The 288,358-nt window shown below is 42.9% G+C and overlaps 2 protein-coding genes across 8 annotated transcripts in view; both read right to left on the bottom strand.

Moving 5' to 3' along the window:
- The window catches only part of CHD6 (chromodomain helicase DNA binding protein 6), a 218,829-nt gene extending 178,661 nt beyond the window's left edge, over positions 1–40,168 (bottom strand). The window contains exons 1-5 of one of the 2 annotated variants that reach the window (XM_030212950.1): positions 40,131–40,168; positions 22,415–22,471; positions 17,168–17,670; positions 10,988–11,135; positions 4,509–4,658 (exon numbers count right to left, since the gene is read on the bottom strand). In XM_030212950.1, coding sequence (XP_030068810.1) covers positions 4,509–4,658; positions 10,988–11,135; positions 17,168–17,670; positions 22,415–22,447 — 834 coding nt within the window. In that variant the 5' untranslated portion in view covers positions 22,448–22,471; positions 40,131–40,168. Of the gene's footprint in view, positions 1–4,508; positions 4,659–10,987; positions 11,136–17,167; positions 17,671–22,414; positions 22,479–40,130 lie in introns of those variants that run through there. The other variant, XM_030212951.1, reaches the window with a different exon arrangement.
- Positions 40,169–99,282: 59,114 nt separating this feature from the next.
- On the bottom strand, positions 99,283–273,336 carry RALGAPB (Ral GTPase activating protein non-catalytic beta subunit). 6 transcript variants are annotated; one of them, XM_030212441.1, is made up of 33 exons: positions 273,248–273,336; positions 272,164–272,381; positions 270,081–270,283; positions 265,154–265,317; positions 253,774–253,960; positions 252,127–252,258; positions 242,954–243,132; positions 237,202–237,249; positions 232,034–232,182; positions 228,148–228,352; positions 212,176–212,211; positions 204,117–204,318; positions 194,363–194,530; positions 188,837–188,951; positions 182,080–182,227; positions 179,299–179,363; positions 178,483–178,612; positions 173,112–173,120; positions 170,796–170,929; positions 153,578–153,760; positions 147,882–148,036; positions 146,472–146,659; positions 139,555–139,661; positions 134,906–135,058; positions 127,133–127,342; positions 122,845–123,003; positions 114,730–114,895; positions 113,244–113,366; positions 111,359–111,495; positions 111,011–111,119; positions 107,613–107,691; positions 101,884–102,032; positions 99,283–100,447 (listed from the first exon to the last, which is right to left on the bottom strand). In XM_030212441.1, exons 2-33 carry the CDS (start codon positions 272,347–272,349, stop codon positions 100,254–100,256), a joined length of 4,572 nt encoding a protein of 1,523 aa, XP_030068301.1. In that variant the 5' UTR covers positions 272,350–272,381; positions 273,248–273,336; the 3' UTR covers positions 99,283–100,253. The 6 variants fall into 6 exon arrangements, with proteins under 6 accessions (XP_030068301.1, XP_030068302.1, XP_030068303.1 ...); XM_030212442.1 differs by lacking the exon at positions 212,176–212,211; XM_030212443.1 differs by lacking the exons at positions 173,112–173,120; positions 212,176–212,211.
- Between the last annotated feature and the right edge of the window lie 15,022 nt (positions 273,337–288,358).

Below are 288,358 nucleotides of genomic sequence, written 5' to 3'. Positions count from 1 at the left end.
AACTTCATGGATCCCTCACTACTCTAACATAAAACAAAATACAGAGTCAACCCCGACGGCCCTATGGTAAGCATCCAATCCTCATCCTCACTCTGTAATAAGTAAATAAAACTCTCCTATCACAGTGCCATATAAAGATCATAGTGGTTCATATATGAAAAATACAGAGCTCAATATTCAAAGCAAATTGCACATTTGCCAGATACAAATCAGGCCACTTAACTCATTAAATGCCCAGATTTGATATAATAGCACCTTTCCACCAGGAGAGTGCTGGATTTGTCCCAGGGTGGTTCAGTACTGGGAGCAGGTTGAGCAAATGATTGAGCCTGCCATGAGTGGGAAAGCGCGGGGTACAAATGTAACAAAAACATACTGGGGCTAGGTCTCCCACAGAAACAGGGGGATTATTTATTGGGTTGAGTGGCGTCAAGCACAGTCTTCTGCTATTATCCTGAGCTCATATGGTGGTAGCGAGAGAATTGGATCAAGGCAGAGTGCTAGATGTGATGTATTTAGATTTTAGCAAAGCCTTGGAAATGTCCCACACAGACGACTAATAAATAAAGTGAGTGCACGAAGTAAGGACCCTAAAATGACTGACTGGGTTAGGAACTGGTTGAGCGGAAGGTGACAGAGGATAGTGATAAATGGAGCTCATTCTGAGGAAAACGATGTTACCAGTGGTATGCCACAAGGTTTGGTTCTTGGGCTAGTTCTTTAACATTTTTGTAACCGATATTGCTGAACAGCTGTCTGGTAAGGTTTGCCTCTTTGCAGACGATACCAAAATGTGCAATATGAGGCTGTGGATAACATGAGAAAGGACTCAGTGAAGCTAGAGGAATGGTCTGGAATTTGGCTGATGCTAAAAAAATGCAGTGTCATGCATTTGGGTTGCAAAAACCCAAGGGAATGGTATAGTTTAGGGGGTGAAGAACTTTTGTGCACGAAAGGGGAGCGTGACTTGTGGGTGTGATCGTATGCGATGATCTTAAGGTGACCAACAGGTAAAAAAGGCAACAGCAAAAGCTAGGACGATGCTTAGGTGCATAGGGAGAGGAATGGCCAGTAGGAAAAATGAGGTGATGCCCCTGTATAAGACTCTGGTGAAACCTCATTTAGAATATTGTGTACAATTCTGGAGATGCACCTTCAAAAAATATAAACAGGATGGAGTCGGTCCAGAGGGCAGCTACTAAAATGGTCAGTGGTCTTTGTCACTTTGAGGGGACAGACTTAAAGATCTCGATATGTATTCTTTGGAAAAAAGACGGGAGCCTGAATTCAAGAGAGCTTGGGACAGGTACATAGGATCTCTAAGGGAGTGATAGGGAGAGTAGATGGCATGGACTGGCAGACTGGATAGGCCATATGGTCTTTATCTGCCTGCGTTTTTCTCTGTTTAGGAAAAGTGATTCAATAACCGCTTGGCTGCCTTGTCCTGGAAAATAAACAGATATGGTGGAACAAAAGAATATTGCCAGACTGCCCCCCTTCTCTCCTGCCAGTCCTATTTACAAAATGGAAAATGTATGGGGGGGGAGGAGGGGGAATTGATTCAGATAAGCTACATCGGCATCTTCAAGCCAAATCTCTAAGCAGAGGATATGTTGATTGAGCAAGTCTCTGAATAAATGCTTACCCCGGAGTTAGCGCACATTTAAAAGACCGTAAACACAAGTCAGAAGTTATGGGGGGGGCTTAGCTTGTGGTAGGAAGGTACCGATCTATGAAACCCAACAAGTGGAGTCAGTGTTCTTACGTGGACACGGTTAGGGCATAAAGCCTGTGATGGCCTGTAGCTCCAAACAATGGGGATGGTATGCAAAAAAGTAAAGGGGCCTGACAAAGGTGCCATACTGAATAAACACAGAGAAAAAAACAAAAATACAGTGGACATGATAACATAAACAGGTGTGCACGAAGAAGCTCACTAAGGAGCATGACCTGCTTTGAAACAAGCTTCTGCTGCAACTTGTACCTTTTAAGGAAGCAAATCTAGTCCCTTATTCAGTCCATCCTGCAAGAAATCCAAAATGTCAGAAATGGACAATCAGAAAGGAACTATGCCTTTTTTTTTTTCACACCAACCTTCAAAGATCCTCCATAAGCTAAAGAAGTAGACTTTTCTGGAAGATAAAAGGGTCATAAGTACATAAGTAATGCCATACTGGGAAAAGACCAAGGGTCCATCGAGCCCAGCATCCTGTCCACGACAGTGGCCAATCCAGGCCAAGGGCACCTGGCAAGCTTCCCAAACGTACAATCACTCTTCCCGAGTACCTTAACCGCACCCTCTCAAGAGCCAAGTCATAAGACAAAATGGAGATGTGTCCTGCATGCTGATTGGGCCTTGTATCAAGAAGGGAGTCTTCTTGGAGAATATCAGAGGCTTCTCCACCTTCATCCTCATCAGATTTCTACATCAAGGCCTCCTAGGCCAGTTCAGAGCCACGAGAACTACCAGTCCTGTATGCACCTGCATCTATTATAATCCCTTGCCTATCAAAGGACATAGAGGAAAGACATCTCTGGAAACCTTTTTAAAATCTGGTGTTACTTTGGCCATCTTCCAATCTTCAGGTGCCGTGAGCAATTTTAATGACAGTTTACAGATTTCATTTCCAATCCTGGTTATCTGCTTCTCTTTAACTTGTCAATTTGTTTTATTCTCATCTTCCAGGTTTACTGATATTTGTTTCAATTCCTCCATATGTTCACCTTTAAATACCATTTCTGGCACAGGTAGCTTCCCTTACATCCTCCTTACTAAAGAATTCATTTAGCCTCTCCTTCTTGAATGCTCCTTTTAATCCTTGATGAACTAATGGTCCAACTGACTCCCTTACAGGCTTTCTGCTTTTAATGTACCAGAAAATGTTTTTACTATGAGTTTTTGCCTCTAAAGCAGGCTTCAAATTCTCTTCTAGCCTTCTTTATCAATGCTTTGCATCTAACTTACCAGTGCTTATGCTGTTTCTTGTTTTCTTCATTTGGATCCTTTTCACATTTTTTGGAAGATGCTCTTTTGGCTCTACAAGACTTTTTCCACCTCTCTCAGATGGAGGAGCTGATCAAAGACTGCTCACCCAAGTGACTCTGCTTTGCTCACCAAGTCTTGTAGCAGGTTTAGATGCCGGCTTTGAGTTAAGACTTGCAAGTGGTTAGATAGGTTTGATCCCAACAGAAAATTCAAGCCTCCCAGCGCTACATCTCTGTTCAGATGTTGAATAATGAAACATCTTGGCTTTCACCCAATCACTTGTGATGCTCTAGCAGTACACCTGCCCTTGAAGTTGTACTTTTCTTAGGTATGAAGTAGAAAATAATCAACACTACGATGAAAGATGACATTTTCTTGAAAAACTAGAACAGAAACTGAAATACAATGAGAAACCAGACCTACAACCATAAAACATGGTAAAAATAAAAAATAAACTTAGGAAGGAGCCCATTGGTTCAGTGTTGGTGCTGCATGCTGCTATGCAGAGGAAATGGGTCGAGTCTCTGGTCACGTCTTTCATTTATCCAGTTAGCCACAGCTAGGAAATCCTTAGAAGCAGGTCTTTAATTTGTAGTCAATAAGGAAGTGAAACTGTGGAGCGAGGGAGAGGGAAGGCAGACCATGAGAAGGAGCAACAAGAGAAGAAGAGCCAGATTAGGGAGCAGATTATTTATTCTCTGCTCAACTCCAGGCTCACACCCTCGACTCCTCTTCCATCGAGGTTGCTTGGAAGGGAGAAGCTAGAGCAGAACACCTCCATTGTTCTGGAGTCTGAAAGAAGTGGCGGGCCATCCCCTCAGAAATTAAGCCCTGTTGAGAAAGCAATGGTCACAGCAACTTGGAAAGGGAATCCGTTATTGAAATATGGTAGCACCTAATGGTCAGACGTAATTGCAGAGCTCTGGAAGGAATCCTAGTGTTTGACCCCAACAAAAAAAAGCCCCAGCTGAGGAATGTCACTGTAATAACCAGGCTATGTGAGTCCAGAGAGAAAGAAAAGGAGGAAGAATCCCTGAAGAGTTGCAAAATAAAAGTTCCTGCTCCTAGATCCCAGGTTCTATTTTATCATTAATTTGGATGTATAAAAGGGGAGGAAACTATCAGCCCCCCCCCCCCCCCCCCCCCCAAAAATAAAAAAATAAATAAATAAATAAGGGAAACTCAACAGTGTCATCAACCCTAAATAGAAAGATAAAAGGAACAAAAACATAAGTTGTGTGACTAAAAGAAAAATCTTCAAGGTGTCAAAGACTAAAAAACATTAAACAGTCGACAGTGACAGCAGTCTAAAAACAACAGAAAACAAAATAGTGACATTACAAGGTCCTTGGTACATAAGAAAATCCATGCAAGCTCAAAAGCTTTTTACAAGAAAATTGCAAAAGAGGCCTCTGCACTGCCAAGTAGAAGCATCAGCTGATGCCTCCGAGTCCATAGTTAAGTCTAAGTGCTTTGAAAACAGGCCTCCTAGTGTAATACTGCCTCACATGCACTAAAGTACCTCTGCTTGCCATGCCAACGCAGAAGACGACAATGCTGATGCTCGCTCTACTCCCAGAACAGCAATTGTTTCACCATCGTCATCAACCACTTTTAGATCCAAGTCCTCATTGTATTTCCTGCGCTTCACCTGTCGCCCAGACCGCCGTTTCTGTGAGCCAAAAAAAGAATCAGATGTTACAATATGCTAAGGAGGGCTGTTTCAGGTTCTCCTCCTCAAGCTTCTTTGACATACAGATGCATAATTCTGATAGCTTGGGGTCATAGTTGCAAGTCTACGTATTTATAATTTTGAAGCAAATGATTATGTATAATTTCTTTACAATCAACTCTCCAATTATTAATGTAATTTTTAGCAATATATATTTGATTCTCTATTGTTTTATAGTTGTAATAATTTTCTTAAGAAACTTAACAGTTTAAGGGCCCTGTCTACTAAGGTGTGCTTGCGTTTTTAGTGCACGCTAAACGCTAGACACACCCATATATTCCGATGGGTCTCTCCAACTTTAGTGTGCACTAAAAACGTTAGCACACCTTGGTACACAGTATATACACGCATACACACACATCCCCTTCTGCTATTTTTCTAGACTCCTGATGTAGGCCCATCTGGCTGAAACACAGCCCATGTTGAGTCAAGTGAAGATTTTTTTTAACTAAAGGACATTTGAGAACTTTTGAGGTACAAGTTTCAATTTGTAACCTCCGTTGTTCCCTTGACTGATAAAATACACTTATACATGAAAACAATTACAACTTTTTAAAACCATGTTTAAATTCATGCGAGAGAATTTGAGTGCTATTAGAGGTCACTGTATCAACTCATTTTATAAAGATACATAAATGTTAATTTGCCTTTATGAAATAGGTGCCTTTTTGGATATTTTATGTAGATGCTCTATTATGAAAGTTCCCCATTAAGTGCCTGGTGATAACTGGATGAAATAATGTTAGAATTTTCCACAGAAAATGATTATCTGAACACACGCCTGCAAGGACCTTCCTATGGGCAAGACCCAGGCAGGGATTTCAAAGGAAACATAGCAGGGCTGAAAAAATTGTTTGAATTCCCGGCCATTTATCAAATAACCTTGCTAGTTCCATACACGTTTCCAATACTGAACAGTGGCATATCACTGTCCCAGTTCTGAATATAACACTATACCTTTTAGATGTCAAACGAAAATTCTTTACTTTTCTAAGAAGAAAAATATGTTTAATCACATCATATAGGCGAAAATTAATACAGAAAATATCAAAAAAATGAAAAGAGCAAAATGACGGAGTGGCAAGTACAATCCTAAAGAAAGGCACAGAGGAAGTAACCTGCTTGTCCTGCACAGAGAGACAAGGACGACGACTCTATCCGCTTTGCTGGGCAGACTAGATGGACCCCTGCTGATCTTTATCTGACATCTTTACCATGTTACTATGTCAAATCAGTTAAGCACCGCAATTTTGCAAAATGGATTCAGCATTTACAAAAGGTACACCAAGAGACTTTCATTGTTCTATAAGCATACTGGCAAGAAAAAGAATATTTAGTACAGTTACAGCTAGCAGTAAATCTCAGCATTTATATTGAGACTCTCTCACCACCATCACTGTCATGTCCAAATTGCAAGTGACTCAAAAGATGTTCTCATCAGGGCAGTCAATCATGAGGCGAGTGTAATACCCTGGCTTCCACCATATATCTCTGCATTGAATGGGTGGTAAACGGTAAATCCAATACGCTGCTATAAGGGCGAAAAGACTCTGGACTGCCTTCAACCAACAAACTGCTGGGATAAGAGGCTGCATGTCTGACTCGAACCACTGTGTGGCTGTGATAAATAGGAGATGGCCCACAGAAAGGGTTTATTTTCCCAAGCTCAGACCTACATCCACACCCCTGAGGATCAGGATTGGTCCTTAGTTCAAAAGGAATTGCAGGGAACACTCCAATACGATTGGCAACTTGAGGGCTATAGGATGTGCTCTGGATCATGGATGAGGGACAGCCATAACTTAGCTGAGTCTTTTAACAAGGCTGCAGTATCTATGAGGTAAAGCTGTTTATACTGTTTGTGGACATTAACTGGATTATTGTAATCCAGACAGAATCAACTGTGACTACTGTGTAGAGTGGAGGAGTAGCCTAATAGTGGGATTAGAACCTGGGAAACCAGGTCCAATTCCCACTGCAGCTCCTTGTGACTCTGGGCAAGTCACAACCATCCATTGCTGCAGGTACAAAAAAAAAAAAAAAAAGATTGCGCGCGTCCACTGAAGATAGAAAAACTACCTGCATTCCTAGAGTGTTGAGAAAAACTACACTGAACAAGAATTTGTTCTGTACAGTACGTGACTAGTTGAAGAATAAGATTCACAACCATACTAAAAAAAAATAAGAACAAGAAAGCATACAACTATCAGATAACTAACAAAAGGATGACCATAAATTTAGACCTGCCACTCAGTTGCCTAGATTCATGAGCCTAGTGCTGGAAATCAGTGCTCAGTTCCTAACTTCTTTTCTGTGTCCTAAATCCACTCCTATTAATCACCCACTTTTTATGCTCCTAAATTTAAGAGTTTAGTGAAATTTGAGTAAACGATTTATACACTCAGCCCTAATAAATTTTCAAAGAGGCCAATTAGTCAAGTTAGTAGCATAAATCCTTTGAATATCTGGCCCTTTACCTTTGCAGCTGCTGCTTTTTGTCTTTTTTTTAATTAATATTTTCCTCATTTTATCATACGCGCCCTTTTGAAAGTTCATTGCTAATGCAGTTTATTTCTTTAGTGTCATTACTCTACATATTAACATTTGAACATGTTACAGTCACTATTTCCGAGTTGCCTCAACACCAGTACCTCTTGTACCAAGTCCTACCTTTCACTAAAAACTAAATCTAAAATAACTCCTTTGTCAGTTCCTGAACCAGCAGCAGTCATTTATTTCATCTATGAACTTTATATGACATTTATCTAGGCCAAAAGTCTCGTTGATATCACCTGAGAAGGTTTTCACTACACAGAGTTATTCTAATAATTGCTGGAAGTACTGAGCTTCAAGTGATCTACAAAACCTGCCTCCGAAACCCCAAGCTGAATCTTCTTCCACCAATCCTCTCATACAGTGGGGGAAATAAGTATTTGATCCCTTGCTGATTTTGTAAGTTTGCCCACTGACAAAGACATGAGCAGCCCATAATTGAAGGGTAGGTTATTGGTAACAGTGAGAGATAGCACATCACAAATTAAATCCGGAAAATCACATTGTGGAAAGTATATGAATTTATTTGCATTCTGCAGAGGGAAATAAGTATTTAATCCCTCTGGCAAACAAGACCTAATACTTGGTGGCAAAACCCTTGTTGGCAAGCACAGCGGTCAGACGTCTTCTGTAGTTGATGATGAGGTTTGCACACATGTCAGGAGGAATTTTGGTCCACTCCTCTTTGCAGATCATCTCTAAATCATTAAGAGTTCTGGGCTGTCGCTTGGCAACTCGCAGCTTCAGCTCCCTCCATAAGTTTTCAATGGGATTAAGGTCTGGTGACTGGCTAGGCCACTCCATGACCCTAATGTGCTTCTTCCTGAGCCACTCCTTTGTTGCCTTGGCTGTATGTTTTGGGTCATTGTCGTGCTGGAAGACCCAGCCACGACCCATTTTTAAGGCCCTGGCGGAGGGAAGGAGGTTGTCACTCAGAATTGTACGGTACATGGCCCCATCCATTCTCCCATTGATGCGGTGAAGTAGTCCTGTGCCCTTAGCAGAGAAACACCCCCAAAACATAACATTTCCACCTCCATGCTTGACAGTGGGGACGGTGTTCTTTGGGTCATAGGCAGCATTTCTCTTCCTCCAAACACGGCGAGTTGAGTTCATGCCAAAGAGCTCAATTTTTGTCTCATCTGACCACAGCACTTTCTCCCAATCACTCTCGGCATCATCCAGGTGTTCATTGGCAAACTTCAGACGGGCCGTCACATGTGCCTTCCGGAGCAGTGGGACCTTGCGGGCACTGCAGGATTGCAATCCGTTATGTCGTAATTTGTTACCAATGGTTTTCGTGGTGACAGTGGTCCCAGCTGCCTTGAGATCATTGACAAGTTCCCCCCTTGTAGTTGTAGGCTGATTTCTAACCTTCCTCATGATCAAGGATACCCCACGAGGTGAGATTTTGCGTGGAGCCCCAGATCTTTGTCGATTGACAGTCATTTTGTACTTCTTCCATTTTCTTACTATGGCACCAACAGTTGTCTCCTTCTCGCCCAGCGTCTTACTGATGGTTTTGTAGCCCATTCCAGCCTTGTGCAGGTGTATGATCTTGTCCCTGACATCCTTAGACAGCTCCTTGCTCTTGGCAATTTTGTAGAGGTTAGAGTCTGACTGATTCACTGAGTCTGTGGACAGGTGTCTTTCATACAGGTGACCATTGCCGACAGCTGTCTGTCATGCAGGTAACGAGTTGATTTGGAGCATCTACCTGGTCTGTAGGGGCCAGATCTCTTACTGGTTGGTGGGGGATCAAATACTTATTTCCCTCTGCAGAATGCAAATAAATTCATATACTTTCCACAATGTGATTTTCCGGATTTAATTTGTGATGTGCTATCTCTCACTGTTACCAATAACCTACCCTTCAATTATGGGCTGCTCATGTCTTTGTCAGTGGGCAAACTTACAAAATCAGCAAGGGATCAAATACTTATTTCCCCCACTGTACATCTGTCTTCTGGCAACTTTCCCATATCTTGGAAAACAGCTCTGGTCCATTCAAACCTGAAGACGTCATCTCTTGATCCCTCACTTTTAGGAATAACCGCTTCCTTCTAAATCAGTCATGAAAGATTTAGAAGGAAGAGGGTTATTCCAAAACAGTTCTTAAGAAAGCATACAGAAGAGCTACATTTAACAACAGAGACTTACTTTTATTGAACGCCAAAAGAAGTGAAGCAGATGACAACATCATGACAATGGTTATGCAACACACTGAATCCAGTTAATACATAGCGCGCATAGTCATGAATCGTTGGGAAATTATGCAATCCATTCCCATCTTTCACGACACAAAGCTATGCATAGCATTCTCAAGAGGTAACAACATTAAGGAGATAGTGAGTCCCGCAGATGTACGGCCAAGAAGGAAGAGCAGTGCTAATCAAATCCGTGGCCATTATAAATGTGGAACGTGCCAGATTTGCAAAATCACCAAACAAAAGAATTTTTAAATTTCCACACCAATAAAACATATGAATTGCACCATTTCACCAATTGTCTGTCTGACCATGTAGTTTATTTGATCAGCTGTCCTTGCAAAAAAATCTATATAGGAATGACAACTAGACCCTTAAAGGTCAGGATCCTCGAACACAGATCAAACATCAGAAGAATGGTTCGCAAAGAACCCCTTGTAGAGCATTGCATAGATAATAAAAACAAATTTGACGATTTGGAGTGCTTTGCCATAGATAGAGTTGATAAATTAAACAGAGGAGGTAATTGCAAATTGCTATTACAAAGAAGGGAAACTAAGTGGATCTTCAATTTAACAACAATTGAACCATATGGTTTAAAATAGCTCAATAGATTGGTACATTTTTTATTAACACATCAAATCATTGACCATATCAATCACTCAATGAAACTCCTTTTTAGAATTTAAATGATGAACTTATAAAACGCAGCTGTTCAATGCATGACGCTGAAGCACCATTTTGTTAAAACAGAACGCCTTCATTACGAGTAAGTGAACCTTTGGGTTGTTGTGGTATGTGTGCACAATTTACTTCATATTTTTAACAGTTAATTTCTGTTTCTCCAGACCCTCAGTAATACTATTCAGCACTTCGTTCCTGAAGAAGCCTTTCACCGGGGTGAAACGGTGGCCCCCGTTGAACGCTTAAGAGACAGTGCTGCATTCAAAAAATCAAAGCTAAGTGCAGACTTTTAAACGATTATAGAGTTTACTGCTGACAAGGTTATTTTGTAATTCAACCAACAGAAGTAAATTTAAACAATCTTTAAAAATCAAAATAATATATATAAAAAATTCTCTCTGGAGTTTTTGATGGCCTATGATAGAAATCAAGCGTTTTTTACGTTTAAGTCTATACAAAACTTAATACCGTTTAAAACCTTTGGCATCTTGCCTTAGGTTTCTGAGGGTTTTTCTCCAGAGTACGATTTAAGCACAATCTTTGTGTAAATGATCAGCTAGAGTTTGTGTACCTTAGTATCAGTCTACTTCACGATAGCTCTAGCATATACTGCAGTCAGTCCGGTTCTTCTTCAGTAAAAGCATTTTATTTCCCCTGGCTCCTAAAAAGTGTAACTAATGTTTAAAATACTTTCCCAATCCTAAGAGAACCTATATCAGCAGCTGTTCTCCAAACAACAGGACACCAGTTAAGAAGAAATTTAGCCTAGCCAAAGAACTGTTTTAATATCATGATTTCTAAAGCAAATCTTCTGTGCATTTGTACCTGGCTGTCTGCAGATTCCATAGATTCCTCTGTGCTCTGGGTGGCTGAGTTTAGCAGGGACTGTTCCAGTTCCAAGTTATCCACAGAGATCTCATTTTTCCTTTTTCCTTTCTTTTTTCTTTCCATAGGCAACGGTCCCTGGTCCTTGCTGAAATAATACAAAAAATTATCTAAAACAAACGATAAAGAAAAGTTGGCAAAGGTTTATTTATAATATTTTATGCTTAAATACAATAGTATAAAAGGTAGATGTTTGTCAGCACAGGAATGTGATAAACATAAGAATGTAGAAAATGTCAGCAGATAAGGACTACACGGTCTGCCCATTTTTCTTGCCTATTGTGCCATCATTGATTTTATTCAACCGTGGTTTCCTCCTCCCACAACGCTAGCAAGTCAATTTTCAAAGGAAAATATTGCACATCAGGTAACTAAACTGGCCCATTTCAAAAATAACTAGGGCCAAGTCAGTGGTGTGGCCACAAGCCCACCCAGCAGTGGTACAATTTAGGGAGTGAAGAACTTTTGTGCACGAAAGAGGAGCGGAACTTGGGTGTGTGATCATATGTGGTGATCTTAAGATGGCCAAACAGGTAGAAAAGGTGACAGCAAAAGCCAGGAAGATGCTTGGGTGCATAGGGAGAGGAAAGGCCAGCAGGAAAAAGGAAGTTATAACGCCATCATATAAGGCTCTGGGGTGAGACCTCATTTAGAGTACTGTGTACCAGGGGCGTAGCCAGACAACAGATTTTGGGTGGGCCTAGGCAAGAATTGGGTAGGCACCAAGTGTTCTACCCTCCCCCCCCCCCCCCCCAAAAAAAAAAATTCTCAGCTGGTGGGAAAATTCTTCTTTCCACCTCGGCAGCAGGCATGCACTGAAAACTGAGCATGCGCAGGTGCCGGTGTCATGGAGAGTAGCGTTTTCGTTACAATCAGGGGAAAATCTTCAGCTGGCGGAGCTTGGGATTCCCTCCAGTTACCACTAAACATGTGCTACTGTTGGGTGGGCCTGAGCCATAAATGGGTGGGCCCTGGCCCACCCAAGCCCACCTGTGGCTACGCCACTGCTGTGTACAATTCTGGAGACCACACATTCAAAAAGAAACAAACAGGATGGAGCTGGTAAAGAAGGCAGCTACTAAAATGGTCAGTGGTCTTTGCCATAACACATATGGGTTCAGGCTTAAAGATCTGAATATGTATACTTTGAAAGAAATATGGGACAAAGGGAGATAGGATAGGGACGTTTAAATACCACCATGGCATAAATGCAGAGGAGGCAAATCTCGTTCAATTGAAAAGAAGCTCTGGAATGAGAGGGCGTATGATGAAGTTGAAAGAGGACAGACTCAGGAATAACTTAAGGAAATGCTACTTCACGGAAAAGGTGGTGAATTCATGGAACAGCCTCCCAGTGGACGTAGTGGAATCAAAGACTGTATTTGAATTCAGGAAGGAATAATAGATGGCATAGATGGGCAGACTGGATAGGCCATATACAAGCTCATTTTCAAAGCACTTAGCCTCCCAAAGTGCTTTGAAAATATGCCTCATAGTCTATCTGCCTTCATTTTTCTATTTTTTTTTTAGGGGGGTGGAGTTGGATTCTAGATCCCAAACAGATTCTGAAAGACTGTTTGATTAAACTGGCTGTCACATGTGGAATCTTATTCTAGGCAGTAGCGAGATGTGAATGTGTGAACTGAAGCTTACATTGCAGCTCTGCAAACTTCCTCAATGAATGCTGACCTCAAGCAGGCTACCGATGCAGCTATGGCTCTGAAATTGAGAGCCAAGATATGACCTTCTAAAGTCAGCCCAAGCCTAGGCATAGGAAATGCACTCTACAAGCCAATTTGATAACAGTGTGTTTACCGATGGCAGCCCCCATCCTGTTGGGGTCAAAAGAAACAAATAGGTTGAGTGCACTGTCTATGGACTCTAGTCCACTCCATATAGAAGGCCAAGGCTCTCATACAGTCCAGACTGTGCAGTGCGCTTTCAACAGGAGAGGCATGAGATCTTGGGGAAAAAAATGTTAGCTAAGATGGTTAAGATGGAATTCTGACAATACCTTAAGGAAGGAACCATTACATTATGGTTAAACTTTGTGTACGGTGGATCAGCTACTAAGGTCAATAGCTCACCAGCCCTGTAGGCTGAAGTGGCCACAATCAAAACCAGAACTTTCTATGTTACATACTTCGAAGGGTAGGAATCAAGTGGCTCAAAAGGAGTTTTCATCAGCTCAGCGAGGATAACGTTGAGATCCCATGACACAGTTGGGGGGGGGGGGGCTTGAGGGGATGGTTTCTCAAAAGTAAGCCCCTCATAAAGTGAACTACAGGCTAAACAGAGACAGGCCTACCCTCTACATAGTGATAAGCAACAACTACACTGAGATGAACCGTCACAGAGTTCTTTTTGAGAGCAGACTCAATTAAGTGTAGAAAGTACTCAAGGAATTTTTTTGTAGGATAGGAGAAAGGATCTAGGACCTTCTCCATTTGAAACCATAGGACCTCTTCTGGAAGGAGGACCTTTCAATATCAAAGCCGTGAGGGCTATGGCCTGGAGGACTGGGATGCAAAAGACCCTTTATTTTGAGTGATGAAAGTCAGAAAATGCTCCAGTCTCTAAGGGTCTTTGTAGGTTAGCTCCAGAAGTATAGGGAATCAGATCTACCTCAGCCAATAAAGCACAATTAGAATCATGATTCACCAATCTTGCTCGAGTTTTCACTAAGAGAGATGTTGGAGGATACGCATACAGAAGACTGTTCCCTCAGGAAGGCATCTGAGCTTAGGCTGCTGTGTAATCCTGTTCTGGAGCAGAACCTAGAGGCTTTGAAATTGAGATGAGTGGAAAAAGAACCACTGACGGGGTGCCCAGAAGATTACAGAAGTTCTTCCAGGCAACACCCATGATGAATGACTATTCATGTAGCTGCATGACCCAGCTCATGTCTGTCTACTAAACAGTTGCTCTTTCCCACCAGTTAAGTGACTTAAGAGTTAACCCCTAGGAGATGGCCCATCACCACATCCTGAGTGCTTCCTGACATAGAAGATACGACCCTATACCTTCCGGCTTGTTGACACAATACATTGCCACTTGGTTGCCTGTTTGAATCAAAACAATTTGGTTTGCTAGCCAGTCTCTGAAAGCCTTCAGAGAGTTCCAAATAGCTCTTAGTTAGAGGAGATTGATCTGATGCTGAGACTCCTTCAGATTGGGGTGCAATATTGGGTTCAAAGCTCATCTACATGAGCTCCCCCATCCAAGACTGGATGTCTCTTGTCAAAATTTTGTGGTGCAGGGGAATTTGGAAAGGATGTTCCTTGGCCAAATTATTGCTGATTAGCAACCAAGACAGAGGTTGTTGGAGTGATCTCATTATTGTAATGGCGTCCTGCAGGTTCTCTATGGCTTGAGACTACTGGAAAGATAGGGTCCGTTGAACTGTCCTCAAACTGAGGTGCACCATGAGCATGACATGCACAGTGAAGTCCATGTAGCCAAGCAATCTTAACATTTGCCACGTTAACACCTGCTGACTCTGCTGGACCTTCTGGGCCACAGAGAGAAGTCTCTAGTTGTTGGACTAGGATGAAAGCTTTGGCCCAAGTCAGGTCTAGCAGGGCTCCTATGAATTCCAATTTTTATGTTGGGCATAGGTGGGACCTGGGATAATTGATGATGAACCCTAGCAGCTCCAAAACTCAAACAGTTCTGTGCATCGATTCCTGAGAACTTTCCTGTGAGGTGTTCTTGACCAGCCAGTCATCTAGGTAGGGAAACACATGAATTCCCAGTCTATGTAGCAATTCTCTGACCACTGAGACATTTTGTAAAAACACATTGTGCCAATGTAAGGCCAAATGGCAATACGCAGTACTGGTAGTGTTTTCCTACTAGGGATTTAAGATACAGATACACCCTAGTCACAGTAAGTATGTGAGTATAGGTGTCCTTGAAGTCCAGACAGCATAGCCAATCTTGTTCCTGAACCATGGAAAGCAGGGTGCCCAGGGAAATCATCCTGAAGTTTGGCCAGATACTTGTTCAGGGCCTTAGGTCTAGGATGGGACAATATCTTCTCATCTTTTTGATGACCAGGAAATACTGGATTAAAACCCCTTTCCTTTTTCCCCCTGGTGGCATGGATTCCAGGACAATTTAGAGGGGTACGTTGTAATTATAGCATGTAATCTGTCCAGACTATTTTGAGAACCAAATGATCTGAGATTATAAGGGGTCACCCTGCTTGGAAAAACTTCAGCCTCCATCCTACCGGAAGGTCCTCTGAAACAGGAATGTTTATTGTGGCTATTAACTCTAGGGGCTAGTCAAAAACTTGTCGCTTGCTTTGACTAAGGAGTTGGTTTGGACTTTTGGGGTATCCAATGTCATTGATAGGAGTAAGAACCCTAATTGTCCAGGGGGAGGGGGGAAATCGAGAGGAAGGAGGAAACCTACACCTTTCAGAATAGTAAGTCCTTCACTACCCTCCACCAGAATACCTCCAAGATGTGGAGACTGAGCCAATGATGGCAAGTGGGGAGATATGATTCAGGTCTACAAAATTCTGAGTGGTGTAGAACAAGTAGAAGTAAATCGATTTTTTACTCGTTCCAAAAGTACAAAGACTAGGGGACACTCAAGGAAGTTACATGGAAATGCTTTTAAAACAAATAGGAGGAAATATTTTTTCCCTCAACGAATAGTTAAGCTCTGGAACTCTTTGCCGGAGGAGGTGGTAACAGCAGTTAGCATACCTGGGTTTAAAAAAAGATTTGAACAAATTCCTAGAGGAAAAGTCCATAGTCTGTTATTGAGGCAGACATGGAAAGCAACTGCTTGTCCTGGGATTTGTAGTATGGCGTGCTGCCACGATTTGGGTTTCTGCCAGGTACTTGTGACCTGGCTTGGCCACCATTTGGAAAACAGGATACTGGACTAGATGGACCATTGGTCTGACCCAGTATGGCTACTTTTATGTTCCTATGTTCACATAAGAAGACTTGAAGAGATCCAGGTGAGAAAAATGATATCAGGATTGAGAGGGTAGTGGATGTCTGGAATGCCCTCCCAGTAGACAGCATGGAGACAAAACAAAATGCATGGGATAACAAAGGATCCCTTAACAGAAAGAGGATAGAATCAAGACAAAACTTAACACATCAACAGCTAAAACTTAAATTTCTGATGGGCAGAAGTGGTGCTTACATGGCAGCTCCAACAGTGGAGAAGTGAGGCCAATGCTGGACGGACTTCTACGGTCTGTGTCCTGTATATGGCAAGACAGATCAAGATGGGCTGGAGTGGGCATCGATGGCAACTCCAGTAGTTGGAAAGTAAGACCAGCTAAAGGGCAAACGTTTTTGTGGTCTGAGCCCTAAAAATGGCAAGGACGGATCAATATCAAGTATACGTATTTTATACCACATTCATATTGTATATCTCAGTGGAAGAGGGGAACTTGGCGAGTAAAATGTTCCATCACAAAGTGGAACTTAGCGAGTAAAATGTTGGTTCAATACCGATTTGATAAGGAATGTGACTGTTGGGCAGACTGGACATACCATGCAGGTCTTTATTTGCCGTCATTTATTAGGTTACTATTTCTGCCCCATTCAACGCAATGCAGTTATCACAAGAATTAGCCTCAATCTAGGCACCCCATAGCACCAAGTCTGTAACGGCATCTAGAAGACAAAACTCCATTATAAAATGTTAGCATACAGTGGGCACTGATGAACCCTCTTACACCATGTCAATGGCAGGCAAAAGTTGGCATAACTAGGTGTGCCAAGTGATAATGTAGCATTCTATATACTACATGCGTAATGGGGACACACACCCGTGCTCCGCACAAGCATATGCCCCTTCCAGTTAAGCACGATGGCATTAGGTGCTACGTTACAGATTAGCACCTGCCAATTAATGGTGCCTTTGATGTGGGTAATTAGGCACCACTTTATAGAATTGCCTCCTGCTGCATTAACTGTTAGCACTGACTGGCACATGTTAACAATTATCGCACAGTAATTCCCGCACTAACTGCTTAATACACTTTAGTAAAAGGGGCTGTTACTGTCACATTTCATGTCAGTATGTACCAAGTGATTTTCTCTATCTATCTGTTGAAATAAAGTAGGAATACACACACACACATACCTTGTTCTCTTAGTTTTTGGCTTGAATGCAGACTCAAAAGCATTTTTCTTCTCCTTAGGGGGTTTCGGATCTCTTGGTCTCCTGGGTTTCTTAGTCTCCCTCTGCTGTTTCGGCTCCTTCTGTTTGAGTTCTTTAGCCTTTTCAGGTTCTTTTGGCAACCTTCTTCTCTTTGGTTTCAAGTCGTTTACCTTGGTTTCCTTTTTTACAGATTCTTGCATCCCTAGTTCCTTTTTCTTCCGTTTCTTCTTCACCCCAGTGCCTCCACCACCACTGTCCTCCATCCCATTGAGAACCACCATCCTTTTTGGAATGACTGCTTTCTGTTCATCACCAGCATAGTGCTCGTTGTGAGCTGTGCAGTGATATGCCAGCTCTGTGATTGTCAGTGGGTGATGAATGCTCGGCTGGTCCTCATCTCTGGCGAAGCTGGGCTGGGATTTATGGTCACATGGCATGCAAACATCTGACAATGAGGAATGATTTAACACTTTGAATGTTGACAGCTGAAAATAAAAGAAAGAAAAATTATGAAACAGATTAACATTAAACCCCACCTTTTTTTTGTTTTAAACAGAAGTCCATGATTCTTCTCTGAATCAGAGCAAAGGAGGACAGAAGAACAGTGCTCTATGGTAAAGCCAGTGGTGTGCCATCAGTCTCCTGTGCCTGGGAGCAAAATGTTTATATTTGTAACCGCTTTCAACACACATCACCACCCTCAGCCTTCAAACCCCCACCACCAAGGCCTGTCCAATGCCATCTAAGAACAGGAGAGCATGGCTGACAGTGCAAAGGGCCTAGTGCTTCCTTATACTTGCTCTTTCTGTCCCTGCTGCTTCTTTGCCCATGCAGTTCACAGCTCAGATTAGCTGTTTAACATACCCAATGCTCTGCAGATTTCTACTGTGCACCAGAAGAAGTGCAAGCAACAGGAAGTGCAGGTTAGAGAAGCATCTGGCATGAAATATCACTAATTCCACTCTCCTTTCCTGCTGACAGCTTGAACAAAGTAACAGATTGTGAGGGGGGGGACTAGAAAGATGGGAGGGATGATGGACAGCCCCCAACCACAATTTTGGTTATTAAAGCAATCATCAAGACTTCCTCACCTCCACCAAGTACAAGGCTGTAAGCCAGAAGGAGATGGGTCCTCCACGACTATCAGGCCCCGTCTTAGGAGCCCCTGATCCCTTGGTAGAAAGAAAAAGGGTGGCACCAACAGGCACACCAATCTGGGTACCAGAATTATGAGGACTGTCTGGGAAATGTGCTGCAGAATACAAACTGTGTATTTATTGTAGAAGCTGGAAATGTATTACTGGAAGCCACAGGTTATAAATCTGATAAATTTAGGCCACAAGCAGAGAACGTGCTGTTAAAAGTCACAGACTCCAATCTAGACCAGAGAGGGTCTTATCAATGTTCCTGTTGGAGGAAAGCACTTAGGATTAAGTTGTGCAAATGGCTATAAAACCAGAAGCAAGTTTGGTATGGAACGTTACTAAGAAGCCTGTGGAAAAGCTTCCTCTCTAAACTATGCATTAAATTTGTAATTGCAGTAGGTTAACAGTATACCAGTATCCTAATCATTCATAGCAAGGACTTTAGCGCTGAGTTCTTGTACTAGAAAGCAAACCTTCATGGCATCCTATTATCACAGTATTCAAGCAGCTTTGTAAGCTCTTCAGCATTAACACTTTTCTACTGGAATCCCTCCTTGAAGTCAGAAAATTTGACAGATATTCACAGGCAGATTCATAGCTGTGAAAGCTATAAATATGATGTTCAGATGTAGAATCAGGAACTCTGCTACATGACTAAAATTGGGGAAAAACCCAACCAAATTGGTTCCATGATGGATAAAACCCAAAAAAGTATGAACCAGATCTGTCTTGACCACTAAGGAGCAGAGACTTTGCTATTATATAGAAGCACACAGCTATGGAATGCGCTACCCCCAACCCTAAAAACCATGGACAATCTAAGTAACTTTCGCAAATCCTTGAAGACACATCTCTTCAACAGAGCCTACAAAAAGAACCTCTAAAGACACAAATCACTACACAACCCACCCACACAACCAATTACACCTCCTACATCACCCTACTTAACACCCTCTTCTCTTTCTCTAAATACCTTCGTCCTACCACTGACTATATCTACTATTCCCTCACAAATATGTCATAATAACACTCTGTAAGCCACACTGAGCCTGCAAATAGGCGGGATAATGTGGGGTACAAATGTAATAAATAAATAAATAAAAATTACAATCACAATTTCAAGATATCCCTAATAAATACATGACAGATCTGCATGCATATATACTACCTATACTATATGCAAATTTGTCTCATGCATATTTATTTATTTATTTGTTACATTTGTATCCCACATTTTTCCCACCCATTTGCAGGCTCAATGTGGCTTACAATGTTCCGTCATGGCATTCGCCATTCCAAAATAAAAGTTACAATTGGTATAACATAAAGAACATGGATGACGAAATAGTATTAAGCAGTCGGTTATAGAAAGAAAACAGTCAAAATATAAAGTAAGTGGTGATGCATTACAGTTCATATTATGGATCATTGTGGTATGTCTTGTTGATGAGATAAGTCTTCAGTGATATGAACGTTGATTAGGTCGTAAATTGTTTTCAGGTCAATTGGCAGTGCATTCCACAGATGCATGCTCAGATAGGAAAAGCTAGATGCATGCGTTAGTCTGTATTTTAGTCCTTTACAGCTGAGGAAGTGAAGAATTAGGAGTGTGTGTGCTGATCTTTTAGCATTCCTGGTGGCAAGTCAATAAGGTCTGTCATGTAGGCCGGGGCATCTCCATGAATGATTTTATGAACCAATGTGCAGAACTTGAACGTGATAAGTCCTTCAAGTGGAAGCCAGTGTAGTTTTTCTCTTAGGGGTTTAGCACTTTCGTATTTTGGTTTTCCAAATATGAGTCTGGCAGCGGTGTTTTGGACCGTTTGAAGTTTATTGATGATTTGCTCTTTACAGCCAGCATAAAGTGCATTGCAGTAGTCTAGATGACTTAGTACCAGTGATTGTACCAGGTTGCAAAAAATATCTCTTGGGAAGAAAGGTTTTATTCATTAGAAATATCCTGAAAACCTGACCTGTTTGCGATCTTCAAGGACTGAACTTGTACACCTCTGTATCAGACACACTGGAGGACACACAAATAGTACCTCTTTCCCAAAGGAAGGACAGTGGCATCTGGGGCTAGTTTGCTGTGTCACAATCCTGAGGAAAATTCTTATTCACAAGAAATGCAAAGAGAAAAATTACAAATGTTCCCCACTCACAGAATATGGTATTTGCTACCCCTCTGTTCAGGGATGACTCGTGCGGTTGCAGGACTCAAAAGAGTTTGTCTGCGAGGACTAACTTTACCTTTCTCTGCCAAGAAATGGCTCAGTTCTACATTCTGATGGTTTCCCAACACAGGAGGTAAAATGCTGTTTCTCCCTGCTTGTTTTATATTGGGTGAATCCCTTCATAAAGGCAGTTAATAAAACCCAATAAAGACAGACAGAGTCCTTAGAACATTCCAGATCATCCTTGGATGCAGAAAGTTTATCTGGTGAAGTTTTTGAAAAGCAAACTGTAGACCTCAGATGTGCTGCATGTATCTATGAGCAACCCAGGTCAGTTTGGATGTCTTCATGGTTATTTCTTCTACTTCGTATACAAAGGTGGTAATCCTTTCTTGTTGAAGAAAGACTTTTGCTCAAATCTAGTCTAGCAAAACGACTATAAACTCCAGCTGAGATGAGGGAATTAGCAGAATTTGTGATAATTTATGACCAACCTAGGTGATTATTCATTAATTCAATGTCACCTCTCCCAGATGTGATCCTGACTAGTCAATCATCCAGATAGAAAAACACATACACCCTATTTAAGTGCGCTGCTATCACAGCTAGGCATTTTGTGGAATCTTCTAGTGCAGACAGTAAGCAAAATGGCAAAATGTGATATGGAGGTGGGATCTTCCTGTTACAAATGTGAAATACTTCTTGTGACCTGGTTCTCTTTATGTAGGCGTACGCTTAGGAAAAAGTTTTTACTAGAAACTTGTATGAGGCCTTCAGGTGTACAAGGGGGCCGCAATCCTCCCTTGAGTCCAATACCAGTTCCTTGGCCACCTCGCAGTACTGTTTTAGCAGTCATTTTTTTCTTTCTTTTTTTTTTAATAAAGATAAAAAAAAAAAAAACAGTTCATAAAACGGATGCAACCTTCTAGAAAACTTTACAAATACTCACTGCTGCAAAGAAATTAAAAAAATTCACATTTCAATATGCATTGAGCCTGCCATGAGTGGGGAAAGCGCGGGGTACAAATGTAACAAAAAAAAATAAATTAAAGGAAGGCAATGTTTTTCATAAAACAGACATTTCAAAGAAAAGGGGGCATGCTTTGAATTTGGAGAGGGGAATGTTCAGAAAATATAAGGGAAGGGAAAGGGAAATGGGACTTGATATACCGCTGAGGTTTTTGCAACTACATTCAAAGTGGTTTACATATATTCAGGTACTTATTTTGTACCAGGGGCAGTGGAGGGTTAGGGAAACATATCTTTAACAAAAGAGTGGGAGATGGTTAGAACATTGCCACAAAATGGATGAGTGGTTAGAGCAGTAGGCTGGGGACCACGGAATCAAGGGTTCAAAACCAGCTGACACTCCTTGTGAAGTTGGGCAAATTACTTCACCCCCTACTGCCTCAGGTACATAATTAGATCGTATGCCCTTTGGAGAGAAGAAAATATCCATTAAGCTTGAATGTAACTTGCTATGGGTTACCAATGAGCCACACGTTCAGACAAGAACCTCACTAGTTTTGATAACTATTTAGCTCAATGCTTCTCACACTTTATATGGCTGTGATCACCAATTTAATGTCAGACTGAGAACACAACCTTCAGTCCATGCCGCTGCTCCAGACTGTTGTTTAGCATCAATATTGAGAAATCCCATGCCTCTCGTCAAGGTCATGCAGGCTTAGATAAAATACTCCTACACTGGCCGGTGACACGGCAATCTCAAATTTGGATTTTGATTTAATAAGCTCTCTCTCCTATACAGAGGATGAGAGAAGTCCCTTAGCAAATCAGACCCTAAAGTAACAAAAGAAAATGGCCATCCCCAATCATGTCACCATAAACATCAACATATTAAGAAATATTACAGAAATATGGATTTAATAGAACGCATGTCCACAAACCTGCTTATCCTTCTTCTGTATTTTCATTATCATCAATTTTGGGGAAGTAATTTATACCTGCAAAAATTAAAAAAACAAAAAACAAAAAGGCCTTAAGGATATTTATATTAGGAATACATTAAAAATATCTTGTTTTGGGGAGGAAAGGGGACATGGAGTGATGGGAGTTTTATCTTCTGCTCCAGTGATGCTAACGCAATTGCAAAGCAGGCAGGAACAAAGTATACAATTCCAGGCCATACAGAAGTCTGCAAACTTACCTGCTGTTTGCTTTTGTTATCTTTGCTATAATCCCTCTATTTGTTTAAGTTTTTATGTAACAGGCCTGCTATAAACTGCCACCTAGATGTACTCACAATTTATGCGCATCACAGATGTCTGATTGTGCACTAGGTGTTATTCTATGAAGAAACACTTAACTGCTACAGTGGGTAACTGAGTGGTGTGTATTAAAAGGCAGAATTTAGGGGGGGGAGAAATGTGTGTGTCTCACTATTGTGTAAGTTAGGCATATTGCCCCCCCCCCCCCCCCCCCCGTTTACTAAGCCGAACTAGTGGCTGCCTTGCACTAATGCTAATGCCCACACAGCTTGTTCACTTTGAATGGGCTGTGTCGGTATTGTTGCACGGCTTAGTAAACAGGGGGGTTGGTATATTTAGAATTGCCCACTGACATGGCGTAATAGTCATGCCCACATTATACTAGTATTGTATTATGGCATCTTGGCGCACAGATACTGTTATAAATTTGGTGACCAGCGCATGGCATTGGAACACCTAAATGGAGAGATCAATTTACAGAATATCCTCCTTTCTGTCTTGCATTCTTGAACGCTAACATGGTTTTTACATTGTCAATGTCTGATTGTACTTTGCTTAGAATGTTATAAGATAGGTAGGTGTGTGTTATAAGTAACAACACTATATTTAGTCAGATGAAATGCTTATAAATAAGTAAAAATTGTTAAAGACTGTGTGTAATAAAAGACAAGATAATTATAGAAGGGAACTGAACAATAAGGGTAAAGCCAGGTTAAAAACATCTGTTTTATAGACTTGAAAATTAACATTTCACTTGACACACAGGAAGTATTACATAGTAACATAGTAGATGACGGTAGAAAAAGACCTGCACGGTCCATCTAGTCTGCCCAACAAGATAAACTCATATGTGCTACTTTTTGTGTATACCTTACCTTGATTTGTATCTGTCATTTTCAGGGCACAAACCATAGAAGTCTTGCCCAGCACTAGCCCCGCCTCCCAACCACCAGCCCTGCCTCCCCCCCTACCGATTCTGCCACCCAATTTCGGCTAAGCTTCTGAGGATCCCTTCCTTCTGAACAGGATTCCTTTATGTTTATCCCACGCATGTTTGAATTCCGTTACCGTTTTCATCTCCACCTCCCGTGGGAGGGCATTCCAAGTATCCACCACTCTCTCCGTGAAAAAATACTTCCTGACATTTTTCTTGAGTCTGCCCCCCTTCAATCTCATTTCATGTCCTCTAGTTCTACCGCCTTCCCATCTCCGGAAAAGGTTCGTTTGCGGATTAATACCTTTCAAATATTTGAACGTCTATCATATCACCCCTGTTCCTCCTTTCCTCCAGGGTATACATGTTCAGGTCAGCAAGTCTTGCCTCATACGTCTTGTAACGCAAATCCCATACCATTCTCGTAGCTTTTCTTTGTACCGCTTCAATTCTTTTTACATCCTTAGCAAGATACGGCCTCCAAAACTGAACATAACACTCCAGGTGGGGCCTCACCAACGACTTATACAGGGGCATTAAAACCTCTTTTCATCTGCTGGTCACACCTCTCTATACAGCCTACCAACCTTCTAGTTACGGCCACCGCCTTGTCACACTGTTTCGTCGCCTTCAGATCCTCAGATACTATCACCCCAAGATCCCTCTCCCCGTCCGTACATATCAGACTCTCACCGCCTAACACATACATCTCCTGTGGATTTCTACTCCCTAAGTGCATCACTTTGCATTTCTTCGCATTGAATTTTAATTGCCAAACCTTAGACCATTCTTCTAGCTTCAGCAGATCCTTTTTCATGTTTTCCACTCCCTCTGAGGTGTCCACTCTTACAAATCTTAGTATCATCCACAAAAAGGCAAACTTTACCTTCTAACCCTTCGGCAATGTCACTCACAAATATAATGAACAGAATCGGCCCCAGCACCGATCCCTGAGGCACTCCACTACTCACCTTTCCCTCCTCCGAGCAAATTCCATTCACCACCACCCTCTGGCGCCTGTCTGTCAACCAGTTCCTAATCCAGTTCACCAGGTCGGCTCCTATCTTCAGCCTGTCAAGTTTATACAAGAGCCTCCTGTGGGGAACCATGTCAAAAGCTTTGCTGAAATCCAAGTAGATTATGTCTATAGTACGCCCACGATTCAATTCTCCGGTCACCCAGTCAAAGAACTCAATGAGATTCGTTTGGCACGATTTACCTTTGGTAAAACCATGTTGTCTCGGATCTTGCAACTTATTGGCTTCCAGGAAATTCACTATCTTTTCCTTCAGCATCGCTTCCATTACTTTTCCAATAACCGAAGTGAGGCTTACCGGCCTGTAGTTTCCAGCTTCTTCCCTATCACCACTTTTGTGAAGAGGGACCACCTCCGCCGTTCTCCAATCCCTCGGAACCTTTCCCGTCTGCAAGGATATATTAAACAAATCTTTAAGAGGACCCGCCAAAACCTCTCTGAGCTCCCTCAATATCCTGGGGTGGATCCCGTCCGGTCCCATGGCTTTGTCCACCTTTAGCTTTTCAAGTTGTTGATACACAGTTTCTTCCGTGAACGGTGCTCTATCTACTTCATTCTCAATTGTATTATTTCCAGTCCATCGCGGTCCTTCTCCAGGATTTTCCTCTGTGAAAACATTTTCCACATAGTGGTTCGCAGTATCTTTTAGTCTCACAATTCCCTTTTTAGTCATTCTCCTTTCACTAATATACCCGAAGAAATTTTGTCACCCCTCCTTACATTTCTAGCCATTTGGTCTTCCGCTTGCGCTTTTGCCAGACGTATCTGTCTCTTGGCTTCTTTCATTTTCTTCCGGTAATCCTCCATGTGTTCCTTTTCTTGAGTTTTTCTGTATTTCTGGAACGCCAACTCTTTAGCCTTTATTTTCTCAACCACTTGCTTGGAGAACCATATCGGTTTCCTTTTTCTCTTGCTTTTATTTACTTTCCTTATATAAATGTTTGATTCGTTTGGCACGATTTCCCTCTGGTAAAACCATGTTGTCTCGGATCTTGCAACTTATTGGTTTCCAGGAAATTCACTATCCTTTCCTTCAGCATCGCTTCCATTACTTTTCCAATAACCGAAGTGAGGCTTCCCAGCCTGTAGTTTCCAGCTTCTTCCCTATCACTACTTTTGTGAAGAGGAGTATGTGGTTCTTTTGATTTGATTAGTTGGTATGGCTGGGCAGACTGGATAGAAAATAATGGCACATAACGGTAACATTTCCTAAGTCAAACAGATGAGCATTTGGTAGCAGGGGCAATGCAACTGCTCTTTTAGTCCTTCCTTCAACTTTTTGGTGTCCAGTCTGCAGTGGCGAAATTTGGTGTGGCAGGGAACTATGGAGCTCACAGTTACTGCTTATGGTGATCGTTTTCCTTAACAGCCAGGCCATAGATAGAAGCTTTAACTTCTAAAAAACGACCCGACATGTCCGGTTGGACGGCTACTGCTTTTAGTACTCCTGTCCCATTGAGGATATCATAAGGATTTCATAGCCAGAACTTATACAACAATCTCGCTGTTAAGCACTCCTGTCACATCACAGATTCACCAGACCCCTGAGGTAGGCCTTTTGTGCCAAAACACAGTTGTGTCGGGTCGTTTTTTTTAGCTGTTTTCCAATAAAGACCACTTGATATCCTCTGGATTTACCTCAGCATTTTGTTCTGTTGTTTACGTGAGGTTTGTTCCTCCTTTTCACTTGTCTTGGAAGTTTTAACTTCTACAGGAGCTGTAAGTTCAGGACTTATACGGTCTGTGCCCTGAAGAGCACAGGTACAAATCAAAGTAGGGAATACACAAAAAGCAGCAAATATAAGTTATCTTGTTGGGCAGACTGGATGGACCGTGCAGGTTTTTTTCTGCCGTCATCTACTATGTTATGTTACTATGGATGGGTCATATGGCCTTTATCTGCCGTCATGTTTCTATGTTTCTACATGTTGATCTCCCTCCTCACACTTTTTGACTTTGTAAACTGTTTAGATTTGTTATGTATGCAGTACAGCAAATAAACTGAACTTGAACTTTTGCCTTTTAAGGAGAAATTATGGCTTACTTTAATTTTCTTTTGTCAACAACATTCTTCACAAATAGGTTTGTTATCCCTTCCTACCAGCAGGTGGAGGTAGAGAAAACTGATTTCTACCAGTGACATCACTAGTACAAACGGTGGTGTTCTCTGGAATAATCCAGTATTTTTCTTTATCTTCAGCAGATGATAGGTCATGCTGTCAGTCCTCCTGTTCTGGCCTAGCTCCCTGCTCTGCTGGCTGTGGCCACACAATGTGGTCGAGCTTAACGGCTGCTCACAGGTTCACAATCTCTCACCATTCCTGGTTGAGCACAGAGTTTGGCTTCACAGCCCCCAGTCACACTTCTTAACGCTACTGGGTGAGGCTCTGGCACAGGATCTTGCCTGAGGGGTATGGTTCCCCAATCCCCCACACCTTTCTCGCCCATACACCCTGTTTGGATATGTTCTCAACAGTTTCCCTCTGCAGCTTCCAGGTGCCTAAATTGTTTTAAATTGTCCTATTAACATTCTTTTCTGCTTTCCTGTCTGTCTTCTGCTCTCTTTCCAGTGGGCCCTATCCACACACACAAACCATTCATTTTTCTCCAGCCCCCTCCCCCCATGGCACAGACTATCCCATTCTACTTGCTCCAGCCCTTCCTTCCCAAGGAACACACCACACCATCCACCTTGCTTCATCTGACCCCTCCCCATGACATACACAACCCCATGCACCTTCCTGCAGGCCTCCACCCCACATACACTTTTTCCCCAACCCCCCGCACATATAAACTCCATACACCTTTTCCAGCCTCTTCACACTCCATCCATCTCTTTTTCCATTTTCCCTCATTGTAACCACACCCCCCCACACACACACACACACCATCCACCTTTTTTCCAGCCTCCCTTTACACACACACAGACACTCCATCTATGTTTTTCCCAGGCCCGTCATTCCCTCCATCCCTTGCAGCACACTTACTCTCTGTTACGGCAGAGAAACTGCCCAGCCACAGATCGGACTGTTTCTTCCTTCTGCTTTGCTATCCCGGATCTGACTGTTCTTTTCAGCCATGCGGGCCTTCGTACAGCTGTGCAACTTATATGAACCAAGGAAGCAGAGGAGGAGGAAGCAGCCCGACATAGCTGGGCAACTCCTCCTCTCAACTCACTGCAGCACCAAGTGGGCTGGGAGGAAGTTAATGTTCTTGTTCCAGAGATTCGACAAGTAGAAACTAAGGTGAATAAAACTAGTTTACAATTATCTCAAAACAATAACTAGGGTAAACAAAATTGAGAAAAAGATTTGAAAGGTGTACTGAATTTACAATAAACTTTGGTTAAGGATAACATCAATATGAGGATGAAAATGGAGAACTTGAAAAACTTATCCAAAACAGTTAATCTCAGATTTTTAATTAAGTACAAAAACTTAGGGCCTATTTCCTAAGGTGTGCTAGCTTTTTTAGCACGCGCTGTGTAGACACCCATAGGAATATTATGGGCAACTACAGGGTTAGCGTGCGTTAAAACAGTAGCGCATCTCTAGCGCGGCTTAGTAAACAGGGTCCTTAGATTGTCAGCCCACTAGGAAACGCTTTACCCTTTTTTCCAAAGTTACCTTTAGTTTCCCCACGTGATATATTTAAGAGAACTTGACTGAAGCTTTAGGAATTATCATCTGAACTGATTCCTCCTATTATTCAAGCTCATTATTTAGCAGTTGGCAAGGAATAGAGTTTGCAAAATCAAGGAGATGTATGGACTGATTAGATATATTGGAAACCTTGGAGCATTCGGAATGGGATAATGTGGCATCTTCAACAATGCCAGTTCCATTTGCATTAATATTAGATACAGAATGGATGCTCTAACTGCCATATCATAGCTGTTATTTGCAGCACGAATCATCTGCTTAGAACAATCTTCAAAATGTGCTAAAATCAACTGGAAAGGTTTGTTAGCTTCTGATAATCCTTCCAGTAACTAATTCAAGTTATCCATGATAGTATGTAAATATTGTACATAATGATAATTATGCACTGCAATGTGAGCAGGGAGCATGGAATTTTGGTACATTCTTTTACCCATTAAGTCTATAGATTTAAGGTCCTTGTTTGGAGAATAAGGCATACAGTCTTTAGATGTTTTGTTCTTCCTCATTGCAGATTTCTCTTATCAAAGAAACATGAGACAATTGTTGCTTGCCATGTCCTAAAACTTCCTACACTCAATATTTATTATCTGAATTTCGTTTAGTTGGTATAACTGAATTAGGAGCTGACCAAATGGATATGTACAGGTCTTAAAGTATTTAAAGACTTCTACGGTCTGTGTCCTGAAAATGGCAGTTACAAATCAAGGTAAGGTATACACAAGAAGTAGCACATATGAGTTTATCTTGTTGGGCAGACTAGATGGACCGTGCAGGTCTTTTTCTGCCGTCATCTACTATGTATGTTATGTTAAAGTATTTCATCTATAGGGAGCCGTAATACTCTCCTTATGAAGGTCATATAATGGACATATAATAATTCTTCCTCTCTACGATTCCCTAATGCGCCTGTACACACGATCAGTATTCTACCACAACATTACTGTATTTGTTCATACCGGAATTGGCGAACGCCTTTATGGTACTGTGTAAGCCACATTGAGCCTGCAAATAGGTGGGAAAATGTGGGATACAGATGTAACAAATAAATAAATAAAGATGTTCGTAATAAACAATTTTTAAACCCTAAGATCCGTTTATTTATTTATTTTAAACACGTCTAACCCACCTATAAACTAGGCAGGTTATAAGTGTTTAAATATTTTCCCAGAAAAGGAAACTATTCTTAATGTTGAAACCAGGTGTAATGCAGTTGGGTGGATTATTTTTCTTGAAATTTCCTTGCACATCTATAGTTAGATGCCAATATCTGCATTATGTAGTTTTTGAACCAACCTATTAGACTAATTTTCTTACTTCTATAAGATCTGTACTGCCAGCTCCACTGCCCATACGTCCTTTGGGAGATGGTGTGTGAGAAAAATGTGTACAAGTCTCTGATAAAAAATTGTATCCCTTAGCTCACTGTGTGTTGCTTATTGTTTCCTTGCTAATTTCATTTGTGATCTTATTGATGTTCCATCCCCTATGCTATAGTGGACTAAAGAACTGGTCATCATTTTCCTATATAACTGATATTTCCTAAATTGCTTTTTTTTTTTTCCTTTTTCTTGCTTTGCTGTACACTAAGAGGCATATTTTCAAAGCACTTAGCCTCCCAAAGTTCCATAGAAACCTATTGAACTTAGCCTCCCAAAGTGCTTTGAAAATATGCCTCAAAATATTTCTTAGATGTAACCTTTCAATTCTGAAAGTAGGAACACGCCTACTACTATATGGCTCAAGTTAGACTAGATAAAAAGACCTACATCTCTCAATAAATTCTACAAAACAATTATTCTCAATTTTTAACAAACTGGCAGCCAATCCAGAGAACAATTCCTCTTTGGATCACTTGACCTCCGATGATCTACCTAATTTCTTTGTATCGAAAATTGATACTTACTAGAGTATGTTTCACCTATACTAGACACAGATAATATCAGTTCTCTGAATGGCACACAGACACCAACTACTAAATAGGACTCAACGTCCCTTCATATGCTTCTTTTACAAAATTACTGTGCCAATTGATTCCTACGTATTTGTTCTTTGGACCCTTTTCCCTCAAGCTGGATAAAAATACAGTCCCTTTGACTGTTACCTTTCCTCTATTCTACTATAATTACCAGTTTGAGGGAAGGCATGGTCCCTCCAACATGAAAAAAAAAAAGCAATGTTTAGGCCACTTCTGAAGAAGCCTACATTACACCCCCTTCTACCTAACAAACTTAATCCTGGTTACCAACTGAATACAGGATTAAGTATAAAATTCTTACTTTAACACACAAAACTCTTCATACGACTATTCCTTCATACTTAGCCTCTCTAACTGTACCCAATACCCCAGCTCATACTCTTCGATCTTCAGTGGACAACAGGTTATTTCTGCTACCTTCATCGAGAGAGAGATGGGAATCTATACGCAAATCCTGCATTCTATTTTCTGTCTCCTACATTATGGAATTAGCAGTATACAAGAATTGATTTGAATTTAATTTTTTGTTTTTAATTAATTTTTACATTGTACACTGTAAACCGATTAAACTTACCATGAAATATTGTCAGTATAGGAAATGTATTAAACAATAAATGATAAAATATTTTAAAAAGCAGTTAATCATAAAATATAACACCTACTTTAATGTTATTTACCCATAGGTACTCCCAGGGGAGGAGACTGTTGTCATTGGTACTTATATGTATATTTTATAGAATATATGCGGATGTACATATTCTCTCTGGAACATACATACAGTGGGGGAAATAAGTATTTGATCCCTTGCTGATTTTGTAAGTTTGCCCACTGACAAAGACATGAGCAGCCCACAATTGAAGGGTAGGTTATTGGTAACAGTGAGAGATAGCACATCACAAATTAAATCCGGAAAATCACATTGTGGAAAGTATATGAATTTATTTGCATTCTGCAGACGGAAATAAGTATTTAATCCCTCTGGCAAACAAGACCTAATACTTGGTGACAAAACCCTTGTTGGCAAGCACAGCGGTCAGACGTCTTCTGTAGTTGATGATGAGGTTTGCACACATGTCAGGAGGAATTTTGGTCCACTCCTCTTTGCAGATCATCTCTAAATCATTAAGAGTTCTGGGCTGTCGCTTGGCAACTCGCAGCTTCAGCTCCCTCCATAAGTTTTCAATGGGATTAAGGTCTGGTGACTGGCTAGGCCACTCCATGACCCTAATGTGCTTCTTCCTGAGCCACTCCTTTGTTGCCTTGGCTGTATGTTTTGGGTCATTGTCGTGCTGGAAGACCCAGCCACGACCCATTTTTAAGGCCCTGGTGGAGGGAAGGAGGTTGTCACTCAGAATTGTATGGTACATGGCCCCATCCATTCTCCCATTGATGCGGTGAAGTAGTCCTGTGCCCTTAGCAGAGAAACACCCCCAAAACATAACATTTCCACCTCCATGCTTGACAGTGGGGACGGTGTTCTTTGGGTCATAGGCAGCATTTCTCTTCCTCCAAACACGGCGAGTTGAGTTCATGCCAAAGAGCTCAATTTTTGTCTCATCTGACCACAGCACCTTCTCCCAATCACTCTCGGCATCATCCAGGTGTTCACTGGCAAACTTCAGACGGGCCGTCACATGTGCCTTCTGGAGCAGGGGGACCTTGCGGGCACTGCAGGATTGCAATCCGTTATGTCGTAATGTGTTACCAATGGTTTTCGTGGTGACAGTGGTCCCAGCTGCCTTGAGATCATTGACAAGTTCCCCCCTTGTAGTTGTAGGCTGATTTCTAACCTTCCTCATGATCAAGGATACCCCACGAGGTGAGATTTTGCGTGGAGCCCCAGATCTTTGTCGATTGACAGTCATTTTGTACTTCTTCCATTTTCTTACTATGGCACCAACAGTTGTCTCCTTCTCGCCCAGCGTCTTACTGATGGTTTTGTAGCCCATTCCAGCCTTGTGCAGGTGTATGATCTTGTCCCCGACATCCTTAGACAGCTCCTTGCTCTTGGCCATTTTGTAGAGGTTAGAGTCTGACTGATTCACTGAGTCTGTGGACAGGTGTCTTTCATACAGGTGACCATTGCCGACAGCTGTCTGTCATGCAGGTAACGAGTTGATTTGGAGCATCTACCTGGTCTGTAGGGGCAAGATCTCTTACTGGTTGGTGGGGGATCAAATACTTATTTCCCTCTGCAGAATGCAAATAAATTCATATACTTTCCACAATGTGATTTTCCGGATTTAATTTGTGATGTGCTATCTCTCACTGTTACCAATAACCTACCCTTCAATTATGGGCTGCTCATGTCTTTGTCAGTGGGCAAACTTACAAAATCAGCAAGGGATCAAATACTTATTTCCCCCACTGTACATACGTAGTTACACTCGCCTTGAAGCAGGTGTACCTTCATGCAGGGACTTTCTGGGAGGCTATATTATAAAGGCACATAGAGGCATTTTCAAAGCACTTAGCCTTCCAAAGTTCCATAGAAACCTATGGAACTTTGGAAGGCTAAGTGCTTTGAAAATATGCCTCTTAGTCACACATGTAATCTTTATAATGTTAGGTACAACAAATGTACCCACGACAAAAGGTGCTAATATTGGGCTTCATGCAAGCCAACCCCTGCTATTCTTCAATGGAGCAGCCAGAAGGGTGGATCTTAGGAAAAATATGGCCCCAGGCCAGGCCTCCAGACTTCTAATAGACCATATCTGTGAGACATAGCTCAGATTCTAACAGACCCTATGGAAGGATCCCTGACCCCTGTGTCAGAAATGAGTTGAGCAGAGGAACCAACGCCAATCCTGGTGATCCCCAGAAACACTGAAGATAAGGATCTTCTTCCAAGATGGCCATAAAGTAGATGCTGAAAAGGGTGCCTCATAACCAGCCAGGACCAAGATATAGGCTCCTTGAGAATCACTGCCAGCACTCTGTGTGTTTACAAATATTGGTGCCAATGATCATCCATATTTGTCCTGTGTGGGCCACACTATGCAGTTCATTTCTTCTTGCAGAGATCCACTGTGGACAATGAAAAGTACCCTGAGTACCGTTGTCCTTATTGATAGCACCAGTCTTCACCCACTGCTTCTACATATCAGTGCCACAAACCCCTTTCAGCAGATAGAAATCACTATTACTGGGCAAATGTCAATTTTTAACAGACTCCACTTCAGTCACCACTGGCCCTTCCTGTAGCAGGCAATCCTTATAGTGCGTCTTAATAATATAAAATAAGGCACTGCTAGAGTCCCATTCACCTCTCTGAGCAATGATTTCACCCAATAGCCTGTATTACCAGACTACAAAGCCTAGCTCTTAGCTTCCAATGAGTATCAATGACAACTGTCTAGAACAGACCCTTGCATCCTAGAGATCAATAAGGAGAAATTAGGTCTTACTTGATAAATTGTTTCCATTAGTCTTTCTCACTATTCCAGACCCTGTGAGATAGTTGTGTCCATCAACTAGCAGGTGGAGATACGGAACAGACTCAATGACAACAGAGGAGTTATGGACTATTTTAAGATTTTCAATTTTGAAGATTCTGCCATTTCTGATTTACTAGATTTGGCTCTCTCTTATAAACCATAGTCAAAGAAAGTCATAAAAACAGTTTGTTTGTTTTTAATCAGAATAGTGGCTAGGCTGAAAGACCCGTTGAATGATGAGAATTTTCATATTGTAGTTATGCCATATTTAGACTATTGTAATGCTCTGTATTGAGGGTTGCCCCAGGTGACTATTCTGGCTATTCAAATAGTTCAGAATATTGCTGCTTGAATAATTTTGGGGGTCTCCTGTTTTAGCCACACTAATCTTGGGTCATTCCATGCCAAGTGGTCTAAACCTTCCCACCATCATGTCTCCAATTTTGTTCAAATTTTATCTGTTGCGCAAGTCAGGTGTTAAACGAAGTTTCCCAAAATTTGAGGTCTCTAACTGCAATAGTTGCAGATCTAGACCTCCCTTTTCTGAAAGGTTGTCAGTCCATGAGCGTGCGACATTTACCAAAATGCCATTTTTGGGGTCTAATAAAATCCAAACACATTTATAAGAATGGCTAAAAAATTCAAATCCTTTACAGTTTTTGATGCTAATTCCGATGAAATACATTTTAACATTATGGATGCAAAATCCAGTCAAACAAGTTGACTCAAAGTGTGTATCAAAATTGGTCACGACTCATCGGAACATATTTGGACCAATATTCAGACCGCAACAACTTCCATGCAAACAAAGATACAGACTTGAAATTTTGAACAAGCATTATGCTTGTGCTGGACATAATACTGCCAGATTTGCAACTAACCAGCATCTATAACCGCCCTGCAGGATCTCTTCAAAGTTGGCACTGTCAGCGCAAATGGTAAAATATACCAAAGTTCAAAGCCAATTATTAAACTAGAGTCTGCCTGAATCAGCTTGTGAACAGTATCATCTGAAAGAGAAAATCCCAATAAATAAATAAGAAAAAATAAAGGACACCTGTTTATTACTCCAGGACCTACTCTGTGGAATGGGCTTCTGTCAGAATTCAAGCAGATGAGATCATTACCCTCTTTCTGGAAACTGTTGAAGGTATGCTTGTTCCAGCAGGTGTTTGCTTCATTTTGATTAGATTTGATAGATGAGCTCAGCGAATTATTGTTATAGTTTTCATTTTCGTGTGGTTTGTTTTTATCTGATGCTTTTGGTGTGTTTCATGTGTTCAATTTTATGTATGTTTTGTTGTAACCCGCTTAGATTTCACAGACAATGTGAGTTATAAAGATTTTAAATAAATCAATAAACAAACCATTGCCACCCAGAGAAAGAAAGAGGTGAAATTCTGGGCTTAACCACTGCCCAAGGAGCCACACTAACTGGTAAACGAGATAGAGGTTTCTGACCAACATAGAGGACGATAAAAGCACCAGTCTGAAGGATGCTTGAGTTAATACCATTCACAGGCACCCCAGCAGGTCAGGTTTTCAGGATATCCACAACATGCACTGCCTCCACTGCATATAAATCTCTCATATGAATATTCATTGTGGCTATCCTGAAAACCTGACTGGCTGGAGTACCTACAGGACCAGGTTTGGGCACCACTGAGGGGATAAGGAATACTCTTTTACAAATACAAATTTCAGGTTTCTTTAAATCAGGGGTTCTCAACCTGGGACACACCTAGCCAGTCAGGTTTTCAGGATGCCCACAATGACTATGCATGAGAGACTGGCATCCTTGTCACCAGCTAATTGGTCTTACTATGGGCCTCATCTTGAAAGCACTTTGGGGCCCTTTTACAAAACAGTGGTAAGCCCAACGTGGGCTTACCACATGCTAAAACTGAAGTACCACTGGGGCAATGCAACCGCCAGCGGCAGTTTCAGGTTGAGTACACGCCATTTCCAGCGCTCCACGGAAATTTGTTTTTCTCTAGCGCAGCGCCACACAGTGTTCAGTTACCACTGGAGCCCTTACCGCCACCGCATGGCGGGGGGGGGGGGGGGGGGGGGAAGGAAGGCTTTTTACCTGCTGTGGTAAGAAGGGCCCTGGTGTGCAGGAAAAGCAGCCTACAGCAGGGCCCTTTTCTCCACAGCTTAGAAAAAGTACCCCTTAGTAACCTGTGGAACTTTGTAAGTCAAAGAGCTTTGAAAATATGCCTTTTTATCTACTAACATTGGGGAAACTGAACAACCAGGGACACATTATAATCTAAATACTGCATAACCTTCATGACAGTTCTCTGTCTGCATTTTTTCCTGTGGCCAGCAGTGGCCAGTTCCGAGCTGTTGAAGATGCATAACACCAAGACCCCAAACACCATCAAAACGCAAGGAGCAAAGTACTATGCACAATGCTACCTTTGAGATCACACAAGGCACACGCAGAAATGGAAGATTGCTGGGGCAAGGGCCGAGATACAGAAGGAATCTGTGGTTAGTGGTTAGGGTGGTGGACTTTGGTCCTGGGGAACTGAGTTCGATTCCACCTTCAGGCACAGGCAGCTCCTTGTGACTCTGGGCAAGTCACTTAACCCTCCATTGCCCCATGTAAGCTGCATTGAGCCTGCCATCAGTGGGAAAGCGCGGGGTACAAATGTAACAAAACTAAACTAAACTAAAGAAGGGCAAGAGGAGGAAAAGCTGCGGGTGAGAGGGACATGCATTCCATTGCAAATGTTAACAGCCTCATTTCATATCATACTGACAGCACCATACTACTATGGATTATCAGGAACTGCATCTGCACTAACGGGTAGATTTTTTTTTTTTTTTTTTACATTTGTACCCCGCACTTTCCCACTCATGACAGGCTCAATGCAGCTTACATGGGGCCATGGAGGGTTAAGTGACTTGCCCAGAGTCACAAGGAGCTGCCTGTGCTGGGAATTGAACTCAGTTCCTCAGTTCCCCAGGACCAAAGTCCACCACCCTAACCACTAGGCCACTCCTCCACACCAAGGACTACAGCACCCTCTTCGTTAAATGTTCTAGCAAAGTGACACCCTGTGCCGACCATCTCTCAAATAATCCCTTCTCCAGCCCCGGTGGGAAATCCCCATTCCCTCACAGTGGGAGTTGATCACTAACGTTGGGGTTATATTTCCAAGACTGCATAAGAAATCTCCAAGCACTTCTCAGAGGTTGAAGGAGGCAAATTTAACAGTTTTATGCAAGAGCACCCCCCACCAAACCTACTTTAACCCATAACTTAAACATTCACTAAGATGACCCGGCATCTGGATTCTTATGGCCCCTGGTCATCTTGGAAAGGATAGCATCCAATATTCCCCTGCCCAGGCAGAGAAACAATACCAACTTAGGAAACACCCTGAAACCTGTTTAATACTGTACTTCTTGCTTTATGGAAGACAGTTTGCAAATAACAATTCCAGATCCACATGAAAGCCCTTCTTCCCTTTGGGGAATTCCCAACAGCCCTTGCCTCCCATAACATAAAGGCATGTAATCTATTTCTCCAATACCAACAAGAGGGAGGCTCCTACTGCATCCAATACTTAAGTATGAACTTCCTCCCCAATGCATAAGCTTTACACAGGAGTAGAAGTTTGCTGGATTTAAAAATGCAATGGAAGAATGAGATAAAAGAATAAGCATTTTAAGTGAAGGGGGCAATTTGATGTTTTTAAACTCACCCCAAAAAAGAGAAATTAGTTTAATGTTGCTCTTCACACTGAATATGAAAGATTAATTCACACATATTGAAGAATTTTTTTAAATGTTGATAAAACACATTACCAATCATCATAGAAATAAATTAGGTTTTTCCATGTGCAATGATGAATATGGACACCAATACTTTTATTTATTGGCTTAAGTTGGAGCACACAGGTTTTTCTTTCTTTCAAAGTGATGTTGAAAATACCTTTAAAAAAGTATTGATATTTATAGTGTGGTGTGGAATTTATACAGCATTTTGACTAGATTAAAAAAAAATTTTAATCCATTTTTTAATCTACTCTACTACAGAACTCGTTTACTGCACAAATGTCAACTGGAGGTTCTAGGCCAGGGGTAGGCAACTCCGGTCCTCGAGAGCCGCAGGCAGGTCAGGTTTTCAGAATATCCAAAATGAATATGCAGGAGATAGAGTTGCATACCATAGAGGCAGTATATGCAAATCAAGTTCATGCATATTCATTGTGGATATCCTGAAAACCTGACCTGCCTGCGGCTCTCGAGGACCGGAGTTGCCTACCCCTGTTCTAGGCAGTTTACAACGTAAGAAACTCAGATATTACATAGGGGAACTACAGCAATTATAATACATCAGGAATTGTACAATAAAATTATAAAGATTATACCTGACTAAAGTTATCCATAGGTAAAAACAACAAAAATCTATGAGCTTGTCAGATAAGAAGGTTATCAATTTCCTTCAAAATTATACATAATTTGACTTGGTTCTGATACACTGAGGTAGTATTCTGAATCTGCACTAGCCAAAAATCATATTCATTGAAAATTCCAACAATCCTCACAGCTCATTGTCAGTCTAAACATTTGAGTTTCAGAAATGTGATGCTTCTATATGGCAACTTTAATGGCATCTTCCTTTCACACACAGGCCCTGCAATACAAAATACGGTTCAAAGCCCCATAGAGTTGGCTCTACTGTTCCCTAAACTCTTAAATAAGCATGCTCTATCAATCCTGAATTATAAAGGTACCAAAAAGTTACACCACAATCAACAACAGCTTACAAACATTAAAACACACCGCTGTTTATATAGAAATATACTAGTACTGGGGAAGGGGGGCAGGGATCATCTTTTTCTATTCTTCTCTCATGTCCGGCCTTGTCCCCTTATTCAAGGAGGGATATCTTAAGAGTACTGAACAGTTATAGCACCATCTTATTCAATGGCATTCATAAATTACTCTTTTGTTTCTTAACACCAGCAATCCACCTGACTGACAACATTTTGTTAAAGTTTCAAAAAGAAATGTTAATACTTAAAAAAAAATGATTAAAAAATCAAGAACAGTTAATGTGTTACAATATTAAGTGAAGCCTTTCATTTTACCATCACATTACGCTACAGGACCTAAGAACTTTCATTTTCAATTTCATAGGCCATTCTATTATAAATTGCTGTTTACCAATCTAACAATATTCCAAACAAAAGTCTAAACTGAATTTCAACAAAACTATGCTAGAGACAACAGATACACAGACAAATTACTGCGAAATAGGAAAGTGTGGACACTAAAAATGAAAAGGACCAGTACCTTGAAGGCTGAGAATGTACCATACCCTATAACTTCAACTATCTAGCAAATGAATGAATCATATGCAAATATCTGATATTATGTTAATACACTGCTGTTCCAACTTCTGTGTCATTGACAAATGTGAAATATAAGTGTTTTTCATTCACAACACTAGAATGTCTCAATGGCAATACCTTCCTATTTTAGCGGTATTCTTATTTATAACTCTGAACATAACAGTAACTAGACTGTTATCACGGTGTAAAAGATTTTTGTTTCAACATTTAAAGTACCTCACCAAACAGAATAGGCTTCTGTCTTATTACACTATTTCCTTACTCTAGCTAACAACTTACAAAGTACCCAAAACTTCTTATGTTTGTTGGTTGTGCAGGGGGAAGTGCTTGAAACCCAAAAATGAAGGTCTTCAGTCAACATGGTTCAGCACCATGGACTTTGTTATCAAGCAGTGCATGGGGTCCAGGGACACCCTCCAAACTGTGTAAAATGCAATTCAAGACAGGAAACAGAAATGCCATTGGGGATATCAGCTCAGGAGGGGATCAGCATAAGGTGATAAGTCATGCTGCATGGCAGCACCTACACCTTTCTCCATTGCCCTATGCAAGATATGCTGTTTGGGAGCCAGAATAAGAACTGCAACATTACTGCGGTAAAAGATGCACAAAGTCAAAGTTTAATAGAATTCCTGCTGCAAAATCGGTGTTTTTAGCACAGAAATCCTTCATTTTGCAATTTCTTTTCACTGTAAACAATTAGTAGCCAATGGAAAGAAGCCCCAGACCGTGGCCGTTCGTTCAGCTCCAGCCCCCCAAGTTTTTCCTCCTGAAGAGCAACACAATAAACAAAGCAGCCTTGGCCGGGGCTGGAAATGGTGCAGCCAGGCCGGAGCAGATACAAAGGCTGCAATTTGGAACTGGACCCAGGAAAAACAAACCCCCTCCCCCACCCTCCCACCGGGGTCCCGCGCTTTTCCCGTCTCCCCCTCCCCCTCTCTCTCCCCCCCCGTCAATCTCCCTTCCCTCATCCTACCTTCAGGCTCGGGTCTGGGGTCGTCCCCGCCGTTTTCCTTCACCGGCGCCCCGCCCCCTCTGACACAACTTCTCTCTCTCTCTCAGCCGCGTCCCGCCTCCTCGCCGGAAACAGGAAGTACGTCAGAGGGGCGGGGCGAAAGGAAGGACTGAGTTATACGGCCGCGCGCGAGGAGGACGGATGGTGGTGGTGGGAGCGCGAGACCCGTCCCAGGCCCTGTGTCTCCTCCACCGCTGCATTGCATGGAGCCAGACCTGGGATCGGGGGGGGGGCGCAAATGCTAAAGCCACCCTTCAGGGGTGGGGTTGTCACTGAGGGGGACCCACCACCCCACAGCACATTTCAAAACTTTATGGGTCCATTTTAGCAGACAATGGAAAAGGTGCCGGTACTCAGTACCCCCCAAGTTCCCCCTCAACAAAAAAAAGCCCTGGTTTTGCCCCCACCTAGCCGCTCTTCACCCCCCCCCCCCCCCCCCCCCCCAAAGAGAGAATATAGGGAGAGCTGGGGATCCCAGTCTCTCACTTTGCAACATATAAATGCTCTGCAGCTTTACTGTACTGTTACTGGATTTTCCCTTTTAACCACTCTGAATATCATTTCCTAAAGCATTTTCTGTGTATGCCACATGTACTACATGAGGAAATAGCTTGTATACAAATGTACTGACACAGTCATATACACCCACATGTGTAATTATAACAAGTGTGCCTTTGTATTTAGGTAGAGCTTTTCTATACATGTGTATTTTATAAAATAGATATGTGCCCACCTTTAGAGTTCATACACATAGGTGCACTTTCCTTGAATCAGGTGTAACATTCAAAGCATTTGTGAACTGCTGCGGCAGATTATTATAGCAGCACCTTGAATAAATGTAGTTAAACAAGTCACTTGTCTTTATCAAATAGAAGTGTGGGTTGATTTTTTTTTTAATTTTTTTTTAATTAGCCCCTGTTGTAAAACTACTACCCGTGTATTACTTTGGCAACACATGTTAGACCAATAAAAGTTATCTTAATCTGAAAAGGATGAGAGAGGAACTCTATGAATATACTAACAGCTGCCCTAGTCTAGTGGGTGAAGTGCCGTGGTGTACTAGGCAAAGTCCCTGAAATGGAACAGTTGTGCATTTATTTGATAAATCTACTACTACTACTATTTAGCATTTCTATAGCACTACAAGGCGTACGCAGCGCTGCACAAAACAAGGTGAAATGTCTCTGAGCCTTAAATAACTGAACACAGAGGTAAATTTAAAGCATGGGCTCATGCCCTGATTTAAAGAAACTTGAAATTTTGTTTTGTAAAACAGTATTCATCATCCCCTCAGTGGTGCCCAGACCTGGACCTGGAGGCACCCCAGTCAGGTTTTCAGGATATCCACAATTAATATTCATATGATAAATTTACATGCAGTGGAGGCACTGCATGTAAATATCTCATTAATATTCATTGCTGGGGTGGCTCCAGGACCAGGGTCTGGAAATTACTGTTAGACTAATCTGCGCCAATGGATCATAGTAACATACATAGTAGATGACGGCAGAAAAAGACCTGCATGGTCCATCTAGTCTGCCCAAGACAAACTCATATGTGTATAGTTTACCTTGAATTTGTACCTGTCCTTTTCAGGGCACAGACCACATAAGTCTGCCCAGCAGTATTTCCCGCCTCCCATCACCGGCTCTGGTACAGACCGTATAAGTCTGCCCTCCCCTATCCTCGCCTCCCAACCACCACCCCCTCTTCCCCCCAACTGCTCCGCCACCCAATTTCAGCTAAGCTTCTGAGGATCCATTCCTTCTGCACAGGATTCCTCTATGCATATCCCACGCATGTTTGAACTCCGTTACCGTTTTCATCTCCACCACCTCCCGCGGGAGGGCATTCCAACCGTCCACCACCCTCTCTGTGAAAAAATACTTCCTGACATCTTTCCTGAGTCTGCCCCCCTTCAATCTCATTTCATGTCCTCTCGTTCTACCGCCTTCCCATCTCCGGAAAAGATTCGTTTGCGGATTAATACCTTTCAAATATTTGAACGTCTGTATCATATCACCCCTGTTCCTCCTTTCCTCCAGGGTGTACATGTTCAGGTCAGCAAGCCTCTCTTCATACGTCTTGGAACGTAAATCCCATACCATCCTCGTAGCTTTTCTTTGCACCGCTTCCATTTTTTTAACATCCTTCGCAAGATACGGCCTCCAAAACTGTACACAATACTCCAGGTGGGGCCTCACCAACATCTTATACAGGGGCATTAAAACCTCCTTTCTTCTGCTGGTCACTCCTCTCTCTATACAGCCTAGCAATCTTCTAGCTACTGCCACCGCCTTGTCGCACTGTTTCGTCGCCTTCAGGTCCTCAGATACTATCACCCCAAGATCCCTCTCCCCGTCCGTGCCTATCAGACTCTCCCCGCCTAACACATACGTCTCCCTTGGATTTCTACTCCCTAAGTGCATCACTTTGCATTTCTTCGCATTGAATTTTAATTGCCAAACGTTAGACCATTCTTCTAGCTTCTTCAGATCTTTTTTCATGTTTTCCACACCCTCCGGGGTGTCCACTCTGTTGGAAATCTTGGTGTCATCCGCAAAAAGGCAAACTTTACCTTGTAACCCTTCGGCAATGTCACTCACAAATATATTGAACAGAATCGGCCCCAGCACCGATCCCTGAGGCACTCCACTACTCACCTTTCCCTCCTCCGAGCGAACTCCATTCACCACCACCCTCTGGCGTCTGTCCGTTAATCAGTTCTTAATCCAGTTCACCACTTCGGGTCCTATCTTCAGGCCGTCTAGTTTATTTAAGAGCCTCCTGTGGGGAACCGTGTCGAAAGCCTTGCTGAAATCTAAGTAGATGACGTCCATAGCACGTCCTTGATTTAATTCTACTACTACTACTACTACTACTACTATTTAGCATTTCTATAGCGCTACAAGGCGTACGCAGCGCTGCACAAACATAGAAGAAAGACAGTCCCTGCTCAAAGAGCTTACAATCTAATAGACAAAAAAAATAAAATAAAGTAAGCAAATCAAATCAATTAATGTGAATGGGAAGGAAGAGAGGAGGGTAGGTGGAGGTGAGTGGTTACAAGTGGTTACGAGTCAAAAGCAATGTTAAAGAGGTGGGCTTTCAGTCTAGATTTAAAGGTGGCCAAGGATGGGGCAAGACGTAGGGGCTCAGGAAGTTTATTCCAGGCGTAAGGTGCAGCGAGACAGAAGGCGCGAAGTCTGGAGTCTCCCGTCACCCAGTCAAAGAATTCAATGAGATTCGTTTGGCACGATTTCCCTTTGGTGAAACCATGTTGTCTCGGATCTTGCAACTTATTGGCTTCCATTTCTAACCAGTGGATGGAGATAGAGAATCTGAACCTTTCCAGTGACATCACCAGCATAAGGGAAATGGGACTTGATATATTGCCTTTGTGTGGTTTTTGCAATTACATTCAAAGTGGTTTACATGATATATACAGGTACTTATTTTGCATATGGGGCAATGGAGGGTTAAGTGTCTTGCTCAGAGTCACAAGGAGCTGCAGTGGGAATTGAACCCAGTTCCCTAGGATCAAAATCCACTGCATTAACCACTAGGCTACTCCTCCACTTGTCTAGTGCTTACTTCGAATCCTTTAGTATTTCTCTACCTCAAGCAAGTTGGATTGGTGCTTTCATTAGGTGTCTAGGCATGATCCCCTGGGAGGCATCCCTGGGGCTGGTCTGTGGGCCTTTTGCTCCTGGGGTTTTGGACCAGGCCAAATAGGGACAAGGCAGATACTCCATCTACTTCATTGTCCCAAAGAAATTAGGCACTTTTCGTCCAGTCTTAGATCTCAACATCTAAACTGCTACCTCTTTTCTGTCCCGCTAGCGATTCCCACACAGAAAATGAGAGAAAGCCAATAGGAATTGAATGGGCTTCCTCATTTGCCACACAGAAATTGGTAGCGCAGCTTTGTAAAAGAAGCCCTAAGAGCAGTCATAGCCTTGGCTAAATCCAGAGGTCAATATTCCATCCTCATTCTTCTTGATCTTTCCGCTGCTTTTGACTCTGTCGATCACAGCATACTTCTCGATACCCTGTCCTCACTTGGATTCCAGGGCTCTGTCCTTTCCTGGTTCTCTTCCTACCTCTCCCTCCGCACCTTTAGTGTTCACTCTGGTGGATCCTCTTCTACTTCTATCCCTCTGCCTGTCCGCGTACCTCAGGGTTCTGTTCTTGGTCCCCTCCTCTTTTCTATCTACACTTCTTCCCTTGGTTCATTAATCTCATCCCATGGCTTTTCCTACCATCTCTATGCTGATGACTCCCAAATCTACCTTTCTACCCCTGATATCTCACCTTGCATCCAAACCAAAGTTTCAGCGTGCTTGTCTGACATTGCTGCCTGGATGTCTCAACGCCACCTGAAATTAAATATGACCAAAACCGAGCTTCTCATTTTCCCCCCCAAACCCACCTCCCCGCTCCCCCCGTTTTCTATTTCTGTTGATGGCTCTCTCATTCTCCCTGTCTCCTCAGCTCGAAACCTTGGGGTCATCTTTGACTCTTCTCTCTCCTTCTCTGCTCATATCCAGCAGACCGCCAAGACCTGTCGTTTCTTTCTTTACAACATCCGTAAAATCCGCCCCTTTCTTTCCGAGCACTCTACCAAAACCCTCATCCACACCCTTGTCACCTCTCGTTTAGACTACTGCAATCTGCTTCTTGCTGGCCTCCCACTTAGTCACCTCTCCCCTCTCCAGTCGGTTCAAAACTCTGCTGCCCGTCTCATCTTCTGCCAGGGTCGCTTTACTCATACTACCCCTCTCCTCAAGACCCTTCACTGGCTCCCTATCCGTTTTCGCATCCTGTTCAAACTTCTTCTACTAACCTATAAATGTATTCACTCTGCTGCTCCCCAGTATCTCTCCACACTCATCCTTCCCTACACCCCTTCCCGTGCACTCTGCTCCATGGATAAATCCTTCTTATCTGTTCCCTTCTCCACTACTGCCAACTCCAGACTTCGCGCCTTCTGTCTCGCTGCACCCTACGCCTGGAATAAACTTCCTGAGCCCCTACGTCTTGCCCCATCCTTGGCCACCTTTAAATCTAGACTGAAAGCCCACCTCTTTAACATTGCTTTTGACTCGTAACCTCTTGTAACCACCTACCCTCCTCTCTTCCTTCCCGTTCACATTAATTGATTTGATTTGCTTACTTTATTTATTTTTTGTCTATTAGATTGTAAGCTCTTTGAGCAGGGACTGTCTTTCTTCTATGTTTGTGCAGCGCTGCGTATGCCTTGTAGCGCTATAGAAATGCTAAATAGTAGTAGTAGTAGTAATTTGTCACCACCATCTATCTCAAAGAGGCGTACTTGCATATGGCTGCTGCATCAGAAGTTTCTACATTTTGCAGTGCTGGGCTGTCACTTCAGGGCTTTGCTGTTCGGTCTCACCATGGTACCAAGAACATTTACCAAGGTTATGGCAATAGTGGTGTTGGTGGCGGCCTTCCTTCAGCGCCAAGAAATCAGAGTTCACCTATATCTTGATGACTGTCTCAATTCATGTGTCATCCTATTTGGACAGCGTGGCAGCGATGCATAAAGTCCATCTTCTGCAGTTGTTGGGTTGAGTGATCAATTTCAAGAAGAGCAGACTCCATCGCAGATGCTAGGTGTTCTATTCAGCATAGCTAGGGAGAGGATCTTTCATACGGAATGCAGGTCATCAAAGCTGGTTTAGCAGATGCGTTTTCTCCTAGGTCAAGGCAAGCCCAGGGTCTGGGACTACATCCTCTTTCTGGGGTCAGTGATGGAAGTGGTGCCATGGTCAATGGCTCATGCGGCCATTACAAAGGAGACTCTTCTCAGCTGCTGGTCTCCAGTATCACAGAAATACGACCTTCATCTTCCTTGGACACCGATTGCTAAAAGTACAATGCTCATATGCGGCCATTACAAATGAGTTTCTTCTCAGCTGCTGGTCTCCAGTATCACAGAAATACGACCTTCATCTTCCTTGGACACTGGTTTATTTTATGTTATTTTTGTTACATTTGTACCCCGCGCTTTCCCACTCATGGCAGGCTCAATGCGGCTTACATGGGGCAATGGAGGGTTAAGTGACTTGCCCAGAGTCACAAGGAGCTGCCTGTGCCTGAAGTGGGAATCGAACTCAGTTCCCCAGAACCAAAGTCCACCACCCCAACCACTAGGCCACTCCTCCACTAAAAGTATCATGCAGTGGTGGTTGTTGCCCAGGAATTTGACAGTCGGATCTCCATTTCCAATAACACAATGGGAGATGGTGACAACAGGTGCCAGCAAGTCAGTTTGGAGAGCTCATAAGTATCTGTCAGGGCATCTGAACTGAACAGGAGTCTCAGTGGTTGATAAATCACTTCGAGCTCAGGGCAGTGTGGAATGCTTTATGCTACTTTACTCCATTTCTGGTGGGAGCCCTGGTCTGAGTTTTCTCTGACAATGCGATGGCAGTGGTTTATATCCACAAGCAAGGCGGGACCTTTAGCCATCCAATGGTGGTGGAGGTGGCCTTCCTCATGAGTTGGGCAGAGAAAAATCTCTGCTTGTTAGCAGTTCACATCGCTGGATCCTGGAATGTGAAAGTGGACTTTCTCAGCAGGCACTCTTTGGACCTGGGAGAATGGGAACTATACAGTCAGAGTTTTCAGCTGATAGTGGGCTGGTGGGGGTTTTATGCTTCTGGGCTTGATGGCAACGAAAAGGAATTCTGAAGTGCCCAAGGTCTTCAGCCATCAGAATGGGGATTGATGCCCTTATGCAGCCCTGGCTGGAGCCAGAGACACATTTACTGTATGTCTTCCCTCCTTGGTCCATGGTAGGTTGCGTATTGGAAAAAAGATCTCATTTAATCGGGTTGAATAATTCTTGTAACCCAGGTTGGCCATGGAGGCTGTGGTACATGGACCCGATTCAACTGGTGGACAGGGATCCTTTCCGTCTTCCACAGGTACACAGCCTACTGAAGCATTCACCAACTCCGGTTCAGAGTTTAGTATCTACAGCAGTGGGATAAAGTTAATCTGGGATAAACTGCCAACTGTGGCAGTCAAAATTATTTTCCATGCATGGCATAAGTGTAAGGTCTTATATCTCTTTGACATACAAGGAATGATTTAGATTCTCACTGCTTGAATGCACATAATTAAAATAATGTTTCAAATAATCATATTTCCGTATTTGCATTTAAGGATAGCACAATAAAAGTTAATTAGCAGCATGTGAACTAGATACCCTACACAGTTTGTAAAATTAATCATCTTACGCCTCATTATGACTCATGTTTAAGAATCTTAACAGCTTCAATATCATATTAGGTATGAATATGATGTAAAATTTATGTTAAAAAAAAAAGCAAAGATGAAAGCTTCAATAGTCAATCGTTTAAGAATAATTAATCAACTAAGCACTTATGAAATAAATGCACACATTTAAACATTTATTTCATTTTAAATATTGATTCATCCACATTGAGCCTGCAAATAGGTGGGAAAATGTGGGATACAAATGTAAGAAATAAATAAATAATACATTTAACGTTTTGAATGCTTTCATTAACAATAACAAAACATTTAGGTGCTTTCAAGAACATTTCACAATGACATAAAAACATATGAAAAAGAATATTCTTCCTTACAAAGTGAAAAAAATAATCATATTTAGGGGGAAGTTATCAATATGGGCTACTGTTAAGATTGGTTATTTTACCACTAACTCATGTCGTTTTAGTACTGGGCCCATTATATGCAATGAAACCTAAGGGGTAAGTTATCAATATGGGCTGCTGTTAAAACAGGTTATTTTACTGTTAACCCGGGTTATTATCACCTCATATCTAGTTTTCCATAGCTATAAGACCAGGAAGTTCATCTCGATCCAATATACGCAGCATTCATCCAATCAACAGACTCTGACCACTATTGGCAGTCTCATCCCCAACTTCATCTTTAGCCCCATCCATCTCCCATGGTTGACTGCACAGTGTATATAAATTAAGGAACCAATACTATCACTACTACTACTACTTGACATTTCTATAGCGCTACTAGGGTTACACAGCGCTGTACAATTTAATAAAAGAGGGCAGTCCCTGCTCAAAGGAGCTTACAATCTAATGACAAATTGGGGTAGTCTAGGTTTCTTGAATAGTGGTTAGGTGCCAAAGGCGACACTGAAGAGATGGGCTTTGAGCAAGGATTTGAAGATAGGCAGGGAAGGGGCCTGGCGTATGGGCTCAGGGAGTTTATTCCAAGCATGGGGTGAGGAGAGGCAGAAAGGGCAGAGCCTGGAGTTGGCGGTGGTGGAGAAGGGTACTGAAAGGAGGGATTTGTCTTGAGAGCGGAGGTTACGGGTAGGAACGTACGGGGAGATGAGGGTAGAGAGGTAGGGAGGGGCTGCAGAACGAGTGCATTTGTAGGTTAGGAGGAGAAGCTTGAACTGTATGCGGTACCTGATCAGAAGCCAGTGAAGTGATTTGAGGAGAGGGGTGATATGAGTATATCGGTCCTGGCGAAAGATAAGACGTGCAGCAGAGTTCTGAACAGACTGAAGGGGGGATAGGTGGCAAAGTGGGAGGCCAGTGAGAAGTAGGTTGCAGTAGTCAAGGCGAGAGGTAATGAGAGAGTGAATGAGAGTTTGGGTGGTGTGCAGGAAGAAGCGACAGGTCTTGGCTATCTGCTGGATAGCAGAGAAGGAGAGGGAGGAGTCGAAGATGACTCCAAGGTTGCGGGCAGATGAGACAGGGACGATGGGGGTGTTGTCAACTGAGATAGAAAGTGGAGGGAGAGGAGAAGTGGGTTTAGGTGGGAAGACAATAATGCACCCCAAAGTTCATCACATACTCTGGTAGGCAATGCCATGATGTACCCTCCCCGAATCTCTAGAAAAACTCTTAATTCACACCAAGGTCCTTGCTTGAAGCCATACTCTCCAGTCATTAACTCATGAAATTTGCTGCTTTACTTCTTCCTCAAAAAATTATTTTAAATGTATACTCAAAATATGCTGTAAAGCTTTCCAGCTTCAATGATTGGACATGACGCAACATCTGTACAGAAGCACAGAAATGTTTACAGACCAAGTCGTACTTCAGTTGCTGAAAAGAGTAAACCATCACCTCTTTACCCACTACCTGAACATACAGATATCTATCTTATATATCCCCTTTTGTGCCAGCACCTCGAATACACCCAGACTCCATACGTGGCAAACAAAAAAGTCACATTTCAAATTTTATTCAATATACTGCTAAGCAGGGAAGATCCAAGTGGTTTTACAATGGAAGATTAAGAATACAGGGGAGACAGACAACAAAGACATATATCAATATAAGGAGGCCTAGGTTACATATTTGCATATGAATATTGCTCTAATATCATTCCTGGGGTCTTTAATCCATAAAACACAATAGGTAAGATGAAGAGGTATAAGATAAGTCATATCTCTAGAGCTGCAAAGCCGCACCAGGCTACCATACTATGGATAAGCCTGAAGCAAGAAGTGGGGGAAAGCCTGGCTACAGTAGTGTGTTTTTCAGTGCTGACTTACATTTCTTAAAATAAGTCTCCAGGTGTATATTCAAAGGTACATTATTCCACATTGTGGGGGCTAACTCACTGAAACAGGAGTGCTAATCTGTATGACTAATGAGACAACCAGTAGATTTTTGACATGAAAAACAGTCCATGTGGGCATATATGGAGTAGCCCAGGTGAACAGAAGTGGATGCTGACCAAAATAGAAAATTTGATATGCTATAATGTGCTATAACATTTTAAAGACATGGAGGGGCATAATCGACCAGAAACGCCTATCTCCATGGGCGTTAATCTCCGAGAACGGGTCCGTGAAGGGGCGGAGTGAACCGTATTAAAAAAAAAAAATAGACGCCCATGCTTTATTCGCCAAGGTGTGAGCTGGGCGTTTTTGCTTTTCACCGATAATGGAAAATGAAATCGCCCAGCTCAAAAACGAATAAATGCAAGGCATTTGTTCGTGGGAGGGGCCAGGATTCATAGTGCACTGGTCCCCCTCACATGCCAGGACACCAACCGGGCACCCTAGGGGGCACTTTTACAAAAACAAAAAAAAAGGTAAAAGAGCTCCCAGGTGCATAGCACCCTTCCCTTGGGTGTTGAGCCCCCCAAATCCCCCTCAAAACCCACTGCCCACAAGTCTACACCAGTACTATAGCCCTAAGCGGTGAAGGGGGGCACCTACATGTGGGTACAGGGGGTTTGGGGGGGTTGGACGACTAGTAGCATTAAGCAGCACAATTGTAACAGGTAGGGGGGGGATGGGCCTGGGTCCACCTGCCTGACGTCCACTGCACCCCCTAACAACTGTTCCAGGGACCTGCATACTGCTGCTTGGGAGGAGGGTATGACATTTGAGGGTGAAAGTAAAAAGTTGTGAAACATCATTTGTTGTGGTGGGAGGGGGTTAGTGACCACTGGGGGAGTCAGGGGAGGTCATCCCCGACTCCCTCTGGGGGTCATCTGGTCATTTAGGGCACTTTTTGGGGCCTTATTCGTCAAAAAACAGGGTCCAGGAAAAGTGCCCTAAATTCTAGCTACAAACGCATCCATTATCGGCAAAGGGCGCCCATCTCTGTTCGGGTGATAACCACGCCCCAGTTCCGCCTTCACCACGCCTCCGACACTCCCCCGTCAACTTTGTCCGCATCCGCGACGGAGTGCAGTTGAAAGCGTCCAAAGTTCGGCTTTCGATTATGCCGCTTTATTTGTTTTTGTGAGAAGAACGCCCATCTCCCGATTTAGGTCGGAACTTGGGCGTTATTCTCGTTCGATTATAAGCTGGATAATCTTTCAAATATCTTTCTCAACCTTTATCATCATAACGTATCTAATAATGATGGACATATTGGCATTATAATTTGTTATTCGGGGATCTTCAGATATTTCAAAAGTTTCCACCATATGGGACTTGGCCCCCAACATGTAAATGGTGTCCTTTACATCCTCATGGATCAACCCGTAAAACACAAATTTTTTTTCCTTATTTTTTGTTGATTTTCTTTTGTTGTATAAATCTTAAAAGACATTCATCTTCAACTGATTTTTCAAACAATATTACATGACTTAACTTAAAGGAGATAGCAGCAGCGATTTTTCTTCCAGTTCAAACCTCTGCCATGTCTTTTAAGATTTATACAACAAAAGAAAATCAACAAAAAATAAGGAAAAATATTGTGTTTTACGGGTTGATCCATGAGGATGTAAAGGACACCATTGCCAAGTCCCATATGGTGGAAACTTTTGAAATATCTGACGATCCCCGAATAACAAATTATAATGCCAATATGCCCATCATTATTAGATACATTATGATGATAAAGGTTGAGAAATATATTTGAAAGATTATGTGTTTGGGAGATTGATTATATGTGATTTGAAACATTCCCCACACTACAAGTTTAGGTCTACTTAATTGGAATAACATTTTAAAGGGAATACGGTAAAACAAAATGGGGATCCAGTGTTTGTTAAGCAAAAGAGAAGTGATTTTGTTATGGTATAAGCCAATCATCAGAATTAAATGTGCAGCATGATGTTGTGTTGGATCAGATACATATATATACACCAATATATTTGTGCAGCTTTTAAAAATACACTGCAGCAGAACTGGCTTTCATTCCAAAAGCCCTCTTCCCTCTCCCTTTGGGGAATATTTAAAAGACAAAGGTACTGCTGCAGTGGCAGGGACCTCACCTTGCCTTTTCTCATTCCTTAAACAAAAGACTTAAGACTACTTTAAAGTTTTAAATTGACTCTATTCCTCTGATCAACACAACAAAGATTGGACCTAACCAGTAGAGGCAAGGAGACATGCAGGTGGGAAAGGTGTGAAATCCAACTTAAAGACAAAGGGCACCTGCTGGCTGCCCCAGACAAATCTTATCTATCACAGAGAATCAAGCAGGAAGCCCTGTACATCAAAAGACCATTTGTCAGCAAGATCCAGACAGCAAGTCTTGTGATGTCATAAGACATGAGACCAAGATACCACAATGCTTTGCAAATGCCCAAGGGTCGTGTGGAAACCAGGACAAAGATCCACATGGCATATCCTCCTGCAGCTTGCAAGATATAAAAGCAAAAGCTGTTTCCCCAAGATTCAGATTCTCTTCAACTGCAAGCAACTCAGGAATCCACTCACTGCAGAAGCCCTCCTGTCCTGAACATGTGCTTACCTAATGCTGTTCATACTGTGTAACAAGGACTTGTAAGTAACATAACTTTTGATCTAGACCTGCTACCTTGCCTTACTTAAGCACAGATTATCTGTAAAGATCTCTTAAAACCTACCTCTCGTGTGCAATTGTATATTAAATCAACCTTTTTGAAGCTAAAAATACGGTCTCTTTGTGTTCTGAGTATATGGTATCTTTTATATATACTTAATTTATTTAATTTATTGCAATTATCACCTTTGGTGATTGGTGGAGAAATTAATATCCTAAACTTATAAATACGGCACCTGCTCTTAAATTATAAACAGTAGCGAGTGCTCTAGAGCTCTTTCCCCCAAGATAAATCATTTCTTGTAACAATTTGATGGCTGTATTTTGGATCAACTGTCTCCTTCTAACATGGTAAAGCTGTAGACTGTGCAACAGTGAATTGCATTAGTCTAAGTATGAAAGTATCAGAGAATGAAATAGAAAATGTAACGCATTTTGGACCAGGAACAAGTGGTCTGAAGCAGCTTCAGAGTAAAAAAAAATCTTCGCAATGTTTGAGATATGGGAGTCGAAAGACAAATGGCTCTCCAAGACCTTAACAGAATTCTGGAAGGGAATGTGAACTCTCGTTAATAATAAATGAGAAGTTGGAGGGGATTCCCACCAACAGAACTGAATCACAACAGTTTTTGGAGGATTACATTTCAGACCATTATAGAAAGCCAAATTACAATTGTTTCTAGTTTTTGTGAGAGACTGGAGAGCAAAGCATGGGTAATAGAATCAAGAAAAATTAATAGCTGGATGTCATATGCATAAATACAAAATGTGAATTTATTTTATTTATTTATTGCATTTGTATCCCACATTATCCCACCTCTTTGCAGGCTCAATGTGGCTTACAATTCATCATGGGTACTGGAAATAGAAGAGAATATACATATGGTTTTACAGAGGGTTATGTGTTAAATACAAGCAAGCACACGCCACCACCTTCTCGTATAGAAGCACACAGCTATGGAATGCGCTACCCCCAACCTTAAAAACCATGGACAATCTAAGTAACTTTCGCAAATCCTTGAAGACACATCTCTTCAACAGAGCCTACAAAAAGACCCTCTAAAAACACAAATCACTACACAACCCACCCACACAACCAATTACACCTCCTACATCACCCTACTTAACACCCTCTTCTCTTTCTCTAAATACCTTCGTCCTACCACTGACTATATCTACTATTCCCTCATGAATATGACATAATAACACTCTGTAAGCCACACTGAGCCTGCAAATAGGTGGGATAATGTGGGGTAAAAATATAATAAATAAATAAATAATAAATACATGGTGGTGAAATACATGATAGTGTTAAAGCAGAGGACATTATAAGACAATTCTGGAAGTTTTAAAGATTATACAGTTACACATGTTGAGCTTTGTGATATAACTTGTCAAAGAGATAGGTTTTCAGTAGTTTACGGAAATTGGTCAGTTCATAAACCGTTTTCAGGTTACTTGGCAACGCGTTCCAGAGCTGCGTGCTCGTATAGGAAAAGGTAGATGCATGCATCAATTTGTATTTCAGACCTTTACACTTGGGAGGATGAAGATTAAGGAATGTGCGAGAAGAAATTTTTGCTTTCCTGGGTGGTAGTTCTATTAAGTCTGACATGTAGGCTGGGGCGTTACTATGGATGATTTTATGGACTAGGGTGCAAAGTTTGAACATGATGCGTTCTTTTAGTGGGAGCCAGTGTAGTTTTTCTCGTAGGGGTTTCGCGCTTTCATATTTTGATGTGCCAAATATTAGTCTGGCTGCCGTGTTCTGGGCTGTCTAGAGTTTTTTTAAGTATTTGCTCTTTGCAGCCGGCGTAGAGTGAGTTACAATAGTCCAGATGACTGAGTACCAATGATTGTACCAGATTGCGGGAGACAGTGATTGTATTAAGAGCACCAGCAGTGCTAGAAAAATATTGAAGACAATAGGGCGTAGTAGACCCCTGAGGTACTCCACAGTGTAAACTGTAGTGATTGGAAATGGGCTGAGCCCAACACAACCTAAAATACCTCTAAAGCCTTTTTAAATAAGTCAAATGCAGCAGAACAGTCCAGAGAGAACAACAGAACCTCCATATCTCTATCCAGGGTGTTTCTGATGTAATTAAACAGGGCAACAAGTGTGAGAGCAGAAGCCAGTCTTTCTTGGTTTGATCTAAGAGGACAGCTGGGTTGCAACAATCTACTCAATGACCTTTGATATAAATGATGGGTTATATATGGGACAGTAGAACCTACCTTAAGGTCCTTCGGGTGGGGATAAATGACTGCCTCTCTCCAGTCAGAGGAAAAGCTACCATCCCAAAAACTGTGTTATGTAGGTAGGGAAGCAAAGGAGAAATAAACTGCTTCAGAATATAAGCGGGCATAGGATCTGTGGTTTAGGTATAGGAGTTCAAGGAAGCATGAACTGGGAAAGCCCACTACAAGTGAGATTAGTAGGGGAGAACGATACAACTGGACTCCAGTAAGGATATCAGGTGGTGTAGCCTTTTCAGAGGTATTATTGCCCAAGATGCTGGGTCTGTACAAGGAAGGGAAGTGTGTATATTAGTAACCTTCTCTACAAATACAGATGCAATATAGTCAGCTGTGAGGTTATATGAATCAAAGGATCTGAAGGATGAGGTATTAAGAGTCTAGAGGAGTTAGTATCCTTCTGAAATAGGGTGCGGATGGAAGTATTCTTTCTTCACCTGATAAATAGAAGATTCGTAAAATTATGCAGACGCTTTGTAGCTGCTGAGCACGATTTCTGCAAGTAGCACTCATGGTGGCACAGATGTTCTTATTGTTGTTATTATTATTACTTTTTTTTAATTTTTAGCAGGCACAGTCCCTGTTGATACAAGAGGTAGGAGCATGTGTGGTGAGTGCAGTGGTGTCCTTACGGAGAAGCTGCTTTACGCAGCGCAGACCGTAGTGTCCCATAGGCTTGCCTGGGCAGACAATGGAAGAGAGACAAAATTGTCCGGAAGGAATCACAGTGTGACATAAAGTTGTCAAGATCAAGTACCCTTGTGTTCCTACATTTCTGGAGAGGGGGTGAGGGGCGGTTAGTGCAGTGGGCTGAGAACCAGGGGAACTGGATTCGATTACCACTGCAGCTTCTTGTCATACAACCCTTCACAAAACAGAGGGTGAAGCACTTTTGTACATAAAAGAGGAGTGGGACTTGGGCATAGGAGCCAACTGTTCAAAATGATTGGGGGTGCTAACCCCAGTGAGAATGAACCCTTTCTGTACACACAGTCAAGGAGTTTGCTCAATATTGGGGGTGCTCAAGCACCCACATAGCTGGTTCCTATGGACTTGGGTGTGATTGTATGTGATGATTTTAAGGTGAAATCACTCTAATATTCCTGGATGAAATGGTTTGACTCTCATCTTATGGAATCCACCCTTGAACAGTAAAGGTATAAGCGGAATAGAAGACCTGACATAACATAACCATACTGCTTAAGGTCCTGCAGTCCATTGGATTTCAGAAACCTCACTATTATCTGTTTTAGAAGCATTTCCTTTCATTTACTTACCACAGAGGTCAGACTAAATCAGCCTGTATGGAGCAGAGGGAATGCAAGCTGACCCTCCAAGAACGCATGCTGGTGATGATGGAGCATCAGATGGCACAGGTTGCAGAGCAGATACAGTAGAATCAGGTGATTGTGCAGGGAATGCACACACTGACCTGCCAGATGGACATGCTCAGTGAGAGGCTAGATAACATAACATAGTAGATGATGACAGAAAAAGACCTGCACGGCCCATCCAGTCTGCCCAACAAGATAAACTCATATGTGCTACTTTTTGTGTATACCCTACCTTGATTTGTACCTGTCCTCTTCAGGGCACAGACCGTATAAGTCTGTCCAGCACTATCCCCGCCTCCCAACCACCAGTACAGACACTGACAGACAACAGGACACGCTACTCACAGTCATCATCTTCCCTGGACATACACACAGGCACAGACTGCATATGGGGCTAGGAAGTGAGAGGTGATTGGGCAGACTCAGACAGAGAGGCAGGAAGTTGGGGCAGGGAGGGATGTGGAGGGGGTTCACAGGTGTGTATGGGAATAGGTAGCAGGGGAGAGGTGTGACAGCTGGGTTCCAAAGGACTGATGGGGGTTGTAGATGATAGACCTTGGTGGACAGAGATGGCAGTCAGGCTAACTAACAGACTTTCGTATTAGCTCTCCATTCAGCAGAAACGGAAGCAGTCACAAAAACAGACGGCAGTAGCACCGATTCATCCTTTATAGGTGGTGCAAGTGAATGTTGACATACTAGATGGAGTCGGAGGTATGACATTGAGAATGTTGCACTACTACTACTATTTAACATTTCTAGAGCGCTACTAGGGTTACGCAGCGCTGTACAGTTTAACATAGAAGGACAGTCCCTGCTCAAAGAGCTTACAAACTAAAGGACAAATGTACAGTCAGACAAGTAGGGGTTGTCAAATTGGGGCAGTCTAGATTTCCTGAAAGGTATAAAGGTTAGGTGCCGAAAGCAACATTGAAGAGGTGGGCATTGAGCAAGGATTTGAAGATGGGTAGGGAGGGGGCTTGGTGTAAGGGCTCAGGAAGTTTATTCCAAGCATAGGGTGAGGCGAGGCAGAATGACTCAGAAAGAAAGGCAGTTTTTACAGGTGAAACATCCAGTCACTCTGACCATCTATATACTTCCTAAAATACACAAATCCATCAAGAATCCGCCCGGAAGACCGATCGTTTCAGGAAATGGTTCAGTTTTGGAGCCATTATCTATTTTTGTTGACTTTTTCTTACGTCCTTTTGTCCCCAAAATTCCATCATTTGTACAAGATACCACCAACATGATCAACATTTTACAGGACTATGATGGTCCATTAACAGATACCATCATGGTTACTATGGATATTGAATCCTTATACACAAACATCCCCCAACTAGAAGCAATATGCATCATCGAAGAAAGTTTACAGCAAAGGAAAACTCACAACAGGATACCCAATCATCTAATTTTGACCTGTGCGACCATTGCCTTAACTAAAAATTATTTCCGCTTCAATGATGTATACTACCAGCAGGTTAAGGGCACCGCCATGGGCGCAAGCATGGCGCCGGATCTAGCAAACCTCTATGTGGGCAATTTTGAAAAAGTACACCTCACTAACCACCCGTTTCTTGAAAATATCAAAATCTATCGACGCTACATAGACGATGTTTTTATTCTGTGGCAAGGAGATGAGGATACGCTTTTCTTATTCGAGTCTTATACCTCAATAAACATCTTTATTATTATATATCCTTTCAGTCTTTGGAATCCTTGGTCGTCCTCCCACTTTTATTTCATTTCTTGTTGTTGTCCGTGGGGCGTCTAGAGTTCTCCGCCTTCTGGCGGATATTTTTTCTCTAGGTTTGTACCTAGAAAATTACGCGCAATTAAAATTATCTTTTTTTTTGTTGTCAATACATTTTTATTGGTTTTATATGTAGTTTATCATAGTTTATTGGTTTGTTATACTGCAATCAGTGATCCCAATCATTCAAAAAGCAATCAGATGTACAGTAAAAGGCGGGAGGGGGGAAGGGAAGAAATATTGCAGGAACAGGGTAGGAAACAGTAAAGCCTTATGCGGGATTAAACGTTCGCTGAACAAGAAAGCACAATTTAACTGAACTATATCCGGGGTAATCAAACCCCAAATCCACAACTCCTCCCAATGTTTAGAAATCTTTCACACTAATCCTAATCCAACCCCACAACTACCCTCTTCTTCCCCATAATCACTTTATTCTGATGACCCCCCAGTCCTCACAATTTGTTTACTGCCAAGTGGCACAGAACTAAAATGACTGTGCCAGGTGGTAACAATCTCAAAGGGAAGGGAAGAAGTTTAATTTTGATTCTAAATTAGAGCATTTTTTTTTCTAGTGAATGCAAGACTTGTGAGAAGTGAGATAGACCGTTAGAAACTAAAGTTCTCAATTTATACACAGAGCAGAGCAACAGCACCCAAAAGCAAGCTCTAAACACACAAAGACACACACACCAGCTACAGCACGGGCAACAGCTGTGCAATCTCCCCTCACATACACACTGCCTTACTGCAGCAGTGCTAGTCTCCATTGCAAATACTTCCATGGTATGAGAAAGACACAACATGCAAAGCATCAGTACAAGCTTCGCCCTCACGTACTCACTGCTCAAGCACAGAACAGGTACGGAATGAGCTGCCACATGTCTCAGCCCTGCTCTGGAGAGATGACCTTGAAGGATGAGACCGTAATTCAATCTGTATTCTTGTGTAGTGTTTGGTTTATGTGCTGAGACTGACAATACTGATGTTAATCAGGGGAGATTATGTACTATTTGTGATACCTACTGGATGCTGGGCCGAGACCACCACTCATTTCAGAAAGGTCACCAGTTTTCAGATGTTAATAACTTGTGGTCACTACCGACCTGGAAATGAAAGGCATTCCGGCTGTAGGCCAGTAGCCCTCAGTCATTCTTTCTTCGTTGTGCGTTTCAGTGACATAAATTCTGTCTAAGTGGCCCCTGCATTATGCCAAGTTCACAGAAGAAAGGGGTGCAATTGCTCCCAGGTCTTCTGAAATGGACGTCCTTGATCTGAAGGCCTTTTCCAAAATTGCCATTTGGGAGTCCTTTTAACTCAGGTAGTTCAGGTCTCCTAGATCTTCAAATTCATTCTTACATTGTCTTATCAAATACTCCCTGAATCTTCTCATTGGTCTCTGGGAGCAGAAGCATGGGGGAAGGAAACTCAATAAATCTTTTATTCAGCAAGGATGGCCTCAGTAAAAGCTGAGTCATATACAGAAACAGACTGACTAACTGAATACTTCATTGTATCAACTGGTTAGTTCAGAGCTATATGTAATATGAAAATTAATGTCAACAGGGATGTCATGACACACTGGTGTGTCACAAGACCCTGGGAAGTGTAGTGCAGAGTAGTAGTGTCAGCAGCTGAAAACCCAGGGACAGAAGATGCAACCGCATAATTCCCAGCAGTCTGCCTTAATTTCATGTGAGCTGTGCTCCTTCCCCTCATCGTAGCTGATAGCAGTGCATATGATTTTACTTCTGCTGTGCTCCTGCACACCAGAAGTGTAATCATAGTACCGTGTTTCCCCGAAAATAAGACACTGTCTTATATTAATTTTTGCTCCCTAAGGCGCGCTAGGTCTTATTTTCAGGGAATGTCTTATTTTTTGGGGAAACAACGGGGTGGCCCCCCCCCCCCCCACCCGAGGTCACCCTTCCACCCGCCCTCTGTCGTTCCCGGAACTAACCTTAAATGCCTCCTTTCACCTTCGCAGCAAGCAGCAGCAGGGCAGGCCACTCCTTCCTTCCGTGTCCCACCCTCGCCTGATGTAACGTCCGCGAGGGCGGGGCACGGAAGGAGAGGTCTGCCCTGCTGCTGCTTGCTACGAAGGTGAAAGGAGGCGCTTCAGGTTAGTTCCGGGAGTGACGGAGGGCGGGTGGAGGGGCGACCTCGGGTGGGGGGGGGGGGCCTGGGGGCAGCCTTGTCCGGCTCTTGGCGGCCCTGCTTCAAAAGAAAAACTTTGCTAGGTCTTACTTTCAGGGGAGGTCTTATATTTACCAATTGCAGCAAAACCTCTACTAGGTCCTTTTTTCGGGGAAACAGGGTAGTACCCACCTGTTGCTGCAACCTAAGGAAGAAGCTGCAACTCATGTGAAATTGCAGTGGCCTGCTGGGACTGGAGTGATGCTGCACTGTAGGGGTGAAGGGAGAGAAACAATGCTTCACTATGGGGGAGGGGGAGAAAGATACAATGTTGCACTGCAAGAGGAAAAGGGGAGATGCTGCACTGTTGAGGGAAAGAGGGATTTTGGAAAAAAAAAAGATTGCCTTGCTGAATTGTAAGCCACATTGAACCTGCAAAGAGGTGGGAAAATGCGGGATACAAATGCAATAAATAAAGTAAGAAATAAAACACATAGTAAAAAATGTTTTAAGGTATATTAAAAGCAAGAAGTTGGCAAAAGAATCAGTTGGACCGCTAGATGACAGAGGAAGGGCACTCAGGGAATACAAAGCCATAGCAGAGAGATTAAACTAATTATTTGTTTCGGTCTTTAATGATATAAATAGAAATCAAACAAGGAAAAGAAAATAAGATGATACCTTTTTTATTGGACATAACTTAATACATTTCTTGATTAGCTTTCGAAGGTTGCCCTTCTTCCTCAGATCGGAAATAAGCAAATGTGCTAGCTGACAGTGTATATAAGTGAAAACATTCAAGCATTACTTTGACAGTCTGACAGAGTGGGAGGATGGGGGTGGGTAGGAGGTATGCATGGGGTCTTTAATGAGGAAGATTTGGGAGAGATACCGGTGCCAGAAATGGTATTCAAAGCTGACAAATCAGAGAAACTGAATGAAATCTCTATAAACCTGGAAGATGTGATGGTGCAAATTGAAAAATTGAACATATCTTTATATAGATTGGTGAGCCTGACGTTTGTGCTGGGCAAAATGGTAGAGACTATTATAAAGAACAAAATTACAGAGCATATTCAAAAGCATGGATTAATGAGACAAAGCCAACATGAATTTAGTGAAGGGAAATCTTGACTCACTAATCTGCTGCATTTATTTGAAGGGGTGAACAAACATGTGGATAAAGGTGAGTAGGTTGATATTGTGTATCTGGATTTTCAAAAGGCATTTGACAGCGTACTTCATGAAAGACTCCAGAGGAAATTGGGACAGGAGGTAGTGTCCTATTGTGGATTAAAAACTGGTTAAAAGATAGAAAACAGAGAGTAGGGTTAAATGGTCAGTATTCTCAATGGAGAAGGATAGATAGTGGGGTTCCTCAGCAGTCTGTGCTGGGACCTCTGCTTTTTAACATATTTATAAATTATCTAGAGATGCGAGTAACTAGTGAGGTAATTTAAATTTGCTGATGACACAAAGTTATTCAAAGTTGTTAAATTGCAAGAGGATTGCAAAAAAATTACAAGAGGACCTTACGAGACTGGGAGACTGGGCGTCTAAATGGCAGATGATGTTTGCAAGTGCAAAGTGATGCATGTGGGAAAGAGGAACCTGAACTAACTATAGCTACGGAATGCAAAGTTCCACATTAGGAGTCACCGACCAGGAAAGGGCTCTAGGCGTCATCGTTGATGATACGTTGAAACCCTCTGCTCAGGGTGTGACAGCGGCTAAGAAAGCAAATAGAATGTTAGGTGTTATTAGAAAAGGAATGGAAAACAAAAATAAGGACGTTATAATGCCTTTTTATTGCTCCATGGTGCCACCGCATCTCAAATATTGTGTGCAATTCTGGTCACCGCATCTCAAAAAAGATATTGTGGAATTAGAAAAGGTACAGAGAAGGGCAATGGAAATGATAAAGGGGATGGAATGAGTTCTTCACTCAACATGTAATTAAACTCTGGAATTCGTTGCCAGAGAATGTAGTAAAAGTGGTTAGCTTAGCAGGGTTTAAAAAAGGTTTGTATATCTTCCTAAAAGAAAAGGCCATAAGCCATTATTAAAATGGACTTGGGGAAAATCCCCCCACCGAGAGTCCCATGTGAAAGGCTCTTCTCGGGGAGATATATAGCCGAAGCGCCACTTTATACTGCATCTCCCAATGTGAAATCATAACTGAATGCTTCCTCAGGGTTAGAACGTGTGCTGTAAACTGAGGCAGTGTAAGGTCTATCGATATGTCTTGCTTCCATTGGGACAGTAACTTAACATAGTCCAACTCCTGAGCAGTATCTCTAATATGTCTGTGATGAAATTTAAGTGGCACCCATTGTTGTGCTCAAATTAGCTTTTTATTATATATGTAAATTTCTAGTACTTGTATATAACAAAACGTTACAAAAAATTTATAGATACACAAGTAATAGAACATTGAACTTTGTGTTCACATGGCGAGAACAGCATTAGTATCTGATGATCCCTGAAGCGCAAAATTATAAATAAAAAGCTAAAATGTTAGAGACATTTATGCTACAGAGGGCTACATTGTTGCAGTGAGTGAAAAGGAAAACAAGAAAATAAAATAATATAAAACGCTATGGTTGTTTGGGACAAGGTTATCTAGATTGTAAGCTCTTTGAGCAGGGACTGTCTTTTTGTGTCTGGTGTACAGCGCTGCGTATGCCTTGCAGCGCTATAGAAATGATAACTAGTAGTAGTAGTACAAGGTTTAGGGTGTATTTTCTAGGATAAGCAGCATAAAATGTTTTATACTTTTTTTTTTTTTTTTAGATCTTGCCAGGTATTTGTGACCTGGATTGGCCACTGATGGATACGGGATGATGGGCTTGAAGGACCTTCGGTCTGTCCCAGTGTGGCAACACTTATGTACTTCTAACAAAGATTCAAGAAAAACAGTCAAATCCATATCTGGAGCATTCCTTCCTTGATTCGCTATCCTCCCAGCATTCTTCCCAGATAAATACTAAACTCTTACTTCTATTAGTAGTGCTTCTAAAGATATTTTGGGCATCTCCATAAAATAATGTCTCACCAAGTCTACTGAAGATATAATTGGGGATTTGGGAAAATTCAGGAAACATAAATTATTCCTTCTAACCTGATTCTCTAAATATTCTATTTTATGGTGTGTTGTATTCTTATCTCTAAAAAACAAAAAGAATGCACTACTAAGATGTTAACTTCCTTCAACTGTTCCTCTGATCCCATTCCCACCCACCTTCTTAATGCCATCTCTCCTACTCTTATTCCTTTTATCTGTCATATTCTCAACCTCTCACTTTCCACTGCGACTGTCCCTGCTGCCTTTAAACATGCTGTGGTCACACCTCTCCTTAAGAAGCCTTCACTTGACCCTACTTGTCCCTTTAATTACCGACCCATCTCCCTCCTTCCTTTTCTCTCCAAATTACTTGAGCGTGCTGTTCACCGCCGCTGCCTTGATTTTCTCTCCTCACATGCTATTCTTGACCCACTACAATCTGGTTTTCGCCCTCTCCACTCAACCGAAACTGCGCTTACTAAAGTCTCCAATGACCTATTACTGGCTAAATCCAGAGGTCAATATTCCATCCTCATTCTTCTTGATCTTTCCGCTGCTTTTGACACTGTCGATCACAGCATACTTCTCGATACCCTGTCCTCACTTGGATTCCAGGGCTCTGTCCTTTCCTGGTTCTCTTCCTACCTCTCCCTCCGCACCTTTAGTGTTCACTCTGGTGGATCCTCTTCTACTTCTATCCCTCTGCCTGTCCGCGTACCTCAGGGTTCTGTTCTTGGTCCCCTCCTCTTTTCTATCTACACGTCTTCCCTTGGTTCATTAATCTCATCCCATGGCTTTTCCTACCATCTCTATGCTGATGACTCCCAAATCTACCTTTCTACCCCTGATATCTCACCTTGCATCCAAACCAAAGTTTCAGCGTGCTTGTCTGACATTGCTGTCTGGATGTCTCAACGCCACCTGAAATTAAATATGACCAAAACCGAGCTTCTCATTTCCCCCCCCAAACCCACCTCCCCGTTCCCCCCGTTTTCTATTTCTGTTGATGGCTCTCTCATTCTCCCTGTCTCCTCAGCTCGAAACCTTGGGGTCATCTTTGACTCTTCTCTCTCCTTCTCTGCTCATATCCAGCAGATTGCCAAGACCTGTCATTTCTTTCTTTACAACATCCGTAAAATCCACCCCTTTCTTTCTGAGCACTCTACCAAAACCCTCATCCACACCCTTGTCACCTCTTGTTTAGACTACTGCAATCTGCTTCTTGCTGGCCTCCCACTTAGTCACCTCTCCCCCCTCCAGTCGGTTCAAAACTCTGCTGCCCGTCTCGTCTTCCGCCAGGGTCGGTTTACTCATACTACCCCTCTCCTCAAGACCCTTCACTGGCTCCCTATCCGTTTTCACATCCTGTTCAAACTTCTTCTACTAACCTATAAATGTACTCACTCTGCTGCTCCCCAGTATCTCTCCACACTCGTCCTTCCCTACACCCCTTCCCGTGCACTCCGCTCCATGGATAAATCCTTCTTATCTGTTCCCTTCTCCATTACTGCCAACTCCAGACTTCGCGCCTTCTGTCTCGCTGCACCCTACGCCTGGAATAAACTTCCTGAGCCCCTACGTCTTGCCCCATCCTTGGCCACCTTTAAATCTAGGCTGAAAGCCCACCTCTTTAACATTGCTTTTGACTCGTAACCACTTGTAACCACTCGCCTCCACCTACCCTCCTCTCTTCCTTACCGTTCACATTAATTGATTTGTTTTGCTTACTTTATTTTTTTTTTTGTCTATTAGATTGTAAGCTCTTTGAGCAGGGACTGTCTTTCTTCTATGTTTGTGCAGCGCTGCATACACCTTGTAGCGCTATAGAAATGCTAAATAGTAGTAGTAGTTGATGATCACACTCCCAGGCCTGAGCAATAGTTTCAGAAATGAATTTATTATCACTCTCCATCTTTTCAAAAGAGAGGAATCTAAGCTCTGTAATGCATCTTAGAGCACCTCAAGGGTAACAATGGAGGGCCTCATCATTTCCTTCATTTGCACCCCCCACAGAGGATTTTCCCCCTTCACAAAATACAGCACTCACAGTTAATCGAGCCAGGTGACTAGGCAAGCAGTGAATGCCCAATCAACACAGGCAAGCCCAGAGCAGTGTTCCTTCTAAGCTATCTGTGTGTGAGCATGCACAAGGGTCAGAAAGAGAGTGCACATGCATAACATCGGTTCGTTCAAAATTGGCTTTTTTTTTTTTTATTGTGAACATAGGCTGTACCACACACATTGAGTCGAGGCTGAAAACTTGCACACAGATCAGCTAAAATTAGAGGTAATATTGGCCCAGAGGCTCTAACAGGATATTCCTCTACCAGCAGGCTCCTTCTGGGTTGCAAAAGCGCTGTTCGGTTCATGGGACTCAAGGAAACCTAGTCTTCATTGCTGCTGAGAGCTGTTGCTGACATCGTGGGTAGGAGGAGATGGATGCCGCAGACCCTGCCATGACTTGAAAGCTATCAAGCTTGGTTTACCACATCGAAGGTACCAAACTGCCATCATTCCCTTCTTCTTGCTCATATTTCCAGTCAAGACAACCAGACTCACAAGTACAGAGGAGTGACAGGTCCATCATACTCCCTCGATGCCATCTTGGATCTGCCTACACCCTGGTACCACCTGTTAAATACCTCAATGCTGTGTGGGGAGCTCTGGTGACATTCTGAGGGACTCCTCCTTGTGGTTTTCCTGGCATTTTACAGGAGTGGTTTTCCATTGTCTTCTCCTGAGCATGGAGGGTTTTCGAGGGCCACAACCCAATCAAGTATTCAAGATTTCCCCAAAGAATATGCACGACAAGATTTATTTGCATGCACTGCCTCTCCATTGTATGCAAATAGATCTCATGCATATTCATTGTGGAAATCCTGAAAACCTAATTGGGTAAGGGCCAAGGTTAGACACTCCTGAGTTAACTTTTATCTTGTCTTCCTCTCTTCAATAGTCCCTTTCCCTATGTGTCCTTCTGTCTGTCCTACCCTTATCCTTATTGGTCCTGTCTGTCTTGATTTAGATTGTAAGCTCTTTTGAGCAGGGACTGTCTTTTCTTCATGTTCAATTGTGAACCACTACGTACGACTGGTAGCGCTATAGAAATGATTTATAGTACTAGTAGTAACTCTTACTGTGGTTCATGGATCTTTGTGTCCAAGGCCTGTCTTTACCCAACCAAAGCTAGGTGTAGTTGAGACTTCTTTGCTTTCTTTCCAGTCCTAAGGATTTGTTCCTCCATTAGTCGGGCTCATGGGAGGCCCTCACTCACCTCCTCCCATATACAAGCCTGTGGCAGGTTGGCTTCCAAGTTTTATAATTTAATACACTTATTAACCACTTAAATTGTAAAAACAAAACAGTTTATATTATATTATAAACATAATAATGGAAAGGAACTCCATTAGAAAAGGAAGGTTACATTCCGACAGGATAGGTACACAGAATAAAAAAAAAAACAACATTTTGACCACACTTGTCTTGTCCCCTCAAGCCCCCACCAGAAAACAGCTATTCTGCATATATAAATCCCTTCTTAAAACGATGAGCCTTTAGTGTGACACAAAACTTACACTATGAGTTCTGTAACCAAAGTTATTACTAAACAGTGTGTTTTGCTGTTTCTGAGGCGACATCTTGAGCGACTCCCCCTTGTGGTTGTCTTGCCATGGTACAGGAGTGGTTTCTCATTGATTTCTCCTGAGCATGGAGGGCTAAATGACTTTTCCCAATGTCACAAGAAGCTGCTCTGGGGTTTGAGGTTGGGCCCTTTCATTCTCAGCCTGCTGCTCTAACTATTAGGATACTCCTTCACTCCAATATCTGTGTCTATCTCTATATTGGTAGCTAGATATAGATATATCAACCAGTTCCTCTGTATGAGTGGTCTGGACTCTATATAATATCAACAGATACAAGTAATACTTGTATTTCCATGGTTGAAAAATGTGGGGTATATGTTAGAGAACTGGAGGAGCATGGTTTATATCGAAATTCTGCACCATCTTGTATAGAATCCAGATTTCACTTCCATATTGTGGAACGCACTACCAACTGACCTGAAAACAATTGACGAAATAACTAACTTTCGCAAATCCCCGAAGACGTATCTCATAAGTACATAAGTACATAAGTAGTGCCATACTGGGAAAGACCAAAGGTCCATCTAGCCCAGCATCCTGTCACCGACAGTGGCCAATCCAGGTCAAGGGCACCTGGCACGCTCCCCAAACGTAAAAACATTCCAGACAAGTTATACCTAAAAATGCGGAATTTTTCCAAGTCCATTTAATAGCGGTCTATGGACTTGTCCTTTAGGAATCTATCTAACCCCTTTTTAAACTCCGTCAAGCTAACCGCCCGTACCACGTTCTCCGGCAATGAATTCCAGAGTCTAATTACACGTTGGGTGAAGAAAAATTTTCTCCGATTCGTTTTAAATTTACCACACTGTAGCTTCAACTCATGCCCTCTAGTCCTAGTATTTTTGGATAGCGTGAACAGTCGCTTCACATCCACCCGATCCATTCCACTCATTATTTTATACACTTCTATCATATCTCCCCTCAGCCGTCTCTTCTCCAAGCTGAAAAGCCCTAGCCTTCTCAGCCTCTCTTCATAGGAAAGTCGTCCCATCCCCACTATCATTTTCTCTTCAATAAAGCCTACAAAGAAGACCTATAGCTCAACTATACCACCTCACCAATCCACCCAAGTCTGAAAGTCACCCTTCTATATCCATTCTCTTAGAACCTCTTCCCCATCCTTATTCCCTTGCACTACTACTTGTGTCGGACACCCTGGAATGGCAATGCCATAACAGACCTATGTAAGCCACATTGAGCCTGCAAATAGGTGGGAAAATGTGGGATACAAATGCAATAAATAAATAAAGAACTGGTTGAAAGGTGATATTAAATAATTTGAATGGTAGAGTTACTGGGTGGCTGATACTGTAGTTCGTAGATAAAGGCAGAGAGGAAGGGTGATCGTGTAGTGACTTCATATATGGAAATGTCATTTTGACATACCCCTTTCATACTTGGCATGTCTCCCCATCTATTGTCCCCCCAAATTCTTCTGTTTAGAGAGACCACTGCACTCCTGGACAGCTCTGAGGTTTTAAACAGTACATTTTATGGCACCTTTTTCAGCTGATCATTAGCACCCCATGCAGGCATGATGCATTTACATATAAAGCAGTATCACAGCACAACAGTGAACTGTGGGATGAATGATTCAACAGTGGGATGGAGAAGAATAAAAACTGGTAGTGCGGCCACAATAAAAGCAGTGTAACCACCCACCCACCATATCCAGTCTCCTCGATCATGGAATCAGATGATAATTTGCTGCAACTTCCCCACAGCAGAACAGTACCTGTATGGGCAGCCAGACTGCAGCTCTGCAGCAAGGAGGGAAAACCAATTGCGGGAATTCTACTGCGCTTTGCAAAACATCCACAGCAGATGCTCTGCTTTAGCAGCCAGCAGTGGGAAATACAGATTTCTACCACTACACAGGGCTGGCAGGCAGTTTCCAGTTCTGGATGGTTTTTTCGCTTGGGCTGCCAACTGTCAGGAGTAAACAGTTTGTGATGTCAACATGACCAGAAAGACCACAGAATCATGTTTAGCCTTATTAGGTATAAAATATTATATTATCTATGGAAACAGCTTTGAATATTGCCATCTTGCTACAGTATTACCATGGCTCTTATTTTATCTACCTTGGAAGAATTGAATGGCTGACTCAGCCTTTCTAGAATTTCAGTTGGAGGAAGCGCAAGGTTACATAGCTATTAATCATTGACAATTTGAGCAGCCCTATGATTTCAAGTGTGAATTGAAGAAAATACAGCCAGGCTAAAAGAAGCGAAGATGTTGATCTTTGTCATCTCTTCACTAATTGATTCTCTAGATCTTTAGCCAACATAAGTGAACACAGATTCTTTTTTGGAAGCTTATATTTGGGATTTCTTAATCTGTCAATCTATAACATTGACTTAACAGGCAGGAAGTAGAGATGGGAAGGCAGATAAATTCAGAACATACATTCCAGTAGAGGAGCAGACGGTGAAACAGAGAAGCAAGGTTGACAGGGCTACCAAGCCCCACAGCCAAAGAGGAGGTGGAACTGGTTGCCAGCATGGAGGTTGGGGAGAGGGAGAAGACAAGAGGAGGCACAGGAGAGAAGCAAAAAGTTTGGAGAGGGACACAGTAGACTATGGGGAGAGTGTGTGAGGAGTGTGATACCCATTCCCTCCCCCCCCCCCCCAAACACACACTGTCCATCATCCACATTCATCACCTAAACCCCTGTTTTGTCATGCAGCCTCAACTATCCCACAATCAAAACCCCACAAACACAGTTCAAGGTGTATACTCATACACACTCAGAGCAACGCTAACACACAAAGACCTATTTACTAAGCTGTGACAGAATAATGCATTTCTATGTCACTTTATTGCAAAACAAAGTACCCCAGGATTCACTAACTTGCAGTCGAGCCTACTGGTAGTACTGCAAGACTATTAGGATTCACACAGGACTATTTCGGAAAACAGAGCTGCCAGGCAAGCTGTAATTGGGGATTAGTCCTGCTGCTGGACCACCAAGAAGCAGGGGGAACACTTGTCATTTTTAACAACAGGAGGCGGGACTTAAAGACTCCTATTTTATTTTTACACTGACAGGCACCTGGTCAGAGGAGGATTCCAGGAAGGCGGGGCTATTACTTTTGGCCACTAGGGAGATACCCTGTTTCCCCGAAAGTAAGACATCCCCCGAAAATAAGACCTAGTAGAGGTTTTCCTGAATTGGTAGATATAAGGCCTCCCCCGAAAGTAAGACCTAGCAAATGTTTGTTTGAAAGCAGGGCCTCCGAGAGCTGGACAAGGCTGCCCCCCCCCACCCACCCTCCGTCGTCCCCGGAACTAACCTTAAACGCCTCCTTTCACCTTCGCAGCAAGCAGCAGCAGGGCAGGCCACTCCTTCCTTCCGTGCCCCGTCCTCGCGGACATTACGTCAGGCGAGGGCAGGGCATGGAAGGAAGGAGTGGCCTACCCTGCTGCTGCTTGCTGTGAAGGTGAAAGGAGGCGTTTAAGGTTAGTTCCGGGAGCGACAGCGGGCAGGCCAACCCCGATCCAACCCCGATGTTTCCCCGAAAAATAAGACAGCCCCTGAAAATAAGACCTAGCGCATTTTTGGGTGCAAAAATTAATATAAGACAGTGTCTTATTTTCGGGGAAACACGGTAGATGGCGAAAGCGGCAGGGTGCATAATTTCACTATACCAAACCTCTTGACTTGGTTTCTAGAAGCATCACTTTACATGTTAACTTTCTTGGAATACTCGCTAATTTTAAAGCAAGCAGGATTATAATTAGCAGCTTTGCATGTGATGCAGCTCATTATTATTTACTGCATAGAGGGCAGATTTTTACATTATTGACAAATAACTTACTAGCCAATGATGGCGGTGAAAAGTCCGACCCAGAAATTAAACCCAGTTTCTCTGCATGGCAGGGCACAGGCACTGCTGAGCCACCAAGTCCATCCTGAATATTGCTCTCTGCAATCAAAGAGTTTGGCAACTACATTACTACAGCTAGTACTCATCATTTCTGACCTATGCCCCAATTTGATTGTCTGCACATCTTGTCCATTAGATTGTAAGCTCCTTTGAGCAGGGACTGTCTCTCTTTGTTAAATTGTACAGCGCTGCGTAACCCTAGTAGCGCTCTAGAAATGTTAAGTAGTAGTAGTAGTAGTATTACATATAGCAGTGATTTAACCAGAGCTGAGATTGTGATGTCATAATGCCTCATTCCACCAATGCCTAAGAGCCAACCTCATCAGTGATGTCACAATGGCTTGATTGTCCTATATTTGTCTCACTCTTATCTATTAGATTGGAAGCTCTTTGAGCAGGGACTGTCCTTCTTTGTTAAACTGTACAGCGCTGCGTAACCCTAGTAGCGCTTTAGAAGTGTTAAGAAGTAGTAGTAGTAGTGTACACATATACCTGAAAAGTAAGTGGGCAGAGGTCATCTTTAAGTAAAGCAATTTTTCACACTATACACATAAAAGATTGTAAGCTGTGCAGAGCAGTGACTATCTATCTAAGATCCATAAAAAGGACAAAAAATAGAGGGACAAAATGTTAACTTATATTAGAATGTACTAAAAAAAAGCTGTTAATATATTTATTTACCTCAATTTATCAAAAGAATCACTTAGAGTTCAACATCATATATAAAATACTACAAATGTTGATTGCTCTTCTTTGAGAATCTAGTACTTATAAAAATGTGTGTTGTGGGGGGGGGAAAAAGGCTCAAAATAAACACATTTTTATAGGTATTAGGATCTCAACAGAGAGCAGTCAACATTTTTAATATTTTATATATGACTTTTTTTGAAGTGATGTTGAATGCTGCTGAGTCTAATACTCACCTCTTCAATGCTGCTTTCGGCACCTAACCTTTCGAGAAATATAGTATGTCCCATCAGATCGACTCTACACTTGTCTTTTAGATTGTACACTTGTCTTTAGATTGTACACCTGTCTTTTAGATTGTAAGCTCCTTGAGCAGGGACTGTCCTTCCATGTTAAATTGTACAGCACTGCGTAACCCATATACTCATATCCAGGGGCGTATCTGCGTGGGGCCACAGGGGCCTGGGCCCCCGCAGATTTTGCCCTGGACCCCCCTACCACAGACCCTATCCACCTCCCCCTCCCGCCCACCCGCCCGCCAGCCACCAACCCGTCGCCGATCTTTGCTGGCGGGGGACCCCAAGCCCCCGCCAGCCGAAGTCCTTTCTTCCGTGCAGGATGCAAGTTGCAATGCTTCCTGTTCTTCTGAGTCTGACGTCCTGCACGTACAACGTGCAGAACGTCAGACTCAGAATTTGGAACTCAGTCTGATGTCCTGCGCGTTGTACGTGCAGGACGTCAGACTCAGAAGAACAGGAAGCGTTGCAACTTGCAGCGGCGCAGCCTGCATGGAAGAGAGGACCTCGGCTGGCGGGGGGTTGGGGTCCCTCGCCAGCAAAGGTAAGTGACAGCAGCGGGGGAGGGTGTCATTGGTGGCGAGGGGGGGTCTGGAAATGGCGGGGGGGGGGGGGCTAAAATGTGCGCCCGAGTCCAGATACGCCCCTGCTCATATCACCCCTCTCCTCAAGTCACTTCACTGGCTTCCGATCAGATACCACATACAGTTTTTTTTTTGTTACATTTGTACCCTGCGCTTTCCCACTCATGGCAGGCTCTATGCGGTGGGGCAATGGAGGGTTAAGTGACTTGCCCACAGTCACAAGGAGCTGCCTGTGCCGGGAATCAAACTCAGTTCCTCAGGACCAAAGTCCACCACCCTAACCAGTAGGCCACTCCTCCACTCCAGTTCAAGCTTGTCCTTCTTACCTACAAATGCACTCAGTCTGCAGCACCTCATTACCTCTCTAGCCTCATCTCCCCTTATATTCCCGCCCGTAACCTCCGCTCACAGGACAAATCCCTCCTCTCAACACCCTTCTCCACCACCGCCAATTCCAGGCTCCGCCCATTCTGCCTCGCATCACCTTACGCATGGAATAAACTTTCTGAACCCCTACGCCAAGCCCCCTCCTTACCCATCTTCAAATCATTGCTCAAAGCCCACCTCTTCAATATTGCTTTCGGCACCTAACCTTTATACCTTTCATGTAATCGTGAATGACCCAAATTGACTACCCCTACTTGACTGACTCTACACTTGTCCATTAGATTGTAAGCTCTTTGAGCAGGGATTGTCCTTTCTGTGTTAAAATTGTACAGCACTGCGCAACCCTGGCAGCGCTCTAGAAATGTTAAGTAGTAGTAGTAGTAGTAAGTGATTCTTTTGATAAATTAACATATTAACAACCTTTTTGAGGAAATTAGGTTTTCATCAATTTTTTCACATATCTGGAGTTTCCAATTATAACTTGCATTAGAGTCATGCACTAAAGCTCAGTGCATAGTTGTATAATGTAAGCATAACAGAAAAAACTTGCTCTCCCACTGCTGTGATCACAAGCATGTGCAAATAAGCTGAGGGCAAAAGCATGTGCATACAGGTCTGCACTAGTGGAAACTATGTCTTGTCCACAAAAAGAATGACATCGGCACTTGTTGAGCTGCATGTGTACCCACATCCGGGTAGACGTCATCGGTACTTGTTGGGTTGTATGTGCTACTTCTTGTGTATACCTTACCTTGATTTGTATCTGCCATTTTCAGGACATAGACCGTAGAAGTCTTGCCCAGAACTAGCCCCATTTTCAGGACACAGACCATAGAAGTCTTGTCCAGAACTAGCCCCACCACCCAAACACCAGCCCCGCCTCCCAATCTCGGCTAAGCTTCTGAGGATCCATTCCTTCTGCACAGGATTCCTTTATGTTTATTTGGGTATATTTCATCAGCACTTGCGTTGCATTCATTGCGCACATATTTGGGTATATGGCATCGGCACTTGTTGAGCTACATGCGCACACACATCCGGGTAGACGTCATTGGTACTTGTTGGGTTGTATGCATTGTGCACACCTATTTGGGTATATTTCATCGGCACTTGCATTGCATTCATTGCGCACATATTTGGGTATATGGCATCGGCACTTGTTGAGCTGCATGCGCACACACATCCGGGTATATGTCATCAGGACATGTTGGGTTGCAAATAACACAGCCATTTTCTCAAACTATTCACCTATTTATAATATCTACTTACTTGCTAAGAGGCTCTTTTACCAATTTGTGGTAAAAGGGGCACTGCGGTGGCATTGGCCCATGGATTTGCCACATGCCGAGGCAGTAATGGCTCCCTTGTTAATGTAGCAGTAAAAACAATCAATATTCGCAATTGCACTTTAAATGGTACACAGTGGGGGGCAGTATTACCACCAGCTCCCATGGTGAGCCAGTCGTAGTGACAGATTGGCGCACACCAACACCGTGGTAGCTCTACCGCGGCGTTGTAAAAGGGCCCCTAAGTTAAAAGAGTGGGTTTTTTTCCCAGCTGACCAAGCATGCAGAAGCTGCTAATCTGTTTCATCTCAACCAATCTGACTTTCGTCCAGGCTACTCAACAGAAACTAATCTTGCCTTATCGCTCAATGATTTCCATTTGGCCTTTGACCATGAGGAATGCCATTCTTCTCATTTCCCTGGATCTAAGTGCAGCTTTTGATCTTGTAAGTCTTTCTCTCTTGCTTTCTAGACTGGTTCAGTTAGTGTTTCCCTTCAGGTCCTTAAGTGGTTTTTTTTCCCCTCTCATTTGCTTCCAGTTGCTCTTTCTGTATTTCCATTCCCTTATCTTCATCTGCCCTTTGTTCCCTATCCTGTGCTGTCCTGCAGTGCTCAGTTCTGTCTCCTTTTTTTTTTTACATTTTCTTGAGCTCATTGGTAATGTTGTTCCAAGACCTATCCATTAAATCATATATCTACGCTGATACATTCTTCTCCTCTCGGTACAAGATCCTTCTAATACTGACTTATCTGTTCTTCCAACCTGACTTCTCTCAATGAGTGGCTTTCCTCTCACCACTAGGTCCTCAACTCATTTGACATTGGCCATTTTGATAACTGGACACCCCGTACTCTTCAGCTGTTCTGTGGCACTCCCGTGTCCTTAGTAGAATCAGTAAAGTACTTGGGGTAATTTATTTACAGTACTTGATATATAGCGAAATATCCATCAATGGCATCAATACCACAATTGCCATTTGAACTTATCAGCAGTAGTTTCATCTTGTTTTTCGCCTTGCGTCTTATTTGCTCTTTACATGTTTACCTACAGAATAATACCTATGCAACATTTATTCCTTGGTAACATCCTGGATGGACTATTGTAATGGTGTCTTTGCTGGTCTTCTGAATTTACTTTCGAAGAGGTAGCAATTAATCCGAAACACTGCCATCCATCTGCTTTCAAGTTCCTGCTGGTTCAATCATGTTGCCTCTCTTCTTGCCTATTTCCTCTGTATTTAGCACAGAGTGATACACTTAGGGTGCAAAAATCTAAAATAGATGTACCGGACAGAAGGGGAGAGATTGGTAAGCTCGGCTCAGGAGAGGGACTTTGGGGTGATGCTGTCTTGGTTCTCAAGGTGTGGAAACAAGGCAACAAGGTGGTGGCTGCAGAAGAAAGCAGGTATTGATGCTCCTGTACGAGTTATTGGTGAGGCCTAACTTGTTAAGGATGTAAAAAGACTTGAAGCGGTTCAAACAAAAGCAACAGCAAAGGAGAAACAGGGGTGATATGATAAATTCAAATATTTGAAAGGTATTAATCCACAAACAAGCCTTTTCCAGAGACGGGAAGGTAGTAGAACCAGAGGACATGAATTGCGGTTGAAGGGGGGCTAAATCAGAAATAATGTCAGGAAGTATTTTTTCACTGAGAGGGGTGGTAGATACCTGGACTGGTGAAAATGGTAACATAATTCAAAAATACAAAGAAATCCTGTTTAGAAGGAATTCCTATGTGATTACATCATTAATATGCTCTCTTTGGTAGCTTCAGTTTTCTCCAGACCAGAATTAATGGCAATTTTGTTCATGCACAAGCGCATAGTGGAGGAGTGGCCTAGTGGTTAGGGTGGTGGACTCTGGTCCTGAGGAACTGAGTTCGATTCCCACTTCAGGCACAGGCAGCTCCTTGTGACTCTGGGCAAGTCACTTAACCCTCCATTGCCCCATGTAAGCTGCATTGAGCCTGCCATGAGTGGGAAAGCGCAGGGTACAAATATAACAAAAATAAAATAGTTACTACTGGAGATTCTACATGGAATGTTGCTATTCCATGTAGAAGGCTGCGCAGGCTTCTGCTTCTGTGAGTCTGACGTCCTGCACGTACGTGCAGGCAGGACGTCAGACTCACAGAAGCAGAAGCCTGCGCGGCCACATTGGTGATCTGCAAGGGCCGACTTCTACATGGAATGTTGCTAGTGGAATAGCAACATTCCATGTAGAATCTCAAATAGTAGCAACAGTGGAGGAGTGGCCTAGTGGTTAGGGTGGAGGACTTTGGTCCTGGGGAACTGAGGAACTGAGTTGGATTCCCTCTTCAGGCACAGGCAGCTCCTTGTGACTCTGGGCAAGTCACTTAACCCTCCATTGCCCCATGTAAGCCGCATTGAGCCTGCCATGAATGGGAAAGCGCGGGGTACAAATGTAACAAAAATAAAAATACTCTCTGCCTCTCTCAGAAGGGGTGGTTTGCTTCACCCTTATCTTAATGGTAGACCCCCTTCAAATGAAGGCTCCTGAGTCTGTACTCCAATGATATAAGTGTTTATGGCTACAAACAGATTGGTGGAAAGGTACAGTGAAGGGATGGTACAAGCAAGGAGAAAGTGCTTCTCACCTCTAAATCTCCATTGTTCAGGAAACTGAAAGTCTCAGTGCTATAGAGAGAGTCTTTCACCTCTAGGACCAGATGATGCATGATTGGCAAAGGGATACTGAATATTCTCTTTCAGGGCTGGAGCAGATTAACCACTGTCTTTTTCATTCCTAACTCAGAGCATTTACTAGGTGCAGACTGCTATTCAGCCGAAGACAGCCTGATTTCCTATAGCTTCAGTTCTCTTCAATTTTCAGTGGACAGGTGTACAAAGCATTACAATTCCCAAATAATTTATAGTGGAGAAGAATACAGGAATCTTTACTCCACTGACCTCCAGAGTTAAGCTTTCCAGGAGCAGGAAAGAGGGCTCCCTAGAACCTTAAGTTTTAATCAGAAAAATAAATTTAAATGAACATTAAAAATTACACGATTTGTTATTAGCATCCTGTGTGATACATTTTAAAATAATACACTATTTATGAACTGGAACACTGAAGCGAAAGCAGTTACAAGACACCCTTCTGGAATAGCAAGTGCTACTAGAAAACCATTCCAATCAGAAACTCTCCAAGCTGCCACATCCAGGAGCAAACCTCTGAGATACATCCAGGATGGCATGTTTTGTCATGCTGCAGGTCCTCTGCAACACGCAGAACTGCTATTGCTTGAATTAAAAAAAATAAGAAACATAATTGCATTAAAATTTCCCTGTCAAAATATATGTAAAAAAGGAAAAAAAAGCTAGAAAAAAAACCCCAAAAGGGTAAATCAAGGAAGTTAAAGAGAAAGAGAGGGAGCAGGAGCCATGAGATAGTTCCGTTGCTAGGAAACCAGGTTCTTGTTCTCCATGTGTTCCTCTCACGTGGTTGCCATTGCTATGGAAACGACTCCCCTGGCATCCATGTGCTCAGCATGTCTATTTCACTTTGCCGCTGGCTCTTGTAGACAGTGTGGTATGTTAGAGTGTAATGATTTGGGGGGGGGGGGGGGGCGTAGCACAGGGAAAAACAATGAAATCTGCAGCAAGGAAACCCTTCGCTGCAGGGTTGTAGCTCTTAAGCTGTTGATTTAACAATACTGCATTTATAAGAAAACAATGTGCAAGTATAATGACTGAGTATTCTTATAAGATATGTTATTTTTGCATGCGTGTAAATCTGAATGGCAAGAGGGTGTCAGTTCAATATTTGCTGGCAACCTAATGCGTCCTTCAGCCTTTCTGTAGTCACTGACACCAATTCAGCCTTACTCCTGTTAAAAAAAAAAAAAAAAAAAAAAAAAAAAGAAGTCAGGTCTTTGGCTGGTGAGTTCTAGCCACAGTGAGATACCAAAACCTTTTCTTGAAATGCAAAAAATGAAAGCAAAGAGTAAGACTTTCAAATAGAACAGTTAATTAATTGTACAAGTGTTCATTATTGATAAGGAGTGTGTGGAACTGGTTATGGGATGTACCTCCAAAGCTCTGCAGACTTCAGGGAGCCCAGCACAGACAGGAAAGGCTACCAGGGAGACCAATTGAAAAAAAAAAAAAACAGGGTTTGCTGCTGTTTGCCAACACAGATGGCTCAGATACTACATTTTGACTCTCTTCTGTGCTTTTTGCAAAGTGCTGAATTGGAAAATAAAATGGGATTGTAGTAGCTGAATGACTAGCACTTTGTGTGTCTGATGAGAATGGATCTGAAGACCTAAAGGTATCTAGTGGAGAAGAGAGATATGACCTTACACATATAAAAATGCCCCTACTTGACATTTCGCCCATTAGATTGTAAGCTCCTTGGAGCAGGGACTGTCCTTTTTCTTAATCTGTACAGCGCTGCGTAACCCTAGTAGCGCTCTAGAAATGTTAAGTAGTAGTATATAAAAATGTATTAACTAGCAGAAGAAGTTCTAGAACAGTGGCTCCCAATCCTGTCAAGAAAGCACACCTAACCATCTGTGCTCAGGATGCATCTCCAGGGGTTTCTTCCCAGGACAGAAAGGTTAGGAAAGCTGCTGTAGTTGGTGATTTGATGCAAATAGTTGGGTGGCTGGTGGCCATCAGGATCGCCTGGTCACTTGCCAGCCTGGTGTGAAGGTAGCAGAGCTCACGTATCATCTAGATAGGATTTTAGATAGTGCTGGGGAGGAGCCACCTGTCTTGGAACATATGGGTACCAATGACATAGGGAAATGTGGGAGGGAGGTTCTAGAAGCTAAATTTAGGCTCTTAGGTAGAAAGCTGAAATCCAGATCCTCCAGGGTAGCATTTTCGGAAATTCTCTCCGATACACGCGTGAGACCCAAGAGGCAGGCAGATCTCCAAAGTCTCAATGCATGGTTGAGACAATGGTGCAGGGATGAGGGATTTAGATTTGCTAGAAACTGGGAAACCATCCTGGGAATGGGGGAGTCAATTTCAAAAGGATGGACTCCACCTTAATCAGGATGGAACCAGGCTGCTGGCACTAACATTTAAAAAGGAGATAGAGCAGCTTTTAAACGGAGGGGGGGAAAAGACAGTAACCCAGGAGCACATGATTCAGTGTGGAGTATCCTTGAAGAATACTATTGAAATTGGACATTTAGGGAATCCCGATAGAGAGGTTTCAACAATGGTGAAAGCAAGCTAGAGAACAGAATAAAGGATGCACATTATCCACCTTAACTTCTAAGCAGCTTGTACATACAAGGAAAAAACAACTTGAAATGCCTTTATACAAAATGTTAGAAGTTTTGTGACAGGGTATATGTCCCATCACTGGGAAAGGGCATCCCTGGAGCAGAAAAGCTATTTCCTACAGCGTATAAGGTGACAACTTGGGTATAGTCCTTCCTAACAAAATTAGGGTGAACACCTGCAACCCTGCTTGGGTGGTAGTAGTGAATTTCAGAAGACTAGGGCGGGGAAGGACTAACCCATTTCTGGGAAGGAAGGGGTCATTTCAATATTTTCCAGAGGGCTGGGGAAAAGGAATGATTGGATTAACTTTTAATTAGCATATAATTTGCATATAACAAATAAATAACTGGGACTTGGATTTATTACAAGCGTTAAGAGAAGGGAAACAAGACCTAGTGAGTGCTGAGGGGCCTTGTTAGCAGTACTAGAGCTCACTGGACAAAACCGAGAATAGAACTGGGTGGCGTCACCCCTAAAAGAAGAGGGGAACATTAAACAGGACCCGATGTGAAAGATAGATCTCTCCCTTCTATAGAATTGAGGTGTCTTTCGGTGGATGAAATGCTGATTTGGCCTACATCTTTGGTGGTAGATCCTGCTGGAGAGACTGAGCTTGGTACATTGGCTGGGGTGGGGAGTGTGCGTGAGAGGTTTGCTTTGGGGATGCTGCATCCTAGGATTAAGTGATCCGCACTTGAAGATGGCATCTGAAGCAGCTTTGAAATGGATGGCTGAGCAGATGCAGGTGCAGTAGGAGGCTATGGAGTGACAGTTTTCACAGGTGATTGAACACCAATGGTAGCAGCAGCAACAGCAGCAATCAATGTTAAAATTGATGGAGGCACAAACTAAGGCGCAGCAATGGTTGGCAGACTACACAACAGCTTAACCCGTCAGGATGCAGGTGGGCTGGGCTAGTGGGAATCAAGGGTCAAGTCCCCTGGAATTGACAAAGGGATTTACTTTAACCAAGTTGGGGCCAGGGGAAGACCCAGAGGCCTTTTTGGAAACATTTGAGAGAATATCCACAGTGGCTGGATGGCCACTAGTGAATGGGCTAGTCCCATTGTGTTAGTTCCTAAGCCAGATGGGAGTACTCGTTTCTGTGTTGACTTTAGATGGATAAACACTGTGTCCTGCTTTGACCCTTAAGCTATGCCTCGGGTAGATGACCTGTTAGAACAGATGTGTGTGGTCCACTAATTTATCTACCACTGATCTCACTAAGGCCCAGATGCATCAACCAAACATAAAAAAATCTAAAACGTAAAAGTCCCTAACGAATTTGAAAAAACGAAGAAGTCACACATGTTCGGTGTGGTATTGCAAAGTACAATGCATTAAAGTGGTGTAATCCCCGTCGGTAGTTGGCCCCTAAAGCATGCGCAGAGCAGCCAAGCGTTATGCTGGCTGCTCTGCGCATGCCACAAAGGTAAAAAAAAAAAAAAAAAAAAAATACAAACACATTGCAGGAGCATCCTGTATGGATGGCCTTGCATCCTGTATGGACGGCCTTGCCCCCCCCCAGCCCGAGGTCCTCGCTGCTCCCCGCTTCCCTCTGCATGAAAAATCAAAATTTTAGCAGCCCCGACCCCCCTCCCTTCCTCTCTCTCTACTCTTTCTCCCACAGCTCCGTCTCCTGCCAACCTCCGCCCCGTACCCTGCCCCCACCGCCCACCCTGAGGTCGTCGCCGCCGCCGCTCCCCCCTCCGCCTTACCGGGCCCGCGCAGTGCCTCTCACCTGTGTGTGAAGGCGCTGCACGGGCAAGAACATCTGATCGCCGCCGAGTCTTCAGGACGTCTCTCCTTTCCTGACCTAGGCCCGCCCTCGTCTGATGTAAGTATGGTGGGAGGCGGAGCTGTGAGAGAAAGAGTAGAGAGGAAGGGAGGGGGGTCGGGACTGCTAAAATTTTGATTTTTATGCTGCAGGGGGAAGCGGGGAGCAGCGGCAACCTCGGGCGGGGGGGGGGGCACGGGGCAGAGGATGGCGGCCTTAACGACAGCTCTGACCTCACGTTAAATATATCGCGGTAAATGATTCGGTGCAATCGACGGTACGGTTAGTGCATCCTGAATTATCTACATTACAATGGTAGTTACTTGTTAGCATTCCGTTTTCGTTAGCTGCTAGCGTCGTCGGAAAATGGCCTTTAATGCATGCTATGGTTAAAAATGTATTCGTTAAAGGGTTGTTAAAGTTTAGTGCATCTGGGCCTAAAGGTTATTGGCAAATTCCACTGGAGGAGGATTCATGGGAAAAGACCGCATTTTTCAACCCATCAAGGCTTATATTACTTCATTGTACTTTCTATCAGACTCCTTTACATTTCAGATGGCGATGAACCAAATACCTAAACCACATCAGGCCTATGCCTGGGCCTATCTAGACGATGTGGTTGTCTTCTCTGCTACGTGGGAGGCACATTTAACACAATTAGAAGCAGGCTGGACTTATGGCTAACCCAAAAAAGTGTGCCCTGGGTCATAAGGAAGTACAGCATCTAGCCATTGTATAGGGGGAGGCTGGATAAAACCCATGCCCTTGAAAGGTAGAGGCCATTCAAAAGGTACAGGTTACTAAAACTATGTAGCAGCTGAGGGCTTTTCTGGGTTTAGTAGGGTATTATAGGAAATTCATACATGATTTGCAGAGTTAGCGGCTGATTTAACAGTCCAGTCAAATAGTCTAAAGTGGGATAGCGTGTCAGATCTGGCTTTTGTCCATCTAAAGGAAGCCTTATGTAAAGGCCCTAGCCGGGAGTTTATTTTACAAACCAACGCCTCAGGGTTGAGCTTGGGGGCAGTGTTAAGCCAGAAGATAGGGGGAAGACAGGCATCCTGTGCTATATCTTACCAGGAAATTAACTGAGATAGAACTGCCATTACATAAAAGGAATGCTTGTTAGTTAAGTATTAACTGTTAGGGAGGCATTTTGTTCTGGTCACTGACCATGCTCCTCTAAAGTGAGGAATCACAATGCCTGTCTCACCAGATGGTATCTGACACTCCACACATAAGATTTTTCTGTAGAGCAGGGAAATGGCATATCAATGCAGGCTTCCTGTCCAGGGAGGGGGAGGTGTTGACCCAGGGATTGTAGGCCAGGGAGGGGGACATACTGGACTTCAGGTAGGCGGAACTGCTGATTCAACCTATACCTTTGGGTAAGGCAGTGGAGTGAGGGATACTTTTGAGTAGGTGGCAGGTTCACATGCCTAAAATGGGAAAGCTAAAATACATAGCACTAAATGAAGAGGCAAATAGGCATTTCAGAGACCTGGTGGAAGAAGGACAATCAATGGGACACTGTTAACAGGGTACAAATTATATCACAATGATAGACTGGATCATAATAAATAAAAATTAGGCCAACACGCAATCTTCATCCATTCCGACCATCCACTTATACCTCATATGATCACTATACAACTTTGTATTTGTTACCCACCGACTGGGCAAATGCCTTTGTTGGTACTATGTAAACCACATTGAGCCTGAAAATAGGTGGGAATATGTGGGGTACAAATGAAATAAATAAATACTACTACTACTTAACATTTCTAAAGTGCTACTAGGGTTACGCAGCGCTGTACAATTTAACAATGAGGGACGGTCCCTGCTCAAAGAGCTTACAATCTAAAATAAAATATTGGCAGGGGGTTGCACTATATGTTAAAGAGGGAACTGAGTCAAATAAAATAAACATGCTACATGAAACCGATAAAAGCGTGGAATCCTTATGGATAAATTCTATGTATGAAGGGAAGGAGTATTCTGGTAGGGCTGTACTACCATCCGTCAGGACAGATACAGTGACAAAATAGATGACAGCACATAAAGACCTGTACAGTCCATCCAACAAGATAACTCATCGCATGAAATATGATGTGAACTACATATGTATACTTGATCATGATTTCAGGGCATAGACAGTAGAAGTCTGCCCAGCATTGGCTTTGCTTCCCAATTACTGATGTTGCAATCTAATCTCTGATAAGCTTGTTTGGTTCCATGCCATCTATAAAGGATTTCTTTGTGTTTATCCCATGCATTTTTAAAATTCAGTTACCGTTTTTATCTCCACCACTTCCCACGGGAAGGCACTGCAGGTATTTACCACCCTTTCCATGAAAAAGTACTTGCTGACGTTATTTCTGGGTTGCACCCCCCACAACATAAATTCAAGTCCTCTAGTTCTACCACCTTCCCGTCTCTGGAAAAGGTTTGTTTGTAGATTTATATCTTTCAAATATTTGAACCTCTGTATCAAATTACCCTTGTCTCTCCTTTCCTGTAGTGTATACAAGTCTCCATATGGCTTCTGATGCAAACCCCATATCATTTTCGTCACTTTTTTCTGAACCGCTTCAAGTCTTTTTAGGTCCTTATCAAGATAAGGCCTCCAAAACTGAACATAATACACCAAGTGGGGCCTCACCAATGACTTGTACAGGGGCATTAACACCTCCTTTCTTCTACTGGTTATACCTCTTTCTATGCAGCCTATCATCCTTCTGACCGTGACCACTACTTATCGCATTGTTTCATCACCTTCAGATCCTCAGATACCATCACCGCAGTCCCTCTCTGATCTGTGCTTATCAATCTCTCTCCTCCTATCTGGTACATCTCCCTTGAATTTCTGCATCCCAACTCTGCACACTTCTTGGCATTAAATTTTAACTATACACTGTGGATGTATGTAACTATATTCTGTGCTCAAATCAAAACTACTAAAATAAAAATATAAACATGGGTAAAACGTGGCCTCAGGAACCAGATCCAAGATGGCCGCGCTCTGTTAAGACGCTGTGGATCGTTTTTCCTGTTGTTAGAGAATGCCGAAATGACGAGGGAGAATAGCGGCTAGAGCCTCCCCGCTACCTCCCCCCTTACCTGGTCCAATTGACCGATACCTTCGACCACAAGGAGCCGTTCAACAAGGCGGAACGCCGCGGTAGGGAACGCCGGCGATCGGGAGATATCGGCTTCCCCCGGCTTTGAAACCACTCTGAGCCCCGCCGCACGTACTCCGCCTCCCCAGCCGATTGGTGCGAGTTCCTTCCTCTCTAGATCGACGGGGTCCCCCCTGGAAGGTGTTAGGGGCCCGGAAGAACGTCGTGAGGAAGCTTTAATTCTATCTGAGGAGGGACTGGAGGGCAGTTTGCCCATGGAATCGCCGCGGAACGAGGGGAGAGGAGCTGAGGGACAAAGTGCGAGCCATGATCAGATGTTTGAAAGGTGTGTACTTCCTAAAGAGTTAGTAGTCAAACCAAGGGAAGTGACTTTAGACGCTTTATGGGATTTAGTATCTAACCTGGGACAGACTTTCTTGAAGCAGATTAATGAAGTTTCACCAAAAATAAAGACTTTAGAAATTGACTTACAAATAAAAGAGGAAGATATCAAGGTTTTGAAAGATAAAGTTGATAAAATGGACCATAAGATTAAAAATTCTGAATTACTACAACCTACAATGATAAAAGACTTGACAAATCTCAGGTATAAAATGGAGACTTTTGATAATTATACTAAGAATCATAACCTGAGATTTGTTAATTTTCCTAAAATACAAAATGTTGCTCCTCTTGAAATGTTGAAACGATACCTTCGGGAAGTTTTGAATGTGCCGGAACAGAACCTACCACCGTTTTCTCAAGTGTATTATATCCCAGGGAAGCGCCTGAATCAAGTAGCGGAAAAGCCTATAGATATATCTCTCTTGCTTGAAACTTCTGACACTGAATTAGCAACAGCCGCCACTTTGGTGGCGACTGTTGCGTTATTGCCTGACAAGGATTGGATTTTCCGTTTGTTTTTCCGTAATAAGGACAAAACTTTTTTAAGTTTTAAAATTTTGCTATTTCCAGATGTCTCTAAGGAGACAAGACGGCGGAGGAAACAATTTTTGCTCCTTAGGCCAGAAATTCTGCACTTGGGGGGTACCTTCTTTTTAAGATACCCCTGCAAGTGCATAGTAAGGCTTAAGGAGAAGAAATATGTATTTACAGAACCTGCACATGTATCGACACTTATAACCTCAGTAAAAAGCGAGAAGCATTAAAGAAAGGAACTTCTCCACTTAACAGAGTTTGGAATCCTGTATTGTTTTCCTTTATATATTTCTCCCTTAGATTTACTGAAATCTTGGATCTTAATTTATGGACTTGAGTGTCACTTATCCTTTTGAGAATGTACTTTTATTTTCTCCTTTTTCCTTTGATCAATGTATTAAATTTGTTTGATATTGACACTTTTCCAACACAAGATGTTTCTTGTATATATTGTTTAAACTAATAAATACAAATAAAAAAAAAATATATAAACATAAAAAAATAAAATGAAAAACAAAAAATAAAGTAGATGCCTCCAAACTGAACAAGTATGTTCAAGCTGTACACATTTATTAAATATCATTCATCCATAATACTTATCTGACACCAGACTTTAAAACCAAGAGTCCCTCCATATCCCAGTCCCAAATCCAGTCCGTAGCTGTAGAAATTATAGATGTCACTGTATTTAAACTGTTCACGATATAAACTGCTACAACCTTGTATCAGTTTAGTGAAATGCACTGTGGACGTGGATTTCCCACGGGGTTGGCGGCTGAGAGAACAGTTACAAGATTCTTGAGCAAATTGCGACACTCGGCCAAAGTCAGGAGACGCTTGATATGAGTTTGGATATACGCCACTGGGAGTTTGCAGCCAGTTACTTGGTGGCAACTGTTGAGAAACTTTGGATTTTTATGGAGTGTAATTTCTGGATTAACATCATTTTTTTAACCCTTTCATGCTTGGTATTACAGCAAATCCTTTGGGATGTAGCAGTTTATATCGTGGGATAAGGGAATTACTAAGGTGGGAATGATAAAACAGACATGGGTACTGAAGTGGAGGAGTGTCCTAGTGGTTAGAGTGGTGGACTTTGGTCCTGGGGAACTGGGTTTGATTCCCACTGCAGGCACAGGCAGCTCTTTGTGACTCTGGGCAAGTCACTTAACCCTCCATTGCCCCAGGTACAAATAAAGTACCTGTATAAAATATGTAAGCCGCATTGAATCTGCTATGAGTGGGAAAGTGCGGGGTACAAATGTAATAAAATAAAATAAATAAAACAAGTGAATAGAGGTTAGGAGTTAAAAGCAGCCTCAAAAAGGTAGGTTTTTAGCCTAGATTTGAAGACGGCCAGCAATGGAGAATGCCGTACAGGCTCAGGAAGTCTATTATAGTCATATGGTACAGCAAGATAAAAGGAACAGAATCTGGAGTTAGCAGTGGAGAAGGGTACAGATAAGAGATATTTACCTAATGAACTGAGTTCCTGGGGAGGAGTGTAAGGAGAGATAAGAGTGGAGAGGTACTGAGGAGCTGCAGAGTGAATGCACTTGTATGTCAATAAGAGGAGTTTGAACTGTATGCGGAAACAGAGAGAGAGCCAATGAAGTGACTTAGAGAGGGTTAATATGAGCATAATGACACTGGCGGAATATAAGATGTGCAGCATAATTTTTAACGGATTGAAGGGGAGAGAGATGGTTTAGTGGGAGACCTGTGAAAAGGAAGTTGCAGTAGTCTAAGCGAGAGTTGATAAGAGTGTGGATAAGGGTTTTGATGGTGTGCTCAGAAAGGAAGGGATGAATTTTGGTGATGTTATATAGAAAGAAATGACAGGTTTTAGCAGTCAGATATGTGCAGAGAGAGAGAGAGGAGTCAAAGATGACCCCAAGGTTACGAGCTGACGAGACAGGGAGGATGAGAGTGTTATCCACAAAGACAGAAAATGGGGAAAGAGGAGAGGTTGGTTTAGGGGGAAAGAGGAGAGGTTGGTTTAGGGGGAAAGATAAGGCGCTCAGTCTTGGTTATGTTTAGTTTCTGATGGCAGTGAGACATCCGAACAGCAATGTCAGACAGGCAGGCTGATACTTGGACCTGAATTCATCCTGAAATTTCTGGTGTAGAGAGGTAGATCTGGGACTCATCAGCATAAAGGTGACACTGAAAACCATAGGATGAGATCAGAGCACCAAAGTACAGATGGAGAAAAGAAGAGGTCCCAAGACAGAGCCCTGAGGTACCCCAACTGATAGTGGGATAGAAGTGGAGGAGAATCCACCAATGTATACACTAAGAGTGCGATGGGAGAGATAAGAACAGAGAGATCTGTTAAATAAATCCTTACGAGGTCTTACATAAGAACATAAGAGTAGCCATACTGGGTCAGACCAATGGTCCATCTAGCCCAGTAGTCTATTTTCCAAACAGTGGCCAAGCCAGGTCACAAGTACCTGGCAGAAACCCAAATCATGGCAACATTCCATACTACAAATCCCAGGGCAAGCAGTCGTTTCCCATGTCTGTCTCAATAGCAGACTATGGAATCTTCCTCCAGGAACGTGTTGAAACCTTTTAAAACCCAGATACACTAACCACTGTTACCACATCCTCTGGCAGAGTTCCAGAACTTAACTATTCGTTGAGTGAAAAAATATTTCCTCCTATTTGTTTGAAAAGTATTTTTATGCAACTTCCTCATGTCCCCTAGCCGCCGTACTTTTGGAATGAGTAAAAAATTGATTGACTTTGTAGACCTCAATCATATCTCCCCTCATCCATTTCTTTTCCAAGCTGAAGAGCCCTAACCTCTTTAACCTTTCCTCGTACAAGAGAAGTTCCATCCCCTTTGTCATTTTGGTCACTCTTCTTTGAACCTTTTCTAATTTTTTGAGATATGGCGACCAGAACTGAATGCAATACTCAAGGTGCGGACTTACCATGCAGTGATACAAAGGCATAGTATTTTCTGTCTTACTCACCATCCCTTTCCTAACAATTCCTAGCATCCTGTTTGCTTTTTTGGCTGCTGCCGCACACTCAGCAGAATATTTCAGCTTATTATCTATGACACCTAGATCTTTTTCTTGAGGGTTGACCCCCCAAGGTGGACCCTAGCATCAGGTAACTATGACTTGGATTATTCTTTCCAATGTGCATCACCTTGCATTTGTCCACATTAAATTTCATCTGCCATTTGGATGCCCAGTCTTCCAATTTCCTAAGGTCTTCCTGCAATATTTCACAGTCCACATGTGTTTTAACAACCTTGAATAGATTTCTCTGAGCTCCCTCAGTATACTGGGATATATCCCATCTGGCCACATAGCTTTGTCCAGATAAAATGTGTACAGAAATGAGGAAATATGGCAAACTGGCAACAGTATACTAATGGGTGATTCCAATTACCACAATATTGACTGGATAAATGTTACATTGGGGAGCGCTAGGGAGGTAAATTTCCTAGATGTAATAAATGAACCGACAAGAGGGGGAGCTATTTTAGATCTAGTCCTTAGTGGAATGCAGGACACAGGTGACAGTGTTGAGTTCGCTGGGAAACAGTGGGCATAGCATGATCAAATTTGAGCTAATATCTGGAGTGAAATCAAAGAAAATCGACTGTAAGCCAGTTGATATAGTGTATCTAGATTTTCACAAAGCTTTTGATAAAGTTCTTCATGAGAGACTCCTGAGAAAATTAAAAGTCATGGGATAGGAGAATGCATTGCTGCTAACCATCACTTACCTACCCTACGGAACCATACGTTTCCAGGGCTGTTGCTTAAAGAAACATAAAACATTTCTGGAAAATAACTTATTTAAAAAATTTATTTGACTAAATATGTTACATTCATGTGTTTCCCTTGGACAAAGTACTGACAAATACAAATAAGGTGTTTTTTTTCTTTTCCTACTGCAGAAATACAGCAAACAAGGAAACAATTCAAACATCTTGATATTTACAGTTTGCCCTTTTACAACCCGGAGCTTGCAATATTTACAGAAAAATAGAACAGAAAGATTATGTTGGCAGAACATTTACAAACTGTACATGATTTTAAGCACAAGATTGTTTTGCAACAGTGTCTGAGCCACATTTGATTAATCAAAAAGTGTACTTCAGCTGAACTGTGTCATACTGTATACACTAGTGCTGTCAGATTCACAATTTGAATAGATTTGTTTTGGGAAAAATCTGAATGTCCCACCTTCCTCCCACCATCACCCAAGCTGCCACCGCTGCTTCTCTAGAACAGCAGCAGCGACACAAGAAACTAAACTCACCACAGGACCAGTCTCTGTATTGGCGCAGGCTCTGCCCTGGAACAGGAAGTGGGACATCCAAAGAAGTAGGATTGGCAGTTGCACCAATGGAGAGTTCATTCTAAGTTGAGTTTAGCTTCTTTTGCTACTGCTGCTGCTCATCTAGAGAAGCAACAGCAGCAGGGGTGTCAGGATGGAGGGTGGGGGGAAACAGAGGCTGGTGAGGGAAAGAGAGAGACGGCAGAGTCTGGATAGAAAGGGGGCACAAGCTGGACTGAAGGGAAGGAGAGCAGATCACGGATGGAGGACAGAGGAGGAGGGAGAGCAGAGGCTGGATGGGAAGGGGGAGAGGAGAGCAGAGGCTGGATGGAAGGGCAAGAGGAGAAAAAAAGACCATGGATGGAAGGAGAGAAGAGAGTAGATGCTGGATAGAAGGGGGAAGGGGAGGACAAGAGAAAAGGAAAGGAGATGCTAGTCCTGGAGAGGAAGGACAAGAGGGGAGGGGGGCAGGAGGGAAGGAGGAATAAGGGGAGAAGCTGAACCTGAGGAGGGAAATGGACCTAGAATTGTGATGCTGGACACAGGGATGGGGGATAGGGACACAGAGGAGTGCTGCTGGACAGGGAAGACTAAAGATACAGAGAGAGGAGATGCTCAACATAGCAGGAGGATAAGGACACAGAAGGGAGTTGAATGATGGATGTGGACAGAGAAGAAATGCCAAATGGACCAGGAAATCCTGTCAAAAGAGTTACGAGAAGACAGAGGAAAATGGAAACCAGAGACTGGGACCAACACGATTACAAAAATTAAAAGACCAGACAACAAAGATAGAAAAACGAATTTTTCTATTTATTGATAGCAGCCTTAAAGAATTGAATTTAAAAAATCGATTTATATGAGTGAATTGAAAATGTTTTGGCCAAATTGGACAGCACTACTGTATAAGCTTCACGCTCCTTATAAGCCTTGTACACAAATCCTGTCACCTTCAAATCCCTTCTATTTTACTTTGAGATTCCGATACTGAGGCAATTCCACCTATTTGCCACTTTTCTAGATGTTCTGATGAGAGTTCGGCCTTTGCAGCTAAATCATCTCCCTGTATTAAACCCCTGATGCAGCCCCTAGCTGGGCAAAAAGTGGCCACACCAGACTTTTTAATATAACTTTGCAATATAAAGAAACCTTTTCTTTGTGATCTACATATTCCATCGTCTCGAGATGTACTGGGGGGGGGGGGGGGGGGTGTTACATGCATTGTTGAGGCCATGTGGCCCTCTCAACATGTTCCATGCTGATGTCTGCTCTTTTGGATTTTTATCACTATGGACACTAAGGGGGCAAATTCTATAACTTGGCACCTCAATGCCCTATGCTGAGTGCTAATTCTAAAATGGCATTTTGGTGCCAAGATTCCATTACAGTATACTAGCGTAAGTCAGCATCAACACACCTATATTTAGGTATGCCCACTTAAGCCAAACCTATGTCTGTCATAAATTGGCACATAAAAATGTGTGCAACTTACAGTATTTGATAAGGTGCAGGCATAAGTAGGACATATGCCCATGCCCCCTTGCACTTGCACGATCCCTTATAGAATAGCACTTGCATGAATAAATACCAATTAAGGCGCCACTTACACACACAAAGTGCATGTAACTGCAGGTACCCAGTTTTAGAATTGCCCTAAGGGTGCTCCTCTGCTGTGGTAGAAAGGCTTTTGTCAGAGTCATGTCTAGCAGAGGTCCAATGAATTCCAACTGTGGTGATGAGCTTAGTTGGGCCTTGGGGTAGTATACAATAAACCTAATAACTCTAGCACCATGAAGATAATGCTTAATGATCTTTCTGCCTCTTCTCGAGTTCTGCTCCTTACCAGCCAATTGTCAAAACAGAAAATCACATGGACTCCCCAATGTCAACAGCCATACTATGATTACAAGGCATTTTGAATACCCAAGGACCTGACATGAGGACAAATGGCAGTACACAATACTTCCTGTGACTAAAATGTTTCTCTAGGTGGGTACATGTCCTTTAAGTATAGAGAACATGAACAGTCTCTTTTGTGAAGGAAATTTGGGTGCGTAGGGAAACCATCCTGAAGTTCTCTTATCAGGAACTTGATCAGGGCCCTTAGACCTATGATGAGATGAAATCGTTCCCGTCCTTTTAGTGAACAGGAAATATTTGGGAGTAAAATCCCTTCCCTCTTTCCCCTAGTAGAATGTGTTTAATTACATTTGTGTTTAAGAAGGAAGAGAGCTCTTTGGAATATCCTGATATTGGGAGCTTGACCAAGATGCTCTTAGATGGCAATTTGGTGGCATTTCCAATATTGTAGATATGGATGGCATCCTGGATAGACAAATTTTCAAAACCCACCAACTGGAGGTTATAAGGGGCCAGCAGTAGCCTCCATCCTATTGGTAGTTTATCTGTCACAGACAACCTACAGACACTGGCTGTGTTCTCATGGAGACAGTCAAAAACCTGCCCCTGGTTTGGGCTTTGGTGCTGGTTGATTCTTTTGGGCTCTCTGCTGACTGGGTCAAGAGTGTGATCCCTGCCTAGACCGAAGAGCAGGAGAAATGGAGGATACTCACGCCTTTGCCCATCACTCTGGTACCTACCACTAGAAGAGGCCAGGTTGGAAGTGGGCCTAGAGAGGGTCCTAAGAGTGTCACTGTGCTGCTTTGATCACGGAAGCAGCCTCCTGCACCTTATCTCCAAAGAGACTGTCTCCATGGCACGGCACATCATCAAGCTTTTCCTGCACATCTTACTTAAGGTCTGAAATTTGGAGCTAGACAAGTATCCATACACCAATACCCAATACATAAGCTCTTGATGTCATACTGAAAATATCAATAAGCCACTTGTACCATGTTCTTTCTGCACTCCTTCTCTTTTCCCACTAAGGAACAGAGTTGCTTGGCCTCCTCCCAAAGGAGAGCATGTGCAAAGTTTCCAACATCGCACAGAATGTTCCACAAGTACATGCCCGTACACAGCTGATAAGCAGCCATGGAAGAACAACAGCACACCATAAAAGCTTTCTCCCAAGACTCCATTGTCTGAGCTTCCCTCATTAGGGCACCAATGAATGAGACTTAGAATTTTTGGCTTTTTAGAGTGAATGTGACCACCATGGAATGATGAGGAAGTTGCAGCTTCTTGAATCTGGGAGCCTTCTAGACTCCTACATACAGACGATCTTCTTAACAGGTGTCAGTTATGGGTACTAGTAATGGGTATGGTCCTGTTGCACTGGGTGCACCTTTTAGAGCCACTGAGGGCTTTTTACTGGGACATCCTGGCATGAAAAATATCTGCTGATAAACCAAATGTCTTGATTTTGAAAACAAGTTCACGGACTGGGAGGCTCAGGGTTCTCACCAAGGCCTATATTGGGAGACTTTTGAAAAAAAATAAAATAAAGAAAACCTGAAAATGTACGAAACCCTAACAAGCTAATGAGGAAGAAGTACCATACAACAGCAAAAGGACACAAGAAAAATAAGTGGAAAAATTCATAATAAACATTATATTGAGACAAGCTTTGGTGACGCACGTCCAACTGGCTCCATGGAAAGACAAACCAAGGTGGTCCCATGTGACAGTGGCAAATGGGAAATGGTATTCATGCACAGTATAGCAACTCCAAAAAACTTCTAGTACTTACTAGGCTGGAGAAGCTTTCCTGGGCAGACTGAATCAGTTACATCACCATGCTGTGAGGACTTGCATGATTGTTTAAGGGGAAAGTAAAAACCATGAGAGAGAAGTTGCATTCTGTACTCAGCTATAAGTCTGGAGAAAAAGTTTGGGTAAGGCAAGGAGACAGTAAAGAAGCACAAGGCCATGCAAGAAGGAATTGTGACAACAGAAGGATATAAGTACATCATATAAATTATGCAATTACGTACACATGTAATTGACCACAGCGCTCTCAAATGCAAAATTTTATCCATTTGATCACTTGCTTTTATGAGAAGCAAAGACATACAGAGCAAATGACATTCTGGTTTGGCATCAGAAGACACTGGATCACAAAGAGGTTTGTAGCTGTGAGCTTAGGTTGATGACAGAAGATGCCCTAATGAGGAAAGAAGGCAGACTGGAGCATGCAGGCTGGATACTGGTCATAGAATGAAGAGCATGGGAGAAGTGTACACAGAACCAGAAAGTGTACGTCCACAGCACTGCATATGCAAAGGCTAGAGGAAGGAGAAGATAGGAGGAGTGGCATTTACAAAACCTGAATGCAAACCGTGCCACAAACATCCATCTTTACATATTCTTGCAATGAGGAGGTAGTGACGCCTGGGCCCACGACAGGCAAGTGCAAATGGAAGTAGGCCAAGAAGCAGCATGGCGGGGATGGGATGGGTGGCAGAGCTATTCAGTAACATGATTCCCATTTCACTTCTGCCTAGTTAAGCGAGGGAAGGAGTGACGATGGGACCAAGAAACCTGATGTAGGAGGAGAGGGGGACAGAGTACAAGGAGTCAAGAGACCTGCAGGATCACTAGCAACAGATCAGGTTCATGGGGGGGGGGGGGGGAACAAACGAAGGGAAAGAACCTTCTATAGAAGGAAGGAGAGAGAAATACTGATGAAGAAAAACACCAGAAGTTCAAAATGTTTATTCCATACTATTAAAAGGGTCTGAGGCATTCAGTTCCTGGAATGACAGAAGCATTATTATATTATCATATCCCATTAGCCTGCATATATTTCTAGGAATGTTCAAATATCACTCAATGCATTGTGTGAAAAATATAAGCAATTAATTTTGATCTTTTCTGTGCATAAGTCCCTGTTGGGTAAATGAAGGGAACCTCATATGATAAGGGAAACAAAGCGAACAATGATTTAAGAAGCTCAAACATGGCACTTCTAAAAATGAGAAATTCAGCCACAACTTCCTAAAAAGCAACTCCTGCAATATTTTAGTCTTCTCAATTAAAGCAGTCGAAGTCCACTGCTATCAGCCATTTCTAATGTGCGGGAAAGGTAAACCCTGTGTTTCTGCACTGCGGTTCTCAATTTACTTGATCAGCTTCTATTTTCATTTAGGGTTCGGAAGAGACAGAGATCATGTCACCAAGAACAAAAAAGTGAAGGCAAGGACGTGAGTGCCTGTAGAAAACCTTTTGGGTCAGTTTGCTGTTTGTGAGCTTAAAAGTAGAAATGTAGAAAAACAAAAATCATAAAAAAAAATAATAATCTTCCAAAGGCAACTTGGCCACTGAACTCCATGAAAATACAGAAAAATAATAATAGCTAGAAAAAAAACCCCAAACAAGTGTATGGCATCCAGAAACATTTTATGCTTAATTATCAGGTCACACAGAGATCCTCAATCAAAGGCTTGGAAGTCACTTGTGGTTCTCATCAGGGCTTTCAGTGCTGCTCGGCCCGAGGCTCTTCAAGGCCCTCAATATAAGTGTTTTGCATCAAATTACAGAATGAAATACAATGAAGCCAACATTCCCATCTTACGGTTAAAAGTAAAGCATGAGCACAGCTCTCGGCTTGTTGATACCCAAAATTCATCAGCGCAGCATTAGTGATCTTAAGAATCATCTGAACACTTTGGGGCCTGGTTCACTAAGGCTTTTCTTCCATTGTGTCTGAGAAAATAAGTTCAGTGAATTGGACCTTTTATTTTAAAACCATTAGAAATCCATCTCCACTGAGTCAGTTCTTCAACCTTGCCCATTCATCCTTAATATAAGACAGTCACTGTCTGCCACTTCACGTCCATCTGTGTATTTCAATGTCAATACCCTCAAATATTTCAATTATTCTATTAGAACACTGAGTTTTATTTTTTCCTTCAACACAGACCATTTCACTAAGCAGAAAATATGGAATCCAAACTAAGGACTCTTTCAGATCTCAGGATTTTAGGGTTAAAGTATCAGCGTTTTGCTTTTTTTCTATGGAATAAAACAATTTTACCGACCTTCTGGGTACAAGGTCAGACCAGTGCCAAGACAGAATCCTTCCTTTACACGACAGCATTTGGGAGAAAAACTAACTTATATGGCTCATGCACTTTGGATTCCCAAACAAATGGACTCTTCCAATAAATGAGTAGCTCTTCAGCTCCTGTTCTAAACCCAGTTCGAGGGACCTCTCTGCATATGCTGTTAATTTCTCACCCCTTTCCTCTGGCACTTAATACTGCTGTCTCCAGCTGTGTCCATACAATCTGGTGACCTGCAGACACTGCTAAAAAGAGAGTGATAAGCCAGCCTTCTTTTTGCTCCCCCCTCTCCTCACACACTTATGCATTTCTCTCCTCATCCCCACAAGTGTGATCCCCCCCACAAAAGCTCCAATGGCAGGAGAGCAGCCATTTCTTACCTGTATCGCTTCGTCCTTTGCAGGCTTCAATACCATGTCTGAATGCACAGAGGCTGGCATTTTTTGGCTGAAGAGTTGCTCTTCTCATGCTGGTGGGAGTGGGAGAGATAACTCCATTAGACAGCTGGGGGAGGGGGGGGGGGAAGAGGACTGAACTGAATTGGTGCAGGAAACTTGCTGATGTAATACTGAAGCATGGGACTTGGAGCATGACCCTGACTGCCACATTCACTTGACAAGTACCGAACAGCATATTAACCCAAATCTTTCTCTTGAAGAACATTCTAGAATATGAAGAATATGTACCTTCCTTTGGAACTTCTATGTAATGAAATCCTAATATAGAGAAACTCATTTGCATGAAAAATTTACTTTTATCTATAAAGACTAGCTTTCTTATTTGCAATCTGATATGTTGGAAAATCTTAAGAGATACACCCTACAAGGTCTAGAGATCATGCAAACAAAAAAAGAAATACTTAACTACAAAAAGAAGGTGTCTTATGTGGCCAGTCTCTTGACTTGGGGTAACTGCCATGTAGCAGCCTGCGTTTCATTCCTGGGCCTAGTCTTTGGTGCCCTGGGTCAGTAAGGTATGGTGCAGAGACAACACGCACAGAGGGATTGGCGTCCCAGTCACTGCAGAACAATGACTCCTAATAGCTTGACATAGGGCTCAAGATTACAGGTTCTAAGAGGAAGGAGAAATTAAGTCTTACCTGATAATTTTCTTTCCATTAGTCCTGCCCACTATTCCAGAACCTGTGAGATAGTTGTGTCCATCAACCGGCAGGTGGAGACAGAGAACAGAAAACTGAGCTGAGACATCTCTTGGCATCCAGTCCAGCTCCTCAGTATTTACATAGACAAGCAGTAAGGATAAACTTAGAATAAACACAACAATCTTAAACAGCTTGCTAACCAAAAATAACAAGGCGAGCAAATGTGTGGACCTCTCTCATCTCTGGACAACATGTAGAGAACAAGAGATATGCAGGAAGCACCATGCAAGATGACAGTTGTTATTTGACCCATTACTTTGTACTGATTAAACATCTCAGAAACTTTGGGCAGGCCTCTGGAATAGTGGGGAAGACTAATGGAAAGAAAATTATCAGGTAAGACCTAATTTCTCCTTCCATTACATGGATAAGAAAATAAGATGATACCTTTTTTATTGGACATAACTTAATACATTTCTTGATTAGCTTTCGAAGGTTGCCCTTCTTCGTCAGACCTTCGAAAGCTAATCAAGAAATGTATTAAGTTATGTCCAATAAAAAAGGTATCATCTTATTTTCTTTTCCATGTTTTATTTTGTTTGATCTCTATTGATAACCTTTAAGAGTGGACTAACACGGCTACCACACCTCTCTCCTTCCACTACATAACTTCCCACTATTCTGGAACCTGTAGGACATTCAAAAGCAATCCCTAGAGTGGGTGGGATCCTGGCACTGCACAATTTATCTTTCTCCTCCAGAACTAACAGGCAGAAGTGAGCCATGGCTCTTCCAACTCTCAGCTCTGTGTCTGAGGTTGAGACCCATTCTGCTGCAATCAGGTCCTGAATATTTGGATGCATCGGCAAGGCCATAGAAGGACCTCTAAGCTCCCCATCATCAACAAAGCAGAAGGCTCCTCAATGGAAAGCACAGCAAGTGCCTTGGAAATAAGAATAATTATGAAACAACCTCGGATCATCTCCCTCCTGTAACAGCTCCTCTGAATAGATCAAGGCCAAATCAGAGACGGAGGAAGAAGCAGAGATAGCCTCATCTGCCCACTCCTGGAGGTTTAAACGTGGTCTCTTAGGAGCCAGAGGTAGAGCAACCTTCTTCTCACTGGCCTCCCACTTAGCCATCTATCCCCCCTTCAATCCATTCAGAACTCTGCTGCACGTCTTATATTACGCCTGAACCGATATACTCATATCACCCCTCTCCTCAGGTCACTTCACTGGCTTCCGATCAGATACCGCATACAGTTCACACTTCTCCTTCTCACCTACAAATGCACTCAGTCTGCAGCCCCTCATTACCTCTCCACCCTCATCTCCCCTTACGTTCCCGCCCGAAACCTCTGCTCACAGGACAAATCCCTCCTCTCAGTACCCTTCTCCACCACTGCCAACTCCAGGCTCCGCCCATTCCGCCTCGCCTCACCTTATGCGTGGAATCGACTTCCTGAGGCCCTACGCCAAGCCCCCTCCCTACCCATCTTCAAATCCTTGCTCAAAGCCCACCTCTTCAATGTTGCCTTCGGCACCTAATCTGATACCTCTCAAGGAACCTAGACTGCCCCAATTTGACTGCCACTACTTGATTGTACATTTGTCCATTAGATTGTAAGCTCTCAGAGCAGGGACTGTCCTTCTATGTTATATTGTACAGCGCTGCGTAACCCTAGTAACGCTTTAGAAATGTCAAATAGTAGTAGTAGTAAGGCAAGAAACTGAAGCACGTGGCAGCAACTACTACTACTTAACATTTTTAAAGCGCTACTAGGGTTACGCAGCGCTGTACAGTTTAAACAACTCTGACTGTCCCTGCTTCAGTAAACAGGCTTTGTATAACAGCAATATAAACTCCGGAGAAAACAAAGAGGCCGATGCCGATGAATGCTCTGTCAGGCCTTGAGGCTGTAAAATGGTGGCTGTGCTCTGTTTGTGATCAGCCAGAGGCTGCTCCTCACTACCAGTTGGTGCTGACAAAATGGTCCCAAGACCCCAGCATATTCGGATGCTGTGCCACATCTGAAGATTTGCTGCTGCCATTTCCTCCATGTCCCACAGGATTTCCGGCTTGCATGCACTGCAATGCCGGCCAGTTGGACTCACAGCAGAAGCACTGCTTAACTGCCTCTGCAGGAGTTGCCAATCATCCTGTCACTAGTGCAGCACGAGTCCCAAGTGGTGAGTCAGGATTCCTCCCCTGCACCAAGTAGAACTGCAGCCCTCCAAGTGGTTTTCAGTCAAACTTTAGTTGGACTTACCCCTGCTAGCTGCTCCCCCCCAAGCTCACAGTCTCCACAAGTCTTACCCCACATGAGAAAGGCTCAGAACTGATACTCTCTGTCTCATGCTGTCCAGCAGACCCCTTTCTTTCTTCTTTTTTTTTTTCAAAAGGTTGTTGTGCTGGAAAGGAAAGCTCCATAGGAAACAGGGGAGAGGTGAAGGGAGGGAAGAAGTAAATTAGTGAGGCACCACAAACACGGACCTGAAGACATTGCAGATATGACTCAGCAGACTCAAGCCACCTGCAAAGCTCAACTGGGGACCAGGAGTAAATCACTCAGAACCAGAAGCTGAAAAGTGTCTATCCACCTGCTGGAGACAGAAAATACTGAGGAGCTTGACTGGATGGCAAGAGAGAGATGTCTCAGTTTAGTTTTCAGTTCTCTATCTCCACCTACTGGTTGATGGACACAACTATCCCACAGGTTCTGGAATAGTAGAAAGTTACATAATGTAATCCAAGTATGTTGTCCCTATTTCAGGATTGTCACTGCAGTGATTGGGCTTAAGAGTGTAGGAAAGGATATGAAATAGGGAAAACAAATCCACAAGTAGGCTCATGCTACAGTACACCAATTTTAACTGATTCTGATAAGCTGGAAGCCCATAAACTCCTGGAGGAACATGCCAAGCAAAAAAAAGGTCTACTTGTACACTAATGGATAACAATGCCCTGTGATTTTTTTCACTGCAAAAGGGTTAATATTTTAACATATACTGGAAGGAAAGACTTCAGGAAACGCTCTCAATGCTAAAGTAAATGTGCGATCTTTACTTTGCAAAAAAGCAATAAATACGAATACAGTAAAATAGCAATCCCGTTGCTTGTGGCATCAGAGCAAGGACAGTTATGCTCCTTTAGAGACCAATTAATCATGATTTAAACCCCACCTTTAATTTTGGTCACTGCACGTGAGGTTGGTTTATTGTACTATATGACCATACAAGCCTTGAAAATCACGGTGAAGCTGACAAACTCCCTGAAATATCTGAAGACTTTGTGATTCCTCCTCCACCATAATTACAGGTTTGTACTATCACACTGAAATAAACCCTTACCCACTGGCAAACACTTGGATTAGAGGCGAGGCTTACAACCATGATGATCTGTTTCAGTTCTACACTAACTGAACAGCAGCCCAAACTTGCCTCCTGGCATGCTCTGCCTGCAAAGAACTGCAAATTTCATCACACTATTATATAATTTAAGAAAAATAGATATCAATTTAGCTTGTTGCGATGTATGCATATTTACTATAAGGCTATGGAGGCCTACATCCAGAGGTGCTGGATATTATCTATTATATAATAACTAGGAAGGAAAATTATTTCAAGCTTTTGCTGGTCAGAAATCCTTGGTGACTGATAACATTAATCACCCATTTTCCACTGATTTCCACCGTCTCTCTTCATGGGTCCCAAAGACTTCCTGCACTCAGGTTGCTTTAGAAATGAATGAAAATATAGCCAAAGCAAGGAGTGGGTTTGACAGTGGTCTCTCCATGGGTTAGGTTTCATGGTCTGGTTCTTCTCTTTCTTTCCCACCCGGCATGGAGATTGTGAGTAGTGGTGGGGTGAACCCCAGAGGTACGACCTTTTTTTTTTTTGTGCAGAATGCCTGATGGCGACACTTTCTAATTTTGGTTGCCCAATATTTTTTTTTGCTGTAGTTTACGCAGCCACTTTGTTTCTGATCCAAAGATTTTGGCAACAGCCTAGGGATCTAAGGGCTGCAGTTCTTGAGTCCAGCTTCATGGAACAGTGATGTATAAAATTCCGGCTCCAGTTGCTTATTCCTGTATTTATTGATAATATCTGTGATCTTCTGCTTCCTGCGGACATGGGGAGGGTTGTACGAGTCACTTTCAAGTCGTTTCCTCCGACAGATATTAATTACAGTCTGACGTACTAAGAAACCTATGAAAGAGAGGAAGGTAGATCTTGTTTAGAAGACAGAAAAGAGAACAATCCTTCCTTGGGCTTCTAAGCTGCTCCAGCATTTTTGGAAGCCCCTGAAAAAAAAATCCCATTTGAAGCAATAGCAAATCCATTAACATTTAACGGATGCAGAGATCGCCACATTTCACATATACTACACCAGATGAGTTTATGACTCACTGGGATTTCTTAAAAATTCCAAATCCCTTAAAGTTCTCAAGGTGCACACAAGGTGGGAGGAAACAGGTAGAGCAGAAACTTATAAAGCTTTTTGTTAAAAGTGGTGGACCAAAGAAATTGGCATCAGTCATACAATATTCTCCCAATTACCACAGGACGGAGTAGCCTAGAGGTTAGAACTGTGGCCTGAGAGCCAGGGAAACTAGGGTTCAAATCCTTTCCCCACTGACACTACCATCTGACCTTCAACAAGCCACTTTGCCCTTCACTGTCACAGGTGTAATTTAGCTTGTAAGCTCTCCAGGAAAAGGACCTATTGACTATATTTCAGCAACCTTCGATACAGTTGATCATGATATTTTGAAGTGTAAACTGGCTTAATCAAGAATCACTAACAATGTATTTTGTTGGTTTAATGATTTTCTGAGAAATAGGTGTTACCAAATTATTAAGAATGAAGAATTATTTTCCTCATGGCAGCCACCATGTGGAGTTTCTCAGGGCTCTCTGGTCTCACTTAATTAGCATCTAAATGGGTTCTTTAGGTTTGCTGGCTCTTGGGGAAGGAACATTTTGTTTTCATATGTGGACGATATTTTTATATTGTTACAGATCTGCATTATTCATATTTCAGGATCAAAATGTGCATAGATAAGATCAGAACTTGGTCTTTATCTTATCTTCTAAAGCTAACTACAGATAAGCCTTAAATTCTTTGGTTGAATTTCTGATTTAAGTAAGGGTCCATTAGGTAATGATTCCTCCCTTTTGGTTGAGAAAACCTCTAGCGTGGTAGTGATATTAGATTCTGCCATGTCTATTGAACTTCAAGATAATAACCTTGCTAAGAAAATGTTTTTAAAAACATAGACAATTTAGATGGATTTGCTCCTATTTGTAGAAGAATCGTAAGCCACATTGAGCCTGCAAAGAGGTGGGAAAATGTGGGATACAAATGCAGCAAATAAATTGCTAATTTTGACTCAGATGGACTACTGCAACTCTCTGTTTGTAAAGAACCTCACAAAAAAAACTTTGAACCAACTCTTTTGTTGCATGGTAAACTACGTAGAGGATTGTCACTGATGTATTTTTCAGAATTGCCCTCACAGTGTTTCAAACATCTTTTCTACAATTAGGAAATCCTATTCAGGAACTGTGACTGCTAATGGGAATAAAGTGTTCTAAGTCTCCAATCTTGCTAGGGTCGTGAATTATGTGACTAACGATCTTACCCAGAGCTCTTCTGCTGACCACCATCCCATCCACCAGTGGGATGACCATGTTGAATTTCCCAGCAGCTCCTTGCACTTTTACTCGGAATAAACCAGTTCTTAAGGGATGGATGAAGATAACAGGAACCTCTTTTTCAGGTATGGTTGTCCTGAAGGGGGTGGGTGGGAAAAAAAAAACGTTATCAAAATAATGGCGTATTTTCTTACAGCTAGGGATATCAAGAACAAGCATAGTTTATTTACCTGTAATAGCAGGGCAATGCATTCTACAGGGATGTCATGCTGGCATAGCCTGTGTGCAGGAACTCACTAAGCACAGAGAAATCTTTTTTTGATTTCTCTATGCTTGTGCAGGGGTTCCCACGCTGCCACATGGACCCTCCTCCTCCCAGCCTGTTCAGACCTAGAATGTGAGAGTCACGACCTTGTTTCTATTTTTTTTGACACTGCTCTCTTTCTTTGTGGGGTTGGGGGGGGGGGGTAAGTGCCTTTATTTTCCTGTCATCTACCTGGAATCCCTGTTAAAGGTAAGCAATTACACTTTCTCTGCAGATAAGCAGGGGGATGCAGGCACAACTCTAAGGTGAATGCAAAGATAAGGACTGCTCTTTTTCAGATAACCATTGAAGCAGACCAAAGAGAAAAGAATGGAAAAATAATGGCCATTTTAAGGGGTTTTAGACAAATTTCGTGTTATTTTATTTTTCGAAAAGTAGAAAAAACTTAATTATTACGATGCAACTGCTTAAATTGTAAGCTACAACTGTTAATTTCTGTATCTGCCTAGAATCTGATGAGATCAGTGTGGACTATAAATCACAAGATTAGAATAGAATAGTATGGTGAATTCCAGTGAGTTTCTCCATTAATATTACTCCCCACCCCCAGTCTTGTCTTCCTCTGAGCTAGGCTTGTTGGAGTTGCTTGTTTCCATCTCTGCACTATTTTCACCCTTGCAGCTGAAAGACACTATAACCACTTTTTTTTTTTTTCCAAATTTTTTCATTATACAATATTCAATCAATCTTGAATATTACACGATACATGCAATAATTCCATCTTTAATTACAAAATCATACTTCTAAGAAACAAATAATAGCTATCGACCACAAATAAATGTAATTGACCCAAGAGGAAAAATATATATAATTATAAGCTAATATAACAAAGCTCAATCAATTATACTTATCCAAAGATTGCGTCATATTCAGAATGACCTATTCCAGGCTGCTATACAGTGTTACATTTGGGTCTAAATTCTCACAATCACACCCTCTTTGCTTTTCAAAAAATCCTCCAATTGATTGGGTTCAAAAAACTGAAATTGCTTTGTTTGGTATAGAATCCTACAAACACAAGGGTACTTTAATTGAAAATTTGCACCAAGTGCTACTACCCTTAAACGCAGTAGCAAAAATAACTTACGTCTCTTCTGGGTTTCCCTGGATAAATCCGGGAAAACCCTTACTTTTGAACCCAAAAATAAAGAATTGAGATGTCTCAAGGACAGCCTAAGCACTGCATCTCTATCTATCTCCAGGGCGAATGTCACCAACAAAGTTGTACTTTGCGTGACCACCTCCAGAGAAGATTCTAGGAACTCAGTCAAATTCATTCCACCTGAAGGATTTAAATTATCTAGTACTTTACCAGTACTCTGTAAATAATATGCTCTTGTAATGGGTGGCAGTGAGCTATCAGACATTCCCAGAACTTCCACTAGATATTTCTTAACCATCTGTACTGGAGTAATAAGTGGCGATTTTGGAAAGTTTATAATACGCAGGTTAAGTCTCTTCGATTGGTTCTCCAAGTACTCCAAGCACTTAGAGGCAAAACATCTCTCCTTAATCAAAGATTGTTCCACAAGTTCCATTTTTGCAAATTTTTCAGATAGAGTTTTTACCTCCATAGCTTGGTAATCATTAATTTGTAATTGTTTTAATGCAGTCTCGGCTATAACCTTGATACTTTCAGTATTCTTTGATATCAAAGTCTGTAAGGCAGAGAGAGTGGAGGAATTCAGTTCCCAAAGTGACTCTAACGTCACAATAGCAGGTTTTTCTTTCCCCTCGAAAACCAGTTGAGGTGCTCTAGCAGTTTGTTCCAGGATACTCACAATTGTAGTAGAAACTACAGGAGCAGAACTACCCTCTGGTATATTCAAGCTGGCAGCGTTTGTTCCGGCTTCGTGTAGGTTCCCTCCCTGAATGCTCTCTTCTCCCATCGGGGTTTGAACAACAGGACTCATCACGAAGCACTCCCTTCCTGGTTGAGGGGGCGCTGCACGTAAAACAGGGCTCAGGGAAGCCCCGTTAACACTGTCGGCCAGCTCTGATACGCTGGCTCCAGCAGCAGGAGTAGATGTCACATCTGAACCGGAGGCGATTCCAAACCGCTCGAGTGTCGACTGTTGGAGCGGGGGTTTACTTCCAGGGAGAGAGGGAATCTCCCTGACCTTCCCCCGTCTCTTACCCATCACAAACGGCAGGTAAGGCTCTCTTTCCAGTGTCTGCTAGAGCTGGATCGTAACGCGTCCGCTGACGCCAATCATACCGCGGCCATCTTGGCTATAACCACTTTTTTTCTATTTGTGTGGAGTCTCCTTTTTCCATAGCCCTACTAAATAAAGTTTTGAGACCGATGCATATTCCCACCTACACACAGTCCAAGAATTTTTTTTTGTATCTGTACCCAAAACATTTTTACCTTAGGACACTCCCCCAGTCCCCACATTGTTTCCAGTAGAGCCCTGGTATTGACAGGTACATTCTTTGCAGTCTCCCTGGAGTTAAATGCCATCTTAACAAAATGATCAAGTTATGCTCTTTAATTCAGATTGACACTGAGGCAGTGGCGTAGCAAGGGGGGGGGGGGGGGCGGGAGGGGCGGTCCGCCCCGGGTGTCAGCTCAGGGGGGGGGGGGTGTGCTCCCTGCCAGCTCTCCCCCCTTGGCGCATCGACACCCCCCCGACCAGCTCCCGCACCCTACCTTTAAAAAGAATATTGGAATCCAAGGTGAGGCGCAGCGCCTCACGCCTGCCCTGCATGTAAAAGAAATGTGGACTGTCGGGCCTTCCCTCGCTCTATCTGTCCCGCCCTCCGCTGATGCAATTTCCTATTTCCGCAAGGGCGGGACAGACAGAGCGAGGGAAGGCCCGACGGTCCACATTTCTTTTACGTGCAGGGCAGGCGCGAGGGGCTGCGCCTCGCCTCGGATTCCAATATTCTTTTTAAAGGTAGGGTGTGGGAACTGGTTGGGGGGGATGTCAATGCGCCGAGGGGGGGGGGGGATGTCATCATGCTGCACCCGGGGGGGGGGGGGGGGGGGTGCAACGGTGAACCGCCCCACCCTGGGTGGCAGACCCCCCTGCTAAGCCACTGCACTGAGGTCCCATTTCCATTGGAAAACACCTGTCCCCAACGCTTCTCAGGTAATGCCTCCCCTAAATCCACCCACCATTCATATACTGAAATTTATGAACCCATTCTGTACCACTACCTTGTACAGTGCTGAAATGAACCCTTTCAACCCTTTCTTCCTCATTCGCAATTTTTCAGTAGGTGCCAGGCCCTTCATAATAGCAGAAAAGACGAACATATGTCTTCCTGCAGTATCAAGGACATATCCCGATCGCCAGCCACAGGATGTGACCACAGAAGTACCTCCTTCTACAGGAGAGTCTTTTTGCCACCCTCACTCGTATTCCATCGTCTCAAGCAGATGAGCATAAAATAATCTTTAATTACTGTACTTCTCTCCCACATCCCACCTGCAAACTGTCCTAACATAGCCACATTTTTATTCAAACATCTGACCTCTTAAGACCAGGCTACTTGAATGCGCGAACTACCGCTAGGCCTTCTGGTTATTAGGATTCTCACAGCACGCCAGACAGAGCCAGCTGTCAGGTCGATCCTCTCATCACAATTATCATTCTCCTCAGTCTTTTTAGGTGCCCTGCAGTGTGGACCCAATATTTCAACTCTCACTGTTCAACACTGCCTTGAATTTTAGTGCCCAAAATGTTTATGATTATTAAGACTTGATATACTGCCTTTTGAGAAAAAAATCCAAAGTGGTTTACAATTTAAAACTGGAAAAATAAATTCTCAGAATACTCTGCACTGTTTTGTACCAAAAAGTGGCTACCAAGCAATTGATCATTCTTTTTTAAATCACTTCTCAAGAATTATTGCTACATCTGATCACTTCTGAAGAACTACTAGGCAGGGGCGTATCTGAGGTTCAGCGGTAGGGGGGGCAGGGGCTAGAGTGAGAGGGCACATTATAGCCCCCCCCCCCCACTGAGGTCCGCTTCCTCCTGCCTGCCGGTGCCTTTTACTTCAGCTGGCAGGGGACCCCAACCCCCGCCAGCCCAGCCGAGGTCTTGTTTAAGTTTTCTTCCTCGTACTGTGCTGTAAAAGCTGCATCCCTTCCCTTCCAGTTTCGGATGGAGTCTGACGTCGCAGCACGTTGTACATGCAGGACGTCAACATGCTGCGACGTCAGACTCCGTCCGAAACTGGAAGGGAAGGGATGCAGCTTTTACAGCACAGTACAAGGAAAAAAACTTAAACAAGACCTCGGCTGGGCTAGTGGGGGTTGGGGTCCCCTGCCAGCTGAAGTAAAAGGCACCGGCAAGCAGGAGGAAGTGGACCTCGGCGGGGGTAGGTGACGGCGGTAGGGGGGTCCAGGGCGAAATCTGTGGGGGCCCAGGCCCCTGTGGCCCCACACAGATACGCCTCTGCTACTAGGCATACGCAATGCCTTATAACTACACAAGAGACAGTCCCTGCTTGGAAGAGCTTGCAATCTATCAAGACAAACACACAAGACATAAGAGACATTTGAAATTAATATATTAAGAAATAGTTGAAACAACAAGGCTACAAAAGAGCAAATCAAGGTTTAAGAATTAAAAAAAAAAAAGAAGTTGGTTTTTAACCTGGATTTGAATTGTTACAGCAGTGGAGGAAAAGGAAGCAGGGGGATGATAGTGTTACGCATAGAAACAGAAAAAGGAGGGAAAGAAAGGGAAAAGTGGATTTGGAGGAAAAACAAAAGGGTTCTGTCTTGGCCATACTGATTGAACTGAGCATGTGTGGAAGTGCTGGTGTCAGAGGCTGGAGTACCCTGCCAGTTTTCTCATGGCTCAAGCAGCACGGGTGGAGGGGGCAGGGATTGAGCATCCCCACCAACCAGGCAACCTAGTGCTATAATTTCGGAGGGATCTAAGCCTAAAGTAGGGGCCACTGCTCTGTTATCATGAAGTAATACTACAGGGCATGCCTCCTAGTCAGCTGGTGGAAGCCCAAGAACATGAGTGTTATCACCAATGCGAGTATGCAGATGGACTGTAACCTGTTATACTTGACTGGATGCTGAAGAGCAAAGTGCTAGCAGAACCTCAAACCTGAGATGAGCCATGCTGACATGCAGAGTCTCTACCAGATGGGACAAGCCAGACATCAAAAGGCCATAAAGAAGCCATTTTATGATGTATTTTGCATATCAATACACAAGGAAAGGATAAAAAGGCTGTCTCAAGACAAGCCATGGCCAGTACTTATTTATTATACAATGTATATACTGCTTAATCCTAATTTCTTAGTGGATCACAAAGTCACATTCATAATATAAAACAGAACAGACATACACAAAAAAAATTACATCATTACATCATCCAGCAAGAGAAAACCCTCAAAAAATACATCTGTGACTCATACCTGATTGAAGCATTACTATTGGCTGCTGTTTCTATGCCCGTACTGGTTTCTGACAGCAAGTCAGACAGGGGAAAATTTTCTGTAGGAAAATTAATAAACTCATGTTCAGTGACTTTCTAAACATATAATTTAATCATACACTGTCCTAAAATATCAACTTACCTGTATCCTGGCTCGATTTCTCTGTTTGATCCTGCATTTTCACTTTCAAACTATTTCACATACTTTTATATTTTATATTACATAAAATCACAGCTCCACATATACCTCTCGACTATTCTAGATGGTTTAGGAATTCTTATACAAGGGTAGCAGAATGCCTAATGAGGAAATTGTGTCCATCTTTCTGCCTGTGACCTGAGCTTTTTACTTTAAGGGCCTGGTTTTATGATAGTATCTCATTCTTATCACTGTATTACACCTCCCCCACTTTTCTCTTTACTCTGCTTGTCGTCCTCTTATCTGCTGCTACTATTTTGCTAATGACTGCCTTTGTAAGAAGTCCAAAAAGGAGCCCATTTTATAAGGAAAACATGGCTGCCTACGTGCCTTTATAAGATAGTCCAAAACCCATCCCCAACAGTGCATAAAACCCGATGCACGAATTCACGTCTGGTCAGGAGGAGTAAGGGTGTGCACTTCTAGACCACCCAAAGTAGACCTCTAGGAATGTCCACAGTCAGATTGTGCATTTTTTTTTTTTTACAATTTTATAAAAGCTCCCTTCTATGTTTAAAACATGCTTTACATATGGAATCCCATCCCCTTTATAAAATGACCCCCTACGAGCCAGTCAGGCAGGCTGAGTCTCTCAATGGTTGCTTAGGAAGTCTGGAGTTACAGGTAGGTCTTAATGAAGATGCCTTGGTAGCTGTAGCAGACTAAAAGCCCTCTTTTTACAGAGAAAATCAAGGAAGGAGCTGGAAGGTCCAGGGCAGGACATTCACACTTCCCCTGCAATTTTACATAGATGGATTAAGGGCTTTCTAACCTCTAGAACATATCAAGTAAAATCTAATTCAAACATTTCACCACTGTGGAAAGCGGACTGTGGAGACCCCCAAGGTTCACCATTATCCCCAACACTCTTTAACATCATGTTGATCCCTTTGGCCAAGTCCTTATCCAATCTAGGCCTTAACCCATTCATCTATGCAGATGATGTCACAATTTACATTCCCTTCAGACACGACCTGTCTGAAACCACCAAAGAAATTAATCTTGGTTTGAACACCATGAACTTATGGGCAAATTCTTTTCAACTGAAACTAAATACTGAGAAAACGCACTGCCTTATCCTTTCATCTCAACACAATAAGTTCAAACCTTCAACCTTAAACACCCCAAATATTACCCTTACTATCTCTGAGAGCCTAAAAAAACTTGGTGTTATAATCGATCGCAATCTAACACTCGAAAGCCAAATAAACTCCACTACAAAGAAAATGTTCTTTTCATTGTGGAAACTTAAACGGATAAAATCTTTCTTCCCGAGAGAAGTATTTCATAATCTAATACAATCAATGGTATTATGCCACTTAGACTACTGCAACGGAATACATGCAGGATGTAAAGAACTTACAAAGAAACTACAGACCGCCCAAAACACAGCAGCCAGATTAGTCTATGGAAAATCCAAATTCCATAGTGCTAAACCCCTTCGAGAGAAACTGCACTGGCTTCCAATTAAGGAACGTATCACCTTCAAAATCTGCACTCTAGTCCACAAAATTCTTTACGGAGAAGCCCCTGGATACATGACAAACCTAATCAATCTACCTTCCAAGAATATATCCAGATCATCCCGTTCATACTTAAACCTCCATTACCCTAACTGCAACGGTCTCAAATATAAATCCACTTATGCATCCACCTTCTCCTTTATAAGTACACAACTATGGAATGCACTGCCAAAAGCTGTGAAAACAATCCACAATCACCTTAATTTCAGGAAATCACTCGAGACCAGCTTATTTGGAAAGGCCTACCCCAAGGATCCAACATAAGTCCCTATATTCTGCAACACAGCAAATTAATGGACCGTATTGACCACTTTGACCCTTTATACCCTGTTTTTTTGATCCCCAGTCCTCTACACTATGTTATTTGTATAGTTACCGGATTGGTGACTGCCTTTACGGTTTGATGTTAGCCACATTGAGCCTGCAAATTGGTGGGAAGATGTGGGGCACAAATGTGTTAAATAAATAAATAAATACATGAGACTCTAGAAAGGCCTTTCTGTAAAATACATACAAGGACGGCAGCAAATACATGTGTCAGAGCAGCCATTTCAGAACAAAAGACAACTCTACACACGTACCAGTAACTGCACATGTGCTACTGATCTTGCAACATACACATGTTTTTGACTGTGCTTATATGTGTATGGACCAGATTTCATAAAGCTGCACATACAAGTGGAGTCAATTAAGAATCCATGTGAAATAAATCCTTTTAATGCATTTTGAGGTGGTGTTTCACACCACAGAGGTTAGCACAACTGCCCTGCTCAATCACTGCTGGAGACTCCAGGTCCAAATGAATAGGTAGTTGGCACATTCAAATGCCTGGGAGCAGGTGCAAAAAGGTGACATGGAAATAAAAAAAATAAATAAATAATAAAAAAAAATATACACACACACATACTTATACACACATTCCCAATGTAAAATGAAAACTATGCATGCATTTTTCACCTAGCCAAACCATACCCCTTTGAAACTGCTGCATCTTGGAATATCAACATGTGCAAACAGTAGCAGCAGTCTACAAGTGTCAATGTAAAAGGATAAAACTTCTCCTTCACTCAGGCCACGGTTTACATGCAACCCTCATACTTCTACATTCAGGCCTTTCACTCGTGCTACAATGGGTTTCTAATTACAAACAGCGCTGCAGCACCTTAGCATGCAATGGTAGAAGAATCTCTCTGACCTCGTGTGCCACTTTCTAACTCTTCTTACTCTCCTACCTTCCTATTTGTTACATCTTTGCTTTACCTCTCACTATCAATTAAAATGTTCTATTACATATTGTGTTGACATTGTAAGTAGTAGACCATGCCATACTCTGTATTATTTGAATATTTTTACTGCTGTAATTGCCTATTGCTCATGTTTGATCTATTCTGAGTGAATTCCTTCAAAAAGGCGGTAAATAAATCCTACTAAATAAATAAGCAGATAAAAAGGAACCAAACCAGTCATTTCTCCCCTCAGTACCAAGATAGTAGTACAACAAAAATCACGTGTCTCAAGTTATTGTCAGTAGTTCAAGCAAACTAAAACATTAAGATTCACCTTGCTTCTGATCTTCTTTATGAATAATGAGAATGAAAACATTTAAACTATTAAAAATACAATTACATTAACTCGAGAAAGAACTGTGTCAACTACCTAGATCGTCATACTGTTCAATCCAGACTACGGTAACTTTGGTCTCAGGACCCATAGGAGGAATAGTCCGGCCGGGGGGTAACTTCTTCGCCCTGGATGTAGGGCTCAGCTGGAGGAGACCCAAGAAGAGAAAGAGCATTCCCATTATACAGAGAAGACTGCAAAGAATACTGGCCCAAAGGAACCAGAACTAAAGCTGGAAACCAATTTTACCTTCAGGCCCAAACTTGTTTATTAATGTGTTAGTAGTGAAAACAGCAGAATTATCTTGAGCTTAACTATACAATTGTGTGTTTTGACAGATTTATTTTGGCACATTTTACATGAACTGATATTATCTATACACACCCGCTGTGAGGAACTAAGGTTGTCTGTGTTATTAGGGAAGAGTTCCAGTGTTAAGGATGGCTGTTTCAGTATCCCAGGGAGAAGGTCCATGTTTGAGTCCCCATCCAGGTCAGAGACCGTGCTTTCGATGGAATCAGCTGTGGAAGCAAGAGAAAAAGAGACATATAATCAGTTTACTCTTCTACCACTACTGGATCAAGACCCATCAACTCCTTTTACACAGAGCCTATTACAGAAACTGTAAGGCAGGCATGGTGTACAAAGAGGTAGCAGATTACAGACACCATAATTATTGGCTGTAGTAAGTCACACGGATTCATATAAGCAGATTATTAGTTGTAAATACACCTATGTACCAAAATATTTATGCTCAGAAAAGATCTAATGTGAAACCTGAGCTCATTTCCCTGGTTTCAGAAATCCCAGAGTAGGAGTCTTGACAGGTTAGGCAAAGTCATTGCACGCACCAATTAAACACCTTGCAAAAGGCCAAAGTTTGAAAAATAGTTGAAAATAGATAAAAGCAAAGCTCATTTCAAGCCCATGGTCTGAAGGGTAGGAAGAGGAGGCACCAAAAAAGATTTGTGCACACCATGTTCCTGGAACTTTTTAGTACAAGTGTGAACTGGGGGGAAAAGCACCTTCAAGAATTTCCCACTCTTTTGCACACCCATACTTTACACCCTTCTAATTTTATTTTCTGGAATCCCTCCAGACCAGTTCAGATACTTGGAGTTTGCCTTCTCCTACCAGCAGATGAAGACTGAGAACTACTGAACTAGTGACATAACCTTTAAGTATCCTATGCAGACTCTCACTGGTCAGTACTTCAATAAAGCAGAAAAGGACTTTACATCTCCTGAGTCCCTCCCACCCCCTCATCATCCGATCCTTCCCTATTACATTCCATAACACCCCTCTGAAGGCATACCACTTTGATCCCCCTAACTCCCTGAACAGCAAAGCTCAAGAGGCTCCTCCTCCAGCCCAAAGCCCTGCCTACATGTCTCCATAGGAACCCTCCTCTCCCACTCTCCAAACCCCCCAGCTGCCCATCACACCCCATTCTTATCCGGAAGCTATTGTTTGTGGTAGTGGTTCCTTTTCTGGTAAGGGTCAGCCTTCTACATATGAAGGCTGATCCCTACTAGTAGTACCACGACACTACCACCAGAGGTCATGGTGGCCATTTTCTGATCCATACCCAGAGCAGAAGGGGGTAGGGATCACCTCTATAAGGCCTAGGGGGCTGAGACGGAAGGTCCTTGAGGATTTGGCAGAAGGAATCAGACAGGAAGGGAAATATGCATGTAAGAGTGCTGTCACAGCATGTCACCAGCATTATTTATTTATTTTTGCTATGGCTGAACTGCACAAACCTGTTGCTCTGCGTGGTAAATGCAGGTCAGATGCTGGGCATGCCTCCCGCATTTACTGTACATTACTTTTTACAGTAATCACTTTAGTAGAAAGGCCCCTAAATAATGTAGACCATTTCAATATATTAAGTCAGTGATTGCACAGAAAGGCAAATCGTTCCATGAGACAGAGACTCTTTGGTGTTATATCATTTTTGTAAATAATTTTATTGCCATAAAGCAAAACAATTGCTGTAAAATCTGCACTTTCTTCTGCAGCTGTACCTTCATGATTTTCCTGGCATGACCTACTCTTCTAACAGACTGCCTGGTGATTCCAAGTGAGCCAGAATGGCTACTGTTTGAGGCAGGATTTGCTCTGAACCAGCAAGACACTTTCTGCGTTCTCATCAGTTTAAAGAGACAGAAACAATATAGTCTGCCTCAACATCACTTCATACACAGCCTCCCGTTTAACTAAAAAACATCATTTAAGCGCCTGCAGGATCTACACTCATTGCTCTTACATAAAGACTCCACTGGCGTTGGAACCACAAAGGCAATTTCAGTGAGGGCATCAGCGTAATACAGCACCTTCTTTTCGCCATTAAAAATACTTCCACTTGTGTCCTCTGCTAAGACCAATTCATCTGGGAAGAAAGCAAAGACACAGATCATTTGACAGCTCATTTTTACCCACATCCTTCTCCCAAAGAACACACTGCCCAATGTGCCTTGAGGAAAGCCAAAGCAAGATGTCTGAAGCCTCAGTCATGCAATCTTGGACCTGCTGCAAGAATAACAATGGTTAGAAAGGATGTTCTCTTCCTCCAGGACAGAGTCTTTTAGTGCTGCTCTCCTACAACAGCTGGACGTACCCAAGTTAAAAAGAACTTCCAAATGCACCTTGATATATTGTTGTACATATTACATTATGAAGTCCAAAAGAAACATCTTTCGTGCAATGTAAAAATAAATTTGAGAAATGAAGATTACACCCACTCTGTTTGCAATCACTGGGGCTGTTCCAAGGGTAAAACGTGCATGATATCTATGATATGCCTGTATCTGATCAGAATATCTGGGCTTCAGAGTACAGTACAACCAAATTCAACAAATCAAGGTGGAAAGCAGCATCCAACAGGCAAGTTACTAAGCAGGCAAGTTGCAAATGAGTACTCGGCTTGTGGTAGATACAAGGATGTTTCTTACATTTCAAATATTACAAGATGGCACAGTGTTACAGTTTTAAATCAATGACATTGGTTGTTATACATACGGAGATCGTGCTCAATGACACATGTGCTTTTATCCACATTTATGTGCAGGGGTTCCTGGGCTGAGGTTAGGTCAGGGAGGCACATAGAGCTTGATGAAAGAATTATTCACAGCAAGAGCAGGTACAAAGTTAAGTATATTTTTTCCCCTTAGATGATTTTCAAAAGGAAAGCATGTGCCTACTTCTCCCTTTGAGGGCAGCGTAGAAGCTCCATTGCATACTTTTGAAAATGGCTCCCTGTAAGACATCCTGCTTCTATTAGGACCATTTTCATTAGCAATCAAGAGTTCATAAATAGTCACATATCTTTGTACGATGTTTTGCTTCAAAATTCTAATTTGTAGTATGCACAAGTACAGAGTATCCTGTTCCGTAGGATTTTTTTGTTTAAATCCCACCTGGGCCTCTCTACACTGGTATTTCCCATAAATGGAATGTAGGGATCCCTTTCAGCTCTGCAACATTACGAGGGATTTCTCAACAGGTTTCTGCATAGAAGTAATTTCTATAATGTTACAGGGCCATCTCTGGTCCCTATGCCACTGTATTTTTCAGAGTGATACAAAGTTTAATCTCTTTTTCTTATACTGGACTTTCTGAACACTCGAGCTGTGTTCTCCATCCCCCCCCCCTTTTCTTTTGAAAGCATGGTTGAATGAGGGACACTTTATCTGGGCTGCTAATTCACCTGCATGATAAATTCATCTTAAACTAAAACAGCCATTTGACCTTACCTTGTTCCTGCCCCTCATGGTCACTGCAACTGTTAATTGACCAGCTGGTTGAAATATGCCCTGACCAGCCAGGATGCTTGCGCACAGAAACCGGCCAGCCCAGAGACAACAAGAACTCGAGGAAATGTGGCTGAATGTTACTGGAAGACTCTACATTCTTCAGGATCTGAAAATAATACCACGTTATAGAAAAAAAAGAGTCATTTTTCAGTTCATCTCTCACCCCCTATCCATCCTGTACATTGTCATGCTACTCTGTGGCCCTTTTATGTTCCTTCCTTCTACTGCTACTTCAAGAAACAATTTGTGCTGGTTTGGCCATAGTTAAATAAAAGACAGGAAATATAATATGCTAACAATAATAATTCCCCTTTTGCAGTCCTTGGATCCAGGTAAATGTTGTATTTTCACAAGGAGAGGTCAGTGCATAATCAATAACATCACAAAAGTATTCATACAGTACATAAGTATTGCCATACTGGGAAAGACCAAAGGTCCATCGAGCCCAGCATCCTGTTTCCAACAGTGGCCAATCCAGGTCACAAATACCTGGCAAGATCCGCAAAATGTACAAAACATTTTATACTGCTTATCCCAGAAATAGTGGATTTTCCCCAAGTCCATTTTATAACGGTCTATGGACTTTTCCTTTAGGAAGCCGTCCAAAACCTTTTTAAAACTCCGCTAAGCTAACCACCTTTATCACATTCTCTGGCAATGAATTCCAGAGTTTAATTACACATTGAGTGAAGACAAACTTTCTCTGATTCGTTTTAAATTTACTACATTGTAGCTTCATCGCATGACCCCTAGTCCTAGTATTTTTGGAAAGCGTGAACAGACGCTTCACATCTACCCGTTCAACTCCACTCACAGACCTCTATTATATCTCCCCTCAGCCGCCTTTAGCCTTTCCTCATAGGGAAGCCGTCCCATCCCCTTTATCATTTTCGTCGCCCTTCTCTGCACCTTTTCTAATTCCACGATATCTTTTTTGAGATGCGGCGACCAGAATTGAACACAATATTCAAGGTGCAGTCACAGTAAAATCTAACCGTTATATATTCTATATTAATATGTTATTGGCAGATGTTATTTATTCAATTAATCTTGGAAGAGAAATTCCAAAAACAGCCCAAATAATTCTCTGGCTATGCTTACATAAGTACATAGGTATTGCCATACTGGGACAGGCCAAAGGTCCTTCAAGCCCAGCATCCTGTTTCCAACAGTGGCCAATCCAGGTCACAAGTGCCTGGCAGAAACCCAAAGAGTAGCAACATTCCATGTAGAACCCCAAAGAGTAGCAAGATTCTAGAATTCTAAAGAACAACAAGATTCCATGCAGAATTTCAAAGTGTAGCAACATTCCATTTAGAACCCCAAAGAGTAGCAAGATTCCATTCAGAATCCCAAGTACATAAGTGTTCCCACACTGGGACAGACCAAAGGTCCATCAAGCCCAGCATCCTGTTTCCAACAGTGGCCAATCCAGGTCACAAGTACCTGGCAAGATCCTGAAAAAGTACAAATGAGAATTCTGAATTCATCAGGACTACATACCGAACTGTACATTCCGCTAAACTTTCTTGCACACTTAGAGGGAGAGTAGGGAGAAAAGAAGGGTCCTTGTCTTCACTGAATGATTTAGAATTAGTACAGATGATTGCCCTCAAACATTCCAAAGGCTATTTTTTGTACTAACCATTGCAAATGGACTGGAGATATTTATTTATTTCATTTATATTCCATATTATCCCAATAGATCAGGTTCAATGTGGCTAACAAGTGATGCAGGATAGTAAACATTAAGTAGTAATAACAATATCGGTGTCAAACTCCTATTTTGATTAAAGGGCGGATTCAAGGGTTGGACAAAGTCTAGAGACAATGCAATCCATTTAAAAGCTAGGAACTGGTCTAGGGTGTCTTGTCCATCTACTGAGGACTGCACAGGGGTAGGTCAGAGAAACTGATATGTAAATCACCTAGTGGATCACTTAATCTTGGATATTTTAGATGGCTTGGCCCCAGTAGAGACAGTGGTTCAACTAAATAGGAGGAAGAAATTTGGTTTCACCTGGGTCTCCAGTGGCAGGGCAGAAAATTGAAGAGGAGGTGGATAAAGGTGTTGATAGCAGAAAATTTGATGAAATGTAAAGAACATGGTTTTATAAACAGGCTATTAAGAAAGTTAAAGGCAAGTATACAGTGGAGAAACTGTGCCTTAGTAACCTTTCCTCCCCAGATGCGCTGGGCCTCAGTGTTGAGATGTCTATTTCAGGGAGGGCGTGGGTCTCAGTATTGGCTCAGCATCTGCTCTTGATATCAACGATGTCAAAGTCATAGCATCACATTGAGGTAAGCAGCATTCCATCTGCTCCTCAAGCTTCTGCATGAGCTGCTCCTCAAAGGCTGCAAATGAAAAAAGGCAGGGGCATCACACAGCAGGAGTCGCTCAGTCACTTGGGCATATCAGAACTGGGGTCTTGAGTTGACGGAAGCTGGTACACCCTCTCCAATGGCACAAGCTGTATGTGGTCGTTATGTTGAGGGTACTTCAATGGGGAGTATATTCAGAAACTTCAGCCTTTGCTCAATGTCCTACACTGCATTCCCTAGGTGCCAAAGATGACAAGGTCATCCATCCTCTTCTTCGGGCAGGAACTGGATGATGACCATTTCCAGTGGACTCTAAATGCTCAATATGTTGAGGGTGATCAAGACACTAAGTGCTGATGCATCCTCAGTATCTAATGCACCTCCTGAACCCATAGAGACTGATATTTCCGATACTGATGTCAATAGATTGATCTTATCTTTGAAAAACCTTTCCATCTGCTTTTCTCTTCCACAAATCCCTCTCTTTGACATCTGTGAACAGAAGATACAAAGAGAAGGATCATGGTTGGATTCTAGTCATTGCAGGCACTGTTAGTGTCTGTGATGGATATGGTCTTGCTGGACAGGGAACGCCTCTTGAAACCCCTAGGGAACATGTCATCTGGAAAAACAGCCGCAGAAAAATCAACAACTTGATTGTGAAAAAAAATCACCCAGCTGGGTGCTCAAGACCAAAACAGACCAAAAGTGAGCTCCACAAAAAAACATTAAGAAAACACTGAAAAACCAGAGAGACTAACAAATTTTAAGCTGAAATTAAATACTGAAGCACTGAGCTGAAGTCCGTGGACAAAATTAGACTGAGATCTCATGCAATAGCAGCAGGCAGGATCAAGCACAAGTGCACAGCAAATAAGACCATTCTTCCCAAGATCCGTCTTCCGAAGCCTAGTGCAATCACTTGTGCTCAGCCATCTGGACTACTGCAACTCACTATACGCAGGTTGTAAAGAGCAATTACTGAGGAAACTTCAAACAGCCCAGAACACAGCAGCCAGACTCATCTTCGGGAAACCAAAATACGAAAGTGCGAAACCCTTACGAGAGAAGCTACACTGGCTCCCACTCAAGGAACGCATCACTTTTAAAGTATGCACACTAGTCCACAAAATTATTCACAGTGAAGCCCCAGCCTACATGTCTGACTTAATAGACCTACCACCCAGAAACGCTAAAAGATCATCCCAAACTTTCCTTAACCGCCACTTCCCTAACTGCAAAGGCATAAAATACAAAGTGCTGCACGCGTCAACCTTTTCTTATATGAGCACGCAATTCTGGAACAAACTACCACGAAACCTGAAAACGATCTACGAACTAACCGACTTCCGCAAACTATTAAAGACCCATCTCTTTGAAAAAATCTATCGAAAGGATCAAAACACATGAAGTCCACACACACTGTTAGCAATGCATCAATACATTCTCTTCTGTACTCTTATCCCCCGCAATTTTAACACATTTAAACCTTAATTTACAGGTAAAAAATAGAAAAAAATATTATACCCGAACGTTCTCTTGCTATTGCTCTGTTGCCCTATCAGTATCCGTTGTTCTTTTCCATTGTTTTATTCCCCTTAACGATACTTGGACTTTGTTTTAACTTAACTCCTCACAATGTAACCATAATCGTGTTGTAACAGATTGTACTTCCATCATTACAATGTATTGTAAGCCACACTGAGCCCGCAAATAGGTGGGAAAATGTGGGATACAAATGCAATAAAATAAATAAATAAATTCAAATGCTTCTAGAAAGATTTGCTGGGCTTCAGTTCCTGTGCTAGGCCCAGTTGGTGATAACACCCTTATGTGAGGATTCACAATCCTGCTTGTCCTTGGAGAAATACTTTTTCATGGGGAGTGTGGTGGATGCCTGGAATGTTCTTGCACTGGAAGTGGTGGGGTCGAAAACAGTAATGAAATTTAAAAAAAGGTGTAGCCTAGAGAACTGGTGATGCACATAGGGATGCAAATAATCCTTCCTATATGTGCATGGACTCTGGGTTCAATATCAGAAGTCATCATGCCGAAAAACGATTTTGGAATTACTGGGACCCAACACATTGAAATGCATTGTTCTATCCACAAATGATATTTTGTCCATTGATACATTCCACTGTTCTACTCCCAAAATTACATTCTATCGCCCTATCATTTCCCCATTGATACATTCTACTGTTCTACTCCCAAAATTACATTCTATCGCCCTATCATTTCCCCATTGATACATTCTACTGTTCTGCTTCCAAAATTACATTCTATCGCCCTATCATTTCCCCATTGATACATTCTACTGTTCTACTTCCAAAATTACATTCTATCGCCCTATCATTTCCCCATTGATACATTCTACTGTTCTACTTCCAAAATTACATTCTATCGCCCTATCATTTCCCCATTGATACATTCCACTGTTCTACTTCCAAAATTACATTCTATCGCCCTATCATTTCCCCATTGATACATTCCACTGTACTACTTCCAAAATTACATTCTATCGCCCTATCATTTCCCCATTGATACATTCCACTGTTCTACTTCCAAAATTACATTCTATCGCCCTATCATTTCCCCATTGATACATTCCACTGTTCTACTTCCAAAATTACATTCTATCGCCCTATCATTTCCCCATTGATACATTCTACTGTTCTACTTCCAAAATTACATTCTATCGCCCTATCATTTCCCCATTGATACATTCCAGTGTTCTACTTCCAAAATTACATTCTATCGCCCTATCATTTCCCCACTGATACATTCCACTGTTCTACTTCCAAAATTACATTCTATCGCCCTATTATTTCCCCACTGATACATTCCACTGTTCTACTTCCAAAATTACATTCTATCGCCCTATCATTTCCCCATTGATACATTCTACTGTTCTACTTCCAAAATTACATTCTATCGCCCTATCATTTCCCCATTGATACATTCTATCGCCCTATCATTTCCCCATTGATACATTCTACTGTTCTACTTCCAAAATTACATTCTATCGCCCTATCATTTCCCCATTGATACATTCTACTGTTCTACTTCCAAAATTACATTCTATCGCCCTATCATTTCCCCATTGATACATTCTAGTGTTCTACTTCCAAAATTACATTCTATCGCCCTATCATTTCCCCACTGATACATTCCACTGTTCTACTTCCAAAATTACATTCTATCGCCCTATCATTTCCCCACTGATACATTCCACTGTTCTACTTCCAAAATTACATTCTATCGCCCTATCATTTCCCCACTGATACATTCCACTGTTCTACTTCCAAAATTACATTCTATCGCCCTATCATTTCCCCACTGATACATTCCACTGTTCTACTTCCAAAATTACATTCTATCGCCCTATCATTTCCCCACTGATACATTCCACTGTTCTACTTCCAAAATTACATTCTATCGCCCTATCATTTCCCCATTGATACATTCTACTGTTCTACTTCCAAAATTACATTCTATCGCCCCTATCATTTCCCCATTGATACATTCTATCGCCCTATCATTTCCCCATTGATACATTCTACTGTTCTACTTCCAAAATTACATTCTATCGCCCTATCATTTCCCCATTGATACATTCTACTGTTCTACTTCCAAAATTACATTCTATCGCCCTATCATTTCCCCATTGATACATTCCACTGTTCTACTTCCAAAATTACATTCTATCGCCCTATCATTTCCCCACTGATACATTCCACTGTTCTACTTCCAAAATTACATTCTATCGCCCTATCATTTCCCCATTGATACATTCTACTGTTCTACTTCCAAAATTACATTCTATCGCCCTATCATTTCCCCATTGATACATTCTACTGTTCTACTTCCAAAATTACATTCTATCGCCCTATCATTTCCCCATTGATACATTCTATCGCCCTATCATTTCCCCATTGATACATTCTACTGTTCTACTTCCAAAATTACATTCTATCGCCCTATCATTTCCCCATTGATACATTCTACTGTTCTACTTCCAAAATTACATTCTATCGCCCTATCATTTCCCCATTGATACATTCCACTGTTCTACTTCCAAAATTACATTCTATCGCCCTATCATTTCCCCACTGATACATTCCACTGTTCTACTTCCAAAATTACATTCTATCGCCCTATCATTTCCCCATTGATACATTCTACTGTTCTACTTCCAAAATTACATTCTATCGCCCTATCATTTCCCCATTGATACATTCTACTGTTCTACTTCCAAAATTACATTCTATCGCCCTATCATTTCCCCATTGATACATTCTATCGCCCTATCATTTCCCCATTGATACATTCTACTGTTCTACTTCCAAAATTACATTCTATCGCCCTATCATTTCCCCATTGATACATTCTACTGTTCTACTTCCAAAATTACATTCTATCGCCCTATCATTTCCCCATTGATACATTCTACTGTTCTACTTCCAAAATTACATTCTATCGCCCTATCATTTCCCCATTGATACATTCTACTGTTCTACTTCCAAAATTACATTCTATCGCCCTATCATTTCCCCATTGATACATTCCACTGTTCTACTTCCAAAATTACATTCTATCGCCCTATCATTTCCCCATTGATACATTCTACTGTTCTATTTTCCCAAATGATATTTTGATTTTCACTTTGCCTTCACATAACTCCTCACTATGTAACCATAACAGTACTGTAACAAATTGTATTTCCATCATTAACAATATATTGTAAGCCACACTGAGCCCGCAAAGAGGTGGGAAAATGTGGGATACAAATGCAATAAATAATAATAATAATAATGTGCAGCAGTGGCAAAAAGGTAACTAGAATTTTAACAACAACTTGGGAAGGAATAATGCTTCTCTATAGTACTGTGAGCAACTCAGTTGCCTCATCTCAAAACAGATAGTGGATAAAGTGGCTAGAACAGCTCCCCTATACAGAAATGCTAAACAAGTCAGGGTTCTTCAGCTTGGAGAAGAGAAAACTGAAATGGGATATGATAAAGGTTTATAAAATTGTAGGTAGGGTGGAACGGGTAGAGGAGTAACCTAATGGTTAGAGCAGCAGGTTAGGAATCAGAGGACCCAGGTTCTTATCCAACAGTGGCTCTTAGTGGCCTTGGGCAAGCCATTTAACCCTCTCTTGTCTTGGGATGGCTGGGAGGTGGTGTTGGCAACCTACTTAGGGCCTGTCATGGAAACTGTCACAAAGGCCCCCATTAGCCATCTGCAGTTTGGTGCACAGGTTAACAGAGATAGAAAGAAAGTGGTAGGGTGGAACATGTAAATAGGAAACAGTTATTTAGTCTTTCAAATAATGCTATGATCGGGGGCAACACCATGACTTTAATAGGTAGCTCATTTAAAACAAATTGAAGAAAACCTTTTTCATTCAAAGCAAAATTAACCTATGGAATTTATAGCTGAAGGATGTGATCAAGACATTGAGTATAGCTAAATCTGAAGAGTTCGGATAAGTTCCTGGAAACAATGCTGATAAACCATGTCTATAAATACCCCAAATGCTCTAAAAATAGCCTATTTTAGTATCATATATATGAAGTAAGATGGCAGCACAACACTGAGCGTGAGTCACAAACAGAAGCTGGGTCTCCTGACAGACACTGAGACTAGGCATAACTTAGACAATACTCATTCATTTATTATTCATTCACCATGCTTCCAAAGAAATGATGCAAGTCTGAACATTCTTACCTCTTGACTTGTTTTTTGACCGGCCTTCATATAGAAAATGAAAACTGTATCAAAAGGACGACAAGGCAGCAGATCCAAGTAACCAACATCATCAAAGAACCCCGGGATGCTGGAGTCAAGTGCTATCAAATGAGGTGGTAGACGGCTATTAGCGGGTTCCTGCCCAGCAAACAGAGCAGTATGGAATAGTCAGTTCACAATGAATGGTGCTTTACCAAAGGTAACTATGAAATGAAATAGTTGGTGAATTTAAACTTAAAAAAAAAAGAAAGAGTGGGACAATCAAAAATCCTTTAATAAATCGACCTGACACAGGCCATGTTTTGGTGTACGTATGCCTGTGTCATCGGTCAATCACAATCAAGACTTAGCAGATTCTTTGCAATGACCTTCTGCGTTCAAGCGACGTTTATTAGCAATTTTGACTGTTCTGTTTTTACTTACGGTTGTATATCATTGATAAACAAAATTATTCTTTTTTTGTTGTGGTTTCAAGCGTCTTGATCTCGATTGATCCCTGATGCAGGCTACGTCGGAACAATTTATTAAAGGATTTTCGCTTGTGTGCTTCTTTTTTGTTCTCCAGTACTAGAACATTTCTTGTTTGCCATTATTGGAGTGCGGAGAGGGTACTACTGGCGGCAGCCTAGAAAGAACCCGGTGTCCCTTTAGTGCACAAGTGGCTGTATAAGATGAGTCATATTATGAGATGGAACTTCTTGCTGCTACTCATTGTAAAACTGTGGTTAAATGGAAGAACGTTTGGGGTTTGTTAAAGGATAAGTTATTCACTGGCTACCCCCATATAGTGGAGTTTTCTTTTTTCCTCTCTCCTCTTTCCTTTTTGTTGCGTTCCCTTTTGTAAATGGTCCGAGGGGGGGGGGGGGGTGGAGTTTTGTGTAAAAGTAGAGGTTATGATAGTTGTGCTCTTTCGAACTTTTGCTAAGTTGAACTGTTTACTTTTTGTTTGTTTTAAATTATTTATAGCTACGGTGTGCTTAATTGGTACACTCTGAGTATTGTAATCCTTTGCTAATGTTTACCTGTACATTGTTTCTTTGCAGTTTAACTTGTTGAAACCCCCCCACATATGAACAGATTTCTGTGTGCATGCGTATGTACACATACACACACATATATTATATATACATACACATGTATACATATCATGGGCAGGGGCGTAGCCAGACAACAAATTTTGGGCGGGCTTAGGTAAGAAGTGGGTGGGCACCAAGTGTTCTCCCCCCTCCCAACCACCACCAAAAAAAATATTTCAGCTGGCGGGAAAATGCTTCTTTCCACCTTGGCAGTCTGCAGCAGGCATGCGCTGAAAACGGAGCGTGTGCAGGTGCCAGTATCGTGGAGAGTAGTGTTTTTGTTACCATCAGGGGGATGTCTTCAGCTGGCTGAGCTTGAGATCCCCATCAGCTACCTCTAAATGTGTGCTACTGTTGGGTGGGCCTGAGCACTAAATGGGTGGGCCCCAGCCCACCCGTGGCTACGCCACTGATCATGGGTGTGGGTGTGAATGCACATATACATTGCCACTGGTGATTCAATTTGCACTTGGAGTTTGCTCAATGGATCATCTGATAGAAGTCAGCCTGGTTATTCTTCTTCAAGCTAATTTACAGTCTCTCTCAAAATATATGTTATGTTATGAAGGACTTGTCTCTCACCAAATTTCTCATTTGAGATTCGAGTTACACAAAGTAACACAAAACATCAGAAATTACAAAAAAAGAAAAATAACATTACAACACTTCAGATTTTATACATTGGTATGCAAGTGGGTTTTCAAAGGTTCACAAAACAAATAGTTATTTCTCATTAAGAATCACTCAACAGGAAGATTATTTTATAAACGGATGGCTAAGAAGAAAAAGGAGTGAGAAAACAAAGCTTTAAGTCTCACATTTTTAATTTAGGAAAAGCCAAAAAATGGTAGTTACAACCCCCTAGAAGTTGTTTTAACATTTAACGTTCTTATCAATTGAACATAATATCCTAAATTCAATTATACTTTAGATTTTTAGGGCTCTCACGACCTACTGTCAGTGCTCCAGCCAATCCAGCATTTCTTCACTTTATGAGTAATTAGAGCTGAACAGGTTGCACTGCAGGGCTTCAGCCTCTCTCCCTTAACTGCAGCCCCTAAGTTGCATTCTGCATCTCTTTTATACACAGTTTTCACATTTTATAGAAAGCATTTCTATATATTGCTAACAGTTCAGGGATTCAGCCCCAAGGGGAAAACTTTGCCCTCCCCCTTTCATTCCAGATCACTTTCCTTTCTCTCTTACTCAAAACACAAATGAACCTAAACAAGGAAAAAAAAAACCCAACCCTCTCCAGTACTGTTGGTAAACTATAGTTCCTTGTTGCTTTATCCTCTCCACTGTTCCTCTTTGGACAGAGAAGAGAGAAATAACCCCATGGCCTCTTTGCCCAAACAGATTGAAAATAAGCATATAAAGGAGCCGCCTGTGGTTTCATACTCTACGGCAGCTTACCCAGACCAAGTGGGACAGAGGTATGCATAGGCTCTATTGCCAATCCAGCCAAGGTGAAATGCTATCCCCACCCTTGTTGACTGGAAACCCCAAGGGAACTTCAGGGATCCTCAGACTGGGGAGGGGTCTGTTCCACAGCTAGGGACCACCCCTAACTCTCAATCCTCATTTTTGGGATTTTTCTTGATTATAGTAGGTCTTATGTTCTGTCTTCTGGTTTTCTGTGCTATGACTGCTTGCCGCCAGATTATGGCGATTGCAGCCACTAAGGTAATGGTAGTCAGTGCTCCAGCCCAGTTTCCCTCCTCTCATGTTCCCTTCCAGGGATAGATACGAACTATGATTTGCTTTGGCGTCCTTTCACTTACTTCTCTGTCTAATGGGGCCTCCCGAATGGCAGGCGAGAATTCTACCACTGAACCACCAAGACAGGAATACATTCTACCTACATAGACAGGTGACCACCTATAAGTTGCCCAGGGATACCGAGCTTCCCTAGCTTTATCATATTCCATGGGATAATGTTGCCTTTCCTAAGATGGGGCTGTGCTGCTGTGTGCTTTACTGCCTTGAAGATCTCATGGCTTCTTCCTCCCCCTTGGGGGATGTTGTATACAAATATGTCTCTAAAGAGGGAGAGAACTATGCGTGTGTGTGTGTATATAAACACACACACGCCCTCTCTCTTTCTTTACACACATACATATACCCCCTCCTCTCTCTCTCTCTCTATTTATATATATAAATACATAATCTAGAGCTATAACATATATAGACACAGATCTCTCTCTCTCCCCCTATGTACACATGTATACACACACACACTAAAAAAAAATCTTAGGGACAATGTTAATGTGGAATTTTATACAGCATTTATATTCTTTCCAAACCCCAATGGAAGATGAAAAGAATTACACAAAAGGGGGCGAGAACGTTCATCTATCTGGGGGCAAATGAACTCTGAAAATTTAACGTGATGGGATGAAACTTGGCATGTGGGAAAAGCTAGTTAAAAAATGGTCTAAACTGGACTAAGGATTGCAGAGAAATAAGCCCCAAACCCCAAATAGCTCTACATGTCTATTACGAGCATAAATCATTAGAATAATGGCACATATGTGTTAAATGAAATTCTACACACAGACTCACATAAGCTGTGTAACTTTGATGTGGAACACCCTCTCAATCCTCGACTCGATTGTGTGTGTGTGTTGAATGCCAAAATTCCACTTACATGCTATTCTGAAGATACATGCATATGTTACATGTACATAGGCGAAGTATGGGCAGAACTCGCATCCTTTACAGAACAGGCTTCTACCAGGCGCACAGTTATAAAATTACTTCCTTTGTGTTTACACAGGTGACTCTGGGGCTCATTTTCAAAGCACTTAGCCTTCCAAAGTTCCATAGAAACCTATGAAACTTTGGAAGACTAAGTGCTTTGAAAATATGCCTCTAGGTTTCCCATCCATGAAAATTTTGTTATAACAGATATGTTAATTGGAATTTCTATAGCACTGTCTATACAACATCAGTACAAAACTTTAGGCTTTAGAAGTACATATGGGGACATCTCTAGCAGGAAATATCTGGTGACTATTTCCAGTACTGAGATAGAACAACACTACTACAATGTTGGATTTGAAGTTGTGTCCCAAGATTAGAGATTAACTAACATACAAACCCTCCTTATCCCACCCTGGGACCACATGGGGACTGCTGCAAACACTCTCACCACATCCCCCCCCCCCCCCATCAGTCTTGGGCTTTACCTTCAGTGCCTCTAGCGAGAGGAAGCCAAAATGGGAAAGGAGTAGGCGTGCTGTCTGGAAGTCCTTCACGGGAGGGGGTGGTTTACACTCAGTGATGGGATCTGGATAACTTTTTCTTTGCCATTCTTCCTCTTTCAGCTGCTCTAGGGAAGTCTCATATGCAATCTGCTTGGACATTGCATGTTTCAGCTTTTCATGTTTAACCTCCAGCTGAAACAGAAAAGGCACAGAATAAAAAAATTGCTGACCTGTAATAGGATTTTCCATGGACAGCAGCGTAACCAGCCGCATGTGCATGGTGATTTCACCTGATGCTGCCAATGTACAGTTTCTGCAAGAGCTTCTGGAAAGGACTAACACACTTTTTTGGGCATGAATGGACCTTCCAGTGCATGGATTTCTTAGTCTTATATACTAGCGTTACATTATTAAAAAAAAAAAAAAGTTACTTACCTGTAGCAGATGCTCTCTGACGACAGAAGACTTGAATCCTCATACATGGGTGACATCACTGAGGAAGCCGAAGTGGGAAATGGTACTCCTGTACCATTTCTAGAAGTGTTCATGCTGTTTCACTGTACTTATGCACCCATTCTTGCATGCCACTGTCATTTGGGACCAACTCTTGTCTATTAATACCGAGAGCAGGCATGTCAAACACGTGGCCCGCGGGGCGGCGTTGTAGTATCTAATGCGCATTCTAAATTTAACATCTGATTAATTACATAACGCAAATTTAACTCCTAATTCTAATGGAAGGATGAATATTTTAGTGTGACTCATCGATGAATGCACGGCTGCTGTAGCAGCTTATCACTAGTTATGAGTTTGACAATACACTGAAATCTTCTGTTCAGTGTGCGGCAGCAGCCAAAAAAGCAAACAGGACGCTAGGAATTATTAGGAAAGGAATGGTAAATAAGACCAAGATTATTATAATGCCTCTGTATCGCTCCATGGTGCGACCTCACCAGAGTATTGTGTTCAACTCTGGTCGCCATATCTCAAAAATGATATAGCAAAATTAAAAAAGGTTCAAAGAAGAGCGACCAAAATGATGGGGATGGAACTCCTCTCACACGAGGAAAGGCTGCTGTGATCTGGTTAATCTAGGCAGTATATAAAATGTTAACAAACATAAAGAGGTTAGGGCTCTTCAGCTTGGAAGAGAGACAGCTGAGGTTGGATATGATTGAGGTCTACAAAATCCCGAGTGATGTAGAAAGGGTAAAAGTGAATCGAATTTTCACTCTTTCAAAAAGTACAAAGACCAGGGGACATTCAATGAAATTGCATGGAAATATTTTTAAAACAAATAGGAGGAAATATTTTTTCACTCAATGATCAGTTAAGCCCTGGAACTCGTTGCCAGAGGATATGGTAACAGCAGTTAGCATATCTGGGTTTAAAAAAGGTTTGGACAAGTTCCTGGAGGAAAAGTCCATAGTTTGCTATTGAGATAGACATGGGGGAAGCCACTGCTTGCCCTGGGGTAGTGCTACTATTTGGGTTTCTGCCAGGTACTTGTGACCTGGATTGACCAATGTTGGAAACAGGCTACTGGGCTGGATGGACCATTGCTTTGATCCAGTATGGCTATGCTTGTGTTCTTATGTAACAGTGAGGTCTCATGCCATCCATAGAAGGCTTGATGTGAAGATTCAGCTGATGCAACCTCCACATGAATCAGACAACTAGGGATTGTACAGAGAAGGGGCTATCTTCTTTATGTCTCAGACATGTACCAACTGGATTTTTTTTTTTGTTACATTTGTACCCCGCGCTTTCCCACTCATGGCAGGCTATTAAATGGACTTAGACCGCTATTAAATGGACTGGAAAAATTCCTCATTTTTAGGTATAACTTGTCTGGAATGTTTTTACGTTTGGGGAGCGTGCCAGGTGCCCTTGACCTGGATTGGCCACTGTCGGTGACAGGATGCTGGGCTAGATGGACCTTTGGTCTTTCCCAGTATGGCACTACTTATGTACTTATGTACTAATGCGGCTTACATGGGGCAATGGAGGGTTAAGTGACTTGCCCAGAGTCACAAGGAGCTGCCTGTGCCTGAAGTGGGAATCGAATTCAGTTCCTCAGTTCCCCAGGACCAAAGTCCACCACCCTAACCACTAGGCCACTCCTCCACTGTTGCTACTATTTGAGATTCTACATGGAATGTTGCTATTCCACTAGCAACATTCCATGTAGAAGTCGGCCCTTGCAGATCACCAATGTGGCCGCGCAGGCTTCTATAAGTGCAGGACGTCAGACTCACAGAAGCAGAAGCCTGCGCAGCCTTCTACATGGAATGTTGCTAGTGGAATAGCAACATTCCATGTAGAATCTCCAATAGTAGCAACATTCCATGTAGAATCTCCAATAGTATGTATTTTATTTTTGTTACATTTGTACCCTACACTTTCCCACTCATGGCAGGCTCAATGCGGCTTACATGGGGCAATGGAGGGTTAAGTGACTTGCCCAGAGTCACAAGGAGCTGCCTGTGCCTGAAGTGGGAATCGAATTCAGTTCCTCAGTTCCCCAGGACCAAAGTCCACCACCCTAACCGCTAGGCCACTCCTCCACTCCTTTGAGAAGCCTTAGTTGATTTTTAAACCAGACTCTGAAATATTTAGATGTGCTCAAGCAGTTTTTGTATAGAACAAGAGAAAGGTTCTAGGGTCTGCCCTCTAACCCCTCCTTTTTAAACTACAAGGACACTGGTAGACTCCTTTCTGGAACCCTGAGACAACTGAAGAAATTAATCAACACTCTTCAAAAGTTCCAGGACTTCATGTGGAAGCTCAAAAGAGTAAAACCTTTCTTCCCGAGATACATCTTCTGTACCCTGGTACAGTCAATGGTAATAAGTCATCTGGACTACTGTAACGCACTGTACGCTGGCTGCAAAGAACAGACTATCAAAAAACTCCAAACAGCCCAGAACACTGCCGCCAGACTCATATTTGGAAAAACTAAGTACGAAAGTGCAAAACCCCTAAAAGAGAAACTTCACTGGTTCTCACTTAAAGAACGCATTGCATTCAAGATCTGCACGATTGTACACAAAATCATTCACGCAGATGCCCCAATCTACATGCTAAACTTCGTGGACCTACCTCCCAGAAACGCCACAGTCATCCCGCAAATTTCTCAATCTGCACTTCTCCAGCTGTAAAGGACTAAAATACAAGCTGATGCATGCCACTACCTTCTCTTACATGAGCACTCAGTTATGGAATGCACTACCAACAGACTTGAAAACAATCAACGAAATAACCAACTTTCGCAAATCTCTGAAGACATATTTCTTCAACAAAGCTAACAAAGAGAACCTACAGTCCTACTAATCCACTTCACTAACCCACCCAACTATGAAAGTCCACCTCTACACTTACCTGCTTAATACTTTCCTTCTTTCTTCCCTTACTTAATCTTTGCACATTATTAATTGTATCTGTCACCCTGGAATAACAATGTCATAACAAAACTATGTAAGCCACATTGAGCCTGCAAATAGGTGGGAAAATGTGGGATACAAATGCAAATAAATAAATAAATAAATAAATAACCCCACTGGCTGCCAGTACCTAAAGAATAAGCCCTCTACACACCTTCGAGGCCTCTAAGGTGTTAGATTTAACTTGGGTAGTCTTCCTCTCACCCTATTTGCAGGGAGCAAATAGGGTAAGAACAGCCATATTGGGTCATATCAATGGTCTATCTAGTCCAATATCCTGCTTCCAGAAGTGGCCAATCCAGGTCACAAGTACTTGGCAGAAACCCAAATAGTACAAAACATTCCATGCAACCAATCCCAGGGCAAGCAGTGGCTTCCCCCATGTCCATCAATTGTTAATTCCTTCACCTCTGGTCTTTCTCCTTCCTTTCCTCTACAGTTCAATATCTTAGCTTGCCTTTCATTAATCTCACTGTTGTGGTTCTGGATCTTCTCTCTCCACTGCTACCTCATCCTTCCTTCCTGCACTCCATTTTCTCTTATCAACATTTGTCCTGATGTTCCTTTCCAGATCCCTTCTTTCTCTTTCTGCATCAGCATTACTACTTGTGCTCCTTTCTGGATCTCCTAATTTTTCCTCCAAGTCTTTCTGATGCATCATTTTAAGCCATTTCTTTCTCTCACTCTACCAGCCTTTTTTCTTATGAAGTGCCTCTTTCTTTTTTAGCATATGCCTGATGCTTCCGCTTAAGTCTTTTAATTTCTTTTTCTGTAGAAGCTTTCAGTTGTGTGATTTTCTTTGATCTGTGAACTTAAGTTGTAACTAAGATAACTACACTTTTATGGCTTTTCCTGTAGCCATATACCTCCTTCCTCTAGTTTTTGGTATACCATTTGGTTTAAATATAGGGTGTGCAGCATAAAGATAGCAGTACATTATCTCGTATTTATCTGCAGGATTCCACTTAACTGTAATTAATCCTCTTTTTCAAGAACTTCTGTGGTTTATCTCCTGCTGCAGTGGGTCCATTTACAAGTGCACAATGGCCTTTATCAGCAGCGGGGGTATTTTTTTTTCATCTGTAGTGTCTGCAATATTGCTACAGCCATCTCTAGTACTACTGTAACATAGCTTTGCTGAGATTTGCTACAGGACAGCAATATCACAATGGGAAGGCTTTCAGCAAGGTTTGAGAAGATATTCTTTCCTCTTCAGGGATGCACAACGATCCATCATCACCCTCAGAGAAAACACAGTTATCTCAATGAGTGGGGGACAAAATGGCCATGCTATGTTATAGAAGACTCGCTTATCAACAGTACAGCATGAGAAACAGTGCTATAAGTGGGTGGGTGAAATATTCATCTTATAATTCAGAAGGACTTGTACCCTTATTCACAGGTTAGTCCCTATATGGGAACAGAAGACCTATGTGGATCTACAGGGGTGCTATGTATCGTTGGAAGGTACTCTTTATGGTCATCAAATGGGGTTGACTTGGGTCTATGTAACTGAGTGGATTTCTTTAGGAGACTTGTGGCCACTATGTTAGGCTTTACTTTGTTCCCCCCCTGGGTGGCAGATAGAGATTGGAATGCTTGTCCAGATCTGCAGAACGTTTGCTTGTCTGTGAAGGGGTTGGAGGGGTTTAAAGGGTTTTGAAGATGGTAGGCTTGACAGATGTATGGTTCCTTCAGTACCTTTGTGCAAGATTATATTTGTTATTCATCAGTGTATAATTCCTACAGCCATATTGATTTCTTTCTGTATTCCCCAAATTTGAAAGCTTATTTGGATGCAGTGGATATTGTGTGTCTTGGATCACTGCCCAGTCTGGCTGCCTCTGCAGTTTTGTGTGTGAAGGGGGAATGAAGAAAACTTGAAGGCTTAATGTCTCTTTGCTGGAGCTTCCAAACTTTGACAAAATGGTAAGGAAAGCTATACAGGAGTTTAAAGTTATGCACATAGAGGGTTGATCTTACCATGGGAAACCCTTAAAATGGTGGTGTGAGGATGGATTACCTAATATGCTAGTTACAAGAGGCAGCTGTGTGTCCAAAGGGAGGATCCATTTGTAGAACTGATTCAGCAGCTGAAAGCCCAACATAAAGCTAAGCAGAGCTGTTGAACCTATCATTCTGAGTTGCAGAAATTACAGGTAGGCCAAATTCAAAAATCCTTATTTTCTGGTCTTATTTTGTGCAGCTGTATGGGCTGCAGAGGGTGAAAATAGGATAGTTTCTAAGTTTTATTTATGTATTTGTTTCATTTGTATCCCACATTTTCCCACCTATTTGCAGGCTCAATGTGGCTTACATAGTACCGAAACGGCGTTCGCCAGTTGCAGTGTGAACAAATATAGGTGTTATTGATGGTTAGAAGGATCGTGTTTGGTAGATACATAGGGGGAAGTTAGGGAGAGGGAATGGGGGTTAAGGTGTGTCCATTACAGTCTTTGGTTTTGCAGTGTCGCAGGGACGTGGGTTTTTATGTTGGTTCGGTGGGGTATACCTTTTTGAACAGGTTTGTTTTTAGTTCTTTCCGGAAACTTAGGTGGTCGTATGTTGTTTTTACTATTTTTGGCAGTGTGTTCCATAGTTGTGCGCTTAAGTAAGAAAAGCTGGATGCATAAGTTGATTTGTATTTGAGCTCTTTAGTACTTGGGTAGTGGAGATTTAGGTAAGTTCGTGCTGATCTTGTAGTGTTTCTGATTGGCAGGTCTATGAGGTCTATCATGTATCTCGGGACTTCTCCGTAGATAATTTTATGAACAATGGTGCAGACCTTGAAGGCAATGGGTTCTTTGATTGGGAGCCAGTGCAGTTTTTCTCGGAGTGGTTTGGCGCTATCTTAGCGTGTTTTTCCAAATATAAGCTTGGCTGCTGTGTTCTGGGCGGTCTGAAGTTTCTTTATAATTTGTTCTTTGCTTCCCACGTAAATTCCATTGCACTAATCTGCGTGGCTTAGTACCGTTGATTGTATCAGGTTGCGAAATATAGCCCTCGGGAAGAATGGTTTCACGCGTTTCAGTTTCCACATTGAGTGAAACATTTTCTTTATGGTAGAGTTTGCTTGGTTCTCTAGGGTGAGGTTTTGGTCGAATATTACCCCGAGGATTTTTAGGTTGTCTGAGATGAGGAGGGTGTGACCTGGGACACTGGGATACTTAGGTTTTTGGGTTTGTATGTGTTGTATTGGGAGGAGATGATGAGACCGTGTGTTTTTTCTGTGTTGAGTTTTAGTTGGAATGCATTTGCCCTGGAGTCCATGATGTTCAAACTGAGCTTAATTTCATTGTTGATTTCTGACAGATCTTGTTTGTATGGGATATATATTGTGACGTTGTCAGCATATATGAATGGGTTAAGGCCTTGAATGGATAGGGCCTTGGCTAGTGGGGTCATCATGAGGTTGAAAAGGATCGGTGATAATGGTGATCCTTGTGGTACTCCACAGTTTAGTATCCACGGTGATGATAAGTTTGTACTAGATTTCACTTGATATGTTCTGGTGGTTAGGAAGCCCTTGATCCATTTGAGTGTGTGTCCGCCAATTCCGAAGTACTCTCATCTCCCCTTACGTTCCTGCCCGAAACCTCCGCTCACAGGACAAATCCCTCCTCTCAGTACCCTTCTCCACCACCGCCAATTCCAGGCTCCGCCCATTCTGCCTTGTCTCACCCTATGCTATGCTTGGAATAAACTTCCTGAGCCCTTACGCCAAGCCCCCTCCCTACCCATCTTCAAATCCTTACTCAAAACCCACTTCTTCAATGTTGCTTTCGGCACCTAACCTTTATACCTTTCAGGAAATCTAGACTGCCCCAGTTTGACGACCCCTACCTGTCTGACTGTACATTTGTCCTTTAGATTGTAAGCTCTTTGAGCAGGGACTGTCCTTCTAAGTTAAATTGTACAGCGCTGCGTAACCCTAGTAGCGCTTTAGAAATGTTAAATAGTAGTAGTAGTAGTAGTCTAGGAGTCTGAGTAATATATTATGGTTGACCATGTCGAACGCACTGGACATGCCGAACTGGAGGAGAAGTATACTTTTACCTGTTGCTATTTCCTGCTTGAATTTGGTTAGGAGGGTAAGTAGTACTGTTTTGGTACTATGTAAGGGGCAGAAACCTGATTGAGATTCATGTAGAATTGTGAATTTGTTTATGTAATCGTATAATTGTTTGGTTACCAAACCTTCCATTAGTTTGACTACCAGTGGGATAGATGCTACTGGTCGATAGTTGGTAATGCCATTTGTTTTTTTTCTTGGGGTGAGCAGAATGTTGCCAAGTCAGAACGGTCATCTCACCTCATCATTGACGATTTCATGCAGATCTGGAATGCTGAGATCTGCCTTCACAAATGGGATTTTATCCACCTCCTCAGGAAACGGCCGGTGCTTCACACTGTATCGAATTCCCACGTTGTTTTTTGGTTGAGGCCGTGACTCAGGTAAAAACAGCTAGAACAAAGAAAAAGTATTTACGCACGTCTCAAACTCAATCAACTCCACAACTTACTTACATGAAATACAAACTAGTTCTGTATCATTTTCTATGACTCTGTCTGCATTTCTGACTTCTAGTTAATGTGACAGATACATTTAATTCTAACTCTCCTGTTAAAAAGATCATTCGAAGCAGTAAACAGTAAGTATTACAAAATGTTGCATAAAATCATAACAAAATACCAATAAACTATCATTTAGATGCTAAATTGACAACACTGGAGGCAGAAAACAAACATAAGAAATAGAACATTAAGAGAGTTATTGTACAAAATCACTATTCTGTGCATGTGGCCATATACTGAATACATGGCCTCTTATAAAGCACCAACCAATTTGCCATGTCATGATCATGTATACTTTACTAGTAGGCATGTACAGGGATGGAGTTTGCAAGTCTACATGTAGACTATGAAATATGCTAACCTAAGCTCAGATGTTTTATGGTATACAGTATATAAATATAATAATTATAGGTGCATTTATACCTGTCCCAGAGAGTTTCCTTCTGGAGTTCATAAGACGCAACATGCATAGATAAGCTTTCTGGAAAGCAAGGTGTTCTGGAAAGTTCCTGTTTATTAAGCCTGTGACACCCAAAACAATAAGAAATCTCTCCGATTCCTTCTGCCACATTTTCTTGGTCTCCGACTGCATTTCTTGATACTCACAGGCAGTATATCAAATCCATGACCCTTTACTTTAGGTGTTCACAGAATAAATCACGTGGCACCGACACCTCTATTGTCAATGCATTAGGCCTGGTTTTCCTACCGACTAAATTTATGCTCAAAATTTCACTAAACTCCTAAAAATGGGTGGTAATAGGGGAAGGTTTTGGATGGCAAAAAATTTGGTTGGCACAGATTTACAGCACTAATCACCTAAATTAGGCTCATATATTAAAGCAAATGGTGGTACTAAATTTAGGAGTGTAACTTTTAAGCTTCTAAATTTAGCTGATTTTTTTAACTGAAAACTTTGGCTCCTATATTTTACTGATAAACAGGGGCCGAACTTAGCAACTCAGCTTTTTTGAATATTGGACTGTAAACATTTTAGCTTACTGGTGGACCACCATCAGGGACAGGGCTCCTCTCGATCTTTTACTGCACTAATAGTCTTCCCCAAATTCTTGGGTTCTGTTTGAATAATTTATTTTGGTCTCTTTCCTTTTTAATCTTCTTCCTATCTCCACAACTTCTGTGCTTCTTCTATTACTCTCAATTTCTTACTGGAAATTATGAATTCAACTCTGTTGGTACGGAACACTTCAGTTTCAGGTTTTGGCATACTTAATTCATTGATGTATCAGTGACACCTCTGGCCACACCCAGTATTTGCACATATCATGGCCTGGATCCCCATAGATGAGGAAGCAAAAGCCAACTTGACCTTTCCCTGACTTAAAAGCACCCTGAGGGCCACTCCATTCTCCACAGGAACTGTCTTCTTTATGACTGCTGCCACAAGCACATCCACCTTGGGAAGTCTTAAAAGCTGATCTATATCTGTCTACAGTAGAGGATAAAACCTCCCCATGACCTGAGTGTCCCTGAGCATTAAATCTAAGTTAGCCTACTGCTCAAGCACCATCCTTCAGAAAGCCTTATGGATGGGAAAGGACCTCAACTAGCCTTCTCAGACCCTACCAAAAGTGGGTTCTCTTCCAGCTTTTCCTCTCATACCTCTGCCATCTTGAAGGAAGTCACCTGGGAGATGGTAGTTCTTCCTACCTGAACAAGCACATCAACTGCCTCAAGAGGATAAACCTCCCACACTTCAGGAGACATACTCTACCTGAGGGAGAACCAATACCCTTGTTAACCAATGAATATGTCATAAGGGAACAAGTGGACAATAAAGCAACTCCCCAAATAGAAGACCACTAAATTACATGGAGGCATATTTTCAAAGCACTTAGCCTTCCAAAGTTCCATAGAAACCTATGGAACTTTGGAAGGCTAAGTGCTTTGAAAATATGCCTCATGGTGCACTACAGCTTCTCCAACTATCTTAGAAATTATGTAAAAATTATCAGATTGTCAAAAATGCCCCCCTCAGTAAATATATAAAAAAAAGGGGGTGGGGGTGGGGAGAAAGACCTCAGTGTAAAAAAAAATCACTGCTCAATAATCAGAGCTATAGGAATGATAAGTAGTATGTCATTAAAAAAAACCTCCTCTACCAAATAGCTGGTCTATAAAATCCCGAGTGGTGTAGAATGGGTACAAGTGAATCGATTTTTTAGTCTCTCAAAAAGTACAAAGGCCAGGGGACACAATGAAATTGCTTGGTTGTCAGACCTGTGAGCTCTTGTACCAAGTAGAGCACTGCCGAGCCCTGTACTCAGACCAGGTTCTGCTTGGTGGCCGGACAACCCCGGGTTTCACCTGCGCTGACCACCGTTCCACAGAGGTTCAGCCCCTAGGTGCGGGCGGCCTGCAGGGCTTACGAGATGGAGCAGGAAGCGGGGTGATGAACGTGACGGCCAGACAGGCAGCAGGCAAGAGAGTGATCCAGGTACAGGCAGAGTCAGTAGACAGGCTGCAGACAAGAGAGTAATCCAGGTACAGGCTAAGTCAGCAACGAGGAACAAGGTAGAGGAGAAGCACACTACTGAGCAAGTAACATCTACCAAAGTAGAAGCCGAAGCAAGGAGTCCAGGGAGAGCTCAGCTGATGAAGTGCTGGCGTCTGACATCAGCAGGGAGAAGGGGCACAGCCATAGGACAAGAGCAGGGGAAGGAGGAACCGGAAGACCAATAGGAGAGAAGCAAGGGAAGCCAGGCAGAGGAAGAGCAGATCCAGGTGGGTGGAAGCAAAGCAATCAAGGAGCCTGCAGCCAGAAAAGAACTACACACACATGGCTCAGGGCTGTGCCAGTCAAGTTTGCGTGTTGACGGGACCCTGCGCAGCCCGAGGACGCCGCTTACGTTGAGGTAGGGGACATGACAATGGTAATACTTTTAAAACAAATAGGAGGAAATATTTTTCACTTAAAGAATAGTTAAGCTCTGGAACTCGGTGCTGGAGGATGAGGTAACAGTGGCTAGCGTATCTGGATTTAAAAAAGGCTTGGACAAGTTCCTGGAGGAAACATCCAATGTCCGTTATCGAGATGGATATGGGAGAAGCCACTGCTTACCCCGGGATTGGTAAAATAGAATGTTGCTACTAATTGGGTTTCTGCCAGGTACTTGTGACCTGGATTGGTTACGGTTGGAAGAAGGATACTGGGCTAGGTGAACCACTGGTCTGGCCCAGTATGGATATTCTTATGTTACAAAAATTCCTATCAAAAATTCACTTCCATGTCCAACTCAAAATCACCCCCTTTCTCTCTGGGCCACTTCTTCCTCCCTGCTGCGTGAGAAACATGTGGTCACTCAAAATGGTTGCTTTCCTGCTGGTGGAAGAAGCACCTCAGTCACAGCTGCTGGTCTGAAAACCTTCTCCAGGCTTCAGCTGCCCTCTAAAGCCACATCCACAATGATCACCAGCTGCATTGCTACTTCTTCATCACAAGCAGGGCAGAAAGACACATTGGCCGAGGTGGGAAAGTATATGCCACAGGTCCCACACAGTGTGGTTGCTGTTGGGCCTGACAAGGCTGTGTGACTGTATGCAGCCACCAGCACACTACCCTCCCTCTAGCGTGAGCAGACCTGGTAACAGATGAATCCTGGCCTTTCCCTCACCGCCTGGAGCTCCTCCAGGCTCATTCACTGAAACCTCCGCATGCCTTGATCAAAAGGGAAAGTGGGGAGAACCTAGATAGAGGGAAAGGGAGTCAGACAGAGAATTAGACATTGGAGGGGTCCTCTGAAAGAGCCCCCCCCCCCCAACTTAACTGGCCGGGATCCTGTGGGACCCTCACTGTCAGACTCCAAGCTCACCAGGGAAGGACCCTAGCCCAGCGTGGCCCTGGAGCTACAATTCCCTAGAGCTTGGATTGACCTCGAGAGTTATCGCTATGGTACTGGTCTGCTCAAACACTGGGGCCTTGACCCAAACATCCAAGGACTAGACTGCAGCAGCATACAAGTGGCAGTACATTATCTTCTTTTTATTCTCAGAGGTCCACTCAATTGCAAATAGCCTTCTTACTTTTTTATTAATTTCTATAGGTCCATGAGCAAGTTTAACATGGTCCATTGCTGCACCAGTGGTCTACGTTTCTGAACGTTTTGCATTATCAATACTATCATCTCTAGCCTGGAGTGGAAGTTAAGGGTTGGATCATCCTGGATGACATGCTGCCAGTAAATATATTTTTTTTCTTTCCTACCTTAGTGGTTACCTTGCTGAGATTGGTAGAGATCTTCTGCACTGAGATCACCAGCAATGCTTGGGCATCTGATCACTCTATCCTCTGCCCTCAGTATCATATGTACTATATCTTAAGTGTTGCGTCTATCTATATTTTTCTCCTTCTCTGGTGCTTGCTACCTTTTGATTGGCTCTAGCTGATCTGGGTAGGTGGCAGAGTTGCATGGCCCATGCGTGTCTCCCAGACATTCCTCGGATCAGGACTGTGATTGATGGACATCGGTTATCTGCAAAGAGGTGAGAAATACAATACCTGGTCAAGAGGCGAGTTTAAACAAGGTGAAGAAATAAACAACTTTATTGGAGGTCGTCTGCTTTACCCATCTTATTTTAGGTCTTATATCATTCTATTTTTAGGACCGTGCTCTCCTGCTGTCCACATTACTATCTCTCTCCAACCCAAATGAAGCTTGTGGAGTGCCTGCAGGTCCATAGGTTCCACAAGCTCATTTTCAAAGGAAATCTCTTCCTTTAAAAGTTCTGGTCTGGCAGGACTTTACTTCTGCTTTATAGGAGACAGAAACTATGTGTGAGGATTTCAAAATGAAAGCCCCCAAGTGAATGTTACATCTCTCACTCCCACAAACCCTCATTAAAGAGTATATACGCTGTGAAAAAGCACCCAGAGAATTTGCCTGGGTAACTGCTTAGTTACACAGATAAATTTCTTAGAACACGGCCTTCTTAAAAATGTCTCATTACTCTGATCTAACCTCACCTAGTTCTATTTCTTCTTGAGACCTAGTTCAGGCTCTGTTTATCAATCTGTTTACTTGCTGGTCCAGCGGCTCATGTGACAAGTACTGTGAACTATAGAAACAGCCATAAGAAATCCTCCACTCACTGTAATACTTAAATAATGTTCAAACTAAATTAAAAAAAAAAAATCCACAATTAAATGAAACTTCCTGATGCTTTATGAGAAGCTGGAACCTCAGAAAAGGAGCAGAAACACTTTTTGAGGTTGCCGTTTGAAAAAGGGGAAGGCAAAGGTCATTCCCCCCAAAACTGCCTCAACTCCTTCTTGATAGCAAATGATGGATTCCCTTGTATGCTGGACCATGAGTCATGTGGTGGCTGACAGCTTGGCTATGCCCGAGATGGGAAGGAGTGTCAAGCTTCAGGCAAAGTTTCCTTGTCCCCGCCTAGCCAACAGCAACCCTCATTGAGGAGCTGAAGTGATGTGGCCTTGGTAGAACATTGGTGGACAACACCACACACAGTGAACCCCGAAAGACCCTGCAGCCTTGGGAGCAGAGGACATTCTGAAGGGCATAATCCCCACAGCTTCAGCTGTTTCGGAGAGTCAGGTTACTGAAGCCTGAAGAGCTGAAAGTGATTAACAGAAGCTAAGAGAGGATAAGCTGGAAATGCTCTTTGTTAACCCGATGATTATAACTATGAAGGCTATCTGGCAAGCCTTAGTTCATCTGGTGAAGTCTTTGTAAGTTTGCTATATGGAATTCACTTCTTTGGTGCAGTCTTGGTCAACTACTAAGACACAAGAATCTAGTGCAAAAGAATTTGGCATTCATCTTAAAAGAGAGACTCCCCCCGTTTTCTATTTCTGTTGATGGCTCTCTCATTCTCCCTGTCTCCTCAGCTCGAAACCTTGGGGTCATCTTTGACTCTTCTCTCTCCTTCTCTGCTCATATCCAGCAGACCGCCAAGACCTGTCGTTTCTTTCTTTACAACATCCGTAAAATCCGACCCTTTCTTTCCGAGCACTCTACCAAAACCCTCATCCACACCCTTGTCACCTCTCATTTAGACTACTGTAATCTGCTTCTTGCTGGCCTCCCACTTAGTCACCTCTCCCCTCTCCAGTCGGTTCAAAACTCTGCTGCCCGTCTCATCTTCCGCCAGGGTCGCTTTACTCATACTACCCCTCTCCTCAAGACCCTTCACTGGCTCCCTATCCATTTTCGCATCCTGTTCAAACTTCTTCTACTAACCTATAAATGTATTCACTCTGCTGCTCCCCAGTATCTCTCCACACTCGTCCTTCCCTACACCCCTTTCCGTGCACTCCGCTCCATGGATAAATCCTTCTTATCTGTTCCCTTCTCCACTACTGCCAACTCCAGACTTCGCGCCTTCTGTCTCGCTGCACCCTACGCCTGGAATAAACTTCCTGAGCCCCTACGTCTTGCCCCATCCTTGGCCACTTTTAAATCTAGACTGAAAGCCCACCTCTTTAACATTGCTTTTGACTCGTAACCACTTGTAACCACTCGCCTCCACCTACCCTCCTCTCTTCCTTCCCGTTCACTTTAATTAATTTGATTTGCTTACTTTATTTATTTTTTGTCTATTAGATTGTAAGCTCTTTGAGCAGGGACTGTCTTTCTTCTATGTTTGTGCAGCGCTGCGTATGCCTTGTAGCGCTATAGAAATGCTAAATAGTAGTAGTAGTAGTAGACTGTCAGGCTTAAAGATATGCAGCCTATGTTGATTAAAGATAAAGAGGTCATTCATCAGAGATTGGAAACCAGCATTTGAACCTTAGAATTAGGAATTGCTATGCTAGACTATCGGGACATTTTTCAGGTAGGCTCGGGGGAACCTTCAAGGGGTGCAGGTGGGGTCTTTTGGAGGGTTCCCCCCCCCCCCCCCGAGGGGGGGGGAGGGGTCATACAGATAATCAATGCAACCCAAAGCTGTCAGTTAAAAAAAAAATGCTGAATGTTGCAAGCTTGAAGTGTTAACATAGTGCTATTAATTACAGTTGAAAATTTTAATAGCAATTAAGATTTTCAAGTTAACCACAATAATCAAAAGTACTAATTATATCATATGTAAAGAAGGACAGATATGAAGGCCAATTTTGGAGTTTGGGGTTGCAGTTTGATAAAGGGGGTCAGTGTTTAATTTGACACAAGTTGGAATGGCTTGCAGGGGAAGCGGTGGCCCAAAGGTGTTATCTATATATATATTATCTATCTATATATATGTATCTACATCTATTGCGTTACTAGTAAATAGTTACTGTAGTTAATTGCTTTCTTGCAGTAATCAATAAAGCAGTTAATTTTTCACTATCCCAGAAACTGTAATTTATTACTTTTGAAGAGTAGCTAGCACATGACATGACATGAGGATGTGGTTGGCATGAGTCAGTCGAACCTCCGTGAAATAAGCATCAAGAGATGAAGTTATGCAATACACTGGGGTTCTGTATTTAGATGGATATTTTGCCTTTTCACATACCATAAGGCTTTTATCATAAGTATTCTTGTATGTGGTATCGGTAAAGGAAAAACAAACGAACAACAGTGGATCCAAAAAAAGGGGTCCTCTCACAGTTGGCGTCTTTCTAAACAAGGTCTTTATTCAAATCAATAAAACAACCCGACACGTGATGTGTTTCGGCCGAAAAGGCCTGCGTCAGGGGTCTATTATTCCTTCATGTAAAATACCTTGGAAATCAGGTAACTCTCAGTAAATAAACTGTTAACAGAGATATCATATGCGATGGGTCGCTGCACTTGTCTCTGCCAAACCGCGGTATGTCGGTCTGCACTCAAACGGTTAATTTACTGAGAGTTACCTGATTTCCAAGGTATTTTACATGAAGGAATAATAGACCCCTGACGCAGGCCTTTTCGGCCGAAACACGTCACGTGTCGGGTTGTTTTATTGTTTTGAATTAAGACCGTGTTTAGGAAGACGCCAACTGTGAGAGGACCCCTTTTTTTTGGATCCACTGTTGTTCGTTTGTCTTTGGTTCTCCTGTGGAGAGATCACCATCTGTGGGTGTTTGCATCGGTAAAGGAAAAGCAATTAGCTAAGCATGTATCTAATCAGTAATCAACTACTTTCCTAAATGAGTAATATGATTACTGTAATTAATTACTTTTGAAGAGTAACTAGCACAACACTGTGTGTGTGTGTGTATATGTATATATAAGTACTGCCTGCAAGATACATTCACCACACATTTGCTTTAGTAAATCCTGCAGGGATTTTCTTCCATAAAAAAAGCAAAGGAACAAGCTGTCTTACTGCAGTTTGATAAACAAGCCTGAACATGCACGGAATCACAATTTAAGACTATCCTCTTACCAGATACATAGACAATTTCCATTTTAGTTATTTCCATCATCTGCCATTTTCATATCATATTTTGTTTGTTGAAAATAAGTACATCACTTATTCATATTATTAATTTTCCACTGAAACTTTCCATCTGTCTCAATCTACGGGCAACTTAAATGCTAATACGGCTCTACATAATTTGCTGTGTTGATGTGCTGGTCACTGTCACACTGCAAAAAACATACATTTTCAGGGGATTTAGTGGGCAGGTCTCTAACTGTGTAGCAGGTTTTAGTGAAAGTCTATTCTGTAACAGCATCTGGGTACCCAGACTCCATTCTAGAATAAAACTGAAACCTGACATCGGGGCACTTTAGACCTGTAGTAACAGTATTCTATAAGTTGCCCCTTCCATGCTGTACCCTTTTGAATGCCTCCTTATGTCTGTGTGCCCCTACAGAACAGTGCTTCGTCACTTTGCTTCACTTACTTGTGAAAATGCCAATACTCTGTACATTTACAGGAGCAAGCAGTGCATACATGCTGGCACCCAGTTATACAACTGTCCTTTTAATGACGGATTTTGGGTTTGTTTGGTTTTTTTTAAAGGATTTATTCTGCCAAAAATTGTTTTAGTAATACAATTAGAATGATTTTTGCATAGATTATATAGAGACCTACATTTTCTACATGTTTTATGCAGAATCACAAGTGCTTACACATACAGAGGGCCATTTTAAAATAGGTTTAAAAGGGCAAGCAGGTGACTACTTAGCTACTGTTCTATAAAGACACATAGATGCACATGTGTCTTTATAAAATACTAATATAATCCAGGTATGCATATTTACACCTGATTGTGAGATGCAAATGTTTATATAAAGTCTGCAAATATGCATGTTAACACATCTCCCTAGTATAATTTCTGTTTCAGTTCCAGCTGATAAAGTATGGAGGAACTTTTCATCTATAACTTGGCCTTCGGTGGATGCTCTATATAAAAAGTATGTTACTTCTTACTGTATTTTGGACACCTGCCCTCTATATATCATAAAATAAACATCCAGTAACTCTAACATTATGCTGTTAAACTGGTTACAGACTTCTTTAGAATTGGGGGGGGGGGGGGGGGGGGGGGGGGGGGGGGAATTTCCCTCCAGATTTGGGAGAAATTATTTTTACCCCCTTAATGAATAATAATAATGAACCTAGTTATGTACCTACCAATTAAAGGCCAACAGCCTCCATTCCATTTTTTTGCAACCTTATGGAGGGAATGGTGGCTCTTCCAACTATCTATCTAGATCAACATAACGTTTTACATTTTTCACATTCTGGGTTCAGCTCAAACTTTAGCACCAAAACTATAATTGGCTCGTTTCTTGATAATATCCATAACATTCTGTGTGAAGGCAAGGCGACCTTGGTGCTACAATTTCACCTATCCAGTACCTTCGACCAAGTAGATCATGAGATCCTTCTTTGAATTATGGAGAACCTAGAAGTGACAGGAAAGGTCTACAACTGGTTTCTCTGTTGTTGTTGTTTTTTTTAAACATCGATCTTACAGAGTTAAGTTGGAGGGTAATTTATCAGAGAAGAGGATAAATCCTAGCGGTGTTCCACAGGGTTCTCTGCTGTCACCATCACTTTTTAATATCTATATACATTCACTGGGTTATGCACTGGAGAAGTTAGGTGTTTATTTTTACAATTTATGCCGATGATATAATGGTTATAGTTCCAATTACCTCTCTGTTTTTTTGTCATTCAGTTCTGGTTCCCAATAGCATTAACACCTTGGATTTATAGATGAAAATGCATAAACTAAAAAAACTAAATTCTTATTAGTCATTCTACTGGTGAAACACAGAAGAGTGTAATGACAAATCAGACTTTGTATCAATTTTCATCTACTGTAAGAGTGTTGGGTATTCAATTAGATGCCAAGTTATCTTTAGAGTTACAGGTTAACAAGCTCATTCAAAAATCATTCTTTACTATGAACAATCTTCATCGTGTGTGCAAATATTTTGACCAGGAACACTTTCCTCTCATAGTACAATCGTTGATTTTGAGTCTTCTAGATTACTGTAACATTATTTATTTGGGATCTTCCAGACAACTACTAAAGAGGTTCCAGCTATTCAAAATACTGTGTTCAATTTGCTATATTCTTTAAAGAGGTATGATAGTGTTTCACTGTATTTTAGGAAAAGTCACTGCATCCTATACATGCTAGGGTTTTGTTTACATTTTTTTATTTTATTACATTTGTACCCCGCACTTTCTCACTCATGGCAGGCTCAATGCGGCTTACATGGGGCAATGGAGGGTTAAGTGACTTGCCCAGAGTCACAAGGAGCTGCCTGTGCCTGAAGTGGGAATCGAACTCAGTTCCTCAGTTCCCCAGGACCAAAGTCCACCACCCTAACCACTAGGCCACTCCTCCTATAAAGTCCTTTTTGGGTTAGCTCCATCAATTTTTTTGCATCATTTTGTTTTTCTGTTGAAGTCTTGGATAACTAGAACAATGGGCTTTGCTGACTCTTCCTTCTTTGAAGACTATGAAAAGATCTATGTTATTAATCTTTTCTCATTTCGAGCTGCCTGTCTGGATAAAGATGTTCTGACTTATTTGTTCTCTGCTACAAGCTATAGCCACTTTCGAAAACAGATTAAAACTTACTTGTTCAGGAAATGTGTTATGAATCCTAATACTCAGCTTCAGGACATCATATTCTTTGGTTTAAAAGTTTGCAATTATGTATTAATGTGATAAGACTACTTGTATTTCCTGGAAATATCCAGCCTTTATTAAGATGTGATCCGCACTGAACCAAAAGGTATATGGCTGAATATAAGTTATATTGTTAAAATTAATAACCGATCCAGGTAACTGCAAGGGTTCAGTCCGCACAGAGACTAAACAATGCAGTTTCAAGGGGATTCTAAACAGCCAGCAAGTTGAGAAGGGCTACTACAAAGAACATACTCACTCTGTTCAGTGTTCAGGGGCTGCTCCAACATGGCAAGGATTACGCTATTATCTAGGACAAAGTAGCGGAAACTGGATTTGTTTAGGGTGGGCAGGTGGGAGCATTTAATCAACGTAGCTTCATTCACCAAGCTGCAAGGAGAGGCAGGACCACTGGGAGGAGGAAATGCTCCAAGCAACTGCATGATGCTGCAAAAAAAGGACAAAAGATCATGCTGCTACAACAATGTGTTTCCACTGACGCACAACAGAAAGCATGCCCTGTAACCATTCAAACTTGCATCACAATTATATAGAACACTCTCAAAAGCTGAGTTTCAAAGACATTCACGTACACAAAAGTACAAGGCCCTGCCTCAGACATACCATTACCTCCTGAGCTGATTTATGTGGCAGTTAAGTCCATACTAAGTATCTTGTCAACTACTTAGCCAAACTGTAAATAGAGCCAGTTCTGCTACTAGGCAAACTAGGGGTCTGCCTAGCACAGCAGAAGAGGTGGGACAGGGGTGCTGCATCTTGTCTCCTCCTCTTTTCTCTTTCTCCCGCCACTGCTGCTGTTGCCCTCCCCTTTCTGGGGACGAAAAGGATCGTGGATTCAGTACCGGTGTGGGCCTATAAGCAGAAGCCAGTGCTCAATCGCTGTCATGTCCTGCATCCCCACCTCCAAGAGGAAGTTCTGCATCACTTTCGGGGGGGGGGGGGGGGGGTGTAATCTGATTGTGCTTGATTATAGGCCTGTGTTTCAAGACTCTGTGCCAACACTTAATCCACTTGCCTGCTGTGCTCCAGAAGAGGAAGGGTAGCGGCAGGCCTGATGAGAGGAAGGGAAAAAAGGGAGATGCTGGATTGGGGGGGGGGGGGGGGGGGGGGGGGGGGGGGGGAGTAGGAAGGGGTATGGGAAATGCTGGACTTTTGAGGGGTAGGGAGGGAAGAGAGAGATGCTGGACTATGGAGCGGTGGTGATGTAAGGCGGCGCTTCCCAAGTCCATTCCTGGAGTACCCCTTGCCAGTCAGGTTTTCAGGATATTCACAATGAATATGCATAAAAGAGATTTGCATATAATGGAGGAAGCATATACAAATCAAGTTCATGCATATTCATTGTGAATATCCCGAAAAGCTAACCGGAAAGGGGTACTCCAGGACTGGACTTGGGAAACACCGGTGTAAGGTCTTATGCTGCCCCTGGGATGGGGGGAGAGGGCATATGCCTGAAGGATAACTTTGGGCTGGCCATGACTGTAAAAAGTAATGAATATGAGCATGCTCAGATCTTGTGAATCCACCAATGCATGCATCTGGCTCCAGTATGTACGGAATAGAACACGCTGCAGCATAGGGATGTGTGGAGCTTGAGTGGCCCTGCCCCCTCTCACTACAGCGTATTCACTTTTATGCCATGTCATACCATGTTAGTGTGGCTTCCGCAGCATCTTTCACTCTCATGGAAGCAGGATTTGGTTCTTTATCTCCTTTGTATCGGACCTCCTGTTGCTCATGGTTTTTGGACTTGCTCCCTGAAATACCCAATTCTACAATCTCTAGTACCTCTTTCAGGCAGTCCTACAGATAAAAATAAGTACAAGCAGAATAATGTGAGCTGAAATGTCAATACTTGCATATTATGGATCAAAATTTAAAATGCTCTACACATCACAGTGAAGGTGCAAGTTATTCTGCTCACTTTCGGATGAAGAGCTACGAGGTGTGAACAAGAAGATTTATGGTAAGAATTAGCCCCTTCTGCTACTATACTGTGTGTCCATATATATAAGCAGATATGATATGCCACCAAAATCTTTGAAAACTGAAAATAACTTTGCCTGAGAAGAAGGAAGAAACGGAGGAGTGGCCTAGTGGTTAGGGTGGTGGACTTTGGTCCTGGGGAACTGAGCAACTGAGTTTGATTCCCACTTCAGGCACAGGCAGCTCCTTGTGACTCTGGGCAAGTCACTTAACCCTCCATTGCCCCATGTAAGCCGCATTGAGCCTGCCATGAGTGGGAAAGCGCAGGGTACAAATGTAACAAAAATAAAATAGATACTATTGGAGATTCTACATGGAATGTTGCTACTATTGGAGATTCTACATGGAATGTTGCTATTCCACTAGCAACATTCCATGTAGAAGGCTGCGCAGGCTTCTGTTTCTGTGAGTCTGACGTCCTGCACACATATGTGCAGGATGTCAGACTCACAGAAGCAGAAGCCTGCGTGGCCACATTGGTGATCTGCAAGGGCCGACTTCTACATGGAATGTTGCTAGTGGAATAGCAACATTCCATGTAGAATCTCAAATAGTAGCAACAGTGGAGGAGTGGCCTAGTGGTTAGGGTGGTGGACTTTGGTCCTGGGGAACTGAGGAACTGATTTCGATTCCCACTTGAGGCACAGGCAGCTCCTTGTGACTCTGGGCAAGTCACTTAACCCTCCATTGCCCCATGTAAGCCGCATTGAGCCTGCCATGAGTGGGAAAGCGCAGGGGACAAATGTAACAAAAATAAAAAATATGGTTCTCCAAACAAGTGGCTGAAAAAAAACAGAGGCAAAAGAAGTGGAATTGAAGAAACAGAACACAAGAGCAACAGAGAAAAAAAATACTGGATAAAACTCAAAGAAGCAAAGTGTGAAATACCCCTAGGAAAAGCAAAGGGGAAAGAATAAAGAGGGAAAGAGGTGAACAGATTCTTTTCAGGTTTATTAGGGAAAGGAAATAGAAATAAATCAAAACACAGGAAAGAAAATACGATGATACCTTTTTATTAGACTAACAATACATTTTTTGATTAGCTTTTGAAGGTAACCCTTCTTCAGATCAGAAATAAGCAAATGTTGACAAATATCAGAACACAAAAGCATTCCAATGACAGTCTCACAGGAAGAGGGAGGGGTAGGTGTGTGAGAGAGAGAGAGAGAGAGGGAGAGGGAGAGATATGGATGTATGGCAGATAAGAGAGTGACAAAACACTAAAATTTTATGGTTTACAGTGGGATAGAAAACCCAGAACTTTGTTAAGATCTGTCTGGTGGGTGTCAAAATATTTCAGCATTTTGACTTCAAAGGTCTTACGTTCCTGGATTGTCTTAAATTAAAAACAAACACTTCTCTTCTGTGTTCATGGAAGAAATTCCTCAATAAGGACCTTGGTCAGTTGGCAAAGGTACCTGTATATATGGGATGGGAGTGGAGTAAGTATGACACCATTTGTGGAAGAAAATGTTCAAAATTGAAAGTGGGAAGGATCTACGATGTTGCAGCAGTAAGCGTTCTGTGTGTATCTTTACTGCAATTCAAGTCTGCCTTGTTTTCCCCTTTGGTTATTTACTTCTATGCTGTAACGAAAGGGGAAAGTGAGGATTTCCTCCTGCTGTTTGCCAACTCCTGTTTTGTGGCAAACAGATATTACCATCTTTATGTAGAAGGCCCTGCCTGGAAGGGGCGTTCCTGTTGCTCTGGGCATGAGAAAGAGCCCAGAGCTGGGGAGTGATGTCTTACTCAGCTCCATAGGCCCTACAGCTTCCCTGAGTGAACACGCGACGGTGATGTCAAAGTTGCAGAAAGCAGCAAAAAGCCAAGTGCTGTCTAGTGTGGCTGGAAGTTGGTGATTGGCGTCCTCGATGTGTCAGGAGAAACAGCCAAGTCAGTGGTGATATTAACATTAAGTTCAGAAGAGCTATGAGGTAATCAAATGGGGACCCTGAAAGGCTGATTCCCTCATTGTTAAAGCCTGCTGAAGTGATGCTCAATACCATCTGGTCTGCAATCTTTATAAAGTATGCTCAGGGATTATTCCTACCATAATAGCAGCAAAAGCTCATCATACATGACAGTGACACTATGCTGTTAATATATGTCCTCACTTTTTCATTTACAATTTCTAGTCTATGCTGTTGAAATATACCTTCAGATGGGCTGATGCAGGTAAATCTGCTGTAACATGGCTCGTGTCGAGTCATTGGACTTCTTGAGTCATTAGACTATCTGTTGGACATGACATAAAGCAATGTTTTATTGTATAAAAGATTAATATTTTTTTTTTGTTGGACATATCATAAAGGAATCTCTACCATAGAGATTCTAAGGTATAATGAAGCCTTTTTATCATTTTTTTGCTGCTACTCAGGACTCTTTGGATTCATATTTTGATTGGTCAGCCTTACTCTTTTTTTCTGTACTGATTACTTCATGGTAAGCATGTTGTTCTTTTAATTCCAAAATGATTCAGAAAATTGAAAAGCAGCATCTTTCTCACACAGTGAAGGCTGAGGAGTGCTCTTTGCAATTATAACATGTTAAACAGCTAGAACCCTCTTTGGGTCAAGATAGAGCTCTCTTCTTTCAAACTCTCTATACTTGACTGCTTAATTTACTCTGTCACTTATGAACTTTAATGCAATACCACTTTGTATTTCTTATTCCGGAAATGGTGATCGCCATTACGGCATAATGTAAGCCACACTGAGCCTGCAAATAGGTGGGAAAATGTGGGATACAAACGCAACAAATAAATAAAAGAGTGAGAATTAGACATTTGAACTTACGGATTCTTAATTTTCCTAAGAAATTAACTAGTACCCCATAGGACCTTTTTTATATGTCCTTCAGGAGACATTTAAATATCTGGACTCTGGCTTACCACTACATAGGATAATTATATAGCTATTACAAAGTCACATACAGTTGAAAGTGACCAAGTAACGGTGGATGTTTCATCTACTAGTTTGGATTTAACCACCTCTTGGAAAGTTCTGTAGAAGAAATTGAGTTCAGACCTACTCTGTTGGTATCGCTTGTTTTCCTCCAGGATAAGGAAGCTTTGCTTCAGTTATTTTTTTAGATCTTAAGAATGTACCTTTCTTGGAGGGAAAATGTCTACATTTCCTGATTTTTCGAGGTGGACACAGACTAGAAGGAAAATATTTCCCTCATATCATTGTTATGTATTAGCTTTGGGAGCCTAAGTTTCAATTAAGATATCCATGTAAATGTGCTATATTTTATGAGAGTTACCTTTATCAATTCTGAACATACATTCATAAGTTTTGCTGTTAAAACATACTAATTTTTTTTCATCTACTTTGTAAATCCACTCAATTTATATTTTCTCATTTCCACATGCTGTGATAGATAGCTCCATAATTCCTTCAGTTTATTAAATCCAACTGTCTGTTTTAGGATCCCATTTACTTCTCCTCATTTTCCCCCATGGCCCTAAAATGGGAGAAACCATTAAAAGGTCCTTAATGTGCTAGTTTTAATGCTGACTTTATTACATAAATTATCCTTTCATAACATCATCTTAACATCTTTCATTCTGGTTAAATATGTTCTATGCATTACTTCAAATAGTGTTTCTATTAAATTGCATTTATAGTCATTTTATATGGAAGATCACATAATCCTAACATTCTGTCTATTCCTTCTCTCTGTTCTTCAATTTATTATGTCACAAGTCTATTGAGAGAAAAAAAGATTTCTTCATTAATTCTCTTTGTCACGAAACGCCTAGCCACCCACCTGGGGTTACCCCACAGCTACTCAGGGGGTCCATCTCCAGCACAGCTCAGATCCACCTGCCACTTGTGCTCTACACTAGCACCCTCCTCCCACCGACTGGGTCACAACCACCTCTGGGCGAGTCTCCCGCTCTCAAATTATTCCCCAGTGGTTTCTAGGTAACCACAGTTCCCAGAAAGCACTCACAACCCAACACACAAACCACCAGGATTCTTTATCAGTCCAGACAGGCAGAACAAACAAATGTGTTTATTCTCATAAAAATATTGAGCAGTGGAACAAAAATGTGCAAATATTAAACAGTAACAAGTGACTGAAAAATGGATCAATTAGAAAACTAACTAAACATCTATATACTGTCTAAACAGTACCTGGGAAGACCAGGACATGTAACTGTTCACAGAGCCTTAGCAAAGAAATCTGTCTCCCTCTTCTTCCAGGCTAAGACTGAAAGCAAAACCTGTACACTCTAAAGGAAATGTACTCCTGGGCCAATCAGAGCCCAGTCAACACGATTTGAAAGTATACTGCTGCTTGCTTCCTGCTTGTGTTAAAGAAAAAGAACATTCAGTTCCCTATAACAGCTTTACAGCACAGAAACGCCACCTGCTGGCCAAATAGAAGAAATACTTCAGGACATAATTAAAATAGGAAAATATCCAATACATTTTACAGGCTAAAAACACACTGTTTCTTCATACTCTTCTATACTGGAAAACATTTTTTTATTCATTAATTATCTCTTCCTATTAAATATCAGTAGAGTAGTTTTACTTTTTAGTTTCTCAAATTATTTCATCTTTCCCTGTTCTGATGTTTTTTGAATTTAATGAGAGGTAGGCACTGAGATGTCTAGCTTGTAAAAAAGCTACAAAAATGAGAATTTGTTAGTCCCCATTATGTTTTATAATTCTGAAGGGCAAAACTTACTACTCATTAATTAGGTTTTAGCTCATGCCTTTTCATTAGTTCAGTAATCCATCAAATATCCCCAATTCATATAATTTATGAAAATATCTGTAAATAGCCTGCAAAATCCACATTACCATTGGTTTGCTTCATCATGACTATATAACAGACATGAAGTTGAAGACAAAAATTCTGAGAGCAAAATACATGCCAAGAAGGGAAAAGAAATGATCAGGCTTCAAAGTGTAAAATGTGGTTCAGTGAAGCCCAAACCATGATCATACACTGAACTGTAGTGGCAGCAAAAACAGAAAACAAAATAAACTTTGCAAGAGTCGAAAAACACAACTAGAAAGGTTACCAAGATAAAACCACACAACCCCAACTTAAAATTGGTCCTAGGACATACACACATGAAAAAAATAGCTAAAGGTCAAGAAAATACTAGCAGCAATAAGAACGGAATATTAGTGGGCGTGGCAGTATAAAGAATTTTACCATGCTCTAGAACTATTCCCTGACAGAGATCACAAGTTCTATTTATATGGCTCACTATTCCTGTGTGCTATCAATAAAATTATATTTTGAAGAAGGATTCTAGTAATTTCCTGACATCTAGGAATTAAAAGGATTGACCGTCTACACCACCAAGCTGCGCTTGGATTGTAATGTACTCACCTTTTCATTGAGCATGTTAGGATGTTCAGTGAGCCAGACACAAAGGCACTGAAAGGCTGCAACAATCATGGAGTGAAGGTCTCTGGAGTGCAGTGGAGCTGGACGGCTGCACTGGTACACAATGTATGTGCAGACTGAGCTGATGGCTCTCTTCCTGTCAGCCGAGTCTATTTCAACCTTCACCTATGATACACATTGTAGGCAAAAATCAATCCTGTAATACTGATATTCAAGAAGTTCAATAATGATGCCCTACAAATAATTCTTGGAGCACTCTATTGTGAGAATCGCTATCTAAGACTAAGCTGCTGGGTCACCAAAGGGCAGCAATGACTTCTAGCTCTCACCTGCTTAGTTTATTAAGTTAGAATCTGTTTTTCTACACACAATTCCTACAAAAAAGGATCAAAATAGATATCTAGGGGGCAGTCATTACTAATGAGTCTACATAAATATTTAGCTGCATTATCAGAACCAGATAAGGAAACCAAAGCAGTTATTACAAGAGACTTGTCAGCCATGCAGTTGATACTGCACTCCTAGTACAGATTTGGTGACCGAAGAAAAATTTTGCAAGATCACCAAGATTTCAGTCACAGTCAACAGAATTAAGAGATCATTTACTAACAGCATGTGCTAATGCTGTTAATGGGCATTATCTACTGTGGGGCCTATTTTATGGGCAAAGACCACCAAATAAGACAAAACTTCCTTTACTTGACAAACTGACCCTTCTCAGTGCATCCCAGAATGCAACACGTAGGGTCAGGAGCCACCATTTTCCAAGACAGCAGCACTGGTGGCAGGAAGGAGAGGGCATTGCTCCGGGGGGGCGAGGGGGCAAGGACACCAGGTAATTTTATTTTTCACAGTCATGGGAGGGAAAGGAGCCACTAGACCTTTATTTCAATGTTGGAGGTTAGGGGGGAGGGGTCATCAGATCAGGTCGGGGAGGCTATCTGGGGCAGGGGTTCAGGTCAAAGGGGCTATCTGCGCCACCTCAGACATGGCAGTAGATTTCTTGTGTTGTGCCCATATGGTAGACATCCGTACACAGCTCTGCATTGCTGTGGGTAAAGAAAAAGGCTCTTTACCATTAATTTTAATATGATAATGTTTGCTGCATAAATTAACTTCCATGCAGCAACCCTTTCTACATCCGGAGGCCAGCCCATGCTGTTAGTAAATTATCCTTTTGTTGATTAATTTTAAGGCAGGGAGACCAGTAACATACAATTACAAATTATTTTATCCATAAAACCAAATAGTTACTTGTACTTTAAAATGTGACAATGCAAATGATTCTTAGATTATTTTGGCAATACACACAATAGGATTCTAAAATTCATAAAGTTTTAAAATCTAGCAAGGATATTCTGTTAGATGACGTGGAGGGGCATAATCTAACGGGGCGCCCAAGTTTTCCTGAGGGCGTTCCCGCAGGACGGCCCCATGAAGGGGCGGGGAAACTGCTATTATCGAAACAAGATGGGCATCCATCTTTTGTTTCAATAATACAGTCGGGGACACCCAAATCTCAACATTTAGGTCGACCTTAGAGACGGTCGTCCCCAGTTTTCGTCGATAATGGAAACCGAGGATGCCCATCTCAAAAATGACCAAATCCAAGCCATTTGGTTGTGGGAGGAGCCAGCATTTGTAGTGCACTGGTCCCCCTCACATGCCAGGACACCAACCGGGCACCCTAGGGAGCACTGCAGTGGACTTCACAAATTGCTCCCAGGTGCATAGCTCCCTTACCTTCGGTGCCGAGCCCCCCAAACCCACTCCCCACAACTCTACACCACTACCAAAGCCCTAAGTTGAACGGGGGCACCTAGATGTAGGTACAGTGCGTTTTGGGTGGGTTTTGAAGGGCTCACATTTACCAGCACAAGTGTAACAGGTGGGGGGAGGGGGGGGATGGGCCTGGGGTCTGCCTGCCTGAAGTGCACTGCACCCACTAAAACTGCTCCAGGGACCTGCATACTGCTGTCATGGAGCTGGGTATGATATTTGAGGCTGGCATAGAGGCTGGCAAAAAAATTTAAAAAATATTTTTTTCAAGGGTGGGAGGGGGTTGGTGACCACTGGGGGAGTAAGGGGAGGTCATCCTCAATTCCCTCTGGTGGTCATCTGGTCAGTTCGGGCACCTTTTTGAGGCTTGGTCGTGAAAAAAAAATGGACCAAGTCGACCAACTGCTCGTCAGGGACGCCCTTCTTTTTTCCATTATCGTCCGAGGACGCCCTAAGCATGCCCCAGTCCTGCCTTCGCTACGCCTCCGATACGCCCCCATGACGGACTGCAGTTGAGGGCGCCCAAAATCGGCTTTCGATTATGCCGATTTGGGCGACCCTGAGAGAAGGACGCCCATCTCTCGATTTGTGTCGGAAGATGGGCGCCCTTCTCTTTCAAAAATGCCCCTGTAAGTCAGTCTCTGTTGGTAGAAAAATTTAAAGGTCCATTTAAATTCTTGCTCACTGTCATTCCACATCATCATAAGAAAAAAGCCACAGAACAGTTGGAAAATTACCGGCCAACAATCCACCTAATTTGCATGGCAAATATGAACATTAATTATAGTAAGTTTTCAAGGAAACAAATGCACATAACTTTCCCTTTCAAAATCCCACAAAAGGATGTGCAAAAAATAAAAAGTATACACAATTTATCCAGCCTTTTTAATGTACATATATGTGTATTTATAACCTATAAACTCCAACTTCTCCCCTGCTGGGCAAACTTCTACGGTCTCTGCCCTGATAGTGGCTGGACAGGTTTCGATGGGCTGGCGTGGGGTTTTGATCACAAATTCAGTAGTTGAACAAGGACAGTGCCGGGCAGACTTCTACAGTTTGTGCCCTGAAAATGGCAAGGCCAAATCAAGATCAAGTATTCATATTTAGTTATCACATCATACCTTATGTGCTAAGAGTTTATCTTGTTGGGCAGACTGGATAGACCGCACAGATCTTTATCTGCTGTTATTCACTACGTTACTACGATGCCATATGCCTCCGCTCATCTTGGGTAAAATTACACATGTATATTTTATCTATTTTATACACATCCATGGCTTTTAAAATGAACATCCCATTATTAAACTGGGATGTAAACGAGGCTCCCTCCAATACTGCATCCACTGTTTACCATCAATTTAGTCCTCCAACTGACTTTCCGAATGAGGTCCTGGAGTCAGTGACATTAAAAGGACACTGGAAAAAAAAATCAAGAAACACAAAAAAGGTTTCTCATTTTAACTTCTTTTCCATTTCCTATGTTCTAGTTCTCCCAGGACCTCTTGGGAAAACGTCATACAAAACTGAGTTACAAGAGGCTGAATCTTTATATTTTCACAATATGCTTACGTTTGAAGCAAGCTACAAGTATCTCACACAACTGCTTTGTAACTGAAGTGTACTGAATATAGCCTTGGAGCTACTCACCATTTCCCAAAATAGACCCTTTGTATTGTTTTGTGTTAAAAACATTTTATAACATCCAACAAACCTCTGCAGTACATGTTTCAGGGAATACCACTGAAAATGTGAACCCCCCCTACTCAAAACAATCTTTGTGGCACTGACATTTAAAATGAGAAAAAAAAAGCTTCTCCCATACACTGGCAAAGAGATTGACCCATGCAACTCTGAGAAACACTGTATTTTTATTTTATTTGTTGCATTTGTATCCCACATTTTCCCACCTATTTGCAGGCTCAATGTGGCTTAGATGGTACCGTGTTGGCTTTTGCCGATTCCGGTATGAACAAATACAAGGTGATATTGTGGTAAAGATTTATGTGAGATATACACATTGGGGGATCTTAGACAGGAAGAGTTAAGTATGTCCATTACGTGCTTTGGTTTCATTGTGTTGTGGGTATTTTTAGATTGTCTGAAGTGGGGAGTATGTGTCCTGGGGTGTTTATGGTTGTGGGTTTGTAGCTGATATGTTGAGAAGAGAGGATGAGGCAGTTTTTTCACTTGGAATGAGTTTGCCCATGAGTCCATGATGTTCAGGCCATCATTGATTTCATTGGTTATTTCTGTCAAGGCATGTCTGAAGGGAATGTAGATTGTAACATCACCTGCATAGATGAATGGGTTGCGGCCTCAGTTGGATAAGGACTTTGCCAGTGGGATCATCATCGTGTTGAAGAGTATTGCTTTCCACGGTGGTGATATGTTTGAATTTGATTTTACTTGGTATGTTCTGGAGGTTAGAAAGCTCTTGATCCAATTAAGTACGTTTCCAATGATCCCAAAGTGGCCAAGGAGTCTTAGTAGTATATTGTGGTTTACCATGTCGAATGCGCTCGACATGTCGAATTGGAGGAGAAGTATGCTTTTACCTATGGCTATTTCCTGCTTGAATTTGGCCAGGAGTGTGACTAGGACAGTTTCAGTACTATGGTGGGAATGGAATCCTGATTGTGAGTCATGTACAGTAGTATTGAGAACTTGTCCAGGTATTCCGTCAGCTGTTTGGTCACCAAGCTCTCCATCAATTTTACTACTAGAGGGATGGACGCAACTGGGCGGTAGTTGGTGAGATCATTTATTTTTTCTTAGTGTTTTTTGGTATTGGGGTAAGTAGGATGTTACCGAATTCCTCGGGGAAGAAACCTTGTTGTAGCATGAAGTTTAGCTTAAAAATGTCCAAAGTCTGACTTAGCTGCACAATCGAAAATGCCCCTCAAAATCAATTGGAATAAGACAGAATTGTTGCCCTTAGAAGTGTAATAAAGAGTCCATACACCATTCCTTTACAATGGTTAACAAAAGGATTAAAATATTTGGGCATAATTCTTCTCTCTGAATTGGATGATATGGTGGAATATACTGAAACAAGGGTATTGCAAAAGATCAAAGAGATATGTAGTTGTTGCTTCCATTGCTTCCATTAAAACAATTAAAATGTCCATAGCCCCTGTAATAACATACAACAGGAATATGATTCAAGTGCATTTTCTATTCATTTTTATAAAGAGATTAATAACTAACTAGATTTCAGATTGATATTCATGCTTTACAATGTCCTAAAGAGGCTGGTGGAATTAATTTTCTTCATTTTCATTGCTATGATATGGCCCTCCTTGTCCATCAAGTTTTTTTTTTGGTGGCTGTAACTCCTTTGTTCTATAAATTACATTGGTTTCCAGTTATAACAAGATCTCATTTTAAAATGTGTAGAATGGTCTTTCAGACATTAAAAGGAAATATTCCTTGCTGGGTAAGTTTTTTTCCTTTACTAAGTAGACAGTAAAGCTGGTTAAGTATTTTAAACAGCTTTCAGCTTCACTTCCATATCAAGCTGCTTCAGTATGGAATACTCTTCTATCATCTGTTCATTCTTAAACTCATTTACTGTTTCGTCAACAACTTAAGTCTATTCTGTTTAAGAAATATGTGAAATGATCTATTACTATGTTGTGATCCTGCTTTTGTACATTCCCAGTTGTGAAGGATATTGTGGAACAGAAGACGTAATGTAATGAATCCTCTCCATTCTTTTTCAGAGCCTTCTTTGATGAAGCTAAAGCGCCCACTAATCTAAGCCACTTTTATTACGTCATCTTCATTGTATGCAACTTCCTAAACGGAATACTAATAATCTTTATACAATCTACAATGGTAGTCTTGAGACTACTGGATGGTTTGTTTAAAATACAGACAAGAGACTCTAGGCTTACTCCAAATCCATTAAGATTCAGAACTCTACATGTCTTTGGGATTAGTGGCTTGAGGTAGGAATTTGGGCTTGAAGACCTGATTAGGCAGAACCACTTATTCTTTCAAGAGCTTAGGCGGAGAGGTGTGGTAGCCATGTTAGTCCACTCTTAAGGTTATCAATAGAAATCAAAGAAAATAAAACATGGAAAAGAAAATAAGATGATACCTTTTTATTGGACATAACTTAATACATTTCTTGATTAGCTTTCGAAGGTTGCCCTTCTTCATCAGATCGGAAATAAGCAAAAGAGCTTAGGCGTAAATCTACTGTGCCATTTTTGCAGTGTTTTAGTTGGATGCATTTAAGACCGTTACAAAGATCTGATCCATCGACGTATACATGGCACAGTTCTGCAATACTTTATGGACTCCATGGTTACGTATAAACCAAAACGAAATCTACGCTCTGAGTTGATTAAACAGCTTTCTGTGCCTGGCCTGTATGTCATCTATCAGAAACACAGAATCATACTTTTTCGATAGCTGGGGGGAATTTGTGGAATCATCTTCCAGGTTATCTAAGACTTTGCTCTGATTATCAACATTTTGAGAGACTTTTAAAAACTTTATTTTGTGAAAGCATTTATTGATGGATAATTTTGATTCTTTAGCAGTTCTCCGTTATATCTGTAGCGACTAAGATTCTTGATTGTATATGATTGTTAGTGTTTTTCTGTATATGTTCTGATATTATGAATGTTTTTACTATAACCCGCTTTGATTTTAAAGCAGGATATAAATTCATGAAATAAATAAATATAATTCCTCTGGTCTTTATGGACTTCTATAATGTGACAGGCCGTTTCGGATACTCGGCATCTTTGCTTTATAAAAAGCTCCATTAAGCTACTACAAACCATAGACCTACTAGCCTTCAGCTTATTTGGAATAGAGAAATAGTCAAACTATTGATGATGACATGTGGAGTCATTTTTGAATGGGTTCATTTTGCTGTTCATCTGCTTTGCTACTACAGTCACTTTTCTTTGTGGCTCATCAAATGCTTTGGACTCCAGAAAAATACACTGAATTGACACTTCTAAGACTGTATTGCAGAGCACTCTGAAATTATTACACTGCAGCTTTGCCCAGCATCCAGAGTGAAGAAATAGACATGCTTTCTTTCTTCTGTTACATGCCATGAAGCCTGAGCCTGGAATCTTCTCAGCAGGAGACCAGCAATGAGAACTTTGGGCAGGCGACAAGGTTGCTATCATTTTTTGCCTGCCCATATATTTCACAGTTGTCTGCCGGCTCTCATCATTAGGAGTACTGCACAAGTGATGGCAAATGCCTGAGTTCAAATACTACCATTAGGGAGCTCTGCACCAACCACAGGGACTGCTTTCATGGGTTGGCCTTGAGTGCACACCACACTGATAACACAAAGACACAGAGCCTGAACTTGCTAATTGCTTAGCAACGAAGAAGGCTTTCCTGCTTCTTTGCTACAAACTTTGACAGGCTGCCCTACATATTCCTCTGGATTAGTAATATCCGTTTAATAATAAAAAATGATTGTTATAACTACCTTCACTAAAATCTAAATAGAATGTCTTTATCTAAGCACAAATAAGATTACTGTCACAGTCTCTCGTGAAGTCCGGAGTCGTGAGCCCCTGGGCCACTGCCAGAGAGTGACGGCAGCAGCAGGTGAACCACCCAACAGGAAGCGAGGCTGAACAAAGACAGGCTGGTACAAGCAGGACCGGAACTAGCAGGATGGGGACTAAAGCTAAAGATGAGCAGGGCTGGAATAAGCAGGACTGGAGCAGGATTCTGGAACGGGCTTGGCTTGAACAGGATTCAGGATTCTCAGACAGGCTTGGCTGGGCTAAAGCTGAAGGCAAACAGGGCAGACACAAGCAGGAAGGGAACTGAAGCTGAAGACAAACAGGGGCGCAGACAAGCAGGATTAGAACTGAAGCTGAAGGCTTACAAGACAAGAACTAGAAGGCAGGAACAGCAACAAACACACACAGACGAAAACTCAACGGAAGACCTCTGTTGCAAAGGCAAGTCTGAAAGTTCCCAGGTGCTTAATAAAGGCAATTACAGATGAGGTCACAGGTGAGGCTTGGCAGCAGAAACACTCAGGCAAGTCTGGAGTGCTGGAACATCAGGACTGGAATGAACTCTGGAACGTGTTTGGGAAACAGGAAGAAGACAGTCCACAGCAGACATAGGGCCAGGTCACCAGGAGGCGAGGTGAGTGTAGGCATGGGATACAGTCACAACCGTGACAATTACTTAATTAAAATCTCTTTTAAGAAAAAGCCAAAAATTATGTTTACAGTTTTTAACACCTAACTTAAATTCAACAGGCTCTTGACACAATTTCTTATCTCTTCATTACTTCATTTGCTAGCAAGAAACTTGTAACTGTACAAGTTCTCCGTTTCACTTCAACTATATGTACAAAAACAAAAATCAAACCACTTAAGAGGTTTGCCAGCTCTAAGTAGTAACATGCTGTATGGATCCCAAGCTGGTTCTGTCAAGCTTTAGTATCTCTTTTTACTTACCTTGGAATTAAAGGGTTTTTTTTTTTTGCCTATGATGATATAATTCCCAGCAAAAGTCTTCTCAACCCTTGTTATTACTAAATGACTACTTGGGTTGGAGGTTACTACTACTACTTAACATTTCTAAAGCGCTACTAGGGTTACGCAGCGCTGTACAATTTGATAAAGAAGGACAGTCCCTGCTCAAAGGAGCTTACAATCTAAAGGACAAAAAGTGCAGTCAATCAAGTGGGGCAGTCTAGATTACTGAATAGATATAATGGTTAGGTGCCGAAGGCGACATTGAAGAGGTGGGCTTTGAGCAAGGATTTGAAGATGGGTAGGGAGGGGGCTTGGCGTATGGGCTCAGGGAGTTTATTCCAAGCATAGGGTGAGGCGAGGCAGAAAGGGCGGAGCCTAGAGTTGGCGGTGGTGGAGAAGGGTACTGATAGGAGGGATTTGTACAGTGAGCGGAGGTTTCGGGTAGGAGCGTAAGGGGAGATGAGGGTAGAGAGGTAATGAAGGGCTGCAGATTGAGTGCACTTGTAGGTCAGTAGGAGAAGCTTGTACTGTATGCGGTACCTGACCGGAAGCCAGTGAAGTGACTTGAGGAGAGGGGTGATATGAGTAAATCATTCCAGACGAAAGATAAGGCGCGCAGCCGAGTTCTGAATGGATTGAAGGGGGGGGATAGATGGTTGAGTGGGAGGCCAGTGAGAAGCAGGTTGCAGTAGTCAAGGCGAGAGGTAATGAGAGAGTGGATGAGAGTTTGGGTGGTGTGCTCAGAGAGGAAAGGGCGAATTTTGCTGATGTTATAGAGAAAGAATCGACAGGTCTTGGCTGTCTGCTGGATATAGGCAGAGAAGGCGAGGGAGGAGTCGAAGGTGACTCCGAGGTTGCGGGCAGAAGAGACGGGGAGGATGAGGGTGTTATCGACTGAAATAGAGTGGAGGGAGAGGAGAAGTGGGTTTGGTTGAAAGACGATGAGCTCGGTCTTGGCCATGTTCAGTTTCAGGTGGCGGTTGGACATCCGGGCAGCAATGTCGGATAAGCAGGTCGATACCTTGGCCTGGGTTTCCGCAGTGATGGAGGTTGGGTTAAATTCAGAGGCTTTTCCCTTAAACTCCCTTTAAAATAGATGCACTCTACAGAATCCATAGTCTATTGTTGAAATTACTATTTTTTGCCATTACACGAGAGAGTTCTTTTTTGTTGTATAAGCTTAATATACTAACTCCACAGTATTTCTTCACAGCCTCCTTCAGCTGTAGGTAGGAAGATGTTTTGCCTAAGAAAATACTCTACAAGCAGCACTTACTGTAATTGTTAATGAACTTCTCAGAACGTTACCTCTCTTTTCTACGACACCTTCTTGGAAACCTTCCTTACAACTGAGTACCTGTGTCTAACAGAACCACTCTCTCTTATCAATCTTTCCAAAATTTTATATACCAATCTGCAATGGACAAAACAGCGAAGATGACTAAAAAGTAAAAAAGTGAGGAGAAAAAAAAGGAATAGAAAAAATGTAGAGAAAAAAAAATGAAAATAATAAAACTAGACGACACTAATAATATAAATGCTTAAAAAAATATATTTATTTATAAAAATACAAAAAAAGGGGTGTTCGAGACTCGACACAGCTGTGTTTCGGCCAGTCAGGCCTGCATCAGGAATCTCTTCACCATATGAAGTCTCTTTCTCTATCTCAACATTGGATGGTTTATGTATTTGTATATGGAAAAGCCTATTGAAAAACTGCAACGAAACGTCTGTGAAAACGACTCTCCGATTTTCTTTTCGAAAAACTTTGTAGCGTTAAGATCAAGCTCAAAACAGCGTTGACTAGAGAAGCACTAATCAGCGTCTCGCATCTAAGGAATGCATATACCAACCAGCTCCATAGTCTCTATACATTCCAAGGGAGCTGATAAGCTCAGATAAGACTTGAGAAAATCAATTATAACATCTCATGACATCAATAACTAGATAAACCACTTTTCTAACTTACGACAGGACCGTTTGAGTTTATGAAGATCAATATACCATTACTGCTTGGTTTATCATGGCTAAGCTTCTGAGAAGTAGGGGCAAGTTTATTCTAAATTCTTTTTCCTCATAATTCAAAAACATTTTTACTCATAATAGTTCCAATTATCAATAGAATATTGAGCATTCTAAATTTCCTGAAAATTAAGTTGTTCCCAGAATTAATTTTCATCTAACATCTTCCTTGTGTAAAGACAAAGTCTTCCCTTTGCTGCACATTTTTAAAAATTTGACCACAGTTAATAGTAAAGCTGGAGATACATACATACATTTGTAGACCAGGATAAATCTGATAACAAAATATGAGCAGTAGGATTTTGCATAAATGTAACTAAATCTGATGTCCCTTCTCATGAGTGGGCTGTGAAGGATAAATAGAAACATTAAAAGACCATTTGACACTCAATCAAGTTACATGGAAACTGACAAGAGGAAATACTTTTTCACTCGATGAATGGTTAAGCTCTGGAACTCGTTGCCAGAGGATGTGGTATCAGCGGTTAGAGTTGATGTTGCTAGTTTCTGAATATTCTGGTTGAAATTGTTTGAGATTGCATTTTTTCTTATATATGCGTATCAACTGATGTTGTAATAGTTACCTGTCTCTTTGAAAAATTAAGATTAAAAGTTGATTTAAAACACAGTAGATTATATTGGCCTCTCTGACATGGTAAAATTATGTATAATCATACCTGATAATTTTCTTTCCATTAATCATAGCTGATCAATCCATAGACTGGTGGGTTGTGTCCATCTACCAGCAGGTGGAGATAGAGAGCAAACTTTTGCCTCCCTATATGTGGTCATGTGCTGCCGGAAACTCCTCAGTATGTCGATATCAAAGCTCCATCCGCAGGACTCAGCACTTAGAGAATTACACCCACGAAGGGACACTCTGCCCATTTCACCACCGCCGAAACGGGGGAGGGGAATTAACCCAGCTCATCCCCACACAAGTGGGGGAGGGGAATCCGTCCAGCTCATCCCCGCGGAGCGGAGGGACACCACCCCGCCGATGCGGGGGGATCTGGCTTATCCTGCAACCGCGGAAGGAGCTGACTGACCCTAACACCGCTGAAGCGGGAGGGGTACAAAGCTGCCCTACAGCCGCACGAAGTGGGAGGGAACGCTGGCAGAATTTAGGTCTCAATCCAGCCCCGAAAAACGGAGGGGAGAGGAATGCAGCAGCTCACTGTAACACAAAGTCGTCTCAACTCCTGAAGAATCCAATTGAAAAAACTTGAACACGAAGTCCTCCTGAACAGGAACTGAAGACTAAACTTGAACCTGAAATGCAACCAGAATAAAAACAGTACAGATATCTGGGAGGGGCTATGGATTGATCAGCTATGATTAATGGAAAGAAAATTATCAGGTATGATACATAATTTTACCTTCCATATCATCATGCTGATCAATCCATAGACTGGTGGGATGTACCGAAGCAGTACTCACCCAGGGCGGGACATAGAAATCCCTGACCGCAACACTGAAGCTCCAAATCGGGCCTCCGCCCGTGCAGCCACAGTCAAACGGTAATGCTTGGAGAATGTATGAGCCGAAGCCCACGTTGCCGCCTTGCATATCTCTTCCAAGGAGACGGATCCGGCCTCTGCCAACGAGGCCGCCTGAGCTCTCGTGGAGTGAGCCTTCAGCTGGATAGGCGGCACCTTCCCCGCGGCCACATAAGCCGCTGCAATGGCTTCCTTGACCCATCTTGCCACTGTAGGCTTAGCAGCCTGCAGACCCTTACGAGGACCTGCAAACAGGACAAACAGATGATCCGATTTCCGGAAATCATTGGTCACTTCCAAGTATCTGATGATGACTCGTCTCACATCCAGATATTCAAGAGCGGAGTACTCCTCTGGGTAGTCCTCCCTACGAAAAGAAGGGAGACAGAGCTGCTGATTCACATGGAAGCGAGAACCAATCTTGGGCAGGAAGGAAGGCACTGTGCGCATAGTCACTCCTGCCTCAGTGAACTGCAGAAAAGGCTCTCGACATGAGAGCGCCTGGAGCTCGGAAACTCTTCTGGCTGAAGTGATAGCCACCAAAAAGACTGCTTTCAACGTCAGGTCTTTCAGAGATGCCCTCGACAAGGGTTCCAAAGGCGGCTTCTGCAATGCTCTTAGCACCAGGTTGAGATTCCACGCAGGCACCACTGAGTGCAGAGGAGGGCGCAGGTGATTAACTCCCTTGAGAAAGCGCACCACATCTGGCTGCGAAGCCAGGGAAGCACCCTTCAGGCGGCCCCTGAAGCAAGCCAGAGCCGCTACCTGGACTTTAAGGGAACTGAGCGACAGGCCTTTCTCCAGACCTTCTTGCAGGAACGCCAACACTGAAGAAATTGGAGCAGTGAAGGGAGAAAGTGAGCCTGGTTCACACCATGCTGCAAAGATACGCCAAACCCTGGCGTAAGCAGTAGAAGTAGAGCGCTTCCTCGCTCTCAGCATAGTGGCGATGACCTTGTCTGAGAAGCCCTTCTTCCTCAGACGCTGCCGCTCAATAGCCAGGCCGTAAGACCAAAGGGAGAGGGATCCTCCATCACCACGGGACCCTCATGTAACAGGCCCTGCTCCACTGACAGCCGCAGAGGATCGTCGACTGAGAGCCTGAACAAGTCCGCATACCAGGGACGTCTGGGCCAATCCGGACCCACCAGGATTACCCTGCCGGGATGCTTTGCCACCCGGTCTAGCACCCTGCCCAACATGGGCCAGGGCGGGAACACATAGAGGAGCTCTTGTGTCGGCCATTGTTGGAGAAGAGCATCTACTCCCAGGGATCGAGGGTCCCGTCCTCTGCTGAAAAAGCGCGGCACTTGGCCATTGGCCGATGACGCCATCAGATCTAGGCTCGGCTGGCCCCAGCGCTTCGTGATGTCCAAGAACGCCTGAGCAGATAGTTGCCACTCTCCGGGCTCCAAGGTATGGCGACTGAGAAAGTCCGCCTTGACATTCATGACTCCGGCAATGTGGGCCGCTGAAAGCTGCTCCAGGTTCGCTTCCGCCCACTGGCAAAGACTCATAGCCTCCTTGGCTAGAGGGGCGCTCTTGGTACCTCCCTGGCGGTTGATATAGGCCACAGCCGTGGCATTGTCCGACAGGACCCGTACAGGCTTCAACACCAGTACCGGGATGAACTCCAATAACACCAACCGAATGGCTCTGAGTTCCAGGAGGTTGATAGACCACTTGCCTCTGCAGGAGACTAGAGCCCCTGCGCTGTCCTTCCCAAGCAGTGGGCTCCCCAGCCCATCAAAGAGGCGTCTGTCGTGATGACAATCCACTCCGGGGTCACCAGAGGCAATCCTGCAGACAACTTGTCTGTCTGCGTCCACCAGCTCAGCGCCTTGCGCACTGCTGGGTCCACGGGAAGGCGCACAGCATAATCCTCCGACATCGGAGTCCAGCGCAGCAGCAGAGATAGCTGTAGTGGTCTCATATGAGCCCTGGCCCAGGGCACTACTTCCATCGTGGCCGTCATAGAGCCCAACAGCTGCACGTAGTCCCAAGCCCGAATAGGAGAGGCTACTAGGAACTAGTCCACCTGAGCCTGAAGCTTGACAAACCGATTGTCTGGCAGGAACACTCTGCCCACTTGGGTGTCGAATCGAACTCCCAGATACACCAGGGACTGAGTCGGGCGCAGCTGGCTCTTCTTCCAGTTGATGATCCATCCCAGGGAGCTCAAAAGAGCAACTACCCGGTCCATAGCTTTGCCGCACTCTGCATAAGAGGGGGCTCGGATCAACCAGTCGTCCAGATAAGGATGGACTTGTACTCCTTCCTTTAGCAGGAAGGCCGCTATGACCCCCATTACTTTGGAAAAGGTCCGCGGAGCAGTAGCCAACCCGAAAGGGAGGGCTCTGAACTGGAAGTGTCGTCTCAGGACTGTAAAACGCAGAAAGCGTTGGAGAGGAGGCCAGATGGGAATATGCAGATACGCTTCCTTGATGTCCAAGGAAGCCAAGAACTCTCCTGCCTTCACTGCCGCTATAACAGAGCGGAGAGTCTCCATGCGAAAGTGCCTCACTTTCCAGGCCCGATTGACCCCTTTGAGGTCGAGGATAGGCCGGACAGAACCTCCTTTCTTGGAACCACAAAGTAAATGGAGTAACGTCCCTTGCCAATCTGATTTTTGGCACCGGAACGACCGCACCCAGGCGGATCAGGTTGTCCAAGGTCTGCTGCACTACCACAGCTTGACCGGAGACTTGCAGGGAGAGAGTACAAACCCGTCTCTTAAGGGTTGGCAGAACTCTAGCTTGTAGCCGTCTCTGATGACTTCCAGCACCCACGCGTCTGAAGTTATAGTGGTCCACTCGCCCAGAAACGAGGACAGCCGTCCTCCAATCTGCACTGGGGCGTGGACCAAGGCCCCGTCATTGGGTACGAAACCCTGGGGGAGGACCGGAGGGAGCACCTCCGGGACGGCGGTCTCTGCGAAAGGAATGCTGCTTGGGGGAGAAATTCCTCTTGAAGGAAGAGGGGGCAGAGGAACCCGACTTGCCCGGGCGGTACCGATGGGCTTCCTGCAACCGTCCTCTGGAGGTATCGGGACGAGTACTAACCCGAGCCCTGACCTCTGGTAATTTCTTGCCCTTAGACGTGCCGAGATCGGTCACGATTTTGTCCAGCTCGACCCCAAAGAGCAGCTTGCCTTTAAAAGGCAATCTAGCAGGCGGGATTTAGAGGCGTGGTCAGCAGACCAATGTTTCAGCCAAAGCCACCGCCGCGCAGAGACTGTCTGAGCCATGCCTTTAGCTGAGGCTCTCCAGACATCATACAGCAAGTCTGCCAAATAGGCTAAGCCCGATTCCAGGGCCGGCCAATCAGCCCTCAAGGAATGATCCGAGGGGGAAGCCCGCTGCACCATAGTCCGGCACGCCCTGGCCACATAGGAGCCGCAAACTGAGGCCTGCAAACTTAAAGCAGCTGCCTCAAAGGACGACCTTAAGGCCGCCTCCAATCTTCTGTCTTGGGCGTCCTTTAGGGCCGTGCCACCTTCCACCGGCAACGCCGTTTTCTTAGTCACCGCAGTGATTAAGAATCCACGGTAGGCCACAGATAGGCCTCACGTTCACTCACAGCCAAAAGATAGAGGCGGGACATAGCCCTAGCCACTTTAAGGCTCGTTTCCGGGACATCCCATTGAGCCGCAATTAAGGTGTGCATGGCATCATGCACGTGGAAGGTTCTAGGCGGGCGCTTCGTCCCCAGCATAATGGCAGAGCCAACAGGGGCTGAGGGAGAGACGTCCTCCGGAGAGGAAATCTTCAAAGTGTCCATGGCCTGTAACAACAGGTTGGCAAATCCTCTGGGCTAAAAGCCGCGCTGCAGAGGGGTCATCCGCTCCATCCGAGCGGGGATCTATCTCCTCCAAGGAATCCGCAAAGGATCGTTGGGAGACCTCAGACACGCTGCCCTCATCTACATCGAGGAGACAAAAGTCCTCCAAGGCCTGGAAATCAACCCGAGGGCGTTTACCTCTGGGAACCTCAACCTCTTTATCAGAAGAGGGAGCAGGGGCAGCGTTTTGCATGAGGAAAGCCTGATGCAGCAGCAAAACAAACTCGGGGGAGAAACCCCCCAGACTGTGCACTTCCGCAGCCTGGGCAACAGCCCTAGATGCACTCTCAACCGGCGCTCGCAATAGCGGGGAGAGACATGCTGCGCATCCAAAATGGCGTCCGGCGCGAAACTCCGTGAAGGAGCCGCGCGGGAAGAACGGCGCTTAACTTTAGCCGCTTTTGTGCCGTCGCCCAAATTAAGGGCGTTCATGGCATTAATGTCTCCAACCTCAAGGGCGGCCCCGAAGAAGCCGTCCGAGCCGCGTGGCCGGCCAAGATGGCGGAGGCGAGGAGCGGGGGATGGGCGTTTATGGCGGGAAAAAACCGCCACGCCGGAGGAACGACCGGGACATTCATCGGTCACTAAACTATCACCCATCAAGGCGAATCAGGTTGTAAAACCCCCGCATCCCCTCTAGAAGCGCTCCAGCGATCCGGGGAGCGACCCTTTGCGCCCTCAGCCCTCCGACGCCATATGCCACGAGGAGAAGAATCGGGGAACCCCCTGCCCGCTATAAAAAGGTAAAATTACCTGCTTGCCGCTCCGAGCTGTAACGAACTGGTGTCCCAGTGAGTAGCTGCAATTAACGTTTAAAGAAACGCCGAATTAAACGCCTTTAAAGATGTTTAAAAATTTTTTTTTTTTTTTAAACGGAGCCAGCGGGAGGGGGGAGAAAAGGAGGGACCTGGCACCACCAGGTTTGCACTTGCTCAAAAGAGCCCTCAACCCCAGGCCTCAACAAAACCTAAGGATTAGGCTTGGAGGCCTAGCCAGAGCTGCTGCTGTGTGTGACCACCACCTGCTGAGATAGAGAACATACTGAGGAGTTTCCGGCAGCACATGACCACATATAGGGAGGCAAAAGTTTGCTCTCTATCTCCACCTGCTGGTAGATGGACACAACCCACCAGTCTATGGATTGATCAGCTTGATGATATGGAACATCACTTACACTGGTAGAAGATGGAGTCACATAATCCCACGACTCCACTTCAGTGGTTTGTCAACAGACAAATTAAAATATTTGTAGCATCCTATTTTAAGCACCTACACAACGAAGGATGTTCATCCCTCCCAATCCCCCTCAAAAGTGGAGACACAAGGTTAACTTTAGGACTGTAATCTTTAGATGTGTGTAGTCTCCTTGCCAAGATCTCATTCTCCAAATATCTCACTGCCAAAAGTGATAATAAAGCTGTAGAAGGACACATTATAATCTGATTTGGTAAACAGAAGTAACAGATCAGTCGAGTAGTATAAATATGTATGTTATACACAAATACCAATATCCATATTCAGGGCTAATGGTCATTTATAACAGACTGGAGTAAACACAGCAATGAAATTGCTGACCTTTGCCAAGCCAGACAGAAGCTCCAGCGCCGCCAATGAGATGCTCATGTCTTGCCTCCACTGCGAGTTCAGTCTTTGGGTCACCAAGTGGATGCTGCGCATGAGGAGCCCAGCTGCGGTATCTGTATGAAGAGCTAGGATGTAACCCCAATACCACAAACCACAGGGAAGGAAAACAACTAAGCATTAGTTACGGGATGCAAAGCAATCTACCAGGCAGAAACGACAGCAGCCACAACCAGCACCAAGAAAGTAGAAAAGGCTAGCATCCCAATCCCAGCAAGGACGAGTTATTCAAAATGTTAATTCAGACTACAGATCTAGCAGATTATACATATATGGCCAAGCTGATTTATAATTTCAAAGCAGGCTTTGCACAAATACATCACAAGCAGTAAAAATAGACTAGGTTTGAATCATCACTTTCTTTCCTAAAGCAGTAAAAATGTGCATGAAAAACTCTGTTTATTATGTATATACAGTGCTCTGTATTCATAACATACACTCTACTCTCTAAGGAGAATCAACTTTTGGAAAAGGACAAAAACTCTCTCTTTTTAGATATCCAATTCTTTCCTTTCAGTTAGCTTGTGAGCCCTGCAGAATACATTGCAAGACTTTGTTCTTTTCACTGCTGTCTGATCAACTTCCTTCAAAGCTTCAAAAGCCACCGGAAGTGGAGACTGATTTTGGCACACTCCAGAATTTTCAGGTTGACTGTTGAGGTTATATATTAACTTTAATTTGTCCCAGTAATTCAGAGTGGAAAGCATGCCTAGTACTATTCACATGAGGAATACTGAAAAAAATTCTTTCAGGGAAGTTCCACTGCAGGTCTGACAGGTCATGACTTAGACTACATTTATTTTAACGTCTCTGCCTTCTGTTACAACTTTTTAATCACAGAAAGAATGTGGACAGCAGCCATATAGGGGAGATTCTATATATGGCACCTGGAAAATCTGCACAAAAATTGTTTTTGTCTAAGCATATTCTACAAGATTTAGGCACGCTATGTAGAATATGCTTAGTTGATATCCCAGCACCTAAAACTACACGACTCCATTTATACCAACGAAAATGTGGCGTAAATCCCTGTGCATAAATTTACGCAAACTGGGCCATATTCTATAACAATGCCCCTAATTTTGAGAACGTCCAAGAAATGCCCATAACCACACCCCTTTTGAACTGCACACTTTAGAATTTAGGCACAATTTATGCACGTAAATTCTAATTATTGCCAATTAGTGCTTATTACTGCTTGTTAAGTGCTGTTCAAACCGATTGGCTTAAGCCAATTATGTTACATGCATTGTTATGGAATGCGCGACATAAAGAATCTCCCCCATAATGTGTTACTGTTCTTGCACGTGTAAGCCAGGCACACAAAAAAGTTGCAGGGTGTGCTACGTTTCCCATGCTTCACACAATCTGAATGTTTTTAGAACCTTTTCTCTGATGACTATGTTAAGTAAAATTGAAATCCTTCTGGATTCATTCTCCAAGCCTGAACTCTTCAGAACCCTCCCTCCATTGGACGAGAGGCATCATCAAGACCACCACTCAAATCCTGGAGGGCTACCTCTAAGCCACAACATGTGAAGTTGCCTCACATGGTAATGTTCTTGTTTTGAAAAAGGGGTTTTAGGGGGCTTTTCAAAGTTACTAAGTGGCCACCAAATATCAGCTAAGAATGGATTTTTAAGAACTTTCTGCAGGCAGAACTGGTCCAGCTGGCTGTCACTGTTATGCTTTTAACAAAATTGTCAGTTTTGTGTTAAACTCTACCTGCTGTACACTGCCTTGGGTGAATTTGTTCATAAGGGCAGTTAATAAATCCCAATAAACAAACAAGGCCAACCTGAACTTGCTTTGTTATATGCTTATCTTCTCTAATGCTGTCCTGGTGGAGGTACAACCAAGGTTTGAGCTGATGTTGGCCATTGCTGTGGCAGACAGACAGCTGTGCTAATGAAGCTTTTGGTTGTCATAGGCTAGTTTTTTTTTTAATATTCACTTTAGAAGACACTCTGCTATTGGTAACCCATACAAGTGGTTTTAAAGCTCTTTGTATAGCAAATATGAAAGTGATATTAATCACTGGTGCCTCAGTCATTTCCAAGTTGTTCTACACCTGATTGGCAGACTGCTTGAAATTAAAGGCAAAGAAAAATTTCAACGTGGGTTTTGTTAGCTTCTTTACTACCACCCACAGAAGGAATAGAGATTAAAAACAAAGGGAAGTTTTCAATCTGTGAGAATTGTGTTATTCAAGAAAGAGAAAAAAATTTAGGAAACTGCTGAAAGGTATACCTGTAAGTCCTATGGGGAAGAGAAAGAATGAAAATGGAAAAGGAAAGGTTACATTACAAACCTACACAATAAACTTCAACATAGACATGGCCTTTTAGTCTACTAGGGCTCTAATAACTGGCAACAACAAACAAATCACACTGTTACCCTTCCAACTACGAGACATGTTTCAGTTTTCTCGGATTTCAGATGAATTACTAGACTTTGTACAAAACCTTTTTCTGATTTACTTTTTACATGGATATGATTTTTTTTTTTCAAACAAAAATTACTCATTAAAAAGAATCCATGATGAAATAAAATGCAGAATTCAATATAAGACTGAACCCTTTACATAGCTGAATTTTCAACCAATAGAAGTTGGAAAGATTCATACAAAAGGGATTGAGAATATCTGTCTTTCGGGGGCAAAATAAATTTTGCAAAAATGTAATTGAATGGGACGGTATATGAGAAAAAGAACAATCAAAATACTATACAAGTCCTTGTTTTGATAAACCACTATGGGATCTTTGTGTGTGTTGTAACCAAAAATCAATAAAGAGCTGGAACGTAAAAGAAAAATGGGGCAAATCAGACCAGAGACTCAGAGAATAAGTAACCCCCCCCCAAAAAAATGCTCTAATGTATTTCTATGGGAGGAGTTGCAGTTGCTGTAGCATAGAAACTTACCCACAGTGAAACACAACTCCTTTTCAAACTGCCTGTTCTAGACTCTCCCAACCCTCTAAAGCTGCTCCACATACCTCCAAAACTACCCTACCCGCAACTACCCTGCCCCCACAAACTGCTCTCAATGCCAAAAACAAGCCCCAAGTGTCCTACCACCTGCAAACTGTCCCACCCCTAAAATTACCCCTGCAACTGCTCCATCACGTCACAAACAGCCCTCCCCCTTAAAACTAACCCTGTACCTGTCTTCTTCCCCCTAAAAACTACCCCTGCACCTCTCCCCCTCCAAAAAAGCCCCTCCACAATTGTCCCTTCAATCCCAACTATCCAACAAAAACACAATGCATGGTGACACACAGAACCCACAACAGAGATACATGCTCACAAACAATCCTATATCAGATACATAAACACACAGACAAAACACAGACATAAGACATATGGTCACACATAAATACACACATGAACCATGCTCTCCCCACTTGTTTTTGTATTTGAAACATGCTTTGGTACTATTTTGAGTTTACCAGTAGAAAGGTGAGACTGAATTACAATTTTCAGATGATAACATATACCATATGTTTAGATAAATAGCCCCTAAAAGAGGAATGCCTTCTAGAAGTCCACTTTATATTAATCGGGCAATAAAACAGCTAACAGATTCATTGATTAAAAAGATTTTGCACCCTTCGGCATCATGAACTGTTAGCAAATGGTAACAAAAAATGTGCTAAGAAACCTAGATAACAGTACAGATACAGTATGAATATCTGTACAATGCAGTCAAACATACTTAAGTTGGGTACACCACCTTGGTAGTCTAAGCATGCAGGAGTAGATCAGTTTTTGTAAAGACATCTTTCAAAATTAGTCAAGACTAAATCCAGCACAATCACAACATGCTGTTGACATTTTAATGATATTCTGCATCTGCAGTAGCTTGAACAAGCTCTACAGGTGCTTTCTACTTGTTCCTATCCTTGTTCCTAACCACTACTCAATTCCCCTATCCTTGTTCCTTCTCACCCAGTACTTTCCTCGCCCTTAATTGTCTTGTCTGTCTGTATTTTAGATTGTAAGCTCTATCGAGTAGGGACTGTCTCTCTGTGTCAGATGTTCAGCGCTGCGTGCGTCTGGTAGTGCTATACAAATGTTAATAATAATAATAATAATAATAATAATAATACTTAAGTCATTATTTACCATCCAGATTTTTCAGGTTTCTTCTTTCCCATGAATCTCCACAGTTTAAAGGAACATAAGAAACAAGTAGGCCTCCTTTATACAATCCAATCAAAACCTGCTCATTTCCTGTCCTTGGCTATGCAGGTAGGAAGCTCACAGCTTCTATAGCCTGGATGTCATGGGAGTGAAACTACGTATGAAGGACAAGAAGTGCAGTCCTCCTTGTAAGAGATTTTCTCCAAAGACAGCAGTTCACCAATCACACCAATGGAGCAACATCATGAAACATGTTTCCAGAGCTTTCTTTTAGAAGACCGAGGTTCCCACCTGGGATCCACAACACCTGCATTACTGAATATGTGTAGCGGGTCTCAGCTTTGTCATTAACCTAATGAGTTCAACTCCAAAAAGGAAGAGGAGAGGGTAAAGGCAGGCTGATTATCATTTTGGCTCTAGCTAATGGCGGTTTTCATAAAAAAGCAAAAAAAAAAAAAAAAAAAAGAGGAAACAACAAAAAATCTGGTAACAGAACAACTATTTCGGATAAGTTGAAAATAAGAGGTGGGGGTGGCATTCTTTTTTAAAAACACGAAGACAAACTAAAAACAAGATGAACCTCCTAAAGGACCCTGAAGAACAGACTGTTGAAAACTTCTGTCACACCAATGTGCATCTAAACAGTAATACGACATGGATATTATGGATTATGATTGTTGTGGCTGTTCGTGTCTTGCCAAGTCCGAGTAAGTGAAATCAACGTTTCAGCCATCGTGCTGTGGCTTTCTTCAGGGTGTGCTGAGATGTTTGAGGTTTGAGAGGTGGGCGGTTTCATTGGAGCAGTAACATGAAAAAATCTGCTGTGCCCTTCATGTGAAAACTGGTCACATGATTACACTTCAGGACAGAAAGATTTTAGAGAAAGATGATCATTGGTGGCCAAGAAGAATTTAAGAGGCAGTGAAGATATTCAACAACCTCAACGCAGACAAAAGGCTCATCTTAAACAAAGCATAGCAACCAATCATTCAATCATTCAAAGGAAGCTTAGCACGAAAAGGACTGGTGCTGAGGACAAACACCTTCATTCCCATTTGAAAATGTGACCTATAAAAATTTCTGCTCCAACAGTGTCACAGATGTTCCAAACAAACTTTCCTGCCTCAATTTTCCAGCCAAACTTTAAATTTTTAACCAATGAATTTTCCTGGTTTAAATTTCCTACCAAAATTCAAATTTGTAACCAACAGGGCGGGCGCTCCTGTCTCAATTTTCCACCTTCCTGAGTTTAAATTATCAATTAATTTCGCTGCTTTCCAAAATTAAAAAACAACCTGCTGCAATGAAACTACCACCTCAAATCTCAACCAACAAGGTTTGAGAATCCACTATATAAAGACAATGCAGATCTCACACCCCACCCTGAAGAAAGCAACTGGTTCCACTTACTCAGACATGGCAAGACCTGGACAGCTGCAACAATCATGACACCAACCATGGAAGCTTAGGAGAATGTTGCAGTCTTGTATATTTCTTCTGCAGAAGATGACCTTAGATGTCAATGCAGCCACAGACCTGACATTATGAGTCTCTAAGATCAAAACTGATTCAGCATTGAATGAAAGGTATGCAATAATGCCTGATGCTGGACAAAATATTGAAGTCTCCAGCATTTTCCTTTACTACAGTTACCTATTATATGAACCAGTGTTCAGGATATCCATCGCCTTCAAGTCATACAAAACTCGGCAGTGAAATTGATAACAGGTTCTAAGAAATCTGATCATGTTACACCCCTTCTCCGTGAGGAATACTGGCTACTCATAACATACAATCTCATTTAAAATTCTATATTTCTCAGACACTAATACCATACTCTCCTTCCAGAACCTTTCATTCATCTCAAAATAATTGCTTGGTTGTGCCATCATTCTATAACTGTTACGATTTTATCAGCTCTAGAATTTTTAGTGTTATCAGGTCCTACCTTTGGAATGCACTTCCTTCCAGTATCCGGGAGAACAATCCCATACCAAATTTAAATCTGGCCTTAAAACCTCTCTTTTTAAAGATGCCTATGATCAATAACCTGTGTCTTCCCTTTAGATGGCTAATTTGTGGAAATAAGCGTCCTGGACCAAGTGATTAGAACACAGATTTTTTTAAACTATCCACTATTGTATTTCTTTTCTTACATATGATTTTATTTGAATCTACTGCATACCGCTCTGAAAGGTTAATCACTGGGTGGTCTATCAAGTACCAATAGACTTGAAAAGGAGAAGTAATTTTGAACAAATGGGTTTCTGGAGCAAAACATACATAGAATTGGAGGGTGTCTCAGAGATTTAGGATAACAAACTGGCCTACTCTCACGACAACAGAAAACAAAACATTAAACACTAATCAGAACTCTAGAAAGAAAAGAGAAAGACACACTAGGCCACCCTTTTGTAGCAAACATCTAAAAGTGGACCTCTGAGGAATGTGTCCTTTGATGGCAGTGGAAAAGGGAACTGGCTGCATAAACCTGAAAACCACTGTGCATACCTAGAGGGAATCCTCTGTCTCTTAAAAAAGCTTTGGAAATGTTCTAGGGGTTGGTGTTCATTGATGGAAATTGGCAATTCAACCTGTTTTCAGAGAAAATCGAACATTTGTGCTTTAAATATTATTTTTTATTTTTGTTACATTTGTACCCCGCGCTTTCCCACTCATGGCAGGCTCAATGCGGCTTACATGGGGCAATGGAGGGTTAAGTGACTTGCCCAGAGTCACAAGGAGCTGCCTGTGCCTGAAGTGGGAATCCAACTCAGTTCCTCAGTTCCCCAGGACCACAGTCCACCACTCTAGCCACTAGGCACTCCTCCACTGTTGCTACTATTTGAGATTCTACATGGAATGTTGCTATTCCACTAGCAACATTCCATGTAGAAGTCGGCCCTTGCAGATCACCAATGTTGGCCGCGCAGGCTTCTGCTTCTGTGAGTCTGACGTCCTGCCTGCACCGTACGTGCAGGACGTCAGACTCACAGAAGCGAAGCCTGCGCAGCCTTCTACATGGAATAGCAACATTCCATGTAGAATCTCCAGTAGTAACTATTTTATTTTTGTTATATTTGTACCCTGCGCTTTTCCCACTCATGGCAGGCTCAATGCAGCTTACATGGGGCAATGGAGGGTTAAGTGACTTGCCCAGAGTCACAAGGAGCTGCCTGTGCCTGAAGTGGGAATTGAACTCACTTCCTCAGGACCAAAGTCCACCACCCTAACCACTAGGCCACTCCTCCACTCTTCCACTAGGCCACTCCTCCACTAATATTTGTTATTAGCTGCTTTGTGAAATGCCATCAGCAAATTGTCAGTAAACTGTTTCCAGGACGCATTAACTAAATGCACACAACATTGCAGACATGTAAGTCACACAGACTATCTATGCCCTAAGACCTTTTTAAAACACTCAGGTCTCTAACATAAATGGTGAGGTCACACGCCTTTCCCAGAGTTCTGTACCTACCATAATCCCTGAGCAGTGCCTGGGCTGGTCTCTCGCTGTCTGGAGTGGTTGGTTCTGCACTTCCTCCACTTGCTGTGCTAATGCCACTATTAGTACGACTATGGCTCTTCAAATCATTCTCTCCATCACCCTAAAAAATTGATAATATATCATATCTATCTATAGATCTCTATTGTTTTTGCCAAAGGTGTATAATGATACATCTGCAGATAATTCTGCAGGAAAGTAAAGATGATCATTTTCAAAGCCACTTCCATTCTTTGTGTGCATAAAGGAGTACGTAGATGAAGAAGGGAAACTTTTATCCTTTGTTCAGCTCAAACCATCATACCACCTTAGAGATACTGATTATTTTTCCTATCTTCATGTGGCACATTATATCTGTGCTCTCCCTGCCCAGACACTGACAGAAGACATGACAGAGAAAGTGTTAGAGACAAAACAAAGGTTCAGGATTTCATTCCTATATACGACCTTGTGTAACATCAGGCCTCCTTTGGACCTCCGTAGATGGAGTGGGTGGACTAGAGATTTGGGTGTGAAATACAGTGGAAAATATTGCAAAAGATGTTTGCTATACCCCCAGTGAAACTTATACAGGCACATCTTTTGGGTCAAAATTATACATTTTTCATTCAGGCTTACATTTCTCCTAGTACAGTGGCTAAAATAGGAATTATTCTGTGTGAAATGTGGATGTGAAAGGGCCACTTTAGGACATTTTGTGGTCATGTGGAGAGATTCAACCCTTTTAAGTAGGAATATCTCACTGCCATTAAAAGACCTAACCATTTTATAACAAAAAAGATTTCTTACTGTTTCTGCCCGATTGCCAGTGGCTTCCAAAAACGCTGAATCTTGAACAATATTTAACATTGCACCTACAGGATAAGAGAGATCATGTTAAGAAACATTAACAGGAAACAAAATTTCTGAGCAGCCTTTTTAATAATTTTTTTCAGTAACTTAACATGAATTACACTACACAGGACTATACACAGAAGTTATTCAGCATTTAAAATCATTTTTTATTTATAATGTTTTACCAGCACAAAGGAGCCATAATCATCAAATGCATAAAACCAAAGACCACCACAAGGTTTTGGGACCTTGTCATGTTATTGTGAACAAAAAGGATGAGAAGCGCAGTTAAAATCATTTTAACTATTGTAACTGTAGAATGCAAATGCATCAGCTTTATGTTAAATTTTCTTTTTACAGGGACTATGAGTTAAAAAAGAAGTTTAACTAGAAAATATACAGGAGCAGACAACTGGCCATCCAAAGGTCTCACTGTGCCCATTCGTTAGGACCACCACAGAAACGCATGGAGAAAAACTTAGGAGCTTATGTATTAACAGGAGTCAGTTAATACCTATATACTACTATCATGTTTTCGTTATTATATTATCTAAGATCCTTCTGATATTACCAAGTGTATATTTTCTTATATAATTCTTTTTTTTTTTTTTTTTTTATAAATTTTTATTAATCAAACAGGTTGACAACATTCCGGAACCACAGGTTCCCTCGACATTTCAACTTACAAATATATAAACATTTTTCCACAAGTCTCTTTTTCTCCCCCTACCCCCTCCCCTTCCCCCCCCCCCCTTCTCTTATTCTTATATAATTCTTATATATTTCTTAAATATTTCTTACTGTGTGTCTGCTTGTTAAAATACTATCATGTTTTATCATTACCATCTTACCCCAAATCCATCTGTTATTACTAAATGTATACTTTCTCATGTATTTCCACTATCCATGATGTATTGTAAGCCACATTGAGCCTGCAAAGAGGTGGGAAAATGTGGGATACAAATGCAACAAATAAATATACTAAAATAATATTCATGAATGCAAATGATTACAACATAAAAATGCACATGTTCTCTAATGCTGGACTTACTAACCGCAATTAATATTACAAGGTTTAATGCATTAGTCTCCTACTCATGCTGGGAAAGCAAAACGACTTGCCTGTTCTCCAGGGACAGCAGGATATGAGTTCTTATGCACAGGTGATGCCACTAGACGAAGCATTTTAAAGCCTTATGAGCTTTCAAGCTTGCCCAATTGAGCATTTGTGGGATACTGTGTGTGATTGAGATCATGCAGGGATTTCCTCAGTTCTCTATGCACAGTAGTTACTGTAAAAAGAACCAACTCCTTGAGGAGCAATGAAATCCTGCTGTCATCAGAGAACACCTTAAGAAAGCGTTCTACTTTCTCCATTCACAAAAATTTCATTTCATTCTCATTTTCTTGAAAGTTATATATCACTTTTACAAGCAGCACAAAGTGATATTAAAAAAAAAAAATGCCTCTGTGTAAGTCTCTGTAATGAGGATGGACCATACAGGTCTTTTACCCGTCTACTGTGTACAATTCTGGAGACCACTCCTTCAAAAACATATAAACAGATAAAGTTGGTCCAGAAGACAGCTAATAAAATGGTCAGTGGTCTTCCTCATAAAGTATATCAGGACAGCCTGAAAGATCTCAATATGCATACGTTTGGAAGAAAGGCGGGAGAGGGGAGATATGATAAAGACTTTTAAATACCTTCTGACATAAATACACGGGAGGCAAGTCTCTTTTGATTGAAAAGAAACTTTGGAATTGGAAGGGGTGGGGGCATACGATGAAGGTGAAAGGGGAAAGACTCAGGAGTAACCTAAGGAAATACTTCTTCACGGAAAGGGTGGTGAATTCATGGTGGACGTGGAGAACATGACTGTATCGAATTTCAAGAAAGCTTGGGACAAATATACAGGATCTCTATAGTAGAGGAAGTGATAGTAGATGGCAAGGATGGACAGAATGAATGGAGTGTGTCATAGATATATATATCCCGCTTTTCTATAGTACATCCAAAGTGGTTGACATACTATATATGCTGGTACTTTCTCTGCCCCTAGTGAGCTCACAATCTAAGTGTTGCACCTGAGTCAATGGAGGCCTAAGTGACTTGCCCAGGGTCACAAGGAGATGCAGTGGCCATATGGTCTTTATCTGCCTTCATTTTTCAATATTTCTCTGTTTCTTTATCCCAAGTTCCTGGAGGACAAGTCCATATTCTGTTATTGAAAAGGACATGGGGGAAAGCCAATGCTTGACCTGGATTGATAGCATGGAATGGTGCTACTGAATGGGGTTTCTGCCAGGTACTTGTGACCTAGATTGGCCACTGCTGGAGGCAGAATACTGGGCTAAATGGACCACTGGTCTGACTCAGTATGGCTATTCTTATGTTGTAATGCAGCTGTATTCTGCCTGCTCATCAAAACCTTTGGTGGTCAGCAGATCCAATCCTCTTGATTAAAGAGCATTAGGAAGTGTGCTGAAAGAACTGAAGGTTCCTAACTCCTTCAGGAGAATGTCTTCTCATTCTAGCTCTGTCATGAAAGGTCTGACATTGTGATTGCATTTGGTCTTTCTATGTAAGAGAAAAGCAGGGTTGACTTCTTGACCATGGGGACTGCATCATCATTATTGTTGTTTTTAAATTCCTCACACCAAGATAGTGTCACTTCCCAAAAATGGAACAACCTATATAACAAAATTAAACCATAATTGAGAGATGGTACATACCTAGTATCATTTGGGTGTTGTTGGGATCAGTCTCTGTTTGCAGAGCTCCTATCAATACATTCACAAGTCTCAGCTTCAAGGACAGAAATGTTACAGACTTATCACACGATGTGCTTTCATCATTGCTAAATTTTCCCTCCAGAAGAACCTTTAGGAGGAAGGAAAATTCATCATTAGGAAGGAAATAATGAAACCCTGAAGGATTGCAAGCAAATTTTCAAACATGAACTCCATTGGGGTTTGCCTTTGAAAGTGCCGTGATTTGAAAATGAAATCACTTACATACTTTCTTTTCCCTGACCTACCCACTTTTTCCCCCACTTTCAACTGCACTAAAAAGGGGTAATATTCATCAATATTTTAACCATGTAAAGTCTTTTGATTATTATCCCCTAGATATTATTGAACTTAATGAAGCTTTCATCATGTTCACTACCTCAGAAATAGCACAAAAACCCAGAAGAAATCTGTTTTAGTATTACTACTCAGCAGCAAAAAAAAAGTCTGGTGATATCACAGAATTCAGAGGACTCAAAATGGAGATTCAAATGGTGCTGTCAGAAAATAAAGCTGCCTCCATCTGTCTCATTCTAATTATGTAGTTCCTTCATTCTTTCCAACCCCAACAAAGAAGGAAAGAATTATACAATGTTGGTCTCGGAGGACAAAATAACTCTCCAAAAAGGTAATGAAATGGGGTGAAACTTCACACGTGGGGAAAAACTGGTAAAAAGACATATCAAGTTTGAAAATGAGCCAAACTGGACCAGGGATTCTAGAGATGATACGCTGAAACCTTCTGCTCAGTGTGCTGCTGCGGCTAGGAAAGCGAATAGAAGGTTGGGTGTTATTAGGAGGGTATGGAGTCCAGGTGTGCGGATGTTATAATGCCGTTGTATCGCTCCATGGTGCGACCGCACCTGGAGTATTGTGTTCAGTACTGGTCTCCGTATCTCAAAAAAGATATAGTAGAATTGGAAAAGGTACAGCGAAGGGCGACGAAAATGATAGTGGGGATGGGACGACTTTCCTATGAAGAGAGGCTGAGAAGGCTAGGGCTTTTCAGCTTGGAGAAGAGACGGCTGAGGGGAGATAGATAGAAGTGTATAAAATAATGAGTGGAATGGATCGGGTGGATGTGAAGCGACTGTTCACGCTATCCAAAAATACTAGGACTAGAGGGCATGAGTTGAAGCTACAGTGTGGTAAATTTAAAACGAATCGGAGAAAATTTTTCTTCACCCAACGTGTAATTAGACCCTGGAATTCGTTGCCGGAGAACGTGGTACGGGCGGTTAGCTTGACGGAGTTTAAAAAGGGGTTAGATAGATTCCTAAAGGACAAGTCCATAGACCGCTATTAAATGGACTTGGAAAAATTCCGCATTTTTAGGTATAACTTGTCTGGAATGTTTTTACGTTTGGGGAGCGTGCCAGGTGCCCTTGACCTGGATTGGCCACTGTCGGTGACAGGATGCTGGGCTAGATGGACCTTTGGTCTTTCCCAGTATGGCACTACTTATGTACTTATGTAGAAATAACACCTTCCCCCCCCAATGCATTTCTAAGGGAGGAGGAGTCTCGGCTTCTGCAGCATATAAACCTACAAGCAGGGAAACACAGCAGTTGGGGAATTCCTACTCTCAAAATGACTCTACCCTCACAACTGTCCCGCCACCACCACCACCACCACCAAATACTACCTCCTCAACTGCCTACCATCCCCAAATACTACCCCAACTGCCCCATCTCCAAAAGCTACCCTCACAACTGCCCCACATCCTGATAACTGCTCTGCCCCTGGCAACTACCCCACTGCAAACAGCTATCACCACAAAACTACCCCATCAATACTCCTACAACCATGCAAACTGCCCTGCAACTGTCCCCACCACGCAAAAATTATCCCACCTCTAAAATGTACTCCTGCAACTCTCCCACCGCCATGCAAACTGCCCACATCTCCCACAACCGCCCAGTCACCACAAACAATCCTCCTCTACTGCCCCATCACTCAGCTGTTCTACTCTTAAAATCTACCACCAACTCTTCCACCACCCTACAATCCATCTCCTTCTCCCAAAACTACTCCCCTCCACAAAGTAATTCACTAATTACTGACTAACTACTACTACTACTTATCATTTCTAAAGCGCTACTAGACGTACGCAGCGCTGTACACTTGAACACGTAGAGACAGTCCCTGCTCAACAGAGCTTACAATCTAATTAGGACAGACAGAGACAGAACAAACTGACTAAATTTTACAGCTTTCTTATTGGTTGCTATCTGCACTGCCAGGGCCACATTAAAGCATTGGCAAACTAGACACATACATACAGTCCAAATATTTATGGGGCCCTTCAACTCCAATGTTGCTTACCTGTAACATTTGTTTCTGTAGAAAACAGGATCGATAAAGCACAAAAGTGGGTGACATCTGATGGTAACTGGATGGAACTGCTCTCCTAGAGTTCAGAATGTAGTGTAAAGTTGTTGGTGTGCATGGCCCTTCCCATAAAAAAATGGTCTCATCTCCTCAGTTAGTTCTAAAGCTGTAGAAGGAAAACAACTCCTCTTGGGGTGGTGGGTGGGAATCTGTGCCTTATCATTTCTGCTGCTTACAGAAAATATCTGCTATAAGCAAAAAACGTTGCTTTTTAAATCATAAGAACACTAGTAAAAAAAGGCCTGTTTCGTAAACAAATGAAACAGGCGCTAGCAAGGCTATAGAGAGAGTGAGAGTGTGTATATGTATGTGTATCTGTGTGTGACACAGAGAAAGTGTGTGTGTGTGTCTCTGTGTGAAAGAGAGTGTGCACAGGCAGGGTGAAAATGAAGAGACAGCAGTGAAATTTTACATAGGACAGCTGAACCATTTGAGGCTTGTTTGTGTGTCTGTGTGAGAGAGTGTGTATATGTGTGTGGGTGCGTGTGTGTGTGAGATACAGACAGTGTAAGTGTGTGTGTGTGCGTGTGTGTGAAAGTGAGTGTGAAAGGGTAGGGTCAAAATGAAGAGACAGCATTATAATTGTATATAGCACAGCACAAACATTTGAGGCATTTCTTTCCTTATCTCCCCTGCCGCCCCCTCCATACCCAACGATTCGTTCCTTGTCTTCCATCCCCTCTGTGTCCCGTGTGTATGTGTGTGAGAGAGAGAGAGAGAGAGAGAGGTGCTAGCAGTTCCTGTGATAGTGGTAGGTCAGTTGCTCATTATAGCCAGTTAAGAGTGAGAGTGTGTGTGTGTATGTGCTGGCTTTTTTCCTTCCCTCCTATGCCCTCCGTGTCTGTTGTTTGTGTGGAGAGCAGAGATCTATATGGTCCTTTTAGCGTTGCTGTTGACGTCGCGTAGCAACTGTTGCTGCTGCTTTTCATTGTTCTGCGATGTGTCTTATGTCACATTCCGTCGCTTAGTAACGGGTTCGCGATGCGATTGGTTGAGTGTCATTGGTCCGCCCTCGACGTCATGACGTTTTACGTGGGGGGGCGGGGCCAACACTCATGGGCGAATTCCTGGTTTCACCACCATGCATTTAGAACGTTGGGACTTGTGGAGGCTTCAGAACGTTGGAGGTGCGTTTTATATAGAGAGATTAAGCGTTTGCCATACTGGGATAGACCGAAGGTCCATCAAAGCCAGTATCCTGCTTCCAACAGTGACCAACCCAGGTCAGAAGTGCATGGCAAGATCCCAAAACAGTACAAGCTTATCCTAGAAATAAGCAGTGGATTTTCTCCAAGGCCATGTAATAATGGTTTATGGACTTTTCTTTTACAACATTCTCTGGCAACAAATTCAAGAGTTGGGGTCCTTTTACTAAGGTGCGCTGAAAAATGGGATGCACCAGTGTAGGCGCGTGTTTTGGGCGTGTGCAGATCTATTTTACAACATGTCTGTAAAAAAATAATTTGTTGTGAGGCAACCATTATCAAAAGTAACTGATACTTCCGCCATGCAGAGAGAACCCTACCTGTTCAAGCATTTCTTTGGATTTCTTTTTGTTTGTTCTTTAAGAACAGACGCAAGACAACAAACACAAGAGGAGGTTCATTAATACCATTTTAACATAGTGATATGGATACATCATTGTCAAACTAGCAAGAAACAACAAGAACCACCAATGTCTTATGCCCCAGCATTTGTAAATACAATCTAAAATATGGTTGTGGTATTTCAAAAAGATGATAAACGCCAATGAACTTAGAGAAATAAGAAAAACAAATAAGAATTAAATTTGCTGGGAGAGCTTTGCCGCACGTCCATTTGGCAGAGCAGAACAAACAAAACTGACAAAATGTGGAAACTGTTGTGCACAGGAACCTTATACGAAGTTCTGTGCTCTGAGATTGCAGTTCCATCCTGGTGCCGTTGCATGATGTCACTTACTTGTATGCCTGACTCAATCCTGCTTGTTAACAAAAATACACCACAATAGAACATTCAGGCCAGGGCCGTGCCAAGGGTCTATGTCGCCCCCCCCCCGCAGACAAAATGTTGGCGCCCCCCCCCCCGCAGAAGAACAGTTGGCGCGCGCGCCCCTCTCCCCCCCCTTCCCCCCGTGAAGATGATCGCTGCGCGCCCTGGGGGCCTTTAAATCTTTTACTTGCAGTCGCAGCAGCGTCTGTGAAAACGGAACGCTGCCGACGTCTCCCTTCCCTTGCACTCGTTGGTTCCCTCAGTGTCCCGCCTTCTTCTGACGTCAGAAGAAGGCGGGACACTGAGGGAACCAAGAGCGCGAAGGGAAGGGAGACGTCGGCAGCGCTCTGTTTTCACAGACGCTGCTGCGACTGCAAGTAAAAGATTTAAAGGCCTCGGCGTCGCGGGGCGAGGGTAAGCACTGCGGCGACGCCCTCCTGCGGGGCTTACCCCGCTTACCGCATCGGCACGGGCCTGATTCAGGCATTCCAAAAACAACATAAAAATCACAGTAACACCAATAAGCTACCACAAAGCATAAAGAGAGGACAGTAAAAGCCCATGCAAAAAAAAAAAAAAACATTAACTTCCATCTACTGGATCTCTTTCTTCTCTGATATAGTTTTAAATTACTGAATATTTTTTGGAGTTGCTTTGGTCTGTTATGTTTTTAAAATATTTATGTTTAACTATTAATGCTGCTGAATATGCATTTCATATGTTCGAAATAAATATATAATGGGCTAGAGATATCCACATTTGGGGAGTGGGTAAAATGTTTATTCCTATTCAGGTCATCCTTCTCCTTACATCTCATCTTCTTTCTAAGTTCCCTTTCTCTCAATCCCCCAATCCTGTACATTTTCTCCAGCTCAACAATCACATCCTTCCCACACCAGCCAGCCCACAGCTCTTTAAACATGTCACACTATTTGCTGCCGCTCATCTAAACCTCACCTTGTTACTGCTACCATTGCTGCCCTTGAAACATTTAATAGCTTCTGGCACCACATAGCTTTTATTTTTATTTATTTTTGTTACATTTGTACTCCACACTTTTTCCCACGCATGGCAGGCTCAATGCGGCAGGCAATGGAGGGTTAAGTGACTTGCCCAGAGTCACAAGGAGCTGCCTGTGCCGGGAATCGAACTCAGTTCCTCAGTTCCCCAGGACCAAAGTCCACCACCCTAACCACTAGGCCACTAGTATGAGGTGCAATGCTTGAACTTCCATGTTGTAGTCATAATCATGCAGTCTTTACGAGAACGCCACAGGAGTTTAGACGCTGTACAGCTCATGATCTGAGAGCCATGTGGTCCCGGAAGCTATGAAGTATTCTGTAACCAGCAAGTCAACCATCTGTTTTTGGCCTTAGTTCCTCTTTGGTGGAACTGCCAATGGGCTATACAGGAATCAGAGGCAGGCCTGATTCTGGCTGGTGGACAACCCTCTACAAGTAAAGGCTGCCTATTCATCAAAAGAGCTTCCTTTATTTCAGGAATCAGAATTGGTCACAGGAGCCAATAAACTCTTTGAGCCTTATTTTTACAAAACCTTTGAACTGGATTTCAAGATGTTTACCCATAGCCAAACCTCCTGTCACTTAGATTCAAGAATAAGATCAAAATTTAAAAAGAAAAAAAAAGGCTGCAAGAATGCAAACAAAAAAAAACTCTTTTCCTAGTCAATTAAAGTTATCAATCAAGATTTCTTGTAGATAAAGTTCCTTCCATAACGATAATTTTCAGAGATTCTCTGTGGAAAAACACCTGTTTACCAGCAGAAGACCCCTTTGAAAGTTGCCTTCATCCACCTCTGTGCAGTGGAGGAGTGGCCTAGTGGTTAGAGCACCGGTCTTGACATCCAGAGGTGGCCAGTTCAAATCCCACTGCTGCTCCTTGTGATATTGGGAAGTCACTTACCCCTCCGTTGCCTCAGGTACAAACTTAGATTGTGAGCCCTCCTGGGACAGAGAAATATCCAGTGTACCTGAATGTAACTCACCCTGAGTTACTACTGAAAAAGATGTGAATATAAATACAGCATGTACACTGTTCACAGTTCAGCGATGTATGCTCAAGGATCTTATTTCTAAATCTCCATGTGTATGCATCTAAAAACTCTGTAGGCACAAATATACCTGTCTCCAGCTGGGTCACTTAATTTCAAAGGAAAACTATTAGACTTTTTCCTTTGAAAATCAGCTCGCAGGCTTCTAGGGAAGTAGGCAGGCCTGTATAAACAGTAGCAAGGTTGAAAAAACTTGGAACCTATATCTTCAAACTGAAAACAGGTTAAAGTGAGCTCCCTGCATACAGCAGATAAACAGCAACCTACTTCTGATTTTACGGAGCCAAAATGATGAGGGAGTGGCAGTAAGGACAGCAAAATATGGATAGATGATCTTCTCAACTCTGTAGGATTTACATATGTTTTAAACTTTGACAGTTCCCTGAAATTAAAGAGCGAAAGATTAGAAAACACTTAATTAGCATTTCTGATTTTAGTTTTTAAACAAGACAGATAAAGGGTCTTATTTATAAATACTGGGAAAACACCATTTCCCCTAAAACTCTCTCACCCCTCCCTTGGCTTGTCTTGTATCTTCCATTTAGTTGTTGTGCCTTTTCAGTGCTGATGCAAACATATTTGATCATGAAAAAAAGATACCAAGCAGTACTACATATAGTACAAGAACACAGCTAAACATCCATCATTTGTACCCTTAAAACAAAACAAAAAACTAGTTAGCTAGAAAAACACCTAATTTTACAATGTATAAATACCTAAGAATATAAGCCCCATATTTAATGAGTAAAAAAAATAAGAACCGCCAAACAGGATCAGACAAAAAGGTCAACTCAGTCTCCAATAGTGGAAAGCAGAGGAAGCACATAAAACTGTGAGGAATGCTGAAAATATTAACATTCATAATGAAAAACTACAACTTCTAACATCTATTATAATAAAACTCACCCTCAACGTTCTGAAGTCACTCAGTCACTCCCTGAAGGGTTCATGGATTCATGGTGGTGAAGCCACAACACTGACCATGTATCTCTGCCCCGCCCTCGCATGACAGACCAATCAGAAAAAACACCCTCAACATTCTGAAACACAAAGGACCATCACAACACCGTTCCCAGGCAACACTAGGCAACGTAAGACGGACCAATCAGAGGAAACTACGTGACAATAAGGGAGGAGCATTCCCCAGCAGAACGGCTCATTATCTGTGCAGCACGGAGAGCACAGAACCACCGCTGGAACGAGAGAAGAATATTCCTGCTGTGGGTATGTGCAAAAATAGACCGGGGGGGGGGGGGGGGGGGGGGGGAGAAACACTCACTCACACAAAATAACTCTATGACACACACACACACACACACACAAAAAAAGCCAAATGCTAGTGCCCGTTTCATTGGTTTCGGAAACGGGCCTTTTTTTTTACTAGTAATATAGTAAATGACAGCAGACTGGTCCATCCAATCTGCCCAAGAAGATACACAGCATACAGAATGATGCAATATAACATATGAATACTTGATCTGTTCTTGCCATTTTCGGGGTACTAACCTTATTCTCCAACTACTGTGCACTAGTGCACTGTGAGAAATGGATGTATTGTCAGTGGTGTAAATTCTACTCACATAAGCTTTGTTATATAACATGAGACAAATGATTATGAAACCAGCACCAGTTCAGCCACTAAAGTGCACTAAATCTGACATTTTAAATGCACTGCATTCGATGACCTATTTATTCACATAAGACAAAAAGTTTCCTTGAGGATTTGGAGTTACTTATCAGTTTGATAGCATCGGAGTACTGCCAGTATTTTATTTATTTGTTACATTTGTATCCCACATTTTCCCACCTATTTGCAGGCTCAATATGGCTTACGTAGTACCGGATTTTGATTGTAAATTCTACCCAAGCAGCTCCTGTGGTGAAGGAGCTCCCTGTAGCCATTTCCTGGGTCCCTCTGATATTTTATTTTCCATTTGAAGTTCTACCACATATATGCTTTTAAGAGAGCAGTAAGGAGTTGCTGAATAGATATGTCTGGCTAAATAAATGTAAAACATAAAAAATCCTTTGGTATTAAATCAAATAAATATGTGTGGGCAGGGACTGTTAGCTGATATCCCCACTGCTGATAAAGCTTTTCATCAGCATATTGCATAAGGTGTTCATCTCAAATTTCTCATAACTGCTACTATACTGTATATAAAGCAAATGAAGACTTAATAACATCATAGGTCTCTGATAACCAGGGTCTGGGCCCCCGCAGATTTCGCCCTGGACCCCCCTACCGCCGTTAACCCTCCCCCGCCTACCGCCAACCCTTTCCCCGCCTACCGCGGTCACCTACCCCCAAGGTCCGCTCCTGCCGGTTTTTTAAAATATTACTTCAGCTGGTGGGGGATGCCAGCCCAGCCGAGGTCTTTAACTTCTTCATCCTCGTGCTGTTAAACCTGCAATGCATCCTTCCAGTTGGATGGAGTTTGACATCGCAGCACGTTGACGTCCTGCATGTACAACGTGCTGCGACGTCAAACTCCGTCCAACTGGAAGGATGCATTGCAGGAACAGCACGAGGATGAAGAAGTTAAAGACCCTCGGCTGGGCTGGCGGGGGTTGGGGTCCCCCGCCAGCTGAAGGAATATTTAAAAAAACCGGCATTACCGTTCAGTGAATCCAGACTGCCCCAATTTGACTGCCCCTATCGGACCGACCGTTCACTTGTCTATTAGATTGTAAGCTCTTTGAGCAGGGACTGTCTCTCTTTGTTAAATTGTACAGCGCTGCGTAACCCTAGTAGCGCTCTAGAAATGTTAAGTAGTAGTAGTAGTAGTAGGGGTGGCAGCTCCCCCCAAACCTGCTTCTGGCGGGAATGCCGAAGCCCCGCCCCCATCATCCAAACAATGCAGTTCGCAAGCTGCTCTCCTCCTCCTTGCACTGCTTCTGTAATGCAGAAGTCCGCAGTGCGTCTCCTGTTGCCGACGCTGGGACTTCACACACATGTTCAGTTCACAAAAGAACCAAGCATGCTTGGGGAGTCATGGAGATGGTGCCTGGAGGCACACTGCCGACTTCCACATTACAGAAGCAGTGCAAGGAGGCGGGATATGGCTTGGGCACTGCATTTCTTTAGCTGGCGGGGCTTCAGCAACCCTGCCAGCAAAGGTATTTGGGGGGGGGGAGAGGAGGAATGCTTTGACCCCTTCCTTAGTCCATCCTGGGCCCCTCCAAAATTATAGGACTTGCTATGCACCTGGAGACAAAGTAATGTAAAGGGTGCTAACTCTTCCAGGCATTATTTCATAAAAATGCCTGCTTAGCAGGGCATTACTACTATTAGAAACTGTGTTAAGGTACAAGAGGTACTGTACATAGTTCTTGACTTCTCCAAGCACTGCTGACACAGTGAGTTTCTAGGGCTAACATTACTTGCATCATTGCTGGCCATTCGCTCAGCAGTATTCTATACCTTAGGTGTACACTTAGCTCAAATGTTTGTATAGTGCAACCTAAGTTTAATGTGCAAATCTGGTCGGATTCTGTTTTGCGCATGTAACTTAATTGGCTTAAGCCAATCAGCGCCAATAACTGCCACTAATTGGCTTTAATTAGAAACTATGTGAACAACTTTCTAGGCGTATTCTATATAAAGTGATGCATGTAAATTCTAAAGATGCAGATCTGAAAAGGGAGTGTGTCCATGGTGGGTTGGGAGAGTGGGGTCATAGGCATTCCTAAAATTTACGTGCAATGTTGCAAAATATGCCCGTTCCATACGTAACTTAGGTGTTGGCATTTACACCAGGTTTTAGTTGACGTAAATGGTCGCAACCAAATATATTTTCTGGAAACGGGCATGGGGAATATTCTATACACCATGCATAAATTTAGGCGCAGTTTATAGAATACATCTAGGCGTATTTTTTTTGGCACCAATTTTTTACGCATCATAAATCAAATCTAGCCCTTAATGTATAAATGAAGGGCTGGCCTTAAGCAGGGGCAACGGGGGCATTCACACAGGGCCCTGTGATTAACCAAGTCAGCTTTGCAACTGGTGGCTGACCAAAAGTTAAAGCTTCTTTTCTCTTTCCATCTCCTCCTCCACCTTTCCCCTTGGTAATCATGCTACTCCTCATTAAGATTACAAAAGTAGTCAGCAATTGAAGAATTCTGTTTAAGTAAATAAATAAGTCCCTGACACCTCATTTGAAATCTTAAGTCCCAGGTGAGAGAGGCCATCAAACTGGTCCACACAGGACTCTCAATATCACAATATAAACGGAGAAAACTATCACCCACATAAAGGTTACACTTAATGTCTGAAAAACAGTGATCACTTTCATCAATGCTGTCTAGGAATCTTTTTTTTTAATTCAGCTGCTTTACCACTTAATTAACAGAGGAAAAGAGCCTGTATATTAATGTATGCGGGGGAGAGGGGTATTTATAACAGGACAAGCTCCTCTCCCTCACATATATTAATAAACGGGTTGAGCCTGTTTAGGAAATTGTTGAGATTGAAAAATTGATATAAGTATTCAATATATGATTTATTGTCTATTACATTGTAAGCTCTTTGAGCAGGGACTGTCTTTCTTCTATGTTTGTGCGTACGCCTTGTAGCGCTATAGAAATGCTAAATAGTAGTAGTAGTAGTAAAATATGATTTACACGGAGGTTTTTTACAGCCAATGATTGAGTGAAGCTGGATGCAGAGTATTATGTCATAAAGCTCTCGCACGTGACAAAGTTCCCAGCACTGACTGAGGCTCTTTTCCTCTGTTAAACGGTAAAAAAAAGAAAAAATGATTCCTAGACAGCATTGAAGAAAGCGATCACTATTTTTCAGACACTGAGTGTAAACCACAAAGGATTCTGCAATTGCTTAGGCCGGCCCTACATAAATGCAAGGGGACATATAAAGATGTCTATAAAATAATGAGTGGAGTTGAACGGGTAGATGTGAAGAGTCTGTTCACGCTTTCCAAAAATACTAGGACTAGGGGGCATGCGATGAAGCTACAATGTAGTAAATTTAAAACGAATCGGAGAAAAGTTTTCTTCACTCAACGTGTAATTAAACTCTGGAATTCGTTGCCAGAGAATGTGGTAAAGGCGGTTAGCTTAGCGGAGTTTAAAAAACGTTTGGACGGCTTCCTAAAGGAAAAGTCCATAGACTGTTATTAAATGGACTTGGGGAAAATCCACTATTTCTGGGATAAGCAGTATAAAATGTTTTGTACATTTTTGGGATCTTGCTGGGTATTGTGACCTGGATTGGCTACTGTTGGAAACAGGATGCTGGGTTCGATGGACCTTTGGTCTTTCGCAGTATGGCAATACTTATGTACTTATGTACACAGGCAGGGCTTAAGCGGGTCCAACATAAACATCCATCCTACAAAGAATTTTAGAACAGCCTTTTCGCCAGTTGATACACTTCTAAAATCCACCTCCACAGCTGAGAGATGGGATAGGAATAACTTGGCCGACTGGCTGGCTTTTTTCATGTTACTAAGTTTTAGAATGACCAATGTAAAATAATGAAGGGAGAACAGCTATCCAATTCCGTGCTTGTGGTGTTCTTATGTTTGGAATCAGTGAGTGAGATCCATAATACAATTTATTCCCAAGTCTGTACATACTTAAATTTCTGCAAAGTGCTTTAGAAATAGAGAATCCACCTATATTTTTCATACAGAGTTTTAGAAATGTGAAATACCTTCCAAAAGAACCAACAAGGAAAAGACTGCATTAGAGTACAGCGAACTCTTCTCCAGACCCAGGCTAACATTTTTCATAGCTCTGCCAAAAATTCTGCACACACAAGTTTACCTGTCTGGTAAAACAGTCTCCAGTGCAGAGATGAAGTAAGGGACTACCACATTGATTCCCTTCAGGTCACAGCAAAAGAGAGGAGGGGAGTTCAGAATAATACTGGCCAAAACCGGATGGCAAACAAAATCCGATATCTGTAAACCCTGCAGTAAAACCATGTAAAACCTAAGGAGAAAAATCACACTTTTGTTAATATACAAGCACTTAGCAATGTACATATCAACATTTTTCTTCCGTACATACAAAGGTTATATAACAGAGATCTAAAAGCTAAATAACTGTGACATTGAGATCATAAACGGACAACACTCATGGACGTAACTCCCAAGATAAGGGATAGGGAAGAAAATGCTCATATTTCAGTACTGCAATTCGGTTTCCTTCCCTCGTCCAATTATATGTTGGTAGATGGGGGCTAAAAACTAAAATACTCTGGTTATTTACACATCAAATGATTCCCCCCACCCAACAATGTATTACGTTCAGGGGAGTCTATCATAATAGAAAAAGTGGCCACAGTTCTGGGAATATTATTTGATTTTCAGCTGCCTTGCGAACCTCAAGTGAATAATTTAGTTTGGAAGGTATTTTTTCAGATTGAGACAGCTTAGATCTATATGATCTTTTTTTTCAAGCAGCTCACTTTAGATTACTTAATTGTATTTATTGCATTTGTATCCCACATTTTCCCACCTATTGGTCGGTTCAATGTGGCTTACATGATTATGGAGTAAAAAGCTACAGATTGTAGTCATCAAGATTATAATTATGTGAAACAGTGAAGTCTGTAGTAGATTCGCAGCAGTTTGAACAGAACAAGATTAGAATTTGTATAGATCTATGAGATTAGCCTGTGTCTTGATATTAGCAGGGTTAATGGGATTTAATTTAGTTTCAGCTAGATGCGTTAAGTGTTTGGGGTAAGTTGAGCGACGGAAGCTTGTGCCTTTTCTGTTCCCTGTCATATTTATTGGCGATATAATTCGGTAAACTGGCTCTTTAAGTTCGTTCAGTGGAGATGAACTTCCTGAAATGGTGGGCCTTCAGATGTTTTCAGAAGATTAGGTAGTTGTCCTTGACTTTTAGGTCTTTTGGTAGTGTGTTCCAAATCTTGGAAACTGGAGGCGTATGTTGACTTGTATTTGACGTTGTTACAACTTGGGAAATGGAGGGTGAGGTAGGATCTTGATGATTTATTTGTATTCCGGATTATTAGTTCAGACAATTATTCTTTCGTAGCTTGACTACTGTAATTTTCTTTATGTGAAAGACTCCCCTAAAAACTGTGGCAAAATTAATTTTTGGAATGCGGAAGTGTGATAGAGCAACACCATTATTAATGCAATTACACTGGCTGCCAATGCAGACTTGGACTGAATTCAAAATAGCCTGTGTAGTTTTTAAGATTTTATATGGCCTTTGGTCAAATTGTCAACCAGGTCTTGTCTCTTACCCTATAAGGTAAAATTATGTATCATACCTGATAATTTTCTTTCCATTAATCATAGCTGATCAATCAATAGACTGGTGGGTTGTGTCCATCTACCAGCAGGTGGAGATAGAGAGCAATCCTTTTGCCTCCCTATATGTGGTCATGTGCTGCCGGAAACTCCTCAGTATGTCGATATCAAAGCTCCATCCGCAGGACTCAGCACTTAGAGAATTACACCCACAAAGGGACACTCTGCCCAGCTCACCACCGCCAAAATGGGGGAGGGGAATTAACCCAGCTCATCCCCACACAAGTGGGGGAGGGGAATCCGTCCAGCTCATCCCCGCGGAGCGGAGGGACACCACCCCGCCGATGCGGGGGGATCTGGCTTATCCTGCAACCGCGGAAGGAGCTGACTGACCCTAACACCGCTGAAGCGGGAGGGGTACAAAGCTGCCCTACAGCCGCACGAAGTGGGAGGGAACGCTGGCAGAATTTAGGTCTCAATCCAGCCCCGAAAAACGGAGGGGAGAGGAATGCAGCAGCTCACTGTAACACAAAGTCGTCTCAACTCCTGAAGAATCCAATTGAAAAAACTTGAACACGAAGTCCTCCTGAACAGGAACTGAAGACTAAACTTGAACCTGAAATGCAACCAGAATAAAAACAGTACAGATATCTGGGAGGGGCTATGGATTGATCAGCTATGATTAATGGAAAGAAAATTATCAGGTATGATACATAATTTTACCTTCCATATCATCATGCTGATCAATCCATAGACTGGTGGGATGTACCGAAGCAGTACTCACCCAGGGCGGGACATAGAAATCCCTGACCGCAACACTGAAGCTCCAAACCGGGCCTCCGCCCGAGCAGCCACAGTCAAGCGGTAATGCCTGGAGAAGGTATGAGCCGACGCCCAAGTTGCCGCCTTACAAATCTCTTCCAAGGAGACGGACGCGGCCTCTGCCATCGAGGTCGCCTGAGCTCTAGTGGAGTGAGCCTTCAGCTGGATAGGCGGCACCTTCCCCGCGGCCACATAAGCCACTGCAATGGCTTCCTTGACCCATCTTGCCACTGTAGGCTTAGCAGCCTGCAGACCCTTACGAGGACCTGCAAACAGGACAAACAGATGATCCGACTTCCGGAAATCATTGGTCACTTCCAAGTATCTGATGATGACTCGTCTCACATCTAGATATTTGAGAGCAGAGTACTCCTCTGGATAGTCCTCCCTACGAAAGGAGTGTAGACAGAGCTGCTGATTCACATGGAAGCGAGAAACAATCTTGGGCAGGAAGGAAGGCACTGTGCGAATAGACACTCCTGCCTCAGTGAACTGCAGAAAGGGCTCTCGACAAGATAGCGCCTGGAGCTCGGAAACTCTTCTGGCTCAAGTGATAGCCACCAAAAAGACTGCTTTCAACGTCAGGTCTTTCAGAGATGCCCTCGACAAGGGTTCAAAAGGCGGCTTCTGCAAGGCTCTTAGCACCAGATTGAGATTCCACGCAGGTACCACTGAGTGCAGCGGAGGGCGCAGGTGATTAACTCCCTTGAGAAAGCGCACCACATCTGGCTGCGAAGCCAGGGAAGCACCCTTCAGGCGGCCCCTGAAGCAAGCCAGAGCCGCTACCTGGACTTTAAGGGAACTGAGCGACAGGCCTTTCTCCAGACCTTCTTGCAGGAACGCCAACACTGAAGAAATTGGAGCAGTGAAGGGAGAAAGTGAGCCTGCCTCACATCACGATGCAAAGGTACGCCAAACCCTGGCGTAAGCAGTAGAAGTAGAGCGCTTCCTCGCTCTCAGCATAGTGGCGATGACCTTGTCTGAGAAGCCCTTCTTCCTCAGACGCTGCAGCTCAATAGCCAGGCCGTAAGACCAAAGGGGGAGGGAATCCTCCATCACCACGGGACCCTGATGCAACAGGCCCTGCTCCACTGTCAGCCGCAGAGGGCCGTCCACTGAGAGCCTGATCAAGTCCGCATACCAGGGACGTCTGGGCCAGTCCGGACCCACCAGGATTACCCGGCCCGGATGCTTTGCCACCCGTCTAGCACCCTGCCCAACATGGGCCAGGGCGGGAACACATAGAGAAGCTCCTGTGTCGGCCACTGTTGGAGAAGAGCATCTACTCCCAGAGATCGAGGGCCCCGTCCTCTGCTGAAAAAGCGCGGCACTTGGCAATTGGCCGATGACGCCATCAGATCTAGGCTCGGCTGGCCCCAGCGCTGCGTGATGTCCAAGAACGCCTGAGCCGATAACTGCCACTCTCCGGGATCCAAGGTATGGCGACTGAGAAAGTCCGCCTTGACATTCATGACTCCGGCAATTTGGGCCGCCGACAGCTGTTCCAGGTTCGCTTCCGCCCACTGGCATAGATTCATGGCCTCCTTGGCTAGAGGGGCGCTCTTGGTACCTTCCTGGCGATTGACATAGGCTACAGCCGTGGCATTGTCCGACAGGACCCGTACTGGCTTCAACGCCAGTACCGGGAGAAACTCCAAAAGCGCCAACCGAATGGCTCTGAGTTCCAGGAGGTTGATAGACCACTTTGCCTCTGCAGGAGACCAGAGCCCCTGCGCTGTCCTTCCCAAGCAGTGGGCTCCCCAGCCCATCAAAGAGGCGTCCGTCGTGACGACAACCCACTCCGGGGTCAAAAGAGGCATCCCTGCAGACAACTTGTCTGTCCTCAGCCACCAGTTCAGCGCCTTGCGCACCGCTAGGTCCAAGGGAAGGCGTACAGCGTAATCCTCCGACACTGGAGTCCAGCGCTGCAGCAGAGAGAGTTGTAGTGGTCTCATATGAGCCCTGGCCCAGGGCACTACTTCCATCGTGGCCGTCATAGAGCCCAACAGCTGCACATAGTCCCAAGCCCGAAGAGGAGAGGCTACTAGGAACTGGTCCACCTGAGCCTGAAGCTTGACAATCTGATTGTCCGGCAGGAACACTCTGCCCACTTGGGTGTCGAAACGAACTCCCAGATATTCCAGGGACTGAGTCAGGCACAGATGGCTTTTCTCCCAGTTGATGATCCACCCCAGGGAGCTCAAAAGAGCAATCACCCGGTCTACAGCTCTTCCGCACTCTGCATAAGAGGGGGCTCGGATCAACCAGTCGTCCAGATAAGGATGGACTTCCTTTCGTAGGAAGGCCGCGATGACCACCATTACTTTGGAGAAGGTCCGCAGAGCAGTAGGCAACCCGAATGGGAGGGCTCTGAACTGGAAGTGTCAACCCAGGACTGCAAGACGCAGAAAGCGTTGATGAGGAGGCCAGATGGGAATATGCAAGTAAGCTTCCTTGATGTCCAAGGATGCCAGGAACTCCCCTGCCTTCACTGCCGCTATAACAGAGCGGAGAGTCTCCATTCGGAAGTGCCGAACTTTCAAGGCCCGATTGACACCTTTGAGGTCGAGGATAGGCTGTACAGAACCTCCTTTCTTTGGTACCACAAAGTAAATGGAGTAACATCCCTTGCCAAGCTGATCTTCTGGCACCGGAACAACCGCACCCAGGCGGATCAGATTGTCCAAAGTCTGCTGCACTGCCACAACTTTGACCGGAGACTTGCAGGGAGAGTGCACAAAACCATCTCTTAAGGGTCGGCAGAACTCTAGCTTGTAGCCGTCTCTGATGACTTCCAGCACCCAAGCGTCTGAAGTTACCCTGGTCCACTCGCCCAGAAACGAGGACAGGCGTCCTCCAATCTGCACTGGGCCATGGACCAGGGCCCCGTCATTGGGTACGAGACCCTGGGGGAGGACCGGAGGACACACCTCCGGGACGGCGGTCTCTGCGAAAGGAATGCTGCTTGGGGGAGAAGTTCCTGTTGAAAGAAGAGGGGGCAGAGGAGCCCGATTTGCCCGGGCGATACCGACAGGCTTCCTGAAACCGTCCTTTGGAGGAACCGGGGCGAGCACCACTGGCCTGAGCCCTGACCTCTGGTAACCTCTTGCCCTTAGACGTGCCGAGATCGGTCACAATTTTGTCCAGCTCGACCCCAAAGAGCAGCTTGCCTTTAAAAGGCAACTTAGCCAGGCGAGACTTAGAGGCGTGGTCCTCAGACAAATGCTTCAGCCAAAGCCAACGCCACGCAGAGACTGTCTGAGCCATACCTTTAGCTGAGGCTCTCAAGACATCATACAGCAAGTCTGCCAAATAAGCCAAGCCCGATTCCAGGGCCGGCCAATCAGCCCTCAAGGAAGGATCCGAGGGGGAAGCCCGCTGCACAATCGTCAGGCACGCCCTGGCCACATAGGAGCCGCAAACTGAGGCCTGCAAACTTAAAGCAGCCGCCTCGAAGGACGACCTTAAGGCCGCCTCCAATCTTCTGTCTTGGGCGTCCTTTAGGGCCGTGCCACCTTCCACCGGCAACGCCGTTTTCTTAGTCACCGCAGTGATTAAAGAATCCACGGTAGGCCAAAGAAAGGCCTCCCGTTCACCTTCAGGCAGAGGATAGAGGCGGGACATAGCCCTAGCCACTTTGAGGCTCGCTTCTGGGACATCCCATTGAGCCGCAATCAAGGTGCGCATGGCCTCATGCACGTGGAAGGTTCTAGGCGGGCGCTTCGTCCCCAGCATAATGGCGGAGCCAACAGAGGCTGAGGGAGAGACGTCCTCCGGAGAGGAAATCTTCAAAATGCTCATGGCCTGCACTAACAGGTTGGGCAAATCCTCTGAGCAAAAGATCCGCGCTGCAGAGGGGTCATCCGCTCCATCTGATCGGGAATCCGTCTCCTCCAAGGAATCCCCAAAGGACCGTTGGGAGAACTAAGATACGCTGCCCTCATCTAAATCAGAGGAGACAGAGTTCTCTAGGGCCTGGAAATCCACCCGAGGGCGTTTGCTTCCGAAGGCCTCAACCCCTTTATCAGACAGGGGGGCAGGGGCAGCGTTTTGCATAAGAAAAGCCTGATGCAGCAGCAAAATGAACTCAGGGGAGAATCCCCCCGAACTGTGCACTTCTGCAGCTTGGGCCACGGCCCTAGCCGCACCCTCAACTGGCGCTCGCAAGAGCAGGGGAGAAACGTGCTGCGCATCCAAAATGGCGTCCGGCGCGAAACTCCGAGAAGGAGCCGCGCGGGAAGAACGGCGCTTAACTTTGGCCGCTTTCTTACCGTCGCCCGAATCAAGGGCGACCATAGTATTAACGTCTCCCAGCTCGAGGGCAGCCCAAGAAGAAGCCGTCCGAGCAGAGTGGCCGGGCAACATGGAGTGGGCGAGCAGCGGGGGATGGGCGCTTATGGCGGGAAAAACCACCGCACCGGAGGAAGAACCGGGACACTGACCGGACTCCATACTGATGCTCAACAAAGGCGTTTCAGGCTTTGAAACCCCCGCATCCCCGCTAGACGCACACACGCGGTCCGGGGAGCGAATCTTTGCGCCCTCGCCCTCCGACGGAATAAGTCACGTGGAGACCGAACGGGGAACCCCCTGCCTGCTATAAAAAGGTAAATTTACCTGCTTCTCGCTCCAAGCTGTAACGAACTGGTGTCCCAGTGAGTAGCTGCAATAAACGTTGATATAAACGTTGAAATTAATGCCCTTAAAGGACGTCCAAATTTTTTTTTTTTTTTTTAAACGGAGCCAGCGGGAGGGGGGAGAAAAGGAGGGACCTGGCACCACCAAGTTTGCACTTGCTCAAGAAGAGCCCTCAACCCCAGGTACTCAACAAAACCTAAAGATTAGGCTTGGAGACCTAGCCAGAGCTGCTGCTGTGTGTGACCACAACCTGCTGAGATAGAGAACATACTGAGGAGTTTCCGGCAGCACATGACCACATATAGGGAGGCAAAAGGATTGCTCTCTATCTCCACCTGCTGGTAGATGGACACAACCCACCAGTCTATGGATTGATCAGCATGATGATATGGAAAGAGAAATTCTTCTCAGTCAGGTTTTCAAGATATCCACAATAAGCAAGAGAGAAATGTGCATACAACGGAAGTAATGAATGTAAATCTCTCTCATGAATATTCATAGTGGCGATCCTGAAAACCCGACTGGATGGGGGATGTCCTCCTGGGTTTGGAAACCACTGGTTTAGACAACAGTAAGAAGTAACATTGGTTCCTGGATTTTTTTGACCTAGACCACTGAGTAATGAGGGGGCATGGTTTGAGGGAAAATATTTTGTACCCAATCTAACACTCTTAGAATATTTTTCATCATCCTCTATCAGAGTCCATCCTTCTTCATTCTGAGATCTATGTCAGCCCTCTCCCACCCAGATGCATATTCGCCATCAATGTGACTGTCCATACTGTACCCCATTTGGAATCCGTGCACCATTATTTCCTTACTAAACCCCTAGAAATCTTAGGGATGCATTGTAATCCAGATTAAATGAAATCTGAATAATATATATTGTACAGCATTTCAGTACTTGGAAGTAGTATCAAAATACATCCTGTATCATTTTCATTTTTTAAATTATTTTAACTCCCAACAAAATTCTTTCAACTAGCACTTGTCAAGTTTGAATTCAATTTGTTTTATATTTATGTTATAAAACACAAGGTTTCTGTTATGTAAGAGCGCATTAAGTGCGACACAGTTGTGGGACGGGAACCAGATCCTAAAGAAGCTACTTTTGAATGAAATGGGTGGCTCCATAGATCCAGTGATATAAGTGCCTAAGCTAATTTAACGAGGAGGTTTCGTACTAATAATTATTTGGTTTAAAAGGTTGAAAAAGATTAATTCAATGTTAAACAAAATTGGGAGCGTTAGGAGGTGTTTTTTTGGACCAATGACTGAAATCTGTAAGGTGTGTTGAGCCACTGCTTGTCAGAACTCACACCACTACCAAGGTCCTTTTCCTCCATGATCACTACGTCTTGACAAAAGAGTTGTTAATGTAAATCTGTGGTGTGCTAAATGATTTTCTTCAGTGTAAGGTGTTTGGAATAAACAAACTTATATAAAATTTGTCACAATACAAAAAGAGGCCAATAGTTCTGCAAAACCTAAGCAGCTCTCTAAGACTATATAAAAATAAATGATGAGGATATAGATCCTCAGTCTTTGGGAGGGTCTTAAAACGGTTATGCGAGGGCGAATTGTAGCCTTGAAGCTCATCTTAAGAAAAGCCGTTTGGCTCAGGAGATACAGATTACTCAGCTGGAAATGATCTGATATATCTAGTGCTGAGCAATTGCATAGCTTGCGCCTTGCACTCAATAAGTTACCATTGGCTGAGATATCAGATAAATTATAGAGGGTCAGACAACAGCATTTTTAGTTTGGGAACTGTGCTAGTAATTGCTGGCCCATAAGCTTAACAAACAAAAACACAACACAACCATATTTTCTCTACTGAAGAGATACAAGCAAGGTTTTATTGATTTTTATGATACACTTTATAGACCAGAGCTGGCACCCCAGCAGAAGGATATCTCTAATTATCTGAATAGACCTCTCTGTCTTGACACCAGAGGAGGCAGATCAGCTATCCAGACAGATAAAACTAGAAGAGACTCAATGGGCTATTAAGAACCTTCCTCATAATAAAGCCCCAGGTCTGGACGGCTTCTCCAACAAGTTTTACAGAACCTTTGGAGGGCTTCTGGCACCTTTGTTGCTGCGTGTTTTCACTGCTTTTGATGAGACTTTAGAGTGCAGCTGAGACAGTACTACTGAAATCGGGGAACGACCCTACATGATGTAGGGGTCTATAGACCAGTATCATTACTAGACACGGATTATAAAATGTTTACTAAAATAATGGCCCATAGGCTTCAGCAAGTGCTACACCGGCTAATTCATGAAGATAAAGCGAGAGAAATAAAATACTAACTGCAGAAAAGACCACCTTTGGGTTACTGCTACTTAAACTGGTTAATATAAACTCAACTCACTTCAACACATTAGATTGTGCCATTTTGATAGGTAATTTAGATTCTTAAATTTTTGCAAAAACAAAATGGAATATGAAGCTCCAGATATCCTCTGAGAAAAATTTAGCTATGATGTCATAAAACCTTGATGTGTACATATTTTATTTCCTTCTAAAATAATATGAGCAAATATTGAAGTGGCAGACACAACAAAGTCCTAGAGCAGGTCCACCTAGGCAACGTAATGCTTCTTGTGACTTTGGGTAAGTAACTTCGTTGCCTCACAGACAACTGTAAGCCCTCCAAGGATAGGAAAATACATACTGTACATGAATATAAATCACCTTACACTACTACTGAAAAGGCACAGGCTAAATCCAAATCCAACCTGATCTCCCCATCTTAAACAGTCTTCTACCCCCAGAAAAACATTACAATGAACTCAACCATTTCTGCACGGATGGATCCGAGTACCTGGATAAATATGCTGATAGGATCTCTTCCCCCGTCTTCTTGCTACAGAATATCCTACACAGTGTTCCACAAGCCTCTGCCCTTCCTGCTTCATAGTTCTCAGGAAACTCATTGGCATCAAACATAGGATTGGAGACCATGTTGTCGGTGGACATTTGTGAGCCCTTACGACGAAATTCCACACCAGCCTGGGTTGCTAAAGCTGCAGAGAAGAAGAAGAGCATGCTTCATTGCATTTGAAGATAAGAAGCTCAGGCTCATGGGAATTTACATGCAAAGATTTCCTCCCTTTTTTTTTTAAATGAACACTGAGGAGTTACACCCAGCACCTGAATCGCTACCTCCTACTACTTCTAGCTATATTTCAATAAAACAGGCCTTCTTAAGAAAATAGCTTATATTTTTCTTTATTGTTTTATCTTGTATCACTTTGCTATGTTTATTTAAAATCAAATTGTTTTCATAAAATATGCTAGTATATCTGTGATAGAAGTGATGAAAATATGAGGTCTCAGAGTGCACCAGAGAAAAATGGCTTCTAACTTTCTGTTAAGGATACACTCAAGAACTACTGAAGTCCTGAGAGACATCTCAAAATAAGATTGCTTCAAATTCACAACTTTGGAATTGCTGTACCTGCACTTTTCTACTATAAATGTTCAATTTAAAACACTACATTTTCAGCTGAGAGTTCCTTGAAAGCTCTATCATCTACACATTTTGCAACAGACTGCACTGAACTTACCTCAAGGCAGCTGTGAACCCTTCATAGATGCCATCTGCACTACAATTCCCAGGAGCTGCATCTTGGTCTCACTACATGCTGACCCTCATTTTAGAAGCATCCCCATGTGTAAATAGCAGTTTTTAAACGTGTATATCGCCTTCACATCAAAGGGTGAGTTCTGAAAGCTGCTATTTACGTGTGATGATCCACATCACATGCAGATTACAAGGGGAAAATGCTTAGGGTGTGGAGAGGGAGTTGTTTGGGAGGGACAAAAATAATATATTCTCCATTTTACAAGAAGAATACACATCAATATGAAAAAATTCAGATGTCAGTATTTACATCTGACCCCAGGCACATATAAGCACCTGTTGGAAGAGGAATGTGTAAAGGCAGAGGCCGGCTTCCCCACCTGACAACATCAGCATACCCTCACAACATCCTCCATTACAGACACACACCCCTCTGAACGTTCAAACCCCCAGAGTACACCTCCCCTGCAGACTGCACCCCCCCCCCCCAGTTCTTACAAAGGTCCATGGTAGTGTAGTAAAGCACTTCTCAATTCAGTTTTTGAGGCACCCCAGCCTGTCAGCTTTTCAGGATATCCACAATATACTTGCATGAGATATTTGAACCATTGACTTTGGGTCCCACTTTTTTTTATTTTGCTTTTTTCTTATTGCATCAATGGTATATAAATCTATCTCATGCAAGTTTATTGTGGATATCCTGAAAACCTGACTGGCTGAGTGTGCTACGAGGACTGGGTTGAGAGGTACTGGTCTAGTGGCGGCAGGAGCAATCAGTCTCTCCTGCTCATGCTGGTACTGGGTTTAAAATGGCACACATGATCCCTAGTGGTAATCTTGCAACACTACTATGGGTTGTGGCTCCATATTGAACCCGGAACTAGCAAGAGCAGGAGTGATCCCCCATGAGCAGAAATAACTGGGGATCAGTCCTACTAGACTACTAGGGACCCTGGTAAGAGTCAAGAGAGAATCAGGACGTCTATAATGAGGGGATCCTTTGGAAGAGGGGAGCAGAACAGAAACGTCATGGAGGATGGAGGAATGCTGATCATTTTAGAGAGGATCAGAGCATGCTGATTTTACTGGACAGGGAGGGTGTGTGTGTGTGTGCATATATACGTATGGAGATATGTTTCCCCCCTCCCCCACACATGCAGTTTTTTTTTGTTTTTTTTTTTTATACCTGCTGCTTCTGTGGGACATGGAGACATAAAATACAGTGGGAACTGTGTCCATCTCAAATCTCAATTTACATCTTGACATCCTTTTTAAAATTGGGCTCAACGACATGTATATTTTCAAGACATTTTACTTGTTTGAACCACCCACAAGATGAGAAAGAATTGATCTGGAAAAATGTGTGACTTTCTTATAGCAAAAGTGTCTCCACAGTGTGCCAAAAAAACAAAAAACATAATGAAAATAGGACAATCTTATGTGATAAGGACCATGGGAATAACTTCTTTTAAAGTGGTCCTCTTTCAATAATTGTAGATAAAATGTAATTTACTGGTAAACTAAGAAATGGGCAATGGGGTTCTTGACCTCCAATTTATGTTCTGACCAAATGTATATAACTGGAATTTCCTATTTTGACAAATGGTGGGATTATTTTAATTAAAAAAAAATTTAATATGGCACTGAAACAAATATGAAAAGATAAATCTTTTGCATGCTAAAAACTGATATAGTGTTTTTATTGGGCTGTATCTTCAGCTAAGAGAGGTTCTAGAGCAGGGTTAGATGGGGGTAAATTACCACCCTTCAAGGGCAGTAGACAGCAAAACTGGCAAGCAATTTCATGGCGATATTAAGAACAATCCCAACATTCCATCCTTTCATGTTGCGATGAGATGCTACTTGGATAAAAGTGCGTAATGCCAGTCCTCAAGAATGCACACCACTTTAGTGGTTATGGTAACCAAAGAATAAAAATGACTATTAAAAAAGAATAGTGTATAACCATATCTCATGTCACTGGCTACCTATTACATACAAGTTCAAAATTCTCAACCTAGTTTTTAAGATCCTCAGGTCTGGTCAGCCTTTACATCTCTCCAACGCCCTCACGCCTTATGTGTTCTTCTGTGCTTTGCAGTCCTAGGAAGACAGATTGACGACTATCCCACCGTCATCACAGGCTTGATTAGACTGTATAAATGACTCTGCTTCATAATTCTTGGCCTAGACACCATGGAATTCTATACCACAATATCTCAGTTTATAAAGTTCCCAGCAAAGTTTTGAAGCAAGCCTTAAAGCATAGTATTTCACCTTGGCATTTAATCCTGAATAGTTTGGTGGACAATGGCATCTACCTGCATATAGCTCGGCTTCTTTTTTCTTTCCTATTCTTGGACTTTATGTAATTTTGACTGTTGTAAACTGCTCTTATGTAGTCACAAACGGCAGTACAGCAAAACTGGCAACAAACAAATATTCACTGAGAACAAGAACTTTTGCAGTTCTTGCAGACCAAAGTTGCACACTCATGTTTTTAACAAGTGGTCCTTTTCTGCTAACATCTTGTTTTTAACACTTCTTGACATTTTCTTCAATTAAAAATACTTCTGGTACCTCCAGGCATTAAATTCATGTTAATCCACACACTAGCTGAAGATCCTATGCACTGTTGCTTAGTCCTTAACTAAATTCTTCTAAGAATATATGCCTTCTTCCTTGTACAGTATCTAAAGAATGGACCTATGTTCTTAAACATTATTGTATGTTATTGGATAATGCTTACTTTGGCCTAATAAAGTTATCACAACCTGTAAAGAATCATGTTCCAACCTAAACACACTGGTATATCCTGGCACACCCTTAAAAAGCATAAGGAGGTGCAAAACCTAGTTGCAATACACATCTTTACCAAATGTGCGATTATGGAAAACAATGCCAACACAATCTCTTTACTACTGGTTCCACAGTTAGCTCAAGGACTGTTAAGTTACTTTTATCCAACCATATCTTAGTTTGGTATTTCCTTAATACACAGCAAAGCACTTTAAAATTTGAGGTTAGTTTGGTATTTCCTTAATACACAGCAAAGCACTTTAAATCTGAGGTTTCGTTATCAAAAAAACACCAATTAACCTAGAAATAAAATCTAGGGTTTTAACCCATGTTGAATTATCCAGAAAGACATTTATAATCCATGCAGACATTACATCTCTGTTTTATCTTCCCTTCCTTAAAAGCCGCTCATTTGCAAATGCAGCCATGGTGATCATTAGCTTTCCTCTCCTTTTGTAAGCAATCCTAGGAGCAGTAATATCAGCAGAAAAAAGGGCCAGAGAATGCATAGGCACAGAAACTGATGCCAGTAGACAAGACTATGTGAACAAAGTGTTGCAAAATCACATCTAGAGGTGAAAACAATGATGCATGCGCTATCTATTCGGCAGAAAGTAGAGGTGATTAAAAATTGCAATCATCCCATTCCATTTATTAAATTGATATACCACCCCTCATAAAAGTATTAGGCAATTTACAATTAAGAAAGAATATCACATTGGTCAATCTATGGTTTAATGCACAGAAAGGCAAGAATTCAGTTTTATGCTAACAATGACTCTGTAATGGGAATGGCTAATTGTGAAACATTATGCAGGCCACAGAATTCTGGAAAACATTCTACAAGTACCTCTGCAAGCACTGTAGTCAGTGTTAGATTAATGAAACAGGGCAAATTATTTCATACAGAAATGTATATTGAAAATTAAATGTCATTATTCCACTGGATGACTTTATATGTTTAAAGAATTGTAGCCTCTAAGATGCAAAGGAATATGTGGAATATTTTGATCCACTGGTCTGTGAAAATAAGCTCACTGCCAAACAAACCCCCCAACGTCAAGAAAAATCAATCTTTCTGGAGATATCTGCCACGGCACTAGCTAGTTGCACAGCAAAATGTCAAGTCTCCAGAGAACTGCGAGATTTTGCTGCTGCTGGATGACTGATTGCTAAACATACTGTTTCACCCACCAATCCCATCCCAATTCAGCCTACTGATCAAAGGAGTCATCACGAACATGAAATGCAAATACCACAGAACGTTCATGAAAAAGCTTGAGAATTTTGAAGGCCATGATGGCTACAAAAACTTTACAAAGAATATCACTGCCAAAGATGTGATTTGGTGCATTACCATTGGCTGCAATTAAACCTCCAACTCTGGAAGAACACAAGGCCGATTCTGTGGTCTTGTACCATGTTCTCAAGAAGGTAGTGATATTGACTTTGAAAGGTTCCAGAGGTGGACAATGAGCTGAGATGTTTTGACCTAGACCTCCATGAAGATGATATTGGGAAGTAGAGCATGACTTCCTCTCATGTATCAAACTTTCTGACTCTGATATAACTGTACTGAACATGGAGACAGCAGACATAATGACAGTGAAGGAGATATTAAGAATAGTTTCACAAGAGAAAATGACACAGCATGATGCTATACCTGCTATCAGTCAACTCACGAACCTTCTGAAACACAAATCGATCAATGTACAGGCTATAAGACACCAAATTGTATGAAGCGGATGACAGATTAAGAAAGACTGACTCTAAACTTAGTCCAGCAATAAATAACCAGCCTTGATATTCCGTTACCTTTGAAAAGTCTCTCACATCCCTTTATGCAATAGCTCCTTCTAGCGAAGATGAAGCTTAAACAAAATGGATCACACTTGAATATATAACAGAATGTTACCACTATACTGTGTATTTTGTACACATGGAACTACTGCTCAGGACTTGCCTTCTGTATAAAGTTCTCCTGGAAATTCAGAGATACTGATTCTATACTGTACTGATCGCTTTTCCTCTGGAACCTCCTCACCATCTCATCCCTTTCTTCATTCCGCCTTTCAATCTCTCGAGAAACCAGTTTCAGCTTTCAGGGTCCCTCTATCTGGAACTCTCTCCCTTCTCACATCCATGTAGAAACCTCATACCCTAAGTTTAAATCATTACCCAAAACCTGTTTACTGAGTCTTTTGGCTTATCTTTTTAGTTTTGTCCCTTTCCTCTTGTCTCCATCCCCTGACTGTTTTTAGACTAACGTCTTCATGGATCAATTGTGATACAATCATGTGCAGAAAATAAATGAAAATGATTAGAGACAACCAACAAATGCTTTTGATTTTAACTCTCTCAAAAATCAATCTAGAATAAGCACTTTCTTCTCCTAAGTGTGAAATGCCTGTTCTCTCTGTGGTGGTTTTCTAATGTCCAGAGCCCATCAGATGTATGCTCTCCAGAGTAGCCTAATGGTTAGGAGCAACTGGGGGAGCCCAGTTCAAATCCCACTGCACCTCCTTGTGATCAAGGCAAGTCACTTAATCCTCTACTGCCTCAGGTACAAACTCGGAATGTGAGCCCTATAGGGATGGAAAAATATCTATTGTACCTGAATGTGCACTTCTTCGATAGCTTTCAGGCTTGCAGGAGGCGAGAGGTGGGGGGTTTAGAGGACAGCTAGGGGCAGCAAACTTGCATGAATGCTCCTAACCCCAGAAAAAAACCGTATTTCATCCAAAAGCCATAATGAAGTGCTATATTTCGTTAATATATAACGATGGGCAGGGTGAGGGGTGCATTTTCTCTTGGTTGACTTACATTTTTCTCACTCGTGGGTGAATAAAGCAAACACCACATCTGCTCAGAGGACTTTAACAAAACTCATACATTAAATCAACAGGAGTGTGTTAAAAGGAATGGGAGCAACATGGTCTTCAGATCAGTTAGTACAGCACATTATTTTAACCCCACAGAGCCCAGGGCTTTCACTCCAAGCATGTTTAGATCTTATATATCCCCTGCCTTATGAAATTGCTGGCCAGTTTTCAATTTCAATATCCTTGAGTCCTCTCAAATCTTGCATGTACTTCCAGAAAGGCACACAGTCTAAAACATGTACAAATACATTTTTTATTTTCTTTTTACAGTTTCTTAACCATTTTCTATTTTGGAAATAAGAATTTGTGCTTCTTTTTCTACTGACACCAAAAACTGTAGCCATAATCATTTTTAGCCACGTAAATAAATTGCTTTTAAATTCTGTAAGTACAAATACAATATTTGAGTGGAGAGATATTTATTTAAGGAATCCTCAGCAGTTATTAACAAAGCACAAGAATCCTTTGGCAAACAGATTCTCATCACCCTCGAACATAATTGTTGTTTCTTTAAAGATTTTCCTTAAGGGAACTAAATGCCTTCAGAAACTGCCTTTCTAGAAAAGGTCAAGCTGGCAAATCCAATTAGCCAAGTCCACAATTTGATTAACAGGGGACATGTGCTGACAGCAAAGGCCTGAACTGGCTTAGTTCACCTAAAAGAGACTGGGAGTTAAGGTGAGACCACTGTGCCAAGGAAAAGAATATTTCCCTGCAAGGGTTATATGCAAATTCAGGAAGAGTAAATCTAATTATAGTATACAGAAAAAATATATATAAATTAACGGAAAGCTGAGGAGAGAGAATTTTTCTTACCAATTGTTGAAAATTTCCAAATTCAGGTAGTATCAACCAAAACTCATACAACTAGGTGGTTTCTTAAACCTATGCTCTTTTCTGTCACTCTTTATGGTGGGTTAAAACCTCAGATTATGATTAGGTCATCAGCTGTAAATATAATAAATATGCTCACCTATATAGGCCCACTCTGGATAGGTTTATTGAATAAAAAAATCTGATCGATAAAGTTAATTAGAAAACATAATTTAATAAGGTACTACTTGCCCTTATTAAAAAAAACTCTTTGCGAAATCAAGCCCTTTGTAATGCTAATTTTCTAAGGCATTTTATGGCACATGCACACTGAACACAAGGGTGTCAATCTTTACGTATCTTCCCATGAGCCATTTTGTTTGGTCTAAAGACACGGATAAAGTGCCATGGCTGGAAAATACACTCCATGCAGAATGCACACAAATCAAACACTAGGTCTGCATAAAAGAAAACTTCAAAACAAAACCAAGAGACATAGGTTAGTACAGTCCTGGGATTTATGGCACACTCACAGATGGGAGCACAAAAATGATGGGATTGATTCAGGCAGATTTGCTTATAGCCAACAATCGTCCCCATTCAAAAACACAGAAAAAGAAAACGCACACACACAAAAAAAACCAAACCAAATGCACAGGTTCATCCCCATGTGAAGGTGCAAAATCTACAAAGGCAATGATGGACAATGTCATAAAATGTTAGATCAACAAAAAGGGAATTATGAAAAATGAAATTAAAATAACATGATTGCAATTAAGGAGAAGCTACTAGTTCCTACTTACAAGATTTATAAGAAAGAAGAATTTGGATAAAAGATGCTGCAAGATAATAGAAATAAAATGGAAAGAAATCAAAGGACAGCAGTGGTTATAAAACACTTTAAAAAGATTGTGAAGATTTAAATTGTTAAAAGTTAATTTTCCTTTTATGCTTTTAAATTAATACAGTCAATTATTTCTAACAAAGCAAACTTAACTACACATATAGGGCCAATTCTAACCTTTCCCACAGGTGTTTCTCTCCCACACTAAAAGGAGACAAACACTACATATAAATCATGGCGGAACCCACTTCTCACCATTGGAGATTTTCTGCTCTATGTGGGAGATACAGGCCTGTAGCAAAAATCTGAATTGGGCCTATAAAAAACTCAAGCCTGGTTACCAAATTGTGAATTCAAAAAAAGAAAATTACCATGCAAAACAATGAACAAATATAGAGGTTCCAATTCTAGATCGAGATGTGGACAGACCACTATACTAGAAGCATAATGGAAGGTATAAACCCTTCCCCAGCTCAAGATCCTTTAAATATGCTTACAATAATACTGTGCATGCTACACCAGAATTAAACTCAAGTTACCTAATATTCACATTTTATTTTGTCCTGGGGCTGCCATCAAATATTAAATCCAGGTATTACAGTGTAGAAATATTTTGAAATATATGTATATTGGTCATGTTCCATTAAACGTTTGGCTTGGTATTTTGTTGTCAAATACTAAATTCAGGTATCACAACTAAAACAGGGTTTGCCACAATCCTGTTTCAAGGCCTCTATCATGAATAATCTTAAGAAAATTGAAGCGATAGAGCTGTTCCCAGTTAGCTGTTAACTGCACCTCCAGATATCTAATACTTTTTATTGCCCACTGAAATGGAAGTAATCTTTTTAAGGCCTGATGTTGCTCAAAAGTCAGGGTTAGACTGAAGATTTGACTTAGTAAAGCTGACCTTGAACCCAGATACTTTTCCATAAGCAATGAGCTCAGAGGGCCAAGGATTACTCACAGTGAATAAAATATCATCTGTAAGGAACATTAATTTATAGCTCTCCTCTCTTACGTCACTGTCTTGAATGTGAGCACTCCCCCGAATGTGGAGAGCCAAAGGCTCCATAACTAATGCAAAAAGTAAAGGCCATAGGGGGCAGCCTTGTCTAGTACCATGCCCCAACTGTGGAGGGTTCAGCATAGCACCCATTAATTTGCAAAGATGCCATGGGAGCTTAATACAAGGATCACACCCCCATGGAACATAACACTATCCCAAACTGCAATGCTCAAGAACTTTAAACAAAAATTGCCAAGTTACGCAGTCTAACGCCTTCTCGGCATCAATTGAAGGAAGTGCCGCATGTTTGAGAGTGTTTTGTGCTGTTCAGATCAAATTAAAAACCTAATATTATCAGCCACCTTTTTCCCATGACTAAATCCTGCCTGAGCTTAATGAACAAACTGGGTAATAATTCCCTGGAGGCTTTCTGCCAAAATTTTTGTCAAGATTTTATAATCCAGCCCAAGAAGAGAAATAGGGTGATAGGATGTACAGTCAGGCTGATCTTTCACAGGTTTTCATTTTAAAGTTACTTCGGCCAAGTTCATAGAATTAGGCATGGACTGACTGCATTGTACAGCTATATCAATAGATCTTGCAACTGTTCAGCAAATATCTTACAAAATTTGATGGTGAAACCATCTGTACCAGGGGCCTTACCATGGGTATGTCTTTAATGGCACCCAAAACCTCAAATCTTGTTATAGATTGACAGAGAAGTTCTCTATCTCTTTTGTGACAAAGTCTCCCCCAGAGAGGGACCCAGATAGGGCTCATCTCCTCGGGTGAGCTATATAAGGATACATAATATTCGCAAAAGCAGTCCCCAATTTGCCTATTTGTCCATGCCATTTGACCACTGAATATTATTACGAAGTTTCAGTGTTTTTAATTTACAAGCTAAGATTTAAGCAGCTTTATTCCTAGATACATAAAAAAATATGACGCTGGGCAACTCACTTAACCCTCCATTACCCCAGGTACAAAAATAAACAAATTGTGAGCCCAGTAGGAACAGAAAGGACCTGCATAGAATATGTAAACCGCTTTGGATGCACCAGCGAAAAGCGGCATATCAAGTCCATGACCCTTCATCCCCCCACCACCACACACACAACATCCTGATGGTTTCCCTCCAAATCAACCCACATTAACCCCCTCCAGTGCTCCACATAACCCCCATTCCCACTACCAATACCCATGCTGCCCCAAATTCCCCCCATTGGTCAAAGATGCCTTTCAATCTAATGGCAAACAAAAAGGGAGGAAGCAACAGACATACACAGTACCATACAAATCAGAGCCCACCCCTAAAGAGATGGCCTCCTACAGGCCAAAGATTTGAGGATATAATCTTTAATGACACCGATACTAGTATGCGATGCATCTGAACTAAACCAGATAAAATAATCCGAAGAGCACCAATCTATGCTGTCCATCACTTGGCCCTGCTCTGAGCATCTCTCCATACTCCTCTTTACACTCATTGCCAACATAAGGATCCAGGAGCCATACTCTTCTCTGCGGGAGCACTCAGTAGCAGGTTCCAACTCTACACTGCTCAAACCAGCCTCGGTAAATCAGTCTAATGTGCACTGTTCCCCTCCAGTGTGAAGGAGAGACCAATGGGATACAGCCAATGGTAGCATAGCTTTTTCTGTCTTAGTTCCTTAGTACATTTATGATACTCTTGGTGATGGCATAATGTTGTAGGGGCCACACCACTAAACAGTTCAATTTCCTCCTCTTCTCATGTCACATGGCCTCCCCGCTGCCACACCGCTTGCAGCAATTTTGTAAGAACATAAGCATTGCCATACTGGGACAGACCGAAGTATCCTGCTTTCAACAGTGGCCAATTCAGGTCACAAGTACCTGGAAAGATCCCAAGAGTAAAGCAGATTTTATTCTGCTTACCCTAGAAATCAGCAATAGATTTTCCCAAGTCTACCTTAATAATGGCTTACTGACCTTTTCCTAAAACCTTACTAAGCTAACTGCTTTTACCACATTCTCTGGCAATGAATTCCAGAGTTTAATTACTCATTGAGTGAAGGAGTGTGGTAGCCGTGTTAGTCCACTCTTTAGGTTATCAATAGAAATCAAACAAAATAAAACCTTTTTTATTGGACATAACTTAATACATTAAGTTATGTCCAATAAAAAAGGTATCATCTTATTTTCTTTTCCATGTTTTATTTTGTTTGATTTCTATTGATAATCATTGAGTGAAAAAATATTTTCTCCGATTTGTTTTAAATTTATTACTTAGTAGTTTCATTACATGCCCCCTAGTCCTAGTATTTTTAGCAAGAGTAAACATGCGATTCACATCTACTTGTTCCACTCCACTCAGTATTTTATAGACCTCTATCATTTCTCCCCTCCGTTGTCTCTTCTTCAAGCTGAAGAGCACTAACTGCTTTATCCTTTCTTCATAGTGAAGTCATCCCATCCATCTTCACCATGATACTTATGAAAACAGTCACCTCTTGTGGGCCTGAAACCTGATGAGCTCGCCCTAAATCTGGGCCCTGTTCAGGGTATCCCGGGGTGACCTCTTAAAATGGTATGACAAAGTTACAGGATCACATCGCAACACTAAGCACCCATGGTATGCCCCAAAAACGGAGACTGCTCCTCCAGGAGCAATTTTCAAGGTCTTCCAGCTTTAATAGTGCTTCCTCATGTTGCTTTTCCAGCTGTGCCATATGCTCCTGCATGGGAATAAGGTCTTCATCCTGCTGTCAATGTGTGTTTCCACCACATCCAAGCATCCTCCTAAATCTCCCAGCAAAGTTTTTATAAACATCTAAACATGCATCTGTGCCACCTGCAGCATCTCGATTTAATAGGTAACCAGTTCGGTTTTAAGATAGCTAAAACCTTGCAAAATCTTCTCCCATAGCAGGACCTGCTCCATCCCTCACAGCCATAGTCTTCGCAGGGCTCCTTGTTTGAGTAGAAGGTATTTTTGCCTTGAGCTGTGCAGCTTGTGTGTGTGTGTGTGGGGGGGGGGGGGGGGGGGGGGTGCTGCTGCTCGAACAGGCTTTGATATCAGTCTGCCTCTTTGTTGGCATCATTACGCGAAATCCATTTTCCAACGCAACCACTTGATTTTGGCACCAGCACGCACTCACTTCTGCCTGAAAACATGCTGCAAGTCTGTCTGGTCACTTTGGAGCAAAGCCCCAAGGCTTCTATCTGCATCGATGATGTCACGCCCTCCATCAGCATTTTATTTCAATTGACCAAAGTATAACAACATTACAAGAGCCTGTGGCTGAATAAAAATCAGTTAAATTTATAAAGCAAGAAAAAACCCAGCTTGCAATTTTACAGATGACAGAAGTAACTAGAACACAAAGAATGAAGGCTGTTAGAAGAAATTTTAACTCCAGAGAACGTGAAGGAACTCTCACCTAATACGGATAGGCTGGAGAGGACCCACACTTCCTCTGTGGCGCATATATATAGCTCTAGAGAATTTTCCAAGAAGATATGGTCCTGGCTCCACTGAGGACATCACTCACATGTGTAGAGTTCATATAATGTTTGTCTTTGGAGAACATGTGAATATGCTCCTTGGAAGGTTTTGTGTATTTTGCTTTCTCTCTCTGAGCTTTAATGATCGTCCGTTTGAAGACTGTATATTGACATCTGGTCGCTGAGCTGAAGAATTAGTATCCAAACCGAACACGACTGATGCAGTTTTTATGATCGTTCTGTATGCTTGCAAACACAAAAATGTAATTGTCACTTAAATATTAACAAAATGAGTTCTGGACATAGGAGCCGACTCTGTGGGTGCTTGAGCACCCCCAATATTGAGAAAATTCCTTGTATGTGTCCAGGGAAGTTATTTCCACTGGGCTTAGCACCCCCAACAATTTTGAAAAGTTGGTTCCTATGTTTCTGGATAACAACAATAAAAAGGAGAGCCTAATGAGCAGACAGCTAAGCACCTAACATGCCTCCTGTTTTACCAATGTTGGTCTTCTCCTGTATTAAAAACAGAGATAAAAACAGTGCTAAGAAAAAAAATTTGTGGAGCCCCCTAGAATGCTCTGTGTTTTAGCAAAAATTTACCTTCAAAACATGATTAGATCCTAGTTCATACCCCAATAAAACAGAACTCAAATCAAAATAATCGCACGCAGCACTGAACACCTGACACAAAGAGAGACAGTCCCTGCTCAAAAGAGTTTGCAATCTAAATAATACAGACAGACAAGACAGTTACGGGTGAGGGAAGTACTGGGTAAGAAGGAAGGAAAAAACAAGGGGCGGGCAAGTGAGTAGAGGCTAGGAGCCAAAAGCAGCAGTGAAAAGGTGGGTTTTCAGCATGGATTTGAAAACAGGTAGAGATGGAGCTAGACGTAAAGGTCCAGGAAGTCTATTCCAGGCATAAGGTGCCGCGAGAGAAAAGGAACGAAGCCTGGAGTTAGCAGTGGAGGAGAAGGGGGACGACAAGAGAGATTTGTCCAGTGAGCGGAGTTCACGGGGAGGAATGTAGGGAGAGATGAGAGTGGAGAGGTAATGGGGGGCTGCAGAGTGGATGCATTTAAAGGTCAGTACGAGACGTTTAAACTGAATGTGGAAGCGGACAGGGAGCCAGTGAAGTGATTTGAGGAGTGGGCTAGTGTGGGTATAACGATTCTGGCGGAAAATAAGTCGTGCTGCAGAATTTTGGACAAATTGGAGAGGAGAGAGATGGCTGAGCAGAAGACCAGTGAGAAGTAAATTGCAATAGTCCAAGCGAGAGGTGACAAGGGCATGGATAAGGGTTCTGTTAGCGTATTCAGAAAGGAAGGGGCGGATTTTGCTAATGTTGTAGATAAAGAAACGACAGGTTTTGGCGATCTGTTGAATATGTGCAGAGAAGGAGAGAGAGGAATCAAAGTTATTTAATAAAAAGAATTACAACAAGTATCTTTGTGTGAAGAATTACATAAACACTTTATTTAGTAATTGGTGGCATCTCCTTGAAAGGCAATAACTTCAACTAAACATTTACTGTAACTGAGGATCAGTCATTCACATTGCCTTGATAAATTCGGACCCATTCTTCCATACAGAATTGTTCCAACTCTAAGGTTTGAGGGTTTCTTTACATGAACACCTCCCTTCAGGACTTGAGTGGAGGAGTGGCCTAATGGTTAGTTCAGTGGCCTGAGACCCCGGGGAACTGGGTTCAACTTCTACTGCTTGTGACTCTGCCCCGGGTACAAACTAGGTATATAATATGTAAAACCGCTTTGATTGTAACCAACAGAGTTTAGATCAGGATTTTGTCTTGGCTAATCTAAAATGGAAAATCTCTTCTAGCCATGCTGTAGATTTTTATTGTTTAGGGTCGTTGTCTTGCCGCATGACTCACTTTTGGCTCAGTTTCTGCACACAGATAAATAGCCTGACTTTTGCATCTACAACTGTATGATATAAAGCAGAATTCATAGTTCCATCAATTATGGCATGCCATCCAAGTCCTAATGCAACAAGACTGCCCTAAATCATGATACCTCCACCCCCAGAGAAGCCAGCTAAGGGTTTTGTGTAAGGCGGGGTTGCAAATTTGAATAAAGTTGGAAAATCTCGGAAAACAAAACAGAACATGTGACATCACCAAATAATTCAGAATGTCATCTTCTCAAAAGAAACTTATCCTAGGCTGATGTCTGCTGATTCTGTAATACCTCCTTTACCAGACCTTTACCAATTCAGTGATCATCTTGGTGGAGGGACAGGCTTTTGATTGAGTTATACCTAACAGCATTACAAGAAATTCTAATGGAGGAGACAAGCTTGGAATCAAATACAAGAACCGCAAACAGGAAACCAACACTTCCACAGAAAAACAGCATCTCATACAGACAGTTTGCTGATTGACTGGTATCTTGTAGACACACACATCACTTTTCACTTTCCACCAATTATGTGCTTCTTTCACCTTTGTGTGGGTACAAATTTCTTAAATTGTAGAAACATGACGGCAGATAAAAGCCAAATGGTCCATCCAGTCTGCCCATCCTCTGTAACCCCTAACTCTTCCTTTTCCTAAGAGATCCCACATGCTTATCCCAGGCCTTTTTAAATTCTGACACGGTAATGTCATTTCACTTGGTAATGTCTGACTTTTATCAACACTACCATTCTTTTTATATTTTTCCATTCATCTCACATATGCTTTCACATCCTCTTATGTTTAACTCCTGATGCATCCTGTATCACACATACTCTTTATTTCATTCATTTTATCTTATTTTACATACTTATTCAATGTTATATGTGCGGAACATATGATGCTCACGTTACGTTATATTTTATTTACAAAGGAACCCTGATAAAGGTCTGTGTGCTGAAACATGGCCTGTACTAGGTTCACCTTGTCAGCAGTCCTCAAACTTTGAATTTGAAGAATAAATTGTGCCATTGGCCGTTCTGGAACTTGTTTGTGGCGTCTTCCACTTGGTTTGTATTTTTGGAATCTAATTCAATCAAAATTGATGCCCAAAATTTCCAAAAAGGTTACAAATATATACAAATTGTATTAAATGTATTTAATTATGAGGTGAACAAGTTGCCCTCTGTCAATACCTTCAATGGAAAGGTGAAACACGAAGAGCAAAAATACTTAGTCTAAATGATCCCCTGAGGCAGCAGAGTAATACTGATAAACGATGGCCATGGTTGGGATGACCATCTAAATGAAAACCAGATCACCTAACAAGGATCAATGATTACTTTTGGCTGTCACTATCTTGGCTAAGCTCATTGATAATTACTTTTAGAATAGTTTTATTTTCCCAATGGTTAATGGTTTTCCTTCTGACAAAATAAGGTTGCTGCATTTAGCTTCTGTAACCCTGAACATGCCTAGGGTCCCTTTAATGAAAGGGCTGCTGCACAGCAAATCAAAATTACCGCCGGCCTAACGCAACCACGGTGGCAGTTCCATCCCAGCGCGCACCATTTCCGGTGGCCCGGAAATGTTTTCCTTATTTTTACTGCCGGGTTAGTGCGGTAGCCCTTACCGCCTCCTCAATGGGTGGCAGTTAAAGGCACCCCCCCCCCCCCCCCCAGAAATAGCAGCACAGCAAGTGTTTACTTACCGCACAGCCATTTCCTTTTTTGGGATTTTTACCCGCTGCGGTAAAAGGGCCTCGGTGTGTGGCAAATCCACGTGCTGATGCTACCAAAGGGTTCCTTTTATCACAGCTTAGAAAAAGGAACCCTTAGTGAAATGTTGTGTCTTCACAATTTTCATTATAAATATTTTAATACTTGTGTTTTGAGACACATTTAAAATACCACCAACACATACTTATCTATTGACTGAATGGGTCTTTTTTTTTTAATTTATTTCATTACCATTCCTTCTATTTTATCCATTATATGTCCACTGTGTGTAAAATAAAAACCCACCACCACCAAAAAAAATAAATTTTAAAGTGCACTTATCTCATGGTTATTACATTATATTAAGGTCTTATAACTCGCTATAATCAACATGAAGAGAAAGAGCATACTTCCGACAATTACATAAAATAATCCCAGTCTAAGTTAAAATAAAACATATATAAATTAAAAAACACACATTTTCTAAACAGGAAAGTTTTCAATAATTTCTTAGTCAGAATAATGTTCTCTCCCTCCTCAAAAAAAGGAGGGAGAGAGTTCCAACTTGAGGCAACCTGATATGATAACAAAGATTGATGAGTAAGCAGAGCCTTTAATTTGTGAACAGAAGGAAAATCTAAAAGAAATAAATTTCTAGTTGTTTTGTTACGATTCCTATTAAAAAATACAAAATGATTAATCAAATAACTTGGAAAATCCCCATGAAAAGCCTTAAAAAGTCAACACCAAGATCTTAAGTTGTAATCTGGCCTCCACCGGGAGCCAGCGTAGCTGTAGCATATAAGGAGAAATAGCATCAGATTTGTTTGCTGAAAAAATAACCCTGACTGCAGCACTCTGTACTCTCTGCAATTTCTAACAACCGATATACACAGAATTGCAAATAATCCAATAGGGATAGAATTACTGACTGTACCAGTAAACGAAAAACCAGTGACTCAAAATATTTACGAATGATCCGAAGCTTTTTGAGTAGGTAGATTTACTAACCTGATTAGTTAGAGAAAGCCGACTATCCAACTCTACTCCTAGAATTTTTGAAACTGTTTTCAGCATTAGATCTGAGTTGCCTATTGTAATAATAGGATTATCTTTCAAAAACATTAAGGGACCTATCCAAAGAAACTTATTCTTATATTTATTCAATTTTAACCTAAATGTACGTACCCATGTATCAACTGCCTGCAAACAACTCAATACATTAGCTTGAGATGAATTTCCTGAAGTGAAAGGGATTAACGCTGAGATATCATCATAAATATAAAACTGTAGCTGTACATAAGTACATAAGTAATGCCATACTGGGAAAAGACCAAGGGTCCATCGAGCCCAGCATCTTGTCCACGACAGCGGCCAATCCAAGCCAAGGGCACCTCTGTACCGCCAGAGGTTGCATCAAAATATTAAAAAGTGAGGGTGAGGAGGTGGACCTCTGAGGCACCCCACACAATGCATCCCAAGAATCAGAGTTTACCTTGCATTTTCACCTTATATGATCTCACCAAAAAAGCCCCAAACCATGATAAATACAGAACTCTGGATCCCAAGTGAGTCCAAGAGCAGAAGCAAGACACTGGACAGGTCAAATTAAACTATTATAGAACTCTTGACCTGTATTCAATAACTTCTTACCCAATGTCACCGAACACCAGACCAGTCTGTGCTAAAGCCCTGGCGAAAACCCAGTTAAAATCTATGTAATATCTGAAACTTATCCAAAAAGCAATTCCCTCCATCACTTTAATAAGCAGTGGAATAGAAGCCACAGGTCTGTAGTTTGTCACATCTGACATCTTACCTCCAGAATTCTTTAATATTGGGGTCAAAACAATACCACCATGTGAAAGAGGGAATCTACCAAGTTTGAACTGCTTATTTATCCAATTGGTGAAAAAACATAAAATTAGGGCTGGGGGACCTCAATAGGAAGATGCAAACTTTTTTCGCAACCTAGTAACATCCATTACTGTTACTGGTTCTAAAACATCTCATAACCAATCAGATAGTACATCCAAATAACTAGTATATAGATAGGAAACTGTATTTCGTGTATTTGGTAAGCTGTTTCAAATTCAACAACCAGTATTGCACCTTATGTTATTTTTTGGTAACTACGTCTAGAGGACATCATTTTATGGAAGAAGAATCAAAGAAGCCATGAATAATGGAGGATCAGATTCATGGAGCAATGATGAATATTGGGACAATTCTATAACTTGACTCCAAGATGTAGGCGCAACAATGTGGCAAGCTTTGTGCCAATTCTGTAACGGCTTCAGGGCATGCCTAAACTGTTATAGAATACCAACACAAAGCTGCATTTGTGCACCAAAACGTAAGCATTCCAACATGTCAATGGAAGGTGTAAGTCAATGTCTAAGTGCACCATACAACCACATGACTAATAGTACTCTATAGGTTGGTGGTATCACTTGGTGACATGCCCTCAGCTTGCTCTCTCTCTACCCACACGTGCGCCCCTCATAGGTATGCGCTAAGTGACTGGCACATATGTTATAGGATAACGCATAGCTCATATACACATAACTGCCAATTATTGGGGCATCTGACATGTGGTGCTACTGTTTTATAATAGACAGACACACTCAATGCCTAAAATCAAGCACCTAGTTGCAGAAGCGCCATCCACATGCCTAACCATAATATTTTGGATAATGAGAAACAACGAACAATCTGACAGTCTTTCCGAATGTGAGGATATCATTCAAGGCTCTCATCAACGAGAATGGCACTTGAATGTTGACGCTGCCAGTTATCCCAGGGCATTTAATGATGATTCAAAAAAGCATACTTTGTCTTATTATAGCATAACACACGTTTACAAAGGAACTTTAGATGGAATTGTGCCCCAATCTGGCGACACTGGATTTGCATAGCCTTAGCTACGTCAGGAAAAACACATTTTTAAATCATGGAACAGTTTGTGTGTAACCATGAAGAATCGCTTCAAAATCATCTCTCTATGAGAAGATTCTGAGAAAGATGCAATTAAAGTAGCAGATGTTATCTTTCCCCTTTGGGAGTCCAAACAGTGTTAAAACTATTTAAACTATCCAGACACAGACAAATCTGCCTCTACAGTAATTGATGTACAGTACACCTGAATAATCTTAGGGAGAGTAGAAAGTTCTAGAATTTCTTTTTAGCAGGCACAACTTCAGTCTTTGGGAAGTTTATAAATCTGAAATTCATTGATCTAGTTATATAGAATTGAATCAAGCTACTTTCCTCGGTAGTACACAGCAGTGACAGTCGCCGGGTCAATCCCAAACAGTAATAATTTTGGAATACAGCACAAAAGGAGAGGGCTCTCTTCTAACGAGAACTGTCGTTTCGTGAAGAAACAGCTCTAATAAGAGAATACTGCAATGTTCTCTCTAAACATGCACTTATGAAAAGTGTCCTAGAAATGGAGAAGAAGCAATGTTTCAGCTTCCATCATGCAGGATACATTTGCAGTTCTTTTGCTTTAAGCCAAAAATAAAACATTTAGAAAAGCTGGGAGAACGCCATATGGACAAATGCATATAGTACTTCTATCTGTACCACATATGGCTACATAAGTTCTACCAATCCTATTTTACTCCATGTAATATTACCCAAAATATGGCCCAATAATCCAGCTAAGTTTAAATACATGACAGACCTAGTAAACTTACCAACCAGAAACAGAATCAGATCATCACGATCATACCTAAACCTACACTATCCAAATTGTAAAGGACTAAGATACAAAATAACGTACGCATCCAGCTTCTCCTACATAAGCACACAACTATGGAACGGACTCCCAAATGCTGCGAGAACAATCCGTGACCACCTGAACTTCAGGAAAACACTCAAAACTCACCTCTTCAAAAAGGCCTATCCCACCGATCCAACATAGATCCCTGCACCCAGCAACACAGCATAACTAATGATCGTATAATCTTCTCTCCTTTGACCCCACCTCATCTGACCACAATATAACTTTGTATCTGCTAACAACCGTACTGGCAAACGCCTCTGCGGCACTATGTAAGCCACACTGAGCCTGCAAATAGGTGGGAAAATGTGGGCTACAAATGCAAGAAATAAATAAATAAGGCCTCATTTAAACACATTTGGTAGAAATGTGAAGTTATACGAAGCCACTGGAGATCAGATTTTGATCAAATTAGAATTACAAATGGTATTTTTACTACTACTAATCATTTCTATAATGCTACTAGACATATGCAGCACTGTTCACATTATATGCAGGTATTTTCTCTGTCCCTACAGGGCTCACAATCAGGCTAATATGATTTTAAAACAGAAAGGTCTGGAGCTTTTGACAGATAGACTGGCACTTGCAGTGAAATTGAAACATTCTGCCCTCTCTCTGTGTAGATTGGTTTTTCCAAAGTGTTGCATATATTAGAAATGGAACATCTAACATTCTTAGTCAATGAAAACATCACCTCTTTTCTAGCCATCTGGTCTCCCCTCATTAAACGTAAAGAGCAGGAAAATATTTCTGCCCATATATAGTTAATCGCAGGGCTAATTTACTTCTGCTGCTTGAGAAGACTCTTGGCTTTGTTTATTTTGTCTCAATTTCTAAAGTGTTTTAGGACACTGTTGATTAAACTTTGCAACTGATTTAACATTATTTTACTGCAAAACTATTCAATAAAAATACAGTTGTAAGAAAACTTAGCTGCCAAACAGGCGACAAGGAAATAATTTACCTTCTTTAGGATTCAGTATTTTTAATTGGTCATTTTTAGTCTAGTTTCCTATAGGGAAATTGGAATTAGAAGACCACCATGTCTGTTCTGCCTTCTAGTAATCTTTAAACTGCTCATCCATTTTCATTCAAATTTGTGCCACAGACAGCAAAGCTCCCCAGCACATACTGTTCATGTCTTTGTAAGGCTTTTTTGGGTTTTTTTTTTTTTTGCTTTCCTATTTTCCCTCCCTTGTCTCTCCTACTCTTCACTGCAGCCTGGCAGCAGGTTTGAGCCTGTTGCGGTGGTATAGCAGCTCTGCTTTGATACAAGACAGCTACACTTAGCAGAAATTCTCAGTCTGAGCAGACAGCAAATACAATGGGACTGAAAAAATTCCATGTAACTGGATTGTTTTTACTAAGCAAAGAATAGCAGAATGGTGCCAATCTAAAACTTAGCCTTGTCTAGCAAAGAAAAATTGTTACTCCAGTGGCATACCGAGGGCGGAGCGGTAGGGGTGGACCGCCCCAGGTACAAATCAGTGGGGGGTGATCTACTCTGTCCGTCGGTTCGCCTCCCTGCCCTTAACTTGTTCTGTGGCGCCAGCGCGCGCCTTACATCTCCGTCGCGCCGCTCACTCTGTCTCCTCCCAGAGGCTGGGGCTCCTCTCTCTCTCCCCACCGCCTTCTTCCTTCAGCGCCTGTGGTGCCTGTTTGCCCTTCCTCTGTGATGGCTCCTCCTCTCTCTGTCCCACCCGCTGACTTCAGTGCAGCCCCCCAAAACACAAGCCTGCTGCGCCTTCCGCTTGCGGCTTTGGCACTTCCTGCACTACACTCCAACTCCACCCCTGCCGGGCCACTGTGACTGGTAGCATCAGCAGAAGAATCTGAGGATGGATCATGCGGGTCTTCGAGGTCACTTGCTTCCCGTTACAGGTCCAGAGCAGAGCCAGGTATTAATTAGGTGGCACGATCCTAACAGTTATTTAAAAATTGTGCTGCCTTGACTTTTTTTTTAAACATTTGATTACTTTTGCTGCTGCTAGTTTGGCAAGACCAACATGCTGCACGCCGAGGGGGTGTGTGTGTGTGTGTCATGAAATGTAAAGAGGAAGGACTGGGGGGGGGGGGGGCGCCATGAAATGTAAAAAGGGAGGACCTGGGGGGGGGGCGCCATGAAATGTAAAAAGGAAGGACTTGGGGGAGCGTCATGGGACTTGGAGAAGCGTCATGAAATGTAAAAAGGAAGGACTTGGGGGAGCAAGAACACTAGTCTGGAATGGATGGGAGAGAAAGAGGGTACCTGGCTAGATGGATGGAGGGGACAGAGAGAGGGGCGGGCGGCGCTGATGGAAGGGAGAGAAGAACGGGCAGACCAGATGCTGGATGGAAAGGGGCAGTGAGAGGAAGCAGAAGCTGGATGGACAGGGGTAGGAGAGGGCAGATGCTGGAAGGAAAGGGGCAAGAGCGAGGGGGCATACGCTGGATGGAAGGCAGGGAGAGAAAGGGTAGCACTGCAGACACACATGCGGCTGGATGGAAAGGGGCAGAATCTAGATGGAATGGGGCAGACCAGTTGCTGGATGAAAAGGAACAGGGGCAGACACACTGGATGGAAAGGGGCAGAGAGGGGGAGCATACGCTGGATGGAAAGGGGCAGATGCTGGATAAAAAGGGACAGGGGCAGAGAGAGGGGGCAGACTCTAGATGGAAAGGGGCAGAGAGAGACTAATTTTAATACATTATGACTAAGGTTTGGAGACCAAACCCCCTTCCTCATGTCGGGACAAGATACTGTAACAGCAGTATACTGTACTGACTTGATGGTTTTAGTCTCTGAAAGCTAAATGTATTAGTCCAATAAAATGGTATCTTATTTTACATATTTGTTTTATTTCTATATTCTATTTGTTAATTTGTAAAGTGGTGATTATTGGTATTTGTTAGTTTTTTCAAATTTACATCCACTATCTTTATAGCATACATCATCACTATCATTGTTTCTGCTTCCATGGCGTTGCATTGCATGCAGAGTCTGGTTTCCAGAGGCTTCAGTTTAAATTTTTCTCTACATATTTCTATTTTGTACTTATTCAATACTAAGTTAAAGTGTGTCTATGAAAAAGAAATGGTTTTCTGCTGGCATTGGCTATTCTGGCTGGTTTACCTTTACATTGCTCATTGGAGTGTTTAAGATGCTGTCTTTTCCTAGGTGGATCCTTGTTGTGTGACTCGTAGAAGTTACTAAGAACATAGTAAATGACGGCAGATAAAGAGTTCTTATGGTATGGTAGAATTGCTCTGTAGGTCATGAGTGGCATTTGTTGTCTTTTGTATTAATTGACAGTAGGCCTAGGACTGAATTTTAACATTTTGGATTTTAGTACGGTATGTATTTTCCTGCATCCTGGCATGATGATTACATATGCAAGTTTCAATAAAGGAAAATGTTTACTGTCTTGTTTCTTTTCTGACCATTTATTTCATTTCATGATTATTGCTAAAAAATAATTTTTTTTCACCGGGGGGGGGGGGGGGGGGGGGGGGGGGTTTAAAAAAAGGTCAGCCCCGGGTGCCAAGTATGCTAGGTACACCACTGTGTTACTCAAAGGCAAAAGAGCTGAGAGTACCAAACAACAGGATAAACCAGCACCAGTATGGCATACCAGGACTTCGGCAGGCTGAAGCCAACATCCGAAACTTGATGCTGCATCTACAGACAGACTGTGGATGTTTTATGATGCGAACATGAAAACTTCCTTGTACATAACTGCAAACACAAATAGATGCACTAAAACTGGAAGTCACACGTATGACAAGGCCAGCGATTCATCAAGGCCCTGCAGCAAGTACTCCACATATAAAACACTGAACATAGATTCTGCTGAACACTCTGCCTTGTACCCAACGCTGGCACTTATAAAACTTCATATCACTTTATGAAGAAAGAAGCTCTTAATGAAAAATAACACAACTGAATTACTGTCCTAAAGTATTTTGTATCTTTCATCATTTATCTACATTAATCTTGCATGAAGTTTACCAATCTGGCCATCAACATTTACCAGTCATACTGCTGTCTCGGTTTACTCCATTATGCAGCTTACAATGAACCAATGCTGCATCAAACAACCATGACCCAAAGAGGTTCAAGATACTGTTGACCTTTGGCCTTGTGGGGGCAGGTAGAGGCCGAGGCTCGGAGGTGGTTTGATTTGGGCTGGACAGTGGGGAGGTTGAAGATGGTTGATGCTGAACCTTGGTAGTAGCCTATGAAGAAAAAAAAAAAGGTCAGATTAAGGTTTGATTCTACTATTAGATTTGAACTTGATTTGGGCATGTAAACATCAAGAATGTGTAGCCCTAAAATGTGTTTAGTTTCCTGTGTAATTTACTGGAAATGTTTTTGCTTGTTTGTTTCACGGGCAATGTTAGAAATAGTGCACACTCTTCCCCCATCACAGATGGATGCATATTGGAAGAATGGTCACTCTTTCCAAAAAGGATGCACTATTCTGGACAGGAAAATTCCCGAAATTAATGACATGCCGTTTCAAACAAATGCACATCCCTAGTAAAGAACACCTCTTCCGTCACCAAGGCCCACTAGCCTCCCCTTCTTGGAACACTCACTTGCCAAATTACCTTTGTAAGGTAACGATATGCAGTATGTGCCCTTTAAACAGTATTCCCAGATTCAGCTGTTGGCCCAAAAATTGACACCATTTTTATGTTCCTTGGTCTCTATATAGTTTATTACTCTAGGGCATTCTGTGCAGAAGCACAATGCAAAATTGCACAGAATTCCGTTTCCATACTGAACTGAATATTTATCCTGCGGAATCTGGTACAGGGGCCATGAGATAATAATGGTATCAACCCATACAGGTGAGAAGGAAAAGGAGATGGCCTTGGCCCACACAGGTTAAAAGGTGGTGGTGGTGGTGGTAGCACTATCTTGCATGAGCTGGGATGATGACAGAGGGTTCAAGGGTGAGCTTAAGAAGAGAACCAAAAATAGCTGTAGGGTCCAGCTTGAGGGCGAGGTGTAGAATAAGAGAAGTAAACTGTATGTTTATCCTGCAAGGAGCACAGGAGGAAGACAGAAAAAGAAAGAAAGAGTGAGTTGGTGATTTGAGCCCATGACATGATTAGAGCAGTGGAGAGTCAACTGAGCAGAGGTTCAACCTACGGTAGAGAGATGATGCTGGGGTGGGGGTGGTCAAGTCAAGGGGATAGGGGAGAAAAAGTAAGGGAGCCAGTTTGAAGGATCCAGGCTGAAAGAATAATGGGGGAGGCAGCAAGGACACAGATCTGAAAAGGGGTCAACTTTAATAACATACAACGAGAGTGTAATATAACAGTTCACCTGTGTTAAGGACAATTAGGCATCTATTTCTAGCCTATTTTTATACAAGCACATAGGTGCTTGTGTATCTTTATAAAATACTTAAGACAAGAAGAAATTGCACTTAGATTGAGCAGATATGAAGTAGACACAAATATATGTACTTGATAAACAATGCATGTACCTCAAATCCTGCCCATGCTCTGTTCAGACTCCAACCTAAATATGCACCTTCTTGCCACTGTGCATACTTGCATGCATGTAATTCCCTGGTGCAATTTTTTAAAAGCCCTTTTATGCTTATTAAAAAGCTTTTATGTGCAAAATATTTTTAAAACTTCAGAAAATTCTGCATCTTTCCCACCATCATTTTCTGAGCTGCATATTTAATTGATTGCTTAAAGCAAGTGATTCATTTATTTTATTATTAGGATTTATTTACCGTCTTTTTGAAGGAATTCACTCAAGGCAGTGTACAGTAAGAATAGATCAAACATGAGCAATAGGCAATTACAGCAGTAAAAATATTCAAGTAACAATACAAAATATGGCATGGTATCTTGCAATGACAACACAATATGTACTAGAATATTATAATTGGTAGTGAAGGGTGAGGCAAAGTTTTAACATATAGATGAGTAAGAATTTGAAAGTAAGGTGACTGATTTGAAGAAAGTTGCACGTGAGGTCAGAGAGATGGTTAAATATTATCTCAGCTAGGGTAGGAGTGGATAAACATGTCCCGCTGCAGTATGTGCAGCCCGAGTCACTCCTTGTGTGTGTGAGTGAGACTAACAAGTTAGTTACTTCTTCCATTAAAGGCTTGGTTGCAGAGCCAAGTTTTCACCTTCTTTCTGAAGTAGAGATAGTCTTGTGTTAAGTGGAGCCTTTCAGGCATTGCATTCCAGAGTGTGGGGGCTACTCCGGAGAAGGCTCGCTTGCGGGTATCACATCGTGTAATGTCTTTTGGAGAGGGTGTGGTTAGTGAAAGTCCTTGGGAGGACCTTAGTGCCCCTGGCGGTATGTGGAGGATCATCCTATTCTTCAGATACTCTGGGCCATTTCCTTTCAGGGCCTTGAAGATCAGACGGAGTTTTAAATTTATCCCTGTATTGTACTGGTAGCCAATGAAGTTTTTGCAAAAATGGTGTGATGTAGTCACATCGCTTGCAACCTTCTATGAGATTATATTATGTTATTTTGATAATACAAAAAAAAAAACTGATTAAAAATTCATTTAAGTTTTTCCAGAAGCATATAATACACAGAAGTATAAAGCCGGTGTTCAATTAATGCCATCAGTGCCCTCCACCACCAGGACTTTTGCAGGCTGCAGCCAGCATCCAAAACTGTTGCACATAAAATTACAAAACTTGATGCTGAATCTACAGAGAGACTGTGGATGTTTTATGATGCGAATATGAAACTTTCCTTGTACATAACTGCAAACTAGGGGTGGGTAGTACCACCAGGCTGCTGCAGTAGCCCGGCAGTACTTCCTGTTTAGCGAGCCCTTAGAAAGCTCTTTCTGCAGAACATGGCTCTTAAAAATAGGAACCCTATAAGACTGCACCCATGTTTATGTAGCATGTATGTGCAATATCTGAGCATATTTGACAAAATATGTGTGTAGACATTTGTTTGCTGTTGCATATGTACTCATTTTTCCACCTATTTGCAGTCTCAATGTGGCTTACATAGTACCGTGAGGTATTAGCCACCTCCGGTGATGAAACAAATACAGAGTGATATTGTTACAGTCACATTAGAGAATCAAGAGAAGAAGAGTTATATAATGTTCATTGCAAGTTTTGGTTTTGTTGTGTTGCTGAGTTCAGGCACTTAAGTTGGATCAGTAGGGTATGCCTTCTTGAACAGATCGGTCTTTAGTGATTTCCGGAAGTTGAGGTAATCCTGCGTTGTCTTTATGGCTTTCGGTAATGTGTTCCATAGTTGCGTGCTTATATAGGAGAAACTGGATCCGTAAATTGATTTGTACTTGAGTCCCTTGCAGCTAGGGTGGTGAAGGTTTAGGTATGTTCGTGATGTTCTAACTGTGTTTCTGGTTGGTAGGTCTATGAGATCAGTCATATAACCCGGGGCTTCGCCATAGATAATCTTCTGGACCAGGGTGCAGATTTTGAAAGTAATACGTTCTTTAATTGGGAGCCAATGCAGTTTTTCTCGTAGGGGTTTGGCGCCGTCGAATCGCGATTTTCCAAATATAAGCCTGGCTGCTGTGTTTTGAGCAGTCTGTAGTTTCTTTATGAGTAGTTCTTTGCATCCCGCATAAAGTCCATTGCAATAGTCAGCATGCCTTAGCACCACTGATTGTCTAAGGTTGCGGAAAGTTGCCCTCGGGAAGAATGGTTTCACGCGTTTAAGTTTCCACACTGAGTGGAACGTTTTCTTGATTGTAGAGTTACAGATTCTTTGGACCAGGTGTAACTTTGTGCTATTAGAGATCATTTTATCAAGGCATCTCCCACTGGTCACATCCTGGCACAGTCAGGGACATTCATCTATACTAAAAATAGGCAGCACACACATACTGGACAGTAAGCACAGGCATTCTATTTATAAGTACAGGACATGTATCTTACCACACTAGTTTTCATTGTGGTTTTGTTCACAGTCACAGCACGGTGTCTTCGACTATGAGGCGGAGTGGTATTTGTGGCAGTGCTCTGAGGCATGCTCAGTCTGTTCACTGGTGTGGGAGGAGCACTGTCAGATCGAGGTCTTGAAATACCTGGACAGAATAAAGTAGTAAAATCAGGTACTGCCATGTCTTACGTTACCCGGTGGGTTTAGCACAAGGCAGCTCCACACATCACAATCTATGGTGCACTGATTAATGTCAGAAAATCCCCAACTGGACTACCAAACTACGGTGAAAATCAGTAAAAATATATTCTACATTGAGGAAAGTGGAACTGTAAAGTTGAGGGTGGGCAGGAGCAAAAAGAAGAGGGGCTGGATTCGGGGGTAGAGTGACGTTTCTCTGCTCCACTGGGCTCATTTCCTTCCTTCCTTCCTCTTCCCTTCAGGCTGCCCAAAAGGGAGGAGCTGGAGCGGAACATCCCTGCTGTTCTATAGTCTGAAAAGGAGTAGGGGAATTAGGTTCCAGGCCACTGCCTCCAAAACAGTTTATCAAAATGCATTTTGAACTGGATCTGGTCTAGAACTATTGCTAGATCACAGCAGGGTGAGTAGAAAGGTCTAGTAATTTGCTGATTTACAGGATTTTCAATGCTGCCCATTTATAACAAACTATTCTCATACAGGAGACCGAGCATCAGCTTTTAAGTGGGGAATGAATGCTTCTGTCAGTGAAATACATGGTCCACATACATTATCTGCTGCTATTCCAGGAACTGGCCTGCAGGTTTGAGAAATTCAGATGCAGTTACTCCAAGAATGGCTTTTCGCCATAGTGCCTCTGAACTTTGGAATCATCTGCCCTTATCTAACAGGTCAGCAGCAGATATTTATGTTTTAGGCACCAATATCTGGAAGAGCTAAGAGAAGTCGGTAAAAAAAAGAACTAAGAGAAGACAGGAAACTGGCTAACACATGGCTGGCTGCCCAAGCTCTTGCCTCATGTTATTTTTCTATTTTCTTTTTGTTTGTTACATTTGTACCCTGCGCTTTCCCACTCATGGCAGGCTCAATGCAGCTTACATGGGGCAATGGAGGGTTAAGTGACTTGCCCAGAGTCACAAGGAGCTGCCTGTACCTGAAGTGGGAATTGAACTCACTTCCTCAGGACCAAAGTCCACCACCCTAACCACTAGGCCACTCCTCCACTGTTGCTACTATTTGAGATTCTACATGGAATGTTGCTATTCCACTAGCAACATTCCATGTAGAAGTCGGCCCTTGCAGATCACACATGTGGCCGCGCAGGCTTCTGCTTCTGTGAGTCTGTACGTGCAGGAAGTCAGACTCACAGAAACAGAAGCCTGCGCAGCCTTCTACATGGAATGTTGCTAGTGGAATAGCAACATTCCATGTAGAATCTCTAATAGTATCAACATTCCATGTAGAATCTCTAATAGTATCAACATTCCATGTAGAATCTCCAATAGTATCTATTTTATTTTTGTTACATTTGTACCCTGCGCTTTCCCACTCATGGCAGGCTCAATGCGGCTTACATGGGGCAATGGAAGGTTAAGTGACTTGCCCAGAGTCACAAGGAGCTGCCTGTGCCTGAAGTGGGAATCGAACTCAGTTTGTCAGTTCCCCAGGACCAAAGTCCACCACCCTAACCACTAGGCCACTCCTCCACTGTTGCTACTATTTGAGATTCTACATGGAATGTTGCTATTCCACTAGCAACATTCCATGTAGAAGTCGGCCCTTGCAGATCACACATGTGGCCGCGCAGGCTTCTGCTTCTGTGAATCTGACGTCCTGCACTTACAGAAACAGAAGCCTGCGCAGCCTTCTACATGGAATGTTGCTAGTGGAATAGCAACATTCCATGTAGAATCTCCAATAGTAGCAACATTCCATGTAGAATCTCCAATAGTAGCAACATTCCATGTAGAATCTCCAATAGTATCTATTTTATTTTTGTTACATTTGTCCCCTGCGCTTTCCCACTCATGGCAGGCTCAATGCGGCTTACATGGGGCAATGGAGGGTTAAGTGACTTGCCCAGTCACAAGGAGCTGCCTGTGCCTCAAGTGAGAATCGAACTCAGTTCCTCAGGACCAAAGTCCACCACCCTAACCACTAGGCCACTCCTCCACTCCACTCTTCGAATGGTATATACTATTATTCTGGCTATTTATAGGGAGGGCTTGTTTTGATGTGATGTAAACATTTGCTCTTATTCTTTAATCCACATGACCAAAATAATAAGCCTGAGTGAGAAAGTAAATAAATACATACATATTCCACAGTATATATGAACACTATATAGCCAAATATGCAACAGTTACGTCAGGCTTACATTAAAAATCAAGAAATACAACATTTTCTACACTACAGAGGTGAAGTTAAAAACTGTACTTTTGTGTTACAGGAATTTCCTAGGGACATAAAAAATGGTAGGACACCTTCAGTTATTGAATTTCATTTGGGTTCTAGTAAATTGCAAAATACACTCAATGTGGCTGTGCAATGTGACTGTTATAACGTTTGTTAATTGTTGTAGGGTGAACTGTCAAAAGTTCTTTTCACTTTCCCCCTATATATGATCATGCTAGTACAGACTGCTTTGGATTTGGTTTTAGTTCCTGCTTTTCCAGTAGTAGCTCAAGCTACAATAGATATTTCTGCCTGGAATTTAACTCCTAGGGCTAATACCTGATTCATTTGTAGAAAAGTTTTTCTACACTTGTTCAGTTTTTGTTAAATCAGGAACTACCTAAACTTTTTGTCCCCTGAGAGCTCCCTTCTGTGGAGAAAAAAAAATAAACAAAAAATGTTTTATAACGTGGTCTTGACCTTAGGGAAAACCAAAAGTGACAAAAACAGTAGACCGACTTAAAGATTCAGATCTTTCCAGAAAACCTATAAGGTCAAAACCGTCCAGAGCTATTTCTTCCAAGTTCAAAACTTGGGCAGCTCCCCGATTAGGTCCTGGAGTTGTAGTGTTAATGGGCTTCATAATATGCTTTAGTGATTAGACATAGAGAGGGGCCAAGTGCTCGTCAAGGGCGCCCTTCTTTTTTCCATTATCACTTGAGGACGCCCATATGTTAGGCATGCCCCAGTCCCGCCTTCGCTATGCCTCCGACACGCCCCCGGGAACTTTGGTCATCCCCGCGACGGGAAGCAGTTGGGGACGCCCAAAATCGGCTTTCCATTATGCCGATTTGGGTGACCCTGAGAGACGGACACTCATCTCCTAATTTGTGTCGAAAGATGGGTGCCCTTCTCCTTCGAAAATAAGCCTGATAGCTTCTTTAAATAAATAATAGAATTTATTCCAAGTATTCCTTAAACAAATTAATCGAGGACAAAATCACTGTTTAGGAAAATTCAAGAAGCGTAAGTTTAGGTATCTCATAGAATTTTCCACATTCTCAATCCATTTTTATGTAACTCTGCTGTTCTTTGTCTACATAGCTTTAAAAGTCACATCAATATTTGAGGTATTAGAGTTAGAAGTTTTCACCACATTTGTTAAAGATGTAATAAAATGAAAAGCGGTTAGGGCATCCCACACCAAATCCAGTGAAATAGTTTCAGGTCTTACCAAAGGTGATAGGCGTATTTTCAAAGCACTTAGCCTTCCAAAGTTCCATAGGTTTCTATGGAACTTTGGAAGGCTAAGTGCTTTGAAAATGAGCCCCAAGGTCACCCAGAAGCTCCAGGATAACTTCATTCTTTAGAGTCTATGGTAGAGGAAGATTCCCAAAGCTTCAGAATTTGGCATACTTGCCATTGGACCCGACATTTGGTAAACTGGAGCCCTCTCATCCAATTGCGACAGCCTAGGTGTTTCAACAAGCAGAGAGCTCTCCTCCTCAGAAATTGCACTTTCCTGCGACATGAGCTGCTGCAGCTCACCATTGGTTTGGAATGTGAGTAAAGGAGGTGGTTCTTGACGTTGTTCAAGAGTGACATTGGCGTCTCCCATGGCCGCAGCTTTCATCAGCCCAGCAGCAGGAATCAGTATACTCAATTGGATGAAAGCCTCACCGATGGGAAGTTTATCAGTAACCATCCAATAAGAATTTCTAAAAAAATGTTCACAGCTCTTGGGTTAAGATATGCTGTTTATTTTTGTTTTTATTTATGCTTTCTTTACTAAAGTTATTGTATAATTTTTTTATTTATTTTGGTGTATTCCCTCTCTTTGCCACTGGTGCGCTTGCAGTTTTATGACCGACCAGATGATCGGTGAGTTTGTATGACATTTCTTGAAGTATGCCACGATGCAGGCAGAACGCCTAAACATGTTGGGCTAGAACTAAGAAGATATTGGGATGAAAATACACACAGGAGACTGGTCTGATATACTGCATTTTTGTTTCCAAGTTTGATTTTAACAAAAGAAAGAATAATTTTTATATTTGGGCTGTTGTCCTATCTCTGCTGTTTGAGAACAAAAATCAGCCATCATAAATGTAGTATCTTCTACCTCTCCTTGCAGACTTTCTGACCAATGCTCCAATGTGTCAAGATGAGTTTTGATTCTAGCTCTGTATTTGATTCCATCTACAAATTCTGCGCACCATCATTCATGTGGTGAATTCACATACCGAACATTTAAATCAAAATATGGCACACATTTACTTAGTGCAAGTTTAATGAAGCTGGAGAAATTTATTTTTTGAATCCCAAGAGAAAAGCTTGTTCAGATTTACATGGTCATGGGAGAAAGATCCCTCCACCTAACACCTCTGCAGTTCATTCTGCTTGTCAGCAAAGACTACCACTATCTGCGTCATGCATATATATGAGAGAGAAAACAGGATTTTAATGGTGACTGGAGAGAGGACTATTGATTCCCAAAACATTTCTGAGTCACCTCAGAATTAAGAAGCAGTATTCTGTTATCAAAACACTCAAGATGCAAACCGTAGTAAAATTTAAAAGTTACATATGTACACACGCATCTATTAATATAATAGAAAAATGAATGCTCAAATTGAAAGTAGGATGTAATTGAATAGAATTGTACAGAATGCTGCAGCTTTTTACAATTTTCTACCATTAGCCACAACCATGGTTAAAATCATTTGGATTTAAAGACATTTAACCCCATCTGCCCAGATTCTTTCTACCAGAGTGTATAAGGTCTGAGTACCATATATGGGTAATCTTTCACACCCTTTGTTCTTAAAGACAGCAACGCCTAGAGAAGGAAAAAAAGAGGCATGATAAAACAATAAATGTACTAATATCACTGACCTTTTTTTTTTTTTAAAGATCAAAAAGTCTTCTGTTGTAGATTTTAAAATCATGAACATTTCTTTAAGCAAAGTAGAAGGCTTAACTCACTCTATGGAAGCCATCGATTTGGAAAATTGCAGGACAGATAAAAGTTCAAGAATTACAAATTAAAGAGATGGATTACTAAAAGGCAGTACCGTGTTAATGTCTGCTAACATTCATTAAAGTGCATCATTCGTCAATAGCTCCCACTGCCTAAAATGGGAGCTGTGTAAAAAACCTGGGTTAATGCATTTTAAGTGTGCAGTAATGTGGTAACCCATTTTAATACATCTAGACCTAAATCACATGTTTATGCTTGAAAAATTTTTTTTTAGGCAAATTACAATAAGCCTTTTTTTTTCAATAAAATCTGTAATAAAAAAACTATGCATTAAGGCCCCAAATAGGTCATTTTAACATTTAGGGGGCTCTGTCACAAAGCAGTGGTAGGGTTACCGCACAGGTAGTGTGTGCAGAAATCAGCATTACCACGGGGCATCCTGAGGTGTCCTCTGGTCAGGGGCGTAGCCACGGGTGGGCCTGGGTGGGCCCAGGCCCACCCAGTTTTGGTTCAGGCCCACCCAGCAGTGGAGGCAGCGGAGCGGAGGGAGCAGGCTGAGCTCCGTTCCCGCAACTGCCTCCCTCACTCTCACGGCAGCGCTTCCCAAACGCTGCCCACCGCCGCCACGATCGCGGGATTTACCTCCCTCCTCTCAGCACTCAGCAGCAGCGGTAGCGAATCATACACGCCGCCTCCTTCTAACCCTGAAGCGGCAGAGGAGACGCTTCTGGGTTAGAAGGAGGCAGCGTGTATGATTCGCTACCGCTGCTGCTGAGTGCTGAGACGGAGGGAGGTAAATCCCACGATCGTGGCGGCGGTGGGCAGCGTTTGGGAAGCGCTGCCGTGAGAGTGAGGGAGGCAGATGCGGGAACGGAGCTCAGCCTGCACTGTAAATTTTTTGGAGGGGAGAAGAGGGCTCCGGGCAGGCAGGTGGAATCGCAGGACATGGATGGGAGCGGGAGGGGCGAGAGGAGAATCGCTGATGGCTGGAGGGAGGGGACAGGGGAGAAAAGAGAATTGCTGGTATAGATGGATAGAGGGGGGCAGGGGCAAGAACAGAATTGCTGGGTATGGCTGGATAGGGGCAGGGCAGAGAGGAGAATTGCTGGGGATGGATGAATGGAGGGGGGCAGGGGAGGGAAGAGAATTGCTGGGGATGGATGGATGGAGGGGACAAGGGGAGAGAGAAGAGAATTGCTGGGGATGGATGGATAGAGGGGGGCAGGGGAGAGAAAAGAATTGCTAGGTATGGATGGCTGGAGGGAAGAGGAGAGTTGCTGGACATGCGTGGATGGAGGGGAGGAAAGAGGAGATAGGAAGGTTGCTGGACATGGGTGTATGAAGGGGAGGGCAGGGGAGAGGAAGGTTGCTGGACATGGATGGAGGGAAGGACAGGGGAGAGGAGGGTTGCTGGACATGGATGGAAGAGAGGGAAGGGAGAGAGAAGAAATGCTGGACATGGATGGAGGGAATGGAAGAGTGAGGAAGGAGATGAGGGAAAAGGAAGAGAGGAGAAAAACTGCACATGGATGAAGAAAATAGGCAGAAGCTGGATCCACTGGACAGTCAAGTCTGCGGAGGACCCAGCTTTTACTTATGGATATAGAGCAAGAAATGAAGCAGAAAGGAGGAAAGTAAAGAAATAAATGGAAAGGAAGCCCTGGAAACGGAGTTAAGAGGACAGATAGCAGCAGAATCGGATACTGGGCCAGCATCATCAGAAAAACAGTCACCAGACAACAAAGGTAGAAAAAAATCATTTTATTTTCATTATAGTGTTTGGAATATGTCCACTTTGAGAATCAGGTGCTCAACATTAAAAGTTTATATTTATTTACTTATTTATGGCATTTTATCCCACATTAAACATGAATTAAATTGGAACCAGGGATCATTTAATTTCTTTTTCCTGGAGATAGTAATGCATTGCCCCCCCCCCCCCCCAGGCTCTCTCCCCGGCTATAGCCAGCTCTGCAATTTTGAGGGGAGGTGCACAGGTGGACGGGGGGAGGGGGAGGGGGGTGCAGAGGTGGACCGGGGAGAGAGCCTGTTGTTAAACGTTTACCAGCACACCACTGTCTAGTGCCCACCCATCCAACCTGTTGGCCCACCCAAAAATTGACTTCTGGCTACGCCACTGCCTCTGGTGTTTCTGAGATCAGCACATGCTGTTCACCAGGCTATGGAAGGTCTGAATTACTGTGTTTCCTAAACAATAATTTATTTTAGGTGTAAAAAAATATTATTAAGATGACCTGGGCTTTATGAAACAGAGTTTAAAGCATTCTTCTACCCAGTTAAGGAGTCCCCTTTTTTACAGAAAGAGAAGGGTAATGGGAACATGCCTGTACAGGAAGTTATCCAGTAACAGTGAACCTAGCTCTGCCCCCATCATCAAGTTCGAAGCATTAAAACTGCCAAACCCTACAAGTAGTCAAACTAAACTTTTAAAGACAAAACAAAAACACTCTTACCTAGGGCCAAAGATTTGTTAACACTCAACAGCAGCTACATTTGTCCAGGAGAAAACTAATTCTATGAAGTTTGCAATACCTTTTATTGAACGTTTACTGTTGTCTTTTACTTTACTGGATTATGGTACCATTGACCTTCATTCACAGATTTCCATCATATTTGGATAGCCTTTATACTGCTATCTTGCCCAGCCATCAGAGTGACAGTCCTGAGGCAGGGGACCAAACCCCTTGACTCCATCTGGAGCATGGTGCAAGCTTACTTTAAGTCTAGCCACTAGTTGAACTGCTGTCAGACAGATGTCATTCCCTCTCCATGGGATTGTGGATACCATTTCTGCAGAAGTTCCACTCCTGGCAAGCCCAGTGACAAAAAAATGTATATGTATAGGGCTGCATTTCAATTAAAATTTTTAATTGCAATTAATCACACAACTAAAGGTATTTTATTTATTTCCAACTGCAGCTGCTTGTGACTCTGGGCAAGTCACATAACCCTCCATTGCCCCAGGTACAAACTAAGTACCTGTAAGTAATATATAAAGCACTTTGATTGTTACCCCATCTCCCTTCACTTTCCTAAAGGACTGATAATCTCCCTCCCAACCCCAGATCCAACATCTCTCCCTTCCCTCCCTCTCCGCTTTCCCAGGTCCATTACCTCTATTTCTTTCCTGGAGTCTATTACATCTCTCTCTCTCTCTCTCCTCCGCTTCTTCCCTCCCTCCCTCCCTCATTGTCAAGCACCTCTCTCTCCCACCTTCCCTTCCACCCCATGAGCAACTTGCTGGTAAGCAGTACCAAGCTCTTTTCATGGTTGCTGGAGCTCACTACCTTGGCCATAACTTCCACCAGGTCTGCAGCTCATTCCCTTTCCCCCTTCTGGGGTTCAGCAGCTGTCCCTCAATTCCTCCCCCCCCCCCAACAATGTACCTTAAAGGTAGTGTACTGTTGGTTCCTGGCAGTGTTGCACATACACTATCTGTGGTCTGTTCTGAAGCTTTCCCTCTGGCCTGCCCCACCTCCGCTCACATTACTTCCTGTTTCTGCATGGGCTGAACAGGTCAGACGGAAAACTTTGGATCAGGCTGAGCAGTTTGTGCAACACTGATGCTGCTGGGGACCAACAGAACATCACCTTTAAGGTGGACCAGCGCTAAGGGATAATGTTAAATCAAGGGGGTGATGGTGGGGGGGGGGGGGGGAGGATGTCGGATCATGCTGAGGACAAGGGTTGGGAGTGGAAAAGAGCAGATGTTTGGAGGAGACAGGAGATGCTGCAATGTGATTAATTTTTAAAATCATGATTGATAATTAATTACTTAATCACAGAGTTAACTGCGATTAACTTGCAGCCCTAAAAACAAACAAACAATCTAGGAGTCAAACCAACGCCTTTCCCAGTGCTACAGCCATCTCCCATCTGCGAGTTTTAAAACCGCACTTAAGGACAGAACCTCTGTGGCCCTGAAAGGTCATCTACATTATCTCCAAAGAACTCTTATGTTAGTCCTGCAAAAGTTACAATATGTAAAGAAAAGTCACATACAAGAAAACATAACATAATGTGAGAAAGAAAGACTATAAGGTCCATCTAGTCTGTCCATTATACATATTTACCCTCCTATCACAAACAAGGAGTTTGCAAATCTAGTTGACCAGTGCTGTGTTCTGTTTTGGCTTGCAGGCTACCCGCAGTGATCACCTATATCAGTACATATTTGATCCAACAATTTAAATATGTTGGGGACCCTGAATCCCTGTTTGTGTCTTTAAGGACCAAATTTGCACACCACTGCTGAAGACCTCCAGCTCTCTCTTCACTTCCCCAATACCAAGACAGTGAAACTAGAGTTCCACAGATGCCATGGAAGCAAAGTCAGATCTGACCTGGCCTATCCTTTCTGACGCAGTTATTCTGTTATCCAACCTGTCTTTGCTTCATGAATTTCATAATAACTAAAAATATAATTATTTTAAAAATCTCTTAATTTTGAAATAGTAACATATACATAGTAGACGACGGCAGAAAAAGACCTGCACGGTACATCCAGTCTGCCCAACAAGATAAACTCATACGTGCTAGTTTTTGTGTATACCTTACCTTGATTTGTACCTGTCCTTTTCAGGGCACAGACCGTATAAGTCTGCCCAACACTATCCCCGCCTCCCACCCACCAGCCCCGGCACAGACTGTATAAGTCTGCCCAGCACTATCCCCGCCTCCCAATCACCGGCTCTGCCACCCATTCTAGGCTAAGCTCCTGAGGATCCATTCCTCCTGCACAGACCATGAGTGGATTGATTCACAGAAATAGAGCTGTTCCCCCCCCCCCCCCCCCCCCACCAGACTTCCACTGTGACCCATGCCCAATAGTGGCAGTCAGTATGGGGCCTTGTAAGTCAGCCACAAAACCCATACTGAATTCTGGGGTCTGTGAGCACAACAGACCTGTGCTACCATTGTCACCACTGCTACTGCTGCTGTCTTCGTGCTTTGGGGAAGCTGGAGAAAAACCGTGGATGACAGACAGAAAAGAAATGGAGGTCTGCTATTTTACTTTCATCATTTCTAAGGGTTAAACTGGGGTCATATTAGATAAAAATTTAAGAAACACTGAGCTAACCATTCCTTAGTCATTCCCAAGAGTGCCATTGCTTTCCAAACTATTTTTTGATCTCTTGTGAGTTTAGTACTAAGTCAAATTTGCAAACCATCTGACCTCTGTAATGATTAATATTCTACTGAAAACAAGCTGAAAGTGCTGGATGTCTTCAGATGTACGTGTTTAGCTTTGCAAGTGTTCTTCCTCTGCCTCACTTCTTTTTAGCACGATGCAAGAGATACAGGGAACATTAGCAGTAAATCTGAGCCTCCGAGATTTTACGCCACATAGCCTGGCTTAGGACTGAAGTTCATTACCATCATGGTATACATAAAACTAACTCATTTGGAGACATTGCCCCAGAGAAAAAAACTGCAGGAACTTCCAAAGCCAGCATGATACAGTAATCGTATAAAAGGAATACGAAAACTAATTTCTAGCACTACATAAAAAGTGCAGATCTTCATGAGTTTAAACATTTACCTAGGAATGCGTCCACAAGACAACTGATTCCTCGCATGGCCCGGAAGAAGATCTGAGGAAGCTGTTTAAGGCAGGGGTACTGGTTCAACTCCTGGGTCATTCCACTCACATTTAGGAACTGCTCTTGAAATTTGGGGGTTGAGCTTATGATTGCTGGGTTACTTAAATCCACAGGATTACTAAAAAAAACAAAACAAAACAAAACAAAACAAAAAAAAAAGGCTTAGATAAAAACTGCTATGAATTTCACTGAAAATTATGTACACTGAGAAAGAGGTAAAACAAAAATTTAGACTAATTTAGACCCTAAGAATTTAACAAATTACATTTTCTTCAATTCTCCCAGGCTGTGTCCAGCCTGGCTCTGTACTGCTGTAAAAGTGTATTCAATGAAACATGTGGTAATTATGGATTGTTGGCGGTATAGAAATGTTAGCCCAGAGCACATGAAAAGCAATTAGTCAAGATGGTATAGCAAATTCAAAGAAACTAAGTCCATCAAAATCAGACAAAGAGTAAAAAGTAAAGAGATGTTAGACTAGCTGAAGCACAGACATTTAAAGCTGAGTTTTGAATAAAGAGAAGTAAAGAACAATTGTTGTCCGAGTCTTCCCGCATCTGAATATGCGAAATTGACGATGGCTGAAACTTTGGTTCCACTTACTCAAACATAACACCACCTAGACATCTGCAACAATCATGACACCAACCGCACAAGCCTAAGGGAGCAGGAAAGATTGATGAGGTAAAAGGAGAAAATAGAAAAAAACTGGGCCATAAAATTCTGAATAAGAGGACGATAAGAAGAAATAAAGTATCAGAGGATCTAAAAAAAAAAAAAAAAAAGGTTCCTTCTCCCCAGTACATTCACTTAATCTCAAAAACACAAAGAAATGAAAAAGAAAACATGGAAGCCTTGGAGAAGATAAGAAATACTTGACAGCTAAGTTCAAAGTCAGCCAAATGAGGTGTTTCCCAATAGATGACAATGCATCTTAAGCATTTGAAAACTAAAAGCAAACTTCACTGGGCAGCACAGACCATAAATTTGGAGTCCGATATTCAAAGTGACTTAAATGGGCAGGAGAGGATCCAGCCCAACCAAATCACTGGTGACTGGCTATCCACAGACATTTACTGGCACTTAACCAGGTTGTGCCACTGAGTATCAGCATAGACCTGCCTTCTGCAATATCCAGGTGGTGCTAGGTTGGTGCTAAGGCAGAGTCAGCACTTGTTCAGGCACCAGCAATATTCATGGTAGCTAAGTGAAGATAGAGGAGCAAATAAACATCTTTGCCCATTTAGCTATCCAAGCACTGGTGCCGAACATTGGCTGGTACCTGGATAACTTCCAGATAGCAGCCTGATCAGTCTACCTTCCCCCCTCCTGCCCCTCCCCAAACTCACTCCTTAACCCCCCTCACTCATCCATCCGTAGGCCCACATGAAGTTATCTTAATGTCCTTGGTGGTCTACGGGAGTAGGCCAGAACCCCAACCATTTCTGCCATGTCAGCTGCAGCTGTAAAACGGCAGCTGCGATGTCTAGCACAGTGTTTCCCAAACTGCAGTGACCTCTCTGGGGTGCCACGGCAAATCCCGACCTCCCTCCCGCCTGAACCATTACTGCACACAGAAGCACAGCAATGGCAGAAAAAAAAAAAATCAAGCGCAGGACTGCAGCAGCCTTCACGCATGTACTGTCAGTTTTGCCAGTCCTCCACCCCCAGAACTGGAAGTTCACGTCAGCGGGGGCAGAGGACCAGCAGAGCCGACAGCACAAGCCTGATGGCTGCTGTGGTCCCACACTTGGGGTTTTTTTGTCGCAACCAATGGGGACAGGGAGTAGACGGCGTATAGGACTTAGAGGCAACTGCTAAGGAGGTTGGATGAAAAAAGGAGATGGGATGAAGTAAAAAAAATTGAAGCCAATAGGCCAGTGTTTCCATTCCCATTCAAAAAAAAGTAAACCTATGAGCTGCTACATCCAAGTTGTCATTCTTTATCACTGTGTAACTTCATAGCCCCCTAATCATTGTACTTTTTTGAAATACTAAACACTCCATTTACATCTTTCCGTTCCACTCCACTCAAGATTTTGTAGACCTCTAGCCATCTCTTCTTTAATTTGAGGAGCCCTAACTTCTTTTGGTTTTCCTCATATGATAGTTATTCTATTCCCTTAATCACTTTGGTCTCCTTTCTTTGAACCTTTTTTTTTTTGTTACATTTGTACCCCGCGCTTTCCCACTCATGGCAGGCTCAATGCGGCTTACATGGGGCAATGGAGGGTTAAGTGACTTGCCCAGAGTCACAAGGAGCTGCCTGTGCCTGAAGTGGGAATCAAACTCAGTTCCTCAGTTCCCCAGGACCAAAGTCCACCACCCTAACCACTAGGCCACTCCTCCACTGTTGCTACTATTTGAGATTCTACATGGAATGTTGCTATTCCAACATTCCATGTAGAAGTCAGCCCTTGCAGATCACCAATGTGACCGCGCAGGCTTCTGCTTCTGTGAGTCTGACGTCCTGCATGTATGTGCAGGACGTCAGACTCACAGAAACAGAAGCCTGCGCAGCCTTCTACATGGAATGTTGCTAGTGGAATAGCAACATTCCATGTAGAATCTCCAATAGTAGCAACATTCCATGTAGAATCTCCAATAGTATCTATTTTATTTTTGTTACATTTGTACCACGTGCTTTCCCACTCATGGCAGGCTCAATGCGGCTTACATGGGGCAATGGAGGGTTAAGTGACTTGCCCAGAGTCACAAGGAGCTGCCTGTGCCTGAAGTGGGAATCAAACTCAGTTCCTCAGTTCCCCAGGACCAAAGTCCACCACCCTAACCACTAGGCCACTCCTCCACTGTTGCTACTATTTGAGATTCTACATGGAATGTTGCTATTCCACTAGCAACATTCCATGTAGAAGTCGGCCCTTGCAGATCACCAATGTGGCCGCGCAGGCTTCTGCTTCTGTGAGTCTGACGTCCTGCACGTATGTGCAGGACGTCAGACTCACAGAAACAGAAGCCTGCGCAGCCTTCTACATGGAATGTTGCTAGTGGAATAGCAACATTCCATGTAGAATCTCCAATAGTAGCAACATTCCATGTAGAATCTCCAATAGTATCTATTTTATTTTTGTTACATTTGTACCCCGTGCTTTCCCACTCATGGCAGGCTCAATGCAGCTTACATGGGGCAATGGAGGGTTAAGTGACTTGCCCAGAGTCACAAGGAGCTGCCTGTGCCTGAAGTGGGAATCAAACTCAGTTCCTCAGTTCCCCAGGACCAAAGTCCACCACCCTAACCACTAGGCCACTCCTCCACTGTTGCTACTAATTGAGATTCTACATGGAATGTTGCTATTCCACTAGCAACATTCCATGTAGAAGTCGGCCCTTGCAGATCACCAATGTGACCGCGCAGGCTTCTGCGAGTCTGACGTCCTGCACAGAAACAGAAGCCTGCGCAGCCTTCTACATGGAATGTTGCTAGTGGAATAGCAACATTCCATGTAGAATCTCCAATAGTAGCAACATTCCATGCAGAATGTCCAATAGTAGCAACATTCCATGTAGAATCTCCAATAGTAGCAACATTCCATGCAGAATGTCCAATAGTAGCAACATTCCATGTAGAATCTCCAATAGTAGCAACATTCCATGCAGAATCTCCAATTGTAGCAACATTCCATGCAGAATGTCCAATAGTAGCAACATTCCATGCAGAATGTCCAATAGTAGCAACATTCCATGTAGAATCTCCAATAGTATCTATTTTATTTTTGTTACATTTGTACCCTGCGCTTTCCCACTCATGGCAGGCTCAATGTGGCTTACATGGGGCAATGGAGGGTTAAGTGACTTGCCCAGAGTCACAAGGAGCTGCCTGTGCCTGAAGTGGGAATCGAACTCAGTACCTCAGGACCAAAGTCCATCACCCTAACCACTAGGCCACTCCTCCACTTTTCTAATTCTGCTATATCTTTTTTGAGATGTGGTGACCAGAACTGCACACAATACTCATGGTGAGGTCTCTGTTTTTCTCTATTCCTTTCCTAATAACTCCTAATATTCTGTTTGCTTTGTTGGCATCTTTTTCCTGGGCAGTGACTCCTAATGTGGAACCTTGTATCATGTAGCTATCATTCGGGTTATTCTTCCCAACGCGCATCACTTTGCACATCCACATTAAATTTCATCTATCATTTGAGTGTTCAGTTTTCTAGTCTCTTAAGGTCCTCCTGCAATTTCTCAGTCTGCATGTGATTTAACAGCTGTGAACATTTTATATATTTATTAGGATTTATTTACTGCCTTTCTGAAGAAAATCACTCAACGTGGTGTACAGCAAGAACCTAGACACAAACAATTTCAGCTGAAAAAATATTCAAACAACTATGGCATAAAATGACGAGCATAGTTAGGAAGGCAGGTTTGACATGATATCCAGATTCTCTATCCAGCTGTTCTAAAGGACATTGACATTTACACAGCTGTTTACAATCGTGCCTTGATTATGAACTGCAACTTAACGTTTTGAAATCTGATGCTTTGTGGGTATCCAGGCAAGATGAGCATCCACCTTTCCATCTGAAATTGAATGGCATGTCCATTCGCTGATTAGCTTGAGGAAGGAATTTAGGAATTGTGCGCTTTCTATGGAGGTTCAGGTTGGTTTTTGGCCAAGCTGATTCTGCAGGCTGATTCTGCAATTACGGACATATTTGTCTGAAGATGTAAGGACACTGATACATGCATTGGTATTCTTATAGCTGGATTACTGTACCTTGGTATACTTGGGGGTTGCCCCAGAGGGTATATGGCCATTGTACTTGATCTAGAATACAGTTGCGAGATTATGAAGGGCTTAAGAGATCATGTAACCCTACCACACCTTCTTTATTCACTGCATTAGCGCCTATTTAGAGTGAAGTCTTTAAAATTTTGAGAGCAATGGGTCCTTCTTATTTGCAAAAGTGGGTTTGTGCACACATCTCAGGGAGATCTTTTGAAGTCTCAAACTCCAGGTTTCTTAGTGGTACTGGGGCCTCAAGATGCTCATCTGGAGGTAACTAGACAGTATGCTTCTTCTGCAGCTGCACACAACGGAAGGGGAAGGAGTTTGCCTAATGCCCTTCAAAGTTTTTTTATTTTTTTTATTTTTTTTATAGTTTTAATTATAATTCACAAGGATAACCTTGTTAAAGCAATACAGGTAAAGAAATATGTAAATTTAAGAATTTGTAACATTCTCATTCAAATAGAAATTTACACTTCTGTCATTAATGAAAAAATAGGAAAATTATAATGAGTATAATTACAAGTACAAATACAAATAAATATTTAACCTTTCTTAGACCCCAATAATTGCTTGGGGGGGAAAAGAGTAAGAGAAGTTATATAGGCATTAACCAAATTAAACTAGACCTAAATAGGCACTCATGTTTAAATAAAATACAGGCTGTAAATTCCAGAATGAACTTATTTCACTGTTTTAGCTTCTAGAAACACTTTAAGCTGTTCCGGCGAAAATAAATTATATTTTGTTTGACCCAATTTCACTACACACTTGCATGGGTATGCTAGAAAAAAAGTAGCTCCAATCTCTATAGTTTTTTGTTTCAAGGCAAGAAATTGTTTTCTTTTTTGTTGAGTCATTTTTGTCACGTCGGGATAGATCCAAACCTTAATACCATGGAATTGGGCTTTGATATTTTTGAAGTATAATCTTAAAATAGTATTGTAATCTTGTTCAAATACCATTGCAACAATCACCGTGGCTCTGTGTATGATTATATCAGAAGATTGTTCCAATATTTCTGAAATATTTTGTAAATTAGCGGTATCTTTTCCAAGGTCTTGCTGTCCATCTTTAGATTGAGGAATAAAATATATCTTATTTATAGGGGGTATTGCCGCCTGAGGAATATGGAGAATTTCCATTAAATATTTATGAAAGGTATCTGTTAGCGTTTCCCCTGCTATTATAGGAAAATTCAAAAGACGGAGGTTGAGACGCCGATTAAAGTTTTCAATTTGTTCAATCTTTCGTCGAATATCTAAGGAGTCTTTAGAAACCACACATTTAAATTCTTTCAAGATATATACTTCTTTTTTTATAGAGTGAACTTGTGTTGTTAAATCATTTTTAACAGAGTCTACGGTGTTTTTCATTTCTTCAAATTTGGTATTAAGGCTTTTTACATCACCTGACGTCTTCTGAAGTGTGTCTGTGATCTGGTCTAACATCGCCTTTAGGGTTTCCAGGGACACCTCCGAGGTCTGCGCTGCAATGGGGACACTTCCCGCAATGCCCCGGACTATCGGTTGTTTGCCTGGGTCCTCACCAGACGCCCTCGTCGAAATCACTTCCTGATCGACGGGGTTTCTCTCCAGGGTCACTCGCGATGCCGGGCTAGGAGGGATCAGCGATGTTGATGGTGGAGACAGGGAGATTTCCTCTCCCAGCAGGGTTTCCGCTTCCCCGGAGACTCCTGCAATGGGATCCACTCCCCGAATAGATCTGGAGACAGCCGGGAAGAAACGCTCAACCGGCATTTGAACCGGAGAGGAGGTTGAGGTAGGTGGAGGCACCACTCTCACCACTGCCTTTCGTTTTGTATGAGGCATTGTGTGTTAGAAGAAAAAATGTTTTGGCTCGTATCCGCTGAGCGTCTCAAACACCGACTGGTGCGGCAGCCATCTTAGTTCCCCCCCCCCCCCCCCGCCTGGTTGACTTCAAACTTTTTATAAGCGGCTTCAGACTGTAAAGAAATAGGGAGCCAATTCCAAAGCTTAAGCCAATGTGGCTCTGCAGTAAGACAACACTGTACGGAGGTGAAATCTGGATTAACAACAAACATATAAGTAACCAAAGAACGTCATCAGTGTATATAAATAAGCCAACATCAAAATCTTGAATAATGGTAGCCAACGGATCAAGAAAAATATATTAAAAAAAAAACAAAAACAAAAAAAACAACCACCTATACGTCCAGCTTCTCCTACATAAGCACACAACTATGGAACGCATTACCAAGCGCCTTGAAAACAACATATGACCACCTAAACTTCCGGAAACTACTAAAAACTAACTTGTTCAAAAAGGCACACCCTAACAATCCAACTTAAATGCCTTAACCCGGCGGCATGTCGAAACCAAAGCTAGAACTGGATGTAATTTAACTCTTCCTCCTTACGATTCCCAATGTGTCTATCACAACCTCACTCTGTATTTGTTCAAACCGGTACTGGCGATCGCCTCTACGGTACTATGTAAGCCACATTGAGCCTGCAAATAGGTGGGGAAATGTGGGGTACAAAGGCAACAAATAAATACATAAGACAGAGCTCTATGGTTACCCCACACTGCAAAGAATGAGCAAGAAGTAACTGCTAAACAAATGAGTGGAAGCTCTAGAACTAGAGGACATGACATCAAGTTACAAGTGGCAAAATCAAGAAGTAACAGCCAATTATTATAACCTTCTCATAGCCCCTAGCTCTAAAGCCTTCTAAATATCTCCATCATTGAATAAACCTTCACATAATGCAGAAAAGTCACTGTTTTATGGATCACCACCTACATATATTTTTTTACCTTTCTAGCAAAGATTTTTTATATTACATTTTCTCACACTGACCTAGGAAATTTACTGGAAGCTTTCACTCAGCCAAAAAAATGTGCATATGGGGAAAAACAGACGCTAGTAGAAAAAGACCTTAGGGACAGCTTTCAAACAAACTGAATGTGCAAAGTCTGTAGATAACATTTTTACCTGATAAACTGCATTAAAGTTAAAAACAAAAGTTACATTTGAAAACTGATGCTGAAAATGTAGGGGCACAATTTGCACTGGCTGTTTTGTGCAGGTTCTTTTTCAGTCAAACATATGCAAATAATACCCTCTCCACTCTAACCACATCTCAGGGACACCTCCCCAGTATGCACACATATATTGGGCAGTTTTTAAAAGCCTCATTTCTGTGCATTAAAACCCTGTTTTATGTGCATAAATGCCTTTGGAAGTGACCCTCAATATGGCCTGTCCAGTCTGTCCATCCACCCCACCACTGTTGTGTATGAGACAAGAACAAGGATTTCTGAGGGAGAGGAACAGGAAGTTTGGACGGTAATAGATTCTTTCCTGCCATTGGGTTCTATGGGGTCATTATTCAGCCACCAGTACTAAGCAGCTCAATGTTGGAGCATCTGCAGCTCCTGGCACTGAATATCCAGATCTGCCTACAGACCAGGAACTGGGTACTGACTGGTATTCAGACCAGTGCCTGGTTAACTTGCTGTCCTGACTTTACGTGCTCATTTAGCTGGTTAGCAGACTGAACATCGTAGCTCACTCCACCCTCAGCTCGCTCTGAACTCCGCCCTCAGCATGCCCTAACCATGCCAGTTAGGGCATGGTCAGTTAGTGGGTGATGTTCAATGACACTAACCAGTTAAGTGCCACTGAATATTGGCGGCCAGCTTGCTCAGCGGGGTTAACTGGGAAGGAACCTCTCCTGCCTGATTAAACCCTTTTGAATACAGACCACTTTGTTTGTCTGTGATAGTTCTATGATATTTTAAATTTATAAACTTATAATAAAGTTACAGACAGATAATAGGATAGCTCTTCGATTTATTTAGCTGTTTTATATCAAGTTTTATTGTTGTTTAGGTGTAAAGTTTTTATCTATGTTTTAATGTGATCTGCCTAGTATATAGACAGACTATAAATTAATAAAATAAATAAAAATGAGAATTATACTAAAATAACTAGGAAACACATAACTCTTAAGGCTGGTGCCTCTGTCTTATTACAATAGTATTTGTCGGATCTTTAACATGTTACCAAAAAATCCTTACCACAGAACTGTCAAACCTGAACAACGTTCTCACAGAATAAATTTTTGAGAATAACAGAAAGTTTCTGCTTTTATCAACTCCCTGAGAAGTTAAGTCTGAGCACTGCCGAGTGCTCAATTAGCTGGCAAATGATTGCTGCATGCAAATAGCTGGTTGAGAGCAATAAATCACCGCTCCATACCAGCTTAAAAATCAACCAGTGCAATCTAACTCCACCCTTATTTTACAGAGAATCTTCTTCAGTACCTTTGTCCTGTAATTTTGGGGACCCTGAAGCTGCTCTTTGCACAGTACCTCAGCATATGAAGAAATCGAAACCAGGTCTGTGTAACACACTCATTATCCATCTCTGCAGGAATCAGACTGGCATCTTCGTCAGGAACTTTAAACGGAGGAAACGAAGGACCATAGGTGAAGCGCACCAACCTACGGAACAGAAATCCGTTAGGGAACCATTAGCAGTCAGCTCAGAATTACTTAGTAGATTCATGCACTGCACCTTGGAAAATGATGAAAGCAGCATGTGTAGGCCATCGTTTTATAATTTAGTGTCACACAAGACATTTGCATGCATTTATATAAAAATAAACTGCTTTAATTGAACTATGGACTATGTAGAACAGTGAATAAGCACAATATAAAGTTACATAAAAACAACAAAGAAACTGACTAACCTAACACTAGAAAATGTATCAAATCTTTAACTATGGACCTGCAGAAAGGGGACAAGAAGGCTTTAAGCTTAAACTTTTATCCTGATGCAACCAAAGAGTAAGACTATTTAGGATCAACTATTGAAAACACTCCAGTTTTAAACTGAACCAACTGCAAGACCCGGCTCTGTGGGGATCTAAAATAAACATCTCTGACTGAAATTAAGTTCCCTACCCGAGGCATACCACTGATAATTTATGCCACAAGAACTCAGGCCTAAAAATTAGCAGCACAAGGAAAGCTAGGACCAGAAGTTTCATCTTTAAACACTCAGCAACTGGTAACCAATGTAACTTAAAGTGGACAGGTTCTGGCTCATCAAGAGCTTTCTGGTACCAACCATACTGCCATGTTTTGAATAATCTGAAACCACTATATAAAAATTACATTTAGGGGCCAGAATGACGACAGAATAGGAAGCAGCTAAGATCATGCAGGCAGAAGTGATAGCTAGTCACCTCACATGAGCTGAAGGAATAACACTGCATTGCTGGTGGGAAGGGCAAAATAAGTTTTTTTTCTTATTTTGAACTTTTTATTATGAATATATTATAGCATTTAATTATGTCAATTTCTATTATTGTATATTTTGATGGCTTTTTTGCCCGATGCTGAATTTAGTAATTTGCTTTGAACCTAGAGAGGGATTAGTGGAAAATAAATGAATGGATTGGATTAGATTCCTAAATGTTTTGAATCTGCAATCCCACTTTAATGGATGAAAAAACAAACAAACCCCAAAACAACCTGACCGACACTGCTGATGAAATCCTTGCCTCCCATAAAGCTTGTACATGTCGAGCTATAGAATCCAATCAGCCTAAATGGGTCACTCTGGTGTTTTGTTTTTTCTTTTTGCAGCCCTTGTCCAGACCCCAACTGGGATCACGACCCAGTCTGGGATAACTCCTACCATTTTCCTCCCACTTTACAGTCTTAGGTGCAGTATAATCCACAGAGGTTAATGCTCATATCATTGTAGCTTTTATAAATACAGGAACAGCAAATGTTTTGGAAGCAGTAATTAGGGAATCCTGTTTCAAAGGGCCATATTTGGTAACTATAGCCTAAAGATGTTTTGTAGCTTGTGAAATATAAATTTAGTAGGCTTTTGGTATGGGACTGAACTCACTCAGAGTACTGTTAAGGGAAAAACAAACAAAAACTGGACCAAGCCTGAAGCGCAGATAATTTGCATATGACGTCTCCTGCTCTGCATTCACCTACCTAGAGGTCAAGGCACAAATCACTTTGCTCCACTGCTCCACCACGGCAGGGTGATGCCTCCAATTGGCCACCATCTCCTTGGCAGTTTTCCAGTAGGGAGGTGTGGGAAAGCACCGGGTACAAGCCAAGAACCAAACCTCGAACAATACGCCAATTAGCTTGTCTGCCAGGCTCTCCGCAATTCCCCCTGAATATATTTAAAGGAAATATCTACATGTATTTATCTAAAACAAAGAAGAATCAAATAATCACATTTGTCTCAATAACAAAATCGCACACTTTAGCAGGGAATATTTTGAAGGTGTAAAACATATTTATGTTCCACACAAACACAAAATATTATGATAGAGGGACTGTATTTGCCCATCTAGACTGCCAGATTTGCTTTTCAGCAACGCTCGAGTCCCAGGAAGGTTCAGCCCACAGAGCTCACGAAGACTTTCCAGCTGAACCTTTCAGGTATGAGCTCACTGCTCAAATCAGCAAATGGTCTGTTCAATTTGCTCCTACTTTCACTCAATTTCTTAGTTAGTATGGTAAAATTATGTATAATCATACCTGATAATTTTCTTTCCATTAATCATAGCTGATCAATCCATAGACTGGTGGGTTGTGTCCATCTACCAGCAGGTGGAGATAGAGAGCAAACTTTTGCCTCCCTATATGTGGTCATGTGCTGCCGGAAACTCCTCAGTATGTCGATATCAAAGCTCCATCCGCAGGACTCAGCACTTAGAGAATTACACCCACGAAGGGACACTCTGCCCAGCTCACCACCGCCGAAACGGGGGAGGGGAATTAACCCAGCTCATCCCCACACAAGTGGGGGAGGGGAATCCGTCCAGCTCATCCCCGCGGAGCGGGGGAGGGACACCACACCCGCCGATGCGGGGGGATCTGGCTTATCCTGCAACCGCAACCGCGGGAGGAGCTGACTGACCCTAACACCGCCGAAGCGGGAGGGGTACAAAGCTGCCCTACAGCCGCACGAAGCGGGAGGGAGTGCCGGCAGAATTTAAGTCTCAATCCAGCCCCGTAAAACGGAGGGGAGAGGAATGCAGCAGCTCACTGTAACACAAACTCGTCTTAACTCTTGAAGAATCCAAGTGAAAAAACTTGAACACGAGGTCTTTCTGAAGTACAGTAACTGAAGACTAAACTTGAACCTGAAATGCAACCAGAATAAAAACAGTACAGATATCTGGGAGGGGCTATGGATTGATCAGCTATGATTAATGGAAAGAAAATTATCAGGTATGATTATACATAATTTTACCTTCCATATCATCAAGCTGATCAATCCATAGACTGGTGGGATGTACCGAAGCAGTACTCACCCAGGGTGGGACATTGAAATCCCTGACCTCAACACTGAAGCTCCAAACCGGGCCTCCGCCCGTGCAGCCACAGCCAAACGGTAATGCTTGGAGAATGTATGAGCCGAAGCCCAAGTTGCCGCCTTGCATATCTCTTCCAAGGAGACGGATCCGGCCTCTGCCATCGAGGCCGCCTGAGCTCTCGTGGAGTGAGCCTTCAGCTGGATAGGCGGCACCTTCCCCGCGGCCACATAAGCCGCTGCAATGGCTTCCTTGACCCATCTTGCCACTGTAGGCTTAGCAGCCTGCAGACCCTTACGAGGACCTGCAAACAGGACAAACAGATGATCCGATTTCCGGAAATCATTGGTCACTTCCAAGTATCTGATGATGACTCGTCTCACATCCAGATATTTAAGAGCAGAGTACTCCTCTGGGTAGTCCTCCCTACGAAAGGAAGGGAGACAGAGCTGCTGATTCACATGGAAGCGAGAAACAATCTTGGGCAGGAAGGAAGGCACTGTGCGAATAGTCACTCCTGCCTCAGTGAACTGCAGAAAAGGCTCTCGACATGAGAGCGCCTGGAGCTCGGAAACTCTTCTGGCTGAAGTGATAGCCACCAAAAAGACTGCTTTCAACGTCAGGTCTTTCAGAGATGCCCTCGACAAGGGTTCAAAAGGCGGCTTCTGCAATGCTCTTAGCACCAGGTTGAGATTCCACGCAGGCACCACTGAGTGTAGAGGAGGGCGCAGGTGATTAACTCCCTTGAGAAAGCGCACCACATCTGGCTGCGAAGCCAGGGAAGCACCCTTCAGGCGGCCCCTGAAGCAAGCCAGAGCCGCTACCTGGACTTTAAGGGAACTGAGCGACAGGCCTTTCTCCAGACCTTCTTGTAGGAACGCCAACACTGAAGAAATTGGAGCAGTGAAGGGAGAAAGTGAGCCTGCTTCACACCACGCTGCAAAGATACGCCAAACCCTGGCGTAAGCAGTAGAAGTAGAGCGCTTCCTCGCTCTCAGCATAGTGGCGATGACCTTGTCTGAGAAGCCCTTCTTCCTCAGACGCTGCCGCTCAATAGCCAGGCCGTAAGACCAAAGGGGGAGGGATCCTCCATCACCACGGGACCCTGATGTAACAGGCCCTGCTCCACTGGCAGCCGTAGAGGATCGTCGACTGAGAGCCTGATCAAGTCCGCATACCAGGGATGTCTGGGCCAATCCGGACCCACCAGGATTACCCTGCCGGGATGCCTTGCCACCCGGTCTAGCACCCTGCCCAACATGGGCCAAGGCGGGAACACATAGAGAAGCTCTTGTGTCGGCCACTGTTGGAGAAGAGCATCTACTCCCAGGGATCGAGGGTCCCGTCCTCTGCTGAAAAAGCGCGGCACTTGGCAATTGGCCGATGACGCCATCAGATCTAGGCTCGGCTGGCCCCAGCGCTTCGTGATGTCCAAGAACGCCTGAGCAGATAGCTGCCACTCTCCGGGCTCCAAGGTATGGCGACTGAGAAAGTCCGCCTTGACATTCATGACTCCGGCAATGTGGGCCGCTGAAAGCTGCTCCAGGTTCGCTTCCGCCCACTGGCAAAGATTCATAGCCTCCTTGGCTAGAGGGGCGCTCTTGGTACCTCCCTGGCGGTTGACATAGGCCACAGCCGTGGCATTGTCCGACAGGACCCGTACAGGCTTCAGCACCAGTACCGGGATGAACTCCAAAAGCGCCAACCGAATGGCTCTGAGTTCCAGGAGGTTGATAGACCACTTTGCCTCTGCAGGAGACCAGAGCCCCTGCGCTGTCCTTCCCAAACAGTGGGCTCCCCAGCCCGACAACGAGGCGTCCGTCGTGACGACAATCCACTCTGGGGTCACCAGAGGCATTCCCGCAGACAACTTGTCTGTCTGCATCCACCAGCTCAGCGCCTTGCGCACTGCTGGATCCAAGGGAAGGCGCACAGCATAATCCTCCGACATCGGAGTCCAGCGCTGCAGCAGAGAGAGTTGTAGTGGTCTCATATGAGCCCTGGCCCAGGGCACTACTTCCATCGTGGCCGTCATAGAGCCCAACAGCTGCACATAGTCCCAAGCCCGAAGAGGAGAGGCTACTAGGAACTGGCCCACCTGAACCTGAAGTTTGACAATCCGATTGTCTGGCAGGAACACTCTGCCCACTTGGGTGTCGAATCGAACTCCCAGATACTCCAGGGACTGAGTCGGGCGCAGCTGGCTCTTCTCCCAGTTGATGATCCATCCCAGGGAGCTCAAAAGAGCAACTACCCGGTCCACAGCTTTGCCGCACTCTGCATAAGAGGGGGCTCGGATCAACCAGTCGTCCAGATAAGGATGGACTTGTACTCCTTCCTTTCGCAGGAAGGCCGCTATGACCACCATTACTTTGGAAAAGGTCCGCGGAGCAGTAGCCAACCCGAACGGGAGGGCTATGAACTGGAAGTGTCGGCCCAGGACTGCAAAACGCAGAAAGCGTTGATGAGGAGGCCAGATGGGAATATGCAAGTATGCTTCCTTGATGTCCAAGGATGCCAGGTACTCCCCTGCCTTCACTGTCGCTATAACAGAGCGGAGAGTCTCCATGCGAAAGTGCCGCACTTTCAAGGCCCGATTGACCCCTTTGAGGTCGAGGATAGGCCGGACAGAACCTCCTTTCTTTGGTACCACAAAGTAAATGGAGTAACGCCCCTTGCCAAGCTGACTTTCTGGCACCGGAACGACCGCACCCAGGCGGATCAGATTGTCCAAAGTCTGCTGCACTGCCACAGCTTTGACCGGAGACTTGCAGGGAGAGAGTACAAACCCGTCTCTTAAGGGTCGGCAGAACTCTAGCTTGTAGCCGTCTCTGATGACTTCCAGCACCCAAGCGTCTGAAGTTATTGTGGTCCACTCGCCCAGAAACGAGGACAGCCGTCCTCCAATCTGCACTGGGGCGTGGACCAAGACCCCGTCATTGGGTACGAGACCCTGGGGGAGGACCGGAGGAAGCACCTCCGGGACGGCGGTCTCTGCGAAAGGAATGCTGCTTGGGGGAGAAATTCCTCTTAAAGGAAGAGGGGGCAGAAGAACCCGACCTGCCCGGGCGGTACCGACGGGCTTCCTGAAACCGTCCTCTGGAGGTACCAGGACGAGCACTAGCCCGAGCCCTGACCTCTGGTAACTTCTTGCCCTTAGACGTGCCGAGATCGGTCACGATTTTGTCCAGCTCGACCCCAAAGAGCAGCTTGCCTTTAAAAGGCAATCTAGCCAGGCGGGATTTAGAGGCGTGGTCAGCAGACCAATGTTTCAGCCAAAGCCACCGCCGCGCAGAGACTGTCTGAGCCATGCCTTTAGCTGAGGCTCTCAAGACATCATACAGCAAGTCTGCCAAATAGGCTAAGCCCGATTCCAGGGCCGGCCAATCAGCCCTCAAGGAATGATCCGAGGGGGAAGCCCGCTGCACCATAGTCAGGCACGCCCTGGCCACATAGGAGCCGCAAACTGAGGCCTGCAAACTTAAAGCAGCCGCCTCAAAGGACGACCTTAAGGCCGCCTCCAATCTTCTGTCTTGGGCGTCCTTTAGGGCCGTGCCACCTTCCACCGGCAATGCCGTTTTCTTAGTCACCGCAGTGATTAAAGAATCCACGGTAGGCCACAGATAGGCCTCACGTTCACTCACAGCCAAAGGATAGAGGCGGGACATAGCCCTAGCCACTTTAAGGCTCGCTTCTGGGACATCCCATTGAGCCGAAATTAAGGTGTGCATGGCATCATGCACGTGGAAGGATCTAGGCGGGCGCTTCGTCCCCAGCATAATGGCAGAGCCAACAGGGGCTGAGGGAGAGACGTCCTCCGGAGAGGAAATCTTCAAAGTGTCCATGGCCTGTAACAACAGGTTGGGCAAATCCTCTGGGCGAAAAAGCCGCGCTGCAGAGGAGTCATCCGCTCCATCCGAGCGGGGATCCGTCTCCTCCAAGGAATCCGCAAAGGACCGTTGGGAGGCCTCAGACACGCTGCCCTCATCTACATCGGAGGAGACAAATTCCTCCAAGGCCTGGGAATCAACCCGAGGGCGTTTACCTCTGGGAACCTCAACCTCTTTACCAGACGAGGGAGCGGGGGCAGCGTTGTGCATGAGGAAGGCCTGATGCAGCAGCAAAACAAACTCGGGGGAGAAACCCCCCAGACTGTGCACTTCCGCAGCCTGGGCAACAGCCCTAGACGCACCCTCAACCGGCGCTCGCAATAGCGGGGGAGAGACATGCTGCGCACCCAAAATGGCGTCCGGCGCGAAACTCCGCGAAGGAGCCGCGCGGGAAGAACGGCTCTTAACTTTAGCCGCTTCTGTGCCGTCGCCCAAATTAAGGGCGTTCATGGCATTAATGTCTCCAACCTCAAGGGCGGCCCAAGAAGAAGCCGTCCGAGCCGCGTGGCCGGCCAAGATGGCGGAGGCGAGGAGCGGGGGATGGGCGTTTATGGCGGGAAAAACCGCCACGCCGGAGGAAGGACCGGGACATTCATCGGTCACGAAACTGTCACCCAACAAGGGCGAATCAGGCTTTAAGACCCCCGCATCCCCTCTAGAAGCGCTCAAGCGACCCGGGGAGCGACCCTTTGCGCCCTCGCCCTCCGACGCCATATGCCACGAGGAGAAGAATCGGGGAACCCCCTGCCCGCTATAAAAAGGTAAAAATTACCTGCTGTCCGCTCCGAGTTGTAACGACCTGGTGTCCCAGTGAGTAGCTGCAATAGACGCTTAAATAAACGTCGAAATAAACGCCTTTAAAGACGTTCAAAAATTTTTTTTTTTTTTTTTTTTTAAACGGAGCCAGCGGGAGGGGGGAGAAAAGGAGGGACCTGGCACCACCAGGTTTGCACTTGCTCAAAAGAGCCCTCAACCCCAGGCACTCAACAAAACCTAAAAATTAGGCTTGGAGGCCTAGCCAGAGCTGCTGCTGTGTGTGACCACCACCTGCTGAGATAGAGAACATACTGAGGAGTTTCCGGCAGCACATGACCACATATAGGGAGGCAAAAGTTTGCTCTCTATCTCCACCTGCTGGTAGATGGACACAACCCACCAGTCTATGGATTGATCAGCTTGATGATATGGAATGTATTTTGTTCAGTATGATCTTCCCCACTGGAGTCTTATAAACAGAAACTTCAACTGAAATACAGTACACCTGTATAGAGTTTCAGTCTAGCAGGCAAAGGATGCAGCAATCGCTCTGCAGAGCCACAACGGTCCGAATTAAAATATGAAACCAAAATTATGACATCTCATGATTAATGGCTTTCAAACAGACAGGCAGCAAACCTGTTATTGTATGGATTATTCACCATTATTTCACAGATGCTTAACAAAGAAAAATGTGGTCTTAGCTGCTAATTTTCTTTTCTTGGGTTCAACCAGACGCCCAGAACACATTTGTTATGCTTCTCAGGCAGCAGATGGAGACTTAAGAGCTGCAAATTCTGCCCTATAAGAGGCACCATCCAGCCACAGCTTACCAGTACTCCTGTAATAAAGCAAATACAGAGAAACTGAAAAATACCTCTGCACAAAACGTACCCAAGGAGAAACTCCAGAGCTCCATACTTCAGCCACATCTCCTCAGGAAAAAGCTTAGAGATTTCAGCTCCTTCCCACAATTTACCCTAAGAAAAAAAAAAATGTAAGCAGATGAGAAGGATCCCAATCTCCTGCTACAGCCTAGGCCTCTGAACTGGTCTGGTTAGATTCAAGGTAAGAAAATTAACAGGTAAGATGAAATCTTTCCTTCCTTTTCATTCTACCAGACTGTCCAGAATGTATAAGGATGTAGCATATCAATTGTTACAGTGGGATGGAAGACAACCCAGCTGACAGATATAAAGGAATTAGAAAAGGTGCAGAGAAGGGCGACGAAAATGATAAAGGGAATGGAACGACTTCCCTATGAGGAAAGGCTGAGAAGGTTAGGGCTCTTCAGCTTGGAGAAAAGGCGGCTGAGGGGTGATATGATAGAAGTCTACAAAATAATGAGCGGAGTAGAGCGGACAGATGTGAAGCGATTGTTTACACTTTCAAACAACAACAAAACCAGGGGACACAAGATGAAGCTAGAATATGGTAGATTTAAAACAAATAGGAGAAAGTTTTTCTTTACTCAGCGTGTAGTTGGACTCTGGCACTCATTGCCGGAGAATGTAGTGACAGCAGCTGGCCTTACGGAATTTAAAGGGGGTTTGGACAGATTCCTGAGGGAAAAGTCCATTGAACATTATTAATTTATTTTTTATGTTTTTTGGAGAGGGAGGGGGGGGGGGGGGTTGCCGGGTTCTTGAAGCCTGGACTGGCCGCTGTCGGAGACAGGATGCTGGGCTTGATGGACCCTTGCTCTTTTCCCAGTATGGCAGTGCTTATGTACTTATGTACTAAGACACCCTTGTAGAACTTGGCAAAAGGGAGTAAAGTAAACAAAGTACTGACCTTACAAATCTCCCTTGGACAGACCAACTGTAACTTGGCCCAAGAAGCCGTCATCCGCCTGGTCAAATGAGCCCCAAGACCTTGAGGGAGTTCTTGACTTTTGAGAATGTTGGTTGAAGGAAAGAATTAGTTCAGCCTACGAGCAAGATTCACTTTTGTATCACCTCACATTGCTTAGCTATGACGAATAACAAGCGTTTTGATCAGTTAGTTATCTCTAAGTAATGCAACAACGCTCTATGGGTATCCAAAAACTTCAGAACTTTTTAACTCATCTCACCAAGAACAGCAATACCACCACCGATTTACATGGAAGACTGGGACCTCCTTAGGAAGAAGAAAGAGAACCATTTGAATTGAAACTCCAGCTTCCATAAATTGTAAAAAGGAATCCCCGCAGGTTTGAGCTTGTAATTCTAAAATACTTCCGGCCAAACAAATAGATAACAAAAACACCGATTTAAAAGGGAGATCCTTCAAAGATGCTTTCTTTAGAGGTTCAAATGGCAGTACCGCAGATGCCTGAGGAACCAAACAGATTCCATGATGAAACTACGTGCCATCCCTTTGAGGAAGTGCACCATAACTGGATGCAAACCTACCAAAAAGCTCCTTCCAAGCACCCCCAGTAACAAGGAAAGAGTTGCTGCCACCTGTACCTTCCAGGAAGGTAAGTCTAATCTATTCTTCAGATCATCTTGCAAAAATAATCTTTAGGCAATCAACGTGTGGAACAGAGAAAATCCTCTCACAGCACAGCACGCTTCAAACCTTTCCAGACTCTAGCATGGGCTAATGAGCTAGCCTGTTTCTGCACCTGCAAAAGAGCTGCAATGACCCTGTCCACATAAAAAGATGAATAGGTTAAAGAGCCAGGCTGCAAGAGAAGAGTGAGATGGGTCATATATGATTACTAGGCCCTTCTGGAGGGAGCCTCTCTCCTGTGGCAGTTTTAGGTTCTCTCCTACTTGCAAGCAAACAAGATCAGCGCACCACAAACATCTGGGCCAATACAGCGCTACCAGAATTACCACTTCTGGAAGTAGAGGAGTGTGGTAGCCGTGTTAGTCCACTCTTAAGGTTATCAATAGAAATCAAACAAAATAAAACATGGAAAAGAAAATAAGATGATACCTTTATTATTGCACATTACTTAATACATTTCTTGATTAGCTTTCGAAGGTTGCCCTTCTTCATCAGATCGGAAATAAGCAAATGTGCTAGCTGACAGTGTTTCACTTCTGGAAGAAATGCTAGCATCTAGAAAACTTGGTCCAACAGCAGCCAAAGAAAAAAAAAAAACACACACAACTTGTTTGACCGAGGCCAATGCTGCAGCAGGACATCCAACCCTGTTGACGCTAGCATTTTCCTCCAAATGAAAAACCAGAAGTACCTTAGCATTCTGACTGAAAGCCATTTAATCCACTGCTGGGGACCCCCCCCCCCCCCCAATGGTTGGCAATCGTGGTGAAGGCTTTCTTTGACAGCTCCCATTATCCTGGATCTAGTGTATGCTTGCTTAAAGTCTGCTCACACATTCTTGGATTGACCATGACAACTCTATCATTGCCAAGTGAGCCACTTGATCCAGAAAGTGTACTGCCCAACCTACAAACATCCAATCAGGTGTCTCCAAGGGCATACATTTCAACAGATTCTGAGTTCAGCCACCATTTCGTACTGGCTCTGAATTCTATTCATGGAAGGCAGGTATCATACTTCCCTCTCCTGAGTTTGTGGTCATCTCTGCACAATTACAGGTGCCGATTATGAGCATGAACCAATTCTTAGGTTGCAGCCATAGACCCTAACATGCATGCAATTCCAGGAATAAGGTGTTCTGTGTCTCTCAAGGGTATGACCCTGAGCTTGGGGTTTCTGGATCCTTTGGTTGGGCAAGAACACTTTCCTCAGATATCGAAAAGAGCTACCAAATATTCTATGCACTGTGAAAGTTCCAACTTGGTCTTGTCAAGTTTGACTATGATATGGGTGGATCAACAGGCACTCCCTGTGTAGAGCTGCCACAGCCAGCACCATGACCTCTAAAAACATGAAGGGAGTAGCTAACCCAAACAGCAGAGCCTGAAACTGGCAGCGCTGGTGCAGGATGATGAATCTTAGGCGTCTCAGGTGTAGACCTCAGATTGGAATGTTAAATATACTTCCTTGAAACTGAAAGCAGTTAAGACACTCTCCTGCCCACATCGCTGAAATAACTAAAAGCAAGGTCTCCCATCAGGTGTTCCGCTAGCATGTGGGGAGGATGGACCTAGGCTCCTCAGGTATACCTCAAAAGGTGCAAGAATCCCGGGACCTGGATTCTTCTCCATCTGTTCAACTCAACTGGATGACCAGTTCTCCAACTGGGTCCAGAAGCTACCTCACCAGCACAGGATGCTTGTCACCATCTGCTGAAGACAGAGAATACTGGTAAGCTCTGGCTGCACTATACCTCTTACACAGCAGAGCTCACACTTCTTAGGTATCCATCGCCATCTGCTGGCTGATAGGCATAACTGATGCATTCTGAACTGTTCTGGTGAGATGACAAAGGAAAAGCTGAACTCAAGTTTCTTAACATGTGACAGATGCAAAGTCTTACAATACTGTGGCAATATAATTATTATTAAATAGATCTGCATACAGGACTTTAGAGTATGGTAAAAGATTACTTGAAAAGCCTTCAAAGGGTAAAAGCAAAGGGAACAATTCTATTACTAAATTGAAGACTGGTTAAGTTAGAAATAGTGAGTAATCCAGTGTCATACAGGGCCAGATTCAGTAAATGGCCCGCAAAAATCAGCACTATTCTATAAAGCTCCCAAGTGCCCTCTATAGAAGAGTGCATAGTGCCGATTCCTGCATCCAACCTTCAGCACAAGGACTTATGCCTGCTGAAATGAGGTGTAAATCCTGCTGTGCAAGTTGGGTGACCATCCCCAGTATACTATAACCCTGCGCCCAAATTTTCAGAATGCCCTTGACTCACCCATGGCTACGCCCACTTGAGTTGCACGCTATGGGATTTGGGTACCCAGAGTTATAGAACAGCACACAGGTAGATGTGCGCACTCCTAATCGGTGGCAATTAACATCAATAAATGATTGTTAGCATCCAATTATTGTGTTAACCAAGCTGCACGCAAATCTCAGGATCACACCCAAATCTGGGCGACCTTCACAGAATCCAGGGGACAGTGCTGGTATTGAATCTCTTGAATTTCTCTATCACCACTGGAATATGAAGGGCTTGATTTCTCTATGATGGAGCAGCAAACTGCTACCACGTTATTATTCAGTGATCATAAAAATAGGGGCTCAGATCTACAGGGCAGGCACTATCCCTCCAGTCATGGACTGCTCAGGTAGACAGAAGATGCTCTTCCCACTCACATGCTATCAGAGGAAACTCACAAATTCTGGGATCAAAGAGCAATAAGATAGTCCTCTACAAAAATAAAGAAAGCAAAGCTGGTGCCAACAGTCAAATATAGTCCCGTTTTTGTTTTGACAGTGTGTCAGTAGCCAAAACAACTTCACTTACTACTCAACTGTCCAATGCAGAACTGTAAAGAAATACTGTAAAACAAAGCAGACCTGGCACAGTTGGAGCTGCCAAAAGAGTATCATTTATCTGCAGAAGAAAGAGCAGTAACACTTCCCAGGTTTCTCGTGCCATGATGGAGGACTCCCGAGCCAGTTTCTGCACAGACCTGAGAACTTGCATGCAGAGTCGAATCTGGTTAGGGCCTTGATCTTGCCTATGGAACAAGATTTGAGACACTTAACAAAAAATTGTGTTGAACCAAGTCTCTTGTTTTTGTTAGATGCACTGTTAAGTCCTACTGATAAACAGCACATACTTCTGTGTGATATACATATAGGCGTTTCTAAAAGTAGAGAGTAGTGAACTGTAGTGGACCTGGCACATAATGACTACATATACAAATTTATAACCGCCTCATAGCATTTGTGGACAACAGAGGATGAATCCAAGAGCCTGCACCATCAGCCCTTTTAAGTGGGGCAAAGTCAGCTTTTTTTTCTTTGTATCTACTGGCAAAGGGGGGGAGGGGGACAACTTGTTGGTACACACTAGTCTGTCATGGACGGTGAAGATGTTGCCTTTATAAATAGACATACCATAGATGTTTCATTTGGTGTCCTATTATGAAATTAGCCCCCTAATGTCTTTGAAGAAGGACAAAGCTAGAGGAATGGTCTGGAATTTTGCAGCCTAAATTTAATGCTAAAAATGAAGGATCATGTATTTGGGCTGCAAAAACCTGAGGGAATGGTACAGTTTAGGGGGTGAAGAACTTTTGTGCATAAAAGAGGAGTGGGCAGGGGGGGGCAAAATTCCCCGGGCCCAGGCTTCCAGGGGGGGCCCGACACCAGTCACCCTCCACCCGCCCCCCTCCGTCCACCACCGGGCCCCCCTGAATTCAAATCATAGCGCTTCACCTCGACCTCGCTCCGTGTGAAAGAAGTGCAGGAGCGGCAGTCTGCAGATCGCCTCCCTTCGGGCCTTCCCTCCCTGTGTCCCACCCTCGCGCAGGTTACGTCAAGTGGATGGAGGGGGGTGGCCTTGCCCTGGGCCCAGCCTCTCGGCGGCCCTGGGAGTGGGACTTGAGTGTGATCGTATGTGATTACCTTAAGGTGGCCAAACAAGTAGGAAAGGCGACAGCGGAACCTAGAAGGATACTTGGGTGTACAAGGAATGAGGTGGGGGGGGGGGGGGGGTGGCTAGGATGAAGGTGAAAAGGAATAGACTCAGAAGTAACCTGAGAAAATACTTCTTCAAAGAAACAGTGGTGGATTTGTAGAACGGCCTCCTGGTGCAAGTGATGGAGACGAAAACAGTATCTGAATTCAAGAGAGCTTGGGTCAAGTACACAGGATCTCTAAGGGGTGATAGGGAGAGTAGATGGCATGGATGGGCAGACTGGATAGGCCATATGGTTTTAATCTGCCTACATTTTTCTCTGTTTCTATGTAAAACAAAGTACTGAAAAGTTACCTTGTTGTGATAAACAAGTCATTTGAATGAAAAAATATATATATTTAAACCAGTACATGGTCATATTTTGCAACTTCCAGGTTACATCTCAGAGCAGGGCTGCCAAGGTGTGTGTGGGGGGGGGTGGGGGGGAAGATTCTCTGGGCCTGGCGCCAGAGCAGGGCTGCCAAGGTGGGGGGGGGGGGGGGGGAAGATTCCCTGGGCCTGGCCCCAGCAATCAAAGACACTCTGCGGGCTAAGTGCTTTGAAAATTTGCCTCTAAGTTACTTCACAGGAGGCGGGACGCGGCAGGAAGAAGGACCTGTAGCTGGCACAGCACTCTCTCTCGTTCATTGCTGCGGGAGGGGTTGGCGGTGGGGCCCTGAAGATTGTTTGCCCTGGGCCCAGCATTGTCTCAAGATATAAAATATATCCTAAAGTTACCAGCTACTTACTTCTGTTATGCCTTGCAAGTCCTACAATTAAATGGATTTTTTTCATCTTTTGCATGAAGCCCATTAGTTTTAGGGCAATGATGTACCTACATCTCAATGGTTAATATTTAACTGTCTTCTTTGTACATCTCAGCTGGATTGTAAACTCCACAGATCAGAAACTGCTCTTATTTGTATCTGTATAGAGTTAACAGTTGATTTTTTATTTATGTTTTTACTTGTAACCATTTTTGCCAATTCTTGTATTTCAGCAAGGTTTTTTTTAATCACAATTTTAAGTAGATAAACACAATAGTAACAGTACATGTGATGAAGCAGCAACGCATGCTAAAACATGCATTTTCTTAGAGCTTGGACAGTCATCTACATGAAACACAGACTAGATAAAACGCGGGTTCAGACGTCTTAAGAAAAAGAAAATGAAAGCCTTTCAACTTTTATCCAACATTCCTTCTTAAGGAGGGAGCTGTGGTCTCAGTGTGAACAGTGAACGCCAGAGATGAATTTGGGTAAGTTACTAATGCTCTCTCTCTCATTCAGCCATTGGGGAACTGTCAGTATTGGTGCTTTAGGTATTCTAAGAAAAGGCATCTATGAACTATATCATGCTTGGAATGACATTTTCTGGTTGTAATTACATAGTAACATAGTAGATGACGGCAGAAAAAGACCAGCATGATCCATCTAGTCTGCCCAACAAGATAAACTCATATGTGCTACTTCTTGTGTATACCTTACCTTGATTTGTATCTGCCATTTTCAGGACACAGACCGTAGAAGTCTTGCCCAGAACTAGCCCCATTTTCAGGACACAGACCGTAGAAGTCTTGCCCAGAACTAGCCCCACCACCCAAACACTAGCCCCGCCTCCCAATCTCGCCTAAGCAATATATAACATTTGTAAATTGTTACAACAGTAGAGAGTAGTAACTAATAAATTCTAATAAATAAAAGCTATAATGCAACAAAAGATAACACTTTTACAAAATAAGACAGATTTCATTTATCTGAAGCAAAAAGTGATGCTACTCTTAGACTTATACATGCTGCACCTAAAATAATGACTAAGGAGGAGCGTTAACAACATGGGCTACCGTTAAGTAGAAATCGTACTATTTGAGCAAAGGGTCTCATTGCATAGAATGGGACCTTGTGCTAAAACAGAATGACTTCTGCTAAAATAACCCAACTTAAGTCACCTACTTTACTTATGACATTTATACCCCACATTTTCCAGCACAAATTCAAGTTCAATGTGGCTAACAAGCTACAAGACAGTACAAAATATGAAATAAAAAACCAATCCCACACATATCAAAGGAAAGAATTGTAAATACATATGCAAAGGGGGGAGGGGGAGAAAAAAACAGGAATTGACATAAATTAACAGAAATTTGTTTTTTTTAAAAAAAGATTTCAAAAACTTGCGGAAAACTAAGTAATCATTTTGGGATCTAATGTATTTCGGCAAGAAATTCTATCACTTAGTTCCTTAGTAAGAAAAAGTAGCAGATTAAATTGACTTATAGACTACTTTCTTACAGGTAGGAAAATGAAGACGCAGGTAGTTTCTTGCACTATAGGTAGCATTGCGAGAAGGCAAAGTGACAAGGGGCAACATATAATCAAGGACAGTGCCATATAAAGTCTGAAATATGAGAGCACAGAGCTTAAAAACAACCCTAGCCTTAATAGGAAACCAATGCAATTGAATCAGCAGTGGAGCCCCGCCCCCCCCCCCCCCCCCCCCAAAAGCATGGCACATGCAGGTCTAACCTGGTTGCAGTATTCTGGGCAGTGAGAAGCTTCCTTATATACACACTCTTTGCAACCAGTATAGATAGAATTACAATAATCAAACTGGGCCAAGACTAGAGACTGGATAAGTAACCCGAAAATATCTACTGAAATAAAAAAAAAAGGGCCCGATTCACTTTAGCTTCCAAACTACCTTACAACTCCGGCCAAACGCTATCCCACCCTCCTGCCCACTCAACGACCGGGGGGGGGGGGGGGGCTGGAGGTTCGGTGGGTCTCCAGCCCACCCCAACTCCTCCCCCCCCCCCCCAAGCGTTCTGAATCCATGGTCCTGCCTGCCTCCCTCCTCTTTCTGTCGACGCCGCTGCAAAATGGCTGGGATGAGCTGGGCGGGGCTACAGACCATGTAAGGGCTCCCTTACATGGTCTGTAGCCCCGCCCACCGCATCCCAGAATGCAATGGGCAGGGCTGGGCGCCGCCATTTTGCAGCGGCGTCGACAGAAAGAGGGAGGCAGGCAGGCTGCGTCCCTCCTCTAACAAAAGGTAGGGGGGGCCAGCAGGGAGGGTGGGTGACCACGGACCACCAGGGAATCAGAACGCTGGGGGGAACCATGGATTCAGAACAATTGGGGGGGGGGGGGAGGAGTTGGGGGGGGGGAGGAGGAGACCCACCGAACCTCCAGCCCCCCCCTGTCGCTGAGTGGGAAGGAGGGTGGGATAGCGTTTGGCCGGAGGCGGCCACCACAAGTTATGGGGATTCGGGCCTCGGCAGGCTGTTTGACCTGTCAAACAAGTGTGGGAGGATTGCTCGGCACAATTCTCCCGCACTTTAAACATGATGATCAAAGATAATAGCGCTGCTTAGATTTGCATGCATTATCTTTGATCATCGATGCAGAAAGGCCTGCGCTTTCCCGGCGCTATTTTTAGGGTGCTGTTTGGAACAGCGCAGGGCTTTTGATCATCTGGGCCTTAACTTCCCATTGCTTCAGGTACAAACACTTTAAACCTTCCTAGGACAGGGAAATACCTAGCTCACCTGAATGTAACTCACCTAGAACTACTTCTGAAAAGGTGTGAAGTAAATTCAACATAAAAAAAAAAAAAATGCACTACTACATACAGCCCTCAAATATTTCTATTTCTCAAAGAAATCCTAACAGTGTCACAAACCATACCATATCAATTTTATCAGTTATTCTTTGGAAAACACTGATAAAACTAAAGTACTTTCAACTACTCTTAAAAGGTGAAATTCAAAACAGGTGTGATAGTGATAATCACTATTGTTTTCCAGGAACCACAACTCACCTTGGTGCAAAGAGATTCTGAAGGTGCTTGAGAATGATCTGTACATAAAGGTTTGGTTCTTTAATCACTGGCTGTGGAATGGAGTCTTTAGGAGACACAAGAGCCATTATCCAGTCTGTGTACACATCCACACAGTATTTTACAGTCTCTCCATCCAATGGGAGTGTTAATCCATAACAAATCACTTCCATTGTCCATTTCACCTAAAAAAGCAGAATTAAGTTACACACTGAAAAACAAGTCATACATCTTCCAATATTTGTCCAAGAGGGTTGTTTCTTTCTGAATGATCCAGGTATTTTTTTTAACTCCTCCGAGCTTTTCACCTTCAGGTCAGTACTGTGAATTCCAGCCAGTAATCATGGAAAACCATGACCATACGAGGTCCATTCTGCAGCCTAAAGAATATATCAGAACATAACCCAGAGACTGAATAGGAACAGAACAGGGGAGAGGAACCTATACTATAGCACAGAGAGTGAGCATTACCCTTTTCAAAGCAACACTCGGACTGGCATTTTTGGAAAGTCTGTACTAGTGCTTCCTATGGCAAAAACAAACATGTAGGTAGATAGGATAAGTGCATAAGAATGATTAACGAACAAGCCTCCTTCCGTAAACTACTGAAGACTCACCTGTTTGAACAAACTTACGGAAAGAGCCAAAACACATAGAGACCACACTCACTGCAATACACATCCACTTCTGATCCCTCATCCCGTTATCCAGTCAATCATACATTTATTCACGGAACTATGTACACCATATGTCTTGGTGTCTAACAATGCCCTCTTTCCCATTGTCTCCTTCTAATGTTTCTATGTTGATGTCCCATTGTTATATTCCCAATGATATTCGAATGTCTTGCACAACTCTGTTCAATGTAATCCATAACCTAGTTGTAACAAATGTATTTCTATTATTCGTGTCTTATTGTAAGCCACACTGAGCCCGCAAATAGGTGGGAAAATGTGGGATACAAATGCAATAAATAAATAAATATTGCCATACTGGGAAAGACCAAAGGCCCATCAAGCCCAGCATCCTTTTCCAACAGTGGCCAATCCAGGTCACAAATACCTGGCAAGATCCCAAAAAAGTACAAAACATTTTATACTGCTTACCCCAGAAATAGTGGATCAGTTTGTGAAAACAAAATCAAGCTTCGAAACTCAAATTTTAAACACCAATTTTTGACTACATCAATTTTTACTACATAAATATTATAATCTATAAAGGGGACATCAGAATAAATGTACAGGGGTCACAGCATCTTATAACCACTTATCTTGCTTAAAACTTAGTGCTGAGCTATTAAAATCAACAGATGCCCACCACCGGCCTCACAGTGAATGGTTTGCTCAGGTCGTTAGTAATGTATGAGGATGGTGGGAGTCGGGTGAGTGCTCCTTTTTTCTTAAATTATAATCTGAACACTGAATGAACTAAATTTGAAGAATTAATGAATGTTTGCACATTTTGTGGTTGGGTATCGCTTTATTAGTGGGGGTACAAGTGATTAAGAAATTGAGGTCTGGACTTGCAATAGCTATGGCTACAAGAGGTCCGATGACCCTAGTATATTTATTCTGATGTCCCCTTTACACATTCTAATATTAATGTAGTAAAAACTGATGTAGTCAAAAATTGGAGTCACGAAACTTGATTTTGTCATCACAAAGTGATCCTTCCTAGGTGCACTTTTATTTTTAAAATACTAACACCCCCCCCCTCGTTTACTAAACTGTGCTAGCAGCTTCTGCATGCTAATGCCGACACAGCCCATTCACTTTGAATAGGTTGTGTCAGCTTTGCTCTGCAGCTTAATAAACAGGGGGTAAATTGGTGGGAAAAATATTTTTTTAATAATTTACTACTGCTTCCTGTACCACATGCAGTCTGCAGAAGGCCAGATTTCACTTTCTGGTGCAATCAGTTTGGCATATTTCACTACTCACAGGTTATTATGAATATTATTAACAACAACATGCATGCAATGTAACTTTCTAACCAAAGTGCTTAGGAGATGGTACAGTAATCCAACAATGTTCCAACCAAACTCTTCATCTGTACAATTACTTACCTCTTTATCAGATTTTAATATGCTTTCATTTCCTGCTGCAGATGGAGTATTTAAGGCTTGCCCAAGTGGACGCACTACAGCATTTGCCACATCTCGTCCCACACTCTCAGGGTAACTGTGTAGGACACTTGTATGACCCTGCTCATTTTGAAGCATAAGATGCAGTGACCTCCACTCTGAGTACATGGTGTTGTTTGCTCACCAACCACAGCCGATGACTGAAACGAAACAGAAGTGGGTGCTAGAAGCATGAGATAAAAGCATGTTCTCCCTTCCTCAGAGCAAATGAAATTCTGTATGGGGAGGCATCAACAGCAAAAGTCATTAGGCAACTGTAATTTTGAACCAAACTAAATTAGCATGTCCCTAACATTTATTTTTGATACCCTTTGCCCAATTGCCAAAACAATAAACGCCTTGTGTTGTATTAAAATATTACAGTAAGGCTGCAACTTAAAAATGATCTACGAACTAACGAACTTCCGCAAACTACTGAAGACCCATCTCTTTAACAAGGCTTACCTCAAAGATCAACCTATGTGAATATACATAACTCCTCCACACATATTCAGAACTGTCTTAGAATATCTGCTTGTAATACTACTATCATGTCTTATCATTATCATGTTACCAAAGATTCTTCTGTAATACCAAATGTCTATTTTCTAATATATTTCCACTACTCATGATGTATTGTAAGCCACATTGAGCCTGCAAAGAGTTGGGAAAATGTGGGATACAAATGCAATAAATAAACTAAGGGGTGAAAAAGATCTTCTATATGAATCCTCAGATGCTATAATTTCTGTAATGTTTGTATGAAGTTTAAAGTAAAACTAAAGCCTTTATTTACTTTTTGTTTGCAAAACACCTGACAGCGAACCACAACAAACAGGAAGGTCAGATTGCAGGAACGTTCTCTCCCCCTCCCCCTCCCCCTCCCCTTCTGCAAGTCAACCACTCGTTCAGCCACTGACACACACAGGAGCCCCCTCCCCCCTCCGCTCAGTGGCTGCTTCACAACCCCCAATAGGTCTGGAAAAGTTGGCTCCTGCGACCCCTCCCCACATTCTGTCACACCGACCTCTCCTTCAAGTTACTGCCCGGGACCGGTCCCGCCACCGCCTCCGAGAGGCGACGTCTTCTCTTCTCTTTCCTGTGCCTCGGCCTGGTCCCGCCCTGCCGGAAACAGGAAGTGGCATCAGACAGTGCGGCGGCTGCAGCAGCAGCACCAGCGCCCAAGGAGGAGGAAGTTACGTCAGAAGGAGGGGGCGGGGACAAACGGCAAAGGGTGGTGGGCGTGTCACACGGGGAGAACTGAATGGGAGGGAAAATAAATGCCTGGAGGAAAAGGGCGCGAAGGCTCCCGCCCCCCCCCCACCCCCCCCACGGTCCCCACCACAGCCCCAGTTTAAGACTGGCGTTGCGCGTGGCCACTGGCCAGTAAAGGATGTCGCGAGCCTGCGACGCGCCTCCTGCGCTGTACTTTAGGCACGTGCACGTGTTGCCAGGTGGGCGGTTTTACCGCCCAATTGGGCGGTTTTCCGCGACCCGCCGCGGGAAATTTTTGCCCGCGGCGGGTTGCGGTTTTTTGGGCGGCTTTTTGGGTTTCTGTGCGGTTTTTTGGGCGGCTTTTTGCCTTTTTCGGCCGCGGGGGGCGGGGTTAGTGACGTTTTTTGGGCGGGGTTAGTGACGTTTTGGGCGGGCTGATGACGTGAGAGGCGGGGCCGATGACGTGGGAGGCGGGGCCGATGACGTAGGAGGCGGGGGCCGGTGATGACGGGGGCGGGGCCGGTGACGGCGGGGCCGGTGACGGCGGGGGTGGGGGTGTCAGGGGCGGGGTTTGTGTTTGGGCGGGTTTTGGGCTGGTTTTTGGGCTGGATTGGGCTAGAAAAAAATTTTCCACCTGGCAACCCGCGCCGCTGCCACTTATTGCCCTGGAATCTGTCAATGCAACATTTTTCTATGGGCGGCTGTAGCTTTCAAAAAGGATTTTCCCTTTTCATCAGGCATGTTGTACGTGTGCAAATCATGGCTCTGCGGGTGTATATGCATGTGTACTTTTAAGAGGTCTGTAGGTGTTCCTATGTATTTTGGTAGAGTTTTTGTATACCTGTGTATTTTTATCTATATAAATAATTCTCACCTCAAACATTCTGAAGCTCAGTCTGAAGCCCTGCACTGTTGGTAGGCTAGGCTGTCAGCACCATTCACTGTCACTCTCATAGACCCGCCCTCAGCCACGCCCCTTCCGCACATAATTCACAACCCCAACGTTCTAATGAAGCTGCAACTTCCGAGGTGGCACATATCGGAATTTTTCCCCATGAGTGTCTGCCCCGCCCTCGCGTCACAACGTTATGATGTCAAGGGCGGGGCTATGACACTCAGCGAATCGCATCGCTCAGCCCTACATCCCCCCCCCCACCTTGCCACCACTACCACCCTCCACCCCCCCCCAACGTCGCCGCAACCACTACTCAACCCTCCACCACAGATCGCCGCCACTCCCCCTCCCTACGTCTGACGTCAGCTGTGTTAAAAAGGAAGCGGGGCACCGCAGGCAGCCATCGCCTGTCAACTCTGCATCCTCTACTCCTCTCACGTCACTGCCCCTGCAGTAGAACCCCGGAGGCGCGCAGCGACATGAGAGGTGAGAGCAGGAAAACCTTGCTAGCACCCGTTTCATTTGTTTCAGAAACAGGCCTTTCTTACTAGTTTTATAATAAAATAGGTGTGTGCGTGTATTACAGTTCGCACACGTGAAGTTAAAAAACGTGCAAGCCATCATAGCAAAAAAAAAAAAAAGATCTACATCAACATTAAATTGCATAAAAAATAACTCGTACATGATGCTGTCGGTAAAAAAAAATCCACTTGATAGAAATACTATTATATTTCAATAAACTCACCGATGGAATCAGCAGGAAGAAACCAAAAGTAAAGCCCCGTTAGTGCAAATACGCATACAAAAATCAAGTGACCTGCTCTTAGAAAACATACCGATGCATCTCTATCTATATATGCCTTATCTAGATTGTAAGCTCTTTGAGCAGGGACTGTCTTTTTGTGTTTGGTGTACAGCATTGCGTATGCCTTGTAGCGCTGTAGAAATGATAAATAGTAGTAGTAGTAGTATTTGCAGAAACGTGCCTATATTGCTATCATAAAATCCAAATTCAGGAAAACACTTGTATAATATTCAACATCTTCCCTTCAGAGCGAAGTGGCAGAAGGCTCAAAAATGCCATGTCTGCTCTTTAAGGTAACTAGAGCATTCTGGGGCCTTTTACTAAAGGGCCAGTACACGGCAACAGGCTTGCTGTGTGCCACTTCCAGCGCTACAAAATATCTTCTATTTTTGTTACGCCGGTGCTTACCCAGTGGTAATCGGGCAGTGCCACGTGCTGCCAGGTTACTGCTGGGTTAGCGCAGCATCCTTTACCGCCACCTCAATGGGTGCTGGTAAGCGCTGCCCTCCGAAATGGTCGTGCAGCGAATGCTTCATTAATGTCACCCCCTGCGGTAAAAGTGGGCCTCAGTGCGCATCAAAAACACTGATTCTAGTGCTTAGATTAGTAAATGGACCCCTCTTTGCACCAAAACAAGGTTTCTATTTAAACAATAGCCTTTTATAAGGGGCCCTTTTACTAAGCTGAGCGAAAAAGTGGCCTGTGCTATGATTAGCATGTGGGTTTCTCATGCGCTGAGGCCACTTCTAGTGTGGCTGTAAAATGACCACATTTTCCATTTCTTCTATTAATGGACACACACTAATTTTCCTATTAATGTGGAAGCACTTGCCAACACCTATGGGTGAGGCCCAACTTGGAGTACTTTGTTCAGTTCTGGAGGCCATATCTGGTCAAGGATGTAAAAAGACGAGGTGGTGCAAAGGACAGCTACAAAAGTAGTATGGGATTTGCGTTTCAAACCGTACGAGGAGAGACTTGCTGACCTAAACATGTATACCCTGGAGGAACGGAGAAAAACGTATCACCTCTTGCTTAGATTATAGCAATTTGCTTCTGACAGGTCTCCCACTTAGCCATCTCTCTCCCCTTCAATATGTTCAAAATTCTGCTGCACGACTTATATTCTGCCAGTGTCGCTATGCTCATATTAGCCCTCTCCTCAAGTCACTTCGTTGGCTCCCTATCCGCATACAGTTCAAACTCTTATTGACTTATAAGTGCCTTCACTCTGCAGCTCCTCAGTACCTATCCATTCTTATCTCTCCCTACACTCCTCCCCGGAAACTCTGTTTGTTGGGTAAATCTCTCTTAAATGTACCCTTCACTGCCAACTCCAGAGTCCATTCCTTTTATTTTTCTGCACCAAATGCCTTGAACAAACTTCCTGAGCCAGTAGGTCAAGCTCCATCTCTGGTTGTCTTCAAATGTAGGATACAAGCTCACCTTTTTGATGCTGCTTTTAGTGTTCAACATTTTTATTGATGATAAACATATAATGTCACAGCAATAGTCCGGAGTGCACACAGTGTCACCCCCAAGACTTCCATTCGTATAATAACATAACAGCATTCATCATCAACTTTTTTGTTTAACATTTCCTCCCTTATCCCCTCCCCGCCTTCCCTTGTATCTCCCAACCGAATCTTGTGTTCTTATAGATTCGTTGGAATCCCTCCTATTTCCCTTTCTCAAGGGTAAAACTAGTGTTTGTAAAGTCCCCCTTCCCTACCTCTTCGTCCATCCCAGCCCCTTCCCTTTACTTTACACAGAGTCTGACACCTTTCTTATTCATCCAACTTATATCAAAAAGGAACAGATTTAAGCGACACAACCTAAGGCCGTTATGTCTCTCAAACTAGTGTGCGTGCATCCAATTATGCCCCCTTATCACTTAATGGATGTGGCTGTCTCTCAGTCACACATGTCTTTCAAAATCCCTCGTTATCAATCTAGTGACTTGTTTAATTGGTGAAATATTTGTCTTCCACCTCCTTAAGTAGGGTGTCATATTAATCACCTAGTCAAACTGTTCCTCCCCAAAATCATGTGTATAGCCTAGTATAATAGCAATTTCAGAAATTTAATAAATAACTTCTCCCTCGGGGTGTTAGGGTCTCCCACAATGGTTCCCACTGCGCCCTGAACCTCTGGCCCGGCAGACTATCCATCTCTCGTATTCCACACCGGTCAACTCGCATTTGTTTAAGCATTTGACCCCGCCACACCTGCAGGGGAGGCTCCTCCATCCCCCTCCAGTACTGCAAAATTGTGTTAATGCAATAGTACATTCCAATGCATAAGAACGCCCTGAGCCCCTCCGGAGGTATTGCTGTGTATCTAAAGTTGTTGAATAATATTTGTGGATCTTTAATGAATGTGCAGTTCCAAATCCGATCTATCTCTTGCCCTACCCGTTGCCAGAATCTTTGAACATGTTTGCAACCCCAGAACATATGTCCCAATGTGGCCATTTCAGAATTACATTTCGGACAGTTCCCATTCTCTGCAAATCCTGCCTTAAATGCTCTACTCGGAGATATATGGGTTCTAAGGAGCCACTTGTATAACCTCTCTCTCTGCGGAACTGACAGCCTTTGTCTGTATAAGGAGTTCAAGTACGTTTTACAGGTCTCAGGGGAAATTGTACAGTCTAAATCTCGTGACCACCCTCGTGCCAACCTCAAGTAATCTAGCTCAGCCGTTGAATCTTTGAGCTGCTGATGATGGAACCTTAGAGGAACAGCAAGCTGAGCTCTTAGGGTGAAATCTTCTGCTAAGACTTCCACCACATCCTCCGTTAAATCTTCCCAATCTAGAGAGGCCAGGTAATGTTTTAATTGATAATATGCAAAGTGGTTATTCCCCGAGATCTTATACTTTTGTTGGAGCTCAGGGTAGGAATATATTTTCCCTTCCTCTGTCACAATATGTGCTAGGTACACCATTCCCTGTTTTCCCCATTTGTGAAATATTCCACCCCCCTGCCCAGGTAAAAAGGCCGGATTATTACGGATCGACAACCAAGGTGATATCCGGGCCGAAAAGTGGCGTCTTCTACAAGTCCACCTCCAGGTCTCCCTGAGCGCTCGCAGCAACGGATGTATTTTAAAAGCATCCGAAGGCAAAGCAATCCCGGTATGCAGTAATGTACTGAAATGCATCCCAGGGATCCTGGAGGTCTCCACAGATGTTGCTGAAAAATCCGAAGTCCCTCGGTACCAGTCGTTTATATGTCTCATCGAACAGGCAACCGTCAGGAACTTAATATTCAAAAGACCCATACCTCCCGCGTCCCGTGGTGTTGTAAGTTGTTCATATGTTAATCTAGGTTTTTTCCCTTGCCACAAGTACCTCTGTATTATTTTAATGAGTAATTTGTCGTCCCTAGATTTTAGGAAGAGGGGTAGTTGCTGGAATACGTAGAGCCACCTGGGAGCTACCATCATATTAAAAAGCGCAACTCTTCCCCAGATTGTTAGCGGCAGCTCCTGCCACATGGTCAATTTGCTTTTAGTCATTTCCATGAGGGGGTTTACATTGTCCTTATATAACGAGGCATAGTTGTTAGAGATCAGCACCCCCAGATACTTTAATTTAGGGCCTACCCATGTGACAGGGAACTCTCCCTGCCATTTTACTTTAACCGTTTCGTCAAGGGCCATTGCTCCCGATTTATCATAGTTCAGGGAGAATCCTGATAAATTCCCATATTCCCGAATCACCTCCAGTGCAGTTTGTAATGAGCGCTGGGGATCAGTAAGCAACATAAGGATGTCATCCGCGTAAGCTAGGACCTTCACCTCTTGATCTCCCAAGTGCACTCCACCAATCTCATTATCCGAATTTAACATCCTGATCAGGGGTTCTAAAGTCAGATCAAATAACAATGGTGAGAGGGGACAACCCTGACGTGTTCCTCTTTCTACAGAGAACCGTGTCGTTGTCCCACCATTAATCACAACCTGTGCGTTCATATCATTGTAAAGGGCCTGTATTGCTCGCAGAATCCCATTGGGCAATTTCATCCACTCTAGTAATTCAAACAGAAAGTCCCAACTAACCCTATCGAATGCCTTAGCGGCATCTAAGCTGACCACTAACCCAGGGATTTTCTGATATCTGCAATGGGCCATGGACAATAATGCTTTCCTCACATGCAATACTGACTGTCTCTCTGGTATGAACCCCACCTGCGCAGGCCCAATGATTTTGGGAAGGTATATTTTAAGACGCTCAGCCAGAATCTTTGCCAGCAACTTAATGTCTACATTAATTAATGATATAGGTCTGTATGACTCCGGCTCCTCTGCTGCTTTCCCAGGCTTTAATAATAAAGATATACTCGCGGTATTCTCATGTAGTGGGAACTTCCCATCTGAGATAACCGCCTGATGGTATGCATATAGAGGCCCCAACAAGGAGAGTTGCAGAATTTTATAGAACTCTCCCGAGTATCCATCTACCCCAGGTGCCGAATAGGACTTTAAGCCCTTAATCGCGGTTTGCAGCTCTTTCAGCTGTATCGGGGAGTCTAGCACGGCTATCTCTTCTTCTCCAAGTTGTGGCATTCCGGACCTCTGCAGAAACTCCCCTATTTCATGTCTCCCCCCTAATTGCTCTCTTTTATATAAGTGCATAAAGTGTTCTTGCAAGGTTTTTTGTATATCTTCTAACTTGTTAGTGATACGGCCCTTATTATCCCGAATTACTGGAATCGTCCGATTGCCGCCCCTCCCCTTAACCATCCTTGCTAAGAGTCCCCCTGCCCTATTACCAAATCTGTTGAACTTATATTTCTGAAAGGTCTGATTTCTAAGTAAATTCTCATGTAATAGTGAGTTGATGGAGGCTTGTATTGCTAAGTATCTGTCTTTATTAACTTCTGTTGACTGCGCCAAATATCGGCGTCTTGCCCTCACCAGCTGTTGATTTAAACTAATTAAACTACGCGCAGACCTCTTCCTTCTAGCCGCAACATATGCGATCAGATCTCCCCGCAAAACGGCCTTTCCTGTGCACCAAAACAGTTGGGGATTGGATTGGTGAGCTTTATTGAAATGAGCGTACTCCTCCCATCGGGCCTTTAAAAATTTTTGAAATGATTTATCATTAGCGAAATAACTCGGGAATCTCCAGCGCTTAGCTATCACCGATCTACTGGGGTCATTTAATTCAACCCAAATGGGACTATGGTCAGAAATTAATATCTCCTCCATTTTAGAATTGGTGACCTGAGAGAACAGTGACTCGGACATGAATATATAGTCTATCCTTCCCCACGTACCGTGAGCTCTCGATCTATGCGAGTACTCCCTGGTTTCTGGGTGTAAGTTCCTCCAAACGTCTATCACAGAGAGAGAGTACCCGAATTCCTTCAATATTTTTCCTTCTTTGTGTCCTGCCTGCACATGTCCTCTTACCCCTGTACAATCTAACTTAGGGTCCATCAAGCAATTCATATCTCCCACTACAATCAATTCTTTGCCATAATATGGTGTCATTTGCTTCAACAGATTAGGGAAAAATGACCTCTCCGGTGGTGTAGGGGCATATACATTTAATATATATAATTCCCTCCCCTGTAACCATAATTTGACCAAGAGATATCGTCCTGCAGGGTCCTGTAGTTCTTTTTTAACTGAATAGGCTAAACGTTTATGGAAACATATCGCTACCCCACCTTTTCTCCCTTCCCCTGAGGCATAGAGCACCTGCCCAACCCAACTTTGCTGGAGTTTGTCATGTTCCAAATCGGACAGCTTTGTTTCCTGCATACACACAACATCAGCATTTAAATGTTTTAAGTGTTTTAAAATCTTTTTCCTCTTACATGGGGATGTGATGCCCCCCACATTCCATGATATTAACTTACAGTGTGGTACAGATAGCAATAAAGCATCTTCTCTTGTTCATTTTATATCTTTCGGCTACTGGGTCCCAGCCCTTCCCCAGCTGCCTCGCTAAGTAAATTATCATTTCAACTTCTGCGTCAGCCTTCATTAAATATAAAGTAAGTGGATTCCTTTTTGTGTCTCTATCACCTAATGTTTTCCTTACTAATAAACAGTCTCGTTCCTTCTCTATTTGTTCTCTATGGTGCCTCTGTGTATTACATCCCTTCTGTTGTCTCCCCTTATTCCCCCTCCCTCCCCCTAGCCCTCCCGCCATGTGTTGACCCTTATTGACTTCTATTGCCATCATGAAGCCCCTAACGTGACCATACCCCCCCCCCCCCCCGTGTTTTATTCCAGTTCTCCCCTTTTCTTACATTTATTCTGTTGTGTACAGTAAAGTTTGGTGTCTGGATCATACTTAAATCTTATGCAGCAATGAGTCAATCTAACATGCTAACCCACAATGTTTCCAACAGTGCAACTTTAACCAGAATAACAACATTAAGAGGTGTATCCCCAAATCACTCCGAGAATCCAGGCCCCACTGGTTTCCATCAAACTATATGATACCAAGTGCTTCAAACATGAGCCTGCAAATCTCAACCATTACCAATACATTTATATATTACCAGTCCTTGAACCCCGAACGCAGAGGTTCATTGCTATGGCTCTTGTTCCTCAGGTCCATCCTTATTCTCAGGGTTCTGGTTCTTTTAATTCAACATCTACAAACTGTTGCGCATCTTGAACCTGCTGAAAAGAATGCCACTGATTCTTATGCTGTATCTTCAGAGTGGCAGGATATATTAGCATAAATCTCTTATTTTTGCTAGCCAATGCAGCGCATATTGGATGAAATCGTCTCCTTCGCTCTTGGACTCCTGCCGAGTAGTCTTGAAAAATTCGTATCTGGGACCCTTCATATGTAAGGGAATCTCGTCTCATTCTGAAGCCTCGGATGATCTCTTCTTTGTGCAAATAGTTATGCACTTTAATAATGACAATTCTGGGCCTCTGCATACCTTGCTGCCAGCGTCCCAGTCTGTGTGCCCTCTCTATGCATAGGTCTCCGTAGCTGTCAGACAAAGCCAGTTCTTTTTTCAGCCACGTTTCAAGAAGGGGCCCTAGAGACTTCTCCGCAACTTTCTCTGGTAGTCCAACAAGTCTTAAATTACACCTTCGTGCCCGATTTTCCATATCTTCTAACTTCTCTTGTTGCAGCTTTAACTGCTCTTGCAAGTGCGCTATTTCTTGTAAATGCTGTGATCCTGAGTCCTCTACTGTGGAGATCCGATTTTCGACCTCATCCACTCTCTTCTCTGTGTCTGCCATTGAAGACTCCATATTTTTCATCTGCCCGGCCAATAAATCAAATCTAGGGCTGAGGGCCGCGCTCACCGCGGCAGTAATCTGGGCGAGTTGCTTTTCAGTGAATTCTCCTGCCCCAGATTGCTTCTGGTCCGCCATTTTTTGACCGGGTTTAGGTGGAGATGCTTTTTCTTTTTCAAACTTTGTTCCTCTTCGTGTGGTTCCCAAGGACAGAGGCTTCAAGTATTGCTCCATGCAAAAACTGGGGACGCCCTCCGTCACCTCTTGCCCCGTCTGTGAGTGCAATTATAAATGTTACTCAAAGTATCTAGAGAGTCCCAGCCCACGAAAATCTTGGGTATAATCCGTGTTTATATATGGCTTTCTTGATATCTACTCTTGTGACTATAAGCCAAGCCTCAGCAAACCTCGTGCGTCAGAAAAGGGGACTTCTCGTCCGTCTGGGTGCCGGCTACCCACCCCTTTCTTTCACATGCTAATATTCGGAGAAACCACGCTCTATAAAGTACCAGCCGCTATTGCAGTCTTTTAACTTGAAAAATCAAAGCCTTAATGTGGTTTAAACATTAGCTGTCCGGTAAGCATTTATGTATTACCACTTCAGATGTCCGTTCTTGCCGGCTCTGGATGAATTATACCGCTCGTCTGACTTGATTTTTCTTCTGTACAATTGTATACCCTGGGCTCAATTCTTCCTCATTCTGCTCCGACCTCGTCCGTTTAGTTGCTCTCTCCGATCAGCCCGTTGCCGCCGAGCGGTTTACAATTTCCGCCTAGGCCGCCATTTTGTGCTATGTGAGGCGCTGATGATTTTAAATTTTTACGTTCTTCGTTGCTCCCATCGACTTCGCGGCACTGCCTCACATGCGATAATTATCTCCTTGCCTTCCGCCGCACTTTGATGTTTCGATGGAGCGGGTCTGGACCGTCAAATTCGGGGCCTCATATTGTGGCGCGACGGAGCTCACGGCAGCGCAGCCATTTTGCTGCCCGGCTCCACCGGAAGTCTTTGATGCTGCTTTTAACTCCTAACCCTTACTCACTTGTTCGGTACCCACGTTTTATCATTCCTGCCTTATTAATTCCCTTATCCTTTACTTGTCCTGTTTGTCCTAATTAGATTGTAAGCTCTGTCGCTTCATGTCCAATGTACAGCGCTATGTACCAGGGGCGTATCTGCGTGGGGCCACAGGGGCCTGGGCCCCCGCAGATTTCGCCCTGGCCCCCCTCCCCGCCGTCAACCCTCCCCCGCTGCTTACTTTTGCTGGCGCCGAGGTCCGACCCGCAATCTCCGTTTTTCGTCTTCCTCCGTGGCCATGCTTCCAGGAAGTAACGCTGCAGTGCTGATTCGTTGAATCCAGTTCGGCGTCTGACGTCAGACGTCGAACTGGATTCAACGAATCAGCACTGCAGCGTTACTTCCTGGAAGCATGGCCACGGAGGAAGACGAAAAACGGAGATTGCGGGTCGGACCTCGGCGCCAGCAAAAGTAAGCAGCGGGGGAGGGTTGACGGCGGGGAGGGGGTGGAGAGAGGCGGCGGCGGCGGCGGGGGGGGGGGGGAGGGAGGCAAAAATGTGCCCCCCCTCTCTGGCTGTGGCCCCCCCTACCGCCGGATTCCAGATACGCCCCTGCTATGTACGCCTAGTAGCGCTATAGAAATGATAAGTAGCAGGGGTGACATGATATAGACGTTCAAATATTTGAAAGGTATTAACCCACAAACCTCTTCTGGAGACAAGAAGGTGGTAGAACTTGAGGACATGAATTGAGGTTGAAGGGGAGCAGACGCAGGACCCGCGGGAGGTGGTAAAGATGAAAACAGTAATGGAATTCAAGAATGTGAGGGATAAGCACAAAGGAATCTTGTTTAGAAGAGATTGAACAGGCAACACCAGTAACTGGGAAGCAAGACTAGTCCTGGGCAGATATCTATGGTCTGTGCCCTGAAAATGGCAAGGTCAGATCAAGATATACATATGAAGTATCACATAACATGAGTAATGATTTTATCATGTTGGGCAGACTGGATGGACCACACAGGTCTTATCTTCCATCATAGACGGTAAAAGCTCCCGCACTAACATGCTAATCAGCACACGGCAGTGTAGCTGTGCTAACCAATAGCGCTGGTCTTGCCTACTCTCTGCTCTCCAAAGAAGCCCCCAACACTAAAAAATAAAAGTATTTTTTAGTGCATGAGAAGCTCACACAGATCCGAAAACTACCACAGGACGTCTGATTGCACCTCACAGTAGTGAATTTTAACATGTGGTAAGCATGCGTTAGTGCTGACTGCATTTTAGTAAAAGAGCCCCTTAAATACATGGTATTTAAAAAAAAAAATAGAAATATTTAAGTTCAATAAAAACTTGAATATTAAGCAGCAAATACTGCAATTATCTATTTTTCTATTTTGCCTTCACACCACTGTATAAAACTGCCTGTTAGATATTAGAGCATATATACATTGTGTGTGTATATATATATATATATTTTTTTGTACTCTCCAACCATGTAATCATCAGCTAAAAATGCTGGCCACCATTGGAAGGACTGTCTTTTGTAATGCCTGGTCATCAAACACTAACGTTTGACAGGTAAGTCCAGCGTTGTTGATTTATTTATTTCTGGAGAGCTGGTTTTCCTCTTAAGGTTTTTTTTGCCAGTGATTACATGCTTGGAGAGCACAAAAATATAGTGCCCCGGTTTTTCATCTGAGGCTTTTCTTTCTGATATATATTAATATAGACACATATAGCCTGCTATCGTTTTTTGAGCCTGAATACTGATTAGTGAACTGTTGTACATTATTATAAGAGTTTTTCTACTTGACTTTATCCCTCACATATATAGCTTGTAAGATTACCTGCTAAGTGGGGCAGTTGTGAGAAACAGTTCAGGCAAAGGTATTCCATAAGTTGCTCTAATTTTCAAATTGCATTACAGGACTGCATATACATGGACGCGGCACTGAATGTTAGAAAACTATTTGGTAGTGCCACAAAGCATACCCAGGGGCCAGTGCATGTTAGGTGACACACATAGACTATGAGAAAAAATTGAGTGTAATTTGGGTTTTGTCATCCTTTGAGTTCTTAGGTTAGGGCGACAGGTTTTGGTGAGAGGCAAAAGGCTCATGAGTCACAGTGAGGGAGCAACATCAGTAATCAGAGAAGTTAAGGAATCCACTCATACTACATGAGTGCTACCCAGTGGAAGAGCTCCAGCAATTCTACTATGTTACTATAATCTTAGTGGAGATTGGGTGGCGACGCCGGTAATTGGGAAACAAAACGGGAGCCGGGCAGACTTCTACGATCTACGCCCTGATTGTGACTGAATAGATAGGGATGGGCTGGAGTGTCAATTTTAAGGGGCTTTGACGTTAGCTTCAGAACTTAGTACAAGAACAGTGCTGGGCAGACTTCTAGGGTCTGTGCCCTGAGAAAGGCAAGGACAAATCAAAAGTATCACATACCATGTAAAATGAGTTTATCTTGGGCAGACTGGATGGACCGTACAGGTCTTTTTCTGCCCTCATTTACTATGTTACTATCCAGCTTATAATCAAAAGTGATCGCCGGCTATCTTCCAACACAAATCGGGAGATGGCCGGCGATTTCTTAAAAGCGGCGAAATCGGTATAATCGAAAGCAGCATTTTAGACAGCATCGCCGCTTTCCCGTCGCTTCGCCGGCGAAAGTTCAAGGGGGCGTGTCGGTAGATTAGCGAAGGCGGGACATGGGCGGGCATGGGCGTGGCTACCAGATGGCCGGCTTTCGCTGATAATGAAAAAAAAAAGCGGCGTTAAGCAGTATTTCGTCGGGTTTACTTGGTCCTTTTATTTTCATGACCAAGGCTCAAAAAGGTGCCCCAACTGACCAGATGACCACTGGAGGGAAATGGGGGATGACCTCCCCATACTCCCCCAGTGGTCACCAACCCCCTTCCATACTAAAAAAATATAACTAAAAACCTTTTTTGCCAGCCTGTATGCCAGCCTCAAATGCCATACCCACCTCCATGACAGCAGAATGTGTGCTATCCTCCGACAGCCTTTCCCTGGTTGCGATGTGGCTCTCGGGTGAGTGTGACACCTTTTCTGTTAGGTGCCCTGCAGAGTCACATTAGCAATGCATTGTGGTGGGTGTAGGGTACTGGGCTCTACTCCCATGGTGCTTTTCCCCCCTGCTAACTGGGTCAGAGTGTGCCCTGTTTTGTTTCCTGTTGTAGTCCATGCAGTAGTGGCCATTTTTGTAAGCCAGTTTTAGTTCCCTTTCCTGTGTTACCCACGTTAGAGAACGTAGTTCTTACCTTGAATGGTGCTGTAAGAGGGCATTGTACACCATTGTGCCAGCTCTGACCTACTGCTAATCTTAGTACCAGGGGACTCTGATGTGCAGTTAACTGTGAGTAAACGTGGTTATTTCAAGAAAGGACTTTTTCAGAGAGATTAGTCTTCAGGTGTCAACTGGTGTGCCAAAGTTATACAGCAGCAATAAGTCCTAGAGACTGTATGCAGGTCCCTGGAGCAATTTTAGTGGGTGCAGTACATTTGTGGGTAGTGGGTTTGGGGGGGGCTCAGCTCCCAAAGTAAGGGAGCTATGCACGTGGGAGCTTTTCTGAAGTCCACCGCAGTGACCCCTAGGATGGCTGGTTGGTGTCCTGGCATGTCAGGGGGGCCAGTGCACTAAAAATGCTGGCTCCTCCCACGGCCAAATGCTTTGAATTTGGCTGGGGTTTGAGATGGCCGACATAACTTTCCATTATCGCTGAAAACAAACCCAGCCATCTCAACCCCGGCGAACTCCAAGGCATTTGGCCGGGCTAAACCGTATTATCGAAAAAAAAGATGGCTGGTCATCTTTTTCGATAATACGGTTCCAGCCAGCTGTAGCGCCGCCGCCAACATAGATCGCCGGCGAACTATTTGGCCGGCGACGTTCGATTATGCCCCTCAATGTTACTCTGGGGTTCTACATGGAATGTTGCTACTAATTGGGATTCCGGAATCTTGTAGCTCTTTAGGATTCCAGAATCTTCAGAACTTTTAGTACAAGAACAGTGCTGGGCAGACTTCTACGGTCTGTGCCCTGAGAAAGGCAAGGACAAATCAAACCTGGGTGTAAAGTATCGCATACCATGTAAAATGAGTTTATCTTGGGCAGACTGGATGGACCGTACAGGTCTTTTTCTGCCCTCATTTACTATGTTACTATGTTACTCTTTGGGGTTCTACATGGAATGTTGCTACTAATTGGGATTACGGAATCTTGTAACTCTTTAGCATTCCAGAATCTTCAGAACTTTTAGTACAAGAACAGTGCTGGGCAGACTTCTACGGTCTGTGCCCTGAGAAAGGCAAGGACAAATCAAACTTGGGTATACATATAAAGTATCACATACCATGTAAAATGAGTTTATCTTGTTGGGCAGACTGGATGGACTGTACAGGTCTTTATCTGCCGTCATTTACTATGCTATGTTACTTTGGAACAAAGATGTTGTGTTAGTGCGCCCAGGACATACGTGAAATAAAATACTTTCTTTTGAAGTTTAAGTACAAGACCAGGGCGTATGATCACTTTTGCTGTTAATGCTAGAGGGGACAGTATGGTGACAATTGGAAAGTGTGGTCTTACCAAGCAGCACTGCAAATCTTGAAGTATTTCATTTTTGTGAATATTGATTTTTTTTCTTTAATCGTGCGTTTCTTTCTTTTACTCTATTCTGCCTCATTATCCTTAATAAACTGTGTTGAAGTGACAATCCTTTTCTGGTTATTGCCTACCTATCTCCTAAAGAGCTTTTAGTTTTGCTAAGCCCCTTTTCTCTCTGTCTGGAGAACCCATTCATGGACGTTCCAGGTCACGCCACGGAGGATAGTATTTTTTGTTTCCTGCCTCGTAGAAGGGTTGATGCCCAGTGATTGTGACTCAGCACTGGTGATGCAAAGGGAGCCTGGGAGACCTACCCTGCTGTGCAAGTGCATGGGT

This window comes from Microcaecilia unicolor, chromosome 8 (assembly GCF_901765095.1).
Source record: "Microcaecilia unicolor chromosome 8, aMicUni1.1, whole genome shotgun sequence".
Lineage (NCBI taxonomy): Eukaryota > Metazoa > Chordata > Amphibia > Gymnophiona > Siphonopidae > Microcaecilia > Microcaecilia unicolor.
Note: the sequence above shows the minus strand (reverse complement) of the source record. Positions and strands in the feature narration are given on the sequence as shown.

Bases quoted from the DNA above. Each gene is read 5' to 3' on its own strand.
- RALGAPB (XM_030212441.1), bottom strand. From the start codon at position 272,349: ATGTACTCAGAGTGGAGGTCACTGCATCTTATGCTTCAAAATGAGCAG. The intron at 179,364-182,079 runs GTATGTACCATC...CTTATCCTGTAG, and splicing joins CAACACCCAAATGATACTAG to GTGCAATGTTAAATATTGTT. The intron at 148,037-153,577 runs GTGAGTACATTA...TTTTATCTGTAG, and splicing joins CTAACATGCTCAATGAAAAG to GACTGCCTGAAAGAGGTACT.